General features: G+C 32.4%; 5 protein-coding genes and 1 long non-coding RNA gene across 12 annotated transcripts; 3 read left to right on the forward strand and 3 right to left on the reverse strand.

Annotated features, from left to right (window-relative positions):
- Positions 1 to 3,977: 3,977 nt before the first annotated feature.
- LOC127705998 (uncharacterized) lies at positions 3,978 to 19,702 on the reverse strand. The gene is made up of 4 exons (XM_052210393.1): positions 15,903 to 19,702; positions 10,846 to 10,999; positions 8,707 to 8,831; positions 3,978 to 5,978 (listed from the first exon to the last, which is right to left on the reverse strand). The coding sequence occupies exons 1-4, from the start codon at positions 19,489 to 19,491 to the stop codon at positions 4,633 to 4,635; spliced, it is 5,214 nt and encodes a 1,737-aa protein (XP_052066353.1). The 5' UTR covers positions 19,492 to 19,702; the 3' UTR covers positions 3,978 to 4,632.
- A 195-nt stretch (positions 19,703 to 19,897) lies between these two features.
- On the forward strand, positions 19,898 to 33,842 carry LOC127705999 (leucine-rich repeat-containing protein 72-like). The gene is made up of 8 exons (XM_052210395.1): positions 19,898 to 19,947; positions 23,910 to 23,983; positions 25,104 to 25,173; positions 25,610 to 25,805; positions 27,394 to 27,483; positions 28,635 to 28,787; positions 29,199 to 29,235; positions 30,883 to 33,842. Exons 1-8 carry the CDS (start codon positions 19,903 to 19,905, stop codon positions 31,046 to 31,048), a joined length of 831 nt encoding a protein of 276 aa, XP_052066355.1. The 5' UTR covers positions 19,898 to 19,902; the 3' UTR covers positions 31,049 to 33,842.
- Positions 33,843 to 35,926: 2,084 nt separating this feature from the next.
- LOC127706001 (uncharacterized) lies at positions 35,927 to 38,470 on the forward strand. Its single transcript, XR_007984143.1, has 3 exons — positions 35,927 to 36,660; positions 37,165 to 37,666; positions 38,169 to 38,470. It is a non-coding gene; the product is annotated as an uncharacterized LOC127706001 (long non-coding RNA).
- A 4,144-nt stretch (positions 38,471 to 42,614) lies between these two features.
- Positions 42,615 to 117,214, reverse strand: LOC127706000 (uncharacterized). The gene is made up of 25 exons (XM_052210396.1): positions 117,076 to 117,214; positions 108,796 to 108,887; positions 100,623 to 100,685; positions 99,630 to 99,685; positions 93,717 to 93,861; positions 92,991 to 93,144; positions 90,385 to 90,430; positions 84,758 to 84,850; positions 83,891 to 83,985; positions 83,022 to 83,117; positions 81,429 to 81,593; positions 80,802 to 81,002; positions 79,184 to 79,642; positions 73,969 to 74,060; positions 72,931 to 72,993; positions 71,687 to 71,742; positions 68,094 to 68,238; positions 65,966 to 66,122; positions 63,328 to 63,373; positions 62,214 to 62,306; positions 59,484 to 59,578; positions 58,985 to 59,080; positions 57,000 to 57,164; positions 54,927 to 55,127; positions 42,615 to 51,657 (listed from the first exon to the last, which is right to left on the reverse strand). The coding sequence occupies exons 1-25, from the start codon at positions 117,079 to 117,081 to the stop codon at positions 51,109 to 51,111; spliced, it is 3,429 nt and encodes a 1,142-aa protein (XP_052066356.1). The 5' UTR covers positions 117,082 to 117,214; the 3' UTR covers positions 42,615 to 51,108.
- An 8,518-nt stretch (positions 117,215 to 125,732) lies between these two features.
- Positions 125,733 to 212,212, forward strand: LOC127706471 (rho family-interacting cell polarization regulator 2-like). Of its 7 annotated transcripts, none has more exons than XM_052211115.1 (23): positions 125,733 to 125,840; positions 145,934 to 145,993; positions 174,507 to 174,864; positions 181,328 to 181,406; positions 185,421 to 185,444; positions 187,641 to 187,694; positions 191,614 to 191,662; positions 192,055 to 192,149; positions 192,463 to 192,526; positions 193,076 to 193,245; positions 194,754 to 194,899; positions 196,777 to 196,885; positions 198,091 to 198,642; positions 200,189 to 200,304; positions 200,884 to 201,094; positions 201,525 to 201,654; positions 202,914 to 203,072; positions 204,101 to 204,250; positions 204,758 to 204,907; positions 205,827 to 205,873; positions 207,222 to 207,305; positions 207,610 to 207,703; positions 209,397 to 212,212. In XM_052211115.1, the coding sequence occupies exons 3-23, from the start codon at positions 174,518 to 174,520 to the stop codon at positions 209,471 to 209,473; spliced, it is 2,907 nt and encodes a 968-aa protein (XP_052067075.1). In that variant the 5' UTR covers positions 125,733 to 125,840; positions 145,934 to 145,993; positions 174,507 to 174,517; the 3' UTR covers positions 209,474 to 212,212. The 7 variants fall into 7 exon arrangements, with proteins under 7 accessions (XP_052067075.1, XP_052067073.1, XP_052067071.1 ...); XM_052211113.1 differs by lacking the exon at positions 125,733 to 125,840 and adding an exon at positions 129,912 to 130,294; XM_052211111.1 differs by lacking the exon at positions 125,733 to 125,840 and adding an exon at positions 136,065 to 136,769.
- Positions 212,213 to 277,248: 65,036 nt separating this feature from the next.
- On the reverse strand, positions 277,249 to 285,523 carry LOC127706154 (BTB/POZ domain-containing protein KCTD15-like). Its single transcript, XM_052210605.1, has 2 exons — positions 285,462 to 285,523; positions 277,249 to 279,372 (listed from the first exon to the last, which is right to left on the reverse strand). Exon 2 carries the CDS (start codon positions 279,343 to 279,345, stop codon positions 278,605 to 278,607), a length of 741 nt encoding a protein of 246 aa, XP_052066565.1. The 5' UTR covers positions 279,346 to 279,372; positions 285,462 to 285,523; the 3' UTR covers positions 277,249 to 278,604.
- Between the last annotated feature and the right edge of the window lie 2,835 nt (positions 285,524 to 288,358).

The following is a 288,358-nucleotide window of genomic DNA, read 5'->3' on the forward strand; positions in this document are numbered from 1 at the left end:
TTCTTACTCGACAGCTGTTCTTTAGCAGTTCATTAGCATTTACAGTTGCCAAATTCAAGGCAATATTTAATTTGCATATAGGCATTCCAATAGCATTCCATATAGGCATTCCAATAGCATTCCATAGCAGTTTATTTAGCCTTCACAGTTATTTAGCAGTTATTTTTGACGAAAAATTTAAATTAGATACTCAAAAACTGCTATCTTCTCTGAATATTCATGAGAACTGCTATAATAACAGCTATCAATAATGAATATTCATAGAAACTGCTAAGTTGTACATCCTAATATGGCTTTCTAAACTACTAATAACTGCTATGGAATGCTATCAGATCTGTCAAAAGTTGGAATACAAAGGTACACTTGAATATACAGTGTACAAGATATGAATGCAAAAATAAAATTCTAATATTTTACTGCAAGTCTTGTTGAAATTTCAAAATGTTGCACCAACTTATATTTGTGATTTGAGCAGTAACTGCAATCAAATGACTCTATTTTAATCCAATAACAGACTTGTTAAGGGGTGTAAACATGCTTTGTGAGTACTGTACCTGGCCTTTTATCCCTTATTAATTATGTCAGTGGCAAAATAATACGAACAGTTAAGAATTATAATGCACTTTAAATATCAGTGCTTATAAAAAGCAACTTATTCAATAAGAGTGGTTACTTAACATTGCTTAAGAGACTATTTATTACCTTGACTAAGTGATTTTCAGATTAAAAGTTATTTTATTTTTATTATTATTTAATTACCAAATGTACTACTAATTTCTCTTCTACTATATATATTTTGTGTGGACCAAAAGAAAACAGTTATCTCCTCTTTCTCTTTTGGAATTAAACAAAATAATTCTTAATACATGTAATATATTATGTTTTCCACTTTCTGAAAAAAAAATTAAGTAACATATATTAACTTCATTAAATGGATTGTTTGGTCAATATTAAAACTATATGTGACCTAGGTTTCCCTAATATTCCCTCCCCCTTTTTCAACTCTTGAATATGATTTATTTTTGTTTTTTTTACAAAATTATATTAAAATATTCATATTTTTATTTTCAAATAACAACTTGCACTGTTAGTATATGCTAGTATTTCATTACAATCCTATCATCATCAGATATTCTATTTGAATAAACAACTATCCCCCCTTTTTTTGGGCTTTCTGTATTATTTCGTTTTCCCTACGAAGTTATGTCAGAAAATACACATGCATTATCTGTAATTTCAACTTACTGTACTGCAGGTGTGAGAAATTATTTCATTTAGCCCAAATTAAACTTCATAAATGACAAAAATACAGTTTTTCACTAGCAAGTATTTACACACAGCTTGGAGCCAAAATGCACATTTGAAAATGATCAAATAACCTTCAAATAAAGGTTTACTATCAAGCTAAAAACACAGCCAGATCCAAGCATTTTTATAACAAAGATTAAAACCAAAACTGCTATCAAACTGCTATTGAACTGCTGTCATAACTGTTGTCCAATTGACAAATTGACAACAGTTTAGAAGGTAGATCCAGACTGCTAAGATGAATGCTAAGAGGAATGCTAAGAAATGGTGAAATAAGGCAGTTTCTCAAACTGCTATTAGATGGAATGCTATGAACAGCTGAAAGACTGCTAAAAATGTGAAGAACTGGTAAATAACAGCTAATAAACTGCTAATGATAGCAGTTCAGTTTGACTTGGGTACTCGACCCCAGTCTTAACCATACTCGACTGTACTGATTTGTACTTGACCCTTATCTTTGCCATTGAAAATAGTCTGAACTATTGCTCGACCAGTCTGAAACAGTCTTAACCCATTCTCGACCTGTACTCGACCTATATTTTCAGTCTAAACCATACTCGACCAAAGGTCTGAACAATACTCGACCAGTCTGAACCATACTTGCCCAAATAACTTATACTTTTTATTTTAACTGTTAAAATAAATTTCTTTTTAACTGACATGACAACAGCCACAATAAAATAAAGATACATATAAAAACAGATTTTTACATCCTTACATGATTATCAGATTTATCAAATAGAGATAGTTAAATCAAACTATCTAATATAATAATTAAATTATATTAATTTTAAAGTTTAAGAGTTTTGTTAAAAATAGATTTTCTTTTACCTAAAAACCACAACTATACTGAGGGTAATTAAACCTTATTAAGGTGCTTCTTGTTTGGTGTGTGTGTTTATTTTCTTTAAACTTAATTTTCCTAAATTCCTAATTAAAAACTAGATAGGTTTCATGGTTACACACAATAGTTATATAATTATCTTTTTAATGAGGTAACAACAGCCAACAAAATCACTGAAATTGTTTAACCTTATATTAGAATTATATCTATTATTATAATTTGGGATATATTATAGTATAATATATATCAAAAAAGGGATAAAAAATTAAAGAAATTAATAAAATTGTTCTTCTGATAGGTGGTAAAGTATAAAGTAATACCTCCTGCTTGGGGCAAACTCATTAAAAAGATCACACCTGGTCAGAGAGTATTAAATTCTAAATAACATTCATTCAAAATTGCAACATCCTGTTTAACTTAAATCGCAAGGCCTTTTGAATTCACTAGATAAGTAATACACAAGTTTAAGAAAAATAGGGCTTTCTTTTTACCTGTAAAGCACACATTTACTGAGCTAATTAAACCTTATTATATGCCATGTCTTTAATTTTGACAAAAATTATTTAAATTTAATTGAAAATTTTTTTACTGAAACTTTGGAACACATTTCCTTTTTTAAAAGGTTCTCAAGACTGGCTATGGAAGTTCTATTATCATGGTTATATTGAATTCTTGGTTTTACAAACAAAGGTGTCATTTTTCAAATTTATTATTAAAGTTGCTTTATTTACTATTTTATATATATTTTAATAAAAAAAAAATTCACTGCATTATTAACTAAACTCAACTGACACCATAAATCTATACTAGGCTTAAGTTAATTGTGAAAATTGTCCAATAACCATAAAATATATCTGAAACTTTAAAAAAAATTTGAATAATATTGAAAATATTAGTCACAATTCAGTTTTGAGATTATTTGATCGGCTTGTTTTATTTTTATTTTAAACGTGATATATATATGTAAGTGTTGATGAATATGGTGTTGAAGTTATATAATGTTTATTGTGAAATTTTGGTTTCAATGCTATATTGAATACATTTTTAATTTCAAATTGTTGTTCAAATTTCTAGCCAGGGGAAATAGCTGTTGTTAAAAACAGTTTCTACATTGATGATATACAATAGATAGATACAAAAAATAGGTCTAGGTTGGTGAAGACTTGGTCGAGTATGGTTCAGACTAGGACAAGTATGGTTCAGACTAAGTTGAGATGGTTCAGACTAGGTCGATCATGGTTCAGTCTAGGTCGAGCATGGTCCAGACGCGTATAAAATGGTTAAGTACTAGTCGAGTAAAGGTCGAGTACAAGTTCAGACTGTTAAGTATGGTTCAGACTACAGTCGAGTATTATCAAGTAAATTTCAGACCAATTCAGACTGGTCGAGTAAAAATCAGTACAGTCGAGTACAGATATAGGCCATTTCAGACTTTTACTGGTTTGTAGTGTTTTGACACAATTAGTACAAATAATTATCAAGTTTTGTTCCATTCCAGTGTAAATAAATAAATATCTTGCATTCACAAGGTTTAGATATAGAAACAGACAGACTGGATGAGAAACGATTTCACCCCTGGAAAGGGGATTGATGTAACAATGTGTAAAAGTTTGCTATATTAAGCCAGGTAGTTACTTTTCATTATTACATTGGTTGCAATGAATTACTGTGATTTCTCAGTGAAATAAAAACTGATAATTTCACATGTGAAATAAATTTGATAATTTCACTCCTCTGACATCATACAACAATAGGTGTTGTCAAGACATTGTCGATGACGTAGCATAAAAGCAAATTGTGAATGCATAGAAAAAGATATAGTTCCTTGCATTTTCTTCTTTATTTCCATTAAAAAGCTCATTGTCAATGTAATAAAAAGAATAACTAATCGAGGAATTCAAATATCGAAAAATATTCAACTTGTGACCGAAAAACACTGATAATTAACTCATACGTTCATGAATTAATGGGTTGTTCGGTCACTCGTTGAATATTTTTCTATACATGTATTTGAATTCTTTGATTAGTTATTCTATAAATAACATCAGTTGATGATGTTCAAATGATTTGTCAGGAACATTATTCTATCGCATGTTTATATACTGGAAGTTCCAACTCTGCTTTTACAATCTCTTTCTTTTCTAAAGAAAAGAATCTTTAAGTACCCTACACTATTGTCTTGATAAATCTGACAAAGGACACTGCGTATTCATTAATTTTTGTGGATAATAATTTTCTTGGATTTATATAAAAAATTATATTTTTGGTGGCTATTTGATTTTGTGGTTATGCCAATGTATGCATTCAAACCTATAGAAAATTTGTACTACACTGAATATTTAAATTCAAGGTTTTGCTATACCCATGAAATCCATGACAATTGGTATTCCACATCTAATAATGAATCCACAGTAATATTTTACATTGTACATGTTAAACAATGTATGTGAATTGTGGAGATATATATATACATATCAGCATTATAATTTTCTAGTTTTCTGTTCCTTGACAATAACCTCTGCAGCTTCTATCATATTTCTTTCTTTCTTCATTAAGTCTTCTAACTCTGTCTTTTCTTTAGAATTATTACACAACACAACAAATTTACTGTTGTTTTTTCTTGCTCTCCCTCTCATTTGAACTAATGCAGTAACTGTTGATGGAGGGTTGAATGTAATTACAAGTTCACACTCTGGAATATCTACACCTTCTTCAGCGACTGATGTGGCCACAACTATGTCAATGGCCTTTCTTTTCATGTCATCTAATATTTGTTTTTGTTGAGCCACAGTCATACCTTGTTCAGTGCCGCTGGTGGTTCCGTGGCCAACTACAGCTTCAACCTTCAGTTGTAATTTTTGTATTGAATCATGGGATCTCAGCAACTGTTTCATTTTAAAAGCTGTTTCTCTTTGTTTCACTAATACAAGAACCATGGCATCTTTATTTGACCAATTTACATAATCTGGTCTGGTAACAATTTCGACTAACTTGGACAACTGTGGAGATGTATCTAAATCTGGATTTTGAAGTGATAAGTTAGGTCCTTCAACATTCATACAAGTCTGCAAAGCATCCTTTATCCTTGTGCATGGTAATAGGATGGCTTCAGCAAACTCAAAGTTTGCAGAGGGTTCGGCAGCCATTAGCTCTTGTAACTCTTCAATAGCCATGTAAACTCCTGACTCTATTAACACATTCAAGGCAATACAAATGTTCTGTGTATGCTTAATGATATTCCTTGAGAACAGTTTTACACCTGATTTTGAAGCTTCTTTTGGTCTTGCCATATTAATAGTCATCTCCAGTGAATTCAGAAGACTTCCATCAACTTCTTTAGCACAATTAAGCAACTCTTCCTCTGTTAAATGTTTTGTTTTTGATGTTAACCCAATATCAAAATGTTGCAGCAAATCAGTTTCTTCACCAAGGCGCATGTAGCATTTCAGCAAATATAACTGCAGTTCTTCTTTAAATGACCTCTCTTTTGACGACATTGCAATGTACTGAGGATCAATTTGTGCACTAGACTGAAATTTCTTCAATTCGTATGTATTTTCTTCCACCAGAGCAATCATGGCTCCTTCCAGATTGTCCATCAACAGTTTCAACATCATTATTGTTTCTTTCACAGAATCTCTTCCAGCTGGTGATGCTGTAAGACCAAGCAGTTTGGGGCGGGTTTGTTTTGGACATTTACGATGATATCCTTGGAGCAGCTTGTTAAATGGATGATTTTTTATACAGTGATGAGTCTCATCAAACACGACCAAACAAGTGTCATTCCATCTAAGTATTTTATTGAGAAGCAGGTTCTCATAGAATGCTGAAAATACATCAATTAGATTACTGAATTAAGATAAAATACATAAAATTTGGAATGAAGCTATTTATAAAACAATATGTCAATGGCATCTTATGTGTTTTTAAACAGTTTGGTTAAAAGTTTAACACTGTGAAGCATTCTCTTCATTAGGTTGCTGCCTTATTAACATATTCCCAAATAAAATTCCTTTTTTTATATCAGTTTTGACATGATTGATATATAAACATTTATCATCAGTGACAAAATCTGGTTAGTCCTAATAATAAGAGATTTTGGATCCTTGTATTGAAGCCATAATGCCAATATGTAAGACAAGATTAATAAAATGCTCTGCTGGGCGCAGCTTGATACAACCGCAGAGGTCGAACCCTGAACAGTTGGGGCAAGTATGGATACAACATTCAAGCTTGATACAGATCTGAATTTGGATTGTGATTAAATATTTGACACAGCATAGGTTTCTGACACAGAATGAATGTGGTCTAAGAACTTAAATTTTTTTAATTTACCTATTATGGTCCAATATCCAAAATCTAAATACATGGTTAGATTCAGATTTATCAAAGAATCCAAAGAATTCAATTTTTGATGAAATCAAACAAAGTTTAATTTTGGACCCTTTTGACCTCAATGTGGACCAATTTGATAACGGGGCCCAAAAATCAAAATAATATTAAAGAACCCCATATATTCAATTATTGTTGAAATCAAACAAAAGTTTAATTTTGGACCCCAACTTGGACCAACTTGAAAACTGGGCCCATAATCAAAAATCTAAACACATGTTTAGATTCAGCTTATCAAAGAACCCCAAGAATTCAATTTTTGATAAAATCAAACTAAGTTTAGTTTTGGACCCTTTGGACCTTAATGTAGACCAATTTAAAAAACGGGACCCAAAATTAAAAATCTAAATACACGGTTAGATTTGGCATATCAAAGAACCCCAATAATTCAATTTTTGATGATATCAAACAAAGTTTAATTTTGGACCCTTTTGACCTCAATATGAACCAATTTGATAGTAGGGTCCACAAATAAAAAATCTAAATACATGGTTAGATTCAGCATATCAAAGAACCCCATATATTCAATTATTGTTGAAATCAAACAAAAGTTTAATTTTGGACCCAACTTGGACCAACTTGAAAACTGGGCCCAAAATCAAAAATCTAAATGCATGTTTAGATTCAGCATATCAAAGAACCCCATATATTCAATTTTTGTTAAAATCAAACTAAGTTTAATTTTGGACCCTTTGGACCTTAATGTAGACCAATTTGAAAACTGGACACAAAATTAAAAATCTATATACACGGTCAGATTTGGCATAACAAATAAATAAATGTAGTCAAAGATTTTACAAATCTAATGCGCCATACTGTGCAATCAAAGATTACTTCTTGAAATTTTTCAATATTTGAAATTTGAAAAAAAAATTATATTTGAAGATTTGAAGAATAATTCTTTTTAATTTCTGAAATCTGAAATGAGAAAAAATTGACCTCCCACAATTTCTTTTTACCAATGGAGTTTGCAACCATAATTACCCAATTAAATTTACCATAGTGCTAACTTAATCTATTTTATAATAGAATTCAAAATATGGTGTCAAATCTTGCATATGGTTTTTTTTGTAAAAGAAAAAAGATGCAACATTTGCAGATATTTTTACTGGTCTTCCTTTATAAATATGCATTTCTTTAAACATAATTTAAAAGCAGTGTAAGGAAAGTAATCAAAACGTTGTATTTGGATTACCTCCCTTACACCGTTTTAAATTGTCTTAATTGTTCATTAACCATTACTTTATACATAATTTAAAAGCAGTGTAAGGGAGGTAATTCAAATGATATATTTGATTTATCTCCCTTACACTGCTTTAAATTATGTTTTGTACTAAGGTATTTGTCCATTAACCAGGACAACCATGTTTTTCAACCCTTTTTACCCCTAATTCCTAAACGGTTTGAGCCATAACCCCCCAAAGCCAATCCTAACCATCCTTTTGTGGTATGGAAACTTGTGGTATAATTTCAGAGAGATCCATACACCGAATTTTTGCGGTCGTATAAAAAAAAACTAATTCCTGAAAGACTAATGTCTCGTGGAAATCTGAAGGATGTTATTCGGTAGATAAATAATTCTTTTTTGATTTTGGAGTTGAAGTGGCCAAAAAAATGACAATCTTTATCATGTTTTGGGGGGGGAGTTTCATCATGGGATTTTGGATACAGGTGTGCGGCTGATATTTCTAACCACCCCCCCTCTATTCATATATTGAAGTCATGTGAAAATCACGACCCATAAATATATTTCATGGCAGAATCATAACCCATTCATATATTTCTCAGTTTAATATGACATATACAATTATCTTAATTTGATTTAAAAGGATAAAACAGCATATATATGTATATCTTATTGAAAAAGAAAACTACCGACTCTTTCACATTTTACCTTGGTGAAACTGTAAGTCATTAATATATTTGACACATCAAAAAAGGGACCCATTCCAGCGTCATGTCTGTATATACCTTTATACAGGAAGAGACCACCACACTACCTGCAGTAACTATAATAATATCATGTTTTTCCAAAAAGAACGTCTTCTTGTTGCCTACCTGCAGCAACTTAACATCATGTTTCCACAAAGAAGATGTTTTGTTGCCTACCTGAAGTAACTTTAAAAACATCATATTTCCACAAAGAGTTATTTGTTGCCTACCTGCTGTAACTATAATAACATCATGTTTCCAAAGAGGTACTCCTCCACTTTTCTGTAAACCTCCACACAAGGCAGCTATGACAGGTTTTCTCTCTTCCAACTTTGAAAAATCTGTGTGACTAAATCTACAATAAATTATACTTCAGTTTTAATGAATTCTTTAATTTGGCTCACAAATTTGTTGCCTTTGAGCCATTCCTATAATATGAGGCAGGCGTTACCTGTGAAAGGGGACGAAGAATTATTTTTTTTAATTCAAACATATTTTATCTTCAAAATCTGTTAAAAAAAGAAACGGAAATACCGTAACGTTTCCGATTTTGGTTCTGTTGTTAGGGATTTTAGTTGTGACGTTAGTTTACTTATGACGTCATATTCGATGTAAACAAAGAAACGCTATCATCAGGTAACGTTTTTTCATATCAAAGAATAATTAGAAATGAAATTGTTATTGTGTTCCTTCCTATATTTGACTGGACTGATAAATATATATTTCACTCAAAGTCTCATGACACACGAGACCGGAAGAAGGAAGTAGATTTCTGCGCAAATGCGGGAATTAAAAAAAGTTACAAAAAAAAAGTTAATGATTTTGAGTTCATTAGTACAATGAAAATTTCGGGAAATTTTCCCGATTTTTTTTTTTTTTTTTTTTTTTTTTATTGATTTTTCTACTGTAATAGGGGACTTCGTCCCCTTATTAAAGAATCATTGAATAAGAATCAAAGATTACAAATAAATGGCTTTGCAAACCTTATCTCTTCGAACATAATAGTCATGTTGTTGCACTGCAGGTTTATTTTGTATATTCTACTCTAATTACATATGTTCTAGAGAGGCCAAGGATATGGTATGTGTACACATAGACTGGTTAAAGCCTGAACCCTTTAATGCCTATGACAAGTCAAACTATCTCAATGAAGTCCTGGTGTCATGGACATGATGAAATGGAAGTTCCTTTGTAATGTATAAGTTTCTAGTGGAAGAAATATTATTTCCAATGTCAGGAACAAATATTACAGTATTTGTTCCTTTAATACAGAATAAAAGGTATAGAACATTTGATTCAATGGGAACAGATATTATGGCATTGTTTATAACAAAGTTTCCAGGATAACTTCTGTTAAGCAGAACAAATATATGTTGACACTGGTAGTTGTTTTTACGTGACAGATTTTGGTGTGGTTTGTTTACTGTCCAAGTATTTTTGGTAATTCCGGTTTTATGTAATAAACAACCTACTTTGCATCCATTTTTTATTTGTTGGTACATGTATTGATTTTTCAAGGTCAGAAAAAATAATAATTTCAGGGTACTTAGTTTCATGGTTTTATTATTTGTGCCTATCGAAGGAATTTGCATCACCAAGGTTGACAATGTTTTTTCAAGGGGTAACAATCTGCTCTATCACCCTCTCAGCTATGTGTTATTTAATTTATTATACTGAATGTTCTGCCATTATTGTCTTTTAAATTTTGGATTTTTGGTCTATGAAGAAGTTTTTTTCTTTAAATTTATTGATGCAATTTCAATTCATTGTCCTTTTAAATTATCGATTTTTTATTGGTCTGCACGAGAGGGTGACATTAAAAAAATTGTCTCCCGCTGAGCCATGGGATAGAGTAAATTATCTCCCTCGTATTAGCCAATCAAAATTTGGCATCTAAACGTTAAATATAATATTAAAATATACATATGTACTATTTACTGTGAATTAATTTATTTTCGTGGGTTACAATTTTCATGCATTAACAAAAAGTTGTATTTTCATGAATATTAGATTTCATGGTTTTACAAAAGTCTGCCATGTTGCCTGTTTTGCCTTTAATATTCAGTTTGTAGCCATCAAAAATTTCATGTTCGATTCATAGAAGTCAATAATCATGTGCAATTTATTACAATGTAGCCCCACCAGTCCAAAGTTAAGCAATTGCATATAAATAGTCCTTCAGTATTTTTTAACTAAAATTTTTAATATTTGTTTGGTACTTTTTATTACAATGAGAAAAAGGTCACACTGACCCTTTCAAACAAAACATTACCATTGACAAAGAAGTGTCCAGAAGATGAAAAGAGTTTCAGATAAGTTACATACTTCTTAATGTCAATGTCTTTTTTTATGGTCACATATGCATGTACCTTGTATATTTTCTGTCTCCAATTTCTCTCCTGATATACTCCGACTGCTGTAGTACTAACAACACTTTATCTACCAGGAACATCACTTGTCTGGTAGGATTTTGTTCCAACATGGCACTGATAGTCATACAACTGATTAAAGTTTTACCAGTTCCTGAAAAATACAAATATGAGGCCTCAATTGGTGTCTAAAGTGTAGAAAAATTCCTGAAAAATAGCAAAATGATGATCAGCATGATAGAGCAACATATACTTGCTCCAATTAAAATAATTAGGTGCGTTCTTGCATTAGATTTTTATTGTGTTTTCCATCGTGTAATTTCTTATTCTAGATGAAGGGAAGTTGGTTAAGCATTAGTAAAACAAGTATCATTTAGGCAAATTTCGAAGTGCACAACATGGAAAATCTTCCATGGTAGAAAATATTTACATAAAAATAAGGAGATCAGGTATGATTGACAATAAGAAAACTATCAATAAAGAACAAAGGATAATGATGTGCACAATTACTGGTCACTGTAAAGCCTTCAACAATGAGCAAAACAGCATACTGTATAGTAAAAATTGAGAATGGAAACGGGGAGTGTGTCAAAGAGACAACAACCGGACCAACGAGCAGAAAACAGCCCAAGGCCACCAATGGGTCTTCAACACAGCGAGAAAATCACGCACTGCAGGCGGGCTTCAGCTACCCCCTAAACAAAAATGTGTACTAGTTCAGAGAAAATGGATGTCACACTAAACTCCGAAATATATAAATGAACCAAAATTAATAAAAGAACAGAGTTCCAATGTCCCCCGCGTGGCACATATTTTATCTATCCAAGGTACAAGGGCAATAACTAAAAAAAACACTTTTTTTTGTTCTTTAAAACTTTTTAGTAATATCTTAGAGAAACAAAGACTTCAGAGCAAAAGCAATGTGATTTCCATTATAATTAATATTTCAAAGGGCATAAATATTTGTTCAGCACTTATTTTCAAAAGTGTCAAAGAATTGTCAAAGAATTTTTGATATAAACCTATGAGATAAGTTTCATAAAATTCTGGCATTAATTGTACACATGAGAATGCTGACAATGCAATTTTCCATATAAATCAATATTTCCAAGGGGCATAACTCTTTTAAAAATAATTGATCGGTACTGATTTTTGAACTCATCAAAGACTTTGATGATATAAGCCTATAATATAAATTGCATAAAAATCTGGCAAGAATTGTACACATTAGAGCACTCATAAGGCAATTTTCCATAAAATTAATATTTCCAAGGGGCATTACTCCTTAAGAAAAAATTGATCGGCACTGATTTTCGAACTCGTCAAAGACATTGCTTATATAAACCTATGATTTAAGTTTCATAAAATTCTGGCAAGAATTGTAAACATGTGAGAGCTAACAATGCAATTTTCCATATAATTAATGTTTCCAAGGGACATAACTCTTTTAAAAGTAATTGATCGTCACTGATTTCTTGACCTCATGAAAGACATTGTTGATATAAACCTGATATAAGTTTCATAAAAATCTGGCAAGAATTGAACACATGAGAGCGCTAACAATGCAATTTTCAATATAAATCAATATTTCCAAGGGGCATAACTCTTTTAAAAATAATTGATCAGCACTTATTTTTTAATGTGTCAAAGAATTGTCAAAGAATTGCAGATATAAACCTATGAAATAAGTTTCATAAAATTCTGGCAATAATTGTACACATGAGAATGCTGACAACGCAATTTTCCATATAAATTTAATATAATTTCCAAGGGGCATAACTCTTTTAAAAATAACTCATCGGCACTGATTTTCGAACTCGTCAAAGACATTGATGATATTGACCTATAATATGAATTTCATAAAAATCTTGCAAGAATTGTACACATTAGAGCGCTCATAAGGCAATTTTCCGTATAATTAATGTTTCCAAGGGGCATCACTCTTTTAAAAATAATTGATAGGCACTGATTTTCGAAATCGTCCAAGACATTGCTAATATAAACCTATGATATGAGTTTCATAAAATTCTGGCAAGAATTGTACAAATGGGAGCGCTAACGATGCAATTTTCCATATAATTAATGTTTAAAAGGGACATAACTCTTTTAATAAAATGCTCTGCTGGGCGCAGCTTGATACGACCGCAGAGGTCGAACCCTGAACAATTGGGGCATTAGTATGGACACAACATTCAAGCTTGATACAGCACTGAATTTGGATTGTGATTAAATATTTGACACAGCATAGGTTTCTGACACAGAATGAATGTGGTCTAAGAACTTAAAAATTTTTAATTTACCTATTCAAACCATATCATTATTATTTGCTTTTAAATAAAAATCAGAAATAACCAATTTAAAAAAAAAAATCCCTCCCCAAATTTTTTGAACCCCCTTATGATTCATCACCCCCAAACTCAATCCCAGCCTCCCCTTTGTGGTATGGTACCTTGCAGTACAATTTCAGAGAGATCCATACACTTGAACACAAGTTATTGTCTGTATTCTAGAAAAATGCTTGTTTTTAGGCCCCTTTTTGGCCCCAAATTCATAAACGTTTAGGGCAATTACCCCCAAAATCAATCCCAGCCTTCCCTTTGGGGTATGGTACCTTGCAGTACAATTTCAGAGAGATCCATACACTTGAACACAAGTTATTGTCTGGAAACTAGAAAAATGCTTATTTTTGGCCCCTTATTCCTAAACGTTTTGGGCAATTACCCCCAAACTCAATTCCAGCATTCCCTTTGTGATATGGAACCTTGTAGTACAATTTCAGAAAGATCCATACACTTACACACAAGTAATTATCATGAAACTAGAAAAATGCTGGTTTTTTGCCCCTTTTTTGGCCACTAATCCCTAAAATTTTGAGGCAATTACCCCCAAAATCAATCCCAGCATTCCCTTTGTGATATGGAACCTTGTGGTACAATGTCAGAGAGATCCATACACTAACAGACAAGTTATGTCTGGAAGTAACAAAAATGCTTATTTTTGGCCCCTTTTTGGCCCCTAATTCCTTAACTGTTGGTACCATAACCCCCAAAATCAATCCCAACCTTCCTTTTGTGGTATTGAACCATATGGTAAAATTTCATAGAGATCCATTCACTTAAACTAAAGTTAGAGTGCGAAAACTAATGTGTCTTCGGACGACGACTACGACAACGACGACGGCGACGCCAACGTCATACCAATAAACAACCACAAAATTGTTTTGCAGTCGTATAGAACTTGTTCGATATATTGCTGATATTAACCTATAGTATAAGTTTTTTTTAAAATCTGGCAAGAATTGCACCTGTGAGAGCGCCAACGAGGCCATTTTCCATAAATTTAATATTTCCAAGGGGCATAACTCTTTTTAAAAAAGTCGATCAGCCACCATTATATAACTTGTCCGAGATATTGCTGATATTTACCTATAGTATAAGTTTTATAAAAATCTAGCAAGAATTGTACCCGTGAGAGCGCTAACGAGGCCATTTTCCAAAAATTTTATATTTCAAAGGGGCATAACTCTTTATAAGAAAAGTAGATCGGCCACCATTATAGAACTTGTCCGATATATTGCTGATATTAACCTATAGTATAAGTTTTATAAAAATCTGGGAAGAATTGTACCTGTGAGAGCGCTAATGAGGCCATTTTCCATAAATTTAATATTTCCAAGGGGCATTATTCTTTTAAAAAAAGTCGATCGTCCACCATTATAGATCTTGTCTGAGATATTGCTGATATTTACCTATAGTATAAGTTTTATGAAAATCTGGCAAGAATTGTACCCGTGAGAGTGCTAACGAGGCCATTTTCCATAAATTTAATATTTCCAAGGGGCATAACTCTTTTAAAAAAAGTGGATCGGCTACCAATATAAAATTTGAGCGAGATATTGCTGATATTTACCTATAGTATAAGTTTTATAAAAATCTGGGAAGAATTGTACTCGTGAGAGCGCTAACAAGACCGGACGAACGGATGCCCGGTATTTCCATGTCCCCCGCAATGTGTTACGCGAGGGACAAAAATCTGGCAAGAATTGTATAAGTGAGAGCGCTAACAAGACCGGACAGAAGGACGCACGGACTGACAGACAGATGGAAGGACACCGGGTATTTCTATGTCCCCCGCAATGCGTTGCGCGGGGGACAAAAAAAAATACAAGACTAACAAAGGCCAGAGGTTCCTGACTTTGGACAGGCGCAAAAATGCGGCGGGGTTAAACATGTTTTGTGAGATCTCAACCCTCCCCCTATACCTCTAGCCAATGTAGAATAAACAAAAAAAAACAAAGCAATATGCATAGTAAGCTATAAAAGGCCCTAGTATGACTAAATATGAACAAAAAGAAAAACCAAACATCTGATTTATACTACGACAATGAATGAAAAAAAAGATGACAGACAGCAACATTTTCTGGATGTATTTTAACAAAGGAAGATCCAAGTTTTACTTTTTATTATAAATTTACATTTTATATACTCCCAACAAAAATTAGTTGGTTTACAGTATACTGTTGGTTTGCTGTCTTTTAAGAACTTTATTTTAACCTCCTTTTCATTCATGCCCATATACAGCAAAATAATACAGCTATATTTTATTAAAAATTTTGTTTTTTAATCTGAAGTGGGGTTGCTGTCTCAAAGTTATTGCTTAATATAGTTAACATTTAAGAAATGCCTCTTTTTGTAATTTCATTGAGGTGTAAAAGCGTTGACTGAAGCACATTTTGTATTAAACGCTTAATGCTAAAAATGTGAGCAGGTACATGTACAAAACTTTTAGAACCCTTTAAAATTACAAAAAGAAGCATTTAACTCTTGTATTAAATTAGATTTTTATGCTACAAGCATTACAACCATGAAAGACTTTCATTTGTTTTTCTATGCATTGTTTAAAAGTTGTTACGAAGAGCATGTGCTGTCATCATGGTCATAGATATTGCATTTTACAGAAATAAAATATAATTTTTTCAATGCCTCTTCCAATCAAAATTACGGAATTGAAAAAAAAATTTATGTAATTGTTATTATAATAGTTTATCAATTCAATACCTGTTGGTAAAAAGCAAACTCTGTCACTGTCCATGGCCTTGTTAAATAGTTCTATCTGATAACTTCTAGGTGTAGTTGTAGTTAACTTAAATCCTATCCTACCATAATCATTCATGCTCTTAACAGTTAGTGGGTGTTCCCTCTCTGGAGCAGTTTCTTTAGCAGCCTTCTCACAATGGCGCTGTCCACGTAAATGTTCCTTGTAACTCTTCTCTGTATTCATTGGTCTCTCGCATGTTGAGCAGTAGAAGGCAAAAGGACTATGTCTGTCTCTATTTCTACCAGAAACTTCACATGACAATGGTGTTGTACTTCGAGCAAAACTATTCTGTATACTTTCGAGTGACTCATCCGAGTTATCTTGGATATTTTTCACACCTGGAGTTTCTTCAAAAACATTTTCTGTCACAGCATTTAAACTAAGTTCAGAAAGGCTATCAAGAGATGTATCTGCCCCGCTAAAGGAACTTTGCTTACTTTTACATCTGTTTTTAATGGCTCTAGCTTCTTCAGAGCCAGAAGATTTTCGTGACCCAGATGATTTACTTCGGGATGAAACTGACAAATCAGATGGCTCAGACACAATAAAATATTTATCTCCAAACATTGGTAGTTTGTTACAAGTTTTCTCTGGAATTACTATCTCCTTTTCTCTTGGTTCCTCTCTATCAGACACTGACAAACTCGAATCTGTTGTACTGTGTTCTGAGTCACTCTCCTCAGGGTTTTCACTGTCAATACCATGTAAATCATTAGATATTTTATCGATGGTAGACTTACAAGACTTAAACTGAAGACTCTTTGATGTCTCTTCTTTGTCATTTGATGCTGATGCAAGATTGAAATCACTTTTTCTTTGTATAATTGGAGATTTCTCAATAGACGGAATGGTTTTAACATTTGTCTGCTCATCAGTGAGATGAGGATAATGATTGACCTCAGCTTGACCTCTAATGTTTTTGTCAGATAAATTTGTTGTGAACACCTTTGGTCGTGCCATTGTAAACATTGATTTTTCATCATCTATTTTTAAAACAGATTCATCATCTCTCAATGATCCAAGGGTAAGGTGTGATACCAGCGAAGTACTAAATGGCATCAAGGAAGGCAAATCTTCGTTTGAATTTGAATTTATAACCCCATTTTTGATGACTGGATTTGCTGGCAACTCTGCTACTACCTCAGAAGCGTTGATACCATTTTGAGTTACTGCATTTATTGTGATGTCATATGTTTGCTTAGTTACAGATGTTGGTGGTAAATACTCTGCCTGTGGCAATGTGACTTCTGATGATATTCCATTTACTTTAGGTAAAGGTATGACACAACTAGGAGTAACAATGGTGGAAGACTTTAATTGGAAATTTGTATGATTGAACTGACTGCCTACATATATTCCAGGCATGGGGTTCTGCTTTTCTGGTACATTTTCATAATAGCCTCGTCCTAAATTATGTCCAAGGTTTTGTCCTAAATTTTGACCTAATTGTCCTTGTTGAGGATTATACCTCCTGTCTGTATCAAAACCAGTCTGTTGATTTACAATGCCTGTTGTACACTGTCGAATCATCTTTTCTTCCTGTGCTTTATGTTTTGGAGAATTTTTGTGAGTTTCCAGCTGTTGTTGTGAATTAAGTTTGCAGTTACAAAAACTACAAGTGAACCATTTGGTGTTATCTGACGTGTCAACTGTTCTAACTGGAAATTCATTATAAGCACTTTGATTTGAAGCGGCCAGACCAGCCTTCTCTATGTGTTTTTTGCTTACCAGATGTTGGTGCATGCTTTCTGGTCCACTACAAGCTATCTGACATATCTCACAAAACTGTGGTACATTTTCTGTTATCCCTTGTAGCCAACGATGTTTAGCTTTTGCATGATTTTTACCTTTTAGATGACTATCTGCATGAAGTTTAGATGTCAGTTCTATTTTACACACATTGCAGTAACCTCTGGAGCCATTAAATGTATATTCTTCTCCTCCAGTTCCCCTCATGTCTGACCTGGCTGAAATACCCGTGGTAACTGACGGTTTTACTGCTTGAGCATTTTTCATTTTTGCATGTTTAGCTCCTCTTAGATGCTGATCTGCAGGCACTTTTGATGTCAATTCTAAATTACAGAGATTACAAAATCCTTGTTTTCCATTAAATGTGTATTCCTGGCTACTTGTACTAGACTGACGAGCTACAGGATCTACATCTTGTACTAGAACTTGGACATTCATTGCATTTTTTGCCTTGTGATGTTTAGCACCTTTCAAATGTTGATCTGCATGTTGTTTGGAGGTCAGTTCAAGGTCACATATATTGCAATATCCTCTGCTACCTGCAAATGTGTAATCAGGTTCTTCAGATTTTTTAAGAGTTGGCTTTGATACTGGAGATGCAGGGCTTAATTTTGACATGTTTAATGGTTTATTTTGAATGGGAAGAATGAATGAATGTGGTGGTATTGTCAGTGGTGATAACGGCTCAGCACTATTTTTAGTAAGACTTAAATCTGCCTGCATCCAGCCTTCCTTTGCTTGTTTATGTAATGCACTATTAAGATGGGCACTTGCTTGCTCTATAGATGTAAGTTTCAATTTACATACATTGCAAAATCCACTCTCCCCCTCAAATTCATATTCAACCTCTTCATGAAGTGGTGATGATAACGAAACAGTGCTAAATTGAGCTCTCTGCTGGCTTTCAGGCTGAACTTTTGACATACTTCTAGTTTCATTTTTTTTTCGTAGAAACCATGCTTCTTTTGCTTTTTTATGTTTAGCTCCTGAAAGGTGTTGATCTCTGTTCTTAATAGATGTAAGCTCTACTTGACAAACATTACAAAATCCAGTGGATATATTAAATGTGAACTCTACATCTGCATCTCCATATCCTGACCTCTTTGATAAATTTTCTAAGACTGATTGAGGCGGTGTTTCATTCTGCAGTTCTAGTTGGAAATTCTGGAATAATTTATCAAGATCATCTCCAGATTTCGGCTGGTCGGTTTGTAAAGATGAAGATGTGAAACTATTTGCTTCATTAAATGACAATTTCATACTTAATTGTGCTTCAGTCTTTTTAGTTGTATGAAAATTTCTGATATGCAACTCTGAGCTTGCATCGTCGGGAAAAGTTATGTTACATGCATTACACTTTCTAGTTTGTTGAGGGGGGCTTTGCATTTGGTTTGACTTTTTCTTGTGCTTTTCACCATTAAGGTGTTGAGATGCATTCTCTGGTGATGTTAAATCTATACGGCAGATGTGACAATAGCCACGTTTTCCATCAAAATCATACGGTCTCCCTGCAGTGTCATATTGCTCTGAAGATACTTGAAACTGTTGCGATTTGTCCATCTTTACCTTATGCCTTGGACTGGCCATATGTTCCATAAATGATTTTGGCCCATTACATTGTTCACTACAAACTCTACAGAAGAAATGACTCAATGAATCAATTTGTAAGCTAACTTGTTTAGCTTCAGCCTCCTTATGCTGTTGACTTGAAAAATGAGCTTCAGCATTATAAGCACTTGAAAACGGACCTTTCTGACATGTTTTACAATATTTTAGGACCTCATTAACTGCAAGTGACATCTTTAATTTCTTACTCTTTTCTCATTTAAAAATCTACTTTCACTTTCACTTTGTCCACTAGACAAGAAAGTTTATATTGGTGTTTATAAGTGTAGTTTTGCATTCTATTTTCACTACAGTTAGTTGGGACCATCTTGGTGTCTATTTTTAAAGAACCAGCAAGACTGCATGTGCCAAATCATCTTTTGACATGTAGATCTGCAGGCTGGAAATCCCCTTACCAAATTCGAAACTAAAAGTTATACCGATTTGTAGATATTTTCTTATTGGTTCGTAAAACAGACAGCAGTGCAATATATATTTATTTGGTAACATTAAAATACACAAGTCGTTTCATTTATCATATTTGAATAAAAACTAAGTTACGAAAACTGTACCAGCTTTATTTACATTATTTTGACAACCAGCAAGATGGCGGACACGGGACTGGTGAAAAATAATTACAAGTCAAATCAAGTAATTACATCGAAATACAGTCAAGTTTTGTGATTTTGTTTGTTCGATAAGTCTGTGTTATTCGTTTACAAAACGTTAAACGGACGGAATTAAATTACTGGCCATCATCTTATGAGCAGTTATGAATTATGAATTTATGGGTACACCGATTTCCCGAAAACTCTCAAAAGTCAATAAGTACTCGAGAACTGATAGATTACCCGAAAACTCTATTTTCTATAAGGCGTGAAACTGCTTAAATTGGTTTTCTAAAATTACCGGCCATCATCTCATGAGCAGTTATACATGGTATATATAGTAATAAACAAAAAAAATTAGTTTTCGGGTAGTATCTATTGGTTCTCGTGTTCTTATACACCTTATTGCTATTTCAGTATTTGTTGGTATCGGGTCCGTTCCCCCTTATTACATGTTCGCCCTGGGTCCGTTCACCCTGAGTCCGTTCGCCCATAGAGTCTGTTCGCCCTGGGTCCATTCGCTCTAATTTAAAAAAAAAATATATTAATATTTATGGTACAATTTAAGGTTTTATAATCTTATTCAGATATTTAAATGGTAAATATTAAAAAATATAAATCTCTCCAAATTCATGAATAAACATGGAAATTAATAAAAAAAAAAAAAAAAAAGGTTTTTGTTTTGGAGCATTAATCAGGCTAATTGGCTTCATTGTTACAATTGTTTTTATTCAGAATTACTTTTAATGACTGTTGATTATAGATAAACTCATTATAGATACCAGGATTGAAATTTTGTACACCAGACATACGTTTCGTCTACAAAAGACTCATTAGTGACGCTCGAATCAAAAAGGGTAATAAGGCCAAATAAAGTACGAAGTTGAAGAGCATTGAGGACCCAAAATTCCTAAAAGTTTTGCCAAAGGTAAGCGAAGGTAATCTATTCCTGAAGTGGAAAAGGCTTAAGTATTCCGAAAATTAAAAGTTTTGTAATTTAGAATGCTGATTAGGTATGATTACGATGTCTTTGATCTCACTGATTGTTGTAGTTATTGTTTTTGATGGATTAATAATGAAATTGCTTTAATTGTTTTTTTTTTAAATAAACAAGTCAGCTTGGAATGAGTTAAAACAATGATGTAAGAATTGTAAGACATTAAAGGGAAATTGCTTTCGCCGCTTGGCTTCTTTGATCTCAAGGTGTTGAGTGAGTTGGATCTTGTTATACCTGTTTGGATTGTTTTGAAATTGTTACAAGGTTTCAAAAAAGATTAATCCATACAGATAACTTGGTCTCCAGTTTCTGAACACTTTTTCTTCTTCTTCAAAATACTGCCCACATTCAACATGATGAATATTCTGGCAAGAATATTTAATGCAAATCAAAAAAAAAATAATTATCTGGTAGCAGCAATACAGTGACAACATAAATATTCGGCGAAATTTTCAACAAACTTTAACATAATTAATTCAAATAATTTATACTATACAAGACAACAAAATAAAATAGAAATCAGGGCGAACAGACTCAGTGCGAACAGGTATTAGGGCGAACGGACCCGGGTTTTGTATTTGTCCGCCATTACTGGACATCACAAAGGTTTCCGTAAAATTTTGATGTCATAATAGAAAATATCTGACGCCACAATGGAAAAGTGATTGTTGTATGACGTCAAAAGTTCTAGCGGTGCAGATTTCTAAATAGCGATAAGGTCTATTGAGTTTTAGGAGTTTTCAGGAAATTGAGGTACGTCCCTGTTAAACATAGATCTGAAACAAATAAGGCACTGGCTACAATAAACCGCTAAAAGTAACAATAACAAATAATTAATTGTTGCTTCCAAGACAAATTTCAATGTATTTCTAGACAGGGACCTTTTCATACAGAAATTGCAGGTAACATAAACAACAAGGGAACGACCATTCAACTTCAAGGGGGGAGTAATGGTTTTTTTTCTTAAAAAAATATTCTGATCCCCAATTTGATGAAAAAAATATTTTGGTCAAGCAGATGACCTGCATTTTTAAGTGCATTACAATTTGTACAAGAAAAAGTTGTGTAAATTTCGCTGATGATCAGAGAAATATTTTTAGGAAACAGTATTGATCAATAACAGCAGGTAAATAACTCTTTTATGAAAAAAGTAAATTAAAAAAAAATGCTGAACACCTAGGAAAATTCAAAACAGAAAGTCCCTTATCAAATGGCAAAATCAAAAGCTCAAACACATCAATGATCAAACGAATGGAAAACAACTGTCATATTCCTGACTTGGCACAGGCATTTCCTTATGTAGGAAATGGTTGATTAAACCTGAGGTTTTATAGCTAGCTAAACACTCATTTGTATAATGAACACTGTGCTTAAACGGCTGTGGGTTATAACTTAAGTTACCCACAGTCCCAAGATGGCGGACTCTAAACTCGTTGATATATAATTGATACAAAATCTACTTTTTGTGACATTTTTCATGCACTATGTAAATATTTAAAGGTTTTTTTAATAAAGAAATCACTTACCATAAGCATAAATTTGTTAATTTTGAGTTCACTTTAGCATTTAGGCCAACCTTAAAAATGCATGAGATGTCTGTAACTTTTTGGTCAAAACTAATCATACATGTACTATCCGTAACTTTATTTTCGGATGTGCGTAACTTTTGTTTTCAAAATTGTAAGATTAATAATTTCAACAATTAAAGGACAATAAACACTATCCAACCCCTTATTTATTACTTTGGATGCATTAATGATTGATTGATTGATTGTTGGTTGCTTAACGTCCAGTGGCAAATATTTCATGCATATTCAGGACGAGAACAAATTAACAATAAATACAATTGGTAGGTTCTGTAATAAAGGGGTTCAGGATTAAGGTCGGAGAAATCTAGACCGCAACAGGAAACGAAGGCACAAAGGATAGGGACAGAAATTTAGCCTTGCAACAGGTCACCTACGGAACCCTCAAAGAGTTGTTGCAAGGGTTCTTCACGTGCAAAGAGCGTGGCACTCTCTTTACATGAGGCATCGGATTTAACGTCCCTTTTCTGACCAGACATGGCTGCAAATTTGTACATCCCGCACAGCCAAAACGGACGCCCCACTTTGGCGAGGGTTTTACTGCTGGTCGGAGGAAGACCATTGCTATTAATATTCATAAAGTTCATTAACTTTTATTTACTACAAGTCAATTACTTTATCCCTTGTAAGTATTTTTTTAATATGGGGGTCGAATCCACTGGGCCGCAACAACATAAAATGGAATCATATTCATTTCATACCTCATTGAAGATTAATATTTATGTAAGCCAATTTGTACTTTTTGGAAGATTTATATGTGTGTCATTTTGTACCATACTGAAGATTTATGTATGCCATTTCGTTCCATATGAAAAATTTATATGTGTGTCATTTCATACCATATATGGAAGATAATCTGTTTTATATGTATGCTTTTTTGTTCCATATAAAACAAACAGATTTTGTTCATTATTTGCTGCTTCTCCCCTAAGCTCACAACTTTATAAGGAGTAAGAGTGGTCGACTCAAAATCAGAATAATGTGTGGTTAGGGTGATATGTCTTCTTGTGAATTCAATTAGCATGTTAAAAATCTGACTCAGGGTGTAGGTCTTGTACAAAGCAGGGCCAATATTCATATCACATTAATATGTTATCGTCCTGAATATGCAATTAATTTGCTGCTGGACATTAAACAACATTCTGTCATCATCATCTTTCTCAATAGCTGACTGATGAGTACTAAAGAGTCAAGCTTTTTCTATAATGAAATATTGTATCTTGTCATTAAAATGATTCCGTATTGAATGTTATATGAAACCTAATTTAACACTTGTCATATATATGAATTATTTTGTTCTAATTATTATTTCCATCATTATAATCGTATATATGATTGAATGACTATAATCTTCATCAAAACTATTTCAGGTTCATGTAAACTGAATGCATTATAGATATGATTGAATTTTTACTTTTCTAGGCCATCAAATCATTACTGGAGAAATGTGGCATCAAAAAAGATAAAGATGTAGAAGAGCTGTATTTATCAAATCAGTAAGATCTCAGTGGCAATTTCTGTATTTATCAAATCAGTAAGATCTCAGTGGCAATTTCTGTATTTATCAAATCAGTAAGATTTCAGGGGCAATTTCTGTATTTATCAAATCAGTAAGATCTCAGTGGCAATTTCTGTATTTATCAAATCAGTAAGATCTCAGTGGCAATTTCTGTATTTATCAAATCAGTAAGATTTCAGGGGCAATTTCTGTATTTATCAAATCAGTAAGATCTCAGTGGCAATTTCTGTATTTATCAAGTCAGTAAGATCTCAGTGGCAATTTCTGTATTTATCAAATCAGTAAGATTTCAGGGGCAATTTCTGTATTTATCAAATCAGTAAGATTTCAGTGGCAATTTCTGTATTTATCAAATCAGTAAGATTTCAGGGGCAATTTCTGTATTTATCAAATCAGTAAGATCTCAGTGGCGATTTCTGTATTTATCAAATCAGTAAGATCTCAGTAGCAATTTCTGTATTTATCAAATCAGTAAGATTTCAGGGGCAATTTCTGTATTTATCAAATCAGTAAGATTTCAGTGGCAATTTCTGTATTTATCAAATTATTAAGATTTAAGTGGCAATTTCTGTAAGATCAGTAAAATGTCAGTACTTATCACATCATTAAGGCATGTATCAGAACCAATTTCAATATATACATGTATCATATATATAATTAATATTTCAGTTACAGTGATTTCTGTATTTATACAATTAATGAGATTTCAGAAGTAATTTCTAAACTTCAAAACTGTATTTATCAAATCAAAAAAATTTTAAAAGTTAATTCTAAACTTCAAAGCTAACCAAGATATATCTTTGAATGGTTTTACACTAGTAATTTTTGGGGCCCTTTATAGCTTGCTGTTTGGTATGAGCCAATGCTCCGTGTTGAAGGCTGTACCTTGACCTATAATGGTTTACTTTTATAAATTGTTACTTGGATGGAGAGTTGTTTCATTGGCACTCATACCACATCTTCCTATATCTAACTAATACATCATTCTGGAAATTCTGATTTATAAGTGAATTTTATATTTCAGAGAATTGACAACAGTTTTTGATTTTACAAAATATGAAATGTTGAAGACTTTATGATTATATTCTGCATTTCAGAGATCTTTCAGAAGTTGTTGATTTAACCAGATTTAAATTCTTGAAGATATTATGGTTAAATGCAAATAAGGTATGTATAGATACTTATATAGAGACAAAAGGTTTTTTTTATAACTGTCATGGTTTGAGTTTCCACAAAACTTTGATAATGTGCAATAAATGAAATTGAAATAAATTTCTTTCTTCTCTTTTTATTTTTACAGAACTAATTATGACATAATTTTGGAATCCTCTGGCACTGTTATACAAGTAAAATCATATCCAATGGGAGATAATTCACTTGCTCTACTTCACTAACAGTGACACAATAATAGACATCAGCATCGTCAATTTTCAATTCTTTATGTGTATATCTAGTAAAATGTGTCAACAGGGGTAAATAATCCTATTTTTTTTATTTATACACAGATAAAGTCTGACATGTCAACAAGATAATGGTGTTCAGATTTCACCTATGTTTATTATGTTTTACAAATAACGTTACAATATTGGTTGTTTTCTTTCAGTTAAGAAGTATTAACTGTTTGACTAACAACTTCCTGTTGAAAGAACTCCATCTAGAGAACAATCAGCTAACAACAATCTGTGGAAAGTTACGACATCTGACCTGTCTTCAGGTTTTAATGTTACATAACAATCAACTCACTAAACTAGAGAGAGTCGCTAAAGAATTCAACAAAATGCAAACTTTACACACTCTTAGTAAGTGCCCTGTTATTATTTGTTAATCTGTGAATGCTATCCTAATTCTGAACCAGATTTGTAGAATTTTCACACTTAATACATGCAAGGTAAGACCTTACAATAATAAATAGTCAGAAGAAATTTTATGAAATCTATGTAGAACTACATATATGGAAACTGCAAATTAAACAATCACAGAGCTTTGGTATGTACATGATTTAGATAATACATTATGACTTAATTTTCATTTATAAAACTTTTCATAGTACCACAATAAGGTTGCAACTCCCTCATTGAAAGATGATATTGGATGTGCTGTTAAAGCCCATTTGATTTTTTTTCTCACAAACAATGTTTGTATTTTCTTCCCAAACTCTTTGTTTTAACCATATCTGATGAAGATGATATTAGTGACATGTGTCATATATTATAATTAGATTTTTTTTAAATTTTAATTAGGCATTAAACATCAATTATTTTGTCTTTTTACACAAATATGTCTGCATTTCAGTATTAATACACACGAATTACCTCCCTTTGTCATATTGGAAATCTTTCCGTCATTTGAGCAAGAGAACTAACTATTCTTAGATAACCCCACCACATTCTGAAATTTGTCTGTCCCAAGTCAGGAGCTTGTAATTTAGGGTTGTCATTTGTTGCTGTAAATCATAACAGTTTTTTGTTTTTTTTTCTGTTTTTTACATAATTTAGGCTGTTAGTTTTCTTGTTTGAATTGTTTTACATTTCTTGCTTCTGTGTCTTTTATAGCCTACTATGTAGTTTGGGTTTTGTTCATTATTGCGGAGTGTACAGTGACCTATAGTTGTTATACTGGTGGAGAGTTGTCTCATTGACAATCATACCACATTTTCTTATTCTTATAATTATATAAAAGGGAGACAACTGAACATTATTGACATTAAGTAAGAAAATAATTTAAAAAAATATCTGTAGATTATTCATGCACAAGTTGTCTTATTAGGGGCCATTTAAAAGTATCTGAGAGCTTAAAAGGTTATATATACTTTAATATAATGTTGAAAATTTGTTGACATCTTGATATCTTTTGTGTTTATTGTTGTTAGGTTTTTGTCTCTGTGATATATATACAACTTCATCCTTTACATATATGTAAACAGTTCTTTCCATAAGATTTTGCTAGAACATACTGCATTAAAAGTAAATAAATATGTCAGATTTTTCAAGCATGACATTTAGAAGATATTTTAAGCTTTGGCTATGTAAAATGCAGAGTTTCCCGATGCACATTCACTATACCTTACAATATTTGTGAAGGTTGAACTTGGTTTTGTGTTGACCAAGTTAAATATACAATACAGTTATCTCCATTCTGATTTAAAATAATCAAATCATAACTTTTTATCATTTTGATGTAACATTCCTAAAAATTTAAAGTTTTTTAAAGCTTTGTTGTCATCTTAGTACATGTATTATGTAATAGGTACACTTCATGCATCATTTGAGAATAATAGTAGACATTTATTGTCCTATGAACCATTCAGAATAACACAGTATTAGATAAGAACAAAAAGAAAAACGTTAAAAAGATTACTTTATAATTTTTCTGTTTTTATCATTTCAGACCTGTTTGACAATCCAGTATCTCAAGAACCAGGTTACAGACTGTTATTAATTCATACAGTTCCCTCCTTAAAACTCCTAGATAGACAAGGTAAGATAATCTAGGAACCAGGTTACAGACTGTTATTAATTCATACAGTTCTCTCTTTAAAACTTCTGGATAGACAAGGTACCAGATAGCAGATATGTTATTTAATTTATACAGTTTCTTCCATAAAGTGCTGCATAGATACACTTCTGACAAAGTATGAAAATTCAGAAGTAAGGCTACAGACTGCTATTAATTCTCATAGTTCCTTCTCTGTTGTTATTGGAGGGAAAGAAGACGTTATGTAAATGTCAGTAGGACTGAGTAGGTCGAGTCCTTTGAGCTTGCTTTCAGTAGTAATCGTTAATCTATGATATAGTACATGTACTACGTATATGGTATTGCTTTACTTGTGTTTTTGTGGACTCTTTTTGCTTTTTGTGAACTGATTTTTACAGCACATTCTACTCTCTAGTCTCTTTAATTTTATTAAGAGATAAAAAATTTGGATGAGAACTCCAAATAAAGGTTTAATCTCTGTCATTTGTTAATGTGTCTGTCCCAAGTCAGAGTTCTACAAAAAATATTGTGACTTAAATTGATCGTAAGCATACTGAATCGTCAAAGACTTACGATAATTTTTAGTCATGAGATTTTTTGTGAAACGATGGCCAGGAACCTAATCCGTTGTTGTCTGTTTATATCTCAGTGTATTTTGTCCTGAAAAAAGTAAATGGCATACCTTCAGTTCAAATTATTTTTAATTTGTCAAAGCTCAGCCAGATGTTTTAGAGCTTGACTTACATTGTAAAATCTATTCTATTGTTGAACATTGTTAGTTGATATATATGCAGATGTCTGTTTTGCTTACTTGTTGGATAGCTGTTTCATTGATATTTACTTCATATAACTTTTTTCAAATTGATTTTTTGTTTTTCCAAAGTAGATTTATATGTGGTATTTCCTCAGGACTGATTTGGAATTAAAACAATGCTATACATGTAGTTAATTTATAGAAAAGACTACAAGTTTACCCTCTAACTTGATTAATTCAATGAAGGAAAAACTAAGTATGGTGCACATATTTGCAAGTTTTTTCTTTCTTGATGAAATGTTTCCTGAACTTTGAAAATATAATACTTGGTGTCAAAAACAATGATGCATAATTATTGATTTGTTTCTTAAGACCCATAATTATTGATTTTATTTTTTAGAGGTAGGGAAAACAGAAACAGACCAAGCCAGGAGAGTTTACGACCAGGAACAAGAAAAGATAAGGGAGACAATTGCATTTGGTAGAAGATCAGAAGGACCACCAGAGTTATATTATCCTCCAGGTCTGGAAAGATCACGAACCATAGATATAGGTTAGTAAAAGTTGGATTATGTACATGTTATTATCAGCAATTTGTACATTTTCCCTTTGATGTTACTTAATGATATTTTAAGATCATGGACAGGACTTGATACTCGTAAATATTAGGCAATGACGTCATCTATCAGTGCAGCAATGTCACATGCTTAAGTCAATCCGAATCAATTTATCAATTAAATGCAAACTTTAAGTTTGAAAAGGTTAAATGAAAAAAAAACGCTCACTTAAAAAAAGGTACTTCAGAAAAATATTTTATGTCAGGTAAAACATAAAAAAAAAGCATTGATTTTAGTGATATTTTGGAATATTCATTTACCAGAAGATATTTAAAATATATATATATATACAAAAAAAATACATTTGTTTTTGGCAGTTTAATAAAAATTATTCATTTTGTTTTCAGAATCCAAAAATATAGGAAACAGTTACCTGAGAGATAAGTAAGTAAAGTACATCAGAAAATTATACAGATTATAAACCACTGAATAGGTTGAATTGTTTCACATTTTGTCATGTCGAAAACCTTTTTTCCCTTACTATATGGTATTGGTTTTGCTCATTGTTGAAGTCCGAACAGTTACCTATGGTTGCTAACATCCATGTCATTTAGCGAAATTTTAGTCTCTGGTGAAAAGTCTTTTATACATGTATTGACAATCATACCACATTTTCTTATTTTAATATTCATGAAAATTATTTGACTTGATTTATTTATTAGGCACAATTTTATACTGTATATTTCACATAAAACCTACTCTTGATTAATTAATTTTTTTTGTGACTTGACTTGCATTTTCGTAGATATTTGATTTCGTGGTTTTGCCAATCTCTGCATACAAAGCCTATAGAAAATTATAATTCATGGAACATTTGAATTCATGGTTCACCTGTATCCAGGAAATTCATGAAAATTGATATCCAACAAATAATAGTGAATCCACAGTATGTGTTTTGGGTTTTTATGCCCCCGCTGTAGTAGAGGGGACATTTAATTTTACCCTTGTCCGTACGTCCTAAAAATAGTTTCCATTTCTAACTTTAGTGTGTCTTAACCAAATGTTATGAAATTATACACAATGCTAAATACCACAAAACACAGATCAAGTTTTAATTTGGGTGGTGTCATTTTTACCTTTCTAGAGTTATGCCCCTTTACAGATGGAAAAATTGTTGAATTTTTTGTTTCCATTCTCTAAACTTAAGTTTGCCTTAACCAAACGTTATGAATCTTATACACGTGGGTTATTACTACAAAACACAGATCAAAAATGAATTAGGGTTGCATCAATTATACAGTTCTTGAGTTATGTCCCTTTATAATGTTATATGCATGTGGGGCATCATCTGTGTCGCATGGACACATTCACCATTTATTTTTGTTGTTGTTATTTCCAACAAGTAAAGCATATACAAGACATAAATACAATATGATACCTGTAAGATATAAAATATCATAATCATAAATACATTAATAATTGGAAATATTAGACATTTTTTAAATAAGAGATCAAAAGAAAAGTTAAGAAAAAAATAAAATAAAATAAAAACAATTTTTGTTTACCAAATTATGTTGGGATTATTTCTAATTGGATTTGATCAACTTGCTTTCTCACAATTTATTTGTTTATAAATTTGATGTTAAATATTGTCATTTTCTGATGGTATTAACACCAGTATTTTTTTTATACAGAAAATTATTTCATATACAGGTATATTTCCACTAAATTAAATTGTGAATATACCTAATCCTGTGTGTTTACATCAGGAGAAAATAAAAACAACTGAAGCCTGCATTTTTGTCAAATAAACAGACCCCAGACAATTCTGGTTCTTTCAACAACTGGTTGAAACAAATTCAACCATAAACACCATCAAATGACTTAGAAAATGGAAAAGTGGAATGAGTTAAAGGGACAACAACCCAGGAGAAACCAGACCAACTTGGGTGGATAGTTGTCTCATTGGCAATCATACCACATCTCTTCATTCTTATATTTACAAAAAAAATAAATCTACATATACCATATGTACCGGTATTTCTGAGAACAATATTGTTGTTTACTATAAAATGTTCATTTTTAATTCAGTCCTCCTTATGACAGCACAGAAGAAGCTGTAAATGCTAGAAGATTAAAGAAGTCAGTGACTGTTTTTACCACATTTGATTGGTCGAAAATACCACGATATGAAGAAAGACGACAGATGGACAAACCTTTTGATTCTCCAGAAATTATAACACATGTTTATCGTTAATTAATTATTTGTTATTTTAAAAAAAAACTGTGATAAATTAAGAAGTATTAGAATTCATTGGTGATAATAAAATATGTATTAGAATTCATTGGTGATAATAAAATGCGTATTTTAATTCATCAGTGATAAAAAAATAAGTATTAGAATTCATTGGTGATAATAAAAATAAGTATTAGAATTCATTGGTGATAATTGAAGTAGTATTAGAATTCATTGGTGATAACTTAAGATTAGAAATTCATAGAGTATTAAAAAAAAAAGTATTAGAAAAAGATTTCTATTTAGAATCAAACATTTTTTCTCAGCTTCATATCAGTATTTCATGGACATGTTGTATAAGTGCTATTTATTTGTGTAATATATAAGAGGAGCTTGGGTTTAAATTTGGTCTCAGTTACAAAAAAAATTGAATTTTTTATAGGGGTATGGTAAAATATCAAGCATGTTATATTTTATGACTGTTTAATTTCATTTTAAGTTTCATGAGTTGATTGTAAAACCGATCATTTGCAACAGCTTATTAACTGAAAGTTTCAGTACAACATATGTATATTGACCACTGCCCCCATTATTGATGAAATATACTTTTTGGTTATACTATATGACTGGTATCAACTTAACATAACTGTTCAATGTTCAGATATTCAGTTTTTTTTTTATGTCAAATCGTTTTAAATAGTTGTTTCATTATAATATTTTTTTAACGATGATGTAGATCATCACTTATGATATATTTTTTCTAACAACTAAGTATGATTCTACTGTGGGTAATTGTAGTAAGAGGTACAATCTACCAACTGATAATGGTACAGTCTTGCTTTATATTGTTGTTATTTGTATTTGACTATCATTATAATAATTCTAAATGTTGAAATATAAGATTTGTGGTATGTTAATCAGATTTTTTGATTTGATATTAAATTAAGATTGTAGTTATCTCCCTTTACTGACTACAAATTGCTTACAAATCCATAAAAAGAATCCTTACTAACAGAATTTGGTCTTACCAAATATGATTTATTTATATGAAATTAATATCTTATTTTACATTGATATCATTTACTATTATTATTTTGTATAATATAACTAATTTGATTAGTTTAGTACAAGTGGCAGAATAATCAGAAATGATGGTGGCCACCAAACGGCAGAAGCAAGTTACATGTTCAACTGTATTTTCAAAGTAGACTGAAAACGACTGATAGAAAAGTGATATTGCACATTTATTTTTAAAAAATCTAAAAATATAGAATTTAAAAACCTCAATACTTTGAGACACAATCATAACAAGCAATCAAGTGAATTTCTGCTTTATTCCAGGGATATTGACAATAATAATAAAACAATTATAGCCTTTGGATGAGGTTGATACCAGGATATATTGACCTAAACAAATATATCAACCCCAGACTTTGTCTTCAGTCGAAATACTTCTTATAGAGTGATATATCCTTGTATCAACCTCATTCAAAGGCTTTCTTTTATATTATTCCACTGTTTATACATATTTATAGTTTAATCAATATTTGATTGGTTGAGACTATCCCACGTGTCATTGAACAAATCTTCATATTCCCCTCTGAGTACCATATTCCCCTCTGAAATATCGGGACTACATCTGCGACGCTTAATGTACATAACGTTTTGAACTTTTTTTTTTTTAAATAGCGATAGCAAAAATCATTATCGTGTTCAAATTTATTTTAGACATTAAAACAAAAAGGTTAATAATTAACTTTTGATCCGTACTGTTTCTCAATGTGTATGTCATGTTTAGTTATAAAAACAAGTGGATTCGAAAAAAAATGTATGCAAACTAATATTTTATGTTCAGGTAGTAAACAAAGCATATACATGTATATATATAGGCAGTGGAATAAAACATTCATTTCCCTTTGCCTCGGTAGATATGAAGATTTGCTTACCCTCGAAAAATCATATTTCCCTCGGGCACAGCCCTCGTGAAATATGAATATTCTCGGGTGAAAAAATCTTCATATCTCCCTCGGGCATGGGATTTAAATGTATAGTATTCCACCATACAAAATTTGAATTACAATTTTTTTTTCTCACTAAATCAAGTTTCTGCAATCGTCAGTTTCCAGTTTGATGTGTGCAGGACTATTTAATCACTTCGTTTGTAATAATACTTATTTTCCTGTCCAATTGTCCAACACAAAGTATCGTCAGATTTTTAATGATCTCAATTTCTTTACATAATATATATATAATATACAAACAGTCTAGTATTATAATATTTTTAAACTTAAAATATAGTTGAGGAATAAAATATATGTAATTCTTTTTTTTTGTCAAATGTTAGTACTATTGTTCTTAAACAGTCCTGTCCTATTTCTCTTTATTAATATAATAGTTGATATTTGGGAGGGGAAGGTACTTGTCTGTTTCTATGTGAAAACAGGCTTGTTTTTATTTTATTTATAATTGGGGGCAATAAATTATTGTTATTTTACTAGAACATATTTTTTTTATGACAGTGCTCATACAACAATAATTAACTTGATTTTTTGATTGATTTATTTAATGTACCATTTTTTAGGCCTAAAAATAGCAGATTTGTGAGAAGTATCATCACTATATTTTTATATTATTTTATTCCATTGGTGAAAGCCATGTTAATATTGTATTGACATTGGATGCTTGATTTTTATGTTTTTGTTTGTGTTTGCACTAGTTTTGTAAAATGACATTCCATAAATTTATTTTTGTTGACATTTTTTAAGCAATACGTATTGCATTTATTATGAATAATAAAATTTTACAATGTAAAGAATGTGTTTATTCAGACTCTTTGATGATTATAGAGTATGGAGAGGCTTGAAACCCATCCCTTTCAGATAGTAGATATAAGAAGATGTGGTATGAGTGCCAATGAGACAACTCTCCAGATGTTCATATGTTCCTGTCTTAGATAAAATAGAGAATGGAAATGGGGAATATGTTAAGGAGACAACAACCCGACCAAAGAGCAGAAAATAGCCAAAGGCCACCAATGGGTTACCAATGCAGTGAGAAAATCCTGTACCCAGAGGCAGGCTTCAGCTGGCCCCTACACAAAATGTGTACTAGTTCAACTCCAAAACATATAAATGAACTAAAATTAAAAAACATACAAGACTAACAAAGGCTAGAGACTCCTGACTTGGGACAGGCACAAAAACATGTTTTGTGAGATCTCAACCCTCCCCTATACCTCTAGCCAATGTAGAATAAACAAACACACAGCAATACACACAGTAAAACTCAGTTTAAAAGAAGTCAGAGTCCAATATCAGAATCAGAGTAGATGCTTACATTCCTCATTATGAATTATGGATATTTTAGTCGAATTATTTCCCTTGGATCTACATCTCACAAATGGCATTTAAAATTATGAATGAATATGCAGTCAAATTTTCAACAGAAAATATGTTGCTTGTGTTCAGTTGTAGTTTAAAACAGTAGCTTTAATCACCTGCCAAAATTTTTTTTTACCGAGATACCATTTCTTGAACAATTTGAACAGCCATCTGATCTATTTACTAGACCAATGTCATTTATTGCAATTAACAGTAATACTTGAAAATGTAAATTATATTTTGCTAAATTCCAATGATTTAAAGACAGAATAGCAGCTTCATTTTCCTACTTTGACATGAGGAACAGAAAAATTGTATTTTTTAACAGCAGTGGATATTACTTCCTGTTTCAAGGAGCTAACATATTGCCATTTTAGCTTTTCTTTACTTCTGCTCTTGTCTTAATTTTGGTTTGGTATTTGCCTTTTTTAGCTCACCTGACCTGAAAGGTCAAGTGAGCTTTTCTCATCACTTTGCGTCCGTCGTCCTGCGTCCGTCGTCCGTCGTCCGTAAACTTTTACAAAAATCTTCTCCTCTGAAACTACTGGGCCAAATTTAACCAAACTTGGCCACAATCATCATTGGGGTATCTAGTTTAAAAAATGTGTGGCGTGACCCGGTAAACCAACCAAGATGGCCGCCACGGCTAAAAATAGAACATAGGGGTAAAATGCAGTTTTTAGCTTATAACTCAAAAACCAAAGCATTAAGAGCAAATCTGACATGGGGTAAAATTGTTCATCAGGTCAAGATCTATCTGCCCTGAAATTTTCAGATGAATCGGACAACCCGTTATTGGGTTGCTGCCCCTGAATTGGTAATTTTAAGGAAATTTTGCTGTTTTTGGTTATTATCTTGAATATTATTATAGATAGAGATAAACTGTAAACAGCAATAATGTTCAGCAAAGTAAGATTTACAAATAAGTCAATATAACCGAAATGTTCAGTTGACCCCTTTAGGAGTAATTGCCCTTTATAGTCAATTTTTAACCATTTTTCGTAAATCTTAGTAATCTTTTACAAAAATCTTCTTCTCTGAAACAACTGGTACAAACACATCACCAAACTTGGCCACAATCATCATTGGGGTATCTAGTTTAAAAAATGTGTGGCGTGACCCGGCCAACCAACCAAGATGGCCGCCACAGCTAAAAATAAAACATAGGGGTAAAATGCAGTTTTTGGCTTATAACTCAAAAACCAAAGCATTTAGAGCAAATCTGACATGAAGTAAAATTGTTTATCAGGTCAAGATCTATCTGCCCTGAAATTTTCAGATGAATCGAACAACCTGTTGTTGGGTTGCTGCCCCTGAATTGGTAATTTTAAGGAAATTTTGCTGTTTTTGGTTATTATCTTGAATATTATTATAGATAGAGATAAACTGTAAACAGCAATAATGTTCAGCAAAGTAAGATTAACAAATAAGTCAACATGACTGAAATGGTCAGTTGACCCCTTTAGGAGTTATTGCCCTTTATAGTCAATTTTTAACAATTTTTCGTAAATCTTAGTAATCTTTTACAAAAATCTTCTCCTCTGAAACTCCGTGGCCAAATTAAACCAAACTTGGCCACAATCATCATTTGGTTATCTAGTTTTAAAAATGTGTGGCGTGACCTGGTCAACCAACCAAGATGGCCGCCACGGCTAAAAATAGAACATAGGGGTAAAATTCAGTTTTTGGCTTTTAACTCAAAAACCAAAGCATTTAGAGCAAATCTGACATGAAGTAAAATTGTTTATCAGGTCAAGATCTATCTGCCCTGAAATTTTCAGATGAATCTGACAACCCGTTATTGGGTTGCTGCCCCTGAATTGGTAATTTTAAGGAAATTTTGCTGTTTTTGGTTATTATCTTGAATATTATTATAGATAGAGATAAACTGTAAACAGCAATAATGTTCAGCAAAGTAAGATTTACAAATAAGTCAATATAACCGAAATGGTCAGTTGATCCCTTTAGGAGTAATTGCCCTTTATAGTCAATTTTTAACCATTTTTCGTAAATCTTAGTAATCTTTTACAAAAATCTTCTCCTCTGAAACAACTGGGCCAAATTAAACCAAACTTGGCCACAATCATCATTTGGTTATCTAGTTTTGAAAATGTGTGGCGTGACCTGGTCAACCAACCAAGATGGCCGCCACGGCTAAAAATAGAACATAGGGGTAAAATTCAGTTTTTGGCTTTTAACTCAAAAACCAAAGCATTTAAAGCAAATCTGACATGAAGTAAAATTGTTTATCAGGTCAAGATCTATCTGCCCTGAAATTTTCAGATGAATCGGACAACCCGTTATTGGGTTGCTGCCCCTGAATTGGTAATTTTAAGGAAATTTTGCTGTTTTTGGTTATTATCTTGAATATTATTATAGATAGAGATAAACTGTAAACAGCAATAATGTTCAGCAAAGTAAGATTTACAAATAAGTCAATATAACCGAAATGTTCAGATGACCCCTTTAGGAGTAATTGCCCTTTATAGTCAATTTTTAACCATTTTTCGTAAATCTTAGTAATCTTTTACATAAATCTTCTCCTCTGAAACAACTGGTACAAACACATCACCAAACTTGGCCACAATCATCATTGGGGTATCTAGTTTAAAAAATGTGTGGCGTGACCCGGCCAACCAACCAAGATGGCCGCCACAGCTAAAAATAAAACATAGGGGTAAAATGCAGTTTTTGGCTTATAACTCAAAAACCAAAGCATTTAGAGCAAATCTGACATGACGTAAAATTGTTTATCAGGTCAAGATCTATCTGCCCTGAAATTTTCAGATGAATCGAACAACCTGTTGTTGGGTTGCTGCCCCTGAATTGGTAATTTTAAGGAAATTTTGCTGTTTTTGGTTATTATCTTGAATATTATTATAGATAGAGATAAACTGTAAACAGCAATAATGTTCAGCAAAGTAAGATTAACAAATAAGTCAACATGACTGAAATGGTCAGTTGACCCCTTTAGGAGTTATTGCCCTTTATAGTCAATTTTTAACAATTTTTCGTAAATCTTAGTAATCTTTTACAAAAATCTTCTCCTCTGAAACTCCGTGGCCAAATTAAACCAAACTTGGCCACAATCATCATTTGGTTATCTAGTTTTAAAAATGTGTGGCGTGACCTGGTCAACCAACCAAGATGGCCGCCACGGCTAAAAATAGAACATAGGGGTAAAATTCAGTTTTTGGCTTTTAACTCAAAAACCAAAGCATTTAGAGCAAATCTGACATGAAGTAAAATTGTTTATCAGGTCAAGATCTATCTGCCCTGAAATTTTCAGATGAATCTGACAACCCGTTATTGGGTTGCTGCCCCTGAATTGGTAATTTTAAGGAAATTTTGCTGTTTTTGGTTATTATCTTGAATATTATTATAGATAGAGATAAACTGTAAACAGCAATAATGTTCAGCAAAGTAAGATTTACAAATAAGTCAATATAACCGAAATGGTCAGTTGACCCCTTTAGGAGTAATTGCCCTTTATAGTCAATTTTTAACCATTTTTCGTAAATCTTAGTAATCTTTTACAAAAATCTTCTCCTCTGAAACAACTGGGCCAAATTAAACCAAACTTGGCCACAATCATCATTTGGTTATCTAGTTTTGAAAATGTGTGGCGTGACCTGGTCAACCAACCAAGATGGCCGCCACGGCTAAAAATAGAACATAGGGGTAAAATTCAGTTTTTGGCTTTTAACTCAAAAACCAAAGCATTTAAAGCAAATCTGACATGAAGTAAAATTGTTTATCAGGTCAAGATCTATCTGCCCTGAAATTTTCAGATGAATCGGACAACCCGTTATTGGGTTGCTGCCCCTGAATTGGTAATTTTAAGGAAATTTTGCTGTTTTTGGTTATTATCTTGAATATTATTATAGATAGAGATAAACTGTAAACAGCAATAATGTTCAGCAAAGTAAGATTTACAAATAAGTCAATATAACCGAAATGTTCAGTTGACCCCTTTAGGAGTAATTGCCCTTTATAGTCAATTTTTAACCATTTTTCGTAAATCTTAGTAATCTTTTACAAAAATCTTCTCCTCTGAAACAACTGGTACAAACACATCACCAAACTTGGCCACAATCATCATTGGGGTATCTAGTTTAAAAAATGTGTGGCGTGACCCGGCCAACCAACCAAGATGGCCGCCACAGCTAAAAATAAAACATAGGGGTAAAATGCAGTTTTTGGCTTATAACTCAAAAACCAAAGCATTTAGAGCAAATCTGACATGAAGTAAAATTGTTTATCAGGTCAAGATCTATCTGCCCTGAAATTTTCAGATGAATCGAACAACCTGTTGTTGGGTTGCTGCCCCTGAATTGGTAATTTTAAGGAAATTTTGCTGTTTTTGGTTATTATCTTGAATATTATTATAGATAGAGATAAACTGTAAACAGCAATAATGTTCAGCAAAGTAAGATTAACAAATAAGTCAACATGACTGAAATGGTCAGTTGACCCCTTTAGGAGTTATTGCCCTTTATAGTCAATTTTTAACAATTTTTCGTAAATCTTAGTAATCTTTTACAAAAATCTTCTCCTCTGAAACTCCGTGGCCAAATTAAACCAAACTTGGCCACAATCATCATTTGGTTATCTAGTTTTAAAAATGTGTGGCGTGACCTGGTCAACCAACCAAGATGGCCGCCACGGCTAAAAATAGAACATAGGGGTAAAATTCAGTTTTTGGCTTTTAACTCAAAAACCAAAGCATTTAGAGCAAATCTGACATGAAGTAAAATTGTTTATCAGGTCAAGATCTATCTGCCCTGAAATTTTCAGATGAATCTGACAACCCGTTATTGGGTTGCTGCCCCTGAATTGGTAATTTTAAGGAAATTTTGCTGTTTTTGGTTATTATCTTGAATATTATTATAGATAGAGATAAACTGTAAACAGCAATAATGTTCAGCAAAGTAAGATTTACAAATAAGTCAATATAACCGAAATGGTCAGTTGACCCCTTTAGGAGTAATTGCCCTTTATAGTCAATTTTTAACCATTTTTCGTAAATCTTAGTAATCTTTTACAAAAATCTTCTCCTCTGAAACAACTGGGCCAAATTAAACCAAACTTGGCCACAATCATCATTTGGTTATCTAGTTTTGAAAATGTGTGGCGTGACCTGGTCAACCAACCAAGATGGCCGCCACGGCTAAAAATAGAACATAGGGGTAAAATTCAGTTTTTGGCTTTTAACTCAAAAACCAAAGCATTTAAAGCAAATCTGACATGAAGTAAAATTGTTTATCAGGTCAAGATCTATCTGCCCTGAAATTTTCAGATGAATCGGACAACCCGTTGTTGGGTTGCTGCCCCTGAATTGGTAATTTTAAGGTGATTTTGCTGTTTTTGGTTATTATCTTGAATATTATTATAGATAGAGATAAACTGTAAAAAACAATAAATGTCGGCAAAGTAAGATCTACAAATAAGTCAACATGACCGAAATTGTCAGTTGACCCCTTTAGGAGTTATTGCCCTTTATAGTTAATTTTTAACCATTTTTTCGTAAATCTTAGTAATCTTTTACAAAAATCTTCTCCTCTGAAACTACTAGGCCAAGTTAATTATAGATAGAGATAATTGTAAGCAGGAAAAATGTTCAGTAAATTAAGATGTACAAACACATCACCATCACCAAAACACAATTTTGTCATGAATCCATCTGCGTCCTTTGTTTAATATTCACATAGACCAAGGTGAGCGACACAGACTCTTTAGAGCCTCTAGTTTGTTTTAATAGGTCTTATAAATCTAGTAGTGTCTAGTTTCCAATAATTGGTGGTTATTTGGATTTCTACTCATGGCACAAATGCTGTCATTATTCCAGTTTACAAAAAGAGCCGCGCAGAGGATACCAAAATGGGATATTCAAACTCATAAGTTGAAGACAACTAAACTGACAATACCATGGCAAAAACAACCAAAAAACTAGAAGACCATCAACAGTATACAAAAATAACATAGAAAACTAAAGAATGAGCAACATGAACCCCACAAAAAACTTGATTACAAAGTGACCCATTCAAAAGGGAAGTGATTATCTCCTAAGATATCAATCACCATTAAAACTTAGGAGCACCTCATCCTTACCCTACATTCAGTGTTTAGATAAACAATATACAATTATGGCCCGTAGAAAAGGTGAATATCCAAAATTGTCAACACGAGAAGGTTATTTCACTGAGGGCGCAGCCCGAAGTGAAATAATTTTTTAGGGTTGACAATTTTGGATATTCATCACTTCTAAGGGGCCAAAATTGTTTTATAATACCAAAATAATAGTGGAAGGGCCTTTTGAACCAATGAAAAACCACTACCCTACTGTATATAATAGTATAAAGAATTTAAGTAACAAACACGAGTTATCTGTGGCACTAGATGTCCAAAGCCTTATTTCCTTGTCACTCGATGGGCTTCCTGTAATGTGAGTGTTGCCATTTTGTTTACCTACGTCTGTTACGTCATTTTCATGGGAGATAACTTGGGTACAAATCAAGAAACTCAAAAGGTTATTCACCGGTGAATAATAGGGTCATTTACCGCTGGTGTAAAATTTTAAGGTTATTCGTCCTTCCACACAATTAAATGAAAATTAACTAAATTACTCCATGTCATGTGATAATGTACTACGCAATAGAATTGTTTATATATGTAAGGTATAATAATTATTCATCAATGGAGATATTCTTTAAAATTTTATGTTCTTTGTGAATGATAGAAGCAACAAAAAAAGGGAATGATGTTTTTCTAAATTACTGCAAAGAAATTACCTTTTAACCTATGTTTTAAAGATTTGTATATGTTCTGTCCATAAAACAACAATGTGTAACCAATAGTAAACCAACATGCAGACATCTTATATGTTCAGGTATTTCACATCCAATCTTTTATGGTAATATTCTTTACAAAGCACAAAAATGTCGGCATTCACCTCAAAAGCTAACCAAACCTTTAAACAGACTTATTAAAGAAGGGATATAGTTAAGTTAGTGTTGTCAGGTCATTAAAGATGGCATATTTTGGCTTTAATATTGATTCACTTATAGGGTCTATGTATCGGAAATAAACACATTTATTCTAAAACCAGTTGTTGGCATGATACGGGTTATGTTCTTCTCATATATTTTATGATGGTATGCTACTAAACCCCTAACGGGAGGGATTGTACTTGATATTCACATCATGAAGACATAATCTTTCAATCAGTTTAATTGAGATATGGATCTGGCATGTTAGTAACTGCTAGTAGTCCTTCGTTAATTTATGTATCATTGTCATTTTTCTAAGTTTCTTTTGTTACCTATTCTGACATTGGACTCGGACTTCTTTTAAACTGAGTTTTATTGTGCGTATTGCTGTGTGTTTGTTTTTCTTCATTGGCTAGAGGTATAGGGGGAGGATTGAGATCTCACAAAACATGCATTTTTACACCTGTCCCAAGTCAGGAGCCTCTGGCCTTTGTTAGTCTTGTATGATTTTTAATTTTAGTTGATTCATATATTTCGGAGTTTAGTATGAAGTCCTTTATCAATGAACTAGTACACATTTTTGTTTAAGGTCCAGCTGAAGCATGCCCCCGGGTGCAGGATTTTCTCGCTGTGTTGAAGACCCATTGGTGGCCTTTGGCTGTTTTCTGCTCTTTGGTCGGGTTGTTGTCTCTTCGACACATTTCCCATTTCCGTTCTCAATTTTATTGTGTAACCAATAGTCAAATTACATTGTGTAACCAATAGTCAAATTACATTGTGTAACCAATAGTCAAATTACATTGTGTAACCAATAGTCAAATTACATTGTGTAACCAATAGTCAAATTACATTGTGTAACCAATAGTTAAATGACATGAAGTGATGGGCATGATTACTGGGGCTCTTTCCATTATGCAAATTCAATTAGTTCGTACCAAAAATTGTGTATCCATAATCTGTTGGGTCAGGAATGAAAAGGGAACAGTACAGTGTACCAATTTCATTGGTTGGAACCAGAGAATTGAAACACCGGAACTTGAAAGTTTTATACAGCCTTAGTTAGGATTTTATGAGCAGTCTATTTGATACAATGATTCATTGGTGGTTGTTTAATGTCCAGTGGCAAATATTAAATACACTTCCTGCACTTGAGGTGGGATGGAAACCCCAAAGGCAGTTTTAAATGTGAATATCCCGGACAACCATACAAAATATAAGTCAAGCTTAATCTATCACTTTATTTCAAAATTGTGTAAAGTTAATAAATAACATATAAAAAGACAACAGTATAACTAATAAAAAACTATATTTATCACATTTAATTAAATTCACAACCTTTTAATCACTAAAATATGTAAAAATAAATTGGTATAAAAGACAATGTTTCATATTACTGATTGATTCAGTTCAAATAAGATAGACAAACTATATAAGACATTCATCAAATAAAACATGACATCATAATTCTAGGTCACAATAAAAACATTAATTTCATTGTTTGCAATGAAAAACCGTGATTTCCCAGTGAAATAAAAACAAATAATTTCACATGTCAAATAAACTCAAGCTAGTATGAATCATGTGTATAGCAAATTAATTAAAAGCTGTATAATCTTGTAATAGTATGAATCAAGTGTACAAGAAGCTAGTATGAATCAAGTGTACAAGAAGCTAGTATGAATCAAGTGTACAACAAGCTAGTATGAATCAAATGTACACTCAGCTAGTATGAATCAAGAGTACAAGCTAGTATGAATCAAGAGTACAACAAGCTAGTATGAATCAAGTGTACAACAAGCTAGTATGAATCAAGTGTACAGCAAACTAATATAAATCAAGTGTACAGCAAACTAGTATGAATCAAGTGTACAGCAAACTAGTATGAATCAAGTGTACACTAAGCTAGTATGAAACAAGTGAACACTAAGCAAGTATGAATCAAGTGTACAAAAAGCTAGTATGAATCAAGTATACACTAAGCTAGTATGAATCAAGTGTACACTAAGCTAGTATGAATCAAGTGTACTACAAGCTAGTATGAATTAAGTGTACACTTAAGCTAGTATGAATCAAGTGTACACTAAGCTAATATGAATCAAGTGTACAACAAACTAGTATGAATCAAGTGTACACTAAGCTAGTGTGAATCAAGTGCACACTAAGCTAGTATGAATCAAGTGTATAAAAAGCTAGTATGAATCAAGTGTACACTTAAGCTAGTATGAATCAAGTGCACACTAAGCTAGTATGAATCAAGTGTACAACAAGCTAGTATGAATCAAGTGTACACTAAGCTAGTATGAATCAAGTGTACAACAAGCTAGTATGAATCGAGTACAACAAGCTAGTATGAATCAAGTGTACAACAAGCTAGTATGAATCAAGTGTACAACAATCTAGTTTGAATCAAGTGTATAGCTAGTCCAAATGATTATGATGTCTTGAAAGGCTAATATATTTTTTTGCTTTGATGACTTACTTTGACGACAAATCATAATTATTTGGACCAGTGTACAGCAGGCTAATCAATAGCTGTATAATATTGTAGTAGTATGAATCAAGTGTACACAAAATTAGTATGAATCAATGTGTATATCAAGCTAGTATGAATTATATGATAGTCACAATGATAATTTATACAAATACAAAATGGCAATAACATGGATGCCAATTGGATAAAACAATTCACTTCAACTAGAAATAAATGATAGAGTTTGGTAATGTACTCTTCTACTGGTAAAACCTAGAGAAACCTGCTGGTCATTTGTAATCTCTACCATCCAGGTGTTTATACATGTACTTACATGAGGATAAGTGGATGAAGCACCAATATAGTTGTTTCAAAATATATAAAATTGGAAACAGTTGCTAACAAGCATAATAAACGGTTAAAACCTGAACAAATAAACTTTTGATTTTAACAAGTGAAATTTGTAACAAACTATTGAAGATTTCCATAGCGTTGGCATCTGCATGTATGCACAAAATATATGCACAATGTAACATGGAAGTAAGAAACAGTGAAAAGAAGTTTCATTCTAACATGAAGTAAACTGTAAGATCAGAAACTTTTGTAATAAAGATATACAAAACAATATGACAACAAAAAATGGCACTATGTGACAAGTATTAAAATTATAAAGTTCATAAACTCATGAAACTTGGTGTTTTGATCAAATATGTAAAGGAGTAGGTTCGATAAGGCCCTAAAATGGCCCTGTTTTTCAGCTTAAATTTCAAATTAGGATTTATTGACCAATATCACAATCAATCATAGCTAATACAGTGACTAGATAGAAAATAAGCCTTTTGATAAAAATTCACGTACCTGCGTTTTATTCATAACGTCACAAATAGTACTCATTTTGATTTTCAACGAAAAAAATCAAAGAAAATGAACAAATTTCCATTGATTATTGGACAGGAAACATACGTCGACAAAAAAGATCTCTTGAAATTATGTTTTTAAAGAAATTTTACATGTCTAACTTGAATATTTAGTTTGTCGACGCCAGTGCGCTCTATGTTACCTGTACCTAAATTTGGTTGAAAACCATCCGATTTTGTCAAATTTCACAATCTTGTATATTGACCTGTTTGGGATGTAAAAATCAATGCTTTAGAATAAAACTTTGACATAACAAGTTCTATTTATCTTTCTCACATGTCTTTAAGTCAACTTAAAACATTTTTCATCTTGTAACATTGAACTTTATAATCGGGGCCAAATATCGAACTTACTCCTTTGTCTTTGGATACAATTCCTGTTAAAAACAATAGAAGAGAGGAAGAAACCAAAGTTTGATCTAAAATCAAAAGTCTAATGAAAACAGACAACAAATATTAATGATAATAATAATATTCTTAATCTGAAGTGGGTAACCTAAATAATTTTTACTAATTTTGCGTATAAAGTAAGTACAACGGTTAACATGTAGTACACAAAAATAAACAATAAAAACAAACAAGCAGTATATATACATAATATTAATATCATTCATAGTGTTCAAGTTAATAAACAATCTATTTCTGCATGGCTTGACAGAGATATTTGAAGCATTTATCATTGGTAAGCTATTCCATAGAATTGCAGAATTGTATTCAAAAGATTTTATTCAGTATGTTTTCGTGTTTAGCCAAACATCTTCCAAATTGTTTTTTGAGATGGATTTTAAATTTCTTTTATAAATTTCAGAGCTTAAATTCTGAAAAAAATTTGTATGTATCTTCTGTACTTCCAACAATCATAGTGTTAGAAAAACAGCTTTGACAAGTGTTTTTGTCACAACATTTAAAAAAATGGTCTAGGTCCCATAACTTCCATCAAATGTTTGGATAAAAATGACAGTATAATGTGGTCAACTACACATGACGGCAAACAATCCTATTGAGTGTTAAAGCTGACTAAATTGTAAAACAGTCTCAGAGGATTTGCAGTCACAAGGTGTTCATGTCACGATACTAAACTAGAGACTCTAAGGAGCCTGTGCGGCTCTCAGAGGATTTGCAGTCACAAGGTGTTAATGTCACAATTCTTAACTAGAGGCTCTTAGGAGCCTGTGTCGCTAACCTCTGTCTATGTGCATCTTCAACAGTGGCAGAGGCGAATTTAGAGGGGGGCTAGGGGACCCGGTTGCCCCCTTTTGAGGGAAAAATTTGGTTGATTATATAGGGAATTACTGAAGCATGACTTAGGCAGTCAGTGGGCCCCCTCTTATGAAAATTTCTGGATCCGTCACTGCATGGACACTGTCAAATATTGTTGACTTGAGTATAATTCATGGTACAAAACTTATTTTTGTTAATCATGTATTGCTGAACATTTTTTCTGTGTACTGTTTCTTTCTTTTTTAGTTTTTTAGCACATAACAAATTTGATTAATTGTAAATCTTGTCTTGTTGATCACTTTGGTTTGCAAAGTGTCTATGCATCTTCTATAAATTTCAAGATAATAGGCAATAAAATGCTTCGCTGGGCGCAGCTTGATACGACCGCAGAGGTCGAACCCTGAACAGTTGGGGCAAGTATGGACACAACATTTAAGCTTGATACAGCTCTGAATTTGGATTGTGATTAAATATTTGACACAGCATAGGTTTCTGACACAGAAAGAATGTGGTCTAAGAACTTCAATTTTTTTAATTTACCTATTATGGTCCAATGTCCAAAATCAAAATACATGGTTAGATTCAGCATATCAAAGAACCCCATATATTCAATTTTTGTTGAAATCAAACAAAGTTTAATTTTGGACCCCAACTTGGACAAACTTGAAAACTGGTCCCATAATCAAAAATCTAAACACATGTTTAGATTCAGCATATCAAAGTACCCCAAGAATTCAATTTTTGTTAAAATCAAACTAAGTTTAATTTTGGACCCTTTGGACCTTAATGTAGACCAATTTAAAATACGGGACCCAAAATTAAAAATCTAAAAACACGGTTAGATTTGGCATATCAAAGAACCCCAATAATTCAATTTTTGATGAAATCAAACAAAGTTTAATTTTGGACCCTTTTGACCTCAATATGAACCAATTTGATAGCGGGCCCACAAAATAAAAAATCTAAATACATGGTAAGATTCAGCATATCAAAGAACCCCATATATTCAATTTTTGTTGAAATCAAACAAAGTTTAATTTTGGACCCCAATTTGGACCAACTTGAAAACTGGGCCAAAAATCTAAAATCTAAATACATGTTTAGATTCAGCATATCAAAGAACCCCATATATTCAATTTTTGTTGAAATCAAACAAAGTTTAATTTTGGACCCCAACTTGGACCAACTTGAAAACTGGTCCCATAATCAAAAATCTAAACACATGTTTAGATTCAGCATATCAAAGAACCCCAAAAATTCAATTTTTGTTAAAATCAAACAAAGTTTAATTTTGGACCCTTTGAACCTTAATGTAGACCAATTTAAAAAACGGGACCCAAAATTAAAAATCTAAATACACGGTTAGATTTGGCATATCAAAGAACCCCAATAATTCAATTTTTGATGAAATCAAACAAAGTTTAATTTTGGACCCTTTTGACCTCAATATGAACCAATTTGATAGCGGGCCCACAAATAAAAAATCTAAATACATGGTAAGATTCAGCATATCAAAGAACCCCATATATTCAATTTTTGTTGAAATCAAACAAAGTTTAATTTTGGACCCCAATTTGGACCAACTTGAAAACTGGGCCAAAAATCTAAAATCTAAATACATGTTTAGATTCAGCATATCAAAGAACCCCATATATTCAATTTTTGTTGAAATCAAACAAAGTTTAATTTGACCCCAACTTGGACAAACTTGAAAACTGGTCCCATAATCAAAAATCTAAACACATGTTTAGATTCAGCATATCAAAGAAACCCAAGAATTCAATTTTTGTTAAAATCAAACTAAGTTTAATTTTGGACCCTTTGGACCTTAATGTAGACCAATTTAAAAACGGGACCCGAAATTAAAAATCTAAATACACGGTTAGATTTGGCATATCAAAGAACCCCAATAATTCAATTTTTGATGAAATCAAACAAGGTTAATTTTGGACCCTTTTGACCTCAATATGAACCAATTTGATAGCGGGTCCACAAATAAAAAATCTAAATACATGGTTAGATTCAGCATATCAAAGAACCCCAAGAATTCAATTTTTGATGAAATCAAACAAAGTTTAATTTTGGACCCTTTTGACCTCAATGTGGACAAAGTTGATAACGGGGCCCAAAAATCAAAAATCTAAATACATGGTTAGATTCAGCATATCAAAGAACCCCATATATTCAATTTTTGTTGAAATCAAACAAAGTTTAATTTTGGACCCCGATTTGGACCAACTTGAAAACTGGGCCCATAATCAAAAATCTAAATACATGTTTAGATTCAGCATATCAAAGAACCCTAAAAATTCAATTTTTGTTAAAATCAAACTAAGTTTAATTTTGGACCCTTTTGACCTTAATGTAGACCAATTTGAAAACGAAACTAAAAATTAAGAATCTAAATACACGGTTAGATTCGGCATATCAAAGAACCCCAATAATTCAATTTTTGATGAAATCAAACAAAGTTAAATTTTGGACCCTTTGGACCTCAATGTGGACCAATTTAAAAACGGGGCCCAAAATCCAAAAACTTAATACACAGTTAGATTCAGCATATTAAAGAACCCCAAGAATTCAAGAATAAAACCCCATTGAAATTGATCAAGAAATAAGCAATTTATACGAAGTATCTTCTTTTGCACAATACTGTGCAATTGAATATTTCTTGCTATTGTGCAATACTGTACAATTGACAATTTCTTGCTATTGCGCAATATTGTGCTATTGGATATTTCTTGCTATTGCGCAATACTGTGCAATTGAAGATTTCTTGCTATTGCGCAATACTGTGCAAATGAAGATTTCTTGCAATTGTGCAATACTGTGCAATTGAAAATTTCTTGCTATTGCACAATACTTATTATATAATAATTTACACATCCTGTTTGGTGTGTATCTCCTACCATATCATTATTATTTGCTTTTAAATATTAATCAGAAATAACCAACTTAAAATGGAAAATTTTAAAAGAAAAAAAAAAGGAAAAAAAGAAAAAAAAAGAAACCCCCCCCCCCCCCAAATTTTTTGAACCCCCTTATGATTCATCACCCCCAAACTCAATCCCAGCCTTCCCTTTGTGGTATGGTACCTTGCAGTACAATTTCAGAGAGATCCATACACTTGAACACAAGTTATTGTCTGGAAACTAGAAAAATGCTTATTTTTGGCCCCTTTTTGGCCCCCTATTCCTACACGTTTCGGGCAATTACCCACAAACTCAATTCCAGCTTTCCCTTTGTGATATGGAACCTTGTAGTACAATTTCAGAAATATCCAAACACTTACACACAAGTTATTGTCATGAAACTAGAAAAATGCTTGTTTTTTGCCCCTTTTTTGGCCCCTAATTCCTAAAATTTTGAGGCAATTACCCCCAAAATCAATTACAGCCTCCCTTTGTGATATGGAACCTTGTGGTACAATGTCAGAGAGATCCATACACTTACACACAAGTTATTGTCTGGAAGTTACAAAAATGCTTATTTTTGGCCCCTTTTTGGCCCCTAATTCCTTAACTGTTGGTACCATAACCCCCAAAATCAATCCCAACCTTCCTTTCGTGGTATTGAACCTTATGGTAAAATTTCATGGAGATCCATTCACTTAAACTAAAGTTAGAGTGCGAAAACCAATGTGTCTTCGGACGACGCCGGACGACGACGACGACGACGCCAACGTCATACCAATATACGACCAAAAAATTTTCAATTTTTGCGGTCGTATAAAAATGAAAAAAAAGTCATTACAGAATAAGAACTCCCAGTAGTGTTTGCCCTTATATTTTACAGTTTTTCTGCTTGTATGAGAGAGAGCTGTCTACATATTCCCTTAGTCTCTTGTGAAGAGTTGTCTCATTGGCAATCATACAGCATCTTCTTATTTTGATATTTACCGCAGGGTTTGTTGCTCGTGCTGTGTGGATGCTGTGGAATGTGCCCCATTGCCTGTAGTGTATGCCTATCTATATCTGATTTTTATCAAGTTAATTGTTTTGCTTATTTAAGTTTCTATCAATGAATCATATTTTTTTAGATATTAGCAAAAAACTAAAAAATGCCATTGCTAATACAACTGCATACTAAATACCATTGAATTATAAGTGGTTCCCCTTAAACTGACCTAATCACAAGCCTGAGTAAATTATTGATGCTGTTGCTGATGCCTAAACCATTGAAAATAGCATACCTAAGTCTGGCTATATGACTCTGTCAAGGTGAGGCAAAACTTGTGGGAATTCACTTGGATATCCCTACACAGCTTGTACAATTTCTTTTCCTTACACAAGGATAAGATATTGATAAGTTACTTTCATAATTCTTATTAACTGATTTTAAAAATTTGATATCATACTTTCTCTAATTTTTGTGCTATTTTCACATTTCTTGATCGGTGTGAGAAAAATATTTCTCCTCACTAGTGAAATATCTGTTCTTGGGAAATGATTGGTCGAAATTTGATTATGACGTCAAATTTTCTTGGTTTCTTCTGAATTTTCCTATTGTGACGTCATGAAAAAAGGCGACCATGCCTGATGACGTCACATATAAAGAACACAACTTTCGGTAAATCTTTGAAAAGGAATGATAAAAATCATTAGAGAAACAGATTCCACTACTATAACTTGTGTATTACTATATTTCTCCACTCTCAACAATTAAATTTTAATTCTTTAAAAAGCTCAACAAGCCTCGCGCTTTAAATATTAAAATTTAACTGTCTCAAGTGGAGAAATATCGTAACACACTTGTTGCAGTGGTGGAATCTATATTTTTCCTTTTAATTCATAAGTAGTAATATTTCATAAATTTTGATTTACAAGGGAACTATATGCAAGTGTAAATTTAAAATTTAGTAGCTGTTAGACCTTTTTTTTTTAATTTAAGGGTAAACTACATAACACTGTCAAAAGTTGGCAGCAGATGATAAAATGGTGTTTTATCTTCCTGTAAGTCATAAAACACATCATTAGTTCATGATACATCTTCAATTTAAAATTCTGCCCTATCTTAAAATCCAGAGTGAATAAAAATTATGCGATCTCCACTTATTGGAATGTAAAAACCATCAATTGATAATGATCATTAATGAGAATCAAAGCTACAGGATTATACATGATTTAGGATTTCTTCTGTCAAAACAAGAAGTATTTCTATTTCCCTTTTTTCTATGCTTTTTATCTTCCTTCTGAATGGACCTCAATTCCTCATTTTCTCCCCTTTGTCTATCTTCCTCTATGGATAAATTTTGCTGTCCAGAAATAATAACAGGTTGAATCAGTGCTACGCTCTGTATTCTATTCTTTTTATCTTCCTCTTGTCTGCGCTTCCCTTCCTCATGTTCCATCCTATTTCTAACTTCCTCTTTGGATAAAACTTGCCGACCAGAAATAATTACAGGTTCTGGCCTTGTGTGACTAACCTGAAACAGCGGTATAATGACATCTAGTCCTATTCTATGTGTTAATAGATAATTCAGTTTCTGTAGTTTTTCATTGGCTGCTTTCTGTTCCTCCCATGTTGAACATTCATGCCGGAGGTAGTATTGGAAATCCATGAAGAAAGGAATTTGATCAAATGCTGTACCTTCTTTCATTAGGGGAGATAACTGTTGTCTAATAAACATCTCAAACTCGGGAAATGAAATCATCTGTAAACAAAAGTATTACAGTTTTAGCCTTACAAAGAAAAAAATAATAAAGAGTTTAATCAACATGCTATACTGACCAAGGTTGTAGTCTGAGGCCAATGTAGGTATATCTATGATTAAACATGCAATGATGGAAATTGAGAGGCTTCTACTGATAAATTGTTCCGTCTACCAAATTTAATATATAATTTTTGCCTTTTTATTTTCTTAAATTGAATCATACAGATAACAGTTATTTTACAAATTTCTTCCCTACAATGAACAGAAGGGGGACTATCTTATCACCAGCAAGTTTCACAATCCTATATTATATCTCTAATGTGGTTTGTCTCGGAAAAAATTTCTGCTTACCCTTCCTGAGCACCTGAGATCACCCCCAGTTTTTGGTGGGGTTCGTGTTGCTCAGTCTTTAGTTTTCTATGTTGTGTTTTGTGTACTATTATTTGTCTGTTTGTCTTTTTCTTTTTTAGCCATGGCATTGTCAGTTTATTTTTGCCTCTCTCTTGCAACTGATATTATGCTGATATTATCGAGTGCAAAATAACATTCCTTATTGCTTTTTATATATTAATTTTATCAATAAATATTCATGAAAATATTTTTTAAGAACATAGATAATTGATATGAAAATGTTTTGTCATGAGAAATATATATATCAGTTGCAAATCATGAATACTGAAAATGTGTGTTAACGCATGCAGAAGAATATGTGGAGGATGTTTTGCAACAACAGCGGGAGAAATATGAATGCCTACTCAAATCCAACCTATAAGAAAAACGAATTATTACAGAAGAGTGTCCACCATGTACTTGCACTGCACTATCATTAGAATAGTAGAATACAATGATATATATAAATAGATGGAAATTTGCCCGTAGAGTTATTAAGATGATCTGCTATATATATAACTGTTATACAAGTATTAATTAATATATAACAACAAACCAGACTATACTGATAACAAATGATTATATCACTACAATATGATAAGTATTACGGTGAGGCTGAATTCCCTGTCATTTATTCCTCATCCACACAGGAACTTGTCTCAGAAAAAAAATATATCTACATTGTATGTACCTTCACCTAACTTTCAGGTATAGAGATGTGATTTTTTTCTGAGACAAGTGCCTGTGACCATCCACCAGAACTTGCAGTCATCCGATGTTCAGTACTTCATTACTCTAAATTGTTTTCTTTACGCCACAAAACAATTGGAAAACAGTTATTTTTCCCCCAAAATTGCACTGATTGTAATCAGATTTTTCTTCCTTCTTGTTACTCTTACTTGACTAGATACAAGAATGTCTAACCACAGGTAACCTGTTGAATAAACTGTTAACACAGAGATATGTCTCACCTTTTTGTTATTTTGATAATGCAAATGTTGAAATTAAAATAGCAATACTTAAACATGAAAGTTATGCAAATATTCAAAGTCAATGAACCATGACTGAAGGTACAGAGCTAAACAATCTCCATGGAAATCAAATGTGCCAATGCTAATAGAACTGCATACCAAATACCATTGACTTTTCATAAGTCGTTCCCTTTAAACAAACTTAAACACAAACATTAACTTGTAAACTATGAAAAAGTTTCAAAGTCAATGAACCATAATGAGAAAGTGGGTTTATATAATCTCCATGGAAATCAAACTTGCAAATGCCAATATATTTGCATACCAAAAATCAATGACTTAACATTAATTGTTCATCTAAAACTGACCTTATCACAAACTAATACATGTAAACAAAGCAAAAGTTTGATAATCAATTGACCGTGACTGAGGGGGTAAGAACCAAATATTCTCCATGGAAATGAGATATGCCAATGCTTATACAACTGCATATCAAATATCATTGACCTACCACTAGTGGTTCACAATAAACTGACCTTATCACAAACTAATACATGTAAACTAAGCAAAGTTTCAAAGTCAATAGACCATGGAAATGAGATATGCCAATGCTTATACAACTGCATATCAAATATCATTGACCTTCCACTAGTGGTTCCCAATAAACTGACCTTATCAAAATATCATTGACCTACCACTAGTGGTTCCCAATAAACTGACCTTATCACAAACTAATACATGTAAACTAAGCAAAGTTTCAAAGTCAATAGACCATGGAAATGAGATATGCCAATGCTTATACAACTGCATATCAAATATCATTGACCTTCCACTAGTGGTTCCCAATAAACTGACCTTATCACAAACTAATACATGTAAACTAAGCAAAGTTTCAAAGTCAATAGACAATGACTGTGGAGGCGGGGCCAAATAATCTCCATGGTAATGAGATGTGCCAAATGCTAATATAACTGCATACCAAATATCGTTGACCTGCCACTAGTGGTTCACCACAAACTAGACCTAATCACAACATAAAACAATGTGACGCTGCTGCAGTCTCCGGAAACAGCACACCTATGTCTCACGTTTTGACTCCCTCATAGCGAGACATATTCTCCGGAGTCAAAAGTCGATACTAGTAATATGAAAGGAGAAGGTACATTTTTGGCCCCTTGAATTTGAAAATTAAAAGTATTATATACTAGCTGATCTATTATAAGCCTCTTATATAAAAAAGAAGATGTGTTATGATTGCCAATGAGACACCTCTTCACAAGAGACCAAATGATACAGAAATTAACAACTATAGGTCACTGTACGGCCTTCAACAATGAGCAAAGCCCATACCGCATAGTAAGTTATAAAAGGCCCAGAAAAGACAAATGTAAAACAATTCAAACGAGAAAACTAACAGCCTAATTAATGTAAAAAAAAATGAACGATAAACAAATATGTAACACGTACAGCAACAAACGATAACCACTGAATTACAGGCTCCTGACTAGGGACAGGCACATACATACAGAATGTGGCGAGTTTAAATATGTTAGCAGGATCCCAACCCTCCCCCTAACCTGGGACAGTGGTGTAACAGTACAACATAAGAACGAACTATAAAAATCAGTTGAAAAAGGCTTAACTCATTAGATGGATACAAATAGAAATACATCTAACAAAAACACAGAGTAGACATGGCCAGGTACTTGTACATCCCAACAATAAAAAGACACTATGTAAAGATCTAGATCTGAGAGTACTCTTACTCTGGTTTAGGCATACATTGTGTCTTATAAATTTTGAGAGATACTATAGTTTACTTTGCCTTACTAAATAAACATTCTAAAATAATTACTATCATCAAAAGCTGACTAAACAAGGGACACATAAAATTATATAAAAACAAACCTGTTCATATTCATCAGCCATATACTTTGTACAACTGTTTATAAGGCGTGGCATATCCAATTCCACAGAAGTCTGATAGATGTCAAGGACGTTGCTAGGGTAAATATATTTGCTGATTTCCTCTGAGCATTTCTTCTTTATGACTGGTAGTACAAATTGAGTACTTGCTCTCATTAGTGGAATACAAGTATCCTTGGTTACCTAAAAATAAAGTGCATACCAAACTGAGCTAAAATCAGGCTCTTATTTTTCTTTTTAAACTTGTGTGCATTGTCAGCTGTGAAGAGTGAGTCTTGCTCATTGTTGAAGGCCATTGTTGAAGGCCTTGCAGTGACCTGTGGTTGGTCAAATCCTTGTATTTTGGTCTTTGTAAGATAGTTGTCTCATTGACAATCATAGCAAATCTCCGTATACTTACAAGACTACAAAAAGTACCTCTTATCAGCTGTCAACATCAACTTTGCAAAACAGCCCCAGGATTTACATTGCCAACACTAACCTGCTAGATGCTCACTTTTCTTCTTGATTCTTAAGCTTTGCATTTTTTTTTAATTTCTGATGATATAACATTTTAAACTTTTAAAAAATGGCAATAAATACTACTTATAGTAGACTAATTGAAGGAATGTATACTTATATTCAACATGGTTGCAGCGCCAACAAGATTGCTAGGTCGTAGTTAAATGATCCCCCCTCCCTCCCACTGTGTAAATGACTAATGAAATTTTGTGTACAGTAAAGAATTGTGTAACAGGAACATGGATATATTATAAAGTGTATTTTGAGCTTTTGTATTTGTTCCTGTTATTTAATAGGCAGAACAGTGTGTAGTTGAGGTACAATAGTCGAAAAAATGATCAAAGTCCATAACTCCTATAATAATAGTCAAATAAAAAAATGCTGTCAGTGTAAAAGTGTAATATTGACTTAAAAAGTGAGTCCGTTTATGAGCAAAATACAGAATTTTAAAATTTTCTTCAGATGCTATTTCTTTGTCTTGAAGATTAGCTTCTGTTCAAGTTTCATAACAATCCATAACGGTTTACACATTTATCATGTAAAAAAAATGTAATCCCAGACTGTCTGTAAATGTTAACTGTAAAACATAAGTCCATCTATCAGAAAAATACTGAAAATGAAAAAAATATATTTTCAAAAGTTTGCTTTATCTCTTAATCATAAAAAAGCGTTTGTGAAAGTTTCATAAAATTCTATTTAGGTTTGACAAGACAATTGATGTACATGTGTAACCAACTTCAACCCCTGACTGTATCAACTTGCTAACTGTATAAAAAAATAAATCCATTTATCAGTAAAATACAGAAAAATGAAAATAATTTTTTTTTCAAATTTTTGCTCCGGATACTGTATTTTGGTCATAAACAAGTTTCTGTCCAAATTTCATAAAGGTTGGACCATGTTATTGATGTTTAAATAAACCTTAACCACAGGCTAAATCTAAATGTTGACGCCTCCGAAGCTGATGACAAAATCTAGGATCAGTATGTTTGCTTTCTCAACATAAATGTTGCAAGCTCAACAAAAATGGCTAGGACCCTTAACTCCAAATACAAATGTATTACATGGTCAAACACTCCTACCAAGTATGAGAGTTTTCTATCACATAGTCTCAGAGAAGTGCGTTCACAAGGTATCTTTGTGATACAATAGTCCAAAAAATGGTCAAAGTCCCATAACTCCTGTAAAAAAGGTCAAATCATAATGGAGGTACAATATGGTCAACTACATATGATGGCAAACAATCCTGCCAAGAGCTTTCTGTAAAATTGTCTCAGAGGAGTTGTGTTCACAAGGTGTCAATGGTAAAAAACTATAAAAAAAAATGTTCAACGGAATATGTGACAAATAAGTCTTCCACATATGTATGCTTTATGTCATACCATCACTGAGAATTGATGTGTTTCAGATGGATGGACAAACAGATCGACTGAAGGAAAAATGGAGACCATTGCCATAAAAAATGCTGTATAATCAGGTCAAATTTGACAGATAACCTTCAAATCTAAGAGACATTTAACAAATTCTGCTCAGTTATTATACCTCTCAACCTACCTCATATTCCTCAATATACAAGAAGGAAATAATCTGTACAAATACATCTGCTGTCATATCGTCTAATTTGATGGAAGGGAGATAATCACCATAGACTGGTGGCTGCTCATCTTCTTTATCAATCAGCATTTCTCGGAAAAATTCACTTCTGCCATAGAAAAATATCTGAAATACATAAATATATTACTTATGGTTGTATTAGGATAAATACATATATGAAGTGTCCAGTAATGAACCAGAAACTTTTCTATTTATCAAACTCATCAAAGGTTTTCCCAAGTGGAAACTTTCATACAAATGTCACGAGGTTCTGATAAGAAATGAAGACACTATCCCAGAGACAAGAATTAATATGGAATATATTTACCATTACCCCTCCTGATAAAATAGTTCACTATTTCAGATTTTTTGTGTTTTGATCAGTGGAAACCTTTACCAAAATTTGTTAAGGATAAGAGAAAATATTAAGGTGCTGCGACGGCACCAACAAAGTTATGGCATGCGGATGGACTATTATACCTTCTGCAACGTCTTTGTGTTGCATATAAAAAGGCCAAACACAAACTTGATTATTCTAACCTTAAGTTTGAAGATTTTAAACCTGAAAAGACAAAACATATCTGCTTTTGAAAGTCTAGATTTTTTGTTATCAATGATTGGCAATTGTCACATCTACTGATAAACTTTATCCAATCACCAAATAAGTAGGGGTTTGAGTCTTGCACATTATCTATACTTTTATCATAAGAGTTTTATTTTTTAACACATATAAAATATAGAATCAGAACATTCAATTAATAAACTGTTGACACAGAGATATGTCTTGCCTGTCCACATAAAATTCAGAAAAAGACAATCTGAGGGACAACAACATTGCTTAATAATTCAAAGTCACTGAACCATGATCTTGTGGGCAGGGCATAGAAATGGTCGACAAACTGAGATGTACTGACAGTAATGCAACTTTATACAAAATATCATTGATCTGTCACAAGTAGTTTTTATCAAACTGACTTAAGCAGAAAACTTAACATTGAAAATTGCTAGTTAATTCAAAGTTGCTGGACCATGACCTAGGGGGCAGGGCCTCTAAATAGTCATCAAACAGATTTGTACTGATAGTAATGCAACTTCATATTAAATATCAATGATCTATCACAAGTAGTTCCTATCAAACTAACTTAAGCAGAAAACTGAACATTGAAAATTGCTAGTTAATTCAAAGTTGCTGGACCATGACCTAGGGGGCAGGACCTCGAAATAGTTGTCAAACTGATATGTACTGATAGTAATGCGACTTCATACAAAATATACTTGATCTATCACAAGAAGATGCTATCAAACTAACTTAAGCAGAAAACTTAACATTGAAAATTGCTAATTAATACAAAGTCACTAGACCATGACCTAGGGGGCAGGGCCTCAAAATAGTCGTGAAACTGATATGCACTGATAGTAATGCAACTTTATATTAAATATCAATGATCTATCACAAGTTGTTCCTATCAAACTAACTTAAGCAGAAAACTTAACAATTGTTGCACCACCACTGCCGCAGTCTTCTCCGGAAAAGCAATCCCTATGTATCGCTTTCCAGGACTTTCGTCACAGGCGAGACAAAAAATGCTTCTACCTCACTTTTAATCTTTAGAAATTAATCACTATAATTTTAGCCCTTGCATTTGTTTATATTGTCCAAGAATAAAATCTTTTATGCAAATAAAAACCTACTGGCAGGGATAGTTTATGCTCAATCATAATGAAACAACTTTTTATTAAGGACCTTCAATAAGATATTCCTGCCAAGTCTGGTCCAGCATATTAGAATGAGAGATGAAAATGGTAAAGGAATGCTCACTGACCATAGGGGATTGATGCCACATGAGGAAAATAACTCAACCTGGCCCTACTGTAAAGGAAATTTATAAAATAAATTTTAAACTAAAATCTCAGATCCTCTCCCTAGGTCTGGTTCAGGGACTCACCTTATGACACTTAAATAAGTGACCTTGAACATCAAATATAATATCTGGGTATGTTTTAACATCCAAACCGCAAGCTTCATTCTCAGCAGGAGCTGCCTGCAACAGAAAAAACAACATTTGTTTCACATTTTGTTATCCCTGGGGGTTTGCTCATTGTTTACATCTGTTTTAATTGTTAAAACACCCTTGGGACTGGTTGAGTTTCGCAATAATAAGGACTCGCACTCTGATATCTGATACATATATCTGTATTCAGATTTTCTTGAAATCGTAATAAAAACTCACATTTTTGTCAATTCTTCTGAAATTGCATTAATAAATGCACACAAATATTTCTGAATTGACAGTACTGTATTTTTTAATTTTTTTTTTATAAAAATGCAGATCTTTTTTCTAAACACTGAAAATTTCCTTTATATAGGATTGTATGCGTTAATGGCAGTTTTTTTTATAAAATACCCATCATTAATTAATCTTTACATTAGTGACTAGTACTTACTACAGATGGGGATACTGCTGCTGTTACTAAGCAACCAAAATCTTTCTTTAAATCTTTCAAAAGTTGCTGATGTTGTATCGAATGCAAACTTTGATCTGGAATTTATTAAATGTCTGTTACAATAAAAAACCGTAATAGTATGGATGTTTTATATTTGACAGAGTACTCATTTTCATATAACAATAATACACCTTATTGCTATTTATTCCAATCCGGATAAGTTCTGAAATTACACAACTTTTTCATGGCGTCACAAACCAGTTGAAGCTATCTGGGGCCATATTTAAACAATGCATTGTACATAAAATTTTTCAAAGAGACATGTTTAAACCATGGTAAACACTTCAAAACAAAACATTTTTTAAGACTTTACTTTAAAAATATTGGATCATAATCTATCAAAATTACAAAATGTTCACTTTTTAAACTTTTCCATCCCTCAGCTCGATTCTGATTACCTTTGTTTTTGCGAAACTTAGCCCGTACAGGAAGTTGTCAAAGTGACTGTTTTTTATAGATTGGACTACATAGTGATAAGGTGTATAAGATTTAGTACCTGATGAAAGATATATTATCTTTATTCACGAACTGGACTTTTATGATTTATACTTTATATGATGACTTTTATGTATGTTCTAATGTACTGTATCTAATTAACATAATCAGAGTGAGTGGAGTGAGAAAGATTGGTATGAAAGTGTGAATGATCGTGTTAAACTTTGTAATGCCCGAAACGGCCCTGTGATTAGGGAATAAAGAAGTTGATTTGATTTGATTGGATTTTTGTACATTTTGTGAAAATACAATGAAAGATAACAGATTGACCTTACAGAATTGATTAATTTGTTTAAAATAATAAAAAAAATCAATATCTGAGTTATAGCAATGAATAATTTGTCCCACCATATTTCAAATTCATTGAACAATTGGGCAACAATTCTGACAAAATCAAATATTTGTCTTGATTTTCATTTGAAAATTATGAAACAATTCTTTTGTAATTCTTTCAAAACATAGCCAGAAATTAGTAGTACTTTTGCTAATTAATATTCATAATATGTAAATGAGAATTGTACCACGTGATAACAGTTTGAACTGGACTGGCTTGACATCATTTAAATCTTTAAAACACGGATATTATAAGTTGCTCGTCACAGAGTCCTAGTTTATAATCACTCTGATATTTCCGTAAAGTTGTCAGGCGGTCAAAATCAAAACAATGAACGCGAATTTAGTGAATTTTTCGTGTTTTCGTGAGTTTATTCTTCTTGTAATAGGGGCATTTTAACTTTACGTGGGAACCTAGAGTTCAATGACTACCCATACAAGGTTTGGACTTGCTTATTCTTTGAACATTCAAGTTTCAAGTTTCATCCCGGCAACCTGTTTTTGTAATGACCTTGTTAGCCAATTTTCAACATGAAGTTTGCAAATTTGACGTTTCAGCCATTTTAGCCTGTATTTTATACTGCAATGTTAAAAGCCTCTCGCTTCGATTTTTAAAATAGCTCAGGAACCTTGATTTTTGCAACGACAGTCATTATGTTTTGTTTAAATGGTGTATATTGTTGTGTATATTTATTTTCTGTCCCCGCAACCTGTCTATCACTTAAATTAAAGTTAAAACAGACTTTTTTTTTTCAAAATTCCCTATCATTTCCATTTGGCAGTTATTTCCCTACTTCAGATTTAATTTTATGTCATGGAGTCAACAATATACAGTTAATTCCCTACTTCTGTTTTATTTTTTATTTCATGGTGTTAACATTTGACTGTTAATTCCATACTTCAGTTTTACTTTTTATTTCATGGTGTTAACATTTGGCAGTTAATTCCAGACTTCAGTTTTACTTTTTATTTCATGGTGTTAACATTTGGCAGTTTTTATGTGTAATTGTGTTCATAAGCAAATTCTTTATCTTGGTTGAAATTTGAGGCTGTTTACATTTTGCACGCGATCCTCTTCAGATTTTGTACAGTTGCTATTTAAATGTCTTTTAGTTCATTTTGCTTGAAGTTTTACAATTTTTGTGGTTACCTTCTTCGCATTAGGTCATAACTTGATATCAAACAAGTAAAATGTACACTTGCTTTTTTTCTAAATGTATAGTTTCATTTCAATAAAGAGGATGGGCCAATTTTCACTGAAATTATATCACACAAGGGCCATAATCAAAACTTATTTCAGTCTTTACTTTAATAAATTCACAGCATGAAAGTTCCATACACGTACTTTGAGGTTCTGAAAGTATAATGGCGTATTTCTAATCAAATCATCAAATTATCAAGGCCTGAAGACAGCCAAAAAACACAATTTTGACAGATTTTGACAAATTACAAGTATTTATCCCAAGAATGTTAAAGAAAGACATCCTTAACCACAAACCAAAATTCTTTTAAAAGTAAAGCTACTTATTGTTTTTCAGGTGCAAATTAACTGGTTTTTGGTAAGAGATGTCCTTCATGCAAATTTTTTAAAGATATGTAAAATTTGCAATTTTGTTTCACCATGTAGAGCTTAATAACATTTTGATTTTATGGAAATATTTTATATTTTGATAAAAGACCTCAGTACAAAAACGTCTGTTGTATAGACTCTTTTATAATTTAATTTTAAAATTATTTGACAAATTTAAGATTTTGACCTATTGTGAGTGAAACAAATACTAGGGAAATTGGCCCTAACTCTTACCTTTTTCTAATACTAGGGAAATTGGCCCTAACTCTTACCTTTTTCTAAGATTTCAGCTAAACTGTTAAACTGTAAGAACTTAGCTAATGCTATTGCCCTTGCCCTCTGTCTTTTTTCAATATCCAATCTACCTGTAATAAAATTAACAGATTAAAAGATACAATGCATAGCTCTGATTCCTTGTCCTGATCCCAACCTTGTGGTACAATTTAATAGAGATCCATACACTCATACACAAGTTATTGTCCTGAAACAAGAAAAAAGCTTGTTGTTTGCCCCTAATTCCTAAACAGTTAAGACAATAACCCATAAAATCAATCCCCACCTTCCTTTTGTGGTATGGAACCTTGTGGTACAATTTCATGAAGATCCATACACTTATACTCAAGTTATTGTCTGGAAACCAAATGTCTTCGGACACTGAACGCAACGACAACATCATACCATTATACGACCGAAAAATTGTCATATAAAAAGAGTTTTGATATATTGCAATGAAATGGAAGGCACATGTAAGTCTAGGACATTTTGTCCAGATTTATCTGTCCTGTGAACCGTTTGGCTTTCCTTTTTTTTTGGTCCTTTTTGGTTTTATCAGCTCTTCCACATTTGTATTAGATTTTGAACTTTTCAAATTTTTTAGATTCAAGCGTCACTGAAGAGACATTAATTGTCAAAATGTATCTGGTGCAGTAAAATTGGTACTGTTAATGTTATATATAAATTTCTTTTATGTTAGAATCATTCAAATTATTTATCTCAATTATTCAGTCCTCTAAAGTTGGCCATTAAAACATAATAAATTTACATTTACATTTGTAAATCTTAATATTACATAACTATTTCTGTATTATTTAAAGACTCTGCCACACAGATTAGGATTTGCATGAATACATATTGTACCAACAGTCATGTTTGTTGATGAAAGCATCCTTACTGTAAATTCAGAAATTATTGCGATGTTTTTATTATTTGCGAAAAATGTGACAGGGTTATAATCGCAATAATTTAAGCTCGCATTTTGAAATATTTTATATGAATTAAACAGGATTTTTCTCAATATCGCAAAAATTAATATCGCATTTTTCTCTAATATGACAAAGTCACAATAATAAATGCATGCAATAATTTCTGAATTTACAGTATCCTTACCTGTATAAATAAAACGAAGCATTGGTCCAAAAACATCAGTACACATCTGTAAAGTAAACGTTTTAAAATAGAAATAAGGAAAAGTTTCATGATTTCCAATTAAACCATCCATTAAAAACTAAAGGACAAGGATGGGAAATAATATGGCCATCAACAATGAGCAACAATCATACTGTATATATAATAGGCCACTACATGACAATATGTGAAACATTTCAAACAAGAAAACTAACTGTCTAATATATACTAAAACAATAAACAACAAACAAATAGGGCAGAAGGAAACCAACAACAACCACTGGATTACAGGGTCCTGGCTTATGCAGACACATTAAGAATGTGGAAGGGTTAATCATATATACTTACCAATAAATATCTCAAACACAAATAAGTCATATTAAATGTAAAATGTGATATGAATCTATCTAAGAGGCTCCAAGGAGAATTGCTGATCTGGCATCATAGCAGACATTTTAGAAAAAAGTCATTTCAGTCATTAATGTTTTATATATCAGCTAAAAACAGTAAAGAAACACATTTCAGGAGAAACAACTCTTCAAATAGTCACTAGACGTTTAGACTCAATGGAAAGTTTTGTAGATCTTGACACAATCATCATTTTAAACCCTGCCAGATTTTTTCATACTCTTAAATATTTTTTAAAATATAAGCCAAAAACTGCAGTTAGAGCCTATGTTCTATCTTTAGTAATATCAGCCATGTTTTTAGATGAATCCAAACCTCAGATAGATTTTAAAATAGGATACTCCAAGGAACATTTACACAAAGTTTTGCTCAAATCTTTTCAGTAGGTTCATAAGTTTTTGAAAAAGATAACAGCTTCTGCTTTATTTAATCACCTTGCACTTTCACGACTTGACTGTGGTTTTCTACAGCAGTTTGTTAAAATTTCTGACCAGTTGAACAGTTTGGTTTGATAAAACAAATTGCAATTTGGTCAGAATTTTGAATAAACTGCAATAGGCGGAGAGCAACACTTACAGTCAAGTCACAGTAACAGTTATGCTCTAATTGCTTTAGTTTTAACTGCTTCAGATATAAAGACAAAATCTGTAGTTTTATCCTTATTTTCTTATTTTTTGCAAGGGTGGACATATTTGTTGAAAATAAAAAATTGAAGATATAATTTATAAACTTAATATTCCAAGAAACATTACAAAAATTTTGATTCAAAAACATTCAGTGGTTCAGATGGTAACAGTTCTTAAAATGATTATGCTGAGGACAGATGATGGATACCAAGCTTAAAAGCTACAAAAAATAAATGGAGAATGTGTCTAAGGGCCACAGATGCCCCACGTGTAAATATGCACGAGTCAACTTCCACATACAGATGCAGGATTCAGGAAGTTAAGACCATTTTGTGATTATAAGCATTGAGTATAAGTTTCATAACATTTGGTTGAGGCAAACTAAAGTTAGTGAACGGAAACGACAGATTTAGCAATTTTTCAATTTATAAAGGGGCATAACTCAAGAACAGTAAAAATGACACCACCTGATTTCGAACTTGTTCTGTGTTTTGTGGTAATAAGCATTGTGTATAAGTTTTATAACATTTGGTAGAGGCAAACTAAAGTTAGAGAACGGAAACAAAAAATTCAGCAATTTTTATGTTTATAAAGGGGCATAACTAAAGAACGGTAAAAGTGACGCCACCCAATTCCCAACCTGATCTGTGTTTTGTGATAAAAAGCATTGTGTATAAGTTTTATAACATTCGGTTGAGGCAAACTAAAGTTAGAGAAAGGAAACCATTTTGGGGACGTTCAGGACAAGGGTAACACTTAATGCCCCCTCTGCTACAGAGGGGGCATAATAAAGATCTACACAAAGATCAATAATGAAAGAGACATACCATATCTAGCAATTTTATAAAAAGATGTACATCACAACAAACATTTAGTAATCATTAACATGTTCTGTCCTTTGTATCTATCTGACTGCTGACGTAGGAACTTCATTAATAATTATAATTAATAAACAAATAACAATTTTATAATTGTACAAGATTTTTTTGAAAGATTTCAAAAATTAGTAAAAGGATATCCCCACTTCAATAATGTGATTACAGCGATGTGTGAAATTCTCACCATGACATCACTGGGTTGAAATATATTTGAAATATTTCGTAATACTGATTTTTCCGGATTGTAAAATAAAAAAAGCTCGAAATACAATAATTTCATGAGAAACAGAAGGGAAATGTGTTTAAGGCTAAATCCGTTCATTTGTTTATCTGATTTTCATGAAATCAGACTTTACAATTGTTTATATTTTCTTCTTTGGATAAATATTGTTTCCAACACATTACAATGGAATATTTCAAGAATGTATATAGGGCATTGTCATACATCATTGTTTTCTTACACAATTTTTTTCCTTGTCATATGAAATATTTTTACAAATACAATGGTCAATATTAAAGTGATAGAAGACAATACATCATAAACAAAATGTCCAGTACTTCAAAGTTTGCTTTCAGTCATTGTGAGTACTCTTAGATATTGTATTATTTATTCATTTATTTCTTAATTAGACCTAGGCAGAGTTAAGACCAAATAAAACTTTTTATTTAAGTTTTGAGATATATCTTTCCTTGCATATCTTTACTTACAAGTTTATGTGTTATTGCTATCCTGCCATTGGTATTTTTTTTTCGAAACCGATCTGCAAAGTATCTACACCTTGCAGACAAAATGCAACGATGTGCTAAATATAGTTGACCTTGGATTTCAAGCTCAATGTCATATCCTGGTTGTCTCTCATATAACCTGAAACATTAAACCAAAAAGTTACTAAACAATTTTATTTTAGTTTAGGACACTGGTCACTTGAAAAAGTGCTTATTATATTTAAATTTACCTGTGTATGTTACTTTATTTAACGACATTTTGTCCGAGGTTAAAGTTGTCTTTTCGACATTGTTATATCTTTTTTATTTTTATTGTGTCATAGCTCAAACTTATTCATTCAGTATATATGTAGGACTCAGATCTATGGTGGGTTCCAGATCTATGGCAAATTTCTGCAAATCCCTAATCTATGGTAAATATGATGTCACAAACGCCAAACATAACACAAATCTATGGCAGTATTTTGTTTTCTCCAAATTTATGGCAGATTTGGATACTACGTAATTTTCCGTCACAATTAAATAACGTCATGGAACGTTGAAGCTGCCGATGACGACGACGGTTTTGTTATACAAAAGGAAAAGAAAAAGATCGAAAAGCAAGTTTGCAAGGATAAAAATTAATAAATAAATTATAATTCAAAATTGTGTTTGTTTCTACCCTTGTTTTCTTCTTCTCGTGTTGCTGGTGTTGGCATCAATCTTAATTGTACGAGCTTTTACCGTGCATTTTGGTTTGCTGTTTTGTGTTTTTATGCTATTTTTTTGTATTCCTATGATCTCTTTAATTTTCTGTAAGAAGTAACACAACATAAAGTATTTTGTCAGCTATATAACAGTGACTACCTGTACTATTGTAGCAAACAATCTTTCTTGAGATTTGGAAAAAATAAATATGATATAGATTTCTAATAGATATTAATATCGTTTTCCGCTCTAAATATGTCGAAAACTGTACTGTTGGAGAAATAAGGATTTTTTTAGAGGGTCACACAGGTACTACTAGTATACACAGAGTAGGAAATAAGTATTCTTCCGGGGCACATGATTTCAAACCTACAGTCTGTGCTCATTTTACAAACGGTTATGTATATGCTTCCTAGTAATAGTCCTAATTTGTTTTTCTAATACTGGATTTTATTTAAAAGCAGCTTTTTTGCTACCTTTGGACATTTCGACCTCGAAATCATTGGTCAGATATGCACTGACTGGTCCGACCTTTGCAGAAAATCTGTCATAGATTTGAAATCTAGAAATCCGCCATAGATTAGGAAACTAAAAAAATTGCCATAGATTAGGAAACTAAAAAGTTGCCATAGATTAGGATTCTAAAAAAAACTGCCATAGATTTGGGATGACATGACGTCATATTTACCATAGATTAGGAATCTGCCATAGATCTGGAACCCGCCATAGATTTGAGTCCTACATATATTTAACTGTTTTTGTTTATATGTCTTTTGATCGAGTTAAGCCATTTCAATTGATATTTTATTGTGTGTCTTTTGATGTTGTAATGTTACACTACTATTATCAGGTTAGGGTGAAATTGGTACCTGTTAAAACGATTAAACCCGCTGCATATGTTTGCACCTGTCCTAATTCAGGAGCCTATTGTTCAGTGGTTGGTGTGGTTCATGTTTCTCGTTTCTTGTTTTTTATATAGATTAGACCTTTGGTTTTCCTGTTTGAATTGTTTTACACTAGTCGTTTAGGGGCCCTGTATAGCTTGCTGTTCGGAGTGAGCCAAGGCTCTGTGTTGAAGGCTTTACTTTGACCTATAATTGTTTTTACACATTGTGACTTGGATGGATAGTGTCTCATTGGCACTTATACCACATCTTCTTATTTATATTAGCTAAAACTTTTATGACTAGATTTTCTACTTCATTCAAAAAATTAAACATAAGTTAATGACTAGGTTTATAAAGCTGGGAAATGGAAGAAATTGTGCTACTTTACGTGTTATTAATAAATTAGGATATCATTTCAATTCACTGTTTGTTATACGACAAATAAATCATGTCTTATGATTTACCATCCGTAAACCAAACAGCTGTTTCCATTGTTATGCTGTGTTAAGTAAGTAGAATTTCAATTAAAGTCTTACTGTTGTAAATAGTCGACATATTTCAGATCTGTACTTTCCACAATTAAGGAACATTCATACTGCTTCAAAACTTGTCTGATGTCATTAGTCAAAGAAGACAGAAAGCATCTCTGACTGTCTACACTGTTGGTGTCATATCTAGCTCCTATAAAACATTTAAAAAATCCATTAAAACAAATTCATTTTCAGAGGGTCTGAATGGGGTTTACAGAATAGAGAATAATGGCAGAATAATATATTGAATAGAGAAAAAGGGGGGGGGGGGAAGAATAGAGAATAATGGTGTGCAAAAGTATAAAGAATAACTGTGGAAAGTAAAAGAATTATGCAATACTGATTATAGTAATGAACACTATACAGAATAAAGAAATCATATAATTGCAGAAAAGTTATTTGTAAAATCTTGTTCATGAGAATTTTACAGAATAAGCATCATTTTTAAAGATAAAAAAATGCTTTAAAAATTAAAAGAATACAGAAATCTAGGAGCCCCATCTAGACCTTCATTTCAGTCATTGTTACAATATTATAAAAGTAAAATATAACTCATATTCCTAGTTATAATTGTATCTAACATTTAAGCTGGAGGGTAATACCAACAGCCTTTCTTCAGCCCTATAAGGCCAAAATAAGAAAGATGTAAATCTTAATATGCTACACATTATGTATTAGTTATCTCTGATATTCATACACAGGATTTTTGTTTTAAGCTGCAAAGTATATGAAAATATAGAGATGTAGTATGATTGCCAATGACACAACTATCCACCAAAGTCCATACTTTACTTAGAATTGAACTGTACTTACTAATTACTTATTATTTGTGGGATACCAACATTCTGAGAGATCTCACAAAACATGTTTAACCCCACCGCATTTTTTCACCTGTCCCAAGTCAGGAGCCTCTGGACTTTGTTAGTCTTGTATGTTTTTTTAAATTAGTTCATTTATATGTTTCGGAGTTTAGTGTGACGTCCATTTTCACTGAACTAGTACACATTTTTGTTTAGGGGGTAGCTGAAGCCCACCTCCGGGTGCGTGATTTTCTCGCTGTGTTGAAGACCCATTGGTGGCCTTGGGCTGTTTTCTGTTCTTTGGTCGGGTTGTTGTCTCTTTGACCCTTCCCCATTTCCATTCTCAATTTTATTGGAGTTCTTTCAGATTAAATAAAAAATTACAAAAAAAAAAGTTCTAGGGTTAGTGTTCCAATGGTGATTGAACTTTGTGATGTTTTAGGGTTAGCCAACAAAGACAAGAGACTTTAACCAATTTGCTATTGTTTGATGCCTAATCTTTGGACTCATCAGCATATTTTACAAGAATACCACAGGTGTCACTAGTAGAGCAGAATCTGCAGACCCTTTCACAGCATCCTAGTTTATGGTGAAGTTCTTGTTTGGTCAAACTTTAGCTTTCTGTGTAGTGTTTGGACTGTAGTTTCGTCTATTGGTTGTTTTCTTTCACCCGTAACGTTTTGTTATTTTCATCAACTTATGGATTTTAATGGCCTCCTTGGTATCTTCTCCCTGTTTTTTACACTTGTGACAAATATAATTATACAAAACAGCGATCATGATTACCGTTCTGTAACAGATATCTGACAAATATAATCATACAAAACAGCAATCATGATTACTGTTCTGTAACAGATATCTGACAAATATAATCATACAAAACAGCAATCATGATTACCGTTCTGTAACAGATATCTGACAAATATAATAATACAAAACAGTGGTCATGATTACCGTTCTGTACAGATATCTGACAAATATAATCATACAAAACAGTGATCATGATTACCGTTCTGTAACAGATATCTGACAAATATAATCATACAAAACAGTGATCATGATTACCATTCTGTAACAGATATCTGACAAATATAATCATACAAAACAGTGGTCATGATTACCGTTCTGTACAGATATCTGACAAATATAATCATACAAAACAGTGGTCATGGTTACCTTTCTGTAACAGATATTTGACAAATATAATCATACAAAACAGTGGTCATGATTACCGTTCTGTAACAGATATCTGACAAATATAATCATACAAAACAGCAATCATAATTACCGTTCTGTAACAGATATCTGACAAATATAATCATACAAAACAGTGATCATGATTACCGTTCTGTAACAGATATCTGACAAATATAATCATACAAAACAGCCATCATAATTACCGTTCTGTAACAGATATCTGACAAATATAATCATACAAAACAGCCATCATAATTACCGTTCTGTAACAGATATCTGACAAATATAATCATACAAAACAGCCATCATAATTACCGTTTTGTAACAGATATCTGACAAATATAATCATACAAAACAGTGGTCATGGTTACCTTTCTGTAACAGATATTTGACAAATATAATCATACAAAACAGTGGTCATGGTTACCTTTCTGTAACAGATATTTGACAAATATAATCATACAAAACAGCGATCATGATTACCGTTCTGTAACAGATATCTGACAAATATAATCATACAAAACAGTGGTCATGGTTACCTTTCTGTAACAGATATCTGACAAATATAATCATACAAAACAGCCATCATAATTACTGTTCTGTAACAGATATCTCACAAATATAATCATACAAAACAGCCATCATAATTACCGTTCTGTAACAGATATCTGATAAATATAATCATACAAAACAGCCACCATAATTACCGTTCTGTAACAGATATCTGACAAATATAATCATACAAAACAGCCACCATAATTACCGTTCTGTAACAGATATCTGACAAATATAATCATACAAAACAGCCATCATAATTACCGTTCTGTAACAGATATCTGACAAATATAATCATACAAAACAGCCACCATAATTATCGTTCTGTAACAGATATCTGACAAATATAATCATACAAAACAGCAATCATAATTACCGTTCTGTTACAGATATTTGACAAATATAATCATACAAAACAGTGGTCATGGTTACCTTTCTGTAACAGATATTTGACAAATATAATCATACAAAACAGTGGTCATGGTTACCTTTCTGTAACAGATATTTGACAAATATAATCATACAAAACAGCCATCATGATTACCGTTCTGTAACAGATATCTGACAAATATAATCATACAAAACAGCCATCATAATTATGTTCTGCAACAGATATTTGACAAATATAATCATACAAAACAGTGGTCATGGTTACCTTTCTGTAACAGATATTTGACAAATATAATCATACAAAACAGTGGTCATGGTTACCTTTCTGTAACAGATATTTGACAAATATAATCATACAAAACAGCCATCATAATTACCGTTCTGTAACAGATATCTGACAAATATAATCATACAAAACAGCGATCATGATTACCGTTCTGTAACAGATATCTGACAAATATAATCATACAAAACAGCCATCATAATTACCGTTCTGTAACAGATATCTGACAAATATAATCATACAAAACAGCGATCATGATTACCGTTCTGTAACAGATATCTGACAAATATAATCATACAAAACAGCCATCATAATTACCGTTCTGTAACAGATATCTGACAAATATAATCATACAAAACAGCCATCATAATTACCGTTTTTTAACAGGTATTTGACAGCACTCAGGTGTCCACACAAACAAGCCAAGTACCTGTTAAATAAAGGTATAGTTTATCAACAGAATAAAGTGTTTTGTATATTTCTTTGAATTTCATTCAGTTATTGTATGGTGCAAATCTATTATCTTCAATATAAACCCTGCCACATACTGTATTTGTCTATCCTAAGTCAAAAGCCTGTAATTCAGTGGTCGTTTTTTGCTGTATATCTTTTTTTTTTATGGTTTTGTACATAAATCAGGCCGTTAGTTTATTCGTTTGGATTGTTTTACCTTTGTCATTTCAAGGTTTTTAAATAGCTTTCTATGCGGTATGGTTTTGCTCATTGTTGAAGGCGGAAAGGTGACCTATATTTGCTAACTATAAGTCATTTGGTCTCTGGTGGAGAGTGGAGAGTGGTATCATTGGCATTCATACCACATCTTCTTTTTTTTATAATAAATATTTATCACTGGATGTTAAACAACTTACAATCAATCATGTTTATCTACAAATGGATTGCATATTTATTGTTCTCTCAAGGTTGAAGATTTTACTTTTATTAAACTAAACAAAACTTTAGTGTTATTTATTACATGCTTGATGTGGTACAGAACTATTACTGACAGTAATATGAGCAGAATGTCTAGTACCATTCAACTCATTAATTCCCTGGTTTTCTTTGAAATCTACTAGAACCTTGAGGAATATGAAGGCATTCTATACTTTGTACATTTAAGCCAGTGACTTTGCCAATAAAAGTTCTAGCTGACTTTTCATGAAACATTATAAATTTTATTTCTTTTGAAACTATTTAAGGAAAACTTGATTGTATTTGAAAATCTTACAACTTTAATTGTACTTTTATTGTAACATGTCTCGGTGGAAGCAGAAAATGATATTTGTTAATGTAAAAGGTTGATGTCTGCCAAAATACAAATAAAATTCAAATGTTACATTGTGTCTTAACATACATGTTTTTTTTTCAATCAGGGAAATTGTGGAAATTCAGAATTTTTCTTTGTCACAATCTTGTCGATTTTCTTGAAAATTTGTAATTATAATTATTAAATAAGTATATATACTAACAATGGTAAAATAGAATCTGTTATAGTTACAATGGAGTTTTCAAAATCAAGGAAATTGTGGAAATTCTGTATTTGTCTTATTCAAAATTGTGTCGATAACCAGGCAAATTTGACATAAGTAAACAATGGTAATTTAGATACTGTTATACTTACAATGGAGTATTATCCCAAGCATCAGTAGTATTAACATTGATGCCCTGACCTTCTATGGAATGTCTAGAAAAAAAGGAACAAACTTCAGTTTAGGGTTTAATACAAAATACATATAAAAAAAATTACATTTTTTGAAGTTGTAAAACGATTAGTCAAGAAGTTGCTGCGAAAAATTTGTTTAAAAATGATATAATATACGATTCCTGAAATATTTATGACAATTTTACATTTAACATTTATTCTGATTTATATGGTAGTAAAGAAAATCTGTTCATTTAGTGGTATTTATCAAATAATTAATTTCTGAAATAGGAATGTGTATCAATATATATATATTACAAACGAAAGTGAACCAACGCCTGGTGAGTCTGTAGTGAGTTAGAGTCCCTGAAGTGGATACCTCGGGTATGCAGGGTCGTTATGATGAAACACAATAATGTAGAAAGTCTTATAACAACAACACTGGAGGGACTGCTGCAGAAAATTTATTGATCGACATGTTTCGGTGCCTAGGGCACCGAAACATGTCGATCAATAAATTTTCTGCAGCAGTCCCTCCAGTGTTGTTGTTATAAGACTTTCTACAATATATATATATAAATAAACCTAATTTTTTTTACAAAATAACATGTATCAGGAATAAAAAAATAAATGCCACTTGTGGCAGAGGACATATCTAGATTTATAAGTAATCAAAAATCATTTCTGCTATGTCAACTCCAACAACATACATGTCTTTGTTTGGACCAAGCGCCAGTGTAAAAATGAAGAAATATAACTGCAAATTTCAAGCAGATTGGATGAAAGATTTTCAATTTTTACAACCAAGTTCACTCGGCAATGAATCTTCATTTTGCACATTATGTTCAATCAAGTTTTCGGTTGCTTTAGGTGGTCTGTACGACGTTTAAAAGCATGCTTAGTGTGAAAATAACAGCAAAATCAAAATATGGAATGTTATGAGTTATGAGACTCAGATGTATTGAAAAAGGCACTTTTACTTTGACAAAAAGTTGTTTGTGTTGTGATCCAAGTTACCTGATAGCACTAACATCACCAAGTCGGACACTTCTAAAAAAATCTTTCAAGTCTTGACTCATCTGTCTTCCATATCTGGCTGATTGTTTATCCTGAAAGAATTAAAATATAAAATAAAATAAGATGAGGCACAATACAATACATAATTTTAATTTTGTAACACTTTAATCTTGTTATTTTGTTCAAAGTTTCCTTGAACATGGTTCTATACATTAATTCTACAAATTTGAAAAATTTCTTTTATTTGTAATTTGAGAGATATTTTTCCTAATAAGAGTAATAAAGTATAAGATGATAAACAAAGCAGCAACACAACAACAACAAGAAGTTAGTGGTGGGTGGTAACTTGTAAAATTTGCTTGGCAAGATAGAGTCAGATTTCATTATTTTATCATTAGTCATGTTTTTGCAATGACAACTTATTTTCTTTACATTTAAGTACATGGATCAGGACCAATATGACAACAGCAAATGGTTCTTTGACAAGTATTCACAAAGATACGATAGCATATGAAATTCTAAACTAGAGGCTCTAAAGAGCCTGTGTCGCTCACCTTGGTCTATGTGCATATTAAACAAAGGACACCTATGGATTCATGACAAAATTGTGTTTTGGTGATGGTGATGTGTTTGTAGATCTTACTTTACTGAACATTCTTGCTGCTTACAATTATCTCTATCTAAAAATTTACCAAAATTTACAAAATTTATGAAAATTGTAAAAAATTGACTATAAAGGGCAATAACTCCTTAAGGGGGTCAATTGACAATTTTGGTCATGTTGACTTATTTGTAGATCTTACTATGCTGTACATTATTGCTGTTTACAGTTTATCTCTATCTATAATAATATTCAAGATAATAACCAAAAGCTGCAAAATTTTCTTAAAATTACCAATTCAGGGGCAGCAACCCAACAACGTGTTGCCTGATTCGTCTGAAAATTTCAGGGCAGATAGATCTTGACCTAATGAACAATTATTTCCACTTCAGATTTGCTCTAAATGCTTTGGTTTCAGAGATATGAGCCAAAAACTGCATTTTACCCTATGTACTATTTTTTAGCCATGTCCGCCATCTTGGTTCGCGGGTGGGGTCATCGTACACATTTTTTAAACAAGATACCCTAATGATGATTGTGGACAAGTTTGGTTAAATTTGTCTTAGTAGTTTCAGAGGAGAAGATTTTTGTAAAAGATAACAAAAATTTACGAAAAATGGTTAAAAATTGATAATAAAGGGCAATAACTCCTTAAGGGGTCAACTGACCATTTTGGTCAAGTTGACTTATTTGTAGATCTTACTTTGCTGAACATTATTGCTCTTTACAGTTTATCTCTATCTATAATAATATTCAAGATAATAACCAATAAAATGCTCCGCTGGAGCGCAGCTTGATACGACCGCAGAGGTCGAACCCTGAACAGTTGGGGCAAGTATGGACACAACATTCAAGCTTGATACAGCACTGAATTTGGATTGTGATTAAATATTTGACACAGCATAGGTTTCTGACACAGAATGAAAGTGGTCTAAGAACTTAAAAAATTTTAATTTACCTATTCAAACCATATCATTATTATTTGCTTTTATATATAAATCAGAAATAACCAATTTAAAATGGAAAATTTTAAAGAAAAAAAAATCCCCCCCCCCAAATTTTTTGAACCCCCTTATGAATCATCACCCCCAAACTCAATCCCAGCCTTCCCTTTGTGGTATGGTACCTTGCAGAACAATTTCAGAGAGATCCATACACTTGAACACAAGTTATTGACTGGAAACTAGAAAAATGCTTGTTTTTTTGCCCCTTTTTGGCCCCAAATTCCTAAACGTTTAGGGCAATTACCCCCAAACTCAAACCCAGCTTTCCCTTTGTGGTATGGAACCTTGCAGTACAATTTCATAAAGATCCATACACTTACACACAAGTTATTGTCCTGAAGCTAGAAAAAAGCTTGTTTTTTTGCCCTTTCATGGCCCCTAATTACTAAACTTTTTGGGCAATTACCCCCAAACTCAATTCCAGTTTTCCCTTTGTGATATGGAACCTTGTTGTACAATTTCATAAAGATCCATACACTTACACACAAGTTATTGTCATGAAACTAGAAAAATGCTTGTTTTTTGCCCCTTTTTGGCCCCTAATTCCTAAAATTTGGAGGCAATTACCCCCAAAATCAATCCCAGCATTCCCTTTGTGTTATGGAACCTTGTGATACAATGTCTGAGAGATCCATACACTTACACACAAGTCATTGTCATGAAACAAGAAAAATGCTTGTTTTTTGCCCCTTTTTGGCCCCTAATTCCTAAAATTTGGAGGCAATTACCCCCAAAATCAATCCCAGCATTCCCTTTGTGATATGGAACCTTGTGGTACAATGTCAGAGAGATCCATACACTTACACACAAGTTATGTCTAAAAGTTACAAAAATGATTATTTTTTGCCCCTTTTTGGCCCCTTATTCCTTAACTGTTGGTACCATAACCCCCAAAATCAATCCCCACCTTCCTTTTGTGGTATTGAACCTTATGGTAAAATTTCATTGAGATCCATTCACTTAAACTAAAGTTAGAGTGCGAAAACTAATGTGTCTTTGGACGACGACGACGACGCCAACGTCATACCAATATACGACCACAAAAATTTTTTTGCGGTCTTATAAAAACGACAAAGTTTCCTTAAAATTACCAATTCAGGGGCAGCAACCCAACAACGGGTTGTCCGATTCATCTGATAAACAATTTTACCGCATGTCAGATTTGCTCTAAATGCTTTGGTTTCAGAGATATAAGCCAAAATCTACATTTTACCCCTATGTTCTATTTTTAGCCATGGCGGCCATCTTGGTTGGTAGGCCGGGTCACCGGACACATTTTTTAAACTAGATACCCCAATGATGATTGTGGACAAGTTTGGTTAAATTTGGCCAAGTAGTTTCATCAGAGAAGATTTTTGTAAAAGTTAACAGACGACAGACGACGACGGACGACGGACGCCAAGTGATGAGAAAAGCTCACTTGGCCCTTTGGGCCAGGTGAGCTAAAAAGGAATTTTTTTTTTACAGGTAAAGTATAGGCATTAGTGATCATTTTTTTATAATTATTAGATCATTTGGTCTCTGGTGAAAAGTTGTCTCATTGGCAATCATACCACATCTTTTTTTACATTTATTTTTCTGCATATCATTTGTTGGCAGTTTTTTCTTGCACTTCCCTGGTTTAAGTCCGATATATATTTACAGAGCTTTGATGGGTTCCTATGACACAAACTGCCAGTAGAAGATGGATTATTATTTTTAGGCACTTTTTGGACAGATATCTCATCAACTGTTTATGTTCTTACACATCCTTGGTTTTAAATATTCTGCTTTGACCGTTTCTGATGAAGAGAAATCCAGAAAAGCACTTTGTATGACATTTACATAGAGTTGTTTTCATTTTTAGTAAAATAAAATTGTTATTACATAACATAAGAATTCAACAGAGACTATGTAAGACCACTAATCAACACAAAATTGTTAAACATTTTCAAGGGACAAATATGAACACTAAAAAAGGCAATAACAAATGACAAGATTCCAGATGTAGAACAGACACATTAGTATGTGATGTGATTAACCCAATAGATGACAACAAATGACAAGATTTTAGATGTGGAACAGACACATTAGTATGTGATGTGATTAACCCAATAGATGACAACAAATGACAAGATTTTAGACGTAGAACTGACACATTAGTATGTGATGTGATTAACCCAATAGATGACAACAAAAGACAAGATTCCAGACGTAGAACTGACACATTAGTATGTGATGTGATTAACCCAATAGATGACAACAAATGACAATATTACAGACGTAGAACAGACACATTAGTATGTGATGTGATTAACCCAATAGATGACAACAAATGACAAGATTTTAGACGTAGAACTGACACATTAGTATGTGATGCGATTAACCCAATAGATGACAACAAATGACAAGATTCCAGACGTAGAACTGACACATAAGTATGTGATGTGATTAACCCAATAGATGGCAACAAATGACAAGATTTTAGACGTAGAACTGACACATAAGTATGTGATGTGATTAACCCAATAGATGGCAACAAATGACAAGATTTTAGACGTAGAACTGACACATAAGTATGTGGTGTGATTAACCCAATAGATGACAACAAATGACAAGATTCCAGACGTAGAACTGACACATTAGTATGTGATGTGATTAACCCAATAGATGACAACAAATGACAAGATTTTAGACTTAGAACTGACACATTAGTACGTGATGTGATTAACCCAATAGATGACACAATATCTGAATATTTTGAAAGATCATGCATTCATTTCGAAATCTTCATTTGTTGACATTGCAAAGACAGGGGGAGACTATTACCCCCGGTTTCCAAAAAGAAAATCATTGAATCTTACCGGATCTATTCTGGGACAGATAACATGCAATGATGGATTTCATGCTAGATGTGGTGATCAGGACAGGAGGATTATTTCCAGGTGGAATATCCATTTCCACCTGTAGCTGGTACAGGTTATTTATTTTCATTCTTCTATAGTATCTATTTGTAGTCATTTATTATTATATGTATTATTTTTAATTCTCATAAATGAAAGCCACTGTCACTCTCTTTTTTACTGCGCAATTGTCTGTTTCGTTGTCTTTACTTAATCATGCCTTAACCATTTTATACTATTTTAACCATTTAATAACGTCTATACAACAATTTCCTGCAGTTGTCCTGAATTTTTAAAAAGTGTATTTTGTTGGACAGAATATTCATTTTCATATATTCTGTCATGGGCAAAGATATATATTTTAAGATATTTGAGCAGGCCAAACTATTCATTTTTAAAATTCTCTGCACTTAAAGCCATTAAATCTGTTGAAACCATTACCTTTGACCTTGCATGTTATAATCATTCATTTTCAGCATCTAGTATATGACCTTGTAGTCTACAGTAAAATGTTCATGGTATGAACCTTTATATGGAAATTAAATTTTGTGAATTTGGCAGCTTGAAGCACTTTTCTGGAATTTGGCAGTTTGAAGCACTTTTCTGGATTTCTTAAACAGAAACTCAAAAAGCCCAAAATTGAAAATTCCAGGAAGCGTGTATAAATACTTGAGTATTTGACGAGCTAAAACAAAAATATGATCAGAGGGTATCACAATAATACTAACCTGAGACAGTGGTACAATCTGTTTTCTATGCTTATTATCTTCTTCCTGTCTGCGCTTCAATTCCTCATTTTCCTTCCTACGTCTAACTTCCTCTTCAATCTTTTTTCTATTCTTTTTCTCTTCCTCCTCTCTGCGCTTCTGTTCCTCATTTTCCATCCTTTGTCTAACTTCCTGTTTTGATAAAACTTGATGACCAACAATAATGACAGGTTCTGGCCTTGTGTGACCTACCTGAAACAGCGGTATACTGACATCTAGTCCTATTCTATGCGTTAATAGATAATTCAGTTTCTGGAGTTTTTCATTGGCTGCTCTCTGTTCCTCCCATGTTGAACATTCATGCCGGAGGTAATATTGGAAATCCATGAAAAAAGGAATTTGATCAAATGCTGTACCTTCGTTCATTAGGGGAGATAACTGTTGTCTAATAAACATCTCAAACTCGGGAAATGTAATCATCTATAAACAAAAGTATTACAGTTCTAGTCTTACAAAGAAAAATATAATAAAGAGTTTAATCAACATGCTTAACTGACCAAGGATGTAGTCTGAGGCCAATGTAGGTATATTTATGATTAAACATGCAATGATGGAAATTGAAAGGCTTCTACTGATAAATTGTTCTGTGTATCAAATTTAATATATATTTTTGCCTTTTTATTTTCTTAAATTGAATCATACAATGATATCAGTTATTATCCAGTTATTTATAAATTTCTTTCCTTCAATGAACAGAAGGCGGAAATCTTATTACCAGCAAGTTTCACAATCCTATATTATATCTCTAATGTGGTTTGCCTCAGAAACATTTGCTGCTTACCCTTCTGGAGCACCTGAGATCACCCCTAGTTTTAGGTGGGCTTCGTGTTGCTGAGTCTATTGGTCTTTTTCTTTTTTAGCCATGGCGTTGTGAGTTTATTTTCAACTTATGAGTTTGAATGTCCCTCTGGTATCTTTGGCCTCTCGTTTGCAACTAAATGTTTATAAAATACAGTTAAATCTGACCTCTTTCTGACACATATTTGATCAAAAATAGATCAAAGACTTAAAAATGGCTGGGTTGTGCAGAAAGAATCTTTAAATATAGAGAATTCTCAGTATACTGCACATTTAAATATCTAAAATATGAAATATAAAAATTCCTAAACACTGTAGAAGGAGTTGATCACAAAAAAGTTGTAACCTCTTTCAGAAATTTTGCTGAAAACTTTCATCTGGAAAATTTATACAAATTTTGGGGAAATTAACTATTTTTTGTTTTCTTTACACAACAAAACAATTGGACAACAGTCATTCCTGTAATCAGATTTTTCTTTCTTCTAGTTTACTCTTACTTGACTAGATACAAGAATGTCATACTGCAGAATAGGTAACCTGTTGAAAAATAATATTCTCCGGAGTCAAAAGTTGATAATATGAAAGGAGAAGGTACAGTATGGGCCCCTTGAATTTGAAAATTCCAGATCTATTATTAGCCTCTTACTTTGGTTTCGGCATACATTGTATCTTACAAATTTATAGAGATACTACAGCTTAGGTTGTCTTACTAAATGAACAATCTTAAACAATTCCTATTCTTACAAGCTCACTAAACACAGGAGAATATAATTAAACGAACCTGTTCATATTCATCAGCCATATACTTTGTACAACTGTTTATAAGGCGTGGCATATCCAATTCCACAGAAGTCTGATAGATGTCAAGGACATTGCTAGGGTAAATATATTTGCTGATTTCCTCCGAGCATTTCTTCTTTATGACTGGTAGTACAAATTGAGTACTTGCTCTCATTAGTGGGATACAAGTGTCCTTGGTTACCTAAAGGTAAAGTGTACTATAAACTAAGCTAAAAAATAATACGTAAGGGTTCCATGGAACCCTGTGTCTCGCCTAGGATTGCTGCTGTCAGTGTAAAAGTGTAAAGTTGACTTAAAAAGTGGTCCAATTATCAGTAAAATACAGTTCAAAAAAAAATTTCAGACTTTCTCTTTAATGCTTTGCCGAGCGCAGCCTGATATGACAGCAGAGGTTGAACCCTGAACCCTGAACAGTTGGGGCAAGTTTAGACTCAATATTCAAGCTTGATACTGTCTGAATTTGGACTGTGAACAAATTTTTGACACAATATAGGTTTCTGACCATTAACATACAAATATGCTGTATGATCAGGTCAAAGTTGATTAATCAATATCCTTGAAATCTAAGAGACGTTTTTCTGCTCCGTAATTATACCTCTCAACTTACCTCATATTCCTCAATATACAAGAAGGAAATAATCTGTACAAATGCATCTGCTGTAATATCGTCTAATTTGATGGAAGGGAGATAATCACCATAGGCTGGCGGCTGCTCATCTTCTTTATCAATTAGCATTTCTCGGAAAAATTCACTTCTCCCATAGAAAAATATCTGATATACAAAAATATATTACTTTATACTACTTATACGGTTGTATTAAGACAAATACATATACATTACACCCTAAGCAACATCTTTGTGTGGGGTATAAAATGATTAATCATTCTAACAAAAAGTTTGAAGATTTTAAACCTAATTAAACTGTTATCACAGAGATATGTCTCGCTTTTTGGTTATTTCGATAATGCAAATGTTGAAATTAAAATAGCAACACTTTTACATGTAAGTTTTGCAAATATTCAAAAGTCAATGAATCATGACTGAAGGTACATGGCCAAACAATCTCCATGGAAATGAGATGTGCCAATGCTAATACAACTGCATATCAAATACCATTGACTTATCATAAGTAGTTCCCTTTAAACAAACCTTAACACAAACTAATACATGTAAACTAAGCAAAATTTCAAATTCAATAAACCATAACTGAGGGGGCAGGGTCAAATAATACCAAATATCATTGACCTACCACTAGTGGTTCCCCATAAACTGACCTAATCACAAACTAATACATGAAAACTAAGCAAAAATTTCAAAGTCAATAGACCATGACTGAGGGGGCGGGGCCAAATAATCTCCATGGAAATGAGATATGCCAATGCTTATACAACTGCATACCAATTATCATTAACTTACCACTAGTGGTTCCCCAATAACTGACCTAATCACAAACTAATACATGAAAACTAAGCAAAAATTTCAAAGTCAATAGACCATAACTGAGGGTGCGGGGCCAAATAATCTCCATGGTAATGAGATGAATTAATACAACTGCATACCAAATATCTTTAACTTACTACTAGTGGTTCACCATAAACTAGACCTAATCATAAACTAATACCTTGCTGACGCCGGAAACAGCATACCTGTCAAGCGAGACAAAACTGCAAAACATATCTGCTTTTGAAAGTCTAGATTTTTTTTATCGATGATTGTCAATTGTCACATCAACTGATAGAGATAACTTTATCCATTCACTAAATAAGAAGGGGATTGAGCCTGCATACCATCTATACTTTTATCATAAGAGTTCCATCTTTTAACACAGGTGAAATATAGAATTAAGATTTCTCAATCAAAATTTACATCTATCTTACTTTTTAATCTTTAGAATCTAATCACTTTAATTTTAGCCCCTGCATTTGTTTATATTGTCTAGGAATAAAATCTTTTATGCAAATAAAAACCTACTAGCAGGCATAATTTATACTCAATCGTAATGAAACAACTTATTACTAAGGGCCTTCAATAAATATTAAATTAAGTTTGGTCCAACATATTAGAATGAGAGATGAAAATGGTTAAGGAGAAACTGACCACAGGGGGTTGATGTCACAAATAACTCATTCTGGCCCTATTGTGGAGGAAATCTATAGAATAAGTTTTAAACAGACATTTCATCCTGGTTCAGGGACTCACCTTATGACACTTAAATGAATGACCTTGAACATCAAATATAATATCTGGGTATGTTTTAATATCCAAACCACAAGCTTCATTCTCAGCAGGAGCTGCCTGCAAAAGAAAAAAACAACATTTGTTTCACATTTTGTTGTCCCTGGGCTTTTTACATCTGTTCTGTAAATTGTTATAACACCCTTGCGACTGGTTATGTATCGCATTAATAAGTACTCTCACTCTGAAATCTGATACATATATCTGTATGCAGATTTTCCTGAAATTGTAATAAAAACTCACATTTTGGTTAATTCTTCAGAAATTGCAATAATAAATGCACCCAATAATTTCTGAATTTATAGTACTGTTTTTTGCTGTTTTTTTTTTTTTAAATGTAGAATTTTTTTTGTATGAACACTGTAAATTTCATTATTTTCTCCCTCGTTTCACACGTCAGAAAATAAAGTTTTTTTTAACTAGATGTCGTAGAAAAAACCAAAACAGTATAGGGTTGTGCGTTCGCTTCAAGATCTCCTTTAATTATAACATCTTTAACATAAATATATTCAATCAGCCATACGTAAATGCATAAAATTTCACCATACACAAGAAGATACGAAACGAGAATGTTACATTAATGATGGTTATATGGGGTGGGAGGGTGGGGAATAGTATACCAAACTAACTTTGTCCTAACTATCTCGTAACGAACGTGGCATTGGTCAAGCGCGCCTTAAATTTCCATTATATACTATCCTGACCTAAATCGTCCTTGTACAAAGGAATTAAATGGGTATTATCCTATCTCATTTAAATATCGAAATACCGTTATGTAAAACACAGGACTGTAAAGAAATGTAATTATAGAATTGTATGTGACAACTACTTACAACAGATGGCGATACTGCTGCTGTTACTAAACAACCAAAATCTTTCTTTAAATCTTTCAAAAGCTGCTGATGACATATCATAAGTAAACTTTTATCTGGAATATATTAAAATTCTGTTACAATAAATTTCATTTCTATTCATAACATCCAATCCTAATAGTATGCATATGGATGTTTTATATTTGACAGAGTAATTATTTTCACATTACAATAGTTTATTTTGTTTGAAATATTACCTGTGGTTACCTTCATGGAATTAGGTCATAACTTGATAGTAATTTATTTTCACTTTAACCTGCTTTTTTTTCTAATGCATTTTTCACTTCAATAAAGAGGTAGAGCAAATTTTCCTTGAATTTATAACACACCAGGGCCAAATTCAAAATGTTTTTCAGTCTTTACTTAAATTGAGACTATTATAGCTCCATGTGTGTACTTGGAGGTGCTGAAAATATATTGGCTTATTTCTAAACAGAAAGGCCTGAAGATAGCCACAAAAAAACCCGCATTTTTGATCGATATTGACAAATTCATCCCAGAAATGTTTAAGAAAGAAATCATAAACCATAACCCCAAATTCTGTTAGAAGTAAAGATACCTATTATCTTTCAGGTGCAAATTAACTGGTTTAAGTAAGAAATGGACAGAATTTTTATAAATATTCAAAATTTGCAATTTGTTTCACCATGTAGAGCTTAATAACATTTTGATTTTATGGAAATATTTCATATTTTGATAAGTCCTCAGTACAAAAATGTCTTTAGTATAGACTCTTTAATAATCTAATTCCAAAATTATATGACAAATTTAAGATTCTGACCTACTTTGAGTGAAACAAATACTAGGGAAATTGGCCCTAACTTTTACCTTTTACTAAGATTTCAGCTAAACTGTTAAACTGTAAGAACTTAGCTAATGCTATTGCCTTTTCCCTCTGTCTTTTTTCAATATCCAATCTACCTGTAATAAAAATCAAAGAGCTAAAGAGCTCTGAGGGAAAAGACGGCCATTGTTTCTAATTTTTTTTTGGTATCTTTTGATAGTCTTCATACAAATAATGCGAAAAAGAACAGCTAGAACATGTAGAAGGGTTGATAATATTGAAATTAATTGTTTTTTAATTTAATTTCATTTCCTTAGTCCAGAATTCATCAGAAGTCAATTTGGACCAATGGAAGAGATCAGCACCATCTAAATCAAAACATTAAATTAAAGTTGAAAGTTAATTATCTAAATTCAATTGAATTCTATCATTTAATAACTACTACAATATATTTCAATTTTTTTATTGTGTACCACTGAACTGCAGGCTAGGGCCATTTTCCATTTTTTGTGACAGTGCTCTAAGATTTTTAATTTTTTTCTCAAGAAAGTGAGGACTGAAAAGTCAATTCAGTTTTAAATTTCCATTGATAAAGTTCCCAGTTACAACTCTCATCACAGGGATACATGTACTTACAAAAATCAATCAAATTGATATAAGCTGTGTGCAGCTTGTTTCCAGATCCTACATTTTGATATATTTGTAAATTTCATGAATAAATATGTTTAAACTACAAAAAGCAACATTTGAAAATTTTATAATTTTTTTACCATTACAATGATTATGTTGATACAAAAAATTTGGTTTTAATGGAAGACTACTTATCATATAATAAATGTCACATTTTAAGTGTTCAGATACATTAACTTTTATTTAGGTGGATAATCACTCATCAATTGAGGTGCTCCTGTATTGGAGGAAGATTCTCAATACAGTTACAGAAAGAATGAAAACTGCCATTTCTCTCTCCAACCTCATTTATCCCCATTGTTTCCCACGAAAGTTGACCTACAAATTAAAGCATTGATGTTTGAATCATCTATAGCAAACATAATTATGTTTAAATAAACAAATACCGATTTTAAAATCGTACACCATTTCTGTGAATGATTTTAATCATGAGTAAAGGATATCCCTAGTTCTACGTAGTGTGGAATTCCAACCATGACATCACTAGGTTGGATATACTTAGAATATTTCGTAATACTGATTTTTCCAGTTTGTAAAAGAAACTTAAATAGTGTAAGGGAGAGCTAAAGATACGATAATTTCATGAGAAATAGAAGGGAAATGTGTAAAAAAAGTGTTTAAAGTCAATCTGTTCATTTGTTTATCTCCTAAATTCATCAATTCAGTATGAAATTTTGAGGTGTTTTCCAATTATAAACACAAAATGATTGACATGAGAGGCTTGGAAGTCTGGCCAACCAAATAGGGAATTGACGGCTTGAAGCCGTCTTTCCCAAAAACTGTATAAAAGACATAATGCATACAGGGTTTCCCCAAGGTCAATTTTTTTTTTCGTCACCTCTTTCGCCACTCTCATTTTTTCACCAACTCACATAAATATATTTTTTATTTCAAACGTGTTTTCCTTCATTTTATCCACAAAAAAATTCAGGTTGCAGCAGTGTCGTCCCCTTTAATTCTTATTCTACATATCTTTCTTATATCCTACATTGTAATAAATTAACACTCAAGCAGAACAAAATAAAACTTTTTTTCAATTTGACAAAGCACATGTATTTTGTTTTTGATTTGATTGGAAGGCTGTTACACTTTTTACAATTCAAATCAAATCAAATCAAATCAAATCAAATGTTTTATTGTCGTACAAACTTTACAGTTTGTGACCAACATGTATTAACACAATAAACATATATACATACATATCAAACAAACACAATAAAAACAGCATCAAAATTTACAAAACAAACAAGCTGTTAAGAGTCCCCTGCCCTCAGTTCTAATGACTTTTTCAAGAAGGATCCTAACTTATTTGTTTGTAAAGGCGTTGATGGATTTAGTAAATAATGAATTTTTTCTTCTTCATTTTACACTTACTCAATCAGGTAATTAACACTTCAAAAAAATAAAATTAACATAGAGACCTAATGAGAAACTTTTTTAATTATACACCAAAACTTATGATATTAATAGTCAGATTTCGAATATATCATTTATCAACATAAATCAAGGAAAAAAATATTAATTTGAAATAAAATGCTCCGCTGGGGCGCAGCTTGATACGACCGCAGAGGTCGAACCCTGAACAGTTGGGGCAAGTATGGACACAACATTCAAGCTTGATACAGCTCTGAATTTGGATTGTGATTAAATATTTGACACAGCATAGGTTACTGACACAGAATGAATGTGGTCTAAGAACTTAAATTTTTTTATTAAATTGGATATTCACCTATTATGGTCCAATATCCAAAATCTAAATACATGGTTAGATTCAGCATATCAAAGAACCCCAAGAATTCAATTTTTGATGAAATCAAACAAAGTTTAATTTAGGACCCTTTTGACCTCAATGTGGACAAAGTTGATAACGGGGCCCAAAAATCAAAAATCTAAATACATGGTTAGATTCAGCATATCAAAGAACCCCATATATTCAATTTTTGTTGAAATCAAACAAAGTTTAATTTTGGACCCCGATTTGGACCAACTTGAAAACTGAGCCCATAATCAAAAATCTAAATACATGTTTAGATTCATCATATCAAAGAACTCTAAGAATTCAATTTTTGTTAAAATCAAACTAAGTTTAATTTTGAACCCTTTGGACCTTAATGTAGACCAATTTGAAAACCGAACCAAAAATTAAGAATCTAACTACACGGTTAGATTCGGCATATCAAAGAACCCCAAGAATTCAATTTTTGATGAAATCAAACAAAGTTTAATTTAGGACCCTTTTGACCTCAATGTGGACAAAGTTGATAACGGGGCCCAAAAATCAAAAATCTAAATACATGGTTAGATTCAGCATATCAAAGAACCCCATATATTCAATTTTTGTTGAATCAAACAAAGTTTAATTTTGGACCCTGATTTGGACCAACTTGAAAACTAGGCCCATAATCAAAAATCTAAATACATGTTTAGATTCAGCATATCAAAGAACCCTAAGAATTCAATTTTTGTTAAAATCAAACTAAGTTTAATTTTGAACCCTTTGGACCTTAATGTAGACCAATTTGAAAACGGAACCAAAAATTAAGAATCTAAATACACAGTTAGATTCGGCACATCAAAGAACCCCATTAATTCAATTTTTGATGAAATCAAACAAAGTTTAATTTTGGACCCTTTGGACCTCAATGTGGACCAATTTAAAATCGGGGCCCAAAATCCAAAAACTTAATACACGGTTAGATTCAGCATATTAAAGAACCCCAAGAATTCAAGAATAAAACCCCATTGAAATTGGTCAAGAAATAAGCAATTAATACTGTGCAATTGAATATTTCTTGCTATTGCGCAATACTGTACAATTGACAATTTCTTGCTATTGCGCAATATTGTGCTATTGGATATTTCTTGCTATTGCGCAATACTGTGCAATTGAAGATTTCTTGCTACTGCGCAATACTGTGCAATGAAAGATTTCTTGCTATTGTGCAATACTGTGCAATTGAAAATTTCTTGCTATTGCACAATACTTATTATATAATAATTTACACATCCTGTTTGGTGTGTATCTCCTACCATATCATTATTATTTGCTTTTAAATATAAATCAGAAATAACCAACTTAAAATGGAAAATTTTAAAAGAAAAAAAAGGAAAAAAAGAAAAAAAAGGAAAAAAAAAAAAATCCCCCCCCCCAATTTTTTGAAACCCCTTATGATTCATCACCCCCAAACTCAATCGCAGCCTTCCCTTTGTGGTATGGTACCTTGCAGTACAATTTCAGAGAGATCCATACACTTGAACACAAGTTATTGTCCTGAAACTAGAAAAATGCTTGTTTTTTTCCCCTTTTTGGCCCCTTATTCCTAAAATTTTGAGGGAATTACCCCCAAAATCAATCCCAGCCTTCCCTTTGTGGTATGGTACCTTGCAGTACAATTTCAGAGAGATCCATACACTTGAACACAAGTAATTGTCTGGAAACTATAAAAATGCTATTTTTGGCCCCTTTTTGGCCCCTTATTCCTAAATGTTTTTGGCAATTACCCCCAAACTCAATTCCAGCTTTCCCTTTGTGATATGGAACCTTGTAGTTCAATTTCAGAAAGATCTATGCACTTATACACAAGTTATTATCATGAAACTAGAAAAATGCTTGTTTTTTGCCCCTTTTTTGGCCCCTAATTCCTAAAATTTTGAGGCAATTACCCCCAAAACCAATCCCAGCATTCCCTTTGTGATATGGAACCTTGTGGTACAATGTCAGAGAGATCCATACACTAACACACAAGTTATGTCTGGAAGTTACAAAAATGCTTATTTTTGGCCCCTTTTTGGCCCCTAATTCCTTAACTGTTGGTACCATAACCCCCAAAATCAATCCCAACCTTCCTTTTGTGGTATTGAACCTTATGGTAAAATTTCACGGAGATCCATTCACTTAAACTAAAGTTAGAGTGCGAAAACCAATGTGTCTTCGGACGACGCCGGACGACGACGACGACGACGCCGACGCCATACCAATATACGACCAAAAATTTTTTTATTTTTGCGGTCGTATAAAAATCTTGATCTTTATTAAAATACTGTAAAATTTGACTTCAGGAAACACTGAGTTCATCTTCAATCAATTTATTGGATATTTCCTGTCTAGTTAGAGGACAAAGAATAAAATCAGAGATTTGTGTTAATTTTGAACGTCTTCTTCAAAACAATAGTTTTCTTTTCTGAACCATCATTGAAAGTAACAATTGAGACATAAAACTATGCTTAAAAAAGGCGCGCCGCTAAAACGATCGTGAAGTACCCACTTAAAAACAATTATTGTTATCAAAGTTATAAAAATATCCTTCAGGTGACATGTGATGCCAATTTATCACACATTTTCATAAAACAATATAATTAACACCTTTATTAATTGTCCATTGTTGTTGATAGCTATCAATTTCAACCAGTTGATTATTGACTTTCTGAAAAAAGTTCATGGTGATATCCGAGTTATGTCTAATCAGGGAAAAAGTCTTGAGAAACCTAAAACAAAATTAAAACGATGGACGAGGTCGAACTTTATATTTCTTTTGCCAAATTCATTCGCTAATCATGATTTTTAATTGCAACAATTATATTTTAAGCAAAATGCGAAAATGGTGACCACTAGCAGAAACCCTGTACATAGCTCTGATTCCTTGTCCTGGATTGGCTTTCTTTTTTTGGTCACTTTTGGTCTGATCAGCTTTTCGAAATTTGTATTAGATTTTGAACTTTTCAATTTTTTTGACTTCTATCATGACCGAAGAGACATTAATTGTCAAAATGTACATCTGGTGCAGAAAAATTGGTATCGTTAATGTTATATATCAATTTCTTTTTTGTTAGAATTATTCAAATTATTTACTTCAATTATTCAATCCTCTAAAGTTGGCCAGTAAAACAAAATAAATTTACGATACTGTTTACATATTACGTAATTATTTCTGTATTATTCAAAGACTCTGTCAGTCATGTTTGTTGACGAGAGTATCCTTACCTGTATAAATAAAACGAAGCATTGGTCCAAAAACATCAGTACACATCTGTAAAATAAATGTTTTAAAATAAAAATAAGGAAAGGTGTTATGATTGCCAATTAAACTATCCATTAATGACTAAAGGACAAGGATGGGAAATTCTAAGGCCATCAACAATGAGCAAAAAAGATACTGTATATATATAAAAGGCCACAGCATGACAATTCTCAAATATCTCAAACAAAAGTCATATTTAATGTAAAATATGATATGAAACTATCTAGAGGCTCCGAGGAGAAAACATGAATGTGTCCATAGTACACGGATGCCCCACTCGCACTATCATTTTCTATGTTCAGTGGACCATAGAAAATGATAGTGCGAGTGGGGCATCCGTGAAATTGGGGTCAAAACTCTAATTTGGCATTAAAATTAGAAAGATCATATCATAGGGAACATGTGTACTAAGTTTCAAATTGATTGGACTTCAACTTCATCAAAAACTACCTTGACCTAGAACTTAATCCTGAAGCAGGACAGACGGATGAACAAACAGACAGAAGAACGGATGAAGGAATGAACGGACACACAGACCGAAAAACATAATGCCCGTAAATGGGGCATAAAAACGGTCATTTCAGCTTATTTAATGTTTTAGATATAAGCCAGTAAAGAAACACATTTTAGGAGCAACAACTCTTCAAGTAGTCACTAGACATTTAGACTCAATGGAATGTTTTGTAGATCTTGACACAATCATCATTTTAAACCCTGCCAGATTTTTTTATTCTCTTACATTTTTTTTTAATATAAGCCAAACTAGATGCGTCTGAACAACAGGAATGGCCCTGTTTGCAAAACAGCTTGGAGCAATTTTTAGGAGTCAAAATTGGAGAATGAAAATCTGTATAACTGTTATTTTCACGAAATTTTCAAAGTCCAACGCCTGTAATTTCAGCAAAAATCAATGGAGCTGAACCAAATGTAAACTCGATTTGTAACTCACATAGTAGACTCACATACTAAAAATTACCTCAATATGTGATGGCGTTTTGAAAAAAAAGTCTGTATAACTGTTCATTGTGGAATGACGGAATGACAGAATGACAGATAAGGGTAAAACTATATGGCCCCGACAACTTTGTTGCGAGACCATAAAAATAAAGTAAGAGCCTATGTTCTATTTTTAGTAATAGAAGCCATGTTTTAGGTGAATCCACACCAGATAAATTTTATAAACAGGATATTTCAAGGAACATTTATACAAAGTTTTGCTCAAATCTTTTCAGCAGGTTAATAGATTTTTTAATAAGTTGACAGCTTTTTCAAAATAGCTGTCAAGTTTTTCTTGAAATTTTAAGATAGATGGATTTTGCTCATGCCTGCTGATAGTTTCCACCTAACAGTTTGCTCTAAATGCTTTAGTTCTAACTGCTTGATATGTAAGCCAAAGTCTGCAAGGGTGGAAATTTTAGTTGAAAATTTAAAAAATGAAGATATAATTTATAAACTTAATATTTCAAGAAAGTTTTGATTCAAATCCATTAAGCTTAAAAGATACAAAAAGTAAAGATCTACACAAAGATCAATAATGAAAAGAGACATAACATACATTGCAATTTTATAAAAGATGTACATCACAACGAACATTTAATCACCATTAACACGTTCTGTCCTTTGAATCTATCTCTCTCACTACTGACGAAGCAACTTCATTTATAATAATAACAATTTTATAATCGTAATTTAAGATTTCAAAAATTAGAAAAAAATATCCTCGCTTCAGTTATGTGATTACAGCGATGTGTGGAATTCCCATCATGATGTTACTTGATTGGATATATTTGGAATATTTTGTAATACTGATTTTTCCATATTATAAAAGATATGTAAATAAAAAAGGGAGAGCTCGAAATACAATAAAATCATAAGAAACAGAAGGGAAATGTGTTTAAAGCTAAATCTGTTCATTTGTTTATCTCCTTCTCATCAAATCAGTCTTAATGATTGTTTATATTTTGTTTATCTCCTTCTCATCAAATCAGTCTTAATGATTGTTTATATTTTGTTTATCTCCTTCTCATTAAATCAGTCTTTATGATTGTTTATATTTTGTTTATCTCCTTCTCATCAAATCAGTCTTTACGATTGTTTATGTTTTGTTTATCTCCTTCTCATCAAATCGGTCTTTACAATTGTTTATGTTTTGTTTATCTCCTTCTCATCAAATCAGTCTTAATGATTTTTTATATTTTGTTTATCTCCTTCTCATCAAATCAGTCTTTAGAATTGTTTATATTTTCTTCTTTGGATAAATATTGTTTCCAACACTTTAAAATGGAATGCACCGGTATATAAGGCATTGTCATTCATCATTGTTTTCTTACACAGTTTTTTTCCTTGTCATATGAAATTTTTTTACAAGTACAATGGTCGATATAAAAGCGATTAAAGCCAATAAATCATAAACAAAATGTCCAGTACTTCACAATTTGCCTTCAGTGATTGTGAGTACTCTTAGATATTGTATCATTTATTTCTTAATCAGACCTAGGCAGAGTTAAAATCAGATATGATTTTTTATTTAAGTTTTGAGATACATCTTTCCTTGCATATTTTTACTTACAAGTTTATGTGATAATGCTATCCTGCCATTGGTATTATTTCGAAACTGATCTGCAAAGTATCTACACCTCACAGACAAAATACAACGATGTGCTAAATATAGTTGACCTTGGATTTCAAGCTCAATGTCATATCCTGGTTGTCTCTCATATAACCTGAAACATTAAACCAAAAAATGACTAAACATTTTTATTTTAGTTTAGGAGAGCTGGTCACTTGAGAAAGTTCTTAGCTAAAACTTTTATGACTAAATTTTCTACATTGCTCAAACAATTGATTGATTGTTTAACACCACTTTCAACACTATTGTGCTATTTCGTGGCGGTCAGTTTTTATTGGAGTAAGCCGGAGTGCCTCGAGAGAACCATCAACCTTCGGGATGAAAACTGACAATCTTAGTCAATTAAGATTGGAGTCGAGTGCACATGCCGTGTGTAGGATTCGAGCTCACAACCTCAGTGTTGTCTGGCTAGTAATACAGTAGTTCAACTACTTAGACCTCTTGACCATGGAGGCCCCTTCAAACAATTGAATATAAGTTAATGACTAGGTGTTTAATGTTTGGAAATGGAGGAAATTTACCTGTTATTAATAAGCTCGGATATCATTTAATCTTTTTTTTGTTCTACGAAAAATAAATCATGTCTGATGAATTACTGTCTGTAAACCACAGCTGTTTCCATTGTTATGCTGTGTTAAGTAAGTAGAATATCAATTAAAGTCTTACTGTTGTAAATACTCGACATATTTCAGATCTGTACTTTCCACAATTAAGGAACATTCATACTGCTTCAAAACTTGTCTGATGTCGTTAGTCAAAGAAGACAGAAAGCATCTTTGACTATCTACACTGTTGGTGTCATATCTAGCTCCTATAAAAACATTAAAAAAATCCATTGAAGCAAATTAAATTTCAGAGAGTCTGAATGGGGTTTACAGAATGGAGAATAATGGCAGACTAATGTAGTAAATAGAGAAAAGGGAAAAGGAAATAAAGAATAGAGAATAATGGTGTGCAAATTTAAGTAAAAAGAATAACTGTGGATAATGGTGTGCAAAAGTATAAGGAAATAGAGAATAATGGTGTGCAGAAGTATAAAGAATAGAGAATAATGGTGTGCAAAAGTCTACAGAATAGAGAATAATGTATAAAGAACAAGTAATCCTGTGTTAGGATGCTAACACATAAGTCGCCAAAACGGCCCCCAACCATTGTTCTGCTGTTTCCATTGTAACGGCAGCCATTTTGAAATTTCAAAGTCGGATAGCACATCTACACATGACAGGTGACATTACAAGTTTCATAAAAATTGGACCAATTTTCAAATTTAGGCATTCGTGTTTCCATGGTTACGGTGGCCATTTTGGAAATTCCAAAGTCAAATGCCACATCTACATAAGACAGTCAACATTTGTGTAAAGTTTCATTAAGTTTGAAGCATTTTGAATTTTTTGACATTTTTGCAGTTTCCATGGTAACGGCAGCCATTTTGAAAATTCCAAAGTCGGATGGCACATCTACACATGACAGGTCACATTACTGTTAAGTTTCATAAAGATTGGACCAAATCTAGATTTTTCGCATTTTTGTTGTTTCCATGGCAACGACGGCCATTTTGGAAATTCCAAAGTCAAATTCCAAATCAACATACACTTTTTAACAACTGTGTAAAATTTCATTAAATTTGAAGCATTTTTAAAAAATTTCACATTTTTGCAGTTTCCATGGTAACGGCGGCCATTTTAAAAATTCCAAAGTCGAATTACAGCTACATATGGTGCTACCTGTAATAATCTATCATTATATAACATAAAAAGTACATAGGAATAATTCAACACTATCACATGACTAATCACATGACTATTGTTCTAGAATGTTCCATGAAAATTGACCCCCTAAAATAATGCCAAGATGACCCCGGGCTGAAATAAAAAATGTGGAATGGACACCTGGACATCGGTCTCTTGTATTACACAAAACTTATAGGTTCTACCAGTAGCGAATCAATAGTCGAAAAATGACCCCACCCATGTTCCGGCCCCCAAATAGTGCCAAGTTGACCCCCATTTGAAATAAAAAATAGTGAATGCACCCCTAGGGATACTACCCCATCATCATACCAAATATAAAGTTTCCATCATTTAAGGCTTGGAAGGAAATGGTCGGACAAATTAGGGTTAAGAAGAATAATAATAATAGCTAAATTTGCCATTGCAAGCAATAGCGGATGTCACCCTTCCCCCCATTGCCACTAAGTGGCAGCCATTTCAAAAATTTTAAACAGTGAATGCACATATATGCATGGCAATACATCTTTCTGTAAATTTTCAGAACATTTGGAGCATTTTGAAATTTTCACATTTTTGCTGTTTCCATGGCAAGAGTGACCATTTTGGAAATTCCAAAGTCAAAAGTCTTATCTATACATGGCAGTTAGCATTAATATAAAGTTATACTAAGTTTGGTGCATTTTGAAATTTTTGACATTTTTGCTGGTTTCCATGGTAACAAAGACCATTCCCAAAATTGTAATGACAGATGCCACATTGGTACATGGGAGGGAACAAACCATCAAAGTTTCAATGGATTTGACCTACCATTTTAAGAGAGAAAATGCTACTTTAAGGTTTTTCCCATAGGGTTATAATAAGAAACCTTTCCCCAGTTCCATGGCAATACAGTAGTTCCGTTGATTCTTAAAATCATCCAAAACCTGTATATAGTGGATACCTATGTTGTATAAAAATTTGATGATTTTTAGGTTAGGCATTCTCAAATTAGTCATCAAAAACAAAAAAAATATTTTTCACATTTTTGCTGTTTCCATGGAAACAGCGGCCATTTTAAAGTTCCAAAGTTTCACTGCAACTCCACTGATGGTGGTCCTCATTATGCTCAACAATCATGAAGATTGGTTCCATTGCCTCTGAGAAAACTGCCGGACAAAATTAGGTGGAAGAAAAATAATAATAATAGGGAAAAAGAAACAGAGGAAAAGCAATATGTCACCCGACATTGTCGATCGGGTGACATAATAATAATAAGAAACGGGACAAAAACATAAAGTCCCCAAAACTCCGTTTTGGCGACTTAATAACTGTGGATAATAAAAGAATTATGCAATACTGATTATAGAAATGAAGGACGTACAGAATAAAGAAATCTTAAACGTAAAATCTTGTTCATGAGAATTCTACAGAATAAGAATCCTTTTTAAAGATAAAGAAAAATCCCCTAAAAATTAAAAGAATTCAGAAATCAAGGACCCCCCATCTAGACCTTCATTTCAGTTATTGTTACAATATTATAGAAGTAAAATATAACTCATATTCCTAGTTATAATTATATCTAACATTTAAACAGGAGGGTAATACCAACAGCCTTTTGTGAAATGGCTGTTCTGACTAGCCAACATACTGTTTACCACATTTACACTGTAGAAGGTACACATCATTTGTAGTCTTGCAATTAACATTGCAAAATATGGTGTGTTCCGTACCAGTGAAGTGACTGTTAAAAGCCTGGGTTTTCAGTATTTGCTTGCAAGTCAGACATCGTTTGTTTCAGCATCCCTTACAAGAGCCCACAGACGAAGAGCCTGATTTAGAGGATAAATCAGCTCTCACCAGCAAGTCTTTTTAGGCTTTTGGGCCTACGGAAAGCCAGTACCGGTGGCTCAGGAAAGATCTTGGATAGTTTAGGATGTTTTTCGATTTCTTTCCAATTTTCGCAGATAAGGTGTGATAACTTGTCAAATTTGGGATGGTAAGTCAGCACAAATGGCACTCTTTTGTTGACCTTTTTGTCCTTATATTGTAAAAGTTCATCTTGGCTGATGTTGTTAGCACGAGAGAAACCTTTATCCATGTCTTTTCTTCTGTAGCCCTGATTTTTTAGGTGACCGCGAAGTTCTTTTAGTCGCCTTCTTGCAGTATCATTCGTGGAGCAAATCCATTTTATTCGTATGGCCTGGCTATGGAATGCTCTTGGTGCAATGTTTAGGTTGACAACTCAAAGGAGAAAGATATTGATGTTTGTCTGGGGGCTTGCAATACAGATCTGTAAATATGATATATATACATAACTCGTCTCAAATTTAGCCCAACAATGTTAGATCTTCAAATTTGCGTCACTCAGCGGGATTCGAACCCTTGCTTCTGTGACACCGTGGCAACACCGCCTGCACCGTGTCCAGCGCCCTAGACCACTCGACCACCTAGGCTACATAAAAATATAGCTTTCGGTGGTTGATGTAATGCCTTTCCTCGTTGGCTTTATCTAGGGTTGTAACACAGTACATGATGTATAGTGGCAAGTAGATGGTGTACCTTTCAGATCAGATATTTTGTCTGTCTTAAAGGATGATAATGTAAATTACCATGCCGCCACATCAAATTTTAATTTTATTATACACGTCTAAACATGTGACAACTTTATGACATACATTCTCCATCGGATAACACGTAGTTATACAGGGCTAACACCATAATATATATATATATATATAACTCCTCTCAAATTTAGCCCAACAACGTTAGATCTTCAATATATATATAGATCTATATACCGGTATACATAATTACTCTAAATATCAGGACAACAATGCTAAATCTTCAAATTTGTGGAAGCAAATTTTTGATCTATATATATATATATATATATATATATATATATATATATATAGGTCAGCCACAATTTATAGGGTCCAAGAAATACACATTTTTTAAAGGATTGTGTACAGACTTTAACAAATCCACGAAATTAAATATATGAGCTGTGTCGGATAGTAATCGACCTTATGCAAATGAATATCAATACATCTGTTAACTTATTTCGAATAGAAAAAATCACTATGGAAAGTCTGTAACTGTTTGAAAATTGAATTGTTATAAGAACCCTACAAAACAGATAAAAATTCATCTTTTATTTCGTATTTGAATGTTCCAAAATCAATCAAAGTCTTAAACATGTACATGTATACATGCACTTGCATAAGGTCAATTTCGATCCAACGCAGCTCATATGTTAATACTGTGGATTCATTTATTTATGGTTTGTGGAAAATTTGTATTTTCGTAGAGAACTTTTCATTGTTTTGACAAACCTATAGGTAATTTACAATTTTTAACATATTTGTGGGTCACCTTTTTCTGAAGAATCCACAAAATTAATTTCCCACAAATAAAAATGGATGATGAATCTATATGTTCTCACTTGGTGCCTTTAACTTCTAAAACAACCATTGGTGTTTCTGTAATAACAAAATTGCAATGGAACCTTCCCAATGATAAAGATGAAGCCTTTCGAACAGTAAATATTACCAAAATGTCTTCTAATGAGAAACACAACAGGTGCCACTAGTGGATTAGGAGCTGCTCACCTGTTTGGAACACCTGAGTTCACCCCTGCTTTTGGATTGCTTTGCTTTAATTTTCAGTGTTGTATTTTGTGCTAATCTATTTTTTAATGTTGTGTTTTGTGCTAATCTATTTTTTATTATTATACTTCATGTCAAAATGCCAGATTTTGATTGGTTAATGCAAGGGAGACAATTTACTCTATCCCATGGCAAATACTCTATTACCCTTCACGGAGACGCTTGCTCAAGTGTGCGCTTTAATAAATACGGATGATTGTTATGTACAAGACGTCATAGTTTATTACTTTGAATTTGAAATTTAATATACAGTCATAACAGAACATTCAGTATGATAAATTAAATAACACATATCTGAGAGGGTGATAGAGCAGATTGTTACCCCTCGAAAAGACATTGTCAACCTTGGCTTCGCCTCAGTTGACAATGTTTTCTAGGGGAAACAATCTGCTCTATCACCCTCTCAGCTATATGTCATTTATATAATGTTGTATTTTTCAATGCTTGTACCATTCTGTCAAGTTCTAGGGTTAGAAAATGTACATGTTCCAAGGGTCTTTGAATTTTGTGATTTTTTAGGTTTAGCCAACAAAGAAAAGAGACTAACTAATTTGCTATTCATAAACATATTTTTACAAGAATAACCCATCATGTGTCACTATTGGAGCAGGATCTGCAAACCCTTTCATGTTTTTGGTGAGGTTCTTGTTTGGTCAATATTTAGCTTTCTGTGCAGTGTTTGGACTGTAGTTTCTGTGCTGTGTTTGGACTGTTGTTTCTGTGCAGTGTTTGGACTGAAGTTTCTGTGCAGTGTTTGGACTGTAGTTTCTGTGCTGTGTTTGGACTGTTGTTTCTGTGCAGTGTTTGGACTGTAGTTCCTGTGCAGTGTTTGGACTGTAGTTTCTGTGCAGTGATTGGACTGTAGTTTCTGTGCTATGTTTGGACTGTAGTTTCAATGCTGTGTTTGGACTGTAGTTTCTGTGTTGTGTTTGGACTGTAGTTTCTGTGCAGTGTTGGGACTGTAGTTTCTGTACAGTGTTTGGACTGTAGTTTCTGTACAGTGTTTGGACTGTAGTTTCTGTGCAGTGTTGGGACTGTAGTTTCTGTACAGTGTTTGGACTGTAGTTTTGTCTATCGGTTGTTTTAGGTTTCAGTAACAGCATTTTGTTTTTTTTTGTCAATTTATGGTTTTTAATGGCCTCCTTGGTATCTTTTTTAAACTTGTGACAAATATAATCATACAAAACAGACATCATGATTACCTTTCTGTAACAGATATTTGACAGCACTCAGGTGTCCACACAAACAAGCCAAGTACCTGTTAAATAAAGGTATAGTTTTCAGCAGGATATAGTGCTATGTATATTTCCTTGAATTTCCTACAATTATTGTATGGTGTACATCTATTATCCAAAATATACATTGAATATTTACCACTGGATGTTAAACAACTAACAATCAATCATGTCTATCTATTTCATATGTATTCCTCTAGCAAGATTAATGATTTTATATTATCAAACAAAACAAAACATGGGGGATTGGGAGGCACTTTTTAAGACTCTGACCACCCATGAAATAAAACTTTTTATTTTACATATAATTCTTGCAAAATTCTTACGAAAATGCAACCACTCATATTTAATTTATCTGACAGCCTCCAATCTCCCACCTGATTATTTTTGGAACAGCTCTAATTTATTCCATTATTTTCTCTGAAATTTACTTGAACATTGAGGAATATGAAGGCATTCTATAGTTTTATCCTTTTCAAGTGGTTTTGCCAATACAAGTTATTGAAGATTATATTCATTAAACCATATAAATTTTATTTCCTTGCTAAGGAACTATTTAAATACAATTGATTGTATTTGAAAATCTTCCAAGACTTGTAGTACTTTTATTGTTTCATGTCTTGGTGGTAGTAGGAAATGGAATTTTCTAATATAAAAGGTTAGTGTCGACCAAAATACAAATACAATACTAATGACACATTGTCTAAACACACGTTACTTTTCAATTAGGGAAATTGTGGAAATTCTGAATTTTTCTTTGTCACAATCTTGGCGATTTTCTGGAAAATTTGAAATAAATATTTATACAAACAATGGTAAAATAGAATCTGTAATACTTACAATGGAGTATTAAATCAGGAAATTATGGAAATTCTGTATTTTTCTTTATCAAAGTTTTGTAAAGATCCAATCAAATTTGACATAAATAAACAATGGTACTTTAGAAACTGTTATACTTACAATGGAGTATTATCCCAAGCATCAGTAGTGTTAACATTGATGCCCTGGCCTTCTATGGAATGCCTGGAAAAATAGGAACAAACTTCAGTTCAGGGATTTATACAAAATATACATAAAAATATTGCACTTTTTAAAAGGGTAAAACGATTAGTCAAAGAAGCTGTAGTGAGTACTTTGTTTAGAAAATGATCGAATCCTGCTGAGGGAAGAACAAAAATTTGCTTTCATAATATATTTATTGATATATATATTTATACATTATGTAAATCAATGCATCTATCATCATTTTAATACTTTACAATTTTATATTGTACAAGGTCCTTAACTTTTCCAGAAAGACTTATGACAATTCCAACACTATATCCATTCAGATATTATACTGATTTATATTGAAGTCAATGAAAATCTGTTTATTAAGCCCTATCAATTAAATATTCAATTTCTAAAATATGAATGAAAATCATGGCCTAATGGGTTTTTGAAGTTGATCTACAACACCTATGTTATAAATACTGTGGATTAGTTGTTATAAGTGGGATACTAATTTTTATGGATTTCAATGGTATCAGTGACCCATGAATCATAATAATCACCAACATGCACCAGTTTATATGCAAAATTTGGTAAAACTACGAAATCAAATACCTACGAAAATACAACATACAATTTTTCCTCAATCCACAAAAAATTGGTAGCCGTGAAAATAAACACGATAAATGAATCCACAGTATATTGATTTAATATTAACATGATTAAGCAGCAATCTAGATTTAAATAAAATACGACAAAAACATGATATATGTGACTAATAAACAGGATAAGGTAACTCTTCTGCATAAAAAATCATCCTGAATATGCATGAAATATTTGCCACTGGATGTTAAGCAACCAGCAATCAATCAATCTTCATAAAAATTATATATATATATATATATATATATATATATATATATATATATATATATATTCAAAGGAAATAACTGTTATTGTTCTTAATTGGCTATCAGGCATTTCTTTTTTGTATGCTCATTCAATTATCTCCATTAAAAAGCTTCATATATGAGTTGCAGCAGATATTTTACAATACATTTTAATATATGTTTCTTACTGTTAAATGTTAAATATTGTAAAAATTGTTTGGTTTATTTTTCCAGCTTTGATGATTTAAATTGCTCAAATACAACAAAAACTACTTTTATGTGCAAACAAAACTGATAGCATTGTTTTTAAATATATATTATATCATTTTCTAAACAAATTACTCACTACAACTTTTCTTTTCTATGTTTATGACTTCCTTCAACATTTTGCACCAGAAATATCCTTATGTCACTTATTAGCCATTTATGTGTTGGCTTCCTAAGTCAGGAACCTGTTTCAGTGGTTGTCGTTTGTTGGTGTGGTTCATAAGTGTTTCTCGTTTCTCTTTTTTTGTATAGATTAGACCGTTGATAGGTAAAGTCACATGGTACAAAGAAACAATCACTCAAATTCATTTGATGGGGGACTTTCCTTTTTGAAGTTTGGTTTCTTTGTTATTTTACTTTTTTTCAATTTGACAAAGCACATGTATTTTGTTTTTGATTTGATTGGAAGGCTGTTACACTTTTTACAATTCAAATCAAATCAAATCAAATGTTTTATTGTCGTACAAACTTTACAGTTTGTGACCAACATGTATTAACACAATAAACATATATACATACATATCAAACAAACACAATAAAAACAGCATCAAAATTTACAAAACAAACAAGCTGTTAAGAGTCCCCTGCCCTCAGTTCTAATGACTTTTTCAAGAAGGATCCTAACTTATTTGTTTGTAAAGGCGTTGATGGATTTAGTAAATAATGAATTTTTTCTTCTTCATTTTACACTTACTCAATCAGGTAATTAACACTTCAAAAAAATAAAATTAACATAGAGACCTAATGAGAAACTTTTTTAATTATACACCAAAACTTATGATATTAATAGTCAGATTTCGTATATATCATTTATCAACATAAATCAAGGAAAAAAATATTAATTTGAAATAAAATGCTCCGCTGGGGCGCAGCTTGATACGACCGCAGAGGTCGAACCCTGAACAGTTGGGGCAAGTATGGACACAACATTCAAGCTTGATACAGCACTGAATTTGGATTGTAATTAAATATTTGACACAGCATACAGGGGCGTAGCTGGCCTAAAATAAAGTGCAAGCATAAGTATTGTATCGCCGAGCAGAGCGAGGCGAAAAATTTTTTGGGACCTTTTTATGCAGAAATTTTTTATTTTCGGTCATTTTCCAGGTATGCCATGCTTATGAAATTCACATTACTCCTTATTAACATGGTTGTTTTCAAATATAAAATAAGTTTTATAAAACGGGAAGATCAGTCGACAAGTCAACCGTAGCGTTTATCAATAGAAGGGCAATCAATGGACACATGACCAACCCGGGAACAGATAAGACACAAAAGAACAAACAAAAACATTCAATATTGAAAACTAAATAAATAATTACAAATAAAAAACATGAACCCCGAAAAAAAAATGTGGCGACCTCCAGTGCTCCGGAAGGGTAAGCAGCTCCTGCTTCTTGCAAGACACCCGACCGTCGCGTTTCTCACTAAGGTCATTTACGATTCAAAGGAGGGGTTTCTACCACAACGGTAGAAGGTCACTTGGGACACAGATACCCAAGGTGAATTAATAGTCTTTTGGACGAACGGACAATGGGAATACGAAATCAAACGGCGACTTTTAAGTCTTGACTTATAAGGGAGGGATATAAATCTAAGATGTTTTCAAGGTTATTGTATTGAGCCTGTATTATTAAATGTTAATACTGCATGTAATACTTAAAGTATAGTTAATATCCAAAGTCCATATATCTATTTTTTGCCAAGGCAAATGATCGCAGAACTCTCTCGGTGTCGATATTCATTTCTCTGTGAACATGTATGAGCGCCAAGGAAGATAGTCTGTCCTATACCATGGTTGAACGGAAATAAGTTTTCAGTCGCCGTAATGCACTAAATGACCGTTCAGAAGTTGATGTAGTTACTGGCATTGTAACTAGGATTGACACGATTGCAAACTATTGAAGGATATAGTTCCTTTTTAGTCACTGCTAGAGACGACATCAGAGATTTGGGCTACTCTATAACATCTGGACCCGACCAGCGTCTCTGCCATCTCTTTACCTCAGAGTTGAAGGTTTCTTGATTGTCCGTCAAGTCGTGTCTAAATGTTTCGTATAGTTTGTCTATACACTCTGCTGTCAAAGATTCCAAACTTGCAGGTATAAGGTTCTGGCCTTGAAAACGATCAGAGTTATCCAGTAAACATCCTGTGAGTTCCTCAATGAAATAGTCAAGAAAGGAGAAATACAAGGCTCGCTTCCAATACTGACTTGGAGTGTCAGCTGGATAGTTAGCCCGGTTGACCTGTCTTCCTACTCATTCGTAATTCAATTTCAGAATTATTTTGTTTGTGAAAAAAATGTGCAAGCAAATGATTTTTTGCGTAAAGGCAGCTACGCGCCTTGCATAGGTTTCTGACACAGAATAAATGTGGTCTTAGAACTTAAAATTTTTTAATTTATCTATTCAAACCATATCATTATTATTTGCTTTTATATATAAATCAGAAATAACGAATTTGAAATGGAAAATTTTAAAGAAAATAAAATGCTCCGCAGGGCGCAGCTTGATACGACCGCAGAGGTCGAACCCTGAACAGTTGGGGCAAGTATGGACACAACATTCAAGCTTGATACAGCTTTGCATTTGGATTGTGATTAAATATTTGACACAGCATAGGTTTCTGACACAGAATGAATGTGGTCTAAGAACTTAAAAATTTTAAATTGGACATTCACCTATTATTGTCCAATATCCAAAATCTAAATACATGGTTAGATTCAGCATATCAAAGAACCCCAAGAATTCAATTTTTGATGAAATCAAACAAAGTTTAATTTTGGACCCTTTTGACCTCAATGTGGACAAAGTTGATAACGGGGCCCAAAAATCAAAAATCTAAATACATGGTTAGAATCAGCATATCAAAGAACCCCATATATTCAATTTTTGTTGAAATCAAACAAAGTTTAATTTTGGACCCCGATTTGGACAAACTTGAAAACTGGGCCCATAATCAAAAATCTAAATACATGTTTAGATTCAGCATATCAAAGAACCCTAAGAATTCAATTTTTGTTAAAATCAAACTAAGTTTAATTTTGGACCCTTTGGACCTTAATGTAGACCAATTTGAAAACGGAACCAAAAATTAAGAATCTAAATACACGGTTAGATTCGGCATATCAAAGAACCCCAATAATTCAATTTTTGATGAAATCAAACAAAGTTTAATTTTGGACCCTTTGGACCTCAATGTGGACCAATTTAAAAACGGGGCCCAAAATTTAAAAACTAAATACACGGTTAGATACAGCATATTAAAGAACCCCAAGAATTCAAGAATAAAACCCCATTGAAATTGGTCAAGAAATAAGCAATTTATACGAAGACTCTTCTTTTGCACAATACTGTGCAATTAAATATTTCTTGCTATTGTGCATTACTGTACATTGGACAATTTCTTGCTATTGCGCAATATTGTGCTATTGGATATTTCTTGCTATTGCGCAATACTGTGCAATTGAAGATTTCTTGCTATTGCGCAATACTGTGCAATTGAAGATTTCTTGCTATTGTGCAATACTGTGCAATTGAAAATTTCTTGCTATTGCACAATACTTATTATATAATAATTTACACATCCTGTTTGGTGTGTATCTCCTACCATATCATTATTATTTGCTTTTAAATATAAATCAGAAATAACCAACTTAAAATGGAAAATTTTAGAAGAAAAAAAAAGGAAAAAAAGAAAAAAAAAGAAAAAAAAAAAAATCCCCCCCCCCCCACAAATTTTTTGAACCCCCTTATGATTCATCACCCCCAAACTCAATCCCAGCCTTCCCTTTGTGGTATGGTACCGTGCAGTACAATTTCAGAGAGATCCATACACTTGAACACAAGTTATTGTCTGGAAACTAAGAAATGCTTATTTTTGGCCCCTTTTTGGCCCCAAATTCCTAAACGTTTAGGGCAATTACCCCCAAACTCAAACCCAGCTTTCCCTTTGTGATATGGAACCTTGTAGTACAATTTCAGAAAGATCCATACACTTACACACAAGTTATTGTCCTGAAACTAGAAAAATGCTTGTTTTTTGCCCCTTTTTGGCCCCTAATTTCTAAAATATTGAGGAAATTACCCCCATCATCAATCCCAGCCTTCCCTTTGTGGTATGGTACCTTGCAGTACAATTTCAGAGAGATCCATACACTTGAACACAAGTTATTGTCTGGAAACTAGAAAAATGCTTATTTTTGGCCCCTTTTTCGCCCCCAATTCCTAAACGTTTCGGCAATTACCCCCAAACTCAATTCCAACTTTCCCTTTGTAATATGGAACCTTGTAGTACAATTTCAGAAAGATCCATACACTTACACACAAGTTATTGTCATGAAACTAGAAAAATGCTTGTTTTTTGCCCCTTTTTTGGCCCCTAATTCCTAAAATTTTAAGGCAATTACCCTCAAAATCAATCCCAGTATTCCTTTTGTGATATGGAACCTTGTGGTACAATGTCAGAGAGATCCATACACTAACACACAAGTTATGTCTGGAAGTTACAAAAATGCTTATTTTTGGCCCCTTTTTGGCCCCTAATTCCTTTACTGTTGGTACCATAACCCTTAAAATCAATCCCAACCTTCCTTTTGTGGTATTGAACCTTGTGGTAAAATTTCATAGAGATCCATTCACTTAAACTAAAGTTAGAGTGCGAAAACCAATGTGTCTTCGGACGACGCCGGACGACGACGACGACGACGACGCCAACGTCATACCAATATACGACCACAAAAATTTTTTTGCGGTCGTATAAAAAAGGAAACCCCCCCCCCCAAATTTTTTGAACCCCCTTATGATTCATCACCCCCAAACTCAATCTCAGCCTTCCCTTTGTGGTATGGTACCTTGCAGTACACATACATGTGATGGACTGTGAAACTAAGATCAGGAGTTTGGGAGATTAGGACTCAGATCAGGAGGTTTTTAATCGACATAAATTCTGTCGTAAATGTAACCGTGTGCTGTAGAAATTGTCTGTTAAAGTGTGTTTTCTTCAACTTTCCATCAGAATGTATTATGTTTATAGTACCCTTGTACTTATAGATTTTCTCTATCTTTTTAAATTTTCAACTTGTTCAATCTAACATTCTTCTTTTTTAGTATGTTCTTTAAATTTTTTAGGTCATATCTTTTATACCATTATTCATTGCAATCAGAACATTTGCTTATCTATCTGCAAGTAGATCATTTATTTTTATCTTTATGCAAGTAGATTTTTAATGTATGATAAGTAACTCATTCAAACTTTAATCATGGGTCATAGTTATTATATTAATTTCAATTTAAGCCTTGAAAGGAAGTATAGAACCCTCAAATAATTTTCAAATTATTATTTTTTTATTTGTCCTAAGACATTTAAAAGACTTAATTACCATCCTTTTATGATTATTTGTTCAATTTATATTTTATTTATATTCTTTTAAAAATTTACATTATTTAAAGGAAAGTAACTTAAAACAGGATAAATCAAGGGAAGTAACCCAAAATTCATTTTAAATAAACAAAGTTTTATTACACAACGGCAGTTAGCCTGAGGTAAAAATCGTTGATTACCAGTATGTTTGACACCCAAGGTGACAAGTGAAGCCATATAATTATGCATGTTAATTGATTTACAGGTAAAATATAACTTCAGTAATGTCAGTTACACCAGATATGTTGGGCTGAAATTTTTCATTCATGAAATATTTCATACACGGGATTTTTTGTCTTCTACGGGAGGTCGGGAGGAGACCCCTGAAAACGGGATTATTGTAATCCCGTCGGGAGGTTCACATGTATGACTGTACAATTTCAGAGAGATCCATACACTTGAACACAAGTTATTGTCTGGAAACTAGAAAAATGCTTGTTTTTTGGCCCCTTTTTGGCCCCAAATTCCTAAACATTTAGGGCAGTTACCCCCAAACTCAAACCCAGCTTTCTCTTTGTGATATGGAACCTTGCAGTACAATTTCATAAAGATCATTACACTAATACACACAAGTTATTGTCCTGAAACTAGAAAAATGCTTGTTTTTTTTCCCCTTTATGGCCCCTAATTCCTCAAATTTCTAGGGAATTACCCCCAAAATCAATCCCAGCATTCCCTTTGTGGTATGGTACCTTGCAGTACAATTTCAGAGAGATCCATACACTTGAACACAAGTTATTGTCTGGAAACTAGAAAAATGCTTACTTTTGGCCCCTTATTCCTAAACGTTGTGGGCAGTTAACCCAAAAATCAATTCCAGCTTTCCCTTTGTGATATGGAACCTTGCAGTACAATTTCATAAAGATCCATACACTTACACACAAGTTATTGTCATGAAACTAGAAAAATGCTTGTTTTTTTGCCCCTTTTTGGCCCCTTATTCCTAAAATTTGGAGGCAATTACCCCCAAAATCAATCCCAGCATTCCCTTTGTAATATGGAACCTTGTGGTACAATGTCAGAGAGATCCATACACTTACACACAAGTTATTGTCATGAAACTAGAAAAATGCTTGTTTTTTGGCCCTTTTTGGCCCCTAATTCCTAAAATTTGGAGGCAATTACCCCCAAAATCAATCCCAGCATTCCCTTTGTGATATGGAACCTTGTGGTACAATGTCAGAGAGATCCATACACTAACACACAAGTTATGTCTGGAAGTTACAAAAATGCTTATTTTTGGCCCCTTTTTGGCCCCTAATTCCATTAACTGTTGGTACCATAACCCCCAAAATCAATCCCCACCTTCCTTTTGTGGTATTGAACCTTATGGTAAAATTTCATAGAGATCCATTCACTTAAACTAAAGTTAGAGTGCGAAAACAAATGTGTCTTCGGAGGACGACGCCGGACGACGACGACGACTAAAATGTCATACCAATATACGACCACAAAATTTTTTTGCGGTTGTATAAAAATGGATTTTAAAGAATTTTTTTCTGCAAATATATATAGAGGTCAAATGGACAATAACAGAAATTCAGTGTGTTTTGATCCAAGTTACCTGATAGAACTAACATCACCGAGTCTAACACTTCTAAAAAAATCTTTCAAGTCTCGACTCATCTGTCTTCCATATCTGGCTGATTGTTTATCCTGAAAGTATTCAAATGTAAATAAATAAATGGAGAAGGTGTCCACTTGTATATGTAACGCTATAAAGGGGCAAAACTCGAGAACGGTAAAAGTGATGCCATCCAAATTTGAACTTGATCTGTGTTTTGTGGTAATAAGCATTGTGTATAAGTTTCATAACATTTGGTTGAGGCAAACTTAAGTTAGAGAACGGAATTTTGGGACTTACATACAGGAACACTTAATGCCCCCTCCGGAGACGACGGGGGCATAAAAATGATGAGGCGCAATAAAATTAAGGATTTTAATTTTGTAACACTTTAATCTTCTTATTTTGTTCAAAGTTTCCTTGAAAATAGCTCTATACATTAAATCTACAAATTTGAAAAAAAATGTTTTATTTGTAATTTGAGAGATATTTTCCACATAAAAGTAATTTAAAAGTATTATTAGATAATAAGCATGAATAAAACTGTTACCACAGCAGCAATACAGAGTAGCTAATGTCCCCACATGAGTACATTTCTAATGGCAATTTACTTTCCAAGTAGGTTATTGACCCAAACTGATTTTCAGACTTGTCCCAGGTATTCAGAAGCAGATCCAGGATTAAGTGGGGAGTCACTCCTTTGAATTAAGAATTAGAGGTCCTCATTTGGAAACAAAATTGTCTGTTACTCTTAATTTTAACTTTATTACAATTTTTTTTCCCTTTCTTTTAGTGGGTGTCCACACCTCTAATGAAAACTATTGACACTATATGCTGATTTCTTCAATAAGAAATATACACAAAATAGCAATTAATATATTGACTTTTGTCTTGCACTTCCCTGGTTTAAGTCCATACATATACAGAGCTTTAATAGGTTCCAATGACATATACTGCAAGTAGTTAATTAAAAAGTGACTATATAAGAATTCAACAGAGACTTTATAAGATCTCTTATCAGCATAAAATTGTTGAACATGTTAAAGGGACAAAAACAACAACAAATGACAATATTACAGACGTAGAACAGACACATTAGTATGTGGTGTGATTAACCCAATAGATGATAACAAATGACAATATTACAGATGTAGAACAGACACATTAGTATGTGGTGTGATTAACCCAATAGATGACAACAAATGACAATATAACAGACGTAGAACATTCACATTAGTATGTGGTGTGATTAACCCAATAGATGACAACAAATGACAATATAACAGACGTAGAACAGACACATTAGTATGTGGTGTGATTAACCCAATAGATGACAACAAATGACAATATTACAGACGTAGAACTGACACATTAGTATGTGGTGTGATTAACCCAATAGATGACAAAAAATGACATTATTACAGAGGTAGAACTGACACATTAGTATGTGGTGTGATTAACCCAATAGATGACAACAAATGACAATATTACAGACGTAGAACTGACACATTAGTATGTGATGTGATTAACCCAATAGATGACAACAAATGACAATATTACAGACGTAGAACTGACACATTAGTATGTGATGTGATTAACCCAATAGATGATAACAAATGACAATATTACAGACGTAGAACTGACACATTAGTATGTGGTGTGATTAACCCAATAGATGACATCAAATGACAATATTACAGACGTAGAACTGACACATTAGTATGTGGTGTGATTAACCCAATAGATGACATCAAATGACAATATTACAGACGTTGAACTGACACATTAGTATGTGGTGTGATTAACCCAATAGATGACAACAAATGACAATATTACAGACGTTGAACTGACACATTAGTATGTGGTGTGATTAACCCAATAGATGACAACAAATGACAATATTACAGACGTAGAACTGACACATTAGTATGTGGTGTGATTAACCCAATAGATGACAACAAAAGACAATATTACAGACGTAGAACTGACACATTAGTATGTGATGTGATTAACCCAATAATTGAAACAATATCTATGACTGACTATTATTTACTCATAATCTTGTGTAGACCTGAAAAGCCAACCAAGATGAAGCTACAAACCAAATATCAAGAAGATATCACAGTTGCTATGAATTGAGTGGTAGGATATGTGACAAACATTTACATGCAATGACATAGAAAAGACTGTATACACTCTTCCTCACCCTAAGTTAAAGTGTGTAGCACAATCTTCTGACTCAAGACTCTATTTACACTGAGCAATCATTTGGTTTGTTTGTTGTTAAACATCTTTCTTATTGTCCACTGAACAAATTGTTGGTCCTTTTGATAATTTCCTGTACAATATTCTACCTTTGTCATGTTTGTTCTAACCTCTTTTTTTGTTGGTACCTCGAATTATCGATTCCCCCTTAGCAATGCTTAGAATTCACCAAAAAATATTTTTATTCATGAAATCACCAAATTGATACAGGAAGAAATATATGTATCACAGTATTACAGTCTACAAATATCAATCTTCTGAGGTCTAATGTCAGGATCGATTGTTATGTCAGAGTAAAAACTATACCTCAATTAATGGTCTATCACTTCTAGAATAAAATGTGCAGTATACATTCAAGAGGGATTTTGGGATTCAAAGTAAACTAAAACTTTTCAGAGAGAAAGCAGTGAGTTCAAAGGGTTAAATGCTTTTTACACCTGCTACTTAAAGCCCACTCTTAAAATTTATATGGAACAAATTTTTATTACAGTATTGTACCAGTATTGCAATTGCTAAATACAAGAGAGCCTTAAATACATCTTATCGGCTATTCATTCCAATTCGGATAAGTTCTGAAATTACACAACTTTTTCATCCAGTTGAAGGTATCTGGGGCCCTCCCTGTTTAAACAATGTAGTATGCATAAAACTTATCAAAGAGACACGTTTAAACCATCGTAAACACTTCAAACAAAGCATTTTTATGATTTTAATTTGCTTTTAAAGAGGTTGATCAAAATCTATCAAGGTTTCAAAATGTTTGCTTTCTAAACTTTTAAATTCATCAGCTCGTTACTGATGACCTTTGTTTTGCAACACTTAACCCAAACAGGAAGTTGTCTAAGTGACTTTTTTTTCCCGATTGGACTAAATAGCAATAAGGTGTATCTCTGGGTTACTGATACATGCACTTGTTTCTATTGAATTCTATTTCATTGATAGAAGCAAGTACCTGTGGTTACTGGCCCAAAAGTTTTCTGAGAATCAAACACAGTCACAGCCACTTGTTTCTATCCATGGGACTATCCTTCTATTATATATGGATATTCGACCTTCCCATGGATAGAAACATAGATATAATAGCCATAGATAAAGCACTGACCCCTCATCAAAAGCAGATCATATTTGCCGAATTTTTATCACCCACTTACTATTGACATGTCACGGATGGTGTTAGTTATCCATAATTGGTAGTTGCTGTCAATCAATATCAAAAAGATAACCAATAGGAAGCGTGTTTTATGATTATTTGGGGTATATTATCGTTAAAATTTTACGAACTTATCTACTTTATTTGGGGTTTTTATTCCTGCATGTGACTATTGCACTGCAATTATATATTAAATAGTCAAAGGTTACTTTCATTCAATTTCGATGAACCATTTTACTATGCCTTCTATGTCTGATACGAATGAAACTGCATTTACCCGATAATAAATTGATGATTTTTTGTTCATTTCATGCCCAATGTCTTTAAAGTGACATCATGTATGTAGATCTGTCATTTCGGAGGTTTTCTTGTACACTAGTATATATAAATGCAGGGATAAACTTGTGTATTGAGATTCACGCCGTTTACAGGCGAAGAAATTGTGATCTGTGTCATGCATTTGAAGAATAATAAAATGCTCCGCTGGGCGCAGCTTGATACGACCGCAGAGGTCAAACCCTGAACAGTTGGGGCAAGTATGGACACAACATTCAAGCTTGATACAGCTCTGAATTTGGATTGTGATTAAATATTTGACACAGCATAGGTTTCTGACACAATGAATGTGGTCTAAAAACTTAAAAAATTTTAATTTACCTATTATGGTCCAATATCCAAAATCTAAATACATTCACGGTTAGATTCAGCATATCAAAGAGCCCCAAGAATTCAATTTTTGTTAAAATCAAACTAACCCTTTGGACCTTAATGTAGACCAATTTGAAAACAGGACCAAAAATTAAGAATCTAAATACACGGTTAGATTCAGCATATCAAAGAACCACAATATTTCAATTTTTGATGAAATCAAACCATATCATTATTATTTGCTTTTATATATAGATAATAAATAACCAACTTAAAATGGAAAATTTTAAAGAAAAAAAAAAGGAAAAAAAGGAAAAATAAAAAAGGGGAAAAAAAATCCCCCCCAATTTTTTTAACCCCCTTACGATTCATCACCCCCAAACTCAATCCCAGCCTTCCCTTTGTGGTATGGTACCTTGCAGTACAATTTCAGAGAGATCCATACACTTGAACACAAGTTATTGTCTGGAAACTGTAAAAATGCTTATTTTTTGGCCCCTTTTTGGCCCCAAATTCTTAAGTTTAGGGCAATTACCCCCAAACTTAAACCCAGCTTTCCCTTAGTGATATGGAACCTTGTAGTACAATTTCATAAAGATCCATACACTACACACAAGTTATTGTCCTGAAACTAGAAAAATGCTTGTTTTTAACCCCTTTTTGGCCCCTAATTCCTACAATTTTGAGGCAATTACCCCCAAAATCAATCCCAGCCTTCCCTTTGTGGTATGGTACCATGCAGTACAATTTCAGAAAGATCCATACACTTACACACAAGTTATTGTCCTGAAACTAGAAAAATGCTTGTTTTTAGTCCCTTTTTGGCCCCTTATTCCTAAAATTTTGAGGCAATTACCCCAAAATCAATCCCAGTCTTTCCTTTGTGGTATGGTACCTAGCAGTACAATTTAAGAGAGATCCATACACTTGAACACAAGTTATTGTCTGGAAACTAGAAAAATGCTTATGCATAACCCCCAAAATCAATCCCAACCTTCCTTTTGTGGTATTGAACCTTATGGTAAAATTTCAGAGATCCATTCACTTAAACTAAATTTATTGTGCGAAAACCAATGTGTCTTCGGACGACGACGACGCCAACGTCATACCAATATACTACCGCAAAAATTTTTTGCGGTCGTATAAAAAACTGAAGCTGATTTGCAATTGTCAGATCTATATGCATATCATGTAGCAGCACTATACTTGATAAACGTACACGCACGAACAAATTAAAATTTTACGCTATTTTTCTTAAATTCAAAAACTGTGAATGTAATTTCTGCACCAGAAATATGGCATAAATGTAGGCCTTATAACTTATAACCTTATAACCGGCTATCACTACAGCATATCTTGTACAATTAAAGTTGTATGGCGAAATACATGTAGATTTCACAAACTAGTTCTTATTTATTCATAAATGCACATTTGTAACCCGATGGATTGGTGGCATGTATTAAATATTTCATTGACTACAAAGTCAATTCCTTACGAAGATTTCTTGTTTTTCGATGTCGATCGATCCTTTTTGGGGAATAGCTTTATTTGCTCAACACGAATGACATTCATAGTACTTGAAAGTTGAAAATTTTTGTGAAGAACAGAGACAGAAAAAAGAATTATAAGCAGCTAGTTCCTGCAGATATTATTTACATCAATGGTAGATGGCACCTAGGTTTTATTTAAGTACTTCACATTTAAAACATTTTAATTTTTTAGTTTCCATTTTCGCTAATTAATTTGAGACTTGGCAGTATTGAACCATTGCTGGTATTTATTTTGCAATACATTATGGTAAGTGTTTGCATTTCTAAATATATTCAAGAGACATATAACATGTATAATACAATGTCTTATATGTCTCTGATGATATCTAATAAATAATAGTATCAAAATAGCATATCTACTACTGTATATATTTATTACCTTTTTCTTCATTTACAAAAGAAATATTTTAATGGCAGTATTAAAGTCATTCTCCTGAAACCAATAGTTTATTTCTTACTGGAAAAATTAATAATTTTTTGTTTGCAAGGATATTTCTCACATATATCTTATAATGATACTCGATAAGAACTTTGTATGTCACATCCCCATAGAAAAATTTGACTCAGTTCGACCCCTTAACAGTGCCTATCGTCATCTGACACAATTTCATCACTTGTCAATCATACAAGTCTTGTTTCCCTAGTGCCACCGATGCTAGTGCTATAACAATTTTACTCAACATACCTGTCAATATAAAAACAAGAGGTTCTCAAGAGCCTGAATCGCTGACCTGTAATTTTTTGCTTAAATCTTTCATCAATGATTAGTTTTGCTTTTCAATATATATCAATGAGTGGCTTAAAAATGCCATTTAAATGTTCTTTGTATCTGTCATATTTTCTTCAAAAGCAAAATAAGGCATTTTACCCCTATCATAGTGGCTATGTTTCTTTACGTACAAGGAAATAAAATACAAAATTTATACTAGATACTCTGAAACTCATTCAGCCCAAGTTTGGTTGAAATTGATTCAGCAGTTTCAAAGGAGATGATTTTTTAAAGTAAGCAATCTAGACGAACAAATTGTGAAAAATTGTCTTTAAAGGGCAATATCCGAAATGGGTCAATTGACAATTTGGTCATAAAAACTTATTTATAGATCTTACTTTGCTGAACATTTTTTTCTGTTAAAAGTTTATCTTTATCTATAATAATATTCAAGATAACCGAAAACTGCAAAATTTTCTTAAAATCATCAATTCAGGGGCAATTACCTAAAAATCAGATACCTGATTTGACTGATAATTTCAGGGCAGGTAGAACTTGTCCTAATTAATACTTTAACTTCTTGTCTGATTTGCTCTAAATGCATTAGTTTTTGAGATATGTCAAAAACTGCATTTTACCCTATGTTCTATTTTTAGCCATGCAGCAATATTTTTTTTGAGGAGACAGAAAATAAAACACAAACTATATTCTAGATACCCTAAGGATCATTCAGCTTTAGTTTGGTTGGAATTGGTTAAGTAGTTTCAGAGGAGAAGATCTTTGTAATAGTTTACACCGGACGGACGACAGACGACTGACGACAGATGATGACGGATGCCAAGTGATGGCAAAAGCTCACCGTTCCTTTGGAATGGTGAGCTAAATAAGGAGATGTGGTATGATTGCCAATAAGACAACTATCCACCAAAGTTCAAATGAAGTGGATGTAAGCAATGAGAGAAACCCATACTGTATGGTCGGCTAAAAAAGGCCCCGACATGAAAAATATGAAACAATTCAATTGAGAAAACTAAAGGCCTAACTTATAACATAACAGTTTCACATGATTTTCCCAGTTTTCCCTTTTAATAGTGTGTAACTTTTTTATTTCTTGGTTGATTTTTACCAAATAAAAATCAATCAAAACAATTTTTCTTTGTTTAAGCTGGAAACAGTATATTTAACGGGAAATGAATCTGATAGGCTTTTCAGAATGAAATTGATAAAATCTCGAACTTTACGAGACTTCGCGAGATTTATGTATTTTGGAAGCGTCTGATTGAACTGCTCAATAAATTAATCACATAATTCCAAACATTTAACAAATACAATGAATTGATAAGTTTTATCGTAAAGTAGATATATTTTGTCATATAAAATGACCAATATAAGTGTGATTTACTTGATGTGAAGTGTTTTATAATGGTTTGTGAAATTCGCTGTTACTGGGAATGCCATCGGCACCATTTTTTTATTAACCTGTTTGCATTTTGTACCCTTCGGTGATGAAATGAATGCGACTATGACAAATTTGAAGTGACAGATTACAAGTTCGATACACTGGCATCAATTATTACTTAGTTTGAATGACATTTTATTGATATTATCAGAAATTATTAAGATAATAGCGAGTACATATTTTACACGTCTGTTTCCATATTGTGTCATTTATTGACTATGACCCGACGATAAAATCAGCTATAATTTAACCCGAATAATTCAGTCCCACCCCGTAATCGATCTCTCCTACTTGCAAGTTAATGGAGTATTCCTTGATCAGCGGAATATGACAACAGAATTATTCGGGTTAGCTATAATTAAGTAGTGTCAAGTCCCGTCAATATATATGTTCCTGCTGTAAGATTTTCAGTGCTTCCGTACTATATCATAATTCATATCTATATGATAGAAACAAGTGCCTGCATGTGGAATCAAATATTACGTCAATTTATTCTTACCGACATGACAGAGTCTGTTTCGTCGTAAAATAAAAGTATCAACCACTTATCTATTGACTCTTAATCACATTATACTAATCAACTCTTATTTTTTGAAAGATTTTGCATTCATTTCGAAATCTTCATTTATTGACATTCCAAAGTCAGGGGAGATTATTACCCGCGGTTTTCATAAAAAAAATCATCGAATCTTACCGGATCTATTCCGGGACAGAAACATGGAATGATGGATTTCAAACCAGATATGCTACATGTGGCTCATGTGGTGATCAGGGCAGGATGATTATTGCAGGTGGAATATCTATTTTCATTCTTCTATAGTATCTATTTTTAGTCTTTTAATTATTATTATGTATTTTTTTTAATTCTCATATGAAAGCCACTGTCACACTTTTTTACTGTACAATTGTCTGTTTTGTTGTCTTTATATAATTTTGCTTAACCATTTACTTGTTTACTGTAAATGCGTGAGTGTTAATAAATATTGTTTAATTGTCTATACAACAATTTCCTGCAGTCGTCCAGCATTTTTAAAAAGTGTTTCTTGTTGGAAAGAATATTCATTTTCATATTCTGTCAGTGTCATAGGCAAAGGTGTATATTTTAATGTTCCATTCTCAATTTAATTTGAGCAGGCCAGCTTATTCATTTTTAAAATTCTCTGCACTTGAAACCATTAAATCTGTTGAAACCATTACCTTTGACCTTGCATGTTATAATCATTCATTTTCAGCATCTAGTATATGACCTTGTAATCTACAGTAAAATGTTCATGGTATGAACCTTTTAATCTTTAACATATGGAAATTTAAAACTTTGTGAATTTGGCAGTTTGAAGCTCAGTCTTTTCTGGATTTCTCCATCGGGAACTCAAAAAGCCCCAAAATGATAAGTCTAGGATGCAATAGCATGTACAAATACGTATTTGAGGAGCTAAAACAAAAATATGATCAAAAGGATATATAAAGAAATTTGCCTTATCCAAACTACAAGGTCACCTTTAAGGGAACCTTTAATTTTCTTTTAAAAATATTAATCAATTTATCAATTTAGAATTTAAGCTTAATATCAAACTTTGTCAAATATGGCTATCATCAATGTTAACTGAAAATTATTCTGAGTAATGAATTTAATTAATTTTATTGCATTTTGTGTTTCATCAAAGTTTAATTTTCCTGGATTTTGATTTGCATCTTTTTTCGTTACTGTAGAAGCTAGGTGTCAAAATAAACTGAATTGTGAAAAATGATTCAGATGTTTCCCTCTGGTAATATTTTTTTTTTTAAATTAATCTCAAAATTAAAAAATGTTGGATATTTAATTTGTTTAACTGTGTGGCCTAATAATAATGCTACCCAGGCCCGTTACCTACAAACTACAAAATACCCAGTTTGCTGTCAATTTCATGGCCATTTAATCTTGACAGCATCAAATTATATACATATGCATAACTGATTTTGTAAATGCAAGATGTATACATCTTTAAAAAAGCTTTTATTATATACAAATGTATTGTTATAAAATTTTCATTATTTTGATGAATTATACAAAGTTATATCTTTATTGTAATTACCAAAGTCTGTATAAACTATAGGTGCACATTTGAATTACATCCACATCAATGATGTAACATATATAAACACAAAATATATGACAGTTATCCCATGCTGTTTGTAAGCCAAACATGTCTTGTCAGGTCACCATCTTTTTTCCCACTGTAGTGATACATATATATGTGCATTTTGAACCTCATTTCAAAATTCTGTGTTATGTATCAATTAATCTTCCATGAGGCCCTCATGGAATGGAATGCATTCTTGATATTACAGGCAAAGAAACGATCATTATTATCATTAGTAAACACATATAAGAACAAAATCATATGAGAAAGTTTTTTTAAATTATTGTTAAGAAAATAAATGAATAAATACCCTGTCTTCATCCGTCTGTGTTTCCCTCCCACTGTCTCATAAAATTTTGGTCGAAACTTTTCTTGGAAACAGCTTATCAGAGCTTCCTTAAATTTGGTATAAAGCTTCACGAGAGCATGCTATACTTGTGATGCATTTTCAGATTGATCGCTAATCAACTACCTGTTTGCAGAATACTTATACATTTTTACTCTAAATGGCCATGAATAAAATTTTTGTTATAGTTTTACCATGAACTTACAAATCTTCCTGAAGATTTGGAATCAAGCTCCATGTGAGCATACTTTACTCTGTGATGAGTTTTTACATCCATTACTCATCAACTTTCTGTTTACTGAATACTAAAAGCAGGGGATTCAGCTTTGTTATCCAAATATTGATTAAAGTTGATTTTTCAGGAATCAATTACAGTACAAGTTGTTTCAAGACTGCGGCGCAGCTCTCATAAGGTATAAAGGAAGGACAAATATTGAGAAAAGCAATGTCACAATTGATTTAAATGAATAATGTGAAGTTGGAATATTACTGTATAACATAATACTAAGGTTGGTAAACATATATAGATTTGGTTTTTTTTTTCTTTTGGAAAAGGGAGGGAAGGGGGGGGGGGGGGGGTGTTTATAGCTTGGAACAAGCTTGCCGATGTCATTAGGTCTTAACACTGGATGTAAACCTGTTAACTAGTATTCAAATCTGAAAAAAACATTCTCTAGCATCAGGAGACTTTTTATAACCAAATCTAGGAGAGATATTAAATTCACCTTATAAAAAAGGAGATGTGGTATGATTGCCAATGAGAGAAATATCCACCAGACTAAATGATGCAGATGTAAACAACTATAGGTTACTGTACGACTTCAAAAATGAGCAATCCATATTGTATATTAAACAATAATAGGCCCTGAAATGACAGATTAATGAGAAACAGTTCAAATGAGAAATACAATGACCTTATGTACAATACAATAATAGTATGTTGAACAAACTCAATCAAAATGACAGTATACATCAGTGAATTAGAGTTGTTTCCATTTGTCTCTCTGGATGAAGCACCTCCCATTTTGATTTGATTTGATTGATTTTTGGTGTTTTAACGCCACTTTTAAGCACCGCTTTTGGGCTATTTCGTGGCGGCCAGTTTTTATTGGTGGAGTAAGCCTGAGTGCCCGGAGAAAACCACCGACCTTCGATAGGAAAACTGACAATCCTAGTCAATTAAGATTGGAGTTGAGTGCACCAAAACGAGCGGGGTTCGAACTCACAACCTCAGTGTTGACTGGCTAGTGATTACAGTAATAACTACTTAGACCACTCGGCCACCGAGGCCCCTCCTCCCATTTTGATAAAATATTTGTGATGAACAGGATAAGCTGTCTTCATAGCTATTCTATTTCTTTAATTATTGTTGTTACCTATGCAAACAATAATTTTGCATTAAAATGCACAAATCTCTATTAAAATTAAAGGGAAACTCCGCAAAAAAATGAAAAATTGATATTTTGTTCTTTAAGCATAAAAAACCACATGTTCATAAATAAAAAACTTTTATTCTCTATGTAAAGAGATCAAAATCGATTTTTGAAATTCACTATCAGTTCTCGACATATCGCCATCTTGTCGGCATGTTCGATCTAAAAAGTCACGTGATATCTATAAACCACAAAGAACAAAAAGAATCGGGGATTTACCGACCGTGCGTTTAAAACTCCCATCATCAATTGGGGATTACCGTAGACGGTTATTCAGTGTCAAAATGTCTTGTCAAGCGTACGGTTGTTCTGTCAGACAAGGTTATGACAAAAGTCTACATAGATTTCCCAATCCCACAAAAAAAAGAAAGAATTGTATCAGACATGGTTGTACAACCTTAAACTAACAGCAAATAGTTGCATCTATAGCAAGTACAAGTTGGTGTGTGAAGACCATTTTGAACAATATTGTGACGAGGGAGATTCGATGGTAATTATCCTTTTTAAATAACAAAATAACCTAGCAGTTCTGATAGCTATAGTTATCAAATCCTTATATGATAAGATCTCGTTGAATAAAAAAAATATAGATTTGGTGAGGAAGAACAGTTTCAATTATAAGAAAGACAAACGCAGTGTTCTTGTAACAATCACTGATTTACAGAAGATTCATTAGTATGCCTCTTTTATATAAAGTGCATTGATTTGTATAAAGAATAGTTCCGTATTTAGACAAGATAATTTTTTAATTAATAAAGTTATATACGATATAAAATAACATTTTTTTAATTATGATATTTAACGGCTATTGACAATGAGCAATGTTAGGAAGAGGTTTTAGCTGGAACATAATATGTTGATATAGTATAATATTCCCAGGTTATAGATATGTAAATATCGAAATATCGGACATCTCAATTTTTTTATTAAAAGTGTTTTTTTTTAACTAATCTTTAAATTATATCAAATTTATACGGAATCAATTCGGAACGGTCACTTATAAAGACACTTAAGTTAGCTTTACAGATAAATGTGTGACTCTATCTGGTATGTTCGGTGAAAAATTTATAGGTTTTTTTTCTTTTTAAATTTTATTTACGTTATCTTATTATATATATATATTGGCTTCCTCCCGAATTGATAATAGGTATGTCAGAATTATTGATAGATGTCGTGTCAGAGCGACACACTCAGTTAGGTATCCCAAGGACGTATATTAGATACACGTCCCTGGGTATTCCAGTGACATCCTGTCAACTAAAAATTCGTATTACACAATTATATAATACAGGTTCATGCATGGCCTCTTTATTGAGGTACCCGGTGTGCACAGGTAACATTTATTGAACCATATATTTGTGTCTAACGTTGTTTATCTTGTGTGTGTTTGAAATTATAATTCCAGCTTTTAATGAATGATGCTCTGATAATAATATTATCCACTATTTTTGCTGATAATAAGTTTATTATTATAAAATTATAAACCTGACATTTGAACATTTTGGTAAAATGAATATTGTTTTGTCGTGATTCTGGAAAATTCTTCACGCAAATACAAGCTTTTGTCGATTGGCAAACATGCAGATATATAAAGTAATGCAGCACTTATAGTCACTATCAATATTAATTCATTGAAGATAAGAGAGTCCCTTCTAATATGTCTAATGTCTCTATCTTTATAAGGATTAGGACGACAGGGGAAAAGGGAGCGGAGTTAGAGTGGCATAGTGAAAAAAAAATAACCGAATAGAGAACAATATAGAGAATGATCGACGAAAAGCGAAAAAGTCATTGTAAAGGAACGGAGATAAAGAGAGGCATAATGAAAAAAATGTTTGCTTGACAAAGTTATTGCTCGCTTTGATATTTTTAGTTATACAAAATCACACATCGTGTTCCTAATTGGTATTCACGTGCACTAACTTGATGCTGGGAACAGTATATTAATATATATGTTCCTGCTTGATGTGTTAAATTTCTCAATAGCATGGTTAAAAATATTTAGTATCCCATTTGTTATATCGTAGTGTCACGGTGTTACTTTGTTAAATTTATTTAGTTTGTTAATGATTGTGTAAATAAGAACAAATCTGTATAAAAACTTCATACCATTTTAGTGATTGCCTATAGGCGTTTGATTATTGTTACATTTAAGATATATTTATACATTTAGAACCTTTCATACATCTTAAAGTAAAAGATGTGTGTCAGAGTTAAACTACACAAGAACCCTGTAATACTAGTACGAGATTATAGCATGTAAAAATTCCTACTCAATATGGTTGTATTGGAAATCTTTTCATACAGATTGACAACTCATGGTCCGACATGCATGTGATATTTTCCACATGACGCTCATAGTTCTTTCTACCATCATCATCTTATTCATTAAATATTGCTGTAAACATCGATGGTCCACACCCAAACAAAATGGGAGTAATATACCTTCAGATCTTCTCCGTGGTATACACTTGTGAAATATATAGACGAAATTTCGGTATTGAAGTGAATCTACATCTCACAAACACAATTTTTGAATTACGATTTTGAGTGAACACCCACCAAACCAATACAAACGTATGGCAAGATGATAACCATGCAGGCATTTAGTTTTCGTCAGACACAAGATAAATAATGACTCTCATAAACGTGTATATGCATGCAGTTTTAAATATCAAGAACAAGCGGTCGATGTCTATAGATCATTGTTAAGTCCGTTTACTAACTGTTCAGAGTCAGACATGTCAATAGTTCATTCTTGGAACGGCCTTCATATACCCCATCCGACGATGGGAACTCTTTCTGATAGTGTTGACAACATAAGCTTGTTTATCTGTACAAGTGGTTGCATGGCCTCTCCTGCCCCAACAAACAAATACGCTACTAGTCTGCTATCTCTGGAGCTCATCCTCAATGGCGCTTATACGTCAGGAAACTTACAAGTATACTAGTAAAGATTGTTTCAAGAACAACGAGGTTGGGACGAACTGTTCTAAAATCGTCAATATCAGTAATACATTACTAAGATATGCCTTTAATTACAACAACTGTATTACTAATTTGGATTAATGACGGCTATCCTAAAAAAATCCTCAAACAAATTAATGTATTAGCTTAGATTTATAATGTATGTATATTCATTCATTAATGAAATAAACGATTATTGGTTTTCTTTTCACAAATAATTTGTCTAAGTGATTGTCAAATGAATTTAACTATGTAAGAATGAAATGTTAATAAGAAAATTAAAAAAAATCATGCATTTTGTACTGTTGTATTTTTTCAATTAAAAACTTTAAGATTGCGATAGTTTTACGATTGTTAGCATTTAAACATCGCCAGATTTAAATACAAGTTAAAGAATTCCGGTAAAGTAAATTAAACAGACGTGCAATGATTATTAATTGTGAAATGTAACATTTAATTTTTAAGATTAAAAGTACTATTCTTTTAACTTCATATCTTAACTTTATGCTAATTGCATAGAACGTAACCGAAAATTGTTCCATTTTAATATTGTAACACTTCCGGAATAAAAAAGTTGAATGTTAATTTTCAATTAATTTATACAATTTAATTATTGTTTCTCTATTGTCATCGGGTATTTCATCTGGGTATATTAAACACGCTATACTCTTTCTGTTAATCCATTCAAAATGACAATATTCACACCTGTGTACGCTTGAATTCACACCTGTGTACGCCTGAGGCTAAATTGCTGCAAGGTAAAGTTCAAACGAATTCTCCTCAAACCGAGAAATAAACAATGACTTTACAAAATTATATACACACTCTGTTCACAAAAATTTTTGCATTGAAATGGTTATCAAAGTTATAATGGTAAATAAAACTTAAAATATTTTCAGTTCAATATCAGTAAAAATGTTCTATAGATATTTTATGAAAAAATCTTAATAATTTTTTAAATTAATTCGAAAATATTTATATTTAAAGATAACTCCATATAGGAAGTTTTATTCAATCAATACAAAACGGTACACACATATTCATTTTCTTTCATTCTTATATTGTGGTTAGTAACCACGACCAACGGTCATCTGTGCACTTTTAATTACGTCAAATTCTGATAAGCAATTAAGACTTTAACAGATTTTATTTTTTCCCATGATTCAACAATTCGGGTTAAAACGTCACAACCCAGTGACGTAGGTCAACCAAAAAAGTTACAAATACTTGATTTTCTCCGTTATTAGAAAGAATATAAATTTAAAACTTTGTGAATGTGTTTTTTATGTTAAGATGAACATATTTAGATGATAAGTAAAAAATCGCGGAGTTTCCCTTTAAAGTAAAAAATTGATTATATAATGTCAATTGTCAAATATATCTCTGATTAAATATATATATGAAACATATTTCTGTGTATTGGCTTGAGTTTCTTTAAGCACCTGCCCTTGGTGACTCCTGCATATGAACAACAATACTATTTGTTTATATGCATCAGCCACGAGGAAGGACTTAACTCAAAAGTTTTTTCTATAATGGATGTGATGTTGCTTCTGGTGCATGGTCAATAAACACTAAACATACTGGTTTATGTGACTACATGTATTATTAACTCAATTTATATTTCATGTTTTATGTCAGTTGTATTTCTATTTTTTATTTTCTTGTGTATTGACTATTGCAATTGTGTGATAAAAAAATCAATGTACTGATTATGCCTATAATGGGTCCTATATTGGAAATAAAATTTATCTTATCTCTTATCATGTATAATTATGTCAATTACTTGAAAATTTAGTTTTATCTAGGAATTACTTTGGAATCACTTATTTTCTTGGGTACCAATTTTCATGGACTAAGGAAAATTGAATTTCATGGATGCTTGATTTCCTCAGTAGTTTTGACAAATTCTTCATACACCCATAGTAGGAATTTGTCTTCATACACCCATAGTGGGAATTTGTCTTCATACACCCATAGTGGGAATTTGTCTTCATACACCCATAGTGGGAATTTGTCTTCATACACCCATAGTAGGAATTTGTCTTCATACACCCATAGTGGGAATTTGTAAAATTTCATTGAACATTTAAATTTGCTGTTTAACTTTACCCATGAATTTAATCCCCAAAATTAATAACCCACAAATGATAAAATAAGTATGGGGAGTATGGTGATATTATATTATTTATCACTAAATAAGACCAGTATACAAAGTTACTGTTCAATGAAGATATGTTTGTGAAAGGTTCAGATAATATTTGTTACACTGTAATGTACTGTTCTAAAAGTGATGAATAATATGTAATCCATGTGTACAGACATGCCAATATCTGCACTTCTCATTTAATTACAGATTAATTAAAGCTTCTTGTTAATTAGCCATACATACAGCATGGTAAGTACTTTACAATATATTTTTTTTCTAAGAAACTTGGGATGACCACATATTTTTTTTTAAATACATTTTGTATCATCATGCACATATTTATGTACCCCAGGACTCTTGCTATAAGTTATATGTATTAATGACAATATGCAGTGGTACCTATATATTCATTTAGAAGGTTTTATTTGTCAGCATGACCAGTTGGTAAGAACAAAAGATATTCCTGATTTCTTGAAATGATTATTTTGCTATTATAAGTAAAAGTCATTAAGATCATTTATAGAAGACATATACTGATTATTAGTTATAAACTGCTGAGATGATAGATTAACAGAAGTGGTTGAGTATATCTGTCATTAAACACACTCAACATTTATCATCAGTCTTGACTAAATATATATATTGCAAGGAGGAAGCAGAATGGAATTAAGTGTAATACATCATTGGAGTATATTTGTTGTGATTAGGGTGGAAAAGAGGGGGGAGGCTTAGTCTATTGTAGTGTGTATCAATCAAATAGATATAAGAAGATGTGGTATGAGTGCCAATGAGATAACTGTGCATCCAAGTCACAATTTGTAATAGTAAACCATTATAGGTCAAAGTACGGCCTTCAACACGGAGCCTTGGCTCACACCGAACAGCAAGCTATAAAGGGCCCCAAAAATTACAAGTGTAAAACCATTCAAACAGGAAAACCAACGGTCTAATCTATATAAAAAACGAGAAACACATATGAACCACATCAACAAATGACAACCACTGAACATCAGGTTCCTGACTTAGGACGGGTGCAAACAAATGCAGCGGGTTTGAACATTTTATCTTGCGCCAACCTTCATCCTTACCTGAGAGAGTGGTGTAAAAATATGACATAAAAGGACACACTATAAAACATTAATTGAAAAAAGGCTCAACTCATCAAAGTATGAATACTAACAGATTTTAGACAAAAGTTAGACCATGAAAACCAAATTACCTAATAGTTAAATTATAAACCACAGAAAAATATATCAAAGCCAAAACCAGTATGAAATAATTTTGCCAAACAACTGGTCACTTATGGACAACTCAAAAAGAATGACAATAATTAGAGAATGGTTAAGGTCATAGGTCAAAATAAAGGTCAATCTAAAGGGAAAGGGTCTGTGTAATTGCCAACCAAATATTGATAGCTCATGTAAATTACTTGTCCATTCTTTTTAAATAATCATATGTTTTAAAAGAAGGATAAGCCTGTTTGATTTTCAATGTTGAAGGTTAATAAAGCAGTATTCTCCCTAGTGCATTTTAACATTTGTGTATAGTCTGGTGAATAAACCTGATTCTAATCAGGTATGAACTTCTATAAGCTTTTCTTATAAAAATTTGTTTCACCCTGATCTTATCATTTATTTCTGTAAGGCTAAATTATCAAATTTGGTTTAGTGTGATGCAATAAATTTAAAACAACAAGGTACTGTTTTAAAATTTTCTGTTTGATAGCTAAGATGTTTATAGAATTTCTTGGGAGAACAATAAAAAGCCGCCTTAGATCAAAGCATTGTAAACATGCTATATCTCCACAGATGGGTTTTACAGTACTCATTACATTTGGCACTTATAATATAAGAAAAGAGGATGACCTTCATTGATTGTTAGTTTGATGACTATACCAAACATTGATGGAGGTATGGGCATTAAGTTTTATTATAATTGGCTCATAATTTTAATTTTTCCTCTAACAGCCTGATGTATAATTATTGGTTGTACTATTTCTATACCAGAAGATAGGGTGTGTGATATAAGTATCAGTGTCTTGACAATTGTGTGTTTAGGCATAAAGTACATGTACAAAGACACATATATTTGTCTCAAGATGTGTAAAAATACTAATGATCATTTGCTTTGTGTGGCCTCTGTTTACAAATAAAGTTTTATATAACTAGAAATTATAGGTAGTTATAGATTTAATTAAAGTATCGTTCCAGTCAACAACAATAATTGGACCAATTTCAAAAGGCAGCTGATGTTGATCATAATGTTGTAAAATTTTACATATAAAATTCTGGTTGTCTCCCTTTGGATTTAAAAACTTAAATTAATCAAACACTGCCAATTTTTTTGGTTTTACAAAAATAGAAAAAATATCTTTTAATAAATTATTATATGCAAATCTGATCTGACATGTCAAAATTTTAATTAACGGATTTTGAAGTTTTTTTTTTGCTCTTTAGATCTGACATTTCATTCTGGATTATATTAGAAGTGATAAGGGTTATCGTTATATGATATTTTAGATCATTTAATATTATTTATACTTACATGATGATAACTGTGCAGATGTTTGCACTGAGAGGTTTATTTGTAAAGGTTTATCCCCCTTCTATGCATAAGAAATTTATCAACATTTTCATCTTTTCCTGTTACTATTTTCATCTGAGATTTAAATTTAATGACCATTGTTATCATGTCTGACTGTGATTACACTTTTGTATATTTTTATTTTTTGTAAAATAATATTTATCTTGTTAAATTGTTGGATTTGATTGATTAGGCATCATACCATAAAATAGATATATGCCATTCAGAAGAAAAAGGAGAAAGTAATTTCGGAATTAACAAAAACATCTAAAGTCTTCAAGAAAAAAAGTTTGGTCCATGATTCATTTTATTTATTAAATATTTGATCTCCTGAGTATTAAGCATGAATAATGCAAAGGCATTAAAATATATAAAAACATATGTACAAATTTTAGGTACAGGATATGGTGACGTTGTTGATTAATGATCCGATATATTTGGACAATTTTGATACAGAGCAAATTACCTATTGTACTCTGAACTATTACAATAGAAATTGAAAATTGATTAGATTATAGGTGAAAGTGGGAGGCCATATTAGGAGAAACCTAGCATTTTTTTAATTTTTTGTTGTTGGTAAAAAAGTCATAAAAGCAAACATGCAACAACTAGAATAAACACTCTCACAAATTTTGAAAATTCTGATTTATTTTTGTTTTGCATTTTCCTAAAATTTAAACAAAATATTATCCATAAAATTTGCTTTTTTCTGATATATTTCCTATTTTCACCTCAGATGATATTTTAAGATTCATTTTCATTTATCTGATGTCTAGATCACAAGGTTGAATGTTTGGAATTATATTTACGCTTCAAATTTAATTTCATTCAGAGGAGTGCATTTTACATGTTGACTTCATAATCTGTGCAAGATTCAAATTTTTGTGAAATTTAATCGTAGTTCGTCTGATATCTGCTGAGTTTTTTCCTTGAATAGATGAAGATAAATACTTGACATGAGATCATATTAAGCTGTGGTGGAATGATGCAAGATACATCTTTTGGATAAACCATTTTTTTGTAACATATTATTAATAATGAACAAATTTTCTATGATATTTAAAGGATGAAATACACATTATAAGACTTGAATAACGAGAACGTGGTTGATCATATGTAATGATTGCAACAGAATTTTTTTATGTATTCCATTAAACATCAATTTCTAGGCATGATCAAAGATTATGTTGAAAACCAGTGGGGGTGTGACTTCTGTGATCAGATAGCTTTTGAATTCGATATAACCAGCATAGTTGTCAGCTTATTTTGAAGATCATGTTTTAAGCTTGGTTTTTTTTTTGCTGGAGGATTGAAAGACTATAAAGAAGTAATCATTCAGATGAAAATAATTTCATTTGATATAAACATAATCACCAGTAATATTTTTTCGATTATATTTGATGATAGTGCCAAGTTTTTCTACTTCAGTTCAGTTTAATGACTTTTTTATGAAAATAATCAAGGAACAATTTGCTTGACTGTTTAGCAAGTTTCTGATTTAAAATTTTGTTTCTGTGGAAACAAAAAGGACAACGATGGACCAAAAATTAACTTCTGTTCAAAGAACTATTACTTGAAGTTTTAGTATGCCCGACTACTAATTAATAACTAATACAAGAAAAATGTGTGAAATAATTCCCAAAATAATCATTACTTAGTGATTAACAAACTTACTTTTTATCGTTTACATCTGAAACTTATTGACACAAGGTATATACATAGCAGGAAGCGTTTTGGCACTTTGTCGCAGAAAAATATTACCAGTTCGCTGTTGCCGTGCCAAAAACAGCTCTCAGACAACATCTTAATTATATGGGGTGATTTGTTAGTAATGTGAAGAAAATTGTTTGACAGAAGGATAGAATATTGTTTTTACTGTTGACCAGTGATCATATGATAATTAATTCAACAAACAATTGTACCAGTATAGTTTTTTGGAATTATAAAATTTGAATAGAGATGCCATTATAAAATAAGGATAGAGATGTTTTACAATTTGGATTTTTTCTGCTAATTTTTCATAATGACAAGTTTTGATTGGGAAAATATTATTCCAACAGAATATTGGATAGAACCTTACACAGAGGTGCAACAGTGTCCTCGGAATTATACAACACCAGGTAGGAATTATGAGTTATTTCCCCTCTTGTGGTTTATCAGTGAACTATGTGTGACCTTTGTATGTGGTATCAGTGAGTACAATGACCTTGTTAAAGTGTCAAATTTTTGAAAGCCTTCAGTGAGTTTTTATTTATAAAAAAGATCAGAGCGGTTACAATAGTCCATGTTATTGAAGGATTGTCAAGGGACATAATTGAGTCTTTATTGTTTGTAGACACTAAAAGGTTACAATGGTCCATTTAATTGTAGAATTGTCAAGGGACATCATTGAGACTATTGTTTTGAGACACTAAAAGGTTACAATGGTCCATGTTATTGTAGAATTGTCAAGGACATCATTGAGACTATTGTTTTGAGACACTAAAAGGTTAAAATGGTCCATGTTATTGTATAACTGTCAAGGGACATCATTGAGACTATTGTTTTGAGACACTAAAAAGGTTACAATGGTCCATGTTATTGTAGAATTTTACAGGGACATAATTGAGTCTTAATTGTTTGGAGACACTAAAAGATTACAATGGTCCATTTAATTGTAGAATTGTCAAGGGACATCATTGAGACTATTATTTTGAGACAATGAAAGATTACAATGGTCCATTTAATTGTAGAATTGTCAAGGGACATCATTGAGACTATTGTTTGTAGACACTAAAAGGTTACAATGGTCCATGTTATTGTAGAATTGTACAGGAACATCATTATGACTATTGTTTGGAGACACTAAAAGGTTACAATGGTCCATGTTATTGTAGAACTGTCAAGGGACATCATTGAGACTATTGTTTGGAGACACTAAAAGGTTAAAATGGTCCATGTTATTGTAGAACTGTCAAGGGACATCATTGAGACTATTGTTTGGAGACACTAAAAGGTTAAAATGGTCCATGTTATTGTAGAATTGTACAGGGACATCATTGAGACTATTGTTTGGAGACACTAAAAGGTTAAAATGGTCCAGCTTATTGTAGAATTGTACAGGGACATCATTGAGACTATTGTTTGGTGACGCTAAAAGGTTAAAATGGTCCATGTTATTGTAGAATTGTGTTTTGACTGCTGTGAACTGTCTATGTTTAGATCTGTTTTTACTGCTGTTACTGTCCATATAAAGATTAGAAGATGTGGTATGATTGCCAACTATCCACCCAGGACCAAACGATGTAGAAGTTAGCTGTTTTTAGATACTTCAACAAAGTGCAAGGATAAAATACTAGAAATGTAAGATGGTGAATCTCAGTCAATTTTTTATCTGTGTGAATAGCTTATCCTATTTATCTGTATGAACAAATTCTATGTGTAATTTTGTTTTCAAAATTTTTGGAACATCACATTGCTCTAAATAAACAGGTTGATAAAAACATTCTATTATATCTTTTTGAGTTATCTCCCATTCTGGCATATGATAACCTTGCCAGGAAAAAAAATCTGTATCAAACCAATTAAATTTTGTAAGAAACTTAGATTAGATATGCAGTTTTTCTTCTCTGATTCATGTAGGGTGTGTAAACCTGTTTAAATTCATAACTAACTATTATATTTTGAGTAGATATTAAACGTATCATTATCAAGGATGATATGATTGCCAATGAGACAACTATCCATCAAAGTTCAAATGAAAACTATTACAAAAATGTAGTAGACAGCTCTCTCACAAGCAAAACACTCATAACTGAAAAATATAACTTGTTTGTTATAATTACTGTGTGATTAGGGAAGAAAAAACATTAAATTTGAAAAGATTTGAAAACCATAAAAGTAAGAGGAAAGTATTCTGCCAAAATGTTGTTGAGAATTTTACTACCATTTTAATCAATAAAAGAAGAAGAAAAAATTAAAATATTTAATGAAATATCTGTTTGTCTTTATAGTTGTCAAAGATAAAAAGATACATTGTTTACAATGTGTTTGTGTGAACTTTCATCCGTTCAGACAAACAAGGACACAAAATATCTGTTAAAAACCTTTAAAGGTGTCAACTTTGATGGAATCTGACCAACGCAAACATGTTTGCTACATATGTAAACACGACAGTGACATTAGGTTGTAAATACATGTACATGTATCCCACACACAGAGAGACAATTATTGACAATTATGTGACAATTTTACTGAGGACATTGTTTTTTTGGTGGCATAAATGTGCAGTTAAAGACAGTACAAAAGTCAAAATTGTGATGCTTGGGCTTCTTGTCATGCATGAAAAATGTTCTAGTTTATTTCTGAAAGGAAGGAAATGCTTAATACCGTTATGTAAGATAATTCCACAAATTTTTCCAGAGCTTAGTAATATTAACTGTTCAATATTTAAGGCATATTAGTCTAAGCATGAACTGTCGGTAGGCTGTCTCATTCACATACACTCTTTGTCTTATTCCCAAGATAAATATTTACCCATAAGTTTTGCAATAAAGGAATTAATAAAAAAAAAATTTTGATTCAGAAATTATTGCAAAAACTTGAACACAGTTTACATTGCAATAATTTGAACTTGCATTTCAATTTTGCCAGTAATATAATTCTACTACAATACATGCGTACATGTACATCATCATGTTTGCAATAGCATGTTCCATGGTAAAGCATGGTAAATGCAGGATATCCAATTACATTTCATGACATCCTGGTGTAAGTTATTATTGTAGTCAATTGATAGATAAAAAAGGGGAGGGTTGAGATCTCATTAAAAATTAATTAACCCCTAACATGTTGATATGCCTCTCAGGAATCTTGTCAGTGGTTGTCTTGTGTCTTTATGTTTTTTGTCGAGCCTTCGACTTTTGTCGAAAAAGCAAGACATAGCGATCCTACATTCCGTCGGCGGCGGCGTCCACAAATAATTTCACTCTGTGGTTAAAGTTTTTGAAATTTTAATAACTTTCATAAACTAGCCTGGATTTCTACTACACTTGGACAGAAGCTTCTTACAATCAAAAGATTGTATCGAAAGGAATATTGTTATTATTTTTTTTTCCTCATTTTTGTTGAGCCTGCGATTAACAGCAAAAGTAGGCGAGATACTGGGTTCCGCGGAACCCTTACGAATTATTTTTTGTTAATTTAGAGAATTTAGAATTGATGACAGATCTGTGATAGTTTTCTGTAATTTCATTCACAACTTGTTTAGAATTGGGATAATTTAGGGAACGACCATTTAACTTCAAGGAGGGGTTATGGTTTTTTCCTAAAGAAAATATTCTGATCTCCAATTTGATTTAAAAAAAATATTGTGGTCAAGCAGATGACAAGAAAAAATATTCTGAATCCAAATTTTCCCCATACCTTATAGTGTTAAATTTTGAAAAAAATAATTTGATTGATAGTGTTGAAAAACTAAAAAAAAAATCTGACTCAGACAAAAAACCATAACCCCCCCATTGAAGTTAAATGGTTGCTCCCTTAGGGCTTTCTATTGTTGAAAACTCTCTAAATGTCTTTTAGTTATTTGTATTGTTTGATTGCTGTCTGATTGACATGTACCCCATGTACCCTCACATATCTCCTTTTATTCATACAACAACAATGTAAAGTAATCGCCTTACAGTTTTCTACTAAAGCTTAATAAATAAACACCTTAAATTCTAAATTAACAGTATTTATTCTGCCAAACCCTGCAAATTACTAAGAAAACATTACTTAGAAAACTACACACTGAAATATATTGCCTATCAGACAAACAGCTGTTAACATCAGATCAATACAATCAACAGGTATATTATAAATGTTGTATGATATATGTCAGATAATGTTTGCATCCTGTGCATAGCAGAGTTGACATCTTTCTGATGTTGCTAAAGCCTTTTGGAAGTATTGCACCTTCTGTTCATTTACCTTTAAATTATTTTTGGCAGGCAATACATGTCCTTGGTCGCCTGATTTATTGATATTTGTTGATAGGGTCCAGTAGTGCAATATACATTTAGGTTGATGTATTTTAGGGAAGACCTACATTGAATGTGACAGTTAATATCAGATTAGTGGCTGATCCAGGACGGGAAAGTAGGGTCCTCATTTCTAAAACTTTTTTTTAAACAAATAAAAATAAACAAAAATTTAAAATTTCTGTTTCAGTATGGTCTGTCAATGATTCCTCATTCACAATACACCCCTCCTGAAAAAATCCTGTTTGTAGAATTGATGATTTTGTACTAAGAGTAGGGTTTATATATTAACTTGATTATCTTGTTGATGATCATGTTGTGAATTTAATTGATCAAAGCCTGTTCTGATGTATTACAGGTTTTATGTAATAATAAAAATAGTATTTCCATGACGATTCCTTTAAATCATTGTGACATTCTCACCCAATAATTGATGATATGTATTGTGTATTGACATAGGATGGATAAAAATGAATTAAGAGTGATAGATTAGTCTGGGCCCTAATTATATAGTATAATAGGTAAATATTTAGATACTTTTCCTTGTCAAGTAGCCAGGGGTCTTGATCTAATGGAAAATCTATTAAAATGTTATTAAAGCATGTTTAAATGAGCTGTGCCATTGTTACCAATAGCCAAGGGCCCAAAATGTTAAAAAGTTTGACCTCCGTATTGTCGTTTTTAACGAATGGAAAATGAAATTTTAATTTTCTTTTTAAATATATAAGGTAAATGTCAGGTGAAACCTATTAGCTCACCTGGTTTAACAGAACTTGAGAGCTACATGTATACTGGTAGTTAACACTTTGTATCTATAGTCTTCCAGTCAGAAATACATTTTATTTAGGAAAACCAAAAAAATTAGAAAGGTTGAAATTCTGTATTCTTTAACAGTTAAGAAAGATCTTGGATTTTTAAATAGCCCTGGGATATTGAAATGGAATCCACTGGGACCCTGTAACCTTTTTTCTGAGTATTTCTCTTTAACTGTAAAGTAAGATCTGGGAATTTTTAAGGACCTGAGGGATATTGAAATGGAATCAACTGGGACATTGTAAAAAAATTTCTGAGTATTTCTCTTTAACTGTAAAGTAAGATCTGGGAATAATTTTAAAAGGCCAGGGATATTGAAATGCAAATTTGACTGTGTTACATTTATTTTTATGCATGTCAAAAGGGGGCATTCTTTTTGAATGCAAAACATGAAGTTTTTTTTTCTGAAAAGTTTTTTATCCTAGTTTTTTCAATACCTGGTGAGCCATTACATGGTCATTCCGATTTTCTGACTTAAGCATATTGGTATAGAATGACCATTTGATTTAGGACACATATATGTGATCTAGCATACAATAGGTTCTATCTACCTGGAGTAATTACATACAGGTATGCATGGGCACTTCCGTGAAAGTATTTGTATGATTAAATCTTGACACGGAGGCTGCGATGTCAATTTCCATTTAACATAGTGTATAGAAATTACCCTTTATGTCTTTTAAAGAAAATTTCAGTCAGATAGGAAAAGGGAAAAGCTATTAAAGTTCCTAACATTTAACCTGAGATTACTTATTGTTACTTTATTTACAAAGTTTAATGTGATATTTGCTACTGATACTGAATTTATAGGCAACCGGAACTTAATTAAAATGGTAAAAAATGATGTTTTTTTAATACCAAATATGACTAACGTTACATTCCTGTGGTAACATATGGAAGTAAACATCTGAATATATTCTTCCAATACTTACACGTTATATAAGTTATAACAAAGGACTTCACCAAAGTATAATATACTATGAAAAATAGTTAATCTTATCAGTTACGTTCAAAATTATGTAAAGTGAGAAGAATATTTATTGAAAATGATTTTTGTGCATTTATTATGAGTCCTCGATCAATTTTATGAAATGTAGGAGCTTAATATGAAAGGATAATTCACAATTAGTAACTTTGAAATAAGAATTAATAGACTTTTCCACTAGGATAATGGGGGAAAATTATTTTAATAGTATAAGTAATACCAATATTTGGTTATAAGTGAGTGATTTTGAGAAGTGACAATAATTAATACATCATTACCTGATCAAGTGATTTTTGACACCTGAAGGTAAAGAACCTTTAACAAAGTGAGTACAAATCTAAACAAAGACATTCTTACCAGGGATTTAATTATATTATTGATAAAAGTATCTGTTTACATTGTGGAATTTTAATGTGACTGGAGACTGGAGGAGACAAGAGTGCCTTAAATTAGGATGGAGTATATATAGTATTAATACCAAATAGGTGGAAAATACTTCTAAAATCAGAGATATTTTTGGATATAAGTGGAATATTTTGAATTAGATTTGATTTGAAAATCTTTGAAATCTGAATTTATTGTGATAGATAAAAAAATTGAAAATTTTTGTTAGATGTCAAATAATTTGAACAGTTTGGACGATCAAAATGCAACGTTTGAGAGACGAGAGCAGGTTAACAGACTTACACCATTCTCCCAGCATGAAACAGAATCGTTTAAGAATATTCAAAGGTGTAAAACGTTCTGTGACATTTAATTTAGGACAAAATTTACCTGTTTCTGCTCCAAGAAGAGGTATGTTAATTACTTTTGTTTTAGAACAAAAAGGGGGGAGGTTTAGTTATTTACTTATTGTTTCAGCAGTTATGTTATCCTCTTTTAATTACATGTGTTAGTATACATGATACACATGTACAGTAATTCAAAATGAATATATGAGCCAGTTAATTTGTCTTTCCTGTGAATCCCTGAAATGTTTCATTAAACCTGCCAACTTTTCTGTTAGTAATTCAAGCTCAAGAGGAACTACATATAATATATCTCTTATACATTATGTAATGAAGGATTTCAACAGTCAGCGGCCAATGCCCTCGAGATCAAGAAAGTTTGCAGGTATTAAGCCATTTTTGCATTGCTCAGTAAAACAGCAGGTTTGGGATTATCTTCCAAATGGGATATAATTTTGCTGTGCCAAATTTACAGCCAATTTTTTTTTTTTTTTTATTAAATTGAAAATATTGCAGAGTGCAATCATGATTACTTAAAAGGCAACAACTTTTGGTTAGCAATTTCTCTGAATACCTTATTGTTTTTGTCAGAGTTGGATCCTTTGGAAGATGCTGACTTTCAGAGGGATCAATCTAGCAATTTATTCATTTTATGGAAAAGTACCTAATTGAAAGTTGCTTTTATTAACTGAAACAAATACACGGCTTTTTAATATTTTTGTTCAATTAAAAAATTCATATATTTTGCACTGAAAATGTTTATCCCATTTGGGCTATAATACCCCAAATGGCTTATTAAGACCCATTTGGGAGATGAACCTCAACCTGTTTAGGTAAAATGGTTCAATGTTTAAAGAGGGGTACATTGATGAGCTAATTTGGCCCTGCAAGTTCATTGTAAATAGATAAACTGATGTTGATTTTGGCTAAAGCTGAATGACACAATTTCACTGTGATGTCATATAGAGTGACATTGTCGGTTGATTTGTCATATTTTAAGCAAACATTGGCAAATTACAAGAACATGATTTAGGCTTATTAAAGTAGATCGCGTCCTTGTCCTTTTGTCTTAGATACAAGAAGATGTGGTATGAGTGCCAATGAGACAACTCTCCATCCAAGTCAAAATTTATAAAAGTAAACCATTATTGGTCAAAGTACGGTCTTCAACACGGAGCCTTGGCTCACACCGAACAGTAAGCTATAAAGGGCCCCAAAAATTACTAGTGTACAACCATTCAAACAGGAAAACCAACGGTCTAATCTATATAAAAAACGAAAAACGAGAAACAATTATGAACCACATCAACAAACGACAACTACTGGTGGTTAATTGTCTCATTGGTAACCATCTATATATACGTCTAAACATTCTCCATCAGATTACCCATGGTTATTCAGGGCTAACACCATAATATATATAATTCGTCTCAAATTTAGCCCAACAATGTTAGATCTGCAAATTTGCGTTATATTTATATATAAAAACTTCTCTTTACTTTTATACACATGCAATGCCCAAAGGGTGATTAATGCCATCAATTAGATAAAACAAAATGCGCTTCCTGTATGAATATCATTTTGGGTGTGGGTTGAGCTTTATATTACTTGTCATCATGACTGAGACAAATAGTCAAGATTGTTTGGAATTTTGCAGTTTTACTGTATTTAAAGTCATTTCAGGGCTAGCTGCATGGACTCCATATGACACACCACCCTATGACAAAACACAATGACACCTCACAGTTTATTCTGTGGGGTACCATATGTTACTCTTTCTGAAACAGCATTTACCGGTAGTTCTGCATATTGTAGAAATTTTGGAATGCATTTGATTTTAGGACCTGTGAATTGAACCCTACATCATACCTTTGGAAATTCATCGAACCACACTTTAAAAGTAAAAAGACTCAGCTGAAAAAAATTCCTAACACTGAAAATATTTTCAATTGAAAGAGAATTAATCCCCAATTATTAACCTGGTTTATTTTTTATTCAAGATGCCCATCAGAGCCTAAGTTTTTATTCAAGATGCCCATCAGAGCCTAAGTTTTTATTCAAGATGCCCATCAGAGCCTAAGTTTTCATTCAAGATGCCCATCAGAGCCTAAGTTTTTATTTAAGATGCCCATCAGAGCCTAAGTTTTTATTCAAGATGCTCATCAGTCATCAGAGCCTATTTTTTACTTAAGATACCATGATCAGAGCCTAAGTTTTTGCAAGTTCCATGTTGCAATGAGATTGAAATAAAATTTTAGACAGTCAGTCTGCATGGGAATGACCTTTGACAACCTCAAAATTAAGTTATTGCCCTTGATTTAAGGTGTAATGAGTCATGACCTTGACTCAACTTCTTATAATTATTGGCTTGTAACCTGATACAGAGAAAAGCAGAAATAGAATAGAAAATTTAAAGTCAATACATATAAACTACATGTAACATAAGCTCTTTTAACAGATACATTTTATTAGATTCCGCCATTTAATCAATCAATATTCTAATTTCTTACTTCCCATTATATTTTAGTTTTAAAGTTACTGAACACTATCAAGTGTTTTGTATTGACTTCAGTTTGACCAGCTGTTACACAACATCATGAGTAAGCAAAATAAACATTAATAACCAGGTCTGTCTCTTCTAGGTACCAGATAATCAAGCTTACAATAACTAATTAAATTTTATTAAATAAACTTTATTTTCACTCATGGTTCATCAGATAAATCTGTTTGATACCCAGGTACAGAGTTCAGTAGACATTCCTATGTATACAGTATTAAGTACACAGTGAAACCAGTGAGTGAGTGTTGAAAACCGAAACTCTGTGGAAATGGGAAACAGTTGTAAACTGAACTCTCGTATCACCACTTATGGGGATAAATTATTTCATACTTTAACCTGTGGAAACTGTTCACCTGTCTAATCTGAACAAAGGTACACTTCTGATGAAGTTTAAACAGATTTCACTGTAATAATAATTATATATTAAAATTTTCACTGTATACCAATCACTGCCAGCTTTTCTTTCCTGGTTCTTTGTTTACTTTTCTTAAAACCTATTTACTACTTATCTTTATAATGTAACTCAGATATTGAACCGATTGATACAAGATCTCATTATTTTTAGGAATAAAATATGACCCTGACTCATTATTTTTAAGAAAATATGTTTATTTTGTAAACAATTAATTTAAATGAATGAACATTAACCACAAAAGAGAGGGAAAGTCATTCAAGCTTTATCATATGGCAGGATTGACAGAATTTTTAGGGAAAGGATTGTGGTGTTGATTTGAGTCTATTTTGTTTTGAATGAGGTCAATTTAAATTTAAGGAAGAGGGAAGGGTGGTAGTGGGACACCTAACATACCAATAAGACATTTCAGCCAGGAATACTATTTAAGAATATATGCAAATGAAGATTGTGTAATAAATTGTAAGAGTGAAACAGACAAACCAACAACACAAGTGAATAGAACAGTTACCGTAATTATTATTTTTTGTTTCTGTAATCTTTGAAAGTAGTAAAATATAGTTTTGTTTTTTCTTTGTACAGAAAATCTTACTAAATCTACCATGATCAATCTGGTGTATACATTTGTTAATTACACCTGTCAATCATCCTCAGGTAAATTCCTTTGATGTCTGATCAGGTAATGATCTTCTTCAATGGAGATTGATACAGCAAATGACAAAGTGTATTGGGTTGTTTTGATACATACCAGTAATTAATTTGCCATAGTTAACCCAATGAAAATGCCTTCATCACTTTCAGAAGCATTTTCACTGGATGATTATCCCCCCTCTCCCCTCCCTCCTTTCCACTCATTGAAGAGATGGGTTAGGCTCAATACTGGGACTCTTGTGTAGAATTTATGAATGTGGGTTTAAAAGCTTTAATACCTGCATGTAGCTCAAGTGATTATAAAAATAACATGTAAATTTTGTGATGTGTTTGTTTTCCAGTTGTATTATAGGGTGAATAGCATAGAGGGACTATGATACATTACCATATTAGAAATAGAACTTGTATTTTAAACCTATATTCTTATTTAACACCAGAGTTTACCAGAATAATCCCAAAATCATTCACTGTTAACTATTTTGTTTCTGTTTTTTCTGTGGAACATTGTGGAAATGTAAGTCCTTGTATTTCTGGATATCTGACTAAAACTTGGAAGAAGGTAAATTGCCGTGTTTCTGGATATCTGACCAAAACTTTGGAAAAGGTAAATTGTTATGTGTCTGGTTTTCTGACCAAAACTTGGGAAAAGTAAATTGTTATGTGTCTGGTTTTCTGACCAAAACTTGGGAAAAGTAAATTGTTATGTTTCTGGTTGTCTGACCAAAACTTGGGAAAAGTAAATTGTTATGTGTCTGGTTTTCTGACCAAAACTTGGGAAAAGTAAATTGTTATGTGTCTGGTTTTCTGACCAAAACTTGGGAAAAGTAAATTGTTATGTGTCTGGTTTTCTGACCAAAACTTGGGAAAAGTAAATTGTTATGTGTCTGGTTTTCTGACCATAACTTGGGAAAAGTAAATTGTTATGTTTCTGGTTGTCTGACCAAAATTTGGGAAAAGTAAATTGTTTTGTGTCTGGTTTTCTGACCAATACTTGGGAAAAGTAAATTGTTATGTCTCTAATTACCTGACAAAACTTGGGAAAAGTAAATTGTTATGTTATTGTTTTTCAGAGGAAAACTTTAGAAATGATTAGTTGGATCATAATGTCACAAGTAATCTTATGGAAAAATGGAAAATTATGATGGTATTTTAAGTACTGGTTTTGTTATTTCAATGTATAATGTAACAGCTTGCCATGAAAACAGTACTTCAAAGTTTACCTATATTCTTCCAATAAATTATCATTTTAACTAAAGAATCATTTTTATACGACCGCAAAAAAATTTTGAGGTCGTATATTGGTATGACGTTGGCGTCGTCGTCGTCGTCGTCGTCGTCGTCGTCGTCGTCCGGCGTCCGAATACACAATGGTTTTCGCACTCTAACTTTAGTTTAAGTGAATGGATCTCTATGAAATTTTACCATAAGGTTCAATACCACAATAGGAAGGTGGGGATTGATTTTAGGGGTTATGGTACCAACAGTTAAGGAATTAGGGGCCAAAAAGGGGCCGAAAATAAGCATTTTTGTAACTTCCAGACATAACTTGTGTGTTAGCATATGGATCTCTTTGACATTGTACCACAAGATTCCATATCACAAAGGGTCAATGCTGGGATTGATTTTGGGGTTAATTGCCTCAAAATTTTAGGAATAAGGGGCCAAAAGGGGGCAAAAAACAAGCATTTTTCTAGTTTCATGACAATAACTTGTGTGTAAGTGTATGGATCTTTCTGAAATTTTACTACAAGGTTCCATTTCACAAAGGGAAAGCTGGAATTGAGTGTTGTGGTAATTGCCCAAAACGTTTAGTAATAATGGGCCTAAAAAGGGGTTTAAAATAAGCATTTTTTAGTTTCTAGACAATAACTTGTGTTCAAGTGTATGGATCTCTCTAAAATTGTATTACAAGGTACCATACCATAAAGGCAAGGCTGTTATTGAGCTTGGTTTGGGGGGAAAGGGGGGTGGAGGTGATGAATCATAAGGGGGGCCGGGGTCAAAAAAGGGGTAATTTTTTTTTTTCCTTTTTTTTTTGTTTAAAATTTACATTTTAAGTTAGTTATTTTTTATCACGAAGAGAAAGTAGGAATTGAGTTTTGGGGTTAATTGCTCAAACATTTATGAATAAGGGGCCAAATATTGGTCGAAAATAAGGATTTTTTTAGTTTGCAACAAAAACTTGTGTTCAAGTGTATGGATCTCTGTGAAATTGTATTGCAATGTACCATACCACACATTGAAGGTTGTGATTGAGGTGGGGGATGATGAATCAAAAGGGGGTTGAAAAAATGTGTGGGGGGTAGGATTTTTTTTTTTCCTTTTTTTTTCTTTAAAATTTTCCATTTAAAGATGGTTGTTTCAGATTTATATATGAAAGAAAATAATAATGATACGGTTATATATCATGAGGAACTGAAATTTAAAATTATGTATATTGGAAATTTAGGTTACATTGGAAAGTAATAATTGGCTTTGGGGGGGGGGGGGGGGGGGGGGGGTTATGGCTCTAATGTTTAAGGAATAAGGGGAAAAAAGGTTAAAAAACAAGGGTTTCCATTTTAATAGACAAATAATTGAGTAAAGAACATTATTTAAAAGCAGTGTAAGGTTGGTAATTCAAACTCATTTAAATATCTCATCTACACTGCTTTTAAATTATGTAAATTGGAAATTTGCCAATAACTTAATTGTTAATAAATGCATTGGAAATTTGCCAACAATTTTAGTGTAATAAACTTCATTGGAAATTTGCCAATATAAAATTTTGCTGATGAAGGTTTTTTGTTTACCTTTAGCCTTGACTATGAAGTCATTTTCTATTTTTATAGCCTTATGATGTAGTTGAATTATTTAATACTTTTATGATGTGTTTAAATGGGGTTTTATCATGTTTATGGTTGCAAATTTATTGTTTTAGTATAATAAACTCCATTTAAAATTTGCCAATAAAAAAAAATTTTGTTTATTTTTAGCTATGATTATGATGTCATTTTCTATTTTACTTTTATGGTTGCAAAGAAATTTTTATTTTTAGATATTACTGTTAAATGATGCTGATTAAGGTTTTTGCTATGTTTAGCCATGACTATGATGTCATTTTCTATTTTAATATCTGTTATGATGTATTTAAATGGGCTTTTATGGTTACAAAGGAATTTTATTTTTAGATATTACTATAAAATGTTGCTGATGCTGATTAAGGATTTTGTTTATTTTTAGCCATGACTATGATGTCATTTTCTATTTTAATACCTTTATGATGTAATTTCCATTTTTAGATATTACTGTTAAATGATGCTGATTAAGGGTTTTTTGCTATGTTTAGCCATGACTATGATGTCATTTTCTATTTTAATATCTTTATGATGTATTTAAATGGGCTTTTATGGTTACAAAGGAATTTTATTTTTAGATATTACTTTAAATGTTGCTGATTAAGGATTTTTGTTTATTTTTAGCCATGACTATGATGTCACTTTCTATTTTAATACCTTTATGATGTATTTAAATGGGCTCCCATGTATTTAGATTTTTGATTATTTATACATGTTACCAAATTGGTCCACATTGAACAAAAACGGTCCAAATTTCAACTTTATTACATTACATCAAACATTGAATTCTACATATTCTTTGATATATTGAAATTAACAAACAATTTAGTTTATGGATATTCCACCATAATAGGTAAATTAAATTTTTTCCAGTTCTTACACCACATTCATCCTGTGTCAGAAACCTATGCTGTGTCAAATATTTAATGACAATCCAAAGTCATAGCTGTATCAAGCTTGAATTTTGTGTCCATACTTGCCCCAACTGTTCAGGGTTCGACCTCTGCGGTCGTATCAAGCTGCGCCCCAGCGAAGCATTTTATTCATTTCTACCATAAAATAAATTTCTTGCAATACCTATATCAGAAACTGATTTATGAATAATTAAGTTGGATTGCATGGGCTGGCTAAAATTATGATTTACATTATGTTATTTCACATGCTTAGTATTGAAGGACTTGTTTGTGGCAGACATTAATTAAGTATTTCCCTGTTAATTTGCATGAAAAATTTGGTTGACCATGATTATAAGGTGAACTTGTCCAACTGCCAGGTTTTATCTGACATTGACCTCTTTTTTTGGTTCATTGGACAATTTTTAGCTTTTGAGGCTTGGTCTATTTCTCAGATACTATAAGCAATAGGTTAATTGTATTTGGTATATGGAACAAATTTGATTAGGGTGTACAAAAAAAATAAGAAGATGTGGTATGATTGCCAATGAGACAACTATCCACAAGAGACCAAATAATGTAGAAGTTAGCAACTGTAGGTCACAGTACAGCCTTCAACAAAATTTTTGACATTCATTTTCATAGTTCATTGATCAATGATAAGTTTTCGTGGTTTTGTCAGTTTATCAGATACTATAAGCAATAGGTCAACTAAAATTATATTTGGTGTATGGAATTATTGTAAGGTGTTTATATCTGTCTGGCAAGGTTCCTATGACCTGATCTAATTTTCATGGTTCATTGGTCAATGTTAAGATTTTTGGTTTGATCAGTTTCTCTGTATTATAAGCATAGGACAACTATATTTGGTGTATGGAATGATTGTAAGGTGTACATGTCTGTCTGGCATGGTTCATTTGACCATACCCCATTTTCATACAACATTGATAATGTTGAAGTTTTATGTGATACTTGTAGTGAAACCTTCATATTATAGACTTGCCACATAAATTCAATCAAAAGTAAAGCACGCGAGACATTTCAGAATGTGCACTCTTGTTAATGAGAAATAATTATTTATATCAAAAGTTTTTACCCAAACAAAAGATAAAATTTTATTAAAAGATTTGATAAACCTTAAAGATTACAATAATTACACACAGATTAATTTACTCTTTCTGCTAGATAATGGCCTCATTGTCAACGAAGATGTACGGACTTCCTAAGGGAAACAACTCCTATGCATGGACCTCAAATTACAGGGTCAATTACAAAATTGGCAAATACTGTAAATTCAGAAATTATTGCGAGGTTTTTATTAATGCGAATAATGCGACTTCTTGAGTATTGCAATAATAAAAACTCGCATTCTGATATCAGATACATATATCTGTATGTTGCTTTAATCGCAATAATTAAACTTGCATTTTTGTTAATTCTACAAAAATCGCAATAATTAAACTCGCATTTTTGTTAATTCTCCAAATATCGCAATAATAAATGCACGCAATCATTTCTGAATTTACAGTAGACTATTTAGAATAAAATAAGTGATTGTGGATATAAGATTGATGGAGGCTTATCTTGTTGGAATTGCTGAGTTATATCTCTTTGAAACAAAAAGAATCATTCAAAATAATTGTGAAAAGATCTTTATGGTTGAGACTCCTTGACTTTTTAATCTGTCTGCCTGTATTAGATTTACTCGATTTTGAGTAACACACAATTTAATTGTCATATTCTCCCACATCTTCTTTTATTCATACTTATTTTGACCTTGTAGTTTTGTCAATAATTAGGCATATAGAATTATATTAATGAGAGTCAGTTTATTATCATTGACAATTTAAATACCGGTAGTACTTTTATCTTTTTCAGGAAGAAGTATCGGAGTTACAAGACATTCCAGTTTTCTTGGAGGAGGGTTTGGTAGAAAGGGTAAGAGTTCATTCTTTTGTTCAGAAAGCTCAAGTCCGCTTTCCTGTAAATACATTTATTTGTTAGAAGAAGAATTAATTCCAATATAAATGACTAAAACTTTCTTGCTGCATGTATTGTTTGAAAGAAATGCTACAACTATACAGTTTGAACAGAAGGAGATTCTTTTTCTTTTATCCAATGAGGAGATTTGGTGGTAAGAGTTAATTCCCTTGTATACAAAGCTATTCATGGTCCAAGGACACAGTTATTGTCCTTTGGTTTTCGTTGTCTACAAATATAGTCCCTAGTGTGAACAGTGTATAACTTGCATTTTTTTTTTGATACACTTTCCCAATTTATTTCTTGATATTTTATGCATGAAATATTAAGTAAGGGGATGAAATTACATGTTAAAAAAAATTTGGGTGCTGAATCTCTATGTTAAGTAGTGATTTGGTCCAGTTAAAAAAGGTCAAAAATTAGAATGTCTGAAGCTGTCAAACTGAATTTTAGCCCCCCTTAACACAGAATTGTCAATATTTTGAGTTAGAGCTGGTAGAAGTTTCTATAATTTTGATATTATTTGTATCAATAGTAGTACACTACACTGTAAAAATCTTTTCGAGATAGAGCAGGTGCGATTTTTTAAATTTGAATTTATTGTCTAAAAGAAATGCACTACGAAATAACTGTGTTCTCGGGCCTCATGTTTTCTTAATGGAGGATTAGGCAGAAGAAGATTAGAGTTAATTCCCTTGTATATAAAACTATTCTAGTTTTTGTGCAAACGATTTGTTAGAAACTTGAGTTACATACAATACCTGTATATTTTAAGATGCTTTTGATGGAGAAACCTTTGAGGACTATCTGGCAGTCAATGAAAGAGTTGGTTTCCTTACCTAAAACAGAGCTAGTTCCCTTACATAAAACTATCACATAATTAATATTTCATTTTACTTACTGGGGTATCAACATAAACAGCACTCCACTGTCCTAAACAAGGGTATAAGAAATTTAGATGTGTATATGGGGCTGTGGGAAAAGATATTATGAGATATATGGTTTGCTACTGACCCCAATAAGGATCCATAGAGGGTTAGTAACATCCTTAGGGGGTGAGGCCGAAGGCACTAACCCTCTGTGGATCCATAGGGGGTCAGTAGTGAACTGTATAACAAATTTATCGCACACAGACCTTTCCCTGCTAAGGTATGGATAAAAGTATGCAATGAAATACAAAAAGTTTAATTGATGATGTCACCATTAATAGTAAATGTGACATCATGAACCCCATATGAAATCTACTTACCCTCTATGAATCCATAGGGGGTCACCACATGATGGCATTAACCCAATCATAAGGTCATAATATACATGAGGTGCGATAAACCTTATTAGGGAGATGTACTATAACCAGTTCCTGTCAGTTGTTATAGAGAGATATTAAGATGAAAGATACATTGAATATTGAAGTGTAGAGATGGATTAATGTCATTTACTGTAATAAAGTGTGAATGTTGACTGTTAAAGAGATATGATCATGTGATGTTCAGTTTCTACCCTAAGGTCATATGTACTAATGATGGTCAGTTTTATACTGAAATTCTGACCTTTACTTTATAGGTCAATATAAGAGCATGACAAAATTATAAATACATAAAACATGACGCATTTACCCTGTATATATCATAACTTATACTTCTAATTGAATGTAATTGGACATCTTTACAGTACTCAACAATGTATATCACATACATTTATATAAGCAAAAATCTGAGTATTTTTAATAGGGGGCTTTATAATTTTTAGTTTGAATTTATTAATTAAAAGAATTATGCACAAATAAATAACTGTTCTCTGGTCTGTCAACTACATTTTAAAATAGAATTCTTCGACTGCACTACCTACTGTCTACTTTAATACATGCCACTGTTGCTTACATCCACTTCTTTTGAACTTTGGTGGATAGTTATATCATTGGCAATCATATCACATCTCCTTATTTTTATATTATATGATTATTACTGTAACATTTTCCTCAGGAATTAAATTGTGGTCTTGTTTCTCAGTGTTCTAAGCAAACAGGCATTTAACCCACATAAAATTAAAACATATATAAGGACATCATGAGTAAACATTAGTAAGACAGCAAGCCATCAACACAAGCAACCAAAGACTGAACATCTAGAGGTCAACCCTCACCTTTCAATATTAGACAAGCATCCATTGGAACTCCGAGAGATTTTGTCATTGACAACAACATTCTAAATCAAGAAAACAGTTAACTTCAACAACAACGTTTAACATTGACATGTTGGGTAAAACTAGTTTTCTATTGCAACTTTTCTTTTTGTGCATTTAAAATGTAATGATCATATAAAATTTGACTTTTTACCATCACTGACTTGTATTAATTTATGACATTGATATTGTGTTTCAAAAGACTCACATATTGGTCTTGTACAAAGACAGTTTAAATTTTGAGACAATGTATGGTTATTCTATATAATTTCTAAGTACTCCTTCAAATTTTACATTTATTGATCAGTTAAAAAAATTTAAAATACAGAAAAACCTAAGAAACATTGGCTCAGAAAAGCACTCAGTGATATAAATGTTTTACAAACAATATTAAAAAAAAATAGTAGATACTAATGTATCAAAAATGATGTACAGTTATTGGAAACAAATCATAAAGTACTAATTGTTATATATGTCACGGCTGTGGGAGCTATCTAATGAATCTAAATGTACCTGTTTTTAACTCTCAAATACATTGTTATTACCATGTAATAAATATGTCATACTTTGGAACATACATCTTTCACACTTTTAAATCACAAAAACACATTTTAATGGTCCTATTTGTCAAAATGTCATTTACAATTTTTTATGTGTTGGAATTATTAATGCTGAATTTGACAAATTGACGTTCTTTAAACGTTAAAATATTTTAAATTTTTGCGAGAAATGACCTTTTAAAAGTATTAATACAAGGGGGATAACTCAAAATGAATTGTGGTTTGAAATATGTTAAAGTAACAATATCAAATGTTAAAATTGTAAGACATGCAATACCTTGCTTAAGAGGAAAAACATTAAGTACAGAAGGGTATGGAATTGTTGAGTAACATTTTAATTCTCTTAATAGCATTCAATGGTAATTATAAGTTTCAATGGTTTGATTGACATATTTGTCATTATTTTTTTTTATTCATACTGAATCTTTTAAATCGGTCACCAACCTTTAATTTATTTACAAAACAATTTACATGAAATTTCTGTATTAAGTTTCCAGTAATTAATTTTGATTCCCAGTAAGATAATTAGAACCAATTAACTTTGTATTCTTGACACGATAAACATATTTATGCAAATAACATTTCATGCTTTGCATAAATAGAGTTATATTGTTTGAAATAACACCAACACAGCAAAAACAGAATATAAATACAGCACAAGATAAGTGGTAATGTTTTGATTTTAAGCAGAATAATCAATTAATCCTCATACTGGACAAATTCAGAATTAAATGATAGCCATTTATCTGCAAAAGGTCAAGGTTCTCTCCGTTAATCAGACTTCCTCCACAAGTAAAAACTGACCGATAGAAGAAGAAGAAGAAGAATTTTATTAATCTAATCAAGAACCCATAAAGGGCATCATTTACAACAATATTAAGCACAATATGATTGGAAAAAAGAAAAACTATATCCTAATATAATACTATCATATATTGGACAGGATCAGAGCCTAACACATCATGTGTCTTACATAACATTAACAATAATTGCATAATAATTTTATATATTTTGTATCCACCTGGATCTTATTTCTAAACACTTAATTATATAATTGCCTAGGCACATAAGAGTTGGTAAATGCTCATTTGTGAACAGCCAGAAATATTTTTTATCCTTGGGTAATTCTTTAAAATTATTACAAAAACTGTTTACTTTATCCCATAATAATTTTCTCTGTTCGTTATATAAAGGACAACTTACTGTGAAATGGGTCTCATCTTCAATAGAATTTGATCCATGTGATAGGCAGTGATGACATAGACGCTCACTTCTCTCTATGTATTTTTTACTATACCTATCTTTCTCAATTTTAAGATCATGTGCACTTATTCTCAATTTACATATAGCTCTTCTTATATTAAAATCTTTAATTGATAAATAAGCCTCCTTTACGAAGTCAGTCTTGAGGTTGAAATAATTTTCTAATTTACTATTACCTTGTGATAAGGTATCAGATCTTTTGACCCCCCAAAATGTTTTAAAACTGTTACAAAGTTTACATTTTACAAATTTAATTAATCTATTGAGCTTTGTATTCAAATTTTGTATATCAAGTGATTGAAGGACATATCTCATAGATGAATACCAACAATTAATGTTTCCTGCATCTAAAATTTTATTACAAACATAAGCATCATAAAGTAACCCATCGTCCAATTTGTTAAGCCTGTGTACATATTTTACCATAGATATAATGACAGAAAAATAAAGAGGAAATCTTGCAACCTCTGATAACACTGCCAAATTTGAGGCTTTTTTATTTACACCAAGAATATATTTTAGATACCTGAAATGTGATTTTTCCAAATAATCATTTATGTAAATTAATTCAAATAGATAATCACTTTTTTTCTTGCAAGCAGCAGAGTTAATCTTAAAGGTACCCCAGATTTCACTACAATATAATAAAATTGGTTTTATTGTGTGATCATATAAATGGATTGCAGTATCAATACTTGGATTACAAGCTGACATGGATTTTTGTAGTTTAAATTTTGCCTTTAAGGACTTTTTGAATAGCTCTTCTTTCCCCTGCTGAAAAAGACCACTGGAAGTAAAGACTATCCCTAAATATTTATATCTGTTAACACATTCTATAGCCTCATTATCTAAACAAAGTGATTCCTTCAAAAATTTTCCAGGCTTGTTAAAAATTAAAACTTTTGTTTTGGACAAGTTAACATCTAGACACCAATCAATACAATAAGTTTGCAGGTTATCAAGTCGGGTTTGCAGACCCTGTTTAGTGTTTGATAATATAATAATGTCATCGGCGTACATAAGACAATCAATTCTACGCCCATTGATATAAACAGCATCTGGACTCGACTCAAATCTTGGAGGCAGATCGTTAATGAAAAGCTTAAATAAATTTGGGCTTAGAACATCCCCTTGCCTAACCCCAACTAGCGAGCTGAAAGATGGCGTTAGTACATTACCCACTTTCACCGACATTTCATTTTTTCTGTACATGTCTTTTAAAATAGTATAAAATTTTCCAGATATGTTATTTTCCAATAATTTGTATCTAATACCACAGTGTATGACCCTATCAAAAGCCTTTTTAAAGTCCACAAAGCAAGCATAAATTTTCCCCCCTTTTCTGTTAGTATATTTATCTAATATGGTTTTTAAAACAAACATATGGTCAGATGTTCTGCTCTTTTTTGAGAAACCAACCTGACATGGATGAATTATATTATTTTTATCAAGATGAATGTCAAGTCTTTTATTAAGAATACTGTTAAATAATTTTCCAATGCATGAATTAATTGCTATGCCTCTGTAATTTTCAGGTTTACTAGGACTCCCTGCTTTAAAAATTGGACATATATAAGACAATGACCATTTGCGAGGGTATGTTCCAGAGCAGAATATCAAGTTAAAAAGTTTCTGCAAAACAGGTGCAAATATACTACCCCCTGATTTTAATATCTCGTTTGGGATACCATCTAGTCCTGCAGCTTTATTATTCTTTAGTTTATTTATAGCATCCAAAATTTCTTTTAGGGTTATTTTGTAATCCAGTTCACAAAAAGTTGGATTATTTTCTAAATTTTTTACTTTCTTGTTAATTTCCTCTAATCTGTCTTTAAATTTGTCAGAGTTGAGATTTAAAGATTGAAAATATGAAAACCAGACGTTAGTTTGAATAGAATGTTCTGGACCATCCAAATTGTCTTCTTTTAATTCTTTGATGAGATTCCAATAACTCTTTGGATTATTATCCCTTAGATTATCCAGACTGTCAAGAATGTTTTGTTTAAATTTCCTTTGTTTATATTTACGTAGCTTATTATACTCTCTATAACATTTATAGTAAGACCCTTTTATAATTGGGTCCCAGGGGAATTTTGATAACAGCTCACCTTTAGAAATAAGGCTTTTACGTTTTTGTACCAGGTCTTTGTCAAACCATTTTTTGTTTTTGTATTTACGTGCAACTTTTTTCTTGGTTTTACGGAATATTAAACATTTACTGGCAGCATTATCTATTATATCAAAACATTCATTAGCTGCCTTTTCAATATAGTCCTCTGAAAGATTAAATTTTGTGTCTAAAAAATTTTTGATACTATTTCTAATAATTGGCTGGCATAAAGTATCTTGAAGTTTTTGTGTAGAGGTTTCTGACCATATATATTTTCCTGGAAATAAAATAGTATTGTCTTGCTCCTTAGCTTTATGCGAGTAACTAGCTAACAGGCCAAATGTCAGTTTACAGTGACAGTCTGACAGAGTTGATAAAAAATCAGCAACATGAAAAAATAAAGTATCTTCAATCAAGTCTTCCGACATGATAACATAGTCAACCACACTACTACCTACTGCTTTTATACAAGTGTATTTACCATAAGAATCGCCCCACATTCTTCCATTTAAAATACGTAATTTGGACGCAATACACAAGTCCAGAAGTTGTTTACCTCTTGAATCTACTTTCATATCATAACTTAATCTCTTATCTTGAATAATATCACAACTATAATTATCATACATTGGTATATGTGTATCATTAACATCATTTATTATAAAATCTGGCTCTGTCCCTGTCCTTGCATTTAAGTCCCCACACAATATAATACTACCTTGATGGCTAAAATTTATGATATCTTTTTCTATGTTTTCTAGTGTGTCATCTTCTGATTGATCAACATAAAATGAAGTAGCTGGTATAATATATGCCAAACATAGGAATATATCTGTACTTAGATTAAAATAATGTTTATCAAACTGTAACCATTGATAATCTTTACATGTATTTATCAAAATCTTGATGCCCTTGCGAACTTCATATTTGATCAAAATACCTAAGCCCCCATAGTATCTAGAGTTAGCTGATTGTGGTCTACAAATAGGGTAATAGTTAAAACCCTCAATATTGACTGTAGTGTTATAACCTACATGGGTCTCAGTTAATAGTATAACATCATATTTTCTTATCTCTTGAAGAAAAAGGGGATCTGTTATTTTATCATGATGCTTTGAAATAAGCCCACCTATGTTCCAAACACAAAATGTTATGTTGTGAAAAAAATTATTTCTCTTTTGACTGGTCATAATTGCTTTTTTAATAGTAATCTTTTAAAATTCCCTCTCACCACTGGTTAATTGTACAATAATCTTTTATTAACTTTGACAGTCAGCTTTTGGGCAGGTAATATGAATATGAAATCCTTGTAAAATAATAAAACTCTTTTCCCTCTTATAAAATAACAAACTCCTCTAACTAAGGAAGGGCAAAAATGAAATTATCTTTTTATTGTCCTATATAAATGACAATTTAAGTTTAGATAAAACAGAAAGCAAAACAAAATCTAGCTACAATTGTTTACAATATATCAAACAAAACTTAATTATAACTGGCAACTTTATCTTCTTTACTAAGAAAATCTAAATACAAATGTATCAGCATATTAAGGCTGCCCATATCCACGACCCCGACTTTGATAATTGTTATAAGTGTTATAACCGCGACCACGATATCCACCACGCCCACGATATCCACCACGTCCACGATATCCGCCTCTTGATCCGTTATTCAGGTTAACATTGCTGTTATAAAAAGGTCTACGTTTTGGTAGATCTAGTGCTTCATCAACTATATCCCGAATATTTGCTGCAAACACGTTTACACCTTGATCTGAAAGGTGATATTTATCATCCTCACTAAGAAATCTAGGGATTGCTCTGCCTTTATTAGCTAGGTTACTGTGATCACACAGATAAACTTTTTCGGTATCAAAGTATTCCTGCTTCAATAAAGCACTTATCAACTGACCTTTCATATTGAAGCTTTCGTTGTCAGCTCTAGGTGTTGGTGTAGATAAGATAACTTTTGAAGATGGATATAAATCACATGTTAAAGATATAATTTCCTTCATTTTGTTAACACAAATTTCTGCACTTTTTTCACGTAGCTCATTTGTTAAGGAGTGAAACGCAATTATATCAGGTGCATGCTCAATTTCTCGCAAACTTTTCTCGGTATCAGGTAAAGTGTAAGCAATTCGCTTCTCCATTGTAAACTTTGATGACAATTTAGATACATCAATTCTTTCAATATTTGACGTTCCAATTAATATAACATGTGGTTTGTCTGCATTATTTTGACGCAAGTTGCTTTGTGTAGATCGTCTTGTTCTTGATGGAACATCCTGAAAATGCGCTGCACCATCATCTCTACATGCATGTTGTTTGAGACTGTATAGCTCATCATCTTTTTCTTCTAATCTAGATTTCAGTTCATTGCATGAGCTTACTAAAGTTTTAAGTTTATCATCTTTCTCATGTATTGTAGTTTCTAATTTATTAATTTCAAACTCAAATTGCTTCTGTGATTTGTTATGGTTCACCTTTTGAAGCTCAGACTGAGATGTTTGCTGATCAAGTTTTGACTGTACCTGAAACTTGTCCAATTCTGTTGTGTGTTTAACCTGTTGTAATGACATCTTCAAATCAGAGTTTTCATGCTCAAGTGTATTTAATTTGTTGAAAAATTTCTGATCACATGCATTTGTGGAATCAGATTTGGCAACTTGAATTTTGGAAACACTTTCAAGTACTTTTGCAAGTTTATTATCATTTTCTTTAAGGTGATTTAGATATGAATCTTCCATTGTTTTCATTTTAGCTGAAAAAAGTTCAGATTGTTTTGTACAAATCTTATCTAGAGCAAGTACGAAGAAGTTTTCCATTCTCTCTAACATTTTCTCAGGTCTAAATTGTGTTACTGACCATTCATTATTTTGGTTGTTTACTTGAGGTTCACTGTTATTGTTTAAATCACCTCTGTTTTCAAATAATTGCTTTCCATGTGTTTGGTCATTATTAACTTTGTCCTCATTTGAGTCATTGTCATGTTTACCTGATTCACTGGTAACATCAGTGTTTGCCTCGTTGCCCTCTTCTACAGTGCTAGGTGTATCATGCTGGACAACCCGGTCACCATTGAACTCTTTAATTTTATTAATCAGTGCAATTAGGATGGGAAAGTCATGTTGAACAAATTTGTCTTTGGCCTTACCCTGAGTCTGAATCACCCCAGTGTTAATAAAGAATGTTATTTTGTAGAGAAGGGGGGTTTCTGAATCATGTGTATGCTTCGTTGAGATTTCAATACATATGGCTTTATTACCTCCTGCATTCTTATTCCAATCAGCTGGATCGTCAAACCACCTTATGTCATGTTCAGCGGAATTACCAAGATGATCATAATACCATACATGAAGAGTTTTGATCCACAAGAGAATTCGATCAACTTTCACACGAAAGGCAACCATGTTTGCCTTGTCCTCATATAGATTTATGTCTATCGACTCATATTTAGTTCGTTTGGCCTTATCGCCTGCTGGCGTTTTTAACTTTGTAGGTATACATTCAGGAGGATATTCTGAGTAAATGCTATCCAGACTAAGGTCGTTGGACTCTTCAATTGTTTTGATAATAGTTTCAATTGTTATTTCATTGTCCGCCATTTTGTTTATGTGCGATACACGCTGATCAGTTGAACCACGATATATGCAGGTTAATCAATAAAATGCTCAAGCGACACACTTACATAGGGTTAGTTCATATAATTAATATCAATTTAACTAATTTTCATGATGTTATGCTGTCGGGAAACGTGGAAGTAGGCAGCATTTTTCTCTGCTAAATTTCCATTGCCGCTTTCTAGTCAAGGGCAGATAATAAATATGATGATATACATGTTGCAGCTAGAAGTCAAGAGTACTGAAAGTGGCATTTAACACTAACAATCAATCAGTCAGAATTGATTGTACCTATAATAATTCAAGACTTTAGGTAATGTCTTTACAAACTTAAATGTGAAGTAATAAGTGTTTTAAGTGTTTTTTACTTAAAAGCAAAAATAGAATCTTAAGGAGGAAATGAATTTTAAGCAATAATTTCCTGTCTACAAGTTATATTACATTTTTATAAAAAAAAAAAATGTTGTTTTAAGCACTTGCACATATTGTATGTATTAGAATTTCTGTCTCAATATTTTTGAATGGATAATTGGGTGCATGTGATAATGAATTGGTTATAGATAGAATCATTAAGTACAAGTAAAATATAAAATATTTTTAAACCCAGCTTATGTGGTACTTAACTGACAAGGATTCCTGTTTTCCTGCAGAAGTTCATGGTTCTCTCAATGTTGCCTTAATTGTTCACCATGACTTATCACATAAAGTTAGTTTGGAATACAGATAAAAGGTCAAAGTCATAACTAAGAATTGATGTTGCAGACCTTAGGTTCCTAATAGAAACTAAAATTTCAATGACGATGTTTTGTTTAACTATTTCCACTACTAAAACAGTCAAATGTTGCAGACCCAAGGTCCATGTTTAGAATTGTTTCTAGTCGTCACTACCCTCTAAACTCTGAGGTTTTGAGTTTGAAACTCATTTGTGGTGCAGTGCGTTTGAATCAGATATTGAAAGAGAAAGAGTGGAAGTTTTTTTTATCCTCAGCTTTGCACTGTGCACTCCATCTTCCCTCCATCAATATAATCTGGCCTCCATGAAAAAGCCATGAGTGCTTACAGTGGCTAAAAACTCCAACAAACATACAAATAAATTGAGTCCACTCTCCAGCTTAAGTATGTCTAAGAGTTCAATTATGATAGGTGGCCTAAGTAGTCCTACTACTGTATCACTTAAGCCTGTCAACACTGAGGTGTGAGTTTAAATCCCACACGTGGCAGGTGTGTTTGACTCCAATCTTAATTAACTAGGATTGTCAGTTTTCATACTGAAGACACTGCAGCTTCTTCCACCAATAAAAACTGACTGCCACGAAATAGCCAACAGCATTGAAAGTGGCTTAAAACACCAAATAATCAATCAATGATGATAATTTGTATGATATAGTCTATACAATATGAGACTTGATACATAACTTTTGACCTTTAAAAAAATCATATTGCAAGAAATTTTTTTTAAATGAAAGCAAACTTCGAGAATGATGGCCTTCACCTTAAAGATAAGTTGAGTTTTGCCTACAATATGACAGTAATTTTATTGTGCAAGTAGAAAAACAACATGAAGTTTGTAACAATTTACCTGTCTGCATTAAAATTTTGATTGACATTGACAAAGACAATGACACGAACCTTTAGTTGTAGGTATATGTTTATCATCCTGAGCATGATGGCAGGAATTTGCCACCAAGGTTTATTTTTGTAAACATTTTTAATAGACTATTTTTTGTGAATAATTAGCTAAATATTGAAATAGTCAAAAATAAAATTTGGAATAGTTGAAGACAGACTTAAGAAGAAGAAGTTGCTGAAGTACAAATCTTGATTATTTTCTTCCTCCTTAGAAGAATGTGACTTGATCAAGGATTTTACCAGTATTCAAAAGGTTTAGTGGTAGGAGTAAAGCTATCAGAAACAATATTCATTGAAGCTTAGTGGTAGGAGTAAAGCTATCAGAAACAATATTCATTGAAGCTAGTTTTTAAAGAGAAGTAAATAAGTAATAACTGCAATTGGATAACAAAAAACCTTTGTTTCAAATATTGGAGTAAAATTATGGAAAATAATTGAGTATTGTAATGATAGCATGGATATGATGCTACTTCATTTAATTGACAATTAATATTACAGCTGCTCAGGTGAGATAACGAGAATATCTACCTATGATTTATGACTTCAAAGAGACTGACACCTGGAGTTTTATTGTTATTCTGAGATAACTGGTCAACTTCTTCAGAAACTTATTAGAATTCAATCATTATAAACCAGGAGATAAGATGATATCATTGTTATTGGGCATTGATAATTGGTTTATATGATTACCATAGATTATAAAATATAGCTATAATTATCCAAATATTTACAGTTTTAGTGCCATTTTTGTTAAAATATTGTGACAGATTTATGGTATTTAATTACCAATAATGATTCTTCTCAATATCAGTTTGTCTGGCTGCCTGGAATAATTTTTTGTTAGAAGCTTTTAAAGTTTTTTTTATATAATGGAGGTCGATGAATTTGATGTAGATGGAGAGTTCCATTTTGGAGGTTTTCACAAGGAAAGTTTCGATGTTATGAAAAAAACACGGTGGTCAAAAAGGCGACATTCAGATGTTTGTGAGTATATTTATTATATTTAGTTTTTTATGGTAATATGAAACTGACATGTAACAGTCTGCCAGTCCGAAATGAATAAAATTATATATAAATATTTCTTTGGGATATAAATAGATGTAGTGAAGCTTATTTATGATAATTGAGGGATAGTGTCATTGTCTTGTTTTGTTGACATAATAGACCATGTACCTTTTTCAAAGCTTACTTTCCTTGTCAAGAGTTGTCTTTCTTTGAATCAGATATCCCTTTAAGGAACTATTGGGAAAATTCTGTATTCTATATTTTTGTTCAAATTAAAGATTTATATACATCTGTAGCACAGAAAAAAAATAGATGTCTTAATGTGTTTATTTGTTTCATTTGGTTGGTGTAGATCCCAGGTCTCCTTTTGTTCATATTAAAAGTAGGTGTTGATGCATTTCAATACAATGCTAATATTTTCTTATAATACCAACTTTTATCTCCGGAGTATGGTTACCTAACTCTGTGGTAGGACATTTTGGTACTAGGTCAATTAGAGCAAGTGTTTGAGAAAATATTTGAAAATGTATTTGTAAAATGATAAATGGGAGGTAATTCCTATGAATATTCCTCATTTAATTACCATTAGTTAAAGAAAAGTTCACAAAAAATATATTTGATCTCTTCTTGCAGTAATAGCATATAGGAAACAGAAGTCTGACTTTACATTCCTTGTCATTTCATTTCAAGAAATGGTCTTAATTACCTTTGCAGGTACATTTATATGTCTACCCGGTACTCTTAGTGAATGATTATTGAGATATACTTTAATTGATACAAGAAACATGGCACACTAAGATAATACATTCTTTGAAGTGTCCTTTCAAGGACATGTTGCATATTTTATATCTTCAACAAGGGGTCTTATTTAGTAGGTACTTGTCTTATTTCATAATATCTCAATGTATTTTGTTATTTGAAGAATTTGGAATTATTTTGTATAAATTCTTTGACAACTTTTTTTAGACTTGGAACATATTTTTCTGACATCTGAAAATAGTTGAAGGCTGTTTGTTGCTCTTTAGATGTCTTTTAGTTATTTGTGTTGTTTAGTTGCTGTCTCATTGAGGTAAACCACACAATCTCCTTAATACTTAAATAACAAATACTTGAAATTAAAAACACAACAAAATAAAATTTTGCATCCGAAAGTACTTTTTATCATTAATGAGTCCTGGAAAATTTAATCTTAAACAAAAATATAATGACAACCTCTACATGTTACATTTTTTAACGTTTGTAATGTAACATGTAAAAGAGGTTTTTCCAAATTAACATATACTATGAGCATTGTATGCTTCAAATTAAATGTAAATTAAAAAATACCAAGGAATGATACATATACTTAACTTGATGAGCAAAGAATGTCTTGCTGGAATAATCTGTGTTAGTAGCCCACTGTCCATTATTTTGGATTCATTCCAATTGTAACCACAATCCTGTCCTCTTTTCCTCAAATGTTGGCCGACCGATTAAACTTATTACTGTGTTTGTAGATACATGAGCAACACTGCAGGTGCCACATGTGGAGCAGAATCTACTTAACCTTCTGAAGCACCTGAGATCATCCCTGTTTTTGGAAAGATTGGAACTATTGTTCCAAGTCTTTCCTAAGGCACCAGCCTTCCAAATATACAAAATATAAACACACTGAAATACAGTTCCCTATAATTCTCATGTCTGTGTACATATAAACTGTGAAAAAATTTGGGTTATTTAAATAAAAAAATATCTTTTGAGTCGTTCATTGAAGTCTGTATGTCTTTAAGTTCTTGTCAATTTGCAGGCTATTTTTGTCATTTTAATTAGTTAAGAGTAATGTTACAATACCAGTATGATTGACAACTGGATGATCACTAAACAATTAGAGACAAGGTGGGGCCTTAATTACAATGTCCCACCTCCTTAAATGCCAATCATATTGACCAAATTACTAATCATCCTCAGTCTTACATAATTAAACAATCCCTTCATTATACATCTCAATACACAAATACTTGACCTCATTATTGAATACACAAATATATATATAGTGTTTGGTATTACTATAAATTTTCACTTCTTCGTACTATGAACATAAAAATTATTTATTTTGTAAAAAAATTTCCTTTCTCTATTTGAACTGTACACGTATACCTAACAACAAAATTATTTTCATTTACCTGTGTTTAAAGTAATTGCAAATGGCTGATATTTTTTGTTCAAGCATATTGTTTTTCTTAAATTGTTAACATTTCACAGCGGTATAACATGTTACTTTAATTATTCTTCCCTTAGTTTATTTATTTTGTATTTACATTGTATCATAGATAAAATTTATTTGTTCAGTGAATGTTCACTGGTGTTAATATGTCTTTTGATTGAGTTAAGCAATTTCAATTGATATTTTATAGTGTGTCTTTCTATGTTGTGATGTTACACTATTGTTTCAGATATGGGTGGAGGTTTGGTACCATTAAAATGTTTAAACCCGCTGCAATTGTTTGCACCTGTCATAAGCCAGGAATCTGATGTTCAGTAGTTGTCGTTTGTTGATGTGGTTCATAAGTGTTCTTGTTTCTCGTTTTTTGTATATATTAGACTGTTGGTTTTCCCGTTTGAATGGTTTTACACTAGTAATTTTTGGGTCCCTTTATAGTTTGCTGTTTGGTGTGAGCCAAGGCTCTGTGTTGAAGACTGTACTTTGACCTATAATGGTTTACTTTTATAAATTTTGACTTGGATGGAGAGTTGTCTCATTGGCACTCATACCACATCTTATATCTATATAGAAATGATAGATTTATTCATTCCCTATTACTTTTGATCTACACACATAAAATGATTCTATAAATTATGTCTGAAAGATCAAAGTACTGAAGTACTGAACATCGGATGACCACAAGTTCTTGAGGATGGTCAAAAGCACTTGTCTCAGAAAAAAAAACATATCTCTTTACCTGAAACTGAGGTTAATGTACAGAGATATATTTTTTTCTGAGACAAGTTCGTGCGTGGATGATGAATAAATGACAGGAAATTCAACTTCACCGTAATAACTACATGTATTATATTGTAGTGATACAAATCAGTATACACTGATTTGTTGTTATATAATTATATTAAAATAACAGTTACATACATATATGATTTGCATCCATTTGTATATCATTCTATTCTACTATTCTAATAATAGTGCAATGCAAGTGCATGGTGGACACTTTTCTGTAAAAATTCGATTTTTCTAAGATTGGATACGAGTAGGCATTCATATTTTCCCGCAAAAACAATTACAGAGTTACCGGTCCTTCAAAACGTTCTTTGAGATATTCTTCCGCATGCTTTAACACAATTTTTCGGTACGTGTGCATTGATATTATCAATGATTTTTTACTTATATATATATATATATATCTAACTACAAAACATTTTCATATTATTAATTTATGTTGTAAACAAAAATATTTTTATCAGTATTCATTGAAGAGATGTATTTATATCAAACGATAAGGAATGTTATTTTGCATTCGTTTATGTGCGCATATTTATCATGTTTATAGATCGCGGTTACAAACCCAAAACTAATTTACATAATGGAAATCTAGGCGATAGCAATACATCGGATTGACCTCAAGGTCATCGCGATGTTATAAATGATTAAGGATTAACATTATTTTAGTTCATTCCCCACCAAGGGTCTTTTAGCAATATTAGTCATTACAGGATTACAGGAAGCATATTTTTGCAAGAATGATTCCACATTTCAATAAATTAACTTTTTAAAGTTTTTTTAAATGTTGAAAAAGTACATTTTCAATGCCCTTCTCTGGAAAATATTAAATTATAAATTAAAATACACTCTACAACTTTTAATCTTCAGTGTCATATAATCATGATAATTGTTTTCAAAATCAATAAACAATTCTTAGAGATGGAAAATAGTATACCTATGTTTCAACTTACAAAATGCCCCCAAAACAACCTTTTTAAATTCATTTTTGGAGACAATATAGATCTTAGTGTCAAGTCTATCTGTTGATCCAATGTCCTACAAGGGAAATTGATAAATCTTTATTTGGTAATTTCTTCTGTTTCTAAAGATGAAACATGTAACAGGGAAGATTATTTGGTTAAGATTTAAAATTGCAATTTAAACGAAATTGTTTTGCAAATTAAGGGACTAGCTATCATTGATTCAGATTTAGCTCATAACAGGCTATTATTTGAACTTGGAATTATTTTTAATTATGGAATTTGCATAATTTCTTGTGCTTGAAAATTTTAATAAATTCCATGTTTATTTAGTATTATAATGTTTTGAGCGGTTCATTACACTTTCCATACAATGTATTTTGTATAGATAGTGTTGTGCGCGGCACAGTACATTCTATTGAAAATGTACTATCTTCTGTATAATAGAAAGTGTTGTGCACAGCACAGAACATTGAAGTACAGAATAAACATGGAATTTATTAAAAATTTCAAGCACAAGAAATTATGCAAATTCCATAATTAAAAATAATTCCAAGTTCAAAATATAGCCTGTTTCATTTTATCTACTGAAAAAGTGCTTATTCTTTTAAAGACCTGCAGATAATGCAATTGGCAGCAATAGTGCTATATTAATGGTCTTTTTTTATCACACAATACCTAAATATAATTTGAAGTTATTCAAACCACTCTTCCAATCTTTCCATGAGTGATTTCCGTGAGGTTTATGTTGCTCAGTCTTATTTTTTTTTTGTAGTGTTTTGTATAACGTTGTTTGTCCTTTGGTCATTTTGCGTGTTTTGTTTTGGCGTATTCAGTTGGTTCTAATTATGAGTTTGAATGTCATTTTGGTATTTTTCACCTCTCGGTATTTTTCACCTCTCTTTTTTAAATGAATGAGATTTGTATTAAAAAAGTATTTAAATCTTACTCCCCCTGAAAATCAGTTATATATAGATTCCACCACTGCATCATGTGTGTAATGATATTTCTCCACTCATGACAGTTAACTTTAAAATTTAAAAAGGGAGGATTGAAGAGCTTTTTGAATATTTAAAATTTAACTGTTGAGAGAGGAGAAATATCATAATACACGAGATATAATGGTGGAATCTAATTCTCTTATGATTTTTAGACGATATCCAAACAAAGTTTATGATCTTCCATTTCAAAGATTTGCAGAAAGTTGTGTTCTTTATATGTGACGTCATCAGGCATGGTAGCCTTTTTTCATGACATTCAGTAGAAATCAAGAAAATTTGATGCCATAATTGAATTTCGACCAATCATTTGCTGAGAACAAAGTTTTCTCTAGAGATGAGAAATATTTTTCTCACAGCGGTTGAGAAATGTGAAAAAACATGAAAATTAGATAACAATTCATCTAAAACGTATATAGTAAAAGAATTATAAAAGATTTTTTTACAATTTTTTAGAAAGTATATAAAAGATTGAAAAAATAGATTAAAAAAAGTCATCTTTAGACATTTTTTACCCAAATTATTCTTCTAAAAATGTGATAGTCTTATTTTATTCTACATGTACATGTATGTGATATCTATTAAATTCTTAAAATTGTACATACTTTATCAAGTGTCATCCATGAACTACTTGAACTTTTGTGATCAGGTTATAAATAACGGAAATATTGTCTATAGTGTATCATCTTTTTCCAGGATTTAGTAACTTAACCTTTTGTTTTACATTTTCAATTTAATATCTGGAAAGACATGATCAGGTAAGGGGTAGAAATAAATATAGAAGGAAAAAGACATTTCATACAAAATCAGGGTCATTATTGGAAACTCAGTTATTATGAAAAAAGATGTATGACCTTTTAGATAATGAAAATATTACTAATTTTTATAATTAATATTATAGTGAGCTATAACGAAAGGGAAATATTGTTGGATTGATAGTTTCAGATAATCTTTTTTAAGGCAAGATACATTTGTAAAAATATGTATAAAAATTATCTCACCAGATAAAAAACAAGATATGAATTAATGGTGACAGGCAAAATGAAAATGAAATGTTTGAATCTGTAAGAATCAGGCAAGACAATATCAAGTTTCCTGACCTATGAACTTATTTCATTTAGATGATATATTTAATAGGCAGCAATGTTTTTAAGGCCCCACTACAAAGTGGTCGGGACATATAGTTTTACCCCTATCTGTTATTCCGTCATTCTGCAATAAACAGTTATACAGACTTTTTTTTAAACGCCTTCACATATTGAGCTGATTTTTAGTATGCAAGTCTACTATGATGAGTTACAAATGGAGTTTACATTTGGTTCCGCTTCGCTGAATTTTGCCAAAATTACGGACTTTTGATTTTGAAAATTATGTGAAAATAACAGTTATACAGAATTTTTTTCTACACATATTGAGCTGATTTTTAGTATGCAAGTCTTCTATGAAGAGTTACAGATTTAATTTACGTTTGGTTCTGTTCCGCTGATTTGTGCCGAAATTACAGCCTTTGGACTTTGAAAATTATGTGAAATAACAGTTATTTGGACTTTCATTCTCAAATTTCCACTCCTAAAAATGGCTTCAAGCTTTTTTTGCAAGCCGGGCCATTCCTGTTGTTCCGACACATATAGATTTTTTCTTTTTTTTTTGTGGGGGAGGGGGGGGGGGGGGTTTGAATTGAGATCATACAGTAATTTGGGAAAGTACATAATTTACTTAATGCCATCTTTAAACTCTTTGTAATTGTTGGATTATTCCTGATGCTTTGGTTAGACTTGTCCTACGAGAATCCGCTACCTATATATCATCCCTTTATTGATTGACATCAGTATGTTAACTATGTGGGACAATTGTGATATGATTGATATGCTGCAGGAGATGATAAAATATTTATCACAAGTCAATATTTGTTAAAGGAGTTCATACTTCATGTTTTATTATAGAAAAATGAAACTATAGATATAAAGTTTCTGTAGGTATTACAAATCAAAGCAAGATTAACCCGGATAACAATAGATCTATAGTCCCAGGCTATGGTTATCATGTCATAGTATAGACCATAACAATAGACTGCTTAGTCATAGGGCTATGATTAGTGTACTGCAATTGCAGATTGCGTCACCTAGGCTTTGGTTTAAGCATGCCACAACAATAGGCTGCGAGTCCTTAGGCTATGTATAGTGTGCCACCTGAAATAAATAAGTACATGTATATTGAAATAAAATTTCTTATCCCAAATAGCGAAAACATTTCTACCCCAGGTTATAAAAGAACATGTTTTGTTAACATAATTTAATTAAAATCTTAATACAAATATATGATAAACTACTGGTATTGAAAAAATTTATGTTTGCTTACATAATATTCCTTGAAAAATAGTTTACACAATATAAAAATTAAGCCAACCCCCTAAAGTATACAAAAATGCTATGTGCTTTAAAATTGAAATCCACAAATCTGTACTGATAACATAATATAACATAATGTGGGTGAAAATATCAATTCAGATTTTATCTTTTTACTCTACTTACTAGGAAGTGTTGAGGTTTTATAAAGTTTTTTTATTTATATACCATGATGAGGTAAACACTTCTACAGAAAAGTGACTAATAGTTATTATATCATGTGTTGGTTCACATGGTCTCTCTGTGATGTGATACTGTAAGCAGGATGTAAATAAACTGTCCTCTGATTAATTGGTGTATTGTTTTAATGATTACATGCATTCTTATAGTCTGCTTATTCTACACTTACAGTGACATATATAAAGTAACTGTAGATTATTTCTTTATTTTGGTCATTAAGTTTTTTAGAACACTTTGAAATTAAAAATACATCCCCCCTTTAAAATCCTGGATTGACCACTGTAGAAGGGTCTGCTTAACATATGACACCTGTTGTATTGCCAAGTAGTCATATAACCAGTAATGAGTTATATATGCTTTGTGATCTTATAGTATTTTTATGCCCCCGCCATAGCGGAGGGGGCATTAAGTTTTACCCTTGTCCATCTGTACGTCCGTACGTCCATCCATATGTCCCAAAGTTGGTTTCCGTTCTCTAACTTTAGTTTGCCTCAAATGTTATGAAACTTATACACATTATGCTTATTACCACAAAACACAGATCAAGTTTGAAATTGGGTGCCGTCACTGTAACGGTTCTTGAGTTATGCCCTTTTATAAACATAAAAATTGTTCCTCTAACTTTAGTTTGCCTCAACCAAATGTTATGAAACTTATACACAATGCTTATTACATGTACCACAAAACTCAGATCAAGTACAAATTTGGGTAGCTTCACTTCTACCATTCTTCAGTTATGTCCCTTTATAACTTTATATGATATGCAAGCGGGGGCATCATCTGTGTCCGATGGACACATTCCACATTTATTATACATGTGTTACCCTAGTTTTCCTGCAATCTGCCTTTATTGCACCCACCGCTATGCCACTGGGGCATTTAAAGGTTAATACCCTTGTCCATCTGTATGTACAAAATTGGTTTCCTTTCTCTAACTTTAGTTTGCCTCAAACAATTGTAATGAAACTTATACAAGATGCTTAATACCATCAAATTCTATGGTGGCATCACTTTCACCGTTCTCGAGTTATGTCCCTTCATTTTCTTTATTAGTATACAAATCTCCTTGTTAATATCCTCTTTTAATTTTGAAGAAATTGTAATATTCAAATTACTTTTATGTCACTTGCTTTTAGTACCTCCCCAAATCTCTCCAAGTATCTCCCCAAATCTCTCCAAGTATCTATTATTATGTGCAAATATTGAAGTTTTCAATTAAATATAGAAACAATCAAGACAATTTTAGACATTGGGTCAGCAAACATTTATTTTTTGTTTGGGCTTGCCATGTTTGATAAATAACTGTAGTTATCTCCCTTTATCAGTACATATCCTATCATATTGATGATTAATCTGTATTATAATTAGCATCATTTTCATTTGAAAAATTTTAATGTGTTTATTTTGAATCAGCAAGATAAATAGATAAACATTATGTCAGTGAGTGTGTTACTTATGAAACAAACAATTAAACAATTCATGAAAACAAAATATATTGAAATAGAAAATTCAAAAATATAGTTAAATTTATAATGTATTTATTGTTTAAAGTTTTGTTTTTTTTTTAAATTTGAAACATGACACAATCCCTCCATAGGGAATAAGAATGTTAAAAGAATCATAGAATATATATATAACAATAGCAATGAAACTTTGACCAAATTAATTGCAACAAATTATTAAATGAATTAAATTAACGGTGCCCAGAAAAGCTGAACCTTTTTATATGATGAAATTTTGTATTTCCTCGCCAACTTTCTGCATTCATTGGGGGCTTATTCCATGAGAGGTGTTGACCTGACTCTTAAAATTTTCCATTGTATAACAGAATAGTTTACAAAATAGGAATTGAAAGGAGTTTATTAAAAACGCCATTCAAGAAAATAGTTGCCCAAAATAGCATTGTCAGTAATGGGGCAAACATTTCATACTTTGCATTATTCAAGTGCAAGATTTTCTCGCTTTGAAGACCCATTGGTGGCCTTTGACTGTTTTCTGCTCTTTGGTTTGGTTGTTGTACCTTTGACACATTCCCCTTTCCATTCTCTATTCTATTCAGCACATATTTAATCATTAAAACAAATAGTACATTAAAATTAATAACAATTATGAGATGTTTAAAAGATACATTGATTTAAAAGATACATCAGATCCTCTAGTCTGTAAAATCCTCCATGGATATTTTTAAAAGTTGGCAGATAAGTAAATAAACTAAACAGTATGCATAATATATATCCATGTTGTTGAAAAATCCTGAAGATAAACAATCAGTGAGCTATAAATAGTAAATATGCTGCATAGTTCTGATGATCAATAATCCTCCCCAATAATCAGGTCACTCAAGATGATGTTATGCATTTTATACTACAATTGATTAGTATGGTAGATTCATTAAAGAGAGAGATGTACAGCTCAAGGCTATATTTAACTGCTTGACTACTCTACAGGACCAATCATCTCGCCTGCATCAAATTCAATTGAAATTTTTATAATATTGACTGCTGAAGTTAAAAACAATAAAGTGAAGTGATGGTGTGACTTTCTTGACATTTCTTTTGTGGAATTTTAACTATCGTCACGAAATAATTATACTAATGGAAGCACAGTATGTGTTGATATATATTTCCAATACTAAAGTTTTGTTGGATTGAAATAGATATCTCACTATTTGTTGATTATGTGAACTAAATATATTTATATAGAGATGTCGTTGATAATTCTGGATATTTTAAGATCTCGATAATCTATATATATATTTATCTATGAATTAAAGTGGAAAAAATGTGATTTTTGACTGTGAACTGTGAATGTTGCTTCTGAACGGAAATGAAATCCATCAGCAACGTTATGTCACTATCTACATCCGACCTCCATGTCATTTGACAAATACAATATGGTTTTATGTAGTTATTGTACAACATTTAATTTCTAAATACAAAAATGACTTGTAAAATGGTGGTTTTTTGCAAAGGTGTTTATTACAATTTAACTGAAGATTAGAGGGGAAAGTTTTTATATTCTGATCAAAGGATAAAATATATGTTATCAATCGGATGTTAATCTCATAGCAAATATTTACCTGACAAAGATGAAAGACATCTTAACAATTTGAATTGTAAGGTATGTTCAAAATTATCAATAAGTGGGGTGAAATGGGTGGGGTCAATGTTCTGGTTAAGCAAAAAAAATGAAAAAAGTATAATGAAGTTGAAAGATATGTCAAAATATACCTGGTATATGATTATATAGATATATATTAAGAAAGGATTTATTTAAAAACCTTTGATGAGAGTTGAGTGGAGTTTATCGATGTGTGTGGGGGGGGGGGGGGGGGGGTAAAAATGATATAAGAAACAGTGATCTTTTAGGGATCAGTATTCTAAAATGTGAATATAGATGCTATGAAAGTGTTGCAGTTAACTTTTAAAGTAATTGCATACAGGTTTCATAGATTACAATGCCAGTTTGTAAAGACAGATAAAAGATAAATGAAAAAGCATTTAACTTTCACAGTTGAATTAAAAGTTGTACAAATAACATAAAAAAAGCATGGATCAGATCATCTTTGGTAGCCAATGGTTACAATTCAACACCAGAGCGTAACCCTTGGCCTGCAAAGATGGGTCCAGATAGCTGACTTGGAACCAGTATTACATGTGCACGAACCTCCCCTATCTAGAACCAGTATTACATTTGCATGAACCTCCCCTATCTACCGACCCTATGTTGTAGGGTCCAGATAGCCTGACTTGGAACCAGTATAACATGTGCATGAACCTCCCTATCTACCGACCCTATGCTGTAGGGTCCAGATGGCCTGGCTTGGGACCAGTATTACATGTGCATGAACCTCCCCTATCTAGTCCCTATGTTGTAAAGAACCTCCCCTATCTAGTCCCTATGTTGTAAAGAACCTCCCCTATCTAGTCCCTATGTTGTAAAGAACCTCCCCTATCTAGTCCCTATGTTGTAAAGAACCTCCCCTATCTAGTCCCTATGTTGTAAAGAACCTCCCCTATCTAGTCCCTATGTTGTAAAGAACCTCCCCTATCTAGTCCCTATGTTGTAAAGAACCTCCCCTATCTAGTCCCTATGTTGTAAAGAACCTCCCCTATCTAGTCCCTATGTTGTAAAAGTAAAACACACTATAAAACAAACCTGTCCAGCTACCATTTCCTAAATTTTCTTTGGAAAGAGATTTGTAAACAAAAGGAATGTATGTTAATATATATAAGGAGATATTGAATGATTGCCAATAAAACAATTATCCACTAAAGACTTAAAGAATGAGGAAGTTTGAGTTATAATTAAGATATCATCTTTCATTTACTTGAACAGACCTCTTGATTTATTGGGTCAAACTCCACAAATTTAGTGGTTTTACTCAAAAATATAATCAAGCATTAGTCTTGAAAGATCCTGTTTCTGAATCTCAAAAGTGTCTTTGGCAGGAATCAGAGGCAATTTGAGGTCACTGTTCACAGGACAATATTTAAAATGAGTCAGCTCACTGGTGCTCTGGAAGATTTAGCAGATCCTGCTCTACTAACATTCAAAATAAACAAAGGTCAGCTCAGGTGCTCTGGAAGGGTTTACAGATCTTGCTCTTCTAATATTTAAAATGAACAGAGTCAGCCTGATGTGCTCTCGAAGGGTTAGCAAATCCTGCCGCTATTATTTAAGATAAAGAGAGTCAGCTCAGGTGCTCTCGAAGGGTAAGAAGATCCTGCTCTTCTAACATTTAAAATGAACAGAGTCAGCTCATGTGCTCTGGAAGGGTTAACAGATCCTGCTCTACTAACATTTAAAATGAACAGAGTCAGCTCAGGTGCTCTTGAAGGGTTAGCAGATCCTGCTCTTCTAATATTTAAAATGAACAGAGTCAGCTCAGGTGCTCTTGAAGGTTTAGCAGATCCTGCTCCACCATTATTTAAAATGAACAGAGTCAGTTCATGTGCTCTTGAAAGTTTAGCAGATCCTGTTCCATTATTATTTTAAATGAACAGAGTCAGCATTAAATTGAAGCTAATGAACAGTGGGTGACTTCTAATTCATCCATCAAACATTTGACAGGATACATGTGTTTTGTCACCTGATCTTTTGATGTTTACCTGTTTATAACCTTGATTAATTATCTATTAATGTCCTACAGGTAATAACATAGGTCATAGTGGACATTCATTATAGATTTTAATAGATCTTGATGAACATAATTAATATTTGTGGACTTTGGAATTGTCAGCATTGGATAGTCAGTTTATATTGAAATTCAGAACACAATTGTATCAAATACAAAAAAAATAACAACATGTTCATTTTTTTGGCCTTTCTATCAATGTATATAATTTATATAAGGCACCTATAGATTTACCAATTAATCAATTTACCAAATGTACAGATTGGTTGACATTTTAATTTAATCCTGTTTCTAAAATACCTATAATAACAAAATTATATAATGTCATGATGATATTATTAATATCTAAAGAGGACACTTAAATTTAAATTTCATGAACTTTAAAGAAGCACAAAATTTATATAACTATGTCATGAATGTGAACAAGGATTTTTATAGTAGAATCTTTATTCTTGGTGTGAGTGAGACATAAATATTTATCTTTGTCTTACTGTACAACATGATTTGGTTAGGATTTTTAGTTTATGTCAATTGAACAGGTGGTACTAAATATATCTGGGATATTTCACCACTAGTCTTCCTTTATATATATAAACTAAATTCAGCAACATTTGGATCACTATGACCTAGATTTAATGATGGAGCGATTTGGATTGAAATTGTTGCTCAAGGTTCATTTCTATGAAATCTCAAAAAATAACTAAATAGTATTATACCACCACTATCTATTATTTAGAAAAAGGCATTGGTCAAGTTGACAACAGTGTGGTCACTTTGATTTGCATTATACACTTGTGGAAAACAGATGTTGGGTATTCATTAAATGAGTTTTGCTTTAAGACGTATGGTATTATATTGATCAATATTATTTCATCACTTCAGTCAGGTGGAGTTTATATTGTTAAGTTTGTGGAAGAAAGTCTAGGTTTACACTTAAAAAATTTGAATAACCCTTGATTATAACTTTTAATTTCAATTAATATACTATTGTTGTTAATTTCTGTGTCATTTGGTCTCTTGTGGAGAGTTGTCTCATTGGCAATCATACCCCATCTTCTTTTTTATGCCCCCCCTGTAGCGGAGCGGGCATTAAGTTTTACCCTTGTCCGTCTGTACGTCAGTACATCCCAAAGTTGGTTTCTGTTCTCTAACTTAAGTTTGCCTCAACAAACATTTATGAAACTTATACACAATGCTAATTACCACAAAACACAGATCAAGTTTGAATTTTGGTGGCGTCATTTTAACCGTTCTAGATTTATGCCCTTTACAAATGGAAAAATCGCTGAATTTTTCGTTTCCGTTCTCTAACTTTAGTTTGCCTTAACCAATTGTTATGAAACTTATACACAATGCGTACTACCACAAAATACAGATCAAGTTTGAATTTTGGTGGTGTCACTTCTACCGTTCTAGAGTTATGCCCGTTGACAATGGAAAAATTGCTGAATTTTTCGTTTCTGTTCTCTAACTTAAGTTAGCCTCAACCAAATGTTATGAAACTTATACACAATGCTTATTACCACAAAATACAGATCAAGTTTGAATTTTGGTGGTGTCACTTTTACTGTTCTAGAGTTATGCCCCTTTACAAATGGAAAAATTGCTGAATTTTCGTTTCTGTTCTCTAACTTAAGTTTGCCTCAACCAAATGTTATGAAACTTATACACAATACTTATTACCACAAAACTCAGATCAAGTACAAATTTGGGTAGCAACTCTTTTACCGTTCTTCAGTTATGTCCCTTTATAACTTTATATGATATGCAAGCGTGGGCATCATCTGTGTCCCATGGACACATTCCCCATTTATTATATAAAATGATATTCAAATTACAAAATTCATAAAGTATCATTTACAGAACTGTCATATTGCAAGTGTAGGTATTTATTCTTGTGATAGCAGTAAACAGGTTTATACATGTATACACTTGTTGGTTGCAATGTCTATAATTTCAAGACTTAACATAAAACATTTAGGAATTATATCTTATTACTATAAATAATGGTTTTGGTATAATACAATACTGATTAACAATATTTTGGTCACTTTTAACCAACCTTTTGTCACATTTATTCTAAAGCTAAATTATCAAATTAATTAAGTTTTCTATTTATAAGAAAAAAGAGAAATACATTGATTTTTTTTTAAATATTTTGGCTTTACTTACATAAGCTAATTCGTCAAAGGTTATCATGTGTTTTTATGCAAAATTTCAAAAAAGCAGACTTGAATTTTATATTATTTGTAACCAGACCTATTCTTAGAAAGACTTATAATTCCTCCCACTAACCCTATAAATAGAAGTACTTTGATTGGTTAGATAAAACAGAAATCAAACAATACTATGGTAATAAACAATGAATAATTTTATTGATATTGTCTGGTCAGTTGATTGATTTTTAATTGATAATAAGTCTCAGGTAAATATCAGGTAAATTCATCACACCTGTATCAACCTTTGATTTGTAAACAAATTCAGGAACAACAATTAGGCAGATAATCTGGATCAAATATTTCACATATTTCAAAGGTTTTTAAATAGTAATTTATAGACAAAAAGACAAAAAGGTAAGTTGTTTTTTTTTAGTTTGAACTCAGATATCTAAAAATATTTGATAGGAATGAAATAAAATCTCTATATGACTTCTACTGTAATAATAAAATTTTACTTATTTTACTTATAATCCTAGTCTGTTCTTTCTTCTTGAATTTACAACAAATTTATACCATTCATTCATTCAATTCTGTCAAATGATAATACTCATGCTTAAGAGAATGTCCAAATAATTTAATAACACATAACTCAACTTGAACTTGTGAATTGATAAACCAATTTCTCTAATTTTATGACACACAAATTATAGAATTAGTCCAAGTCAATACATTGTATATATACAAAAATGTTGATAGCCCAAATAAATAAAAATTCTGCTATGACAAATCTCTGATGATCAAATTTAAATTATGTCATTGTTACAATTTCTGTACCATGAATGCCTATATAAGGCATTCAGTAACCTAAAGCAATAATGACCAATTACAATGAATTAGTAGTGAAAATAAAGGTAAACCTCAGACTTTTTCTTTAAAAAAAATCAAAACAAAGATGGCCAGTTGTGGCAATATACAATTTTCATGTAATCTTGAAATAAACATAGCTTATAAATTAGGCAATTAGTTTTCTCAATTGAACTGTTTCATTTTTTTTTATGTCTGGTCCTTTTATAGCCACCTATACAGTATGGGTTTTTCTCATTGTTGAAGGCCGTACGGTTGCCTATATTTGCTTACATCCACTTCATTTGAATTTTGGTGGATAGTTGTTTCATTGGCAAATCATACCACATCTCCTTATTTTTATATACCGATTACTTTATAAATTCCTACAAAATGATCATAATTTTAAACTTGTTTTTTTATTTCAGATCCACTCTTCATGACTCGTAAGGATCCATCCCAGATTTATCATAATGTTCCCTTGGAAAACCTTAATGTACCCCACAGAGTGTCATCACAACCCATAGTGGACCCCAACCATCATCAGATTTTTGTTACCAGAAGTCATTCATTTGCTGGAATGGCCAGTCGATCTAGTCAGCTAATGGAATCTCCCTTAGGAACCCCTGTATTAGGGGCTACATATAGGAGTAAGACTCAACATAAAATTCCACATTCTCCAAGGCCAAGATCTGGAGGCAATTACAGAAAGTCACCAAAAGTGCCAAAGATTCCCCGACCTAATTGGACGACCCTGATGTTTGAGAGCGTGAAAAAAGGAATCGGGTATTATACAAGTTACTTAGAAACAGATCAAAAACCTGTAGAAAAAGGCACCAGGAGTCTTGAGTTTGTTGAATTCATTTATGAACTAATTGTCTATAATAGAGTCAAGTGTCCTGAATTTGCATAAAATATTTCCAATGTTTGGTTAAACAACTATCGGTAACTTGTCTAGACTTAACATGACTAAGGGGATTTAGAACATTATTGATATATAAACTAGCCAATGTTACCACTAAAGACATTGACCTCTAAACATATTATTTTACTGTATTGTTTAGTTACTGTCTCATTAATTAATAAACCACATTTCTTTTGAGTCATGATTATTAGTAGTACAGAACAAACTGACAACATCCTTTTATAGCTTACTGTGCTGTATGGGTTTTGATCATTGTTGAAGGCCATATGGTGACCTATAGTTCTTATCTTCTAGTCATTTTGTCTCTGATGGAGGGTTGTCTCATTGGCGATCTATATATAAATACCACATCTTTCTATATTTATAACCTATCATCAAACTTAATAGAAATACAAACTGAGTTAAGACTTTTTGATTAAATAATGTTGTCAGATCACCATCATTAATGAAGGTTAAAAAAATTACAGGACAAAATCCATAATTTATCTTCTGAATGTTTGAGATAAATAATTTGCCCAAAGACATTGTTTTTGCCTACTTTTACTGCATATTATTGCACACAAAGTGTAAATCTGAGAAAAGAAAGTGCAAAGCTATAATTCATCATACTATGAAAAAAAAAGTAGATAAATGGGACTTTGTAAATAATGGGGAAATTTCCTGAATATTTATCATGTCAAGAATGACTTGAATATAAATTTTATCCTGAACATAAGTACACATATGTAAAGATTTAGCTGACAGTAAGAAAACTTCCTCTTGAGTGTATGTATGTTGATTTTATCCTATTAATAAGAAAGAGAATACATGTAGCTCAATCCATCATTGACATGAGTAAAAGGGTAAACATCAAAGAGGCAGCAACCCAATGACACAAACAATCATGTCTTTTACATTGAGTTTACATTATAACTTGACTGGAAAAATTCACCAAACGTGTTGCACACATCCACGTTCATAGGCAATCATACCACATTTATTATGCCCCGCCTCTGCAGAGAAGGCATTATCACCCTTGTCCATTTGTACGTCCATATGTCCCAAAGTTAGTTTCCATTCTCTAACTTTAGTTTTTCTCAACCAAATGTTATGAAACTTATACACAGCTGCTTATTACCACAAAACACAGATCAAGTTTTAATATGAGTGCCGTCACTTTCACCATTCTAGAGTTATGTTCAATTGTAAATGGAAAAATTTTCTGAATTTGTCATATATTTACAAGTGGGGACATCTTTGTCCCATGGATACATTCTTCATTTATTTTACTAGTAATAAGTGTTATTAAACAATAAACAAGGTTATTGTGATGGTAGATTACTGGTTTTTTTTTTATAAATCATATTTTCTAGATTACCTCCCCTTATTTTGATGGAAAAAAAATAATAAAATCAAAATTTGTTGTGAACATTTCTTTTGATTAGTTTTTGTTAGCTCGTGTAGATTTTGTGCTTTTCCCACCAACTTATTCTTACAAAAGTCAAGAAAATTGATAAAACAGTTAGAAAGATATTTAATGATTAACATTCTTACGGCGGCAATCCTTCAACCCTTGATGCAGATCAAGAATATGTTATTAAGATATGAATATCAATGGATTCTGATTTGTACATTAGCAGAGCCAAATTTTTATCAAGCAAGCTTGCGAGTGAACATTTTGAAGAAAGGCATGTCACTAAACGAGCACACATAGTTCTGTCTCTGACCCAACTAGGTCCTTGCTATAATTACTTCTATAAGCTACATTCTTTACAGATCAAATGAAATGTTTTTCACCATATAAACTCCATACAATAAATTGTGAAAATCTTTTAAAAGATTGAATTTTGAGAAAAAGCTTGGAACTGAATTTACAATTGAATCTCCACACACTAGGCATGCACACTGATATGAATCCACTGAGGTGGTATAAATTTTGGCATTATGGAAATGGAGATTCATATTCTGAATATGGAGAGTGAAAACTTTAGGAGTGGGGCATGTAAAAAAGTATATGTAGCTCCATAAAGGGGTGCCACACTCCAAATCTGCCACTGATCTATATAAAGCTAAATGATCCTTCTTCACTTTGATCATTCATTTATTTAGTTGTTTACCCATTTAGAGATATTTATCTTGAGGTCATATTTGGTTGACCTCTGTAATTATACCTACAAGAAAGTTAAACATGTTAAATGGTTTATCAAGGTTTAAGGTTAATAGGGTGATCGAACTACATGATTAAAATAGTATCAGTGAAAATCAAACACCCTTGTTCTTGTCCCTGTGTTATATTTGACAGGAATTTTATCAGTGACCACAATCAGTTATGTAACCAGAATCTCCCATTCTTGTTGGACATCATCTACATGGCCAAAATATAACATGTAAAACATAGGGGTTCAAATTCAATTTTTTCTCTATTATCTTGAAAACCGCTATAAATATTGAAAATCAACAATGTATTAGTTTGTGATTAGGTCTAGTTGTCCTGCTGATCATTTTTGTCGAGCCTTCGACTTTTGTCGAAAAAGCCAGACATAGCGATCCTACATTCTGTCGGCGTCGGCGGCGTCCACAAATATTCACTCTGTGGATAAAGTTTTTGAAATTTTAATAACTTTCTTAAACTATCCTGGATTTCTACCAAACTTGGACAGAAGCTTGTTTATGATCATAAGATAATATTCAAAAGTAAATTTTGTAAAAAAAAAAATCCTGTTTATCCATATTTTACTTATAAATGGACTTAGTTTTTCTGCCAGTTAACATTACATTCACTCTGTGGTTAAAGTTTTTAAAATTTTAATAACTTTCTTAAACTATCCTGGATTTGTACCAAACTTGGGCAGAAGCTTATTTATGATCAAAAGCTAGTATCTAGAACGAAATTTTGTAAAAATTTATTTCCTGTTATTCCGTATATTACTCATACAGGGACTTAGTTTTTCTTCCAGTTAACATTACATACAGTCTGCAGTTAAAGTTTTTAAAACATTTATTAGATTCATAAACCATCCTGGATTTTTACCAAACTTGGACAAAAGCTTCTTACAATCAAAAGATAGTATCTAGAGGAAAATTTTTAATAATTTTTCACCCATTTTTGTTGAGCCTGCGACTTTTGTCTTTCAGACAATCTATAGATTTGATTGCATACTGTATTCATTTTTTACAAGCATAACTTTTTTTCATACATTTCATTAACTGTAAATCTATTATGTGCATTCCCCTATCACACTGAAAACATAGACAACAGCAAAAGTAGGCGAGACACAGGGGTTCCGCGGAACCCTTACAATTTTTTTGTGTTTTGGCTTATTATCTTTAAAACTGTGATAGATGAAGAGGAACTTTGAATTGCAAAAAGGATCAGCTGCCCTTTTTTTTTAATTTAATCAACAATTTGTATGAGTATCCTGTTATTAGCCTCTTGTATTATTTCACATTTTGTTTCAACTTGAAAACAGAATCCGAACACTTTATATTTCAAAAAGCTATAATTTACATTACACATTAATTTAGAATACAAATAGTTCATCAAGAGAGCATTATATATCAGTCAGTGTGACATATTACCTCAGGCAGATATGCAAATAACATTACATAGTTTTGTAATGTGGGGTTCTAAATTTTGAATGTTAATTACATATATAGCTGTTGTTTGTTAATAACAGGATGACTGAGTGCTAATTGCTTCTATTATTTTTTTTCCTAACCCTATCATTCACTAAATTATAAATTTTATCCTGCAATCAGCTAACTATTGTACAAATAACAGGTACACAAATAAATTTTTGCTTTATTTGTACTTGTACAAATGAAGTCTCCTGTTACCCCGCTTCCATGTTGAGCAAGCGGTAATGTGGATATTTCTTTTTGGGTACCAGTTTATTTTGGGGTCCTCTTCGCGGTCCACATTTAAACTATGTTGATTTCTTTGAAAAATTATAGACAATGATTTAGATTTTTACAAATAAAGTTTCAAGTGTTGAGTGTAATTAAATTTCAGGATAAAAACAATATAATTATGTACATTGTCGGAAAATATAAAATTTATGTGTACTCGCTACGAAACAAGAGAAATGCTTGGTGAGCCTCGCTTTTTGTCCTGTTTCTAAAGCTCATACAAATAAATTTTATATTTTCCGACAATGTACATATATTGTATATATAATTGCAGACTGATATCATTGATAGATGAACTCATTGATTTAAATTTTTTTTAAATTGTTCACACCAGATAAAATTTAGAAGTTTTGTATCCATTTGCCAATAAAATGATCTTTTGAAAATGAGGCTGTATGAATCTAGCCAAATGTAGCAGTTTCGCATTGAGTTGAGAGCCTTCATATAAGAGTAAGAATAAAGACTGGTGGTCTGAGAGTTCTGATGAATTTATACCATGTGCTTTTATAATACAAATCTGATAAAAAAATTTTCATATTTTGGTGATTTCATAAATGTTTGCAATGCTACTTTACTTTTTAAATTTGTGGATTCAATTTATTTAATTAAGAAATTTGTGTTATCAGTGAGATTGAAGGTATATATAAAAATTGGATGTAGTGATAAAAAAAATCTAAAATATATGTTATTGCAGTCTTTTGTTACTTGTTTTTGTGCATTATATCAATCTGACGAGTTAAGCCCTTTTCAACTGATTTTTATAGTTTTTTGTCGAGCCTGCGACTTTTGTCGCAGAAAGCTCGACATAGGGATAGCGATCCGGCGGCGGCGGCGGCGTTAGCTAACTTCTTAAAAGCTTTATATTTTAGAAGATGGAAGACCTGGATGCTTCATACTTTGTATATGGATGCCTCATGTTACGAAGTTTCCGTCAGTCACATGTCCAATGTCCTTGACCTCATTTTCATGGTTCAGTGACTACTTGAAAAAAAAGTTCAGATTTTTTGTAATGTTAAATTCTCTCTTATTATAAGTAATAGGATAACTATATTTGGTATGTGCGTACCTTGCAAGGTCCTCATGCCCGTCAGACAGTTTTCACTTGACCTCGACCTCATTTCATGGATCAGTGAACAAGGTTAAGTTTTCGTGGTCAAGTCCATATCTCAGATACTATAAGCAATAGGTCTAGTATATTCGGTGTATGGAAGGACTGTAAGGTGTACATGTCCAACTGGCAGGTGTCATCTGACCTTGACCTCATTTTCATGGTTCAGTGGTTATAGTTAAGTTTTTGTGTTTTGGTCTGTTTTTCTTATACTGTATGCAATAGGTCTACTATATTTGGTGTATGGAATGATTGTAAGGTGTACATGTCTAGCTGGCAGGTGTCATCTGACCTTGACCTCATTTTCATGGTTCAGTGGTCAAAGTTAAGTTTTTGGGTTTTGGTCTTTTTTTCTAATACTGCATGCAATAGGTCAGCTATATTTGGTGTATGGAATGATTGTAAGGTGTACATGTCTAGCTGGCAGGTGTCATCTTACCTTGACCTCATTTTCATGGTTCAGTGGTCAAAGTTAAGTTTTTGAGTTTTGGTCTTTTTTTCTAATACTATATGCAATAGTTCAACTATATTTGGTGTATGGAAATATTTTATGATCTATATGTCAGTCACGCAGGTTTTATTTGACCTTGACCTCATTTTCAAGGTTCATTGCTCAGTGTTAAGTTTTTGTGTTTTCGTCTGTTTTTCTTAAACTATAAGCAATAGGTCAACTATATTTGTTGTATGGAAGAATTGTTAGCTGTACATGCCTGCCTAGCATGGTTCATCTGACCTTGACCTCATTTTCATGGTTCATTGGTCAATGTTTAGTTTACTTGGTTAATGTTAAGTTTATGTGACAGTTGTAATAAAGCTTTATATTTAGGACTATCAACATAATATCAATGATTAGTAAAGAAGGCGAGACATTTCAGCGTGTGCACTCTTGTTCATATGTTGTACTGTTACACCACTGTCCCAAGTTGAGGGGAGGGTTGGGCGCATGCTAACATGTTTAACACCGCCACATTCTGTATGTGCCCGTCCCAAGTCAGGAGCCTGTAATTCAGTGGTTGTCATTTGTTGCTGTATATCATATTTGTTTTTCGTTCATTATTTTGTACATAAATTAGGCCGTTAGTTTTCTTGTGTGAATTGTTTTACATTTGTCATTTCAAGTCCTTTTATAGCTGACTATGCGGTATGGGTTTTACTCATTGTTGAAGGCCGTACAGTGACCTATAGTTGTTAATTTCTGTTCCATTTTGGTCTCTTGTGGAGAGTTGTCTCATTGGCAATCATACCACATCTTCATATTTTTATATTTACTAAAGCCAAGGCTGCAAACTAGTAGATTTGTCTGCAAATTGAATATTTATTTGTTTCAGGGAGTTTATAGAAGCTACTAAAGACGATATAGACCAGTTATGTGCCAGAGGTGTGGAGCAAGCTACATCTACTGCTCAGGTAAACAGAGTTATCTTCCCATTGTTGTAGACTTATGTCACAACACAGTCGAGCATACCAATGAGAGCGGACGTGAAAATTTTTGCAGGGAGAATCCTTCAGCATCATTGAAATTGTTTTGTTAAATTGGTTTCATGGATAAATATTATTATCCTTATATCGTATATTTTATGTTTTGGATTATATTTTTTTTTGTTGAGGAAATTTTCTGCAGATATTTTCAGGTTAGTTTGAGACATGGGGTCAGATGGGATTAATTAGTAGTTTCCATGTGGGAAACTATCAGACCAATCTTTTTGATGTCTGAGGGTTATAGCTGTTCCTCTAATTGATTGGTAGTTTCTTTCAGAGATCCTTTATAGCAGGATTTTTGGCTTTCCTTTACCAGGAATACAGCTTAGCATTTAGCGGTATCGGGTTGGAATCCAAGTATGTCCTTACCGGTTTCCCATTAGTTGCCATGGCATTCGTGAGGCATCTGGGTTACCTATTCTTTTATTTTGTATATATTTTGCACTTTCATTTTCTACTTGTTATATTTTGAGGATGAGTGAATCAGGTGAGTGGATGTGTTTGTATGTTTTATTGCAATTGTATTTATTCATGTTTTGAGGAAGGTTAACTTTCTGGAAGTAAGTCCTGTCACGGTCAGGCTGGGGAATTGGGTAGGCAAATACTCACAATAAATCTGTACTGATACAGTGTGCTAAATGTCGTCCTTTACACCATATCTCATGGTGGTGCTCCTAATGAAAGGAGGCTTATATGTAGCATACATATGTATGTATAGATTTCTTTCTTGTATTGGAGAGTCATATGCCAACTTCAATAAGCCATGTAGGTTCTTTCCACAATTCAGAGTCATATTACTATTTTATATCATCTTTCCAGTATTGAAGATTTATGTAAGGTCACACAAAGTTTGGGAATATATGTTTTGTCTTTTTAAAGCTTGCCAAAGCATCACACCTGAAAGGGAAATAACAAATTAGACATAACTTATTAAATATCTGATATCAAAAAGAGGAGATGATAATGTAATATGTTCTATGACCAGCAGCTGTACACAAAAGTTGTAATTTGGTATTTCTCTTTTTCAATCCATACTGAACTGAATACTTTAGTGGTCATATTTTCTTGGCCTAATCCTCTGAAATAAAGGATGACCCACTAAACAATGTTCATTGTATCTTGGCCTAATCCTCTGAAATAAAGGATGTCACACTAAACAATGTTCATATTATCTTGGCCTAATCCTCTGAAATAAAGGATGACCCACTAAACAATGTTCATTGTATCTTGGCCTAATCCTCTGAAATAAAGGATGTCACACTAAACAATGTTCATATTATCTTGGCCTAATATCTCTGAAATAAAGGATGACCCACTAAACAATGTTCATTGTATCTTGGCCTAATCCTCTAAAATAAAGGATGTCACACTAAACAATTTTCATATTATCTTGGCCTAATATCTCTGAAATAAAGGATGTCATACTAAACATTATTATGTTCATATTATCTTGGCCTAATATCTCTGAAATAAAGGATGTCCCATTAAACTATCTTGATAGTATCTTGGCCTAATATCTCTGAAATAAAGGATGTCACACTGAACAATGTTCATATTATCTTGGCCTAATATCTCTGAAATAAAGGATGTCATACTAAACATTATTATGTTCATATTATCTTGGCCTAATATCTCTGAAATAAAGGATGTCCCACTAAACTATGTTGATAGTATCTTGGCCTAATCCTCTGAAATAAATGATGACCCACTAAACAATGTTGATAGTATCTTGGCCTAATCCTCTAAAATAAAGGATGTCACACTAAACAATGTTCATATTATCTTGGCCTAATATCTCTGAAATAAAGGATGACCCACTAAACAATGTTCATTGTATCTTGGCCTAATCCTCTAAAATAAAGGATGTCACACTAAACAATTTTCATATTATCTTGGCCTAATATCTCTGAAATAAAGGATGTCATACTAAACATTATTATGTTCATATTATCTTGGCCTAATATCTCTGAAATAAAGGATGTCCCACTAAACTGTCTTGATAGTATCTTGGCCTAATATCTCTGAAATAAAGGATGTCACACTGAACAATGTTCATATTATCTTGGCCTAATATCTCTGAAATAAAGGATGTCATACTAAACATTATTATGTTCATATTATCTTGGCCTAATATCTCTGAAATAAAGGATGTCCCACTAAACTATGTTGATAGTATCTTGGCCTAATCCTCTGAAATAAATGATGACCCACTAAACAATGTTGATAGTATCTTGGCCTAATCCTCTAAAATAAAGGATGTCACACTAAACAATGTTCATATTATCTTGGCCTAATATCTCTGAAATAAAGGATGTCATACTAAACATTATTATGTTCATATTATCTTGGCCTAATATCTCTGAAATAAATGATGACCCACTAAACAATGTTCATAGTATCTTGGCCTTATCCTCTGTAATAAAGGATGTCCCACTAAACATTGTTGATAGTATCTTGGCCTAATATCTCTGAAATAAAGGATGTCCCACTAAACAATGTTCATATTATCTTGGCCTAATATCTCTGAAATAAAGGATGTCCCACTAAACAATGTTCATATTTTCTTGGCCTAATCCTCTGAAATAAAGGATGACCCTCTAAACAATGTTCATAGTATCTTGGCCTAATATTTCTGAAATAAAGGATGTCAAACTGAACAATGTTCATATTATCTTGACTTAAAATGAAGGATGGGTCACTAAATCTGATAGTAAAATGACAAATTCAGTTGTCACTGTGGACCTGAAATAGAATTCTTGAAATGTAAAGGGAAATTTATAAATCTTTTAACAGCTGCTAGCATATTTTTTTTATTAATATGTAATAGGTCTAGGAATAAAAATCAATAGTTATTTAAACAAAATCCTTCAAATTTCGTTTTTTTGAATTCATCTATATCTAGACATGCTAGATGAGATTTAATAGCGAAGACAGAAGTTTCTTTATGAACTTGAATAAATCTGGTGTATAGTAAAATATTTATTATAGCACTTTGATTAATTAAATTTTCTCTCACATGCCTCATCAATATTTATGAATACATTTACTGAATATATAATAAGATTGAATCATTCTGATACTGGGTCATGATAGATTAATTTATTTGAGGAGGGTTCTAATAATTGACTAGGTCATGATAGATGAATTTATTTGAGGAGGGTTCCATTTTACTGGGCCGTGATAGATTAAACTATTAGAGGAGGTTCTTTTACTGGGTCATGATAGATCAATTTATTTGAGGAGGGTTCGGTTTTACTGGGCCATGATAGATTCAACTATTTGAGGAGGTTCTTTTACTGGGTCATGATAGATCAATTTATTTGAGGAGGGTTCGGTTTTACTGGGTCATGATAGATGAATTTATTTGAGGAGGGTTCCGTTTTACTGGGCCGTGATAGATTAAACTATTTGAGGAGGTTCTTTTACTGGGTCATGATAGATCAATTTATTTGAGGAGGGTTCTGTTTTACTGGGTTATGATAGATCAATTTATTTGAGGAAGGTTCTTTTACTGGGTCATGATAGAATAATTAGTGGGTCATGATAGACGGGTCTTTTATGTACGATGCAAGAATAAATCTACGACTATATTAAGGCAATAAAGGAAAAGTACTAAAAGCTGTAAAATTTTAAAAACAAAGTCCACTCAGTGGAAAAAGGATGGAAGTTTCAAAGCTATTAACAGAACTGATTCTTAACTACTTTGGAGCTAATTAACCATTTTCTTATTTTTAAGTTCATTCTGGTTTAATTCTTTTCTATTAATTTTTCTTAAAATATAAAAATGGAGTTATGGCATGTTTTAAATTGAGTTATATTTCCAACAGAATGATGGAAAGGTCAGTATCCACATCTCAAGGTCATTTAAGGATACTGTATTACTGAAATAACATTTTTTGTTTGTCAGTTTAACCCTCTTGTATGTTAACATTACTTCTGCAGGGGAAATTATTGGAAACAGATAAGGTAAACTATATGTTTGTGTTTGTGTTGCATGATTGTTGTTGAAGGATTTTCCGGTATTTTTAATTGTTTGCATGATTGTTGGGTTATGGTTTGGAGTTACAGCTGTGATTTGATTGATGAAGTTTGTTGCATGCTTGTTTAAGTTTTCTAACATAAAGATCTCATGTTTTTAAGTCTGGTTGTTTTTACACTAATATAACTCACAATGCATGTTTAAACGTCACCTATGTCACATGATAACTCCCAATGCATGTTTGAAAGGCCACTTTAGTCACATGATAGGGATTTTACAAGATGCTGTGTTGCAGGTTACATTTTTGCACATATTTTATACATAAAAAAATAAGCTATTGTAGTCCTTCTGTTTTTATAATATAGAATATCTAAAATTCAAAATGGGAGTTTTTAGAAGAAAAGTGTTTTTCATTTCCACAATTTAGACAAAAGTGAAACTCACATTTGCCTATTACCAAACAGTTGCTGTATATGTAAATAAACTCAAATGCCCATCAATACCCATTGTGTCATGTGTCCTGATCTAATGGTAGCTGTCTAGGTTATATGCTGTCAGGTTAAGGTTGTTTAAAATGGCTGTAATATTATTTAAATTTTGCAAAGTGAACTGTCCAATTGAATAGATACAATAGCAATTGTTCTCTGTGGAGTTCATTCAAAGCAAATGTTAAATTTCTCCTTGAAAAACGGATCATTCATTGATTAATTTGGCTGTACAAAAAAAGGAAACTCCTAGTGATGAAAATGCATGAACCGATACTGATGTAAATACAGTAGAATTTATGTAATGGGACAGTTCTGAATAAGAAGGTAAACACCAACAGATTCATGGGAATTTATTTCCTTCCCAAATACATAAAAATGCATTAAATGCATTAACATTACAGGTTCTCAATAGAGGAATGTCTGTTGATTAGATTTATATGATGTTTGCTATGACTATACAGATCCTAAGTGATCCTATTACAGAAATCAGGTTACAGAATTTCCTACTTAAGCTGGTAGGAGAATTGGACTCTTGATGCATGGTCTTTCATTATTTGAATGATAATAGAAGTTTTATAGATTATTATATACTCATGTCTCGGTAAAATACAAATTCTATGCATATTTCAAATAAATTTAAGAATGAAAATTAGCCCTAATTTTTTTATAAAAAATGGTGCTGAAGAGTGAACTTATGAACTTGGAAAATAGAAAACACCACCTTTTCAGTGAAGAAGGATGAAAACAATGCTTGAGTACAGTCAATCTTACATGACTAGGAATGAAACATTTATTTTTATTATACTTCATGTTTAAATGCCAGATTTTGATTGGTTAATACGAGGTTGATAATTAACTCTATCACATGGCGAATATGCTTTTACCCTTCACAGAGTTTCTTGATCAATTGTACGATATATTAAATATAGATGGTTGTTATGTACAGGATGTCATAGTGTATTATTTGAAAATTAACATTCAGTTTATGAATTAAATAAAACAGATAAGAGAGTGAAAGAGTAGATTGTTATCCATCAAAAAGGCTTGTCAACCTTAGCTTTGCCTCATTTGACAATGTTTTCTAGGGCTAACAATCTGCTCTATCACCCTCTCAGCTATGTGTTATTTATAGATTGTTTATAGGAAAAAAGAAGGATTAATAATTTGTATTAATAAAAGATGTTGATTATACAGCAATGAGACAGGAACCAAATTAAACAGAAAACGAAAAAAAATATCTAGAGGTCAACATATGATCCTCAACAATAGACAGGGGTTTATATCAAAGGCAAGGATTGGTAAACAGTTGTTCCCTGCAGACAACACAATGAGAAACAGAAAAACAATGATACGACAAACAACACACCGCCTTTAACACTACACAGAAACCTGAAGATTGAACAACAAGAACCTCAACAGAAAACTGGGTATGAACTTGGATGCTCCATAACAGTCAAGAGAAAATTTGTTGGATCCATCTTTTTTTTCAAATTCTGGACACCTTGTTTGTCACCTCTCTAAAATCCAAAGCTGGATCCTTATATTTAAACAGTATATTATGTTTGTCACCTCTCTAAAATCCAAAGCTGGATCCTTGTATTTAAGCGATATGATATTATGTTTGTCACCTCTCTAAAATCCAAAGCTGGATCCTTGTATTTAAGCGATATGATATTACGTTTCTTATCTTTCCAGCAAATTAAAGCAGCAGAGAGATACCTGAAAAGATTAGAGTTTCATCTGTCTAAGGTTGGTATTTAAAACATACATGATCATACATGTATTCTAAGGTTGGTATTTTAACCATACATGATCACACATGTATTCTAAGGTTGGTATGTTAACCATACATGATCATACATGTATTCTAATGTTGGTATTTTAACCATACATGATCATACATGTATTCTAAGGTTGGTATTTTAACCATACATGGTCATACATGCATTCTAAGGTTGGTATTTTAACCATACATGATCACACATGTATTCTAAGGTTGGTATGTTAACCATACATGATCATACATGTATTCTAATGTTGGTATTTTAACCATACATGATCATACATGTATTCTAAGGTTGGTATTTTAACCATACATGGTCATACATGCATTCTAAGGTTGGTATTTTAACCATACATGATCACACATGTATTCTAAGGTTGGTATGTTAACCATACATGATCATACATGTATTCTAATGTTGGTATTTTAACCATACATGATCATACATGTATTCTAAGGTTGGTATTTTAACCATACATGGTCATACATGCATTCTAAGGTTGGTATTTTAACCATACATGATCATACATGTATTCTAATGTTGGTATTTTAACCATACATGATCATACATGTATTCTAATGTTGGTATTTTAACCATACATGATCATACATGTATTCTAAGGTTGGCATTTTTACCATAGGTCTAAGGTTGGAATGGTAACTTTGTGAATTTCAGTGTTGGATTTTACATGAACAATTTTATTTTATGGGGCTGAGATGTAACAAAAATGTGTCTTCCTGTCTGGCACATTGACTACTTGTCTCAGTGGGATATTTCATTCAAGTGAAATTAAAGAATAGACAATATATAAAAAAGTGTTTCAATTTTTTCTTAAGCATTTTAAGATGCTTTGAATTCTTGGGACATCACACATATATTTTGAATAGTTAACCATGGTTTACAGCAATGAAACATCGTGAATTTTCTTGTTTTTCATTGTACTTCAATGCTAGGTTCCTTCTGAAGCCTGATGTTGTTTTGGGTAAATTATGAATATTGCTGTCAGATTGCTTTCTCAGTGCTTTTAACTTGAATCTATTTTAATTTATATTTACTACCAAATCAGATTCTGGATGAATAAATAAATGCAGTATTAAAGGACATGATTTACTTCAGAGGAAGAAAAATATCTTTAAGATAAAACAAATCTTAACGCATCTCTCCTTATATGGGCAATTGTTCAGAAAGGCATTGGTTATATGCTTGTCCTGGATTTTGAAAAGGGGCAGGCCCACCAGCAAGGCAATGTTAGCAGTGAGACTATGCATTAAATATATATGTAGCAGCATAGTGTATTCTTCCCTAAAATCCACCTCTGTAATAGTCTTTTGAAAAACTTTAAGAATCTGAGACATATTATTTGTAGTAAACAAAGAATTAAACATATATCCAAGGGTTGATGGTATTTCTCATGACTCAAGTTGCTTAGTCATAATATTGTGCAAATGTATTGCAGAAATTTTTATATAAACCCTTCAAACAAAATTATGATAAAAATGTCAAAAATGCTACATTTTGTAGGAAAATTCATAGCTGATGTCTAAAAATAGATAGCTGACATTGAGTAATATTTTAGATTATGTTATTTTATTCAAACTGCCTATTATGTAATATGTTTCCATTGATTTCTGACTAAACGTTAGATAACAGATATTTGTTCTGCATCAGACTAGATAGTATATAGGCATGAGAAGTAATTGTATTACATGGAACTGTAATAACATCAAAAACTTAGTTCACAAATCAATACACAATACAGATATCATATAACTGTCTAATTTGATAGCATACAAATAGATCCTAATGTTCGTTCAGCTAAACGGATAATTTTATAGAAGTAAAGATGCTGAAATTCATTTTGAAGGTCTTTGGTAGCATGCTTGGTTAGGGAAAGGGAGGTTGTAGATCCAATCCTAGGCTAGATCAAATCCCAATCTTTAAAACTGGTATCCACCACTCCATTGCTACGCATGTGATAATCTACATAAAAAAACATGATATGTTCCCAGAGGCCTCTTTTGGAGCTACATATGGGGTAAATGCAAAATGCATAGACTTTTTACATTTCCCAATCCAAATGTTGCCTATTTTTCCCCCCTCCCCCATCCTCTTTTTATCAAAATCCTGGATACGCATCCGATTCAATTACAGTGCAAACAAGTATACCATTTAGGTTACTGAAAAATTAAAGATTATATTTCAAAAACATAGAAATATATATTTGAATTATTGAATTAGTTATTCTTTTCTTTACATTTTCTTTTAGTGTAAATATTAAAATGCAGGAACTATATCTGTTACGACATGTTCTCACTTAGGGTTCACAATGTCCTGACAACACTTACTGTTGTATGACAAAAGAGAAAACACAGACTGAGGTTATTTCACATTGATAATTATTTGACGGCATTTCATTGAAACCAATTTAATAAGAAGTTTTATTCTCTTTTCACAATACTGTTACTTTATCAGATGAAATGAGTCAGCAAACATATCTTGTGAAATCAATAAGAAATAAAAAAACATTTATATGAAGAATTGTAATTAGTCATATGAGGATTCACAGCAACCAAGTATTGATTTAGGAAATAAAATACTAATGTAACTGGAAATAAAACAGTGTCATGCTATGGACATCAGTTAACAGACCAAAAAGTGAACCATGAAAGGGCAGGCGGCTCTGACTAATACCTGTGTTGTTTTCTGGTAGTCATTGAACTATGAAAGGGCAGGCAGCTCTGACTTAGACCTGGGTTGTTTTTGGTAGTCATTGAACTATGAAAAGGCAGGCGGCTCTAACTAACACCTGGGTTGTTTTCTAGTAGTCATTGAACCGTGAAAGGTCAGGCAGCTCTGGCTCACACCTGGGTTGTTTTCTAGTAGTCATTGAACCATGAAAGGGCAGGCGGCTCTCACTCACACCTGGGATGTTTTCTAGTAGTCATTGAACTAAGAAAGGGCAGGCAGTTCTGACTAACACCTGGGTTGTTTTCTGGTAGTCATTGAACCATGAAAGGTCTATCGGCTCTAACTTACACCTGGGTTGTTTTCTTGTAGTCATTGAACCAACATTTGGGTAGTGACTCTGAATGACAGCTGTGTTGTTTTCTGATAGTCATCAAACCATAAGTGGGTGATAGGGCTCTGTCTGATATCTGGGTTGTTTTCTGATAGTCATTGAGAATTGTGAAATTGGATATCATCCCACATCTCCTTGATTTTATACGCCCGTTTACCGGATGTATTATGGTATACTGTTGTCCATCTGGTTGTACGTCCATCTGTCCGTCCATCCGTCATCAACATGTCGGACAATAACTCAAAAACGCTTTAACCAATTTGTGTGTCACTTCCATATCAGTATCAGGTTAAAGTGTTTGGCTTTAAGTAGGCTACAATGAAGTTGTTGTCACATCAACTTGAAAGTTTGTACACTTGTTGGTGTGAACTATTTAGATTATATGCCAAGTTAAGGTTTTGACCCTGATTTTACAGTACACTGAACATTGAAATATGATGGTGCAAAAGGGTCATCATGTCCTATTGAGACATATTCTTGTTATCAGATCTCTTTGGAAACCATTCTTAATTATGAACTGGTGGCTATTTGGAAAATGTACCTATATTCTATTTGTTGACCAATCCATATATGAACCAGCCTTTATAAGGAAACTTACTTCTTTATTATTTTTATGACCAATCCAAATGAACCACTGCCTTTTTGTTAACTTAACCTTGTAATTTAACCATTGAAATGAACCAGTCCCTTTTTGGAAACTTGACCTTGTAATTCCTTTTGATAGTTTACTATATAACTAAATCAAAGAAATAGATATAACTTAACACTTAATATGAATTATTAAACGATTATTATTTTTTTTCAGATTGAAGAGTTACATGATTGTTATATGGTACAGCAACAACTGAGAGAAGGTAAAAAAACACTCATTAAAGTAACACAGAGATGGTAAAAAACACTCATTAAATTAACACAGAGATGGTAAAATACACTTATTAAACTAAAATAACACTTGTTTTGATCGACCGAAGTGCTGTTCTAGATTTACCATCATCAGGGATGCTCAAACCCAAAAACTTGAAAGGCAAAGATGTATAAATATGTTATATTGGGAGCTATGAGACAAAAAAAGAGCTTAATTACGCAAATTAAAATATGAAATTGTGTTCTGTCAGTACCTTTACTCTTTAAGTCATGTTGACCAGCATATACATGTATAAATAAATTACAAAAGCACAACATTTTGATAACTAAGACATGGTCCAACAAGTAGAGGAAGTATGATTTATTTATTTTATTTTTTTAGGTACCAGAAATTTACAGAAGGCTTATACCACATCACCAACCAGTCAAAAAGACACACTGAGTAATGTTAAATATGGCATGTTAGAATGTATACAGGTTTGTACAGACACTTACATACATTGTTTCACATATATTTCAAGTGTTGCTTAAATAACAAAAATTATTTAATATTGACCTTTTTTTCCAAATTTATTGGATAATTAGCAATGTTTTCTTGTATAAAATATTTCTTCTTAGTTGCCTTAAATTCTTTTCTTTCCGATAAAATTATGGCAATCATATCAAGAAAATCAAACTAAGGAATATTATAATCATGCTTCAATACAGGGTTATTATTTCCTTTCTAAATAACAAACTCAGAAATTAACATTGAAATATTTAGTTAATATTTCACTGAAATTTATTGTAGACAATGTGTGCAATAGAAGCTCAGTTAGAGGCTATGATGGGAACGTTCCATTGTAGAATTAAAGGTAAATATGAAAATTTAAAAGTTCTGAGATCAACTCAAACTTTCCATAGGGAAAAAATCCCTGAAGTTTCAACTAAAGACTTTGCACTGTATTATGATCTTAAATGAAGCTAGTGTTAAACAAAACTCAATTTTAGACAGCTTACATAAAGTTTGGTTCCAAAGATCACAATAGATATTTTTATGCCCCCACCCTATGCCCCTTTATAAATTGTAATTTTTTTTCGTTTCTGCTCTCTAAAGTTTGCCTCACCCAAATTTTATGAAACAAATACACAATGCTTAAAACAACATAATGCAGACAGAGTTCGAACTTGGGCAGTGAGTCATTTACCGTTCTAGAGTGTAGTTATGCCCCTTTTTAACTTGGAATATTGCAAAGCTTGAGCTGGGACATTCATGCTCAGACACATTCTTCTTTTATTCTTATTTTTATTCTCCATGTATAGTAAACTCTGTACAGGGTGTTTCCTGAATTAATTCTTAACTTAGAGATAACAAGATGCGTTTGTTTTTGGGCTTATTTAATATTTATCTGGGGTTTTCACAGGTATGGCAGGCTTTGCAAGATTATGTCCAGGAGATGTATTTGATATTACTCTGCGACATGGGTCACAGAAGTGGCGTTCACGTGGCAGAGTGGAAAAAACAGGGAACCAGAGATGGGAGAACCCAGAGAATACATTTAAAGCTGTCATTGGTGATGGGCTTCATATAAAGGTAAATAGACAAGTTAATGGGAAGGGAACCAGAGATGGGAGAACCCAGAGTATACATTTAAAACTGTCATTGGTGATGGGCATGAGATTATTTAGTAGTTCAAGTATGAATAAAAAGTGATGGGGATATACAGCAATGCGACCACAACCCTGCATCACAAAATAACAAAAAAATCAAAAGGTCAACATAAGGTCTTTGATATTATACAGGTGTCCATACAAATGTCAATGAGACCACAACCTAACATAAAAATAATGCAGAAGACATCTAAAGGTCAACATCATAAGACTTCATCATAAAGACAGACGTCCATACAAATGTGTCAAGCTCTAACTAGTATTAAAGTCATTACATATAGTATAGTATTTACTGTATGATTGTCACTAAAGAGAGTTTAAGACAGAACACATACTGTGGATTCATTATTATTCGTTGGATACCAATTTTCGTGGTTTTCGTGGGTACAGATGAACCACGAAATTAAATGTTCAACGAATGACAAATTTCCTATAGATCTGTATGCAGACTTTGGCAAAACCACGAAATTAAATATCCACGAACATGTGAGTTTTCCTTAATCCACGAAAATTGGTACCCACGAAAATAAATGAATCCACAGTATTGTGTGTCTCATATTGAGTACAGGAAGAAAGTTTTTGATCCCCATTGAAGTCTTACCAAGTGACTTAAAAATGGATATTTGATGCTTCCCTACAATATTGTTCCATTTAAGGATAAGAGGACTAACTGGTCCAAACAGAATAAAAAATTTGGCTGACAGGTTAAGTCTAGCTGAGTTCAATTCATATAACATCTTCATCATGTCTATCGGTATATCTATTGTCTCCTGTAAACCTGTTTATTGCTGTATAACAGGTAAACTCTGATGGACAGTACAATCAGTATTTATATTAGTAATTTAGTAAAATACAGGATATAAGAATCAAACATTATGGACAGTTTTAATACAGAAAAATCTGACTATTAACAGTTGATGGATTGTTCCCCTTTTTCAACATCATTACACAAGGATTGTGTATCTGTATGCTTAATTTTTTAGTATTTATGAAATGAGATGGTGGGTAAACATCAGTGGGACAGCAATACAGCAAAATATATTAAAATATATTACAAGTCATGACAGGGTTTTACATTTTTAGTTTTGTATACTTTATATTGAAAATAAATTCAAGCTGAGTTTCTACAAAAAGTAAAATTTAGTAAATTCTGGCGAAAAACAAATAGTCTACTAGTGTAGAGAATATAAATTCTTGATGCTTAAAAACAAAATTCTAAAAAATCCAAGTTCAAGATCACTTGCAAAATCTAGTCATCACTTTCAAGGAAACAAGGGAGATAAGTTCCTGTTTTTACACTGTGGATTCATTATTATTCAGGAAATACCAATTTTCTTTGAACTTGAAAATATAACATAAAACAGGCATAATTTATTGTTGAATAAACATACTCCAGAGCCTCTGTTTTTAATACTTTGTGACTTTTTTCAGGGAGTAGAAGTAAGAAGCTTCAAGTCTGTGATATTAGGACAAAAAACATGTGAGACGAAAGATTTGTTCTCCTGTAATCCACAGTTAATGACAGTCAGCATCAATACCAATGGTTCTCTTAAACTTAGTGTAATAATCACATGGAAGTAAGTAAAGAGGTCAGAGGTCAAAACAGCATCAATATTAACAGTTCTCTTAAACTTAGTGTAATAATCACATGGAAGTAAGTATAGAGGTCAGAGGTCAAAAACAGTATCAAAACAAATATTTCTCTTAAACTTAGTGCAATAATCACATGGCAGTAAGTAAAGAGGTCAGAGGTAAAAAACAGCATCAATAGCAACGGTTCTCTGAAACTTAGTGTAATTATTAAATGGAAGTAAGTATAGAAGTCAGAGGTAAAAAAACAGTTAAAACCAATGGTTCTATTAAACTTAGTTTAATTATTGAATGTTATTATATATAAAGGTCAGAGGTCAAAACAGCATCTATACCAACAGTTTTTGTCTCGCCTTAACAGTCAAAAAGTAAGAAATAGGTATGCTGTTTCCGGCATTGGCGTCAACAATGTATTAGTTTGTGATTAGGTCTAGTTTATGGTGCAACACTAGTGGTATGTCAATGATATTTGGTATGCAGTTGTATTATCATTGGCACATCTCATGTCCATCGAGATTATTTGGCCCTACCCCCTCAGTCATGGTCTATTGACTTTGAAACTTTTGCTTAGTTTACATGTATTAGTTTGTGATTAGGTCAGTTTATGGGGACCTTATAGTGGTAGGTCAATGATATGGGGTATGCAGTCGTATAAGCATTGGCACATCTCATTTCCATGGAGAATATTTGGTCCTTACCCCTCAGTCATGGTCTATTGACTTTGAAACTTTTGCGTAGTTTACATGTATTAGTTTGTTATTAGATCAGTTAAAGATGAACCACTAATTATAAGTCAATGATATTTGGTAAGCGAATGTATTGGCATTTGCAAGTCTCATTTCCATGGAGATTTTATAGCCCCACCTCCTTATGATGGTTCTTTGACTTCAAAACTTTTACATAGTTATCAAGTTAATGTTTGTGTTTAGGTTTGTTTAAAGGGAACGACTTATGATAAGTCAATGGTATTTGATATGCAGTTGTATTAGCATTGGCACATCTCATTTCCATGGAGATCGTTTAGCCATGCACCTTCAGTCATGGTTCATTGACTGAATATTTGCAAAAATTGCATGTTAAAGTATTGCTATTTTAATTTCAACATATGCATTATCAAAATAACAAAAAGGTGAGACATATCTCTGTGTTAACAGTTTATCTTAAACTAAGCGTAATTACTACATAGAAATAAGTAGAGGTCAGAGGTCAAAACAGCATCAATAACAACAGTTCTGTTAAACTTAGTGTCATTATAACATGGAAGTAAGTGTAGAGGTCAGAGGCCAAAAACAGTATAATAACCAATGGTTATTTCAGTTTAGTTTCAAATTAACTGAATAATTACATATCCATCAACTGACAAGGATATAAACAGGTCATGGTACAGCCTTCAACAGTCAGCTAAATCCTACTGTAAAATAATCTTTAAAATGCCCCTGGATAATAAAATGTTAAACATTTCAAAAGGTAAAATTAAACAGTCTGATTAAAGCTCATAACATAAAAAGAAAAACAAAACTATTGACAATCACTGGACTATAGTTGCCTGCCTGTGGTCAAGCACATACAGAAAATGGTTTACTCAGGAAAGATATAAATCCAACTTTATATTTTTTTATTGAGCCAAATTTGAATAAGTCATAAAACAAAATTATAAAGTTTAGAAATAGAAAATATTTTCCTTACTAACCTTATTGGTAAATTGCCAATAACTAAACAATATGCGAATTAGAAAAGTTTGACATTGCTAACAACATTAACAGACAAAATAGCTGAAAATGAGTACCATGCCTGTTTCCAAATACCAAGGGGAAAAAGACATCCATTTTATGTGTAACTAATCTGTAATTTTATTGTATTTCAGTCCTTTAGAAGGTGTGGAGGAGTCTATGTCATATTTCGATGTTCCAAGCAGACCACAGACTACTCCACGGAAGAGACCTGTATCTGTGTTGGCTCTAAATGGAGAACTGGTAGGACATTATACATATCCAAATTTAATTTTGATTGGATAGCACATTCCTATCTTGTCCAATCCCCTTTCAGTATATATGCTAAAAAGATTAATATTAAAATGAAAGAACTTCAGATGGCCAAGTGGTCTAAGTTATTCATCTACTGTATTACTAGCCTGTCAACACTGAGGTTGTGAGGTGGAAACCTGCACACGACAATTACGTTCAAATCCAATCTAAATTTACTAGGATTGCTAGTTTTCTTGTCAAATGTCCATGGTTCTCACCAGACAGTCTCTAGCTTTCTAAACCAATACAAACGTGCCGCCATGATATATCCAATGGTCCTGAAAGTGGCGTAAATAAAGGCAACAGTAGTATATCGCTGTTCGAAATTCATAAATCGATTGAGAAAAACAAACCTGGGTTACAAACTAAAACTGAGGGAAACACATCAAATATAAGAGGAGAACTACGACACAACAGAAACACAACATTAAAATGTAACACACACAGAAACTATAATATAACAATGGCCATTTTCCTGACTTGGTAGTAAACACCAATAATTAATTGATCAATATTACAGCAGTATTTACAGAAATAAATACAGGCTACAAATGAAAATTTCTTAAATGTAGTTTATATTAATCTTAATAAAAACAAAAAAGATAAATTAATAGTTCATATTGATCAGTAGTTAGTAGACTTTGAGATTACATTCATTGCGGTCTAGAACCAACTCTTGTGGCTTTATTTGGTTAGATACACTTTATAACAAAAGACTGATTTTTTTTTACAAAGTTCAATGATAAAACAAACTGTATTTTAAGGAATGATAGATTTAATTGAGTATCACACATATTGTCATGTTAGCTACAAACTTCAAACTTTAATTATCATTATCTAAGATCAAATGTTATTATTCCTAAGGTCCAGTATTGACCTTTTGTTAACCTAATCTCTTTTTAAATCCCACATATTTTATGCTCTTCATATTACTGACTAAAAGGTGATGTGAGGTATTCGTCAATGAGACAGTAACCTATAAACAAATAACAAAAAAAACATCGAGTGCAAAATAGTCTTCAACAATCATCTTAAGTCCATAAAAGTTGTAAAAAAATCTAACAGAAACCATCAAAAATCTGCCATTAAAACAGAATTGTTATAATTATGATTAACATTCAGATATAACTACTACAACTACAATTTTTTTACAGAGTGGAAGTTACTCAAGTTTATCATCAGACGACAGCAGAAGACATTCAACACCACCAAATCTAACCACAACCAAAGACGATAACTTTATTTTACGTACGAGTGGTAATCATAGTAGTTTCTCATCACCGTATCGTACAGTTCATTCTGACAATTCTTTTAACCTACAAAGAGACTCAGGATTTTCTAGTGTTATACATGTACCCAGTGCTAATTCACCGTTAGGAATGAAACGCCATGCGCCACCAGTACCTGTGATGGAAACTCCAGAGATTACTTCAAATAACAATATTGACATTGTGAAACCAATGGCAGCGCCCTCTATATCACCCTTAGTGACATCCTCGCCAGCATCAACGTTACTCTCATCGTGGTATTCACATTTACATTTCCCCGTGGCATTAGGTCACACTGTGACATTGTCAAAAGACGAGCCAACAAATGTAGAGGATGCTTTACACAGTCTGATGACTACGTTAGAGGATTATCATGGACAGTATCGGGAGTTAGAAAAACTGGAAGATGTTGTTGTCATGTTAGAACAAATATTACGAGTGAGGACTTTATCATATATTAAAAAATAGTATCAAAGAAAATTTTATCTCACATAAGTAAACTATAAAGAAAAAATGAAGTATTATTTTTCTTATTTGAATTATATTTTGAGTGAAAAATTCATAAACTTGTTGTTTTCTGTGGGATAGTATTTTTACTTTCATATTATAGTATTGATGCGTCTTAAGGAATATAATTATTCTGAACTGATTGTGATAAGTAAGTGTAGACATTGTGATGTACATAGGAAACAAGTATTCCTTATAAAAATAAATGTTACTAGCATTTCAAAATAAGAATGTGTGGAATGATTGCCAACGAGACAATCAACCAGAGCCCAATGTTTCCATTGAGTCATTTATTGTTGAAAATATAAATAAAATAGTTTATGCATTGTTTTATTAATTCCTGTCAAGAATGTCTCAAATAATCATAAAATGATCTTTGGGCTGTTCCAGAATTTATTAGGTTGGGGAATAGGAGGCATTCAAATTAATTAGGTTGAGGGATAGGAGGCATTCAAATTAATTAGGTTGGGGATAGGAGGCATTCAAATTAATTAGGTTGGGGGATAGGAGGCATTCAAATTAATTAGGTTGGGGGATAGGAGGCATTCAAATTAATTAGGCTGGGGGATAGGAGGCATTCAAATTAATTAGGTTGGGGGATAGGAGGCATTCAAATTAATTAGGTTGGGGGATAGGAGGCATTCAAATTAATTAGGCTGGGGGATAGGAGGCATTCAAATTTATTAGGTTGGGGGATAGGAGGCATTCAAATTAATTAGGTTGGGGGATAGGAGGCATTCAAATTTATTAGGCTGGGGGATAGGAGGCATTCAAATTTATTAGGCTGGGGGATAGGAGGCATTCAAATTTATTAGGCTGGGGGATAGGAGGCATTCAAATTAATTAGGTTGGGGGATAGGAGGCATTCAAATTAATTAGGTATGGGGGATAGGAGGCATTCAAATTAATTAGGTTGGGGTAAAGGAGGCATTCAAATTAATTAGGTATGGGTGGTTGCATTTTCCTTAGAATTTTGTAAAAAATTTAAGCAAAGTGAAAATTTTAATTTATGGGTTTTTAAAAAAGTGTCTTCCATGCTCCCCATGCATTTAATTCTGGAACATCCATTAAATCAGACCATGATTTTACAAATGTAATGAAAATATTAATTTTTTCTCTGATAAGTCAATGCCAGCAATATTCTTTGGACAAATCATTTATTCTAATTTGGTAAGGAAAAAGATTTAGAGTTAAAACAAATTATTTCAGTTAGAAATTCACAATTTTTTAATTAATTTCATTTACTGTTTTTCTGTCAATTGATAAACATTATACACATTAGGGAATATGACAGATGACTTATTTAGAAATAGACATAAAACTGTTTCCTGGTAGCAGTTGACTACCAGAAGAAGGAAGGTTCTAGAGATTTGTAAAAAATGAATTGATGGTTGTTCTTAATAACATGTCATTTCTGAGGGTTTTTTTTTTAATTCAAAGGAACAGTTACACACAAAGTGGTAATTTACATTTTCAGAAACATTCACGATGCAGTTCAAGATCATCCAGTATAAGTATTTCTATTGAAAGCGCTTTGGGTGCGTTTGATTTTCTGAATACAGAAGAAGAGAATGGTGATCCAGAAAATCATCAGTAAGTTTTTAGACTATTAAAAATATTCCATATATAAAAACCTTTTTACTCATACAATTGTCTGGTTTTTCTTTTAAAATTAAGCATTATATACAAGATATAATGGGAATATAAAATCTTTTTATCACTATACTTTGAAGATATATGTTAGTAAGAACACAACCCAACAACAGCTAAAAACAACATCAAAAGACATCTAGGGTTCAATATATGGTCTTCACAATAAAAAAGTACCTTAACAATATGTCAAGCTCTGCATCTCCAATAGTTCTAGAAAAGTTTTGAATAATTTTAATGCAGACTTAGAAAAAATTGGATATATTTTATGATGTTAAACTATATTAAATAAATAATACATAGTTGAGAGGATAATAGGGCAGATTGTTAGCCCGGGAAAACATTGTCAACCGAGGCCAAAGCCTCTGTTTTTGGCCTCGGTTGACAATGCTTTTTTGAGGGGTAACAACATGCTCTATCACCCTTGCAACTATGTGTTATTTAATTTATCAACCAATCAAAATCTGGCATTGTAATGTGAAGTATAATAAATATTTGTTTTATTAATGTTCTATATTACAGTGATGCTTCTGTATTTGACCATGTCATGTCTAGTCCAGATTCAACTGCCAAAACTGCTGACTCAGGGATTGAGTCATTAGCAAAGCGCCTAAGTGAAGACACACAACTTGGATCCAGTTTAGGTTCCAGTCCTTTGCCACCAACTACAGAGAATGACCAAGTGGATCATGCCTTAGTGTATCATTTAGTTTATTGTGAGAGATTACTTGAGGTAAGTAGAGGTTACAATTGTTTACTCAGAATTTCAAAATTTACCTGGCTTACACATGATTAAATCAGATTACATTTGAGGAGATTTAGATAATCTTGTATGCTGATCTTTCATCATGTATTTAAAGTTTTTTTTTTTAATCCCAGGAATATTTGTATATAATACTATGTTAGCCTATTAGACACATGCAGCTCTATGTAGAAATTAAACCAAATATACATACATAATGTATATAGATAAATGTATATACTTTGTCTCAAATTTATCACAACAAAGTTTAGATCTGCATAACCCAAATTTTTGTTCTTCCCACAGATATATATATATTATTCATCAATGAAATTTCATCTTATTGAGCCTGAGAATACTGCAGTCACATCAAACCAATTATTAATTTACAATGGAACTAATGAGTGATTTTTATTTGCAGAGCCTTGGTGTATATGGTCCATTAAAATGTAGGGAAATCTATGCATTAGATAGACTTCAAAATCAGGCTGATATAATAGATAGTTTGATAAAGATCTCAGAGAATGGCTCCGATATTGACTTATTGTCTGGTAAGATCTCAGAGAATGGCTTCGAAATAGTTATATTGTTATGTAAGATTCAGAGAAAGGAAGATAATTTTGATTGCTTTGGTCTTATTCAGAGTAAGGAAGATAATTAATTATTGTCCAGTAAGATTCAGAAAATAATTCATGTTTTGTTTTCCAGATGTGTAGTTTCAATTGTAAATCATTATTGATATGAATAAAAGTAGATTTTGGGTATATGTCAATACGGCAGGAACTCAAAGACATAAGAATCCAAAAGATATCTAGAGTAGACAGTTGTCCAGTCCGTGCACATCCTCACAAAAGGCTATAAAGCATTGATCAGTTGAAGCCTATTTGATAATAATATGTATTTTCCCTATTTTCTCAAACAGATTTTGAACTTTTTATGCCCCCTCTGTAGGCAGCGGTGGCATTAAGTGTCAACCTTGACCGTCCATCCGCAAATTTGTTCGTTTCCGCACTCTAACTTATATTTGTCTCATCCAAATTTTTTGAAATGTACAAAATGCTAAGAACCAAAACTTGCCGACAGAGTTCGAATTTGAGCAGTGAGTCATTTACCGTTATAGAGGTATGCCCCTTTTTAACTTGGAAAATTACAAAGCTTGAGCAGGGACATTTGTGTCCTTAGACACATTCTTCTTCTATTTTATGATCATTTTTCATATCACACTACTCGAGTAATATGGGTTTTCCTCAGTCTGGTAGAAACAGCATGCACAAGGTCATGAATCTACGTCATTGACGTCTAAAAAAACAGCAATAAACAAGATTCTCATTGGTCTTTCAAACTCGAGGATGTTTCTTGATTACATCTCATCTCAGAGCTGTCTCCCTTTCGAAGAGATTGTAGTTGAGAAACACGCTCTCATTTGAAAACCATCAATAATCTATAAATATATAATATAGATATAAACGTTTTTCTTCAATAGCTATAACTAATCCCATGTCCCATGTAAATTAAAAGACCATGAGGATTTATTTGACATTATAAGATATGTGTATATTAATAGCCAGAGGAATGTAATTTTATTTGACATTATAAGATATGTGTATATTAATAGCCAGAGGAATGTAATTTTATTTGACATTATAAGATATGTGTATATTAATAGCCAGAGGAATGTAATTTTATTTTACATTATAAGATATGTGTATATTAATAGCCAGAGGAATGTAATTTTATTTGACATTACAAGATATGTGTATATTAATAGCCAGAGGAATGTAATTTTATTTGTATATGGTACTTTTTTTAGTGATGTCCAGTTTAACTGAAGATAAAAGTTTACGAGAATTCTGGGCCAGGTGTACTGATCAAAACCTCTTGTATATACAACCAGAGAAACTGGTTACCTGTTTAGATCAAAAGTATGGTGCTCAGCTACGTAGTAAATACGAGAGAGATCCAAAGAGAGGTAGGTCAATAAATACATTGAATTAACTCAGTATATTGTTTATGTTTGAATATTGGTTTTGATATCTGCCAAACTAATGTCTAGTATTAACGTAAGAGTCTAAATGTGTTCAGTAGCAAATCTTGAGTCTTGACAGTATATTGTTTATGTTTGAATATTGGTTTTGATATCTGCCAAACTAATGTATTAACTGTGAAGCAGAAGAAACATTTATAGAGAAGTAGCTAAGGACACTGGTCAAATTTCTGCTCGGTGTCCTTAGAACCATGTGGGGAGGATTCAAATGACCAATTTAAATGTTGACCAGGACATATGTAACTGTTAATGTGAAGATATTTTAAACAATAAACAATTCTTTGAACTTTAAATCATGTTAATTGAATAAAGAATTGATTTACAGTGTTTATCATATTAGGTTTTATAAGAATAAGAAGATGTGGTATGATTGCCAATGAGACAACTCTCCACCAGAGACCAAATGACATAGAAGTTATAGGTCATGGTATGGCCTTCAACAATGAGCCAAACCCATACCGCATAGTATTTATTTGTATATCTAGATTTTTTAATTGAAAAAATTTTGAGACAATTTGTTAACAAACTCGTAGCACTCTAGATTATTATTACCATACATCAGAAAATGATACTGTCCCTTAATATAAAAAGAAGATGTGGTATAATTGCCAATGAGACAACTCTCAACCAGAGACCAAATGACATAGAAATTAACAACTAGAGATCACAGTACGGCCTTCAACAATGAGCATAAGCCATACTGCATAGTCAGGCCCCCGAAATGAAAAATGTAAAACAATTCAAATGAGAAAACTATTGGCCTGATTTATGCATTGTTTGCGCATCCAATGAACATAAACAAAATGCCAGGATCTTGAGGTGATGAATATCTGAATAAAGTCTTATAGCTACAAATCTAATTGGAATTTATTCTGAACATCCATAAAATAAACCTTCTACTTAGCCATTTTGTTTTGATATAATAAAAATATTGTATCTGTGCTTTTTTTCAGTAATACGTCATTTAGTAATGAGGTTACTAGATGTCCCAAATTATGACCCTGAAACTATAAAACCCACCTGTATAGTAACACTTCACCAGTTCATGACCTATTTTAAAGAGGAAGGCGGTCTTCAACATGTTGATGCAGTAGCCAGTGAAAGTAAGTATTTTAAGTCATGTGATCAAAGGAAGGAAGGTTAAAAGGGCAAAAAAATCAATGACAATCAAAATAAGATGAAATATGATTGCTAATGAGACAGCTTTCCACAGAGTCCAAACAATATGAATGTAAACAACTATAGGTCAATGTATGGCCTTCAACAATGAGCAAAACCCTTACAATATAGTTAGCTTAAATAGGCTTCAACATATTGTTTGTACTATAAATCACCTAAACTTTACCATAATTCAAACAGTAACAAAAATTATTTTGATTTGTCTGTTTCTTTAAACTTTTATCACTCTTATGTAATTTTATACTGTAGCCTTACAAAATAAGGGAATTTTGCAAAACAAGGAGCTTAAAAACAAATTTATGAAAGCATGTTCGTAAAAGCCTTTAGATGTCTCAAGGTTTTTGTGTTGTTGGGTTACCATCTTATTGATGTAAACTCACATCTCCTTTTATTCATTTTAATATATATTTTTTGTCAACTCTCTTTTTCAGTTAACATGATTGAGAAGTTATGCTGCGAGGATTCAGATACTGTGATAAAAACAATATTGCAATTAAAAGATGGACTACCCCAACCACAATGTATTAAAATACTTGGTGTACTTCTGATGGGTAGTGATACAGAAATAGCTGATTATATAGGTATGTATCATGAACTACCCCAACCACAATGTATCAAAATACTTGGTGTACTTCTGATGGGTAGTGATACAGAAATAGCTGATTATATAGGTATGTATCATGGACTACCCCAACAACAATGTATCAAAATACTTGTTGTACTTCTGATGGGTAGTGATACAGAAATAACTGATTATATAGGTATGTATAATGGACTACCCCAACAACAATGTATCAAAATACTTGTTGTACTTCTGATGGGTAGTGATACAGAAATAACTGATTATATAGGTATGTATCATGGACTACCCCAACCACAATATAACAAAATGCTTGGTGTACTTGTGATGGGTAGTGACACAGAAAAAGCAGATTGTATAGGTTTGTATCATGGACTATCCCAACCATAATGTATCAAATACTTGATGTACTTGTGATGAGTAGTGACACAGAAATAGTCAATTATATAGGTATCATGGTCTATCCCTATCACAATTTATCAAAATACTTGGTGTACTTGTTACCAGGGAAAATGGGTGACTGGTAGGATTGTGAAACAAGAGCCTTACTGTGTGGCTACTTGTTACAGAATCTGTGTGATGCATCTGATCACACAACAAATGAATACTCTGAATGGCAGTGACAGGTTGGGTGACTGACTGGTGCCTGGATCTCTGGGTCTGAAACTCTGGTGCAAACTAACACTTGAAACTCTGAAACATGCAATGAATGATTCAATGATTCAACATGGAATACTTTTATTACGGATGGACTGTGTTCAGTTTAAAGCCCGAGTCCAATTTGATTCATCTAAATATAAACAAGAACTTATACAAAATTAAATTGACAAGAACAAACATAACAAATAACTATTAAACTGAGTGATGTTGTTCCCTATCATTAATATGTAATGATATATATGTTAAATTTTTCTTTACAGAATCATATTTAAGAAAAATTAACAAGAACAAAGAATCACGAGATAAGGTAAGTGTCAAAACAACAAAAGTTTACCAAAATAATTAAGAAGCAATTAAAGATTAAAGATTGATTTAAAGAAGTTTATTACCCAAAGTTTAGCACACATTTATAAATTTTGAGGGGCCCCTGTGCTGAGTGGTCTCAGTAGTTTATCTTCAGTTATCACTAGCCAGTCAACTCTCAGGTTGTGATTTAGAATCCAGCTGATGACAAGGCATATTCCATTCCAATCTTAACTGCTAAGGATTGGCAGTTTCCTGCAAAAGTTAGTTGTTCTTTAAGGCTACCCCAACTTCTTTACCAATAAAACTTGCCCCCATAATGTATAGCCAGATTGCTGAAAGAAGCATCAAACATAAACAAACAAATAACAATCAATATAATGCTTGACCTGACATTGATAAATAACATCTGAAATGTATGTCATGTTCAACCCACATAGCATAGAAAAACTCTACGAATAAGCTAGATGTATCACTATATATAATGAGATTGCTGGCTTGAAGTAAGATGTTAAGGGACAAAGTTGTGTACGGTTAACCAATGAAAAAACAGATACTTAATTAAAATTGAAGCCTCATCTTCATACATGTATCTGGAGGCAGAATTAAGAAATTTGTAGACAAGACCAATATTTGATGATATTTTTCATGAGCCCTTCATCAAATGTAGCCCATGTAGAAGGTAACTCAAATGTCCCTCTGTAATTCATACGTATATATAACTACATAACAGCAATAAACTCTGTATTGATGAAAAATGTTCAGACTACTGTGTAGGATTGGCAAGCATAAAAGTAGGTGTTCTGGTTGGTGTGTGACAAGGGTTAACTGGTTAGATGGGACTTAAATTTTTTTTTGTAAAAGTCCTTAAAAATCAAATTGCTTTTCAAAACTAATTGTATGCTGTGAAACATTTTTGATGCATTATGAGTTCAACTTTATTGGCATAATATGACATTTCTGTGTTTTTTCTCCTTCCACATTATCCTGAATAAGCATGAAACATTTTCCACTGGAAATTAAACAAGCAAAATCAATCAATCTTCTTCCACTTTTGCCACAGATTTCTCAGCAATGAATAAAGGTACTTGCTTTAAAAATTCAAAAACCGAGAATTGATATTTTCAAAATTATATCATATTCACAGCAGCTTTATTATTGCCTTTGAATTTTTATGCATATAAAATCTAAAGATTATAATGTGTTAAAATAAACATTACCATTGCAACAACAAAAAGTAACTACCACACAACAAGTTAAACCATTTTTAAAAATTTTAAAGCAATCATTAAATATGGAAACCTCAATCTCTCATAACAATATATTTTATTATATATAATATTATTTTACAGGCTTTAGTTGTATTTGCTGAAGGTTTAGAAGACAAGACTTCTGAGATCAGAGCAGGTGCTTGTAAAGCTCTACAGATATTGGAGGTAAGAACATTGATATTTATTTGATGTTTTTGAGCTTTTGATTTTGCCATTTGATAAGGGACTTTCTGTTTTGAATGTTCCTTGGAGTCTAGTAGTTCTGTTATTTTACTTTTTAGTAACTACTTTGTTGATTACACCTTACATCCTGGTCCTTTCTTAAGCAAGCAAAACCTCTTTTTATCATGTATGGTATCATTTTAAATAACAACTACACCACACATACAATATACAATGATATACTGAGTAAGTCTCATTTAATAATGATAATGTTCACATTTATAAATATCTTCTTTTTTTATTTTAGGCTACAGAGAGTATCGACAGATTGGCCTATATTTGTCAGACAGATAGGTCAACTACAGTCCAGGACCAAGCTAAGGCAGCCCTTACGTCATTAGGTATAGTATTTCTGTGAACTGATTGGTCAACCAATGGTAGATTCAGAAAAAATTATTATGCTCTTTTAGTTTTTACACCCCACGCAACTTCCACGCAACAAAGTTGCATAGGGTAAAATGTTTTTGACCTGTCTGTCCGTCAGTCCTGTACTTTTCATCGCATCTCCTGAAACCACACAACAGAATTTCATGAAACTGTAGATAATAAGGACGTAATATATAGATGTACATATCGACAGGAAATTAGGATTCAAATTTTTTCTAGGAGTTATACTCCTTTGAACTCTGAATTTTGCCCTAAATATACTACTGCAACAGTTTGTCATCCCATCCTCAATAAACATGCAATATAATTTAATGAAACTTTGTAGATAATAAGGACATACTATGTAGATGTGCATATCCACAAGAAATTTTTATCAATTGACTTTAGTAGGAGTTATGAGCCTTTAAACTTATGAATCTGGCAATATTTTGTTTGCCCAGTGACAATGTGGGGGCCTGGGGTATGTGAGTGTGCTCTCAAAGGTTCTTTAATGTTTGCCCAGAGACAATGTGGGGGCCTGGGGTATGTGAGTGTGCTCTCAAAGGTTCTTTAATGTTTGCCCAGAGACAATGTGTGGGCCTGGGGTATGTGAGTGTGCTCATAAAGGTTCTTTAATGTTTGCCCACAGACAATGTGGGGGCCTGGGGTATGTGAGTGTGCTCTCAAAGGTTCTTTAATGTATGCCCAGAGACAATGTGGGGGCCTGGGGTATGTGAGTGTGCTCTCAAAGGTTCTTTAATGTTTGCCCAGAGACAATGTGGGGGCCTGGAGTATGTGATTGTGCTCACAAAGGTTCTTTAATTTTGTCTGTGCATAACCACTATGGCAGTAACTTTTTTATTCAAAGTAGAATAATTGACCAAAAATCAATAAAAAAAAGAATGCTATGAAAATCTTTACAATGCCAATTTATGCTAAACTTTACCTTAATTATCCATTTATGAAGCCATTTCAGAATTTAATTAATCCCCAACATGCCCTAACACCACCAATAAAAATTGAAAAATGAATCAACAAGTTCATAAAACAAAATTGCTGACTTATTCTATTGGCAAATTGTTTCCAGATTTTGTCCAAATAATAAATGTTAAATGCTAAAATAGAATTTGTATTATACCATAGATACTAAAAGTAGAAAGTTAATGCAAACATTCAACAACAAAAATGACAATGGTAGATTTGGCCTTAAAACGTGGCAGCTTTAATACTGTTACTTAAAACAGTAAATTGGGCATCAATTAACGTTTTTTTTTTTGGAAATGGTGCATTGATGCCAAATTTTGGTTAAATAATCCATTTCATGATCTTTCAACTGCAACAAAGTTTTTATATAGTTTACTACTGAAAGATTTTCTTATTTCAAATTAACTAGGCCAATAAAACCAATCTTGAAATAATTGATTTTCTTAGCCTGCTTCTGGAGAACATAATTAAATATAACTGGAACTCAGATTGTGTCTGATCTGCATAGATGTCAGGTAAGGGATACAATCCCTGAAGCCTGATATTTTTTAACCTCTGCATAAAAAATTTCTATGTATTAATAGATATAAGAAGATGTGTTATGAGTGCCAATGAGACAACTCTCCATCCAAGTCAAAATTTATAAAAGTAAACCATTATGTTCATTTCTATGTTTATTTGTAGGTGAAGATGGGAGAAGGGCTTTTGATGATACACAACTTACAACCCATGGATTTCAAGGTATTCAGGTTCAGAAGTAGCTCTACAGACATTGTAAACAATGGCCAGATACTATTGGTACATGGATAGTTTTCCAACACAGAATCCAAAAGTTCAAGGAATTCATTCATCTGTTAACAGATTGATTTACTGGATTATTTATTTATCAAAGTTACATGAAGTTATGTTTTAAATAACATACATTTGTTTTGAATCTTTAATCTGCATCAATACAATGAATACAAAAGCCTTTTGGTCATAAAACTTTACTCAGTACTCTCTGAGTACAAAACTTCTGCTCGAAACGCCTAATCTGGCATTTTGATTGGTTGATTTCTGTGTATGATAATTGTACTCGAAAGTTTTATGACCGTAAGCTCTGATTCATGTATTGCTTGAAACCCCTACCTGACATGACCACTAACTTATATTGGATCAGTTTGAATTGTAGCTGCTTGTATTGAAAAGTACATATTCATTGGTAATGTTTATAGCTTTACTCACCAATTTATTTAGATTACCAACACCCCATTAAAAACTACCATCTCAGTGTTCGCCAAATTTTACCTCATTTTAAAATCATCTAAGTAATTTTACTCCTACCAAACAGCAGCTGTTTTCACCAAAACTATTATGATAAAAATTAATCGTTAGTTATTTTGAAATGTTCATAACCCACTAGTCTTTTTTTCTAGTAAGATTTTTTTTGTGAAAAGGGTCACAGATCTAAGAAGAATGTATTTTATCCACAATAATAAGCTTTACCAAAATATTCGAATATTGATTGCAAGGAGTAAAGCAAAATACTATTTTTTGTAGAATTTTAATTTCTGTCAAAGAGGCAGAAACTGACTCTAAACTTGAAAAATGTTGAGAGTCATAACTTTCATATGTTGATCTGAATATTATTAATTGAACAAGCTATTTGCATAATACCTCATTCACTGAAATTTTTGCAATTGAATAAGGTGCTTAATAAATACTCATTAAATTGTCATTTACTTGCCAACATTTTTATAATGATAGACTTTGTATGTTGTAGATGTTTACTGAAACGGACCAATATATTTAGATTTTTTACTAAAACAGACCCATTTAAATGTCAAATATTACACAGTCCCATCAACACCATTCTCAAATCAACTGTAATGAAACTATTGACTATTGTTTGGGATGAAAAATCAATCAGAGTTATCTCCCTTTTATAAACATATACTAATAAACTTCAAAAAATATTTTTCTCAAACCAATGTTTATAAAGCATATTATAAATTTTGGCATTGATTGCAGATTTTGATGAATTATATTAAAATGAACTCAATTGAGTAGGAATATAGCATGTAGTCCAGGAGAAAACACTCGGAAAAATATTTTATTTTTTAAAAAACTTAAATCTACATTCCTTTCCTAAAGTTATATTAAGGTTACATTAAGCTACCATTTAAAAGTCTTGTAATTTTTATTTGAACTTATTTACAACAAATACAATCGTATATGTAATGCAATTGATAATACGAGAAATTGAACATATTTAAAAATTTGCTGTGCTTGGCTTTTTTTATACGATATAAAAGCAAGTAACATCAGTCTCATGAAATGTGTATGAACCAAACAGAAATAAACTTAAATGTTACAAAATAAAGATGTGCTGTATAGAAGTGAGCCGCACCAATTAACACATCTTCAAAAAAATGTTCAAAATCATTTGATATTGATGTACAAAACTAGTCATTTATAAATAGGGACATATGCCCAACGTATCTTTTCATTGGTGAGAACTCATGTTACATCAGCACATTTTTGCTTTTTAGGACATTTCTCTTATTTAAAGAGAATCATCTATAATAACAATTATGCAATACACAAAATGCTAAGTGATGAGTAAAATAGGATGTTCAGTTTCTGGTAATCAATCTACACAAGCTTTGACTACAAAAGATGTTGGTAGATATTCATTTTAATATGTGCAATATATTGATTTTCATGATATACTGTTGTATAAACTTCTCAAGTAGAAGGAAAATGTTATTATTGTTATTTACAAACTTTAAATTACTTTAAACAAAATAATAAAAGTGATTTAAAGATTATTGTTAAAAAGAACTGAAGAAATTTACATTTTTGCAGTTTATATTGTGTACTATCATACATTTTGTTTTATCATCTTGGAAATTCAATATGAAAATTCTATACAGCAAAATCCTGATATTAGCAATACTATTAGGTGTTAACTTTATATTCAACAAAAGCATACAAGAAAAAAACACTTGTGAAAGACCAGACTTACAATTTGAGAGTTGTATAATTGTCTTTAACCCACATCCTTTATTTTACTTATATCATGTTTATCTTTAGGTACATTCAGTTAAGCAAATGCTGCAGGTATTTGTTAGTAGCAAACAATGTAAGAAAATTCTTGTATTGCCAATGATTTTGTCCCTGGTGGAAACATCTTTAAAACTCAATTAAAGAAAATAATTTTTTAGGTAAAAAAAACCTAATCTGATAGACTCCTAATTGACACTTTTTAGTTCAAGAGAACCTAAGATGTATATAAAGTAATATATATACTTTCTCTGCCTGCATTAAATTGACTAGATTTTGTTAAAATCTGTTAATGATGTAAAAGAAAATCTGTTGTAAAACAATTTGTTTTGATTACTGACTTGATTGAGATTATGACAATGTAATTAATTGTAATTTTATAATTGTAGTCTAGTCAAATTGTTCATATAAAAGTTATCTTAATGGTTATATATTAAAATATATATGAAATGAAACTTGTTTTGATTTATTTACAAACAAAAACTATTTGGAATCATGAAGAGACATGTAAATCTATGTATATTTTAGCTCACCCTACCTGAAAGTCTGTCTGAAAGTAAGGCAATTTGGTATGATTACCAATGAGTCATATATCTACTAGAGACCAAAGGACAGGTTAAACATGTTTGTGAACTTGAACAGATGCGTACCAGCACAACATTAGAACAAACTCTAAATATCAGTTGGAAAGGGCTTGACTCATCATATCAGCACGAATCTCCACGCTTGACCTTGACAACAATATAAAATTTCCATGGTTTGGTCTGTTTCTTTTATACTATAAGCAAGAGGTCATCTATAATCGGTGTATGGAATGATTGTATTATACAATATATATGTGTACATATATTTCTGGCTTTGTTTATTTGACCTTGACCTCATTTTCTTGGATCATAAATGTTAATGTGATACTTGTAGTAAAACTTTATATTTAGGACTATCAACATAAAATCAATGTCAGTATAGCAGGCGAGACATTTCAGCATGTGCATTATGTTATAATCCAGTCAGTGTGAGAACTTTCAAGCTTGACACTTAGATACAAATTCATATATTATATTTCTCACCAAGTCCAGGGTAAAAGTTCATAGGTCTACAGATGAAAAGGCAACACAATCTAACACAATATTTAACTGGGTTTGATCCATAGGATCAGTGTAGGAGCCTCCACGATTGACTTGGTACGCAAAATCTGTCTTCTGAACTGGTCTCTAAAATTCAGCCAGTGTGAAAACCTTCATGCATGACCATAAGTCACAATTTTCATTTATTACATCACCAACTTGTTGCTCATATTCCAACATCACTGTCAAAATGTCCTCAACAACTAGGTCAAGAAATCACATCTTATCACAAATATTTACACTTGTCAAAAAGCTAGCAGAAAGTAAAAACCTACAAGCTAAATCAAACTAAAGCTGCAGAGAAGTTGATTGAAGAAACTGATAGCTCTCAGGATTACAAATTAGAATTCAAGCATGGCAACATCGCTATAGAAATAACATCAGGGACTTTCCTCGTCTTGACAACTATCTGGGTACAAGTCCAAACCTTAATCTGATACACATAAACAACGTCGACAAAAGTGGTGAAAAAATAGTAGAGCACTCAATCTTTGGCTTCTGAATCATCAGAATAACTATATAGGAGAAATAGTTATCATACAACATCAGGCTTGAAATAAACGGACGCCATGCAAACTAATTCATCTGATAACTCATAAGAGAGCACATTAAACCAAACCAAAATCTACGACATCTGAATGAGATCATAAAGTAAATGTCAAGAATATCTACTACAGAAAAATCATGCCACCTCAATAACACTGAGAAAGTGTATTGCAACAAAAAAAAATGGCAAACTCTTCAAACTACAAAGAGGTGACGACCAATGACCAAAAATGTAAAAAAAACAACCTTACTTATCTAAATGCATACTCTGCAATACAGGTAACCATTGCATCCGCTTCTCCCGGAAATAAAAATAGAGGGCATACTGTTTAAAGAAAATAAACCATACGATAACTATGTTTACAACAATTAAACAGACATGAATTGTTCGAACGGCAACCACTATCGTACCAACTATATAAGTACACTGTACAAGAAAACATACAATAGATGCTGAGATACCAAGAAGTTGTTACCTGCCAGCAGAAACATCAACATTATCAGGTACATCATACTCCCAACCAACTTGCTGCTTTTAGTTAGGTGTTCATCCAACTCCGCTTAACTCTGTCCATCATGCACCAAACTATGAGGCGCCGTTTTACTATTTATTCCTTATTTTCTGATATCAAAAAATATTTCTTGATATCAAAAAATGTATTTCCTGATATCAAAAAATGATTTTTTGATATCAGGAAATATTTCTTGATATCAAAAAATATTTCTTGATATCAGGAATTCAATTTTTTTATATCAAAAATTGCCTTTTTTGATATCAAGAATTCGATTTCTTGATATCAGAAAATAATCTTTATTTCTTGATATCAGAAATTCGATTTTTTGATATCAAAAAATCATTTTTTGATATCAAGAAATCCATTTTCTGATATCAAAAAATAGATTTTTTGATATCAAATATTACTGACGATATTTTGATATCAAGAAATACATTTTCTGATATCAAAAAATGATTTTTTGATATCAAAAATTCGAATTCCTGATATCAAAAAATGATTTTTTGATATCAGAAAATAAGAAAAGTATCAACGATTGCTCCCTGTGTGTCAATAAAAGCATCAACGTTCAGCAATGAGCCCTTACATTAAGTCTGGTGTTTCGGTCGTGTAATATACACGAAAGCATATATCAGAGTTCGGCTTCATCAGTCTCAATATAAGAAGTTTTGTGTTTTTTGTGTTTCACATATTTATTATTTTAAGGTTTATAGTCAACAAATGTAAGTTCTCACTTCTTTTATAAGCAAACTGATATGAAATGAATACTAGTAGTTTAAAAGACGTGAATCTAAGGCATGTGGAAGGAATTCGCCAATTGTATAAAAAGATCTATGAACTAGAGATAAACTATATTCAATGAAGAATATCCACTCTAGAATTTTCGCTGAAGAATATAGTTCTTACTCAACATCAGTATATAGGCGGTGTTGTCTCGATAGCATGAGTTCTAATCCCGGCGAGGGAAGAACAAAAATTTGCTTCCGCAAATTTGCAGATTTAACATTGTTGTGCTGATATTTAGAGTAATTATATATATATGTATATATATGTATCAACCAGGAAAATCAGAGTATTACCAAAAGACAATTGGTCATACGCATTGCAACCCCGTTGATGTCATCAGCATATGCGCCCACTTCCACCTCAGGAATAGATTCCCTTAGCTGCACTACAACTAAGTACTAGTATATATACGTAGTTCATTTGGCCATTTAACTTTAGCGTCACTGATGAATCTTTGGTAGACGAAACGCGCGTCTGGCGTCCAAAATTATAAGCCTGGTATCTTTTATAAGTTTGTTCCCACTAATATACAACCACATACCACAGTACACAAAGAACATAGTAAATCAACGTTCAATGCAACATAAGATGTTTCCGCCTGTAAATGTAAGACCATACTAAGCATATAGGGATACCAGCAGATCAACCCGGACAACGATCTACAAAAGAGCTGACACTAGATAGTCACTCAAGAAGGCAGGTACCTATAACACCAGTTAATACATTGACCCTACACACAACTCATGATAATGAGGCTCACATAACTTTAAATCAGGACACCAACAGAGACAATTTAGCAGAGAACGGCAACCCTCAACAAAACCTGCAATCGAGCTCCATACCTGACTGTGTTGTGTAAACAGAAATCGTCATGACAGAATTGTTGAGGTCAGAGTCAATATCTCCCAAAACGCAAGAGGTCGACCCAGATCTGGCAGATCTGAAGACCCCGAATAGTAACAAGAGAGTCTAAAAGGGATCTGATAGACATAAGGTTGGCATACAACAATTCATAAAACTGATTTTATTGTTAGGTTTACTAGCATTGAGGGCATGTGTATTTGTAGCATACAACAATCATATAAAACTGTTTTGTTGTTAGGTTTACTAACATTGAAGGCATATGTATTTGTAGCATACAACAATTCATAAAACTGATTTATTGTTAGCTAGGTTTACTAGCATTGAGGGCATGTGTATTTGTAGCATACAACACTCATAAAACTGTTTTATTGTTAGGTTTACTAACATTGAGGGCATGTGTATTTGTAGCATACAACAATCATAAAACTGTTTTATTGTTAGGTTTACTAGCATTGAGGACATGTGTATTTGTAGCATACAACAATCATAAAACTGTTTTATTGTTAGGTTTACTAGCATTGAGGGCATGTATATTTGTAGCATACAACAATCATATAAAACTGTTTTATTGTTAGGTTTACTAACATTGAAGGCATGTGTATTTGTAGCATACAACACTCATAAAACTGTTTTATTGTTAGGTTTACTAGCATTGAGGGCATGTGTATTTGTAGCATACAACACTCATAAAACTGTTTTATTGTTAGGTTTACTAGCATTGAGGGCATGTGTATTTGTAGCATACAACAATCATAAAACTGTTTTATTGTTAGGTTTATTGAGAGTCCAGGTGAACATAATTCTATACCCCTGTCATTACGTGCGTCGCATGAATAAAATACTTAGATGTCGACAGATAATAATACAAAAATCGTTTTATTTTAAAGTGGATGATATTTGAGGGATTTATCTAACGCACGAGTATTAGAGTTGTCAGACAATAATACAATTTTTCACCTTAGTTTTACTAGAAGAGTCTGTTTAATAATGCGGTACGAAGCAGGATGTTCTATTATTCGTTTATGTAATTGCTCGACGGATTAATCAAATATTGCGGTTTTATCTATTTTCGTGGGTACCAATTTTCGTGGATTGAGGAAAAATTGTGTTTTCATGGATAAAACGTTTGCCTAAAGTCTACATTCAAGCCTATAGAAAATGTGTACTTCGTTAAGCATTTAAATTTGTGGTTCAGTTTTACCCCCGAAATCCACGAAAATTGGTATCCCACGAATAATAAAAAATCCAAAATACATGGGTTTCAGAACTCAATGACAAGGAATGTCGATTTTGAAGGGGGAAAATGGTTGTTTGATGGGGATAATGTGTGATTGAACTGATTTATTATGGTTCATTTGCGTCTTTTTTAGTTATAACAAAGTGAAATTTTCTAATCAAATGCTACTGATTCGAAATGACATCCATGTTCAAAACTACAATCTCGTGAATTATTGATATACAAATAGACATGACATGTTTAAATCAATAGAATCAATTCATTAGAATCTTCTACAAAAGTTCAATCCTTGATTTAAAAAGCATGATAATAATAACATTAACGGTACTAATTTTTCTGCACCAGATAAAATGTCATGGTTGACACTCAATGCAATGTGTGATTTCGAGAAGAAAAATGTTATATGTATATATATTAAAAATTAAAAACTGATTATTACGAAAGATGTATCACAGGTTTGTCCAATGTAGTTTTCTTGACAGTAATCATTGTGCCTTCTCCTCAAAAGTATCCCACACCGTGGGTATCTTTATTTCTGCAAATTTAGAATTTCTTCTCTAGATATGAATTTACCAATTTTTAACAGCTTTTTTCAAAATTCTGTGTTTGTCTACTTTTTTTTTTAATGATTATGATTTCTTTGATTTTTTATGATGGATGTAAAATACGGTGAATTTCTGTTGCTGTGTTTTAATTATGATTTCTAGTATTGTGTGTAATAAGGATTTCTGAGATTTTGTGTAATAAGGATTTCTGAGATTGTGTGTAATAAGGATTTCTGAGATTAGGGGTAAGAAGGATTTCTGGGATTGTGGGTAATAAGGATTTCTGAGATTGTGGGTAGTAAGGATTTCTGAGATTGTGTGTAATAAGGATTTCTGAGATTTTGTGTAATAAGGATTTCTGAGATTTTGTGTAATAAGGATTTCTGAGATTAGGGGTAATAAGGATTTCTGGGATTGTGTGTAATAAGGATTTCTGAGATTAGGGGTAATAAGGATTTCTGGGATTGTGGGTAATAAGGATTTCTGAGATTGTGGGTAGTAAGGATTTCTGAGATTGTGGGTAATAAGGCCATGACTTCTGAGATTGTGGGTTATAAGGACTTCTGAGATTGTGGGTAATAAGGATTTCTGAGATTGTGGGTAATAAGGATTTCTGGGATTGTGGGTAATTAGGATTTCTGAGATTGTGGGTAATAAGGAAAGACATTTGATTATCATTTTAATTTGTGTCCTTCGGTGTTCTGAACTCTGAATGGAAACGGCTTTAGCAATTGTCGCATCGGTCTTGAAGATTATTTTGTCTTGAAAGGTGTTCCTTCAATTATCAGCCTTTTTACCATAGTGTTTTAGGTCCGGGGACACAGTTATCGTCCTTTGATTTAGCCCCTAGTGTGAACAGCGTATAACTTGCAAATTTTGTCATACACTTTCCAAATTCATTAATTCATATTTTCTGCATGAGATATTAAGTAGGGGGTGAAATCAATTGCAGAAAAAAATTGGGTGATGGATTTAAAGGTAAAGTAGTGACTTAACATAGAATAGTCAATATTTTGAGTTAAAACTGGTAGACTTTTCTATGATATTAATATAATTTGTTCCAAAAGTAGTACACTACACTGTAAAATCTTTTTGAGATATTTATAACAATAGTGCATATGCGTATGGCAATATTAAACGGAATGTATATTTTATTATGGCAAGGATGACAGGATCTGAAATAAAGATATTGACGAGATCGATGTCTCTAGTGGTGAAAATCAGTAGTGATAGTTCCCCTTTCTTTTATTATTAAAATGTTCAAAAAGGTAACTGCTTCTCTTCAAAGTCCATGGTCCGGCTTCCTCCACCAATAAAAACTGACCGCCACAAGATAGCACAATAGTGTTGAAAGTGGCGTTAAACACCAATCAATCAATCAATCAATCAATCAATCAATCAAAGTCCATGGTAAATTATATGAATTCATGTAGATCGTTAATAAAAACGTGTAATTTATTTAGATCCTCTATTTATTTGTTCTAAAAGATAAAGCAATCGTTAAGGGAGGATAAATAAAATAAAATTGTAGGATATTGAATAGCTTGTGCTCAAGATATCCCTTAAATGAAGTAGCTTATGTTGGGGTAACATTTGTATCCATCGCCGTACCTTTGATCTGTAGAAACATTGACCATTGAAGAAAAAAGTGCTATCTTCGGGTACTGTTAGCAGTCCTTCCAAGATTATGTATCGAGGAAATCGTTGGACTATTTTATCTGGATTTATTTTTCTAACCAGAATCTTATTTGATACAAGTTCTAGATTGTGGGAAAACATTGTCAATCTCCTCAAAGATACCAGGCTTATAGTTTTGCACACCAGACGCGCGTTTTGTCTACAAAAGACTCGTCAGTATGGCAAGTCGTTTTACTATTTATTCTAACTTCAAGATATCTCATATAATATATAAGATATCTAATATAATATATAAGATATCTCATATAATATATAAGATATCTTATATAATCTAGTTTTTATAAGATATGTTTTAACTTTATAAAATATCTTATATACTCATAAGATAACTTATATCCCTTATAAGATATCTTCGAAAGTTTATAAGATATCTTATAAAGTTTATAAGATATCTTATAAAGTATAAAGTATATAAGATAATAATATATCTCATATAATTTATAATATATCTTATAAAGAAAATTATATGAGATATCTTATAAATTATATGAGATATCTTATAAACTATATAAGATATTTTATAAACTATATGAGATATCTTATAAAGTTTATTAGATATCTTGATGTTAAAATAAATTGTAAAACGGCTGGCCATACCTCAGTATAATATTCGTAAACGAACTAGTGACATCAAAACTTACTTAAATAGTAAAGTGGTTTACATGTTCAGGGATGTAATCAAACAAATCCCGATCATCTCTGATGCAGCTGGTACCATTTAACATAATGGTGCAGCTGGTACCATTTTACATAATGGTGCAGCTGGTACCATTTTACATAATGGTGCAGCTGGTACTATTTAACATAATGGTTTGAGTATTATGTCTACTAGATTGCTTATTATTTTCGGATCCATGATTTCTCTTGCATCTAGTTTCTTCATTTCAATGGTGTTTTAACTTCTCCGGGAATTTGTTCAATGAGCCTCAGTCTAAAAAATAGTTCTCCCTTTCTCATTAAATATCTGCATTAGAATTTAGTCGTTTGTTCTTATATGGAGCTCTGAAGTAAATCCTTTGTTTTGTGTGTTTATGGTTTTTGTTGGATATGTTCTCTGAGGCCAGCGGGATTTATTGTTTTCAATTCGAATTATTTAGTCTCTGACCATTTATTACCACTTCGGCATACAGCGGGTTATTTTGCTTTTTTCCGTCTGATTAGAGATTTTAGCCGACCTTGGCTAGAGTTTTACCCATTGGTTTTAAATTTGTTTCTCTTTTGATTGTCAGTATTTCTGCGTTTAACTGTTTTTTTCCCATTATTATCATAGTCTGATAACCAAGCCAGTTTCTAAAGAGAAATCTTTTAACGCACAAAAATCTGTTTTGTCATATTTTGAAAAGGGACTTACACTGATGAAGGTCATTTATTGTGCCGAAATATCTGACAATACGATTTCATTTCGCCCTGTTCGTGTATTTTATCTTTTATCAATATCGTTCCCTTAAGACTTTTATATACTTACATAAATAAATGCAGAAAAATCCACATTCCAGTTACAGAAAGTTTCTTAATTATCCGTAAGCGCATTCTGCCATGTTTTGGCTTTTCAGACAGAATAAATGAATGTTGTCGATCACAAAAATGTCTGTACCAATGATTATTTACTACTATTATATAAATGAATGAATATTTTATTGAAGAAGCAAACATAATGCTATAGAAAAATAACATAATATATAATGACAATAATGACAGTAAACAGAGAACAATACATTAAGGTCATAGCAAGCACAGAACTACAACTGTTATGCAATTATAATTTGTAATCTTTACTTCCATGTCGCATTAAGAAATTTACACTTTTTTATTTATATCCTGAGTTTTGTTAAATAAAAATTATATGTGAATGAACGTACGTGTAAAGTTGTTTGCTTGTTTGTTTGGATTTTTTTTTGTATCATATTTTTTGGTGTATGCTTCGGGCGAATCTGAAGAGTCGAGCCATTCCTAACTGATTTTTACAGTTTGTTTTTTATGTGGTGCTGTTACACCGCTGTCCAAAGTGAGGGGGAGAGTGTAGAACCGACAATCATGTTAACTCCACCACATTCTTTAAGTTGCTGTTCAAAGTCAGGATCCTGTGGTTGTCATTTGTTCCTTGTCTGTCATATTTGTTTTTCGTTTATTGTTATTTCAAATAGCAGGACGTTGGTTTTAGCGTTTGAATTGTTTCGCATTTTGTCATGTTAGGACCTTTTATAGTTGATTATACGGTATGGGTTTTGCGTATATATATCGTTGAAGGCTGTACAGTGGCATATAGTTTCTTTGATGCACGTAATTTAGACTATGATGGATAGTTGTCTCATTAGCAATCATGCTACATCTCCTTTATTTTTATATTGTACATCTACGTCATTTGGTCCCTGGTGGATAGTTTCTCTTCGGCAATCATACCACAGCTCCATTTTTCCGATGAGTACCTTGTATCATTGGCAACTTCACCACATTTACTCATTTTTATATTGTACATCTACGTCATTTGGAGGGGGTCTCATTGGGGGGTTCTGATCCCGGATCCCACTTACTGTTTTGTCAGATTCCCGTATCCCGCTTACACTATGTACGTAAACAGTTCTCATTTTTTTTGTGTAATTTCCCGTGTCCCGCTAAACTTCATTTCCCGTTTTCACGGCACAATAATTTGACTTTCACGTGTCACGCTTACAAAAAATCGGCAATCCCGGGTCACGCTTAGACCCCAATGAGACCCACTTTGGACACTGGTGGATAGTTGTATCATTGGCAATCATACCACATCTCCTTCTTTTTTTATTGTACATCTACGTCATTTGGTCTCTGGTGCATGGATAGTTGTAACATCATACCACATCTCGTAATAGTAAACCGATCCTGCTCATTATGCGACATCCGTCATGTTGCTCATACAAAGTACAAATTCAAATTGAAAGAATTATTTGTTTGATCGATATGTTCGGATTGTTACTCTATGGATCCTTAATTTCAAATTCAAAGGAATAGAAAGAAAAAACGGCAGAAGATACCAGGACAAATACTCATAAGTCGAGATAAAACTGACAACCGGCTATGACAGTAAACGAAAACGGACGAAAAGACGAACAATGTAAACAAATAAATAGATGCAACCAAATTTGAAATCATGCTTCAGATACATCAGGTCATGTATGCAGCGGGGCGTAAAGTTAAAAGATAATGCTAGTTTCTTTATATTTCTCTTGTGAAGCCCCTGTGTGACGTCTGCCTCAACAATTGACAAGTGTCTATAACAAAAAGGACATGCGTTTCTTTGCAGGATTAGGTCTGGTCGAAGTATTTGCAAGCTTGTTTAATACCACCACGTTCTGTTTGTACCTGTAAAGTAAGTAAGAAGCCTATAATTCAGTTAATTGTTTTAACATAAGTCAGGCCGTTGGTTTTATCGTTTGAATTGTTTCACATTTTGTCGGCTCACTATATGGTAACCTATAGTTACTTAAATAAACTATAGTTACTTAAATAAACGCCATTTTGTCTCCGGCGAATATGTTCTAATTGTTGTAACCATATCCCCTTGCTCTCTTCGTCAAATGAATGAGTCTCATGACTGAATTTGCACTTTCCATGAGTGACATGACGGGTGCGACTAGTGCGGAAGGATTTGCTTATCTTTCCGCAGCATCTGGGATCACTTCAAGTTTTTGATGGGTTCGTGTTGCTCAGTTTTTAGTTTTCTATCTAATTTTGATGAGCTATTAGTCGTTTTTCGAGTATTTGCAATTGTGTTGTCAGTTTCCTCTCGACTTTTAAATAACCCTTAGGTATCTTCCGCCTTTTTTAGCCTCATTGCCTCATCTTCTTGCATTTGATAAAATATATAAAAAGACCAGTACAGGAAAAGCACTTTAATCAAGCAAAGTACCTGTCTACGGAAACATTGAATATTAAGCAATGCGTGTTGTTTCGTAAAGGCTGAACCCTAGTTAATTCAATTGTGAATACCTACTGGGTTAAAGAAAAAAAAATAATTTTATGAATTAATGAGTAGTCAGAAGTGAACTATTTGGATTATTATAATATAATTACTCTAGTATTATGATACATTTAGACATTGCTTAATGAGATATGAGTAGTCAGAAGTGGACTATTGGATTATCACAATACAATTACTATAGTTTGCACTTAGTAACTACAGCTGATTCACAAACCCTCGCCTCTTTTGGGGAGATATTTAATATTCATAGATATTTTGTTTTATTTACCTACTGGTTCCAAAATACGATCTCCATGTTTCATTTCATAGGGACACAACTTGGGAATTTTACCAGTATAAGGACGTGGGATATCGGCCCAAATGAATTGTCAAGAAGACTCAAAGTAAAGGGAGGGGAAGTACAGAATTTTAGTAAAAGTTAAAACTCTTAAAAATTCGAGGTGTATAAATGTTGAAAATATGCCGCACAACCCTATGTTTTGACCTTTACAAACAAAAGTAGTGCAGGTGAACTTTCCATTCTAAGATATATTTTCTTACGACACTTCATAGTAAATGTTGCATAGTTTTAGCCGTAAAAGGAGTTCTTATGGGAAATTGCATTGTCTATGTTAACAGAAGTGCAACCTTTAGTGTTATAGTAGCTGTAGACCATGCCACATAATGTTTGTTTTTATACCAGAGGATTGACATAGTCCTTTTTGTTCCATTTAACCACCAATTGTTTAAATATAATTTGGTATTATGGTCAAGTCAACTTCTGGTATACTTTATGAACGTTGAGAAAAATAATCTTATTCTAAAGGGTATCAAAACCTTCATAGGTTATACATTATAAAATATTGGCAAAATGAAAAAAAAATGCTCGTATTTTAATCCCAACTATTGTAATAATGTCATCAATATGTTTAGTAGTAGCTGTCATTGAAATTATTAATTACTTAATGAATGGAATGGTCGATGTCGATGTATGAAAGGTCCGTTATGACATATGTATTTTTAACTTATCCGACTTGATGTGTCTGAGTAATACACAGTGGTGCGATATTAGACACTGAGATATGGGTTTTCTTTATTTCTATAGGTACGACGAGAAATATGTATCTGACATTCTTACCGTCTGTACTGTTATTGCATATGTCTCCATGTTCTTTAACATTTATGTGTTTATAATATTGTGTCGGAAAAACTGGCTGTCATCTGCTACGATACTAATGCAAGGTTTAGCAGTAGCTGACTTTTTAACAGCGTTTTCATTATATGGACTTCAGCCATTGTTCAATCCGCAATTTGAGTGCATAAGTTTGAGCGATATTAAGGAGATTAGCAACTGTGAATCATTTTATTTAAACGATTTGCTATATCCATATTGTTTATCATCTGTCAATATCATCCTTCACATTCCACACAGTATCCTACACGATCACAACATGTCTTGGGATACAGAAAGTCATAGCCATCAGGTTTCCAATCTGGACAAGAAATCAACTGACCAACAAAAAAGCTTTGATTTGTTGTGTTGGATGCTTCCTTTTCTCCATTACCATCAGCTTTCCACGACATTTTTCCATTGCGTTCAAACGAAGTGAAAATGTGTGCGATTATTCTCCGAATGTGGATGCCCTAGTAGAATACTCATCTGTTTATTACCTGATGATTCAGACCGTTCTAGCAACATGTTGTTGTATTGTCATGCTGATGTCTACGGTGTTCATTCTATACAAATTACTAACCAACAAGTTTCGGGGTCGGATGACAGAACAAAGAAGGCAGGAAAAAAGATCAGTTATAATGGTTTTCATAGTTCTGATGGTATTTCTCATGACAGAAGTTCCAAAAGTATGCTTATACTTATGGTGGTGTCTCAAATACATGTCTGGTGATCTATTTTATGTAAATTATGTATCTGAATATGCTAAAGGGTATAACAAACGAATAACTTCTAGACTTATACTAAACTATGAACAGAGGATGGCTGAGTTGCTGGAAACATATACAGATATGTTTAATGATGATGATAACAGATTGATCATATTGTTCTGTTTCATGAAAGGCATAACACTATTGACAATTGTAGGATGTCTGTCCAACTTCATCATCTATATTATCATGTCAACCAAGATGAGGAATGAAATCAGTTTGATTTTCACGAAAAGGACTTATAATGGAACAAATGACAAAGACACGACACAGACACGAATACCCCGAAACCGCCGTTTAAATGAGATAGAAATGAATTTGATAAAAGGAACTGGAAACCGCCGTACAAATGAGATAGACAAGGATTTGATACAAGAAACTGGAAACCGCCGTACAAAAGAGATAGACAAGGATTTAATACAAGAAACTGGAAACCGCCGTACAAAAGAGATAGGCATGGATTTGATACAAGAAACTGGAAACCGCCGTACAAATGAGATAGACATGGATTTAATACAAGAAACTGGAAACCGCCGTACAAATGAGATAGACAAGGATTTAATACAAGAAACTGGAAGCCGCCGTACAAATGAGATAGAAATGGATTTGATACAAGAAACTGGAAACCGCCGTACAAATGAGATAGATAAGGATTTGATACAAGAAACTGGAAACCGCCGTACAAATGAGATAGATAAGGATTTGATACAAGAAACTGAAAACCGCCGTACAAATGAGATAGACAAGGATTTGATACAAGAAACTGGAAACCGCCGTACAAATGAGATAGACAAGGATTTGATACAAGAAACTGGAAACCGCCGTACAAATGAGATAGAAATGGATTTGATTCAAGAAACTGGAAACCGCCGTAAAGATGAGATAGACAAGGATTTGATACAAGAAACTGGAAACCGCCGCACAAATAAGATAGAAATGGATTTGATACAAGAAACTGGAAACCGCCGTACAAACAAGATAGAAACCAATTTGATACAAGAAACCGGTAACCGCCGTACAAATGAGACAGCAATGAACTGGTTTCAAGAAACTGGAAACTGCCATACAAACGAGATAGAAATTAACTTGATTCAAGAAACCGGAAAACGCCGTTCAAATGAGATAGGAATTAATTTGATTCAAGAAATTGAAACAACCGCACAAATTACATAGACATGAATTTGATTCAAGAAATTGGTAGCAGTACAAATGAAATAAACCTGGAACAAGTAAATGGAACATGGAACCGTCATACATTAGAAAGAGAAATGCAATCCACAGGAAGTGAAAACTATCTGTAATACCAAGGACACTTAAATGACTCAAACACAAAGAAGAAACTGAGAGTTTTAAAAGAGATGCAAGTGCTCTCCATGAATATTTTTTTTTGTGATTACTCTTTTTTGGAACTGTCGCTGACGTATGACACCTAATTCAATTCAATAATTCAATATTTTATTTGAAAGAGCACAATAGAGGCGTGATCCAAATACAGACAATAATATATTCAACAATAACATGAATAACATCTACTATAAATGAAATAAAGATCAATGTAACAACAAGTCATAAGTCAATTCTAGATATGGTCTATGGATACCATAACATTCAGAATTCTTTATGATACCATACACATATACAGCATGATTATTCTAAGTTTTCATAATTTTACTTAAAAACACAATCACCTATATAAGATATATGTGTATATGCACAAGCGGCTATAAAGGATTATTATCCGATGAAATAGTATGGTGGTCTCTCAAATCAAGAGCTTCTTCAATATACATACAAATTGATTTTAGTTCTTTTTCAGAATTGGGATTTAAAATTTTGATAAAATTTTCATTCAAACTATTTGAATTTATTTCTTTGATTTTATATTTAGATCTAATTTTGTTATATTGAGGACATTCAATCAAGAAATGTATCTCATTTTCAATTTGTCCTGTGCAAAATTTAATTAGATCATTAAAATGGTAAAATGAACTTCAATCAATCTTTACAGTGTTGCAGATTAACCTTGTACCTTGAGATCATTGCAATAGATCAGGGCATATTCTTTTGTCAATATTACGTAGACTGGTACGGTGCCATTACATGGAGCTGCAATAATACAATGTTTCTTGTATAACTTTTTTTATTAGTGCGTCACTGGTGAGTCTTTTGTCGCGCGTCTATACAAATTATAAGCCTGGTATCTATGACAAAATAAAAAATAATAATATTTAACTCTAATGGTAAAATTAGACTGTTTTTAAATTAGAAAATTAATATCTTGAGACAGCTTAGTCATACTGCTACCATGAAATAACAATAAACTATACATAGATACATAGATACAAAGATTTGGTTTAAAAGTTAGGCTGGGGAAAACTTATTTCTAACGGGATAGCACATCCTAATTTTTACGGTGCTGTTTACCGATCGTGAGAATTAAGATACGATCTGGGTTAACTTATCAATCCTTTAAATAAACTTATTCTAAATGGTTAACAATTCAACACTGTAATTAGATCTTTGAATATTGTTTTCATTGGTATAAATTTTGTTATATGTAAATTAAAACCATGCTAAATATTATTGTTATGCACATTCACGGTTCTAAAATCTGTCGATATCTATAGTTTGGCATTACACCAGGTCATGCTTTCTCCGACTGTTAATGAAGTCTTTTATCTAAATCCATTGTCTGTTGGATGTGAACTGATTGATATTTTAGTATTAGATAAATGATTTATTACGGTTGTTATTGGATTTGCAAAATATATAAATTATCACATTAAGAAACTCTGTCTTAATTTTGAGTTTGTTTATATTTTTGTACATGGACTTTAAATATTATTCAAGAATACACTATTACTTGAAGTCATTTATTTATTTATTTTAAATTCCATATAGTTATGTATAATATAATAGTCTGTTTTATTATTTGTATAATGTATCTAATCATGTCATTACCATTAAATGCAAATGTGTCTGTGCAAATAAATTTTGTCTATTGTCTTTGATGTTATTTTCAAAATTATAAATTATGACAAAATATATATTTGCACCGATCTGCTTTTAAAGCAGCAGGTTGTGCAAGATTCTTTAACAAGCTAATACACGGACAACACTATAAAGTGATTAGAAAGAAAACTTAATGATAGACTTTGATATATAAACATTATTTTCTAAAAGTAAAATCAATCGCACGCATCTATTTATTGAACTATAAAATAAATATTTTGACATAGCCAGAAATTAGTAGTACTTTTGCTAATTAATATTCATAATATGTAAATGAGAATTGTACCACGTGATAACAGTTTGAACTGGACTGGCTTTAGCCTGGGATCCTGGCTACTAATTTGCTCCGCTACTTGCTTATCGACGCAGTATGATTGGGCCAGGATGCCAGGCTAGACTGGCTTGATATCATTAAAATCTTTAAAACACGGATATTATAAGTTGCCCGTCACAGAGTCCTTGTTTATAATCACTCTGATATTTCCGTAAAGTTGTCAGGCGGTCAAAATCAAAACAATGAACGCGAATTTAGTAAATTTTTCGTGTTTTCGTGAGTTTATTCTTCTTGAAATAGGGGCATTTTAACTTTACGTGGGAACCTAGAGTTCAACGACTACACATACAAAGTTTGGACTTGCTTATTCTTTGGACATTCAAGTTTCAAGTTTCATCCCCGCAACCTGTTTTTTATAATGACCTTGTTAGCCAATTTTCAACACGAAGTTTGCAAATTTGACGTTTCAGCCATTTTAGCCTGTATTTTATACTGCAATGTTAAAAGCCTCTCGCTTTGATTTTTAAAATAGCTCAGGAACCTTGACTTTTGCGACGACAGTCATTATGTTTCGTTTAAATGGTGTAGGTATATTGTTGTGTATAATTATTTTCTGTCCCCGCAACCTGTCTATCACTTAAATTAAAGTTAAAACAGACATTTTTTTTTAAAATTCCCTATCATTTCAATATAAGTTCCGTGACCCGTATCCGATTTCTTTAGTATAATATTCGAATAAGCAAAGTGGCGTTGATTTCTGGATATGAGTCTGTTTTTGTTTTTTTTGTTTTTTTTTAAATTCCTTAATTCTTTTAATTGATGTCCAAGTTTTTATTAATTGAGGCATACAATAAGTAGAAATCTCCTTTACAACGAGATTGATTGATTGAAGTTTAGGTCCAGTGTCAATTATTTCTTGCATATTCAGGACGAGAACAAATTAAAAATAAACACACAAAATGTAGGTTCTGCAATGTAAGCCGACCGGGAGTAAAGGGCGGGAAATTTGGACTGCCAATTGAAATGAGGGTTATTCGATAGGGGCAGGTATTTTGCCCTTCAAAAAGTCACATACGTACCTCTCAGAGAAATTTTGCAAAGACACTTTATCGTGCAGAAAGCATGTTATCCTCCCTATATGAGGCCTCGGATTTAACGTCTATTTTTCGGCCAAACTGGAATACGTATAAATTTATACATTCTGCACAGTCAAACAACCACCCCACTTTAGCAAGGGTTTTACTTCCGAAACGGAAGAAGTCCAGGGGCGACCCCATTTCAATGACTTAGTCAACCCTTTGGTTAACTTCAAAATGAGTGATTTTTTGTTAGTTAATATTGTAATTATTATGTCACCCGATCGACAATGTCGGGCGACATATTGCTTTTCCTCTGTTTCTTTTTCCCTATTATTATTATTATCATTATTATTTTTCTTCCACCTAATTTTGTCCGCCCGCTTTCATATGGCAAAATTTGGGGTAATTTGCTAATTTGCATAGCGGCCATTTTGCCTTATCATGACGGCAGCCATTACAATAGGATTATATAAGCCCTTTTAATAAAATGCCAATATGCAAATACCTATGCCGAATGAACAATTTGTTCGCATATAGGTGAATTGTTCATGTTTTAGGCTTCTGTCCGTGTACAAATGGCAATTGTCTACTCTGAAATCTTTCGGCCTTTTCCGTTTAAAAATCGGAAGCGTAACCATTGTGTAATTGCTATATAAGATCAAATAAAATGACGTAAAATCGTAAAATAGCAAGATTCAAAACAGAAATACACATGCAAGAAGATATTGTTCATGATTTGTTCGCATAAGCCAGAGACATATATGTGTATATATGTCTCTGCATATAGGGAAACACCTTGTAGGTTGAATTTTAAAGTAAATAACTTTTAACTTACCTGCTTTCTTAAGTTTTCGGCCAAATTCTTTTAAAAACATGATGATTTCAACCTTCCCATTTCGTAAAAAGTCAAATTTTAAGCATTTTTTCTTAGAATTACACAGCATTTTTGTAAATATCCGCCAAAGGAAGTTTTTAAAGATACATTAGTTTTAGATACATGACGGAAAAGGACTGGATTATCCGCAAATCTATAATAAATTATATTTTCAATCTTAAGCTAAGGGAAGTAATTTGATCAAAAGGGACAAAGTCACGTGGTGCAAATGATTTAAATAAAGTACCTTTGATTTTGCCATATGCTCAGAGCCAAAGGAACCAATCTGAACGATGGTTCACTATAACAAGGAACCCTGACTTTCGAGTTGCAATGCAACTTTGGAACTAAAAAATGGCTGCCGTTACCATGGAAACTGAAAAATGGTGAAAAAATATAATTTTGGTGTTCGGTGAATTATTTGAGAATGCTTAAACTTAAAATCATTAGATTTTAATACAATGTAGGTGCCAACTATATACTGGTTTTGGATGATTTTGGCAATCATTGGAACCATTATGTTGCCATGGAAACTACACCAAAAATTTCAAAAATATCAAAATGCTCCAAATTTAATGAAACTTCACAGTAACGATGAACAACATTGGTAGATGTGGAATTTGGCGTTGGAATTTCGAAAATGTCTGCCGTTACCATGGAAACAATGCAAAACAGGTCAAAATCCTCCAAAAACCTAAAAGTAGCATTTACTTTCTTAAAATGGTAGGTCAAATCGATTGAAAATGTTGATGGTATGTTCCCTCCCGTGTTCCAATGTGGCATCTGTCATTAAATTTTGGTAATGGTCTCTGTTACCATAGGAACCATAAAAAATATCAAAAATTTCAAAAATTTCAAAATGCTCCAAAATTCATGGAACTTCATATAATTGTTGAATGGCAAGTCTGGATGAGACTTTTGACTTTGGAATTTCCAAAATGGCCACCGTTGCCATGGAAACTGCAAAAATGTCAAACATTTTCAAAATGCTTCAAACTTAATGAAACTTGATATTATTGTTAACTGGCAAGTTTAGATGAGACTTTTGACTTTGAAATTTTCAAAATGGCTGCCGTTGCCATGGAAACGGCAAAAATGTGATTTTTCTTAATGCTCTGAATGTACTGAAAATTTATAGAACGATGTATAGCTATGCATATATGTGCATTCACTGTTAAAATTTTTTGAAATGGCTGCCACTTAGTGGCAATGGGGGAAGGGTGACATCCGCTATTGCTTGCAATGGCAAATCTAGTTGTAATTGTTTTTAGTATTTGATGTTGTAGTTTTTTTTTTTAATATCGCCTAAACAAACTTCATTATATAACAGTACAGTCACAAAATCATGAAGCCAAACACATTTATAATTGCACCTAGTAAAACAGAGTAGTATAGACGGTTATTTCTTTAGTATTGGTTGATATTGTCTCGAGTAGAATATATCATCGTACAATTGATACTCTATAAGGAAACGATCCTTTAACTCTAACACGTCAAAGAACATTATGTTGACTTAATTAACGACGATGTCACCAATTTGAAGCGAACACACCTGCAATAATTGAACGTTGCTCTAGTTTATTGCAGTTCCTCGTCCTTAGGATTCTAATAACAAAATTATTTACTTCTAAGATCAAACAATCATCGAATAAAAAATATTAAAACCAAAACAGCAACAATTTTTACAGCTGCTGTTTCATGCTTTGATGTCTCTAATCCGGTGGATTTGACAAATTTACACAAATCTATTTTATAATACTACACACGTTATTCCTACGGTTCCAAGCAACCGATCAGTTGTATAACTACTTGTGCTTTGTGAATTTGTTGATTTAGGAAACGTTAGTCTTGAAACACTTTTGCTGAACTCATGTTTTGCCGACTGTTGAATTCCGTGTTTTATTGTATCGTTGGGCTACTGTCCCACTGACATCATAGTATTCCTTACACATCCGTTGATACACAAATATCAACAACTATAGCATAAATAATTTCGTTGTAAATAGAAAGGGATGTTGATCAAACGTTAAATACAAATCAAATAAAACATCGTTATTCTGTAGTTATCTATTGTGTTTTGTAGTCTGCTGGGTGTCTTTTGGTCGTTTTGTTCGTTTTGTTCGTTTTGTTCGTTTTTTTTTATTTCGCCTGGTCGTTGTCCGTTTGTCTTCGACTTATGAATTTGATTATGAAACAAACAGAAAAACACCAAGATAATTGAAATTGAAAGAAACCACAAAATAACGAATTTTGGAAAAAGGGGGAGTGGAAGGGGGACCAAAAAATTGTCCTATCCCCACGTAACCTGTGGCTCTTTTGGTAAATATTTTTATCGTATATTAAAGTGTTGTGTTGCAAGTAGTTAGAGGTTATGAAATTTCTGTAAAAAACACGTACAACATATTTTTTTTATATATCAAAGGATAGTCAGGACAATTATCTGAAAAGTTTAGGATTGAAAATCAATTGAATCAAGAACTTTCTATAAAAGTTCAATCCGTGATTAATAAAGCCCAAAAATGCCATATGTGGTTGACATATACATACACAAAATATGCCATTTGGTATTTTCAACGAAAATGCCAGAAATGGAATATTGCTGATTATATCAGAAAAATATAAAACCATATACACATTGAACCTACTATAAATTCAGATTTTTTAACGATGTTAGAAGAAACAGAAAACTAAATCTGGTTGGTTTCTATTTCAAGGGTTTAAGGATTGGAGATAACAATACAAGTTTCCTTTCTGTTTTTGGGGAATATCGGTAAATGAAAAAAAAACACACTTTATTATTTTCTTGCGTCCGCGACGTGCTTATTGGTTTACCTTCATCACGTGACCTTCATAAGGAACGCTCAAACCAGAACATTTGAAAGTCAAGAAAATATAAGAAATAACCACGGGGCGAGCTGTATGACCAAAGGAGACACTAAAACATAGCCAAATTCAACTAGGTCATCCCTAGCTGCCTAAGGAGTTGGAACCTTAGATTCCCTATAACTTCATAATACATCAGCAGAGAATTTAAAAAAAGTTAAGTTTAAAATCATGTCAGTAGGGAAGCACTGACTACTGAGTTGATGATACCCTCGGGGACCAACAATCTGTGTATGGCACATTTCGATCATACTTAGAGTCACACTAGTCACCGGTTGGTAAGGTTGATTTGAATAGCGTCAATATTAACCAGTATTATACTATGAGTATTTAAATCCGCAGACGAAACCAACCAGCAATAATTACATTACATGTGTGTTTTATAAGAATCATTAAGTTTGATTGTAAAGGCAATCTAAAATTAGATTGTATTTCCTTATAACATTCCTATAAAATTAAAAGTGTTTTCCAAGTTTTGTATACCTTAATGAACAAAAAACAGATTAACCCTTTCGGAGTACCTGACCAATCCCCCCCAAAAAAAACCCGAGTTCACAATGCCATATAGACTATATATATATGACTTTAAGAGTTCTTGATGGTTAAATTTTCTGTATAGTGGTTTGTAGACTGTTGTTTGCTCTTGGTTGTTTTTCGTTTTCTTCATAGATGTTGTCGGTTTCTCTTCTTACTTATGAGTTTTGAATGTCTCTTTTGTATCTTTCGCCTATTTTTCTTGTAGTCAGCTTAAAAACACTGGTGAAATGATAAAAGGGAGCAATACAAAGTGAACATCAAAACCATAACAATATTTGATTACAACAACCATTTCAAGTCAGTCCAATTCAGAACGTTCAGGTAAAGCATCGATTCAATGGAGTGAGGAGATTCAAGTCAGTCCAATTCAGAACGTTCGGGTAAAGCATAGATTCAATGGAGTGAGGAGATTCAAGTCAGTCCGATTCAGAACGTTCAGGTAAAGCATCGATTCAATGGAGTAAGGAGTTTCAAGTCAGTCCAAATCAGAACGTTCAGGTAAAGCATCGATTCAATGGAGTGAGGAGATTCAAGTCAGTCCGATTCAGAACGTTCATGTAAAAACATCGATTCAATGGAGTGAGGAGATTCAAGTCAGTCCGATTCAGAATGTTCATGTAAAGCATCGATTCAATGGAGTGAGGAGATTCAAGTCAGTCAGATTCAGAACGTTCAGGTAAAGCATTGATTCTATGGAGTGATAAGAGTATTGATAATTTAACACATTGACTTTTGAATAAGGCTGATGTGATCGAGAATGATTTGAAGAATATCAGATTAATCATTTAAATTCATCGGGTATTTCAGACGACGAAATAAGAATTCACTGAACTGATTTGAGCACAGCACCGAAAATATTGCCGGAGTGAGAACAAATAGTCATACTGACAGATTTTACCCATATTTCGACCACGAAACCTTTACAAATCGAGGGACAGCACAACATCACTTATATAGACGGAGAAGAAAATGTACAATTTTCTCTATCTGTTGACAATTTTAGGCAACAGTAGTTTACCAACGTTCAAATATCATACATTCAATAAGTACAAGGTAACAAACAGAAACTGATGGAATCGCATGAACTCTAAAAGGAACGAGACCGGGTCCATCGACAATAAGTACAAGGTAACAAACATTAACTGATGAAATCACATGAACTCTAAAAGAAACGAGACCGGGTCCATCGACAATAAGTACAAGGTAACAAACATAAACTGATGGAATCACATGAACTCTAAAAGGAGCGAGACCGGGTCCATCGACAATAAGTACAAGGTAACAAACATAAACTGATGGAATCGCATGAACTCTAAAAGGAGCAAGATCGGGTCCATCGACAGAGTAAGCATCTATTGCTATGCTGTGTGTGGCTGTGTTTAAATGTTGTGGACCATATTTATTTATTTGTCATAAAACAAACGTGCAGGCATGTCTTCATAATTCTTCGCATGTTTTTTTTTCAACCAAAAAAATGTTAATTTAATTCCTAAGTCATAGTTCATATTTGGATACAAATTGATGTCGAACGAACAGACTTTTGATCTTTGTGTCGATACATAATATTTAAAGTCTTCTAGACAAGATTTGTGAAGTTCGTGGAGTTTTTTGTGACAACGCTGTTCCCTTTGGCTGCATCTTTTCATTGATTGATTTCTTTTCATTGATTGATTATTTTGTTATTTATTAGTATATTTCTAATGTTTGGGGTTTGCTTCGTTCTTCTCAGTCTCTCTCTTTACTTATTCATTCTCTCTCTCTCTCTCTCTCTCTCTCTCTCTCTCTCTCTCTCTCTCTCTCTTACAGTTACTATTATAATTGAAATTTCGTTACACTATGATTATTTTTTATTTTGACGGTAATAAAGGTACATTTTGTGTTCCCTATTAAAGACGTTTTATTTCTGTATATCAGATGTTTCATGCTTTATCATAAAAAGCTAACTATCACTTTGGACTTTCCACAATATAAAATAAAGAGTTGTGGAATGATTTTCAATGAGAGAATTATCTCACAGACTCCAAAATAACGTGGATTTAAGCAATTACTAGTCACTGTGCGGCCTTCGTCATTGAGCAAACCCCATACCATATAATAATCTATAAAAGGCCCCGACATGACAAAATTTAAAACATTTCAAATTAAAAAAACCAACGGCCCGATTTATGACAAAGAATAAAAGGAAAATAGATATAACCGACAGCAACCATTGCATTACGGCCTAACGACTCGGACAAGCACATACAGAATTTGGCAGGGTTAACCATGGTTGTGATCTCTCAATTCTCCCCTAATCTGGGACAATGGTGTAACAGTACAGCATAAAAACAAACTGTAAAAATCAGTCAGAAATGATTTGATTAATCATATAGATACAAAGCACAACATTAACTAACTAACATAAAGACAAAAGACACACAGCACCGATCTAAGAGTGCTCGCAGTTACTGAAAACTAGTTCAAAGCCAATAACAACTGATAAATAGAAAAAGTTATCCTAGACTTAAGTATCAATTAGTACACATACAACGGATTAAGTGTACAGATAACATGAAATGTCTGAGAAAAGTGTGGCCTTGTGTATTGCCAAAATGTAAGTACATAATATCGACACTGAAGATGTAGGACCATAAGTTTTCATAATAAAAAGCAATACATATTTAGTTGTTTTAGATCAATGTCTTGATTTAACTTATATTCCTGATAATATCAAGGAGGATCTCAGCAGTGTTCACTCGGTGTATTGATTGATTGATTGGTGGTTAACACAAGTTTCCACACTATTATGCTATTTCGTGGCGGTCAGTTTTTATTGGTGGATGAAGCCGGAGTGCCCGGAGAGAACCACTGACTTTCGAAAGAAAAATGACAATCCTTGTCAATCAAGATTGGAGTCGAGAGCCCCTGCCACGTGCAGGATACTAAGTCACAACCTTAGTGTTGACAGGCTAGTGATATAGTCCTTGAACAACTTAGACCACTCGGCCACCAAGGCCTCTTCCACTCGGTGTAAGATTTCTCCACAGTTGCGAAGAGGGTATATATATCATCAATGGCAGCTGACGATAGTAAGCTGGCAATTGATTGTAAATAGTAAACACATGTAGTTTCTAATATAATTATGTATAAGTTTAACACAGTGAATATTTGAAATGAAAAGAAAAAGAAATTGGGAAAAAAGGAGGAGGGCAAAACAAATGATCATGTCCATGTGGTAATTCAATTACTCACTATCTTTCCACAAAACAGAAAATCCCTTTTAGTCACCAAAAAGTGGATGTTTTAAAACTGATAAATGTGTAAATTTGTACATGCATATACTAATAACTAATATTTTAGCAACATGCAAATAAATAGATTATAAAGAGATAATTGCAAACATTTCTATGTTACCTTGGCAAAAATAAAATTATGCTACACATAACATGGTGCAAAAAAAAAAAACAAAGGAGAAGGCATGATAATTGAATTTGATAAACTGTTGACACAGAGATATTTCTCACCTGTCGGCATAAAATTTAGAAAAAGACAATCTGACGGACAGCAACATTGCTAATTGATTCAACGTCGCTGGACCAACTAGTGAACAGAGCCTCGAAATGGTTGACAAACTGAGAAATACAGACAGCAATGTAACTTTATAGAAAATATCAATGATCTATCACAAGTAGTTCCTATCAAACTAACTTTAGCAGAAAACTTAACATTGAAAAATGCTTATTAATTGAAAGTCACTGAACAATGACTTAGGGGGCAGGGCCTCAAAATAGTCGTCAAACTGATAAGTACTGATAGCAATGCATCTTCATATAAAATATCATTGATCGATCACAAGTAGTTCCTATCCATCTAACTTAAGCAGTAAACTTAACATTTAAAATTGCTAATTAATTCAAAGCAACTTAAGCAAAAATCTTAACAATTGTTGACACCGTCGCAGGAAAAGCAATCCCTATGTCTCGCTGGGTGAGAAAAAAAATTAAAACAGTATCATAAATCTACCAAATAACATCCTTCAGTTATTAATAAGACATTAGACTGTCAGACGCCAGTATTCTATTTCTGAATTTTGTCTTGCATATAATAATTGCATTAGGTCTTCAAACTTAAAAGTGCAAAACAAGAGTGCACATGCTGAAATGTCTAGTCTGCTTTATCGACCATTTATTTTTATGTTGAAAGTCTTAAAGATACAGGTTTAACTTCAAGTATCACATAAACATAACATTTTTATATATCCATGACAATGAGGTCAAGGTCAGATAAATCATGTCAAACAGACATGTATGTGTAACTATCAATTATTCCATACACCAAATACAGTTGACCTATTGCTTATGGTATTTGCAAAAACAGACAAAAATACAAAAACTTAACATTGACCAAAGAACCATGAAAATGAGGTTAAAGGTCGAATGATACCTGACAGGCAGACATGTACACCTTACAATAATTTCATACACCAAACATAGTTGACCTACTGCTTATAGTATCTAAAAAAACAGACCAAACCACAAAAAACTAAACATTCACCGATAAACCATGAAAATGAGGTCAAGGTCAGATGATACATGCCAGATAGACACGAACACCTTACAATTATTCGATACACCAATTATAGCATTATATAGTACTAGAATAAGAGAACACAACACGGAAACTTAACATTGACCAATGGACCATGAACATGAGGTCATTGTCAGATGCAACCTGCCAGACTGACATGTATCGCTTACAATCATTACAAACACCACACATAGTTGATTTACTGCTTATAGTATCTGAGAAACAGACCTAATCATGTAACTTCAACCTTGCTCATTGATCCATGAAATGAGTCGGAGGTCAGGTGAACTCTGTCTGACGGAGATGTAGACGTTGCAAGGAACCCATAAACCAAATATGATTATTCTATTACTCATAATAAGTGAGAAATTCACATGACAAATTAAACTATAATTTGTATGCCCCTGAAGTAACGGAGGGAGCATTAAGGTTTACCCTTGTCCGTCTGTACGTCCGTTCGTCCGTCCGTAAGTCCCAACATTGGTTTCCGTTCTATAACTTTAGTTTCCCTTGACCAAATGTTATGAAACTTATACACAAAGCTTATTACTACAATACACAGATCAAGTTCTAATTTGGGTGGCGTCACTTTTACTGTTCCTGATTTTTGACCTTTATAAATGGAAACATTGCTGAATTTTTCGTTTCCGTTCTCTAACTTTAGTTTGCCTCAATCAAATGTTATGAAAACCTATACACAATGCTTATTACTACAAAACACAGATCAAGTTCGAATTTAGGTTGCTTCACTTTTACAGTTCTCTAGTTATGTCCCTTTATAACGATTTATGCAAGTGGGGGCATCATTTGTGTCCTACGGACACATTCTCCATTTATTTTTCTAGCAGTCCATGAAAATGAGGTCATTGGCAATGGCCATATGACAGAGGCAACATTCATAATATAAGGAATATAAGGTATCTGCATACAAGGTATGAAGCATCCAGGTATTCTACCTTCTGAAATATAAAACTGTATACAAATAGTTTATACCACCGCCAATGCCAGGTTCCTATGTCTCGCATATTTAGACTTTTGTCGCAAGCGAGACAAAAATAAGGAGATACATCATCCTGTCATCTATCAATAAATTTAACATAAATTTGAAAGGCTTCAGTAATTTAACTGTTTTTTCAGTGGCCAAATAATGACTCTCATCATACCTCCTGCCTTTTATGCAAATTATATTGTTTGTTTTTTAAATTATTTTAAAGCCATTGAAGCCCGACTAAGGGTAAGAAGATCTTTATTCTGCCATTGTTCTAAAAGCTACATCTACCGCTGAGACTTCTTAAACTTTTCCGGGTCACATATACCTATATAAACTCATTTCTCTTACATAAATGTAACATAAATTATTGTTTTTGTTTTTTTTTTAAAAATTGCATTGATTATTAAATTCATTGCTTATTGTTGATATTTAATTTGTATGTAGCTGCACTCGCTCAACTGACTGATTTTAACAACACACATTTTGAAACTTAACAATGCTACTGGACAACTAATTAAAGTAACACACCTTTAAAGGGATGAATTCAAAAGTAATTAAAAACAATTTGACAACATTAGGTGGGTATACAATTGTTTCAGATTGCAGTAATAAAACAACAATATTGTATTGACTTGAAATAGAGAAGATATAAGGATTCAGCACTAAACTAAAAAAAAATGTTTTTCACAGAGCCTTGGATTTCCCTTGTTACTCAGCCTTATCCTTTATATAGTGTTATCAAGCTAATGCACTGGTATTATCCATATCCTGCTTGCATCTGAAATGTATGAAAGTTAATGCAAAAGTATATAATTAATCAATTAATCAATTATTTAAAAACAACAAAACATTATGTCAGACAAAAAGTGCCTCTGTCTTGTTTTGTGGTATCCAGGTAAGCAAACATATAACAAATGGGAAAACTTGTTCCAAAATACATACAATGCCGAGTGTGTTTATTCTGATACAAATACAGCAACACAGCAGTGAAGAGGCTTAGTGTGTTTTCAAAATGGAAAATATAGAAATACAATACATATATAAGCTAAGCATTTATACTATATGGTGTTGTCAGATATAACATATAACAGGTGCAGATATACAGATATATAACAGATAAGCAGATGTACTATACATGAAGTGCTCATATACAGATATATAAAAGCTAAGCTGATGGTACTGCTATATACAAATAAATAACAGATAGTAAAGAAGAAATATAAGGAACATGCATTGTCATTATCATCAAAATTTACATTATCTTTGTAAATATCTAATATGCTCTTAATGTATCTTGAGTTTAGAATGAAATATTATTTTAATATAAATTCATTTCCCCCTTCCTTTTTTTGTAAGCAAGAAACTCTTACAAAGCTGTAATGTATCATTTCAGATAGAATGAATCCCTTTGAAAATAGGAATTCGTCTTTTTGAGATTTTGAAAAATCTAAAAGTGCAGACATCTAAGAAATTACCCCCCTCCCCTCCCCCCAAACAACAACAACTACAACAAAAAAAAACCCATCAAGACACAACAAAAGATAGATAATCAATATCAAGTGCATATATCAAGTAAGCGCTTCAGATGAACTAAAACTAAAGTTTTATCTTCATTTGATTGAGAAAAGGTAACTGAATATACAGTTTATCGTCATTTGACTTTATCTTTATTTTTTGTGTTTTTTAGATTTTGTTGTTGCATTTTGGCCACTTCTTTATTTTATGCATTGAGAATATATATAATATAATTTAATCAATTTTGAAGCATTGAGAAATTAAAAAAAATCAAAGTATTGATTCTATAGGTATAACTTCCTTCACAGAAAACTAGTAAATAAATATAAATAAGTACTATTTCATCGCCTGTCTTAGGAGACTCATAATCAGTGCAGTAGCTGTTTTTCATTGTGTATGTAAATTGTTGTACATTAAATTTCATTGACATATTAATTTACAACTTGAACTGACCCATAGTTATTCAAGCGATATAGAAGGAAAGTTGTTTGCTTTTTGTCCAGTGGCAAGTATTTCATGCATGTTGAGGACGAAAAGAGATATAGACACTTGTTTATTAGTTAAACGAGTATGTTGACCTGTAAGTATCTTCTTTTTTGTTGTTGGGTTGTTGTCTCACAGATATATACCCAAATTTCTTTTATACAGATTATAAAATGTATAAATTATCCTTTGTTTGAAATCGTTCAACATTAAGCAAAGAGTAAAATCCTGTAGAATATCCCTTGTTTGTGACATTAACAAACATAATCGTGGAGATAACTTATACCACACAGAACATTTCAATATTAATATAATTGATATTGGGATTTTCAAAAAATCGACAGAATTTATCTTTGTTTCAAATAAATAAATACTTGGCATGAGTAAAGTTTTATCCTGTCCAGTACTACAGACAAAATTTCAAATAACATTTCATTGCATATAAGATAATAACCATCACTTGAAGTAAACCAATCAAATTTTCAACAGTAGTCAACATTGTGTTATAATCTTTATGTACCTGTCCGAAAGTTGGAAGCCTGTTTTAGCATAAGTCAGGCCGTTGGTTTTCTCGTTTGAATTGTTTCACATTTTGTCGGCTTACTATATGGTATGGGTTTTCTAATTGGTGAAGGTCGTATGATAACCTATAGTTGCTTACATCATGTCTCCGGTGGATATGTTCCAATAGTTGTTACCATAATGCCATCCTCTCTTCGTCGATTGACATCACTGAATGAGTCTCATGACAGAATTTGTACTTTCCATGAGTGACATGACGGGTGCGACTAGTTCAGAAGGATCTGCTTATCTTTCCGGGGCATCTGGGATCACCTCAAGCTTTTAATGGGGTTTGTGTTGCTCAGTTTTTAGTGTTCTATGTAATTTTGATGACCTATTAGTCGGTTTTTGAGTTTTTGCAATTGTGTTGTCAGTTTCCTCTCCACTTTTGAATAACCTCTAAGTATCTTCCGCCTCTTTTTTTGCCTCATTGGTAATGATACCGCATCTTCTTGCATTTGATAAAATATAAAAAGACCGGTACAGGAAATGCACTGTAAACAAGCAAAATACCTGACTACGGAAACATTGAATATTTAGCAATGCGTGTTGTTTCGAAAAGGCTAGTTAATTCAATTGTGAATACCAACTGTGACAAAAACAGAATTCACTTTTACAAATTAATGAGTAGTCAGAAGTGAACTATTTGGATTATTACAATATAATTAATCTGTGTTATGTTACATTTAGACCTTGCTTAGTGTGATATGAGTAGTCCGAGGTGGACTATCGGATTATTACAATAGAATTACTCTAGTGTTACGATACATTTAGACATTGTCTAATGGAATATGAGTAGTCAGAAGTGGACTATCGGATTATTACAATAGAATTACTATAGGTTGCACTTAAGAACAACAGCTGATTCACAAACCTCGCCTATTCAATATTCATAGATATTTTGTTTTGTTTACCTACTTGTTCCTAGGTATGATCTCCTTGTTTCATCTCATAGAGACATAACTTGGGAATTTTAGCAGTATAAAGGCGTTGGGTTGCGGTCCAAATGAATTCTCGGGAAGACTCAAAGTAAAAGGAGAGGTCCCTGTACTAGAATTTTAGTATAAGTTTAAACTCTTAAAAGTTCGAGGCATGTTGAAAATATGCCGCTCAACCCTATGTTTTGACATTTGCAAACAAAAGTAGTGCATGTGAACTTTCCATTCTGGGATATAATTTTTAACAAAACTTCATAGTAAGGAAAAGTGGCACAGTTTTTTGCCGTAAAAGGAGTTCCTATGGGAAATTGCATTGTTTATATTTACAGAAGTGCAACCTTTAGTGTTATAGTAGCTGTAGACCATGCCACATTATGTTTGTTTTAATACTAGAGGATTAACATAGTCCTTTTTGTTCCAATTAACCATCAATTGTTTAAATAAAATATGCTATTAAGTGAACTTCTGATATACTTTATGAACTTCAGAAAAATAATCTTATGCTAAAGGGTATCACACCCTTCATATTTTATACCTTATGAAATATTGGCAAAATGAAAAAAAAGTTGCTCTGTCGTATTTTAAAGGCCAACAATTATAATAATGCCATGAAAATGTGTAGTAGTAGCCGTCATAGCATTCATTTATAAATTAATGAAAGGAATGATCGCATTCGATTTATGTAAGGTCCGTTAAGACATCTGTTTCTTTTAACATATCCGACTGGATGTGTCTTGGTAACATAAAGAGTTACGGGTATTAGGTACTAGAATATGTATTCAAATGGATTTATATTTTACATAGACAAATATTTACTTAATTTTTTGACCGCTGGCTCTGTTATTGCGTATGTCTCAATGCTATTCAACCTTTTCACTTTTTTAATATTGTGTCGGAAAAACTTGCGTTCACCTGCAACAATACTAATGCAGGGTTTAGCCGTAGCTGATTTTCTGACAGCGTTTTTTTCCTATGGACTTCAATTATTGTTCAATTCGCAATATGAATGTGTGTTCGTTAGCGTTGTTGATGGGATGAACCACTGTTATGACAATTTTACTAAAACTTTACCATATCCATTCTGTTCTATGGCGCATCATCTGTCAATATCATCCTTCACATTCCACACAGTATCCTACATGATCACAACATGTCTTGGGATACAGAAAGTCATAGCCATCAGGTTTCCAATTTGGACAAGAAATCAACTGACCAACAAAAAAGCTGTGTTTTGTTGTGTCGGATGCTTCCTTTTCTCCATTACTATCAGCTTTCCTAGACATTTTATCATTGCGTTCAAACAAATAAAATTGAGAATGGAAAGCAGGAATATGTGTATGCATTTTGAGAATTTAGGAGCGCCCGTAGAATACTCATCTGTTTATTACTTGATGATTCAGGCCGTTCTAGTAACATGTTGTTGTCTTGTCATGCTGCTATGTACAGTGTTTATCCTGTACAAATTACTCACTAACAAGTTCCGGGGTCGGATTACAGAACAAAGAAAGCAGGAAAGAAGATCAGTTATAATGGTAGTCATAGTTCTGTTTGTATTTCTCGTGACAGAAGTTCCAAAAGTATGTTTGTACATATGGTGGTGTTACAATAACATATCTCGTGATCTATTTATTATACATAAACTTGAATGGTTAGACAAACGAATGCTTTATAACCTTTTGCTAAACTATGAATATGAAATGGCAGTTTTATTGAATGATATCACAGATATGTTTAGTGGTGATCCCTTATCTACATTGCGCAAATTTCTCTATCTCATGGAAAGTATAAAACTATTTACAATCGTAGGATGTCTGTCCAACTTCATCATCTATATTATCATGTCAACCAAGATGAGGAATGAAATCAGTTTGATTTTCACGACAAGGACTTATAATCGAACAGACAAAACAGGCACGACACAGACACAAATACCCCGACACAGCGGTACAAATGAGATAGGAATGAATTTGATTAAAGAAACTGGACACCGCCATACAAATAAGACAGAAATGAATTTGATACAAGAAACTGTAAACCGCCGTACAAATGAGATAGAAATGAATGTGATACAAGAAACTGGAAACCGCCGTACAAACGAGATAGAAATGAATTTGATACAAGAAACCGGGAACAGCCGTACAAATGAAATAGAAATAAATTTGATAAAAGAAACTGTAGACTGCCGTACAAATGAGATAGAAATCAATGTGATTCAAGAAACTGAAAACAGCCGTACAGATGACAAAGAAATGAATTTGATACAAGAAACTGGAAACCGCCATTCAAATAGAATAAATATCAATTCGATTCAGGAAACTGGAAACAGCCGCACAAATGAAATAGAAATGAACATGTTTCAAGAAACTGGAAATAGCCCCACAAATTACATAGACATGAATTTGATTCAAGAAACTCGAAGCCACAGTACAAATGAAATAAATATGGAACAAGTACATGGAACAGGGAACTGTCCTACATTTGAAAGAGAAATAATTCCCACATGAGATAAAAACTAGCTGTTATACTAAGGTCACTTTAATGACTCAAACAATAAGAAGAAACTGACAGTTTTAAAAGAGATGCAGGTGCTTTCCATCAAGAACATTTTTTTTGTGATTACTCTTTTTTTGAAACTGTCGCTGGTGTTAGTCATCTAAATACATCATTACATAGTAAAATGAATTTCAGTCAATCTTCACACTGTTGCAGATTAACCTTATAAGTTGAGATCATTGCAAAAAGATAAGGGCATATTCTTTGGGCAATTTCACGTAGACTGATATGGTGCATTACATGGAGCTGCAATAATACAATGTTCCTTATATAAATGTTTTGATTCGTGCATCACTAATGAGTTTTTTGTCGACGAAACGTGCGTCTGACTTATAAATTTTAAGCCTGGTATCTATAATGAGTTCAGTTTATTATTTTACACGTAATATCATGACAGTGTTATGTTAGGCTGAAAGCAAAGCCAAACGACTTAAAATTACAGCGTATATTATATTTTGGTTCACCCACGATTTTCACAGGTTTTTTTTCGAACATTTGTTTTCTGTGTAGTGTTTTGGGAATTGTTTATGTTTATTATTGTGTCCTTTTTATAAAGTAGAAGTACAGTTTCCTGGGTTTTTTTGTACAGCACTGTGCTATCCATTCGGACTGAAATTACATTAAACATCTGTTTCACTTAAAATGATCACATAGAACAGAAATGATACACTTTTTATCTATTTGCGTAAGAATTACATGCTTCAAGATTGAAATATAAAAATTGACTTCCATCTCATTTACAATGACAAGGGGATATAATTCGAGGCTGAAATATTAAATGTCTCACTGTAGGCTTTAGTGCTCTTTAATGTTTCGTGTATTTGCATTTTGCATTCATGTTGGTTTTTTCTTTGATGGGACTAAGGGTCATAGGTAGGACAATTTGTCTCAAGTAGGACGAAGGATCTTGGGTGGGACATAGGGTCTTTGGTACAGGTCGAAGTGTCTTAGGTAGAAAGAAGGGTCCTGGGTGAGACAAAGTGTATTTGGTAGGACGAGGATTCCTAGGTGGGACGAAGGGTATTGTTTGGTCAAAGGATCTTGGGAAGGAAAAAGCGTCTAGGGTAGGACGAAGAGTCTTGGTTGGGACGAAGGGCCTTCGGAAGGACGAATGGTATTAGGTTGGACGAAGATCTTGGGTGGGACAATGCTTATTGGCACACAAAAACGCCTACTTTAATCAGTATGATACATTTTTATTTATGTCACTTGATTTGTGCTGTTGCTGATAGCTCTACAATCTGAAAGGTGACTTCTATCTAAACATTTAGTTTTCATTATTTGCATCATGTAAATGATAAATTCTTGTGTATGTGTATGCCAGTGAGACAGCAACCCAATGAAAAAGAAAGATGGCATACAACATGTGAAACAGAAAATGCCATGAACGACATATTTTTTTTAGCATAGACAATGATTTGATCAGGATGATAGTTTGACGTGTAAACAAATGAATGATAGAATCTTCTTATGGATGTAAAATTCTAAAATGGCATCAGCCTTGAATTTATATCAACTTGTGGGGTAAAACAAGAGGATGCTCTTAGCCTCACATGGTTAATCTCTACATAAACGACCGACACCATGCAAATACTCCGCCAACAATTATTTGTGTTGTTAAACTAGCATCATTGTTATATGCACATGACATTATTCTATTATCAAAAACCTCACTCAAAAGGTCTACAGAATGCGCTGAATGAGATAAATAAATATTTCACTTTCATGGAAACTTGATGTTAATAAACAAAAATCAAAAATAATAATATTTAACTTTAATGGTAAAATCATACTGTACTTATTTTTAATAAGAAAATGAATATCTGGAGATAGCTAAGTCATAAGTCATACTGCTACCATGGAATAACAATAAACTATACTTGGTTATGAAGTTTGGTTTATTTCTAACGGGATAGTACATCCTAATTTTTAATGGTGTTGTTTACCAAGCCCGGGAATTTAGATACAAAACGGGTTAACTTGTAACCACTGTTTACCAGCTCAGGCTTATCTCCGACTGTTAATGACGTCTTTTATCTGAATCCATTGGATGTTGGATGTGTACTGATTATTTTTTTAGTCTTAGATAAATGATTAGTTGTTATTGTCCTTGAACTAGCTGTCATTAACTGCGAGTATTCTCAGATCTGTACTTTGTGTCATTTTTGTTGTGAGTATGAAAAAATTCCCTGCAATGTTCGGTCTGTGTTTTTGTTAGTTGTTTTTTTCTGCTTTGTATCGATCTGATGAGTAAATCCCTTTTCAACTGATTTTTATAGGTTTTTTTTGTTGTTTTGTTACACCACTGTCCCAGGTTAGGGGAAGAAATTTGTCAAATTTGTCAAGCTATGTCTTATTGAGAGATACTAATATCCAAAATTCTTAAATTGGTATATAAATTGCATTCAATAATATAACTGAAGCATATGTCTAAACTATAGTGAAGCGGTTCGCCGGTCATTATAAAAATCACTGCAACATTCATAAATGATCATATTAAGAAAATCTGTCTTAATTTTGAGTTTATTTATATTTTTGTACATGGTCCTTAACGATTATTCAAGAGTACCCTATTATTTGTAGTCATTAATTTATTTGATTTAAATTCCATACATTTATATATAATAGTCTGTTTTATTGTTTGTACAATGTATCTAATCATGCCATAACCATTACATGTAATTGTGTCAGTGCAAATATTTGTTGTCTATTGTCTATGATGTAATTTTCAAAAATATAAGTTATAACAAAATGCATATTTGCAACGATCTAGTTTTTAAGCAGCAGTTTTTTTAAGCTAATACACGGAAAACACTATAAAGTGATTAGAAAGAAAACTTAATGATAGACTTTTGATATATCAACATTATTTTCTAAAAGTAAAATCAATCGCACGCATATATTAAGAATTTAAATTTAGGAAATTCTGACGATAATGAGATTGATTTAGAAAATCAGAACAATGTAGAAAATTTAAATCTTATATTAAACTCACCTATTACAGAAGTGGAAATTGAAAAATAATAAATCCGCGGGTGATGATATGATTGTAAATGAATATTTGAAACACTCATTTAGTGTTATGTCACAGGTGTTTGTGAAACTTTTAAATATCATATTTGACAGTGGAATTATTCCTGATATTTGGCTGTCTGGAAATATAATACCCTTATATAAGAAAAAAGGAGACAAACATGATTATAGCAATTTTATACCTATAAAAGTTATAAGCTGCTTTGTGAAATTATTCACTTCTATTTTGAATTCACGATTGAATAAATTTTCTGACGATTTTTGTCTATTATGTCAAAATCAAGCTGGTTTCAGAGAAGGTTATTCAACTACAGATAACTTATTTGTTATTTACATGCTTATTAGTATCATGAAAAATAAGAAAAAGTAACTATTCTGTGCATTCGTTCATTTTGCTAAAGACTTTGATACTGTTTGGAGAAAAGGTCTTTGGCATAAATTACTTATAAATGATATTAACGGTAAAATGCATAACGTACTTTTTAATATGTACACTGGTATTAAATCTCGTGTTGTAAATAATGGTGAAATGTCAGAATACTTTTCATGCAATATTGGTGTAAGACAGGGTGGAAATATGTCTCCAGTTTTATTCTCATTATTTTTGAACGATCTTCAGCAGTATATTGAAGAAAGAAATAGATGTAGTTTAAATTGTATTATTGATGAAATAGAGGATGAGTCTGATATCTACTTAAAACTTTTTGTGCTATTGTACGCAGATGATACAGTGTTATTTTCTGATAATGCATCTGATCTACAGTTGCAATTAGATATATTCCATGATTATTGCAGAACCTGGAAATTGAAAGTAAACACTGATAAAACTAAGATCGTAATTTTTTCTGGTGGTAGATTACCCAAAAATATTAATTTTATATATGATGGAAATGCATTGGAGATAGTTTACGAATTGACTTATCTTGGGTTGAATTTTTCAAGAACAGGTAGCTTTATGAGTGCTAAGAAAATTTTAGTTCGAAAAGCAAATAAAGCAATGTATGAAGTATTGAAAAAGGGGAGTTGCACAACTTGTTAGTGAAATCTCAATATGATCTCCTTGATAAAATTGTGAAGCCAATCCTACTATAAGGATGTGAGATTTGGGGTTTCAGTTATACTGATATTATAGAAAGAGTGCATTTGAAATTTTGTAAATTATTATTAAATCTTAAGAAGTCGACACCTAATTAAATGATTTATGGTGAACTTGGTATTTATCCCGTCTTTATATATACAGCTGCGTGTGGCTAATTTTTGGTCAAAAATGGTAAATGGGGATGATAACAGGATTGCTAAAATATTATACAGAAACATGTTCTTGAAGAATTCTGAAAACCAAATTAGGTCAGATTGGTTGAAATACGTTAAAGATACATTAGATAGGTTCGGTATTTTTTGTGATTTTATTTTTTAGATAGATGTAGATATAGCAATATATGATTGTCACAAGGAAATTTTAATTCTAAATGGTTGGGTATTAGTTTAAAACAAAAGTTATTTGATCGGTTTCAACAGAAATGGAGAGCAGATATTGACTGTTCATCAAAAGGTTTGGCCTACAAATTGTTTAAACAAAAATTTGATATGAAGTATATCTGAATATTTTAAGTGATAAAGATAGAATAACATATTGTAGATTTAGAACGGGAAACCACAAGTTACCCATAGAAACTGGTAGATGGAATAAAATTGAACGTAACTATAGATATTTTAATTTATGTCAATGTAACGAGATTGGTGATGAATTTCACTACATTTTGCAGTGTGGTTCTTTGGCAAATTTTCGAGCACAATATTTGGATACTTTTTTCTTGCACAGAATTAATATACTAAAGTTTGGAAAACTATTTCAGTTAAAACACAAAAATAAGTTTAAAAAGCTGTGCAAATTTATCAGGGTTATAACTTTTCATGTGAGTCTTCCTGGTTAATCACCACTCTTCGCCAGTACTGTTTATTTTATTTTTTTTTCATCTCATCTTGTCATGTGTATTTATGTTATGTTATACCTTTTGATGAACTTCTGTGTACCATTGTAACTATATGGTGTTTGAGAAATAAAGAATCTTGAATCTTGAATCATATATTTATTGAACTATAAAATAAATATTTTGAGTGTTTTTTTTTTGTTTTTTTTTTTAATTCCTTAATTCCTTCAATTGATGTCCAAGTTTTAATTTATAGAGACATACAATAAGCAGAAATCTCCTTTAAATTGAGGTTGATTGATTGTTGATTGCTTTACGTCCAGTGCCAATTATTTCTTGCATATCCAGGACGAGAACAAATTTAAAATAAATATAAAATGTAGGTTCTGCAATGTAAGCCGACCGGATTAAAGGGAGGGAAATTTGGACTGCAATTTAAATGGGGGTTATTCGATAGGGGAAGGTATTTTGCCTTGCAAAAAGTCACATACGTATCCCTCAGATAAGTTTGGCAAAGATATCTTATCGTGCAGAGAGCATGTCACCCTCCCTATATGAGGCATCGGATTTAACGTCCTTTTTCCGGCCGGACTGGAAATCGTATAAATTTCTACATTCTGAACAGCCAAACGGACACCCCACTTTAGCAAGTGTTTTGCTACCGAAACGGGAGAAGTCCTGGGGCGAACCCATTTCAATGACTAAGTCAACCTTTTGGTTAACTTCAAAATGAGTGATTTTTTTGTTAGTTGATATTGTAATTATTATAAATAGACAACTTTCAAGTTCGATGCATTTCCGTCAAAAACTCTGGTTTTAGTGAACATCATTCGTGCGTTTAGGGGCATCGTCACTTCCGTTCCAATGTTGAGCGAGTGGTGGGAAAACTATAATGCTATATTGCACGAATTATTCGGCAAATTAAATTCTCATAATTGACAATCAGCACTGCTGTCATTAGGAAATTGTAATTAAGTACTTACAAAACAAACGTTATTTCTAGTTTATCCTCCACAATGACGATCACTAAGACGCTTGATGAACGTTAATAGTGCAAGGATACAGGCGATCCCCTCTATCTGGTAAATGACGTCATAAAGGCGCGCATAATTGACGAGTTTTTTCCGGTGAAGGATGAACTCGAAAGTGGTCGTTTTTGTATTTGATATTGTAGTTGTTGTTTTACATACTAAATGTAATTTCAAAGAAAACCATAGAACTTTATTGGGACAGCAGTTTATATGGAACAATTGTAAACAGCTTATTAGTATAAACTTTGGTCTTGCTCAATCGGAAACAAACTAATTAGAAGAATATGATATATAAAAACCAAAATATTTTTATCTTTTTTTTAACCAATCTCTTTCAACAAATAATACTCAAGATTAAACTGATTTAACTCGATGATATTGTATTTGTTTTCTTGCTTTATTTTAATTGTGAATTTTATATGTCCAATATAAAATAAATTTGATTTTGTGTTCATACCATTTTGCGTTTTTTTTTTTAATATCGCCCAAACAAAATTCATTATATAATAGTACAGTCACAAAATAATGAAACCAAACACATTTATAATTGCACTGAGTAAAACAAAGTAGTATTAGACGGTTATTTCTATAGCATTGGTTTGTATTGTCTCGAGTAGAAAATGATATCATTGTACAATTGATACTCTATAAGGGAACGATTTAACTCTAGCACGTCAAATGACATTATGTTGACTTAATTAACGACGATGTCACAAATTAGAAGTGTGCAACTCCTCTAATAATTGAACGTTGTTATAGTTTATTGCAGTTCTTTGTCCTTAGAATTCTAATAACAAAAAAATATTTACTTGTAAGATCAAACAATCTATCAACACTGAAACCAAATTAAAAACAAAGTTCTTCACACAAGAAAGTAAGATTCTGTTGTTCCTCATCGAATAAAAAGTATTAAAAACAATCCAGCTACAATTTTTAATGCTGCTGTTTCATGCTTTTATGTCTCTAATCCGGTGAGTTTGACAATTTTTCACAAATCTATTTAACAAGAGTGCACATGTTGAAGTGTCTCGCCTGCTTTACTGTTCATTGATTTTATGTTGGTAGTCCTAAATATAAAGTTTAACTACAAGTAATATGAGAAAGGCGCTACCTTGAATGCCAGCTTACCAAGACTATGTCCTACATATTGATTGATTGTTGGTTTTCTTAACGTCCAGTGGCAAATATTTCATGCATGTTCAGGACGTATGTCCTATATATAGTTTTTGTCTAAAATAAAATAATAAGTTCAGATGGAAAATGTTAAGGGAACGATCATTGAACTTCAAAAGGCAGGATGGAGTATGTTTTTTTTTTCTTCAAAAATATTCTGATTCCCAAATTGATGAAAATAAAATATTCTCATCAAGCAGAGGACAAAAAAATATTCTGAATCCAGATTATCCCCATACCTTTTAGTGTAAATTTTTGACCAAATAATTTTGATTGATAGCGTTGAAGCCCTTTGCGTTAAAAAAAATCTAACTTAAACAAAAAACCATACCCCCCCCCGCCTTTTTGAAGCTAAATGGTTGCACCCTTATTGACTATTGTCCATATTGTTTTCTGCTGAAAATAAATTTATTGGTGATTTATCTAAATGACAATGCTTAAATTCATTATCTTGTGCCATTTTCAAATCCATTTTTCTTTCTTTGCATATTTTACAAAATTTAAAACAAGACATTTGTTTAATTTCAAAACTATGAATACTGTGATACAATCCATAACTTTATTAAAATATTTTTTTGTTGATTTTCATGAAAAGGTGGAGGATTTGGAATATCTTTTTCATCAATATCTAAAAGTTGTAGCTGTTTTATTTAATTTAGTATTGCAAACAACGCTTTTTTTTGGTCATATTTGTAAAATTATTTTTACTTTCTAAATTAGCTAGATGTTCATATTGTATTCCCAGTTTCCTGCATCTCATATATATGTGATCAGCAAGAGGATCATTCTGATTGTTCAAAGAAGAGTTTGAATTTACAGTGAGCCTGTTTAGAATAATGTTTCGATCAGGTTTTTCATTTTGATCTAAACATAAGGAACCATAAATAGGATTGTTATGTTGATAATCTAAAGATTTTGCTATTTTCTAGGATGCTATTTAAAATTTGAGGGGAAGAACACTGCTCAGCGGTATAAATGTATTCCTGATCATCTTCTGTTTGTGGGTTTCTACATCAATTTTATGTACTAATTCAGAGTCAGTTTTATGTCATTTTTGCATTTTGTTTTATTAGCTTACTTTTCAAGTTTTTATATGACGGCAAAATAAAATTCAGAATGGAAATATGTCAAAAATTTGCTTTCGAGTAATGCAATCATGTCGCTGTTGTTGTCCGAAGACACATTTGGTTTCCGGACAATAACTTTAGTTTAAGTAAATGGATCTTTATGAAAATGTATGAAATTGTACCAGAAGGTTCAACTTCAATACACAAAAGGAAGGTTAGAATTGATATTGGGGGTTATCATATGGTACCAACAGTTTAGGAGTCAGTGGTCAAAAACAACATTTTTGAGTTGTTTTTTCCATAATTTTTGGGTTTTTTTCTCCAAAAATTTACCATTTTTACATTGATTATTTCTCACTTATATATAAATGCAACAAATACTGATATGGCAGGAGATGAACACGAAACAGGGTGTGTAAATTATTTTATCTGTAATTTGTGCATTTTTCCTTTGATGTGTACTTCTTGATAATGTCGACTTAGTATCAGTGAACTGGTCATGATAAAGAAAATATATTGGGTCAGTTCGCAATTGACATGCGCGAGTGCACCGCAAAATGATCTTCTTTCCCTTTAATTCACAAAATGATGCAGTACTACTATAAAGATAATAAATAGTAGTTTATTCACTAATTTATTGACATTACACTTGATGTAACATATGTCATTTTTGTATTCAATTAAATTACCAAATGGGGCAAATCATTTACAGTACAATGTACTATACATTTTGTACTTCATTTTTCACAGGGACCAAACAAACAGGTTCGGAACAAACCCCCAAATGAGGGGTATATCCCTTAAATGAGGGACTGTCCCCAAGACATTAGGACAAGGGATCATTCTACTGTTGTAAAAAAGAAAAATTTAGATTTTTTAACTTAAAAGTGGTAAAATTCATTTTATTTGGAACAACTTTAAAGTCTTTTCTAAATGAGGTGTCCAATTATTTTTAATAATAAATATGATAAAGAAGATAAAAATCCAGGAACATTACAAAATTCTTGGACATGTTTTGACCATATAATACCAGATACATGTAGATGTATAATTCTTTAGGAAAAGTTTCTTCAAATAATATAGATATATGCTCATATGTACTTAAAATTGGTTTTTAATGTCCTTACATTGAGGGGTGTTGTTCCCAACCTGATAGAAGTCCTTCTTTGTGCATTATTTTAAATTTTAAACGTCAACAATCTTTTAATATCCTAAGACAAGAAAATAAATCCTGGTCTTCTAGCTACAGATTCATCTTTTCTACTGATATATCAATAATAACTAGAATAATGCTAATAAACTTATGAAAAAGGCTTGTAAGCTCATCATACAAATATGACACCTTTTCTAGACCACAAAACAGCACGCGCAAAATATGTCGCAAAGAATTGTTGTCGCGCTCTAAAACCCCCATGGGGACTTTCAAAAGTTGGCAGGTATGAAAAGTTAGTTTAGCCTTTTTGAACGATTCACTGATTGTGTGAAAATTTGAACAGAAAATGTACGATAAACCTGATAAAATTGCGTTATCTGCAGAATTATTGATAGCTTTCCTTACTATTCACAAGGACATATAACTAACATATCGTCCATGCTATTCCGATCTGAGTTTTTATTCATACATAGTCTGGCATGGCTGGTGCTGTTCCAAGTTGTCTTCTTTCTCTGCATGTTTCTTGAGAAGTATTTGTTTGACCTGGTCAGTCACTATAAAGTGTTACAATTCATATTTAGACGCAACACATAAATAGTGACCAAAAAGGTACCGCTTTCACATGTACGACATGAGAGAATCTAGAAAAAAAATTAAATGTACATTTTTGTGGGACTATCATATAAAATTAAGGAGATACTGCTGCTGAATAGAAATGTTCGGGCTCACCCGATACCTGTTTTCAAATTAGTCCATATTAAAGTTTGAAGGGTGCAAAATTAGAATATGTTTGATTTCAACTGACATAAAATTTTTGTGTTTTTTATATGCTAAATCTACATCTGCGGTTGTATTAGGCTGTGCTTGGCGAAGCATTTTATTTCTTTTTTGTCTGTACTTGGCGTAACAATGTTGTCCAAACTTCGGTTATTTCCGGTTGATCCTGATATTTCCGTGGTACAATAAAATTTAAATAAATTACACAAGTTACTAAAATTTCTAAATTCTTGGTTTTGTAAACAAATAAAAATTCATGTCGTATTTAACATCGAATTTATTCCGTTTTGTCCTGTTTTTTCAAGATCGCGATTAAACGAGAATCTGGCAGCCATTAAAAATATAAGGGTTAAACTAATGTCCTGACAATGTCCTGACGGATATTCCAATGCTTTTCGTTTTCATTATTTGAAGAATTGACTTTATATTTGGAGCCATACAAGAATACAATATTTATTTAATAAATATAAGGAAAAAAAAGAATAAAAATATTTTTTAGAGTTAGATAACTTGACTTGATCAACTTCGAATTTAAAAAAAAAAATCGTACGAGATTTAACGAGAGTGACGAAACTTTTTAGATTGATCATGTAGAGAGAGTTATCGTTCTTTATTTCAATTCGATGCTTCTACCATAAGTGCCAGCTAAAGCTGGCATATCACATACTCTTAAACAAGATCCAAGAAAATGAGGCCAAGGTCAGATGTACCATTCCAGAAATACATGTACACCTTACAAACATCCCACACACCGAATATAGTTGACCTATTGCTTATAGTATACAAGAAACAGACTTAATAAAATTGAGAATGGAAATGGGGAATATGTCAAAGAGACAACAATCCGACCAAAGAGCAGAAAACAGCCGAGGCCGCCACAAATGGGTCTTCAACACAGCATATCCAACTATAGCAGTCATCACGTGACATTGGCGACGTCACACATCACCCGTATCATGCCCAAGTAAAATGTATAGAAATGCACAGGGGCTTTCAGGAATCAATAAAATAAATTACTTTAAGTTCATGATAAAAAAAGTGTGGAAATATATAGTAATTCCTCATATATTTAGAAATATATTTATGCCTTTTGGAAAAGTTTAAATTTTGGTCTTCTCCCTTCCAAATGCTTTTGAAAATTTGTCTTGTTGCCTCGATAATTCACAATGTTAACATCCAACTCCGATAAATATTGGATTTTCTGTCGTGTTAAACCTAAAATTGCGATTTAAACAAAAAAAATTGTGGAAATATGTGCTTATTACTATATTCATAAATATTTGAAATATCGTACATGCAATAGTTGAATTTTTTATTACGTCCCTTCCAAATTGATTTGAAAATTAGCTATTTTCAGAAAATCGGGTATTATTTTTCAAGATGGCGACCACATTGACAGCGTGGGCCGACTTGGTAAAAATATATTTTGTAAGATTGTTACAATGAAAATCAAATAACTGTTGGATGCTCGCGTTTTCAGTCATTGTCTTACCTTAAAGCAGCATAGAATCAAACATTGGTTCCTTTTGATAAAGTTGATACATGCTGTTGTTTTTTTATAAAAATTTTAAAAAATGGCGACCAAATAATTTTCAAACGTAGACGATGTTCAACACTTATTTTGTCCATGCAAATAATTCAATTTAATTTCACTGTTTATATTGCAATTAAATATGACACGTTATTGTCACTATAATGATAGCCAAGGACATAGCTAGACTAAGGAGATATTAAGTCATAACATCAACGTGATCAAAGAAAACAAACATGGCACCTAATCACGATGTAAGTTTTGACAATACCTATGTAGATGTATGTTTTGACAATACCTATGTTGATTAGTGTTGTCAGATTCTCAATGAAATTCATTACGATATTATTTTATATTTATAAAAGAAGACCTCGAATGGATATTAACCGAGGTGAAATAACTATATTTTTCAACCATTCATCGGGTAACTAGTATCTGTATCTGTATCTGTATCTTTATATTTTCTGCCAATATAGGCACACCTTCAGAATGAAGTCAACAATATCCCTTCACCAGGGGAATGTTATGTTAAAAGTATCCAATCACCAATAGAATATGTATAACGATGTACACTATATACAATTGTCGGTATATCTCTACACCAGTATCACACACGTTCTTGTCTATAAAATCTAAATAAATGAGTCCTTAGATAGCATGAGATTTGCAGTCCACACACAACCTTTTTCTTAAATAAAACTATGAACTTAAATTATTTTTTCTAGATCTTTTCTGACCTAAATTTAAGAGTTTGTATCTATGTACATGGAGCTTATATATTAATGTTCTACAATCAGGCTCTATATGGGTGTTAATAAAAGCATATAGTTCACTGGTTAGAGAGGTGTCACAGTAGTTCATTAATTGATATGGATTGATAATAACATGGATGAGGTCTACATCTATATCATATATATTAATGTTTAGTAGTGCTAGCACTTTGATATATTGTTCTCGTAGAGATTTCAAAAGAGACAATCTTTCAGTTTATAATGCTGTGCATGAAATCAGAAAATGTGAAATAGTTTCATCCTCTTTGCCGCAGACTCTGCAGGTGGCGGATACCTCATTTTTGTAAAATTTCGCTCTATTTGTCTGTAAGATGTAGTTGCCAGTTGCAAATCTGGTCCTGATTGGTAATTTGATGATGTCTCTACAGTTTGAGGTATTTGTTGTTAGGATTGGATGTATTCTCCTTGTCTTGTATTCACCAGATATGTATTTTAAACTAGAGTATCTCTCAGAGTCTTTATTAATTTTGTCAGTCCAGTAATTATGTATTTTTTTTGTGATTAAACTTTTCCATTGCGACTTTCCTAAAGGGTTGTTTAAAAAATCCTGGTAGTCCATAATATCATATTTCAAACATATTTTCTTGATTTCAATGAACCAGCTATTACTTTGGTTTGTTTTTAGTTGTAGTTGTCTTTCTGCTAGTCTCCATTCAATGGTAGATATATCTGCTCTTGTAATATTCCCAAATAGAGATAAATTTATCATTGATTTCATTTAGTAAAGGTAATTGACTATCAAATAACCAATGTTCTTGTAAAAGAAAATGTCGACATCACTTTCTGTTTCTTTAAAAAAAGGACCACAGGTTAAGACATTTTTACAGTTAAAATCTAAAATATTCAGAGTCTCATATTATTTGCTGAGTATTCACAGGTTTTGAGTTTATTGTAGACATGTGAATATTTGTGGGTTGAATTTCAATAAGATTGTCTGTGCAGATGTTTTGGGCATACTCTGTATTTTGGTATGACGAAGAGTCTTCATTGTATCCTTGGTGCCAATTTCGGTAATAGTTATATTCAGGTTGAGTATCTCTATATTGTCCTGAATAGCCATTGTTGTAATTCCAATAATTATCAGAGTAGTTCATTCTTTCATGGTTGTACTGATGATGTGTACTAGTTTCAATATTGTGTTCTGAATGATCACTGTCTGATTCTAATTTGTTCAATTCTTTATCAATTTTACTAAGTACAAATTTTGTGACCCTTTTTCTCATGCCAATAATCAGTTCATCTTCCTCGTCTTTGTTTTTAGATTGATAATTTGTTGGATTAGAGTTGTTTACCAGAGAATGTATATGTATTTGCTCTATTCTGGTCTGTAAAGTTTCAAGTTCTATTACATTTGTGACATTTTTCAACAGCATTATGGAGGTTAGATATGGCTGATGTTGGTTCTAAAGATGATTTTGAATTATCAATGGACTCTAATGCTGTCTCTAATTTGGAGGCTAAATTTTTGTTCAAAAGTTCAACATTCACTTTTGCTCCTTGAATTGTTGTGTTTGACATAATCTTATGTATATGACTCACATCATTGTTTATGAAATATTGTGTATTTCTCCCGTTTATCAATAATGAGCATTTTGTGAGATATGCATTAATGGTATAAATGAACGGGTCTGTATCTTTTGTCTTTATATGGAAAGTATATTGTACTTTGTTGCTCTGTCTATCAGTAGCAATTGTTTTGGTAAATTCATGCAGATTGGATTCCCCGTAGAATTTTTCACAGGCATGGATAAAGAGTTCAAAGGAAACAGCATCTAACTTAGCCGTCACACCACCCCTTGTATTTTCATATTCAATTTCTGATCTTTTAGTAGACTCTAGTTTTTTCTTTAATGATTTTTCAATATTTAATGTGTAGTTATTCTCATATTCATTTGGACATGAAATTTTACTGTCACTTTTGGTTTTTCTCAAAGATTTTCTTACTAGATCCATTATTGTTGGTTGTTACGTTGTATACCCAGGTTTATATTACCAATGAACCCTGTATGGTAGGACTGTTGCAACACAGATAACTAGATACTGTGGAAGGTCCCACCCTAGCCTAGCTATACTGTGTCAACGGTACCTGTGGAAGGTCCCACCCTGACCGCTAGTTAACAGCCTACCAACAGTCGGTCTTGGCTTTATGCGCAATTTTTCTTAGCCAAACTCGGGCTAGATTGATATCTGGGTGGATCCCGTCTCTATATAGACTGACATTATACTGGTCACCTGCCTTCCGGCTTGAGTCTTTTTTTGAAGTATTTATAGGGTGTAATAAATCAATTGAAAATCCTGGGGTTCTTGTTTCTAAGGAGTTATTTATATATCTGATATGATCATTAATCTGAAGAATATGTTTGACAAGAGTGATGTCCTGATCAATAAACTGTTTAACGTCGGGATGTGAGTGACAAGAGTTCCAATCATATATTGAGTAGGGTGGTATTTCAAAAAAAGTTAATTTACAAGCTGGGTGGTTCTTAAGAATTTCAGCAATTTTCTGGAAATTATTTGTCACAGATTGAACCATTTCTTCGGGATCTTGTCTCAGTTTAATATAGGGATGGTTGTATTCAGTGAGATCGCATGTGCCAACCCATATGTAGAGTGAAATGTTGCCTATTAGTGCTATTTCTGTTTCTAAGTTATCACGTAACCACTTCAGACCTTGTTTTGAGTTACGGCCAGATTTTTCCCACCATCTGATACTGGTTTCGACAGGTAAGCTACACTGTGCTTGTAAATATTTCCCCTTACTATCTGTGAGAACTAATGGAGTGAGTATTTGTACTCCGTTTGGTGGCTCAAAAGTTTTTCTCAAATATTTAAGAAGATTTTTATCCGTCATTAGTAATTGGTTACACAGGTATAAGAGTATATATGGAAAGCTGAGGTGCAGATAGCGAGTTAGGTTTAAGGTAAAGTCAAGCGTAAGCACAAACACACACAGATAAAAGTATATTTGGTGTCGATAAAATTAAATTACGGCTATATTCAAGTAATAAAATGTTTCTAGACGGAAATATCTAAGAACTATCTATATGTTAAAAGTTCTAATGTAGCTAGGGCCTCAGAGTCACACTGATACAGGATCACAGCTTCGAAGCTTTTGGATATCTTCGCAGTAAAAGTTTCTGGATTTAAGATTTTACTATTAAAATGTCAAGTATTAGATTTACATTAAGATAAATTATTAAGTAAAATCTTAGAGTAGTGTGTGGACTGCAAAAACTTCTTTCTCAGCCAAGGGCCGCCATGTTTTCTCACTTTTTATTTTTGGCCGGTCACATGTAAAAAGTTAATCTTTCTAAAAATCGGAGAAATACGTTTTTTAAAAGGTAAAATTGATCACGCCAGTGTTATTATGCAATGTTATTGATATGTTCCTGTAACAAATAAACGCCAACACCACAACTAATTCTTCAAATTGGAGCACAATATAAAAAGACGTCCGTCACCATCAATACCAAAACCAACACCTAATAAATTTTACATAATCCTAATTAAGGTGGCTGGGTGGTATAAATATCTAATATAGGATTTGGCTAATACTTTTTATAAATCAAATTTATCATATATTAAGTGGAAAATAAAAATAAAAAAGTGGGTTCACCGTCTAGTTAAATTTTTTTGAAGGGTTCAAGTTTATTGGTTTTCATTCAAGATTACTATAGAAATGATAGGGAAATGAATGCATAGCCATCTTTTTTGAAGAATTTCTCATGAAACCTAATATAGGATTTTTTAATGTTTGTGATTTTTCTGTTGCTTAAATAGTCTTTTTAAATAATAAAAAATAAAATCAACAAGTCACCGTCTAGTTAAGACAAAAAATGTAGATCATTAAAAATAATGAGTATTATTTCTAAAAGAGAGATAACTCTGTCTTTTACACATTTTTCTAATTTTGAGACCAGATATAGAAAGACCTGGTTATAAAAACTTGTTATACCTTCTATACATGTAAGACAATATATAATATATATAACATTTCCAAACAGTTGGTTTGCATATTGGTTGCCATGGCAACCAGCAGTCAAAATGGAAAATCACTAATTTTTAGGATTTTTTTTAATTTTCAGTTCAAATTCAATACCAAACAATTTGAAAAATGAGCAGGCAGTATCTATTACAATAGATAGCGTTATAGCACAATAATAAAACTTGCCTTTTTTATGAAAACTAGAGACTCACTCAGACACCTGACTTAAACTGATTTTTCAGTTTACAAGACAATCCCCCATCTGCAATAAATATCCCACCTCAGGGACCTCTAACATTAGTATTCCAATTTTGATGAAACTTTGCAAGGTATTTTTATTTTATTGGTGTTCTGTACATAAATCAGGCTGTTTTGACATGTTTGAATTGCCTTACATTTGTCATTTGGTTTTATAGCTTGCCAAACGGTATGGAGTTGGCTCATTGTTAAAGGCCATAGGGGGGGGGGGGGGGGCATATACATGTATCTCTTAACTTCTATCTCTTTTGGTCTCTGGTGGCAAGTTTTCTCAGTGGCAATAATGCCCCGTATATCCCACCTTTTTATATATATTTGAAATTTTAAACACAATGCTGACAAATATAGCACACAGGACAGCTTCTATGTTTGTTGTATAATGGAATTATTACAGGAGCATATCTAAGTTTGACATAGACAAATTCTTCTTTCATTTCCTAGTACTTGTTTATGTATAAAAATTAATACATGAGATAGTTGAACCTGATACACCCGCCATATAATACTTTTTTATATCTGTCAATTTATCCGTTTTATGCTTTTGAAATTACATACATAAAACATTTTAGGTTTAATAGTGTGTTATTAGATTTGTATTAAATAGAAAATGTGTCTATAAGACACAGGATGTCCTGCCATTAAATGTAGGTCACAGTAATCAAATTGTTGATGACCTGTGTGGTATCATAAAAGAATACTGTAATGATGATATATCACAATAGGTTTCTGTGAAATGAACCTAAACACAAGACTTAACGGTAACCAAAGACACAAAAGCAATAAATGTAGGTCAAAGTGACTCAAGTAATGTATAGTACTACTAGTATACAAGATGTCTGTGGAGAAAAAAATATCACTGATATATTACCATTAGTTTCTATGAAATAGAGATAAATGCAAAACTTTACTGGAAAGGGATGTACATACTTATGGACTGACAAAGGTATACTAGTATCAATCTATATAATCCATCCACATTTGTGGCAGGGCATAATAAAATCCAATCTTGGTAACTTTTTCAAATAAATATAAATAACAACATGCATTATTGTGACAAGTTATCGAACGTAATTATGACTGGAATAGTTGCATATGCGAGAAAATCCCGCACCCGGAGGCGGGCTTCAGCTGGCCCCTAAATAAAAATGTGTACTAGTTCAGTGAAAATGGAGGTCATACTAAACTCCAAAACATATAAATGAACTAAAATTAAAAAAACCAATAAACTTGAACCCTTCAAAAAAAATTTAACTAGACGGTGAACCCATTTTTTTTGTTTTTATTTTCCACTTAATAGATGATAAAGTTCATTTATAAAAAGTATTAGCCAAATCCTATATTAGATATTTATACCACCCAGCCACCTTAAACCAGTTTTTGGCATGACACGGGTTATGTTCTTCTCATATATTTTATGACGGTATAATACTAAACCCCTAACAGGAGGGATTGTGCCTGATATTCATATGATGAAGACATAATCTTTCAATCAGTTTAATTGAGGTCTGGAGCTGGCATGTCAGTAACTGCTAGTAGTCTGTTGTTATTTATGTATTATTGTCATTTTTTTTATTTTCTTTTGTTTCCTATTCTGACATCGGACTCGGACTTCTCTTAAACTGAGTGTTACTGTGCGTACTGTTGTACGTTTGTTTTTTTTACATTGGCTAGAGGTATAGTGGGAGGGTTGAGATCTCAAAAAACATGTTTAGCCCCGCCGCATTTTTGCGCCTGCATCTCCCAAGTCAGGAGCCTATGGCCTTTGTTAGTCTTGTATCATTTTTAATTTTAGTTTCTTGTGTATAATTTGGAGTTTAGTATGACGTCCATTATCACTGAACTAGTATACATATTTGTTTAGGGGCCAGCTGAAGGACGCCTCCGGGTGCGGGAGTTTCTCGCTGCATTGAAGACCCATTGGTGGCCTTCGGCTGTTGTCCGCTCTATTGTCGGGTTGATGTCTCTTTGACACATTCCCCATTTCCATTCTCAATTTTATCTATAAACAGAGTATGAAGCATCCAGGTCTTCTACCTTCTGAAATATTAAGCGTTTAAGTAGTTAGTTAACGCCGCCGCCGCCGCCACCGGATCACTATCCCTACGTATCGCTTTCTGCGACTTCTTTCGTAGGCTCGACAATAATACTACACACGTTATTTCTACGGATATAATGATGGAATCCAGGTTCCAGGCAACCGATCAGTTTTATTACTAACTGTGCTATGTGAATTTGTTGATAAAGGAGACGATAGTCTTGAAACACTTTTTTTGAATTCATGTTTTGCCGAATGTTGACTTCAATATTTTATTGAAACGTTCGGCTACTGTCCCACTGACATATCCCTAAGCTTACACATCCGTTGATACACACATCAACAATTATATCATAAAGAATTTCACTATCAAATGTTAAATATAAACCAAAAAAAAAAACATCGCAATTTCTGTTTTTCTATGTTGTGTGTTTTAGACTGTTGTGTATCTTTTGGTCGTTTTTTTTTTGCCTTGTCGTTGTCACTTTGTCTTCGACTTATCATGTGAATTTGAATAAGAAACAGAAAGAAAAAAAACACGAAGATGATTGAAATTGAAATAAATAAACTGTTATCACAGAGATATGTCTCGCCTTTTTGTAATTTTGATAATGCAAATGTTGAAATTAAAATAGCAATACTAGTACTTTAACATGTAAGTTATGCAAATATTCAAAGTCGATGAACCATGACTGAAGGTACATGGCTAAACAATCTCCATGGAAATGAGATGTGCTAATGCTCATACAACTGCATACCAAATACCATTGACTTATTCCCTATAAACAAACCTAAACACAAACATTAAGCTTTAAACTATGTAAAAGTTTCATAGTCAATAAACCATGATAAGGGGGTGGGGCTATATAATCTCCATGGAAACGATACTTGCAAATGACAATAAATTTGCATACCAAATATCATTGACTTAACATCAGCAGTTCATCTTAAACTGATCTAATCACAAACTAATACATGTAAACTAAGCAAAGGTTTCAAAGTCAATAGACCACGACTGAGGGGGCAGGGCCAAATATTCTCCATGGAAATGAGATTTGCTAATGCTCATACAACTGAATACCAATTAACATTGGCCTACCACTAATGGTTCCCTTTGAAGTGACCTAATCACAATCTAATACATGTAAACTAATGAAAATTTTCAAAGTCAATAGACCATGACTAAGGGGGCGTAGCCAAATTATCTCCATGGAAATGAGATATGCCAATGCTTAAACAACTGCATATCAAATATCATTGACCTACCACTGGTGGATCCCCATTAACTGACCTAATCACACAAACTAATACATGTAAACTAAGCAAAAGTTTCAAAGTCAATAGACCATGACTGAGGGGGGCAGGGCCAAATAATCTCCATGGAAAGGAGATCTGCCAATGCTAATACAACTGCATACCAAATATCATTGACCTACCACTTGTGGTTCACCATAAACTAGACCTAATCACAAACTAATACATTGTTGACGCCGCCGCCGACGCCGGAAACAGCATACCTTGTCTCACTTTTTGACTCCGTCAAGGCGAGACAAAAAAAAAACGAAATTTGGAAAGGGGGAGGATAGGGGGGCAAAATAAAATTGTCCTATCCCACGTAACCTCTTTTTGTAAATATTTTATCGTTATATATTAAATTGTTGCGTTGCAAGTAGTAAGAGGTTATGAAATATCTGTGCAAACAAAATACAACATATTTGTTTTATATATATCAATGGATAGTCAGGACATTTATCTGAAAAGTTTAGGATTAATACTCAATAGAATCTAGAACTTTCTATAAAATTTCAATCCGTGATTAATAAAGCCCAAAAATGCTATATATGGTTGACATATACATACACAATATGTCATTTGGTATTTACAACGAAAATGCCGGGAAATGGAATATTGCTGATTATATTGGAAAAGTATAAAACCATATACACATTGCACCTACTATAAATTCAGATTTTTTGGCGATGTTAGAAGACATAGAAAACTAAATTTGGTTGGTTTCCATTTCAAGGGTTTAAAGATTGTAGATAACAGTACAAGTTTCCTTTCTGTTTTCGGGGAATATCGGTAAATGAAAAAAAACACACTTTATTATTTTCTTGCGTCCGCGACGTGCTTATTGGTTTACCTTCATCACGTGACCTTCATAAGGAACGTTCAAACCAAAACATTTGAAAACCAAGGATGTATAAGACATAACCATGCGGCGAGCCCGGGCGGCGAGCTGTATGACCAAAAGAGACCTTAAAAAACATAGCCAAATTCAACTAGGGTCAACCATGTTTAAGGAGTTGGAACCTTGGATTCCCAATAACTTCTTAATTCATCAACGGAGATTTTCAGAAAAGTTTGTTAAAAATCATGTCAGTAGTGAATCACTGACTACTGAGTTGATGAAACCTTCGGGGCTCAACAGTCTGTTTATGGCACGTTTCCTTGAAACTAAGAGTCAGACTAAGCGTCGATATGAATCAGTATTATACAAAGTGTATTTTTATCCGCAGACTTTTCCTATTAAATGACAAAACCAACCAGCAATAATTACATTACATGTTTGCATAAGAATCCGTTATTCTGATTGGCAGACAACAATCTAATATTAGATGGTATTTCCTTATAAAATTAAACATCCATGATCGCACGTGCTTTACGGCGTGACAACGCCACAACAATGCATAGTAAAACAAACGACAAACTTGATATGACGCGTAATTTCATGATCGTAGAATACAAAAGTGTATAAAACATGAAAACAACACTTAATAAATTTCATGCGTCCGAAGCTTTTCTAAATATGAGAATTGAATGCTTTTTTTTTGTAATTTTATAAGGGTTCATTGTCCACCCGCGCTTCATACAAAATGTTCTTGGGGCAACGCTTTTATACTCCAAAAAAAAAAACACAAAAAGAAGCGTTCTGGCAGTTCTTAAAAAAATTAAATTTTAAAACGGAGTTCACATTGCCATATAAAGTTCTCGTTAGGCCAAGATTTCCAAGTTTTGTATACCCCCCCCCCCCCCCAACTGACACACACACACCCACACCCGAGTTCAACATGCCATATAGAGTTCTTGTTAGGCCAATTGTCTGTTAAGTGCTTTGTAAACTGTTGTTTCCTTTTGGTCGTTTTTCGTTTTCTTCAAAAACGTTGTCGGTTTCTCTTATTATTTTTGTTTCTTTTGTATCTTTCGCCTCTTTTTCTGATAGTCAGCTAAAACAAACCCTGGTGAAATGATAACAGACAACTATCAGGGGGAGGAAAAAAACAAATAACAGATTTTAACCATATTTTGACCATGAAACCTTTACTGAACCGAGTGACAAGATACCTGCACTAATATAGACGCAGAAAAAAAATGTATAAATTTCTCTATCTGTTGACAATTTTAGGCAACAGTAGTTTACTAACGTTCAAATATCATATATTCAATAAGTACAAGGTAACAAACATAAACTGATGGAATCACATGAACTCTAAAAGGAGCGAGACCGGGTCCATCGACAATAAGTACAAGGTAACAAACATAAACTGATGGAATCGCATGAACTCTAAAAGGAGCGAGACCGGGTCCATCGACAATAAGTACAAGGTAACAAACATAAACTGATGGAATCGCATGAACTCTAAAAGGAACGAGACCGGGTCCATCGACAATAAGTACAAGGTAACAAACATAAACTGATGGAATCACATGAACTCTAAAAGGAACGAGACCGGGTCCATCGACAATAAGTACAAGGTAACAAACATAAACTGATGGAATCACATGAACTCTAAAAGGAGCGAGACCGGGTCCATCGACAATAAGTACAAGGTAACAAACATAAACTGATGGAATCACATGAACTCTAAAAGGAACGAGACCGGGTCCATCGACAATAAGTACAAGGTAACAAACATAAACTGATGGAATTACATGAACTCTAAAAGGAGCGAGACCGGGTCCATCGACAATAAGTACAAGGTAACAAACATAAAGTGATGGAATTGCATGAACTCTAAAAGGAGCGAGACCGGGTCCATCGACAGGGTACGCATCTCCTGCTATGCTGTGTGTAAACTGTTTAAATGTTGTGAACATATATTTAGTGTTCCCGTGTCATAAAAAGAACGTGCAGGAATGTCTTCATAATTCTTTACCTATTTTTTTATGTTTCGACCAAAATGTTGTTAATTTAATTCCTAAGTCATAGTTCATATTTGGATACAAATTGATGTCGAACGAACAGACTATTGATCTTTGTGCCGATATATAACATTAAACGTCTTCTAGACAAAATTTGGGAACTTCGTGGAGTTCTTTGTGACAACGCTGCCCCCTGTGCATGTCTGGATCTCTTCGTTGATTTGTTATTTTGTTATTTACTAGTACATTTCTAATGTTTGGAGTTTGCTTTGGTCTCTCTCTCTCTCTCTTTTTTTTTTACAGTTAATCAGTCTTTCTCTCTCTTTATTTCTATCACTTAAACTCATAAACTATCACTTATGACTTTACCAATAACATGTGACCTTTCAACATCATTTAGTATAAAATAAGGAGCCTCATTGTTGCCAAGTTAGTGATAGTTTGACTACATAGACCATTCGGCCACCGAGGCCTTTACCACTCGGTGTAAGATGTCTCCATGGCTGTGAAGAGGGTTTATATATTATCTGTGACAGCTGATGATAGTAAACTAGCAATTGATAGTAAATAGTAAACACATGTCGTTTCAAATATAGTTATGTATGAATATAGCGCAGTGAATAATCGAAATTAAAAGAAAGAAAAAGGTAGGACAAAACAAATTGTTCGTTCATGTGGGAATTCAATTACTAACTTTTTACAAGACAGAAATTCCCTTTCAGGCACCAAAAATTTGATGTTTTAAAACTGATAAATGTGTTATCTTGTACATGCATATAATAATAACTAAGATTTAATCAACATGTAAAATAAAATATTATAAAGAGATATTTGCAAGCATTTCTATGTACCATGGCAAAACTAAAAATGTGCTACACATTAAATGGTGCAAAAATTAAAGAACCTTAGTGAGCGCGCTCACATACCCCACGTCCCCACATTGTCACTGGAGAAATAAAATAACAGTAAAAAAAAAAATGTATAAGAAAAAAAAAATTGAATCATAATATCCTGTTGATATGCACATCTACGTAGTATGTCCTTATTATCTACAAAGTTTCATGAAATTCTGTTGTGTGGTTTCGGAGGAGTTGCGATGACAAACTGTTGCAGTAGTATATTGAAGCAAATAAGTTCAAAGGGGCATAACTCCTAGAAAAAAAATTGAATCGTAATTTCCTGTCGATATGCACATCTGCATAGTATGTCCTTATTATCTAAAAAGGTTTCATGAAATTCTGTTGTGTGGTTTCAGAGGAGTTGCGATGACAAACTGTTGCAGTAGTATATTGAAGCAAATAAGTTCAAAGGGGCATAACTCCTAGAAAAAAAAATTGAATCGTAATTTCCTGTCGATATGCACATCTACATAGTATGTCCTTATTATCTAAAAATGTTTCATGAAATTCTGTTGTGTGGTTTCAGAGGAGTTGCGATGACAAACTGTTGCAGTAGTAAAATGAAGCAAATAAATTCAAAGGGGCGTAACTCCTAGAAAAAAAAATTGAATCGTAATTTCCTGTCGATATGCACATCTGCATAGTATGTCCTTATTATCTAAAAAGGTTTCATGAAATTCTGTTGTGTGGTTTCAGAGGAGTTGCGATGACAAACTGTTGCAGTAGTATATTGAAGCAAATAAGTTCAAAGGGGCATAACTCCTAGAAAAAAAATTGAATCGTAATTTCCTGTCGATATGCACATCTACATAGTATGTCCTTATTATCTAAAAATGTTTCATGAAATTCTGTTGTGTGGTTTCAGAGGAGTTGCGATGACAAACTGTTGCAGTAGTAAAATGAAGCAAATAAATTCAAAGGGGCGTAACTCCTAGAAAAAAAAATTGAATCGTAATTTCCTGTCGATATGCACATCTGCATAGTATGTCCTTATTATCTAAAAACGTTTCATGAAATTCTGTTGTCTGGTTTCAGAGAAGTTGCGATGACAAACTGTTGCAGCAGTATATTGAAGCAAATAAGTTCAAAGGGGCGTAACTCCTAGAAAAAAAATTGAATCGTAATTTCCTGTCGATATGCACATCTACACGACCTTATGTCCTTATTATCTGAAAAGGTTTCATGAAATTCTGTTGTGTGGTTTGAGAGGAGTTGCGATGACAAGAAACAGGACTGACGGACAGACGAACGGACGGGTCAAAAACATTATACCCTCCGCAACTCGTTGCGTGGGGTATAATAAAACCCAGGAGAAGGTATGATAATTAAACTGGAATATTATAAAAATATCATAAATCTATCACATAAAATCTTTCAGATATTGATAAACATTAGCCTGTCAGACACAAGTATTCTATTTCTGAATTTTGTCTTGCATATAATATTTGCATAAGGTTTTAAAACTTAAAAGTGCAAAATTGCATAAACTGCTTAAACAGTATAACAAGAGTGCACACGCTGAAATGTCTCGCCTGTTTTACTGACCATTGATTTTATGTTGAAAGTCTTAAGGATAAAGGTTTTACTACAAGTATCACATCAACTTAACATTTTATAATATCCATGACAATGAGGTCCAGGTCAGATAAATTCTGTCAGACAACAATGTGGACCTTAAAATCATTCCATACACCAAATATAGTTGGTTGACCCATTGCTTACGGTAATTGAAAAACAGACCAAAACACAAAAACTTAACATTGACCAAAGAACCATGAAATTGAGGTCAAAGTCAGATTATACCTACCAGACAGACATGTTCTGTACACCTTACAATCATTCCATACACCAAATATAGTTGACCAACTGCTTATAGTATCTGAGAAAACACAATAATCATGTAACTTTAACCTTCATCACTGATCCATGAAATGAGGTTGAGGTCAGGTGAACTCTGTCTGACGGACATGTAGACGTTGTAAGGAACCCATTAAACAAATACAGTTATCCTATTACTCGTTATAAGTGAGAAATTCACATGACAAATAAAACTGTTATCACAGAAATATGTCTCGCCTTTTTGTAATTTTGATAATGCAAATGTTGAAATTAAAATAGCAATACTTTAACATGTAAGTTATGCAAATATTCAAAGTCGATGAACCATGACTGAAGGTACATGGCTAAACAATCTCCATGGAATGAGATGTGCCAATGCTAATACAACTGCATACCAAATACCATTGACTTATTATAAGTCGTCCCCTTTAAACAAACCTTAACACAAACATTAACTTGTAAACTATGTAAAAGTTTCAAAGTCAATGAACCATGATCAGGGGTGGGGCTATATAATCTCCATGGAAACAATACTTGCAAATGCCAATAAATTTGCATACCAAATATCATTGACTTAACATTAGCAGTTCATCTTAAACTGATCTAATCACAAACTAATACATGTAAACTAAGCAAAAGTTTCAAAGTAAATAGACCATGACTGAGGGGGCGGGGCCAAATATTCTCCATGGAAATGAGATGTGCTAATGCTTATACAACTGAACACCAATTAACATTGGCCTATCACTAATGGTTCCCCTTGAACTGACCTAATAACAAACTAATACATGTTAACTTTGCAAAATTTTTAAAGTCTATAGACCATGACTTAGGGGGCGGAGCCAAAAAATCTTCATGGAAATGAGATATGCAAATGCTTAAACAACTGCAAACCAAATATCATTGACCTACCACCAGTGGTTCCCCATAAATTGACCTAATCACAAACTAATACATGTAAACTATGAAAAGTTTCAAAGTCAATAGACCTTGACTGAGGGGGTAAGGCCAAATAATCTCCATGGTAATAAGATGTGCCAATGCTAATACAACTGCATACCAAATATCATTGACCTACCACTAGTGGTTCACCATGAACTAGACCTAATCACAAACTAATACATTGTTGACGCCTCCGCCGTTGCCGAGGCGCCGGAAACAGCATACCTATGTCTCACTTTTTGACTCCGTCAAGGCGAGACAAAAACTATAACTTTTTTTCAAGCAGTCACTGAACCATAATCAAAGTTCTTGTAAGCACAGAAGGGTAAAGATTGCTTTAATTTATCAGTGGGAAGTAAATTTAAACAGTGCATTGTATAAAGCATTGGTTGTGGTTGATTCAACTACAATTATGGACAAAGGAAGATAACTCCAATTTTAAAGATTACTTTAATGATATTTTTAGAACAGATATTAGATTCCTGCACCTTGCACAATTTATGTAATTGGCTTGACCAGTATAACATCATATTGTAACTTGAGTATCTAAGCATATATTTCACTGATAAATTTCTGGAAATGTTCATGGATAGGATGTACAGAATGTTATGATCAATGCACTATATTTTGTGTATGTAAAAAGTAGTGATAAACCTTGGAAGATTTAGATATCAAGTCAGTACCATAGGGTTTTGATTGCATTTCATGCAATCTTTACCCAAAAATGAGGTCAAGGGCAATGGACATATGACAGATGGAAACTTCGTGACACAAGGTATCTGCATACAAGGTATGAAGCATCCAGGTCTTCTACCTTCTGAAATATAAAGCTATATACAAAGAGTTTACTCTGCCACCGCAGCCAGATCCCTACGCCTCACATACTGATACTTTTTCCACAGGAACATGTAATCATAAGGTATGGATCCAGGATATTGAAAAAGGGGTGGGGGTTACCTGGCAATCTATCATTTGGAGTGATACTAGTAAAAAGTATATGCATAAATCATGCATGAAGCTCCATAAATCCATCTCTGATCATAATTCTTCATGTTTAATAAAAAATGTAAACTATTTTTAAGCCAATGAAGCATGACTAAGCACTAATTTACTATGTGTAAGAAGATCTTTAAATACTGCAATTATTCTAAAAGCCACACCTACCGCTGAGACTCCTTAAACTTTTCCGGTTCACATATACCTAAATCAAATCATTTCTCTTACAAAAATAAACACATATTATTGTTTTGGTTCAAATTTTTTATAAAGTTGCATTGATTATTAAGTTCATTGCTTATTGTTGATATTTATTTTGTATGTAGCTGCACTCGCTCACTTGACTGATTTTAACAAGACACAACGTGACAATTGTACTGGACAACTAATTTAAGTAAGACACCTTTTAAAGGATGAATTTAAAAGTATTTAGAAAAAAATTATAACATTAAGTAGGTATACAATTGTTTCAGATTGCAGTAAAAAGCCATCAATAATGTATTGACTTGACATAGAGAAGATATAAGCATTTGGCACTAAACGAAAAAACTGTTTTTTCAGAGCGTTGGATTTTCCTTGTTACTTAGCCTTAGCCTTATATTGTTCTTCTATCAGCCCAATGCACTGGAATTATCCATATCCTATTTGCATCTGAAATGTATGAAAGTTAATGCAAAAGAATATCATTAACCAATAGTTTATCAAATGGATCAAAGATTTATTATTCAAGAGCAACATAACATAATGCCAGAAAAACAGTGCCTATGTCTTGTTTTGTGATATCAAGGTAAGTAAACAAAGATAACAAATGTGAAAAGGTGTTTCAAAATACATACAATACTGAGTGTGTTTATTCTGAGATACAAATACAGCAATACAGCAGTGTAAAGGCTTAGCATATTTTCCAAATTGTGAATATAGAAATACATATATATATATATAAGCTAAGCAACTATACAATATTAGGGTCTGGATGGTGGATCCTTTATTTCTGTATTCTTTAATTTTTTAAGTAATTTTTCTCTATTTTAGCACCCCATTATTCTCTATTCTTTATTTTTTTGGTTGATATTTCTGTAGATTTGGCCCATTAATCTCTATTCTGTAAACCCCATCCAGACCCTCTTATATGGTGCTGTCAGATATAACATATATACATTGTATAACAGATACTAGTAAGCAGATTTACTACAGTAAATTCAGAAATTATTGCGAGGTTTTTATTATTGCGAAAAATGCGACCGAGTTGAAAACGCAATAATTTTAACTTGCATTTTGAAATATTTTATATGAACTAAACAGGATTTTTCTCAAAATCGTAAAAATTAAAATCGCATTTAAGTCTAAAATAATAAAATCGCAATAATAAATGCACGCAATAATTTCTGAATTTACAGTATACATAGTGCTCATATACAGATCAGCTGATACAGATATATAAAAGCTAAGCTAATGGTACTGCTATACACATATATATATATACTAGAAAAGAAGATATATAAGGAACATACATTTGGTAATTATCATCAAAATTTAGATTTTCTTTGTAAATATCTATTATGCTCTTAATGTATCTTGGATTTAGAATGAATCATTATTTTAATCTGAAGTACCTTACCCCTTCCTTTTTTTGATAAGCAAGAAACTCTCATACACATTACATAGATATAATGCATTATTTCAGATAGAATGAATCCTTTTGTAAATAGGAATCCGTCTTTTGGAGTTTATGAAATTTAAAAAAATGCAAACATCTAAGAAATTAACTACCCCCTCCCCCTCCCCCTCAAATAAAAAAAAAAACAAAAAAAAACATAAAGACACACAAAAGATAAATAATCAATATCAAGAGTGCATAATATCAAGAGTGCATAATATCAAATATGCGCTTTAGATGAAATAAAACTATATAAGGGCTTCAGATGAACTAAAACTATATAAGCGCTTCAGGTGAACTGAAACTAAAGTGTTGTCTTCATTTGATTGGGAATGGGTTAAATATACAGTTTATCGTCATTTGACTTTATCTTTATTTTTTGTGTTTTTAATATTTGGTCGCATTCCAGGTCACTTCTTTATGCATTGAAAATATATACAAGATAATTTTAACCATATTAAAGCATTGAGAAATTAAAAATCAAAGTATTGATTTTATATTTATAAGATTCCTTCACATAAAACAAGAAAATTAATATAAAATGATACAGGTTTGAGTACTGTGAGTACAATACCAACGCCTGTCTTAGGAAACTCATGATCAGTGAAGTGTTTGTTGTTCAGTAAAATGATACAGGAGTGAGTACAGTGAGTACATGATTGGTGTAGTGTTTGTTGTTCAGTAAAATGATACAGGATTAGTATAGTGAGTACATGATCAGTGTGGTGTTTGTTGTTCAGTAAAATGATACAGGATTGAGTACAGTGAGTACATGATTGGTGTAGTGTTTGTTGTTCAGTAAAATGATACAGGATTAGTATAGTGAGTACATGATCAGTGTGGTGTTTGTTGTTCAGTAAAATGATACAGGATTGAGTACAGTGAGTACATGATTGGTGTAGTGTTTGTTGTTCAGTAAAATGATACAGGATTGAGTACAGTGGGTACATGATCGGTGTAGTGTTTGTTGTTCAGTAAAATGATACAGGATTGAGTACAGTGAGTACATGATCAGTGAAGTGTTTGTTGTTCAGTAAAATGATACAGGATTGAGTACAGTGAGTACATGATCAGTGTAGTGTTTGTTGTTCAGTAAAATTTCACTGTCAAATTCATTCACAACTTGACCAGACTCATGGTGATTTAGGTGATACAGATGATGGTTAGTTGTTTGCTTTATGTCCAGTGACAAATATTTTATGCATGTTCAGGAGAAAAGTGATATACACTTATTTATTAGTGAAACCAGTATGTTGACCTATAAGTATCTTCTTTTTTATTGTTGGATTGTTGACTCACAGATGTATACCCAACTTTCTTTTTATATAGATTATAAAATGTATAACTTATGCTTTGTTTGAAATCGTTCAACATTTAGCAAAAAGTAAAATCCTGTAGAATATCCCTTGTTTGTGACATTAACAAACATGACTGTGGAGATAACTTATACTCTTTACAAAAATATGAAGATGTGGTACGATTGGCAATGTGACAACTCTCCACCAGAGACCAAATGACATAGAACAGACTCTATTTCAATATTAATATTATTGATATTGGGGTTTTATATCAATTATTTCCAATCTGAATGAGCCAAAATAACCTTTTCTAAATAACAAGTTGATATTTTACAGAATGGTCAGTTTTTACTATTGACATGGAATTCAATATCATAATAAAACTAATCAGTTAGTTCTTTTTATTATTTTACGAAAGTCTTGCATGTTTTGTGTTTTCTGACTAAAATAAAAAAAAGAAAATTAGAAGTGGCTGTATGACATTAAGACATTCTCTGCCTATAGACCTGATGCGAAAAAAAGTCAACTGGAAAAAAATATTACCCCTATCTGTAAGTTATCACCATACACATATGTACCAAACTCCAGAATTACGAAAATTAGTACAATTTTCATGAATTTTTTAAGCCAAAGGGAAATATTTCTGCTGATACTGGCTCAATGGGAAAGAAACCCATATCAATCTGTAAGTCTTCATTATACACTGATGTACCAAAATGTGAATCAATTATCTGCAAGCATAAGGAAGAAGGTCCATAAAACTATTAGATTTCAGAATGACCAGCATTATATGGCCTGGTCACTTATATTATTAGAGGCAGAAAAAATCAAAATGTTACATTATTTACTTAAATAAAATACAAAATGTATAATCAAGCTACAAGATCACAAGTTTGGGAGGTGGAGCAACAAGATCACAAGTTTGGGAGGTGGAGTTACAAGATCACAAGTTTGGGAGGTGGAGCTACAAGATCACAAGTTTGGGAGGTGGTGCGACAAGATCACAAGTTTAGGAGGTGGAGCAACAAGATCACAAGTTTGGGAGGTGGAGCTACAAGATCACAAGTTTGGGAGGTGGAGCAACAAGATCACAAGTTTGGGAGGTGGAGCTACAAGATCACAAGTTTGGGAGGTGGAGCAACAAGATCACAAGTTTGGAAGGTGGAGCAACAAGATCACAAGTTTGGGAGGTGGAGCTACAAGATCACAAGTTTGGGAGGTGGAGCTACAAGATCACAAGTTTGGGAGGTGGAGCTACAAGATCACAAGCTCGAGAGGTGGAGCTACAAGATCACAAGTTTGGGAGGTGGAGCTTCAAGATCACAATTTTGGGAGGTGGAGCTACAAGATCACAAGTTTGGGAGGTGGAGCTACAAGATCAATAGATCTACTGGTAGAATGATATCTCATAATTTCACATGTCCCATAAGTCATTTAACTTCCTGTTATGTCAATGAAAAGCACAGATTAATAGCCAAATAGGACAAACACCGTTTTTATTGAATGTGATAGATAAACATGATAAAGATAAGTGGTAATCATGTAAAGTAGCTGAGCAGAGATTTCTAAAGTGGCATTAGATGTTAACCTCGGCTAACAGATTCCAAGGTTGATACAAAATTTATTATGTCAAGTACTGCTTAGTGTCCTCTTGTATAATCTAATATGCAAGACCTTTGAAATTCCTTGTATTTCTTCTTTTTTTTTCATTATTAATGTATATATTAACTCACTTTATGTGACTATCATGACCAATTTCTACAATGACAACATTTGATATGCCGCCACAATTGTATGAAATACTTACAAGGGAAAAAATGATTCACTCTTTACTGAGAATAATACTGAAATAAAAAATTCCTTAACAACTTTGGATTAACTTGTGTATGTACTTGAAAATACAATACTTCAAAATAAATAAAAATCCACTTCAAAAAGTAAAAAACCTTAACACACTTCAAACTATCAAACACAACAGAAAAAATAAATAAAACTTAACAAATCCAACCACACAACACAGATTTACAATGCTCCTTTGTCATACATGATACATCCAAAATGTTCATTCTGTAAAAATTACTTTTACTTGTTTATTCAAAATCAAATTTCTTATCCTCTCAAAAAAATATGTCTATAAATTGAAGACATTCCATTTAAACATTCCCCATCAACTTCATATTGTACTCCTAAATTCAGCTGATACCCATGGAACTGGAGTTTCTTACTAAAAATATATATCTTAAGATGTACTTATCATATAAGGAAGATCTATTTAACATTCAAAGGGAGGTAATTCTGAGAAAAAAAAATGGATTGGAATATACCTGTCATGTCTATATCATACCAGTATGTATATTATCATCGCATGCTCCGACCAATCCAAGACCTACACTAATGTTGTGAGTTTAAAATCTGCTTGTGACAAGGTGCATTATATAATACAGTGTTTGTCATAAAGGAATTGTGATAAAGGGTATAACTTATATGGGACAAGCAATAGAGGGTATGTGATATAGGTTTAAAGTTTAAACATTGAATCAGATATTCGAAACAAAAGTATCAACAGCTAAATATATATACAAAACAAATAAAACCAAACATAATACATTGTACCTATATCAATGTCTGCATACCATTTAAATTCTTTCTTCTACAACGTAGAAATCTTAATTAATGAGTACTGTAATGACTTAGGGTTTGGTAAGGACACACAGACAGACAGATATATTGTACAACATTGTACAATATAGACTGATGAACACTTTAACCTTTTTTCAGATCATTTTTTACCTGTGTAACATGCAAAGCAAAGGAGCATCTTTTTATCACAATTTCAGGAAATGGAAAAAGATCTACATATATGTTACAAACTTTTTTATTTTTGGCAGATTTAACATCCAACGATCTCTGTAAGTTTGTTCTATACACAACGACCCACCGTTGGCACTCTTCACAGATGAAGACGATGACAAGTTAGAATGAACTAGTTCCCAGTTACTGTTTTTCAGTGTTTCTGCAAGCCTCAATCTGATGTTCGCACTGTTCAACTCTAATTCTACATAATCCATACCATTGGTCATGTCCAGGCGTTCGATGGCATCCTCACCTATCAACTGCATTGGTAAAGACAAAATGACATCTTTCCTACCTATCATTATTGTTTTTACTCGTGAGTTTTTGGATGGCATTGTTGCAGTGGTCCCTATCCTGACCTCTATGATTTCTAAGTAATGAGTATGAGATTTATTCTGAGATGATTCATCTTGTGTCTGTATCACTAATTCTATCAACGGACTAATCTGGTAAAAGTCTGCCTCACTTAGCAGTAAGTCGTAATCTTTGAAATCATTTGGCAAGCTTAGTTTTGAGGATCTAAGGAAATTCAAAATATATTTGAAAATTTCACCATCTCTGTCTATAAAATAATGTCCATTTAGATCTAGCCTTGATGGAATGTCTCCTCTAAACATTGCTCCTAACATAGAATCTGGATATTTGCACAATGTAGATCTTGTCGTAGTGTAAACAGCGCCACCTACATTTAGGTGTATTATCTCAGACCCACTCATTTCCAGCTGGTTGTCAAGATGCATTACACTTTATTTCAATGACATCTCTGCCTAAAATATATAAATGTATATTTACACATGTACAGGGTATTAATACACATTTACACATGTTATTATAGTTGAATGATTCATGCCTGTATATAAATACAAAATAACTGTGACATGTCAAATTATTCTGTGAATATTTCACTAAACCACACAAGGATCATACATGAGTATGAAAAAAAAAATCAAAGCATCATCGATGTTGTGATCCAGTCATATTCATAGCTAGTCTGATATTCTTTCTAGATCTGACAATACTTTTTTCAATATTTTTTTCTCTTTTCATTTCCAATCTTACTGTTAAATTTCTATGTTATTGCCCACAGGTAGGGAATTTCACAATATTGATGCAAATAATGATATATATATCATGTATATATTGATATTTCAATTTTAGACTCTGTCAGATTTTTTTTTTTTATAAATATTTGCAATTTTATGGTATTGACATGAATGGAAAGGGAAATCATCAAACAAGTAATATATTTTTTATATGCCATTAATAATATCTGGCTTAATAATTTCCAGAAAGAGGCCTTGGAAATGCACTTTCTCAACAACAAAAATGAAGAAAAAAAATAATAACTAATTTTTATCTAAATTGGTGTTCATTCTTCATTAAGAAAAAATACATTTCCTGTATTCAAATTTAAATGTACAAATACCTAATGCTGAGATATTTCCAATTACTGTTAAATAGCAATATAATGGGATATAAATGTAGAACAAACAAATAAATTTTATTGCAGAAAATGCTCAGGTAAACGTTAAGCAATTTTGTGTATTGTTTCAACCAAATTTCTGATAATTGTAACTAATTAATTAGATCTTGATTATTGACTTATGTCAGATGATAATGGCACTGTTTTTACAAGTGAAATAAAATTTGCTTGCATTTTTTATACATATTTTTACATTGTCTTTTCTTTGAAAAAAAACCACGTCTGATTAATCATTCAGCTTCGCTAGCAAAATTAACAGATTATTTTAATGTAGTATAGATCAAAATAAATAATACATTTGTACGTTTACTATTGAGGTCAAGAATGTGTGTATTCAGTTAGGTGTGTAATAAATTGTGCCTATTTAATTATGTAACAGGTCATGAGATATTTAATGTGGTGAATTAAGACTGGGGTTGTTTCCAATTAATACTTACACATTTGAGTGTATTCTCAAATAAAAGGGTTGTTCGACCAATCTTTTCTTAATTTAAGGGCAAATAACATGTCAAAAGTTGGCAGTTGATGATTAAAATGGTGTAGAAAGTTTCTGCAAGTCATAAAAACACATAATTAGTTTCATGACATGTCTTCAACTTAGTATTCTGCACCATCTCCAAAAACAGAGTGATCGCATAGATCCAGCATGGCTGAATCAACAATGGTGCAAACAATCTAGTAATGTCTTGCATGATGAAATGATTTTTATCAAATAATATGCATACAGATTTTGTGATAATTGTTGTGTTTCAAAAAAAGTAGAAAGGAAGGGAAGGGAAATCAATCTAGACATTGCTAGAGTCTTACTTTATCTTACTTAAAGAAACTGTCACCAAGGAAGGGCGGTGAAAACCATTCTGGACAATACTTGTCAATTGATATTTAAATGTGTTCTTTACATTATTTTAATGTAAAAACATGGTAAACTTCTTTCCTTTGAATGATTCAGTTGAGTTAAACATGTCAAATGAAAATATTTATATCTTATTAATTATTAACTACTCCACAGAATTTTTTTTTATTTCACATATGAATTCTGCTTGTAAAAACACACCAGAAAATAGAATAAAAAAAAGGGGTGACCGTTTTCGTTTTTTTCGTGAAACAAATGTACAAGGTGTTGAAATTAACAGCATGTATGCCAAAATGCACAAAGGATATATATACAATTAAAATGTATAGGGAAAATCATAAAAATCTGCTGGAAAATGGTGTACACTCTCAATGCTTTTATACATTTGTACTCTTTGTAACTAAACCTGGATTGATTTATTGATTGCTGTATAACACAATTTTCAGCACTATGGTGCTATTTCGTGGTGGTCAACTTTTTATTGGTGGAGGAAGCCAGCTGAGTGCCCGGAGAGAACCGCTGACCTTTGGTAGGAAAACTGACAATCCTAGTCAATTAAGATTGGAGTCGAGCGCACCTGCCATGTGGGGGATTCAAACTCACAACATCAATGTTGACAGGCTAGTGATAAAGTAGTTTGACTCTTTAGACCCCTTGGCCACAGAGTCCCCGTAACTAAAACTTGCATGAACCTGTTATATTAAAGGTTTGGTAAAATACATGTCCTACACTATTCAGTTTGGTTTCATGACCATAATCAGTGTTCCAGCTATTCGGTTTTTCAGAGTGCACAACTCCCTTTTAGAGTGGTGACCAGGAGTGTGCCCTTTTTACAGTTTTAAAGGCGCCCTTTGCCTTTTTCAAATGGGCCTGCCATTTTGAAGATCGTTAATATTTTATTCTGTTTGTTTTGTTATGATCTGCCATTACGTAATAAATTTGTTGTCAATACTGCGTGTACATCGTAATATATACTGAACAGGTAAAAATAGGTTTACCTGTCAATAACAGCTGATCAGTACACGTTAATTAACAGTGATTTGACTCATTAAAGAAAAATTTATATAACATTATAACTTATAAGTTTGTGTTTCTTGTATTATGCCAATCACAATGCCCGATAGTTGATTGCATTTATTTACATTTTCTCGCATGGTTGAACAAGGGGAACCACATTACTAATGTAAAATTGGTTTGACCATTGATCTTTTCCATAGCCACAACCCTGTTGCTCTTTCATCATCATTATGACCATGACTGAATGCAATATATCTCTGGACTTTTAAATGCCATAAGCAATTTACACATGTATATGGGCATGATTCCTATTGATGGGTGCCAGAAGTACTGCATGTATCACATAAACTGACTTACTCTGTTGCTATTGTTCGGCTATATATTGTATATAATATGAAATGACTGAATAATAGCCAAAGATAAATCTTACGGGGCGATGGATCATAAAATTATGATACAGTACACTACAAAATATAATATATAACAAGTCTAAAAGGGTACAACATCACCAAAAAATAATTAAATCATGAACAAATTTTAGATATTTTGGATAACTGATATCCTTCATCAGTAAGATGTAAAATGAATCTTATCTTGACATGTGGTAGTCAAACTGAAATAAAAATCTTGAATGCTATACAAATTATCAATAATCAATACGCTGGTAATTTTTTTCAATATTGATGTTTGGGAGGAGGAATAAATTTCTTAAAACTGTAAAAGTCCAAAACGGAAGCCTGAGTTACTGGAAACAAGTGATGGTAGGGAAAATGAGTGACACATTCTATGTTTTTCCATTTATGCCCTCTGGGGAAACTGTCCTAAGCTTTCTTATCCAAAACCTTTCCCGAGCAAGTCTGTCGGCCCTTGACCAACCCTCGTTGTGGTCTATGATAGTGATGGTAAGGTTTTTGAGATCAGCTTGGGCGTGCCCAGGTGATCTCAAATGACGACTTATAGTGAGGTCGAGCTTGCAGGTGTAGTCACTTCGATGACCATTCATGTGTTTGTTGAATGGCTGTTCTGTCTCGCCAACATACTGCATGCCAGATCGACACTGAAGAAGGTATACAACATTCTGGGTTTTGCAAGTTACATTGCAAAATATAGTGTACACAGACCCAGTGGAGTGGCAAGTAAATGTATGAGAATTCAGTATTTGTTACCACATGACTTGCACCATCCTGCAGTTGAACAGCTTTTATTAGAGGAGACATCAGCTCTCACAAATAAGTCTTTCAGACTTGCTGGTCTCCAAAAAGCTAAGAAAGGAGGTTTGGGAAAGATCTTGGATAATTTAGGGTGCTTGGCAATAGTTTGCCAATTGGTATGGATCAAACGTGAAAGGTTAGTAAAGGCGGGATTGTATGTTAAAACAAATGGAACTATTTTGCTGCGCCTCTTCTGTTTTTATTGTAATAGGTCATTGCGGTTGTTATTGTTAGCACATGCAAACCCTGATCTACATATATATATGTCCCATTTCTTATAACCTTGTTTGGTCAAAAATCCGTGAAGTTCCTGTAACCGTTTAGTGACAGCCTCCTCAGAGGAGCAAATCTGCTTTACTCTGAGAGCTTGACTATAGGGGATACTTTTTGTACAGTGTTTGGGGTGACAGCTTTGGGGAGAAAGGTACTGATGTTTATTTGTAGGTTTACAGTAGAGGTCTGTTGATATGACACCATCCTTTATAGATGTAGTTGTGTCTAAGAAAGATATTTTAGAGTCAGAAATTTCATATGTAAATTTAATTGACTGGTGGGCATTGTTTGCATGTCTGATGAAAACATCTAATTTAAGTTGGGATTCAATCCATTTCATGTCAACATCATCGATGAAACGGAACCAAGACAGAGGACTGGATAAAGATGTTTAAATGATTTGTTTCTCTAATTTGCCCATGAAAATATTGGCGTAAGACGGAGCCATTTTCGTCCCCATCGCTGTCCTGTTTATCTGAAGGTAATGTTCACCATTAAAGGTGAAATTGTTGCATTTCAGAACCAGAGTAAGCAGCTGGACTAAACATTTGGTAGGTGGTTCTAAAGTGTTGCATGAGTCATCAGTATACAATTATTTGACACCCTACATGTATCTTTAATCTCTGCAGATTCAGATGTTCAACAGATTGGAAATAATTTATAGAATTAGGAGCAATAACATTAACAGTACCAATTTTACTGCAACAGATACACATTTCAATAGTGTAAGTCTCTTTTGTGATGCTTGAGCATGTTGAGGCCAAAATATTAAAATATCCAAAGCTTTCTACAAACTTTATAAAGCTGATAAAATTAAAAAGGACCATAGTTTAAAAGTAACAACATATGAAAATCTCATGTACAAGGCAATTTACAACATATCCAGCTTTAAGCAAATTGTTCGTGTACAATAGTAACTGAGAAGTTGTATTTTTTGTAAGCATTATAAGGCAATTAAGTAAGTCTGTTTTTTGTCCACCTACCTAACATATATTGGACTACAACCCTAAAACACAGAGTTCTTGAAAAGTGGTGGTTCGAAGGTTTTGACCAACAAAATTTTGCAAATGATCGACACATTCGTGACATTTTGGTTTTTTGCAAATGAAAAAATTATGAGGACCAGCAGATTTTCTTCAATGGACCACCAGGGAAAAAAAAGTTTCAAGAACTCTGAAAACATTTCAGTGACTCAGGGCAAGTGGGAATCTTGACAAAGTGACTCTGGGTTTAAACAAGAATCAGGACAAAACAACCTTGATTCCATATCTTACAAAAATGTAAGGTTTATCATACCCTTTTGGCAAATATGGCCGTATTTACACCACACATATTATTCTGAGTACAGACAAAGAATCAGGACAAAACAACCTTGATACAATAACTAAAGGTTCCTCATTACCTTCAAAATTGGCAAATATGGCCATATGTACACCACAAATTAAATTTTATTCTGAGTACAGGCAAACATGTACATGTGCACCTGGTAAAGTTCCATTCTCAATCATGTGTCAATTTTAAAAATAAACTAAGTTTGGAAAAATACTTGACATGTTCCCTCTTGTAATAATATAAGTGAGTTGTTTAACTTGAAATGGACAAAGGATATCTGCACAACAATGATAGATTTAAACTGTGTAAATGAGTGGGCCGTATCAAATGAACAGATGAAATTGGCCACATTTCTCATTCCTTCTGATGTACCTAGATACCAGTTTTGTGGAATACAGGAATAAAAATCATTTGGTTGCCAAGTTCAAGTTCAAGTGATCATTCATCTTTGTTAGTAACCAATCATTTCAGTTCTAACCCTCATCTTTGGGACTACTAATTATGTCATGATGTCATGACTTGTTCCTAAAACAGTAAAAGACCAAAACATGAAACTGTTCAACATGTTCAAGGTCACAAACAGTAAATACATGTAGAAGAACGGACTGCTGTAAGCTTGGTTTTTAGTAACAGAATTTGGAATATCAGTTTATAGATTAAATGAGCTAAACACTATGATGTGATTACCACTAGCATTCCTTCATTTTTCATCTGTTAGAGGAAAAAATTCCGGAAACTCTTAGTCGCATAAAAATTTAAGTCGATGACGGTTTTGGAAAAATTCCGAACAAAAATCTAAATTTTGACACATCAGGGGTGTGTTTTATTGGTCTCTTCGGTACATCTCCAGAATGTCTACTGGTGAAGCGTCCAAAAAAATGAATCTGGACCTCTTCTGGAGATATTCTATGGAAGATCAATAAAATAAAAAAGCAATTTGCCGCCGAATATAGCAGGTTTTGTTATGTTGGATGACATAAATTAAGTTTACGATTTTTTTAGAAAATTAAGATACGTCCATGCAGTAGACATGACTGTAAAAGTGTTCTCTGTTCGTTACAATTTTCTTTATGCTTTCCTTTAACTCAATTTTGCTGAACAAATCAGGCTTAACCCCCACTATTAGATTTTTAAGAATAATCTTAAACTGCACAAGAGTTCTTCAATGTTTGTCTGGAATATGACTGATGAAAAAGGAAATCTTAGTCTTTCCATTTTTGTTTTTAAAGTAACCGAACTGGATTAACAAGATATCAGTTGGTTGTGCACTGATTGATACTTAAGTCTGGGAGAACAAGATTTATTTCAGTACTAGTTGCAACTAGCTTTGAACGAACTTCTAGTAATTGCAAATACTCTTAGTTCGATGCTTTGAGTCTATTGTCTTAATGTTAGTTGTCCGGTTTCTTTTGTGTATTCGTACCGAACTCTTGAGTTAATCTAATTGCCACAGATTTGCGCAGGTTGTTCTTATATTGTACTGCTACACTACTGTTTCAGCTTCGGGGAGGATTTAGCGCTCACAAACAAGTTGTTGTACTGTTACATAACTCAGTGTCCCAGGTAGGGGATGGTTGGGATCCCGCTAACATGTTTAACCCCGCCACATTCTGTATGTATGTGCCTGTCCCAAGTCAGGAGCCTGTAAGTCAGTGGTTGTCGTTTGTTGCTGTGTTACTTATTTGTTTTTCGTTCACTTTATTTTGTATATTAGTTAGGCCGTTAGTTTTTACCATTGAATTGTTTTACATTTGTGATTTCGGGGCTTTTTATTGCTCACTATGTGCCAGTATGGGCTTTGCTTATTGTTGAAAGCCGTATTGTGACATATGGCTGTTAATTTCTGTATCATTTGGTCTCTTGTGAAGAGTTGTCTCATTGTCAATCATACCACATCTTCGTTTTTATATAAACCCCTGCCATATTCTTTACGAACCTGTCCCAAGTCAGGAGCCTGTAGTTTAGTGGTTGTCGTTGGTTCATGTCTCAACTCAAATTTGATATTTTGTAAATTGTTTTGTTTTGTATAATTAGGCCGTTAGTTTTATCGTTTGAATTGTTTCACACTTTTAATGGCCTTTTATAAACGGCTTTACAGTATCGGGTTTTGTCATTGTTGAAGGCCTCAAGGTTGCCTATAATTGCTTACATCCACTTCATATTAGGATAGTTGCCTCATTAGCAATCATATCACATCTCTTCGTTTTTATATAATTTACCCGACATTTCAAGTTATCTCGTGTTTTCCTGAACATGCATGAAATATTTGTCATTGGGCGTTAAAAATTAGCATGATCAATTTAAACTTGTGTTTAATAAGAGAAAACCATCTGATATTTATTTATTTGTTGGGATGGGGGACAGGAGGGTTTCGTATATGACTGATATGGTTGCCTGGTAAGTGCTAAAAAATAGGTATGATAAGCGACAAATTAAAATGAATAATAATGCCCTCTTTCCTTCTTCATTAATTCCTCATCTATTGATTTAAACAGGCTGACTACTAGCCCAATCATGAGTGTTGAAAGTAGCGTAAAACACCAATCAAAATCCCTTCCCTAAAATTTCAACGAATAGTTGTCCCTTAACTGTTATTGTCCGTGTAGTTCTTATATTCATCCAGCTTATCGTCCTACAGAGATGTCCTACTAAGGTTGTCATACCATAAAAACGTTTATAAAACAGCTCACATTCTAATATATATTCATTCATGAATTTATTAATGTCATTTAGACTAAACGACGCCATGTTTGTTTTGTGCCTCTGCCGTCTAAACCACCTATTTAAAAAGAAGAGGTGGAAGAGAGCCAGAAGATCTTCCTAATTCAAAAAAATAGAAATGGACCTCTTCTGGCTCACTACCGAAGAACAAAAAAACACGCCCCAGATATTGGTAATGGACCAGGGGCGTGTTTTATTGGTCTCTTCTGCACATCTCCAGAATGTCTTCTGGTGAAGAGTCCAAAAAAATGAATCTGGACCTCTTCTGGAGATATACTACGGAAGATCAATAACACAAAATATAGCAGATTTTTGTTATGTTGGATGACATATTAAATGAAGTTTACGATGATTTTATAGAAAATTAAGATACGTCCGGTAGACATGACTGTAAAAGTGCTTTGTTCGTGACATTTTTCTTTGTTCTTTCCTCTTACTAAATTTTGCTAGACAAATCAGGCGTAAACCCCCACTATTTGATTTTTAAGAATAACCTTAAACTGCATGCACAAAAATTCGTCAATTTTTGTCTCGAATGATCAAAAAGGACATATTGTCTATCCAATTTTTTTAAAGTAACCAAACTGGATTATATATATTTTTGTATAAAGCAAAGATATCGGAAAGTTCTCAAAATCATTTTTCTCTGGTGGTCCTTGAAGAAAATCTTCTCAGTGGTCCTAACTATTATTTCTAATGCATAATTTCGATGGTCAAAACCTTCGGACCACGGGCCACTTTTCAAAGATTTTCATTGTATATGGATCTATATGCAAGTATACAATGTATACCAGACATTTCTTAGACTGTTTTTTCTTCTTTTCTTTTTTAATAAATCCGTTGGTTGTGTACTGATTGATACT

This window comes from Mytilus californianus, unplaced genomic scaffold (genome assembly GCF_021869535.1).
Source record: "Mytilus californianus isolate M0D057914Y unplaced genomic scaffold, xbMytCali1.0.p SCAF_6, whole genome shotgun sequence".
NCBI classification, from domain to species: Eukaryota; Metazoa; Mollusca; class Bivalvia; order Mytilida; family Mytilidae; genus Mytilus; species Mytilus californianus.

Bases quoted from the DNA above. Each gene is read 5' to 3' on its own strand.
- LOC127705998 (XM_052210393.1), bottom strand. From the start codon at position 19,491: ATGTCACTTGCAGTTAATGAGGTCCTAAAATATTGTAAAACATGTCAG. The intron at 11,000-15,902 runs GTATTGAATTGA...TGTATTTTTCAG, and splicing joins AGTTTGCTTTTTACCAACAG to GAACTGGTAAAACTTTAATC. The intron at 5,979-8,706 runs GTAGGCAACAAA...ATGTATTTTCAG, and splicing joins TGTTATTATAGTTACAGCAG to CATTCTATGAGAACCTGCTT.
- LOC127705999 (XM_052210395.1), top strand. From the start codon at position 19,903: ATGGCGGACACGGGACTGGTGAAAAATAATTACAAGTCAAATCAA. The intron at 27,484-28,634 runs GTAAGATAATCT...TTTATTTTTTAG, and splicing joins AAAACTCCTAGATAGACAAG to AGGTAGGGAAAACAGAAACA. The intron at 29,236-30,882 runs GTAAGTAAAGTA...TTTTTAATTCAG, and splicing joins AACAGTTACCTGAGAGATAA to TCCTCCTTATGACAGCACAG.
- LOC127706000 (XM_052210396.1), bottom strand. The intron at 62,307-63,327 runs GTAAGGATACTG...ATTTTATTACAG, and splicing joins GCTTCGTTTTATTTATACAG to GTAGATTGGATATTGAAAAA. The intron at 59,081-59,483 runs GTAAGTACTAGT...TTTCTGTTGCAG, and splicing joins CAGCAGTATCCCCATCTGTA to GCAGCTCCTGCTGAGAATGA.
- LOC127706471 (XM_052211111.1), top strand. From the start codon at position 136,622: ATGCAACGTTTGAGAGACGAGAGCAGGTTAACAGACTTACACCATTCT. The intron at 192,150-192,462 runs GTTTGTACAGAC...AATTTATTGTAG, and splicing joins GCATGTTAGAATGTATACAG to ACAATGTGTGCAATAGAAGC. The intron at 201,655-202,913 runs GTAAGATCTCAG...TACTTTTTTTAG, and splicing joins CGATATTGACTTATTGTCTG to TGATGTCCAGTTTAACTGAA.
- LOC127706154 (XM_052210605.1), bottom strand. From the start codon at position 279,345: ATGCATCTTGACAACCAGCTGGAAATGAGTGGGTCTGAGATAATACAC.